The sequence below is a fragment of the Taurulus bubalis genome (genome assembly GCF_910589615.1).
Source record: "Taurulus bubalis genome assembly, chromosome: 16".
Lineage (NCBI taxonomy): Eukaryota > Metazoa > Chordata > Actinopteri > Perciformes > Cottidae > Taurulus > Taurulus bubalis.
In genome coordinates, this window is record NC_136604.1 from 15485596 (window position 1) to 15773953 (window position 288358).

Below are 288358 nucleotides of genomic sequence, written 5' to 3' on the forward strand. Positions count from 1 at the left end.
GTCTGGCACTGAATGACCATCAGACAAGGTGCTTACGTAAACTAGGAATCCCTCAGCGCGGCCATGCAACATGGTATTTCATAATAGACTTTTTGGAGATTTGTGAGAGTTGTGGAGCTTTGCTGTATATTTCAGTAGCATTAAGCGTGCTGTACAGTAGCTTGAGAAATTTAGTTTTTTACAAGAGCAGAAAAATCTCTCTGTTTAAACGGTGTGTCTCGTTGTACACTGCATCTGTATTCATGTGTATGCATGCACGCAAAAATAAATGAGCATGTTGGCAAAAAGAGCAACAGAGAGTGGAGAAAAACAAGTTTCAGGTCCCTGCACAACTGTCATGTCCTTGGCTCTCCCATCTCTTCTGCTATACTGCTCCATGTGGGCTGCAGGCACAAGGCCAAAGAGATGAATCCATCCCAAGTCCTTGACTCTCGGAACAACTGTCTGTGACAGAAGTGAGATTGATTTTTGTCCCCAGGGTGCAATTTGAGATTCAGGCATAAACATGGTCATTTTCATTGCAATTCTGAAAGGTTATGTTGTCTGAAAAGGAATGAAATGATGAATAAAAATGAGTGCCTCTCTCCAAGCCACGTGAACTAAATTGCCGCGGAGTCAAGTAAAGGGCTGTTAAAGAAATAGAGTGATGATTGTCCAATTTAGGTGACAGAGAAAAACACAGTGCATTTACAGGTTATTTGAGTGAAGAGAAGTTTGTTCCCAAAAGAATAACAGTAGCAGATGAAATACCGGGAATTATGCAGAAAATATGTGTTTACACATGTGCAAAAATGTTGTCAAGGTCAGTCCGACAAACGTTCTCTAATATGGCATAAAGAATGTCATGTAACATGTATCATAACATGTAAGATCTTAAAATCAGGGTTGCTAGGATAATTTATTGGCTTTTGTCATTGAATTTCTATTCACGTAGGCTGTTGGGTTGATTATCAGCTTTCAGATCAACAGGGCTGAGTAATGGAAGTAATTTTTTCTCAGAGCTATCCATTTTGCAGATCGAAAAATGGAGATTCGCGTCTATTCAAGATGTTTTTGTGGACAGGAATGAGTTTCTCTCCCGTGAGACAGAGCGAGCCACCATGACGTGCCAACACACACAGACACACACACACACACACACACACACACACACACACACACGCACATGAAAACCATGCAGAACTTGTTACCTGATGAGAATCGTCCTATTTCCTTAGATTTTCTACACCTGGAGGGATTTAAAGGTGTTGGGGGAAAAAACCAAGAAGATAACAGGAGAGGTTGTTTGAAAATGTCTGTGTATTTTTGATTGGCCGTATTTCATCAGTCTTGTGGGGACATTAATCTGTTTACTCCTTCCTCACGCACAAAAATGCATGTCCCCATAGTGTAAATCATTATGGATTAGTCTGGTAGTGTTTGCGGTTATGTTAAATCTCCAGGAAATGAATGTCAAAGTCAAAGTAATGTCCCCAAAAGTCATGAAAACACAACTGTGTGTGTATATGTGTGTCTAGACTTGGCCCCCGACTTGTCTGTAGCCGACCTGTTATAGACTGCTCTGCTCAGCATTGCTGTAATATCCACTCATTCTCTTTATTCTTACACACACACACACACACACACTTCTGCACTCTGGCCAATGCTGACTCAGGATATATGGCGAGCAAAAGAACAGACAAAGAGCTGACAACACCGGGTCACTTGGCTTGCGGCTAAAGGGTTGCATCGGTTGACAAAATGTTCAAACCAGGCGTCCGAAGCGCTTATGAACACTTCATGAAGGGGAAGTGTTTTCACTCTAACATTTCCTCCCTTCTTTATTCATCAACACTTCAAAAGGCACCTCCCTGCACCTCCCTGCACTTCTGTGGCCACGTTATTCACATGCAGCATGTCATCCATCTTAGCTGTGTTGTTGAAAGATTAAATAAAATGGAAGAAAAAAGCCATTTGCTTTATGCAGACCAGCCCACCAGTCAGCGCGTCCTTATCTCATCATTGATTGGCTGGTGGATTAGCCACCCGCTTTGACCAGTGTGTGGTATCGACGGGCTGCCTGCCACAGTGAAGAAAGCCCTCCAACCCACTGAATAGAACTCAGTGGACTGAGGGTGGGGGGTATTGACGCCGACTGGGCAACTCCTGATCCTAAGACGCGTCTTTTGGCTGTTACCACAGCGGGTCATTCTCAGGGCCGTTATCAGGTGCTCCGAGCATGTCTCGGCTGCAGTGTCGGGCTGTGACACACAGCTCGTTACTCATTTCAAAATTAATACTGTTTAAGTTATTACTTCCCGGGAGGAGTGCATTCATCACACTGATCTTTATATTACCTCTGTGTTACACCCTCAAAATTGGCAACTGCATCCTGTGTGACCTTCAGAACTGGGGATAATTCAATTGCTTCACCTGTGCGTGAATGATCAGGGAATCCAAACAGCGTTAATGTCCAATTGACTAATCTTCCAGCTAATTTATGGGTTGATGTGCTCTCTAGCGAACTATACCATAGTCGAAGGGAATGCAGGTGGTCTCACTGTATCAGCACGGATGGTTGGATGGATGGATCGCAGTTGACAGTTGAAGGATAGGTAGTCAATGTGGAAGTGATTGGTTTTTAGCCTCAAAAGCGCAATCTAAAAAAGTGTTTGAAACAAATCTGTGGAAGTAGAAGAGAAAGACAATTTCACAATAATCATGAAATAATTAAATCAACAGATGTCGGTGGGATGTATTTATTAATTAATTGATTATTTTGAATGGTATAGTTACTGTATGTTGCCTTTTGTGCTGCTTTTTTCAAAACTGCATCTCCGCCAGAAATACAGTGTCATAATGGATATGAAACACCTCTCTGTGTGTGTGTGTGTGTGTGTGTGTGTGTGTGTGTGTGTGTGTGTCTATGTTTCTGCGTGCAAATATCTTTGTCCATTTGTATTTTTCCCTGCTTGTATAACATGAATCTATTCACACTTGGACTGTGCTTTTGAATCTGGTGTGTATAATACATTAGTACGGAATGTGTGTTCCCCCGTGTGTGTGGATGCGTGTCTGTGTGTGCTCGTGCTATCAGCACCTAGCGATCCGTGTGCCGTGTGTTTGTGTTTATACACTCGGCCTGGCTCCTGAATCACGCTGGGTCGCCGGGCCTCTCTGGCGCGCTGCGGCCGGTCTGCAGCTGGAGATAAAGTTCTGGCCTAAAGGAGAGAAGGCAGACCGCATCCACCCTCCCTCTACTTAATCCGCCCTCTCTCCCTCTCATCCCACCCTTGCTCCTTCTCTCCATCTCACTATCTCCCTCCTAGCTTACTACCTCTCAGACCTGTGTCCTTCAATACGCCACACTCTCTCTCTCATCGTATCTCCCCTTGCTCTTCCCCCCCCCCCACCACACCTTCCTTCTGCTACTTCTTTTTTCTGCCCTGTCTGCAGACATTTCTTTTTCTTTTTCTGTCCATCTTCCATACCAAACCAATTCTATATCAACCTCTCTTCCTACATCCACTCCTACTGCACTGGTCCCTCACCTCAGATACTGGGTCGCCATTTCCTTGAAGCATTGCTGTCTTTGATTTGGTTTCGATTTAATATATTCATACAATACAATAAGTAAAGCCACAAGCTAATATACAAAAAAGAAAGACTGAAAAGGTAGATTGATGATTAAACCAATGTGGTGTCTTTTCTCTCTCTCTCTCTCTCTCTCTCTCTCTCTCTCTCTCTCTCTCTCTCTCTCTCTCTGTGCTTTGTTTTCTACATTAGCGATTCTGCCTGCATGCAGTAGTAACTGACGTTTGTTTACTGGTGATTTGTGTACCCTTGACAACCTTACTAATGACACCCTTAGTTTTAGTGGCAGACGCTACAACATACAGCGTTGGAACATCTGGACACTTGAGAAGGAAGGAAGACACACAGCAAGTGATATTCACTTTGTCGTGTACTACTTGCTACAGGCTTAGTTTACACCTGTGTGGATGAGAGGGTGTTATAATTCTAAATGTATTGGAAGGCCTTGAAAGTCACAGAAGAACATTTCAGCTATTGCAGACACTTAGAAATGGATTCATTGCCTTGATAAATATAAAATGGTTACTGCTCTTGCCTCTTAAGAAAAGTATGGCATTTTCAAAACCAGGCTATTAGTGTTTAGATTGAATTTCTACCTTTCAGACTCATTACTTCTTATTCACTCACCAATATGAATATCAACTTACAGAGACCTGAGGTTATCCATGACATTAACTTTGCTTTATTGCAGGGAGATCTTTGTACTTCTTTCCTCTGTGGTTAAAATCTGAGATTTGAGAGGCACATTCTGTCTGACTTCTTTGCAAACTCAGCTCTCTGGCTATTGGCAGTCTCTAGTTAGAATGAACCTCAGATGACAGCTCTCGGCTCGCTTAAAATGTGTATGTTTTCCAACAGCTACGTCTTCAAGGACGGCCTCCCCTAGTCTTGCATCCGGTTCTCTTAGACCGGAGCGAATCATGCACTATCTGGGCAGTTTTTTGCTGATCTAAAACATGTCAGCGATTAATGCATCCTCACTGGCATATGATGTCAAATCTATGGGGATTATTTAGTTGATTTGTGCTAAAATATCCAGACACAGATTCAGTCTGCGTGAGAATGATTGTCCTCTGCCACTGCCATTAGCATTTGGATTTCAATAGTCCTCGCTTGATTGAACACCAACCACAGCATAAGTGGTTTGGAAGGGCAATTTCCCTTTTTCTTCAAAACAAATATCCATACGTATTGATGTCTCTCTTCACCAGAAGCAATACTCAAACATTGTCTGTTGCTTTACATTTTTCTGTTGGAAAATATTCCATCTATATTGTGGTTTCCATATCTTATCTTTCCTTTATGTCTACTATTTCATTCATTTATATGTATATCATTCATGCCAAATCTTTCCATAATCGAGTCGACTTCTTTTACTACAACAGTATCTGATATTAATAACGCTCGTGACATGACTCTGGAGATTACAATGTTCGTCTGCCGGCCGGTCCGCCGCTTTGATCCAAAATTGAAATATCTTAAAAACTGATTGCCATGACATTATGTACACGGACATGCATGGTCCCCAGAGGTTGAATACTAATTACTTTGGTGATCACCCAGCTGTTCCTGTAGCGCCAACAACAGGTCAATGGTCTTCGTCCCCCTTGTGAAATGTTTCATCTATCTAATGGACTGGCACTGAATTTGGTATATTGACTTTTTTAAACCTCTGACTTTTCCTCAAGGGCTCGGTGAGGTGGATATTTGAAATCCAACTACTGGATGGATCGATATGACATTTATCACAGATATTTATTTTCTCTTCAGAATAAATCATAACAACTTATGTGATTGCTAAACTTAGAGTAGCACCGCCTCAGTCAACATTTTTATGTATCTAACACTTAAGTTTGCGACCAATTACACTACTTATAAAACTAATGAATTTCCCATCAGCCTCTGGCTCTAATTAGCAAATTAGAATTCAAACACGGAAATAATTATATCCGCTTAACATCAGCACTTTTGCATTGTCAGTTTGAGCATGCTACACACACTGATGTCAGCATTTAGCTTAAAGCACTGCTTTTTCTGTGGATGTGTGATATGGATTGGTGGGCAACACCCAGATTCTCAGGAGGTTTGCTAATTACAGTCAGAATGTATATCTTGAAGTTGTTGGGAGAATTCCGGCACCTTATTTGAAAATGACTGTAACAATGTTTACACAAACATACACACAAACATATACCTTCTACACAAATGCACACTTTCACAGTACTTTCTCCGTATTTAGAAAAGGTGTTCCATTTTTCCTGTCTCCAACTGCACACATATGTATGTTTCTCAACAGAGATATTTTTGTAAGACCTCACTGAATGTCTATCTGCACACCACAATGGCAGCCTGCAAATGGTGCCAGCAGCCAATGCCAAAGGCATACTTTATGCTCAGGTTGTGTGATGGAGTATTGATTATGAAGAGAAGAGTGTGTGAGAGTGAGTCCTGAATAGCCTACAAGTTACACATTCCTATAACCACTGTGACTCATTCAGCTGTAATTTTATGTGATGGTCATTATCAAGATTGACCATTTATCACATGTCAGTGCTCCTAGTCACCTTTAAAGCACAGGAACATAATTTTCCCCTTCCTTTTCTCCTTTCTCTTTCTTTTTCCCTCACTCTCGCTGTCTGTTCACCATCACTCTCTCTATATAACAGACTGTGCACGAGGCGAGAAGAATAAGTGATGCAGACAAAAAATGTATCCCTGTGAAAGACAGGTTTGGATAAATAAAGAAGAGGTATAGTCGGCCCTACCCTGAAGGAAATGCTGGAGGGAGACGAGGGACCACCCCCTCCCCTTAGGCAGCTGTCAGATTTTGAGAGGACAATGAACAGGAGAGAAATAGGGTAAAAAGGAGGAAAAGTTGAGGTGAGCTGTGTTCAGGAAGGGGAGATGTAAGCTGGATGGGTGACGATGAAAGAGATAGGGACCAAGTCAGTCGTGGTAAATGAGTCCAGGGTAGATGCAACATATACCGACATAAGTAGACTTGGTCTTTGTGAAAGGTTGTTAAACTAGACGTTAGCTGTGATTGTGTTAAATATGGTCTCATCGTCAACATTCTAAGGGGAGATCTTGTGTTGTAGTGGAATTCAGCCCAAATTCTATGTCTATGCTTTTAGACATAAACATTAACACCAGATTTTGCCTCGATTAGGGAGATGTTGCATTTCATTCTGGTTCGGTAAAAACCACATAACCCCAAAAACGTCAGCTTTTCATGAGCTGTTTTCATTGTATTAATTAGTTTTGAAAAGGTATCTTAAACCCTACGGCTATTTCCTAGATCCACAGAGGAGCACAGAATCCTTCACTGAATGTGAAAACATGAAACCCCAAATTGCAATAACAACATTTCACCTGACAGCCATGATGTGTCAAATTTTAAATATTTTAATGGGGCATCATCACACCGTCAGGGCTCTTTAAACACAATCTTTTAAACACAAAAACTATAATAATAATTGAAACTTTAAAGATAGGAATTAAATATGGGAGTACTGGTGCACCTGTATGTCTTGATCTGACTTCATTTGAATAACTCTTTTAGAAGAGCATGACAGCTTAAGTTTTTTAAATTAGGCCCCCAACAAGACATGATGTTTTCCACAAATGCTGGTGTCTGCAATCCAGTCATTATGGCAATAAAGTCATGTTTCGATATTCCAAAACGCTGTTAGTCATGGTGTGTAATAATGCGATAGGACAATTTCCTACCGGTCACTCCCCTGCACATCCCTTCATTCTTCATATTTAAATACACTTGTCACTTTCACATTACACTTTCACAAACACTTCAGTACACTTGTGTATATACTGTTATCTGTTTGTCTGTGCGTTTTTTATTTTTATTTTATATTCTAAATGTAATAGGTTTCTATGTCTTGCACTGTGTTGATTGTTGTTGATTGTCTAATAACCCGCCAAATAACCCGGCCAAAAAAATATCTCGTATGTGAAACATACCTATAAATAATAAATAAAATTAATAATAATAAATTCTGATTCTGATTCTGATTTAGTTGCGAAACCTATATAGATTTTAAGGCAAAAAACAGCAGTGAAGAATGCAGGCAATCTGTTTGAAGTTATCATACAGGACATGTCATACAATGTTGTCAAAAACCCACTTCAAAAACACTCGCCAAGCTGTCTGCCCGCGTAGCAGCGGCTGAGTGGTGGACAGGTACGGCAGCGGTTAGCCAAACATATACAAAACATTAAAAGTGAGCCAACTCGCAACCGCCGATGTCCACAACCAATGGACTGTAAAACGTCGAAAAACACATTTCATTCAAACAAACAAAAAACAGCTGCAATGTGTGCAACAATCTGCTCAAAGTACACTTCATACAATTTTGCCAAAAACAAGATTGAACTCACCAAGCTGTCTCCCCGCTTAGCAGCAGGTCACCCATAATGTTATGCAGTTTGCTGCAGCAGAATGCCAGATTATCTGTGGACGGAGACAGAGGTGCTCACTCACGCGCGCACACACACAGACCTGGAATGGGACTACTTTTTTATAACAAATGCAATGCAGTCTCAGATTTATTCCAGATGTATTCTTCTGTGGCATTCAACGGAAAGCTGAAAGTGTACACTGGCGACACTGTTGTACACTGGACATACATTTGTTTTTAGTAAGGTACGTAGTGTACATATTTTTTAAAATGCCAATTACTCGCACTTGCTGCCTTTTGCAGCACTTGGGATTGTATTATTCTTGCCATACCTCTGTGATTCTGCAGCAGTACACAGCAGCTTTTATTTATAACTTATGATGTTCATGTTTTTTGTTCTAGTTAAAGATATGAAAAGATGTCTTCTCAGGATGCCACATAATGACTCCTTCCTTCACCATAGAAACATTAGTATCGCCATGTTGATGGCTTGCGTTAATGTTCCTCTGTATGACTATGGCTTTGTGTTTATGTTGGCGTGTTGTTAAATTACCATATTGAGGAGTATTTTGACTCTTTCGCATCAGTCCTGTTGAGTATGTGTATTGAGTAAAATGGCACTTAGTAAGGCACCAAAAAACTGTAGAGCTTTTCCATTTTCCAGGCAGAACAGCCAAACTACTCTCCATTACACACTCAACGTTAAAAGTGTGATTCATTGGTTTTACTTAAAAGGCACCTTTCCACAACAATAGCACTTAAACATCATTTACACATAGCTGGGATTGAACAATTACCGTGACATTTTGCTTATAATAGCCAATCTTGTACTAAACCTCCTTGTTGACTTTGCTGTACACTTGCTTCTGCTTTATATATGTCATCTGGGAGGACATGGAAGAACAAGTCACTCTGAATTGTTTATCAGTAGAAATGCATTTGTAAGTGTCTATTTTTATAACTAATTAAATTGAAGTACACAAGCTGTTTATCACGTTCCATGACGCCATCCAGACTAAGCCTTTGGGCCTTTCAAGCCCAATTGTTCACCTGTAAACTTTATATTCAGATCTGTATGGTCCACATTGGAATGCAGATCATGTATTTTTGCCTCCATGCCTGCAATTATAATGTAGCCTTAAGCTATGTCATTGCAAAATAGCTGCATCATATCCGCATCATTGCATCATATCTGCATGTGTGGAAATTTAATATAATACAATTTAAAAGTAAAACTGTAGATACTAGCTCTAGTCAGAGAATCACATGAAACAAACATCCACAAACGTAAACAAAAATAGATTAAACTTAAATAACTATTGATTTATGAATGTACATAGTATTTAACCTAAAATGTGGTGGAAATTTACCATGACAAATAAACAAAACTGCTATACAGCACCATACAGACACATCTTGCAGCTGGTCAATAGCTGTGTGTGAAAGGTTGGCTGTCCTCTGTCACCCTGTGGCTGACACAGCTTCACCGTGGACACGGACAACTTTAACCCCTGAACCCACAGCTGAGGTGTGACACGTGTGAAACAGGAGAAGGAAAAAGCTCTCACACACGGATGGAGGTGCTGGGAAGATTCATGTCTCGGTGTATTTCTTGCTGACATGATGGATACTTGGAGCTTGTGTTTGCAAATTCAATATCCAGCCCACCTTAGACTGCTTCTGAGCCCCTCAGGTATGTGTACGACACAATTTGAATATGACATTTATCCTTTGACTATAGGACCCAAATAAACAACAAAACCTAAATCCACACGATAAAAAAAGCCTATGGTAGAGGAAAACACACAGCAAGATTTCCCATCTTTCTAGCCTTGTGAGGACATATCGCCCACACATAGACATGAACAACATAACACAAACACATAGTCCAGAGTTGTTGGCGTGTACCTGCAGCGTCAGCTTTTCCTTGCCTTGACTCTTGTCTTCCCCTTGATAGTGAGCCCTAAAAACAAGGAGAGGAAATAGAGTGGGAGAGGAGATAATGAAATAAATACCCTGCCTGGCAACACTTCAAAGAGAGAGGGAGAGTTTGATCTGCTCTACTGCAGCTAGAGAGGGAAGATACACGTTACGTAAAGAGAAAAGATTGGGAGATAACAGCAACCACCTCCTCCACAATCACACACACACACAAATAGATTCAAAGAAACACGCAGGATAGTTAAGTATAATATTCCTTGTTATGGATTGTTTTGAGTCACTGATCAGCCTTAATTAGTTCTATTAGGTTTCGTATTAGTCAAGTTATTCCACCACTTTAGCCTTGCATTGTGAATGAAAAACCTGTCAACTTTGAGCAAAGCGTGATTCACGTTATTTCTGGTGGCGTATAAGCAGAAGGCTTTTTCTAGCATCATGCTTGCATTTATTATTCATATATTCATGTATTACATGCATGCAGGCGGACAGAGTCTGTGCACATTTTAGACTATTATCTGATATCCACAGGACCGCAAGGGTGTGCGTGTGTTCTGGCATGTGAGTATTGGCTGTAACGCCGGCCGCACTATGTGGTCTGATTAGCATCCGCAACGGCTTCACACACAGACACACAATCCCACATACACACAAAATCCAAACACACTGCGCATAAACAGGTGTCCTTTGTTCAGAGACATTTTGAAGAAAATGTCTGCCTGATGGATGGTTCCTCCATCAGTTCACCCACCTTCATACATGCACATACACAGGAGTAGACACTGTTAAATATACGCGACCCTGCACAGTATACATAACCTGTCAAACATGCATGCTCACAGGCTCACTTTCTGTTGACACGGACAATAAATTTAGCTTTGACTGGTTTTTATCCCTCGTCCCGCTGCCACAATTACATTAAGTACACTATTGCCTTGTGTAACATATTGTCTTTTTTAATGAATGTCTTTCCACGCAGCGCACCCTGTGCTCAATCAATCAGGTGTGGAATTTAAAAACCTCTTTCAAGCCCGCTACTTTTCATTCAGATGACTTGGCTTTTCATATAAATTGGTATATGGTAATTCTTCAATATTTTGTCCCGAATCAAATTCAGGTTCAGGGTTACAGCAGGGAAATCTGAGCAGTAATATACAGCTGTCCCATTTTACATTGGCGGGAATCAATTGCTGCACATATGTTTCCTTGAAGAGAAATCATGAGCTTGCAAGATTTCCTTCTAACGCTGTCGCCGAGGAATTGGAAAACTCATTTGGTTGGTTTTGTTGCATGTAGGAGCCCTATGATCAATACAGTTATTATTGTTTATTCTAATGACACACATATTATAGATGCATCATTTACTGCATTGGAAATAAAGAGCATTCTATAATTCACATCCAGGAAGAAATGTATTGTGTATCTTCATATCTTCATATATGTATGAGCAAATCTTGGCAAATAGGGTAATTTCTGAGTAAGTATAAGTATTTTCTCCGCCAGTAATTTCATATCATTGTTTATTTCACAACTGGAATTCAGATATTAAATATTGGCAAACATTACTGTTAAAAAAAGACTATTTCCATGTCAACTGAGCTGTAATTGTAAGGACCTCAAGTATGTTTTCCCCTTTTAGATTAAGCTTTTCATACTTCATGTGACACATTTCACAGAAAGATACTTAGAGGAGAACTAGGTTTCCCCTGTAAGCATTCTATCTCTGCCTCCCTCTCCCAATTTCTTCTCTATTTCTACCTCCTCTCCACACAGTGCATCTGGGTTGTCTTGAGTAAAAAAAAAAAAGCTGGTGTAAGCTGATCTGTTGGCAGGGATACGCTGCGGTGGGAAGCCGATCACCCTCTTCCTCAGTATGTGATTCTCTGTTTCACAATGAAACCAAAATTCCCACCAGACCCAACACAATACGACAAGGCCTTTATCCAACTCCTTATTGGACCCCCATCACACACATGCACACACACACACACACACACACACACACACACACACACACACACACACACACACACACACACACACACACACACACACACACACATTTTGATTTGTGCAGATGAATACATGTGTACACATGCCAGTGTGTTCGGCACACAAAGAGATTTTGACTGTGTTCACATGTGTCGCATCAGATTCTGTCCAGGCACTCAACAGATGGTGACATTTAGGTTCCCCCCCACACCACCACCACCATGACGACAAGGTTGAGGGTGTGAAGAGTAGGTGTTTTGGGTTTTATAGAGTCAAGCCTGACACATGCTTCTGCATCTGTTTATCTCTGGTCTGCTACAAGTCTCTCACAGTTAATTAGCACAAATAAAGCCTGTGTAGACCCAGCATGAAGCATGCTAGCTGTCTGTTCTGTTATTGCACTTACTGTCCACGTTTCACTTTGGTTTATTCAAATTAAACAACGTTATTATACTGTTTTGTTGTGAAAGTAGCCTGTACAGTGTATTGTGGTGTATTTTTTGTTGAAACGTCAATGAAGTGTATAAAACTACACTGTGGAGTGTGCTATTGCTGATGACCAGTGATTACCCCGTGGCAGCAGTCACATACGGGTCCAACACAAGTTGAATGTGTCCAGTAGACCTGTGCCATACGCACATGTAAGTACACACACTGAATTTGACTCATTACAACTGCAAATTGTCATCTGTTCTACTTTGTAAAAGAAAAATAACTTACTAAACTGCTGTCATACAAGCCAACATCCCATTCATCCATTTGCTTATCCTCATCTCCAACAATCATTTTAGTCATTCATCTGAACTTAACAGCTGTGATTATCAATCTCTCCATGTTAATGGAACACAGTTTAATATTGAAACTCAGGTTTGGAGCATATTGAATAATGTGAATCGGTTCCAGAAGGCTATGAGGCCATCTGATAATAAGCTTGAATGTTTTCCATTTGTGTATATAGAATATTTTTTTTGCTCCAATTGTATATATATTAGCCCTTAGTAAATGAGGTGTAATTTTCTTGGAGCAATGCGAGATGACATGGCAACGCATTTTTGCCACAGAGCTGCATTACTAATGGCATTTTCATTCTGTTTGTTTATTTAGTGTGGGTAATGACACAAACTGCACAGTATATAATACACAGCTCATATGGCACCAAGCTAACAGTTGTTACTGGGCTGTATAATCTCCCAGGAAATAGCTTTCTGATAGTGTTGGCACCAGTGCTGGTCATTTCTGTGCTGCTTAATCAGTACTCATATGCATAGCGTATCCTGTCTGTTTCTGTTTCGTAGCTGATTGCAGATTTTATGGATCTCATGTGAGTGGAAATTGCAGTTACGAAGACACTAATCATGAGTCATTTTGCATCGACCCCATACAAAATAGATATGTTCTCTCTCTGAGTCCACCATGTTACACTTCCTTGAAGGCCACATTCTCAAGGGTTTTAGCATTGTATTCTTCAGCTGTTGAAACTTCTCCCCATTTTGTCCTAATTTATGCTTCTTTTTAAAATCATTTCTTTGCTCTTCACCTATTATAACTTATCTTTCAATTAATTGTATTCAAGAGCACAAGCAGTTAATGAGAAGAGAAGGACCCTGGCTGCACAAAGCGTGACATTGAAAAATAAAAAGTCATATTGAATGCATTCTATTCAATTCAATTCAGTTTATTTTATATAGCCCAACATCACAAAGCCTCGGAGGGCTTTACAATCTGTACACATGACATCCCTGTCCCAGGACCTCACATCGGATCAGGAAAAACTCCCCCAATAAAGATAGTAAAAACCCTTTCACAGGGAAAAAAAGGGGAAGAAACCTGAGGGAGAGCAACAGAGGAGGATCCCTCTCCCCGGATGGACAGAAGCAATAGATGTCATGTGGCCAGAATAAATAACGTAACGGAGTTACAGCACATTCAATGAATATGACAGAAATTATTCATATAATGAGTAGTAGGCATGGTCCATGATCCAGATAGCCACGATCCATTAAGCAGAAGGAGGAAGAGAGGAGGGGCATCAGCAGGCCCATGGCAGCTGGCAGGCCTGGTTCCAGGCTGGTTCCATCAGCAGGGCCATGGCAGTAGGCAGGACCGATTCCAGGCCAGTTGCATCAGCAGGGCCATGGCATCAGGCAGGACTGGTTCCAGGCCAGTTGCATCAGCAGGGCCATGGCAGGGGGGAGGACCGGGGTTCCAGGCAGCCACGAATCCATGGAAAAAGAAAGTAGAGTTAGTAATATGCATTGAAGAGACAATCATTTATCCAGAAGGAGAGAAAAAAGAGGTGAAGAGGAGAGGAGGAGCGAAAGAGGAAGAGAAGGAGAGGAGGAGCTCAGTGTATCCTAAGATGTCCCCCAGCAGTCTAAGCCTATAGCAGCATATCTAGGGGCTGGACCAGAGCAAACCTGAGCCAGCCCTAAATATAAGCCTGAAACAGCCCTAACTATAAGCGCTATCAAAGAGGAAAGTCTTAAGTCTACTCTTAAATGAGGTGACCGTGCCTGCCCCCCGGACTGAAAGTGGAAGCTGATTCCACAGAAGAGGAGCCCGATAACTGAAAGCTCTAGCCCCCAACCTACTTTTTAACACTCTGGGAACCACAAGTAACCCTGCATTCAGTGAGCGTAATGCTCTAGTGGGGTAATATGGCACTATAAGGTCCTTAAGATGTGATGGTGCATCACCAGTTAAGGCTTTGTAGGTGAGAATAATTTTAGATATGATTCTCGATCTTACAGGAAGCCAGTGGAGAGCAGCTAGTACAGGAGTAATGTGATCTCTCTTCCGCGTCCTCGTTAGTTCACGAGCTGCAGCATTCTGAATCAATTGGAGAGATCCAAGGGATTTACCGGAGCAGCCTGATAATACGGAGTTACAGTAATCCAGTCTCGAGGTAACAAATGCATGAATCAATGTTTCTGCATCGCTTTGAGACAGGATGTGCCGGATCAAGAGTCATTTCCGGTGCCTGTTCTAAGAGTCATTTCAATGTGAAATGTGGTCATTCACTCCTCTTACGTTGGGCTACCTTTAAAGTCCTCTTCTCCTTCTGTTTGTATTCCACCTACATTAAATATTTCCAGCCGTGGGCTACACTGTCTCTGCCCCAAGTATTGATGAAACTCATCGCGTGGGAACAGGGCGATGGGAGATGAAAGGATACCGTTTCATAATGTGCAGCAGTGTGTGTTGGTTGGCCGCCTTGTTCTGAAGTTTGGTGCTCCACAGCACGAACATGCGTCTTTGGGTGATGACATATAACATGATGGCAAAAACATTTGAGTTTCACTTTGCAGAGCTAATGATTGTTATAAAAGATGTGTACAAATGCTTGCCGAGTGAGCATAAGAGTGAGCAGCATCATGTGTTACAATTAGCAAACATATCAAAGGGGGCTGCATCTTTTACAGGACAAATAAAAACAAAGATGTAAACCGTGTTGGCAGTGTATTCTGGTCTATTGTGGCATTTATTGTTGCTGAAGCAGCTATCTCCCTATATTATAATACTGATTAGTCCCTTTCTGTATTCAACAATTCTGCTTTAAAACACATGTTTGCCATCTGTTAATCCACTCCTCGGACAGTTTTGATAATGCATAATTAATTCCCCACTCAGTTTGCTCACACTTATGATGTACGCCTTGTTCTTCCATCAGCACACATGTTATGCTGACCTGAAAGTATGAATATGTATGTGCATATGTGTGTGTGTGTGTGAGTGCATGGGATGTGTTTGTAGTTTATGCCATAGCTGGAAGACAAAATGGCCTTTGCTGTGAAAGAGGGGCTTAGTACCACCGTCTCTTTTCACAGCATGATATCCCCTTAGCTTGTTTGTCATTTGTGAATAACTGATGTGCAAAGTTAAAAGCACTGTTTAATGGTCACTGGGTTGAGCTTGATAAAAGGACATACATAAAATGTAATACTTCTAAAATGTCAATTGGTCTAAATTAGCTGAACAACATGTGTTCTTGATGCTGTTTTCAAGGCCAAAAGATCGTATTGGGATGAAACACGGAGCAAAAATGGATGCCTGTAGATGTCGGTAAATAAATAAAGTTTGACTTTGAGGAAAGCTGAGATTTTTAAAGGGGTGAAACCAAAGATGAGAAGGGGCAGCGATGAGGATGTTTTGCTGGAAGGCAGAGAGAGGAACATGTCATGACTTGTTAATCAGAAGTAGAAAGAAACTCCTTGGTCTCTGGATACAGTCTTGAATTTTTGATAAAATGGAGTTAGCATTCATTTGGGCTTGGCATGCGTGTAGAATGCACATGGTCGAGTTAGTGTGCTTTGTTTTGTGTGTGTTTGTGTGCGTGTACTTATACAAGGACCACACACTGATTTCCACTGAAGGCTGCGAATGAGAGAAATACTCTCCATCAATACACAAGGCAATACCATTCTCTACCACAGTGCACTTAGATGTGCACAATAAGAATGATAGATTACAGTGGAGGCGGAGAGGATAAGGGAAAAGGAGATAAGAGGGTGTGTCATTCCCTCCCGGAATGCATTTCCCCTAACAGAAGCACCCTTCCCCTATCTGGAAGATAGTTGTGGTTCAGTTCATTAATTCACTGAAAGAGCACCTTATACATTTTGATTTAATGTGAATGAAATACACAGTAGTTATGTTGTCATTGGTCATTTTATACAGCTAAAGTGACCAGTGGAACTATATTAGTCTACAAGATAGCCATTGCACATGTATCCCGAAAACACAACACCATATCAAAAGCTCCTGGTTCAGGTACCATTGAGATAATAAATTGTGATCAGGAATGCAGGATCCTTTTTCCCGTGGGGGACACTGGAATTAAAGGCGTTCACGTGACGGTCAGAGCTGGTGATGAAGTAATAAACAGTGAGAGGCCCACTTACTGTATGGTAGGCCGTCGGGTCCAACAGAAGAGAGGACTTTGGAACACGATACCGATGTTCAAGACCGTCTGTGACAAAGTGTTTTTGTGAAGTGGCGCGTTCGTGATGTTTTTCCTGAAACTAAGTGACTTTGTCGACTAAACCAAATAATGGTCGTTTGAGAGCCGTACTGAGCGACACAAAACATGATTTAAAATGTGTGACTATTTCAGAAAACTCCATGAGACTTAGTTGAGGAGCCAGGTTTTTTATTTGATTAAAATTGTTATTTTCTTCAGCTTTTCTGGGATGGCATTTCATGCTTTTATTTAATGAACTGTGCCAGTGCAGTTGAAATTAGAATGGGGGCTGCTGATGTTGGTCTGGACAAGGCATATACGTCTAGATGAACTTTTACAATTTTAAAATTGTACTGTTTTTTGTTGATAATTGTTCAAGAAATGCCTTCTGTATATTGGAGAATGTGATAAGCAGCTTTGGTATGTCAAACCAAGCTGAAATGCATGAAGCTCAGCAGGGATGTGTTTCTGTTCTGGGCAGTGCATGTGTGTGTTTGAAGAAGAACGTCGTGGGAACTGCTGCCATAAACTTGGTTATGTTACACTCTGAGGCATGGCAGAAATCCGTCCATAAATATATCCAGCCAGACGTGCTTTTTTTGCTCTAGACTTGATCGGGAGTATTGATAAAATGTCATGTTAGTTTTATCAGGATGTGTTTGAAGATATTTTGGCCATTGCTTTCATTATTTTGTTCTTCACACAGACTGCTTACTTGCATTCAACCAAAGACGTGATTGGTCAATGCTACTCTCAATACGACTGCAAGCGGTATAACCAAAACGCTACCAGAATATTGTCCTGTTGCCTCCAGATTCAGCATATGGATGCAAAATCTTTCAACAGAGATTAGATTTATAACGTTTTTTTTAGATGACATTTTTCTTGAACAGCAATTTTCTTAGTTTGTGCCTTCATATTTTTAAATACCCTTCTGTAGTGCATGTCTTCTGACCTTATTAAACAGAACAAAACTGCATATGAATTTTGTCAACCCCAACAAAACATCGAATCATCATTTAAGTTTTTTTTTTGCAAGCAGGAATCATCCACACAGTAAAAATTATAAGTGTGGTATTATTCCATTGATCCCCAGAGGGAAATTGTGTCGTTGGAGCAGCACAGAGACTGAAATATGTAAAGAAAAAAGTTTTATTAAATAAAAATAAAAAAGTAATCAAATCAAAATATCAATAACAGTAAAACTAGAAACCAATTGAAAAAAAGACAACGCAGGAGTGACAGTCACGTGATTAGAAGCAGCAGTCAGCTGGTCAATGTTGGCTTTACACTACACACTGCATATCAATATTTTGAGCTCAGTAGTGCATTTATTGTCTCCAAATGACGAGGTCCTTTAAACAGTCTGTGGGTATTTTAAAATCCAGTCACTTCAGTGTGTCTCTTTATGGTTTCGCTGTAAGTTAGAGTGGCATTACAATTCAGCTAGAACCGAAGCTGTTAAAGCTTTTCATCCTGCGTACCAAGACTGTGGGGATACCAGAGAAAGGCATATATATATACAAATATAATAAGTCATAGTTCCAATTAGACTTTTCCATCAGGGACAACATTTTTTTACCCCAGTGTGTTTGAAAAATGTAGAGGAATGAGTTATTGTGCATAAAACATGGTAGAACAGTTTGCGTTTGTTTCGCGGGTTGTACCAAATAGTTAAAAGCTTCATTCATAACACTGACATTAAAATTCAAAATCATCTTTCGAATTCTGCAGGATCGTTTTTTGCGTTGAAAATTGTACAGTGAATATTTGGTGAAATATCCTTTTTGGGGGACAGTGATACTTTCAGTGCCGTGCCATTAGTTTTAAAACTGTAGTGTCCCGGCACTATTCTCTTTGAGTTTTAGAGTGGAGACAAAAATTAGATGAGTCACATTGTCACTTCATTGCATTAAAGATTGAAGACGGAGCCCTGAGCAAAGACAGACAGGGAGTGAGAAATATACATATTTTGCTATCCTTGGCGATAACATTAATGTCAAGGTGGAAGGAAGACATCAAAGCTAATGAATATGTATGCTTGCCCACAGTAAAGTGCTGTTTTAGAGTGAAGTGGGACAGAATGGCCTCACGGAGACAGCACTTTAGGGCCTACTCTTGCACAGACTGTGGGTCTATGAATATTCATTGTTCATTGTCCCAAAAACAATTTGCTTAACGCTTCTGACTTCTTCTCATCCGTAGAATATGCGTACGGTTTTACCTATGCATGGTTTGCCCTATAATTCTATTTGTCTTCACTTTTTGATAGGTCTATGACAATATAAACTTATATTCTTTGTCAAATAAAAATAAAAATGTTGTGCTTTACAATATATTGCATTACATTCACACAGACTCCCTGGATTTAACAGTTCAGTGACACATTGTTAGCGGGAAATGTGTCACTGCGCTGCCGCCTGTATGGATGTTGTATCATTGCATATTTGTTTGAAAGAATCTCAGCGTGTTCAAGTGGCATAGTCTATAACCCCATCATATGCCAGACAGCATGATGTCCTATTTTCCACAACATGCACAACATTAGCCTTCCCAACTGCGCCATGCATTTGTCAAAGTGTCACAGCAGCCGGAGCCAATGCTGTTTAAAAACCCTTTATGTCACATTTTACTTGTGAAAAATATCCAGGTGAGAATCCTGTGTCGGAAAACACAGCCCGCTGAGCGACGGGGAGGCAGAGGAAGAAAAACAGGAGAAATGATCAAACTAGAAAAATATATTTTTCGAGGAAACAGCAGTGTTGCTATGGTTATTGTCTCACACCACGACCAGCCTCTTCCAAAGTAAACACCGCCTGATGAGTGAAAGGAACTACAAACCCTTTATGTAGTGTGGTCTATTGTACAGTAGTATAGGGTATGTGCAGTGTGCTGGTGCACATATCTATGTGGGCAAATGTGTTAGTTTTCTACCAACTTTGTGTTACAGTAATATATTACTTTTAGCAGTGACAAAGTAATATAATGCATACTAGTTACTTGATATTCTTTTTTGTCCATCCACACAGTGCCACTTCAGCCAGTGCACCAGAAAAAAAGGCTGTTGATAATATTAGCGCTCGATGTGAATGCAAAGTGGTAGCCTCAACATTTGAATGCATGCATGGACTTGGAACTGGACTCCGTCTAACAAAGCTTTTGGACAAGTCGATGATTTCCGCCGTAATGTTGTCTCAGAGGGATCGTGTCACGCCCTCACATTCTCCTCGTTGCTCGACCGCTGTCAGATTGAGCGCTGACGAGCTCATCCATACAAAGTATGAGGGCAAGCGTCCTCCGCTTGGGACTCAGAGTGAAAAAAACTGATTCAAACAAACGGATAGAAGCCCAATTAGATCATTAAAAGAAAAGATGCTAGCGCATCATACAACAACAGTTAGCAGTTAACGTGGTGATGCGTTATCAAGGTATTATTGTCATAGTAAAAATACATGCGCAGCACTGGGAAAAAGTGTCCACTGCCAGCGCTTGTCTGCTTGTGAAAAACGTGACTGCTACATACCAGTGGATCTGTATTCAACTGCAATAAACTTGAGCTTCTGCGCCATCATAACCCTCTTTTATTTCATAATACCTAAGCCTACTTATGTGTTTTTTTTTGTTGGTGAAAGTAACTCAGAAGTTGTGTAATCGGTAATGCATTGCAGAGACAGTACTATTGTAAAGTAGCTTATTACTATCAAATTAAATGAACAAGTACTATTTTATGACATTTTGAAAATAGCTTGTCAAACACTACATGTCATCCACTTTGCTAGGTAAAAAAATTAAAAAGTCACTTATATAATCTTCGTGAAACAACCTTTGAGCAACTTTTTTTCACTGCATTCCAACCAAATTATACGCGGCACTGTGCTTCTTTAAACAAAACAAAAAAAGACCTTCCCGTGACCTCAAGGAAAAACGTTGAATGTCTGGCAAGAAATGATCTGTGTCCATCATAAAAACAATACTGTGTAGGGGAAATGTCCTTGAGCATGGCAGTAAACATGCATGTGACTCTGCTGTGGTCATCACTTTGAGTTAGCATCAATAGAATGCCTAGGACCTTAAAGAGTTTATTTTTCATGCTGTATAATTTTACACATATTTTCACAACTACAGTATAATTGTAATAACCATCATTTCAACCATCTCTCCTGCTTTGAATCACCCTCGATCCTCTGTGTGCCTTTCATGTGCTTTTAGCTCTCATTAACACCACCCTCATGAGCCCAAGTGCCTCTTACTGTCCAATCTCTGTGGGGTCACCTCTTGACACGGTGAGGCATACGCACAGTTCCTGCCCTCTTACCCAGGCCCTGTGGACTATGTGTCCAACGCTGGATAGCCTTATGACTTACATAAATCCTATGAAGTACAGGCTGCTGCGGGCTTTCATTAACCTAGGCCTCAGTGAAGTTGAGTGCTTGCTCTAAAGGCCCACATGTGCAGAGACTGCGTCACACGTTGAGTAACCTTGGTTGGCAGCAGGGAGGCGTATTTGATACAAGCAGACAAGTACATGAGTATTTGGTATGCTCCATCTAGGTATAGGTGGGTTCAGCATTATTATTTTTTTTTTTAAAGTCTTTTTTATATATAAACATCAAATAGACAAATAGGTCACGTATAATATGCAACATTAACTGTATGGGCTTCACTCGTTGATTTGATTGGACCTGACCGCGATGGTTTGGCGGTGTGTTGTGTAACAAGTTGAAAATATTGGATGTCAGAAATTCTGAATACTTTATGGACGCCATTTCCCACACACATGCACACACTTTTATCCTGTTTGATATGAAATGAATTCTGCGGCACTCCAAGAGTAGTAATGACTAAAACCTTCAAATGCAAGTAGAATAAAAAAGAAATAAATACCTTTTATAAAGGTTAGCCAGCTTGTACACAAAAAGTAGCGGCCATGCCTAAATATATTGTTTTGCAATTAACCCACACTTTTGCTGAATCTTTCTTATATCACAGTTTCAAGTTGTTTCTCTTCATCCAAAATATGTGTTGCAAAGAAGAATTTGTTGAATTTTAGCATGGTGATATATTAAAAATAAAAAAAGAGTGTCTGGGTATCATGCCATACGGTTTTCGGTGTGGTGTGAACAATTCCCATCTCCCACACATCCTCTCCTCAAACTACATTTATGCAGAACCACTTGAAACTCTCAAGTGATGGAGCAGACACACACGGAAATGTAGTGGGTATTGAAGTAGTTTCAAGCAAAATACTAAAACACTGTATATGCTGTATATGGGTTCTCTGTGAGCAATGTGTGTGTATTGTGTGAGACAAAATCAGGCTGGTGGAGGACCCTTACTGTGTCGGTGATGGTAATAGTTTGCCAGAGCCTCGGGGGAGCTGCTCAGCAGGCATTGGTGTGCGTCTGTGTGCGTCTGTGTGCGTCTGTGTGCACGTATCAGCAGGAAAGGGTAGATCAGGCCCCACAGTGCATGTCTCAAAAGCCAAGTCATCAACCCTTTTAATCCAGCCCAGCAGGGATGTGTTTCTTTTTTTGGCAGCGTGTGTGTTTAAAGAAGAACGTCACAAGAACTGCTGCCATGAACCTGGTTATGTTATACTCTGAGGCAAGGCAGAAATCTGCCCATAAATATTTCCAACCAGACATACTTCTTTAGTCTAGACATGAACCGGAATATTGATAAGTTCAACTTCTCTACATGTCATGTTGGTTTTGTCAGGTTGTGTTTGAAGATATTTCCTGATGTGTCTAATCTACCGCTCCCTCTCTCCCCATCCTTCTCTGTTCTCTCTTCCCCTACAGGACGAATGTCATAGGATGAACACTGCTGGTGGGGTGTGTCTGTCTGTGCTGTCCTCTCTCCTGGCCGTGGCTGGGGCCCTGGTTGCCTTGTCCGCCCTCGCTCTAGCTCCTCTCTCTGCCCTGGCGGAGGCTGCCTATGGGGCTGCCCACGGCGTCCCCAGCACCGGGGTGGAGGGGTCCCCCTCGCCCGTCTCTTCACCGTGCTCCAGCCTTGTAGCTGGGGTGCTCTATGGCTCTTTCTCCCTAAGGGAGCTCTTTCCCTCCAGGGCACCGGGCTGTTCCTGGTCCCTTGAAAACCCCGATCCCACCAAGTACTCCCTCTACCTCCGCTTCACCCGCCAGCCTGTCATCTGCCGGACGCACTCCCCTATGCTCCTCTCTCTTGATCACCACCTGGCCAATCAAAGCTGTCCCCTCCTCTTACAGACGGATGCCGCGAGGGATCAGGAAGTCATCGATCTCTGCGGCAGCCAATTTAACTCAGAGGGACCATACTCCTTCCTACAGTTTGATAAGAACTTTGTCCAGATCTGTTTAACGAGACATCCAGCAGAGGATGAGCCTCGGGTATCTAAGGATCTGCTGGAGTTGAGACTGGTAGAGGTGTTGCTCATCAACAACGAGAACTCCAGCCAGTTTACCTGTGGCGTGCTCTGCCGATGGTTTGAGGAGTGTTTACGCACCGGTCACAATGGAGGCCAGGAGGTTTCTGATGGAGACGGTTGTGGGATGACCCAGACGGGATGTATCTGTCCAAACCACAACATCATGGCACCACCTATTCCGTTGATCCCGGAGACGCCCCACAGTTTCAGCAATGGCTCTTTCATGCCTGATGACTGCTGCGTCACCGAGCTGCATTCCAATGAAGCAATTGCTATAGCACCCAGAGATGTTCGACAAGGTAGGAACATTTCGAACATAAGCACACTTATACACAATTATCTCTGTGGTAGCCCAAACACTGTAGAAACTAGGAAAGGTACAAAATGTATTCACCAAGTTTAAAACTCTTTCATAGATTTCTTAATATTTTTTTTAATGACTGAATTGATGCAATTCATATTCAAATGTGTATTCACAAGAAGTATAACACATGCTACCTGTGTCCCTTAAAATTGAAAAAGAAAATACAACTCAATTATCAGAAAAAACAATGAAAAAACAATGAATAAAGATTCCTACAATGGCTATAAAAACACATTGCTCCATAATTCCTGGCAATGACTGATGGATTTAACTGCAGGACATCGCTGACTAAATACATGCTGAATATCAAACATTTTTCCAACGTCAATTCAGATATTTTCCAGTAAAAGTCTCGATATGATTCATCTTTTTCTTCTGGTCTAGTGTCAAAAAAGGTTTAAAAATTGCGATAAATCAACATAAAAAAAGTGTAAAAAAATAAAAAAATGTGTCAGACATTGAATTGGCACCAATAATACCCAAGTAAGAGAAAAAAACATATTGTCCTAGCGCTAGTAAAAACTAAAAAAGATTTATATCACATATAAACAATTTCTTTACTTGTGTACCCAGCTTGCAGTAGCAAAGGGCAAGACAAGTTTACCTTGTTATGCTGGCTTTTGATACCAGCTCAGGGAGGTCCCATGCCTCTGCTTGAGAGAGAATTTATTATTTGAATTTTGTTTGTTGGCCTGTAATTAAAAAACGAAGAAGTTCAAAGGAGCCCTTTAAACCTTCCATCAAAAGATTTGTAAATGGCTGTCAGAAATTCATGCTTCTGATCTATATTTTAGAGATCCCCTCATGTGGCCAAGAGGTGTGGCTCCTAGGACTCCGGTTACCATGCTGCACGTGTGTGTGCGCCTGTGTGTGAAACCATCTGTTGACAATGTTAGGACAAGATCCGATTTGACACCCATGCACACACACGTGCATGGCCATTCATACTTCAATGAATTGAACACAAAGCAGACAATCCCTCCACACACATAACACATGGGAATATGACCGCATGTGCGCATCTGTTCTTGTGCCTGAAAGCTAGATAAGTGTTATCCACACAGAGATGGACAAGGGCTTGTGCTAAAGCTCTCTTATCCATTTTAGTTCACCGCTGCCACCACAAGTGATCGTAGATATAGAGAAATATGTTGTTTTTCTTATAAATTCACACAATTACATCATCATTTACCTTTGGGTGCATTATAAGCATGTTTGCAAAGTGAAAAGCACCAATTAGTATCCAGTTATTCTTACTGCAAGCCTTATACAACACATGTGCACACATACTGAGAGCTCTAGGGAGTCTTACCTTGCTGACGGGAAGGTTATCGTTCTCTGGATTCCATCAGCAGGGAGGATTTTATCATCTAAATTACTCAGAGAGGGAGAATGGAAGAGACAGAGGAAGAGACTCGGTGTAAGAGGACTGATGCACTTTTGCTTGAGACAAAAGTGGATAGCGTGTGTCGGGGTATTACTTAGCTTAAGCCAGTTGCCAGTTACCTTGGAGCTGTGTCGGCTTTCCCCGCGTCTCGCCTCAAAGACACTGATGTTGCGTGCATATTGGCTAGCGGCTGGTCACTCTATAATCACTCACCACTCATAGACACTACTGTGAACAGCAGAGAGCCCTTAATGAGAAGATAGCCTGATGAAGTGTGGGCAAGCCTTTGAGTGTGGAAGACTTTTTTCTTCCAAACAATTCCCCGATGTCCTAATTACCGTGAAATAGCAGAATAGCTGTAAACCCAACATCACGCTGTCAGGGTAAGAGCCCTCTCTGATTCAGACTCTTTAAAACCAAAACTTAAATTATTTCTCGGCCTCTCCCGGTCTCCGTTTCTGGATCTTTTTCTCATGTTTTAACTCTGCAACCCTTCCCTTTTTTTTCACATGGAGAAAGTGAAAAATGTAGAGTTGATGCACGTCAAATCTCTGGATGTGTGTGTTTGTGTGTGTGTGTGTGTGTGCGTGTGTGTGTGTGTGTGTTTGTGTGTCTGTCTGAATGGGTGAATGAGAGGAAAATTATAAAGAGCTTTGGATGAAAGCGCTATATCTTCCTATTGTTATTCTGGCTGGGATGAACAATAGTCTGTTATACTGACTGACCTTCACTAAGCTCCATGTATAATGTCTGTATCGACAAAAAACTCAGCAGTGCCTGAAGCTGAGTTTTTTGTTCTTGTTGAGAATACTTTATATTTATTACGGGTATGACAGGTACAATGACTGAATTACACTTTGCGTTGCTTTAGGTTACATATCTTAATTTAAAAAGTTGCCCTGTAAAGTTTGGGCTGTGACATTATATTTTCAATAAATATGTATATTCAAATTGTAGAGGTCCTGGGTCTTTGTCCATCAAATCTGTAAATGCATTACGACATGACACTGAGCATATTTGAACCACAAATATGTAAAACACAGTTCAACAAATATTGTCTCATTACCATATAAATTGGGTATTAAGGGGCAATGCAAACTGAATTATGCCATATAAAATAAGTTAGCTATTTCTTTCCTACTTATTTACTTAGTGAATGTATTTATCCTTGTTTTGATTTAGAAAAGAAGCCATCACATACACATTTGTGTCCAGGTGTGTGTCTTAAATAACCTCTGAAGCAAAAAAGACGAGCGGTCGATCTCCCTCAGTATCCCAATATGACATTGACCAGCATGTAGGCCAGCATGCAGCACATTCATGCACTAGACTCTTATGGCCAATGTATCCACATTTTTTCTAACTTCCCTGCTCATGATGCAAGTCTTAGAAACTATATTACATTTTATTCTGCACACACACACACACACACGCACACACACACACACACACACACACACACACACACACACACACACACACACACACACACACATTGGTTGACACATTGTGTCTCAATGAATGTCAGGTCTCCTAGCAAGAAAAAAAAGAAAAACTCCAGATCTGGTTCCATCAAACAGCGGCCCCCTCTAACAACCCGAACACAGACACTTTTTCATAACTGGCATGCAATATGTTTGACACAAAAAGAAATATGCCGTTGTGTATCACCTTCTCATTTCCTTCTCCTCACCATGGTAACATTTTCATTGTATTGATCTTTGTACCCGTCCCTGCCTCTACCTTTTCTTTTTTTCAGCCCAAATGGGCCATTAACATCAACGTCAGCTGGTGGTGGATTCTGTACCAAACTTCTCTGCCTGGCTGACTGTGTTTCAGGGGGAAAAACTACCCTAACTGTTTGAACACATGCAGGAAGTATTTTTAACTGAAAGACAAAATGTTCCAGGGGAGCTGCTCAGTGGCCGGCATGTCAGACTGTGGTTGTACAGCGAAGCTACGAGGTGTTAATGTTGTCAGGGCGTCAGTCTCAAAGCATTCATGAACCCCTTTCAGAGGCTTGCATAAGCAAGGAACTGAACATTGAGCAGTGCACACACAAGTTTTATCTGAGTCCCGAACAATATACAACTTATTTTGTCCTTATTCCCCACATTCTTACTTCATCACTGTCTGCATTGACTACTGAACCTTGACAATCAGCTCTGTGTTGCCAGGGATGGAGGCGATGTGCTTTCCAAAAGCAAATTATTACTGTTATAAACCGCAGCACGGTTTAATCCCCACTTTAACGGTTTGCATCAGACAATACTTTCCTCCAGTGAAAGATTTATAGCGCACCTGAAAAATGTATTTGTACAGGTGTTTATAGAAAAGCCAGGAGCTCTCAAAATGTCGATTGATACGCATGTCGATAGCTCGTTCCACCACTTTGGTCATGACTACAATTTGTATTTTAGGAAGATGGATGTCACATTAATGATTCTCTGACCTTCACGGGGGCCATCATGAAGTCAAGTTCATGAAGTTTACTTTAGTTTACTTTAGTAAATAACCAAAAACCAGCATAACCATTAGAATTCTCATTAGCCTCATCTGTTGTTCATATTTAACAACATTTAATTAACATTTTCATTGCTATCATTTACCACAGCCTTACAGAGGTGACATAGCAGAGACACGGTACAGCATATAACCAAAGCAACAAGCGTATTCATGGTTTCACGAGAACTGGGTCCAAAGTCGGTCCCTTGAGCATTCTACATATTCTCTATTTTACAAAAGCTGCAGAGGGACGAATGCTCAACACCTGAGACACATTTGAGAAGGTCAGAAAGACATGTTAGGGTTTCTTTTATAGATCTAATTGGAAGATTTCCAACTTAGTTATACAGTACGGATGGATGAAGGATCAAGCAACGTGTGCATCTGCATGTGTGCTCCTTCTACGTGTTGACATAAATGTGCTGCCGCCTGCATGTGTGCGAGCACAGCGGTGAATATGCCACCATGATGGATGCTTCCCAGCCCTACTTTCCCTGGTGATTGTGATCCACAGGGCAGAAGGGTTTAGAGCTATAGTAAGCGCGTCCTTATTGCGTCACCTCCTCACTTCCACTTAATTCACCAGTGGCTGAACTCATGATAAAATTGCACTCAGACACCAGATTTATCTTATCGTGTTATTAGAGGTTTTCTCATGTTATCAGCTGTAAAGGGTTGTAGATATATGTAGGTGTTACATTAGTCCAAGGCATACCTTTACATAAGGCGTTAACACTGACACAATGTTCTCAATCATTCATCAATCATTCATAATGAAATTATACCATCCTCTGTGCGTTGTCTCATCCATCATGCTGTACTAGCCACAGAGCTGTCCTTAAAATTAATTAGTTGGCTTAGATACATTACATTGTGGCTGGAAGTGGAAGCTTCCCTCTAAAGAAGGCTCTACGTTGGTATATTTACACTCTTCAGTTGTCATCTTATTCTATGATTTGCTATATTACACAGTAACAGTAGCAGCATTTTTAGTAGGTATCTAGCGCAACACAAAAATTGTTTTAATTTAAGGTTACATTTTTTCAATATTAACAAACCAGGTTAAGCTACCTCTTGATAGCTTGAGACAGTGCCCCTGGCTTTTAAAAATGGACAGTTGAGAGAACCACGGGGAGAACATGTAAACATGCAAACTTAGGAATCAAACCCCGGTCTTCCTGTGAGGCGACAATGCAATCCACCACACCCCCGTGCAGCCCTAGATAGTACTTTAGGACGATTACCCTGGCGTCACTGGGGATTCTCATTAACACAGATAGATGGTGTGGATTATGTTTTTTAGCTGAAATAAAAAAGGCATAAAAAGAGACAAAGATGGAAAGGGGGGGGGGGGGGACGAAACCTAGAGAGAGGACTCTGGAATTTGGCTGATACTCTTGGGACCATATCACCCTTGCATTGAGCAAGAGCCAGTGGTCCATCACTTCCAAACACACACACACACACACACACACACACACACACACACACACACACACACACACACACACACACACACACACACACTGCTCATCCCTTCCACATGGAATACTATCTGCTTCCCTGGTAATTAGAGCAGAGAGAAGTGTGTTGTTGTTGTTGTGTCTTTAGCAGCATGGAAAGCACATACAGGTGTTTTAATAGCCTAACTTCACCAATAAATACGACACATGCACACACAGAGAAAACATGCACAAATGCCCCTGTTGATGACAAAGAGTAATTGCATGCAGTGCAACAAAGTAGCTGTGGTTTTCTCTGAAATGAATGAAGTCAAACTGCGGGTGTGGATGTGTGAACTATCTGCTTAGGGTTGTACCAGGATTAGTATTCTGTGCTCATGAGCTGTGGCTCTCTCTCTCTCTAAGAGCACTGAGCCCCTTTATGCTCCAGCAACAGCCCTGACACACACACACACACACACACACACACACACACACACACACACACACACACACACACACACACACACACACAATTATAGACATTCACGCACATACTCCTTGCCATTTATATCCATTCCTGTTTTCTCAGCAGATCTCTGCAGATCAGATTGGTATACAGTACACTGCCTGGCCTTGGCAGTATTTCAGATGAACCGCTACAGAGGCCAGCTTCCTATTGATGCTATTAAAAATGCCATAAATCAAAATAAAGGAGAAGTTATAGTGTGAACCTATAACAAATAGACTTCTCCGTTCTTTTGCATCATGGACTGGCAACACCTCACTAGAATGTTTTTTTTTTTTTTGTATACATGTACATTTGCAGTTTTGGCATTCAACAAGTTTGGTAGCACATATATTTGTGAGAATGTATATAGAAACAAAAAGTAGAGATTGCAAGCTGCTGTATACCTTTGTTTTTTATTCAAAGACAGAATTGTAAACAAATATAATAAAAATCACTCGTTATTTGGATTCAGAGTGTGGTTCAGTCAAAAGTGATGCTTCAGATTTTGGTTTTGAAAAAAGTTACAATTTTTAAACATCTACATTGTTGCTCAAATCTTAGCCAGGATAATATTGATTTTCCAGTTAATGTCTTGGACTATATTGCCTTCACATTATATTAAAACACAAAGTAGAAAATTATCCACAGATATGTCACAATGTATTTATATATTGCACATTTCAGCAACAAGGCAAAGTAGTTTACATAAAAAAAATGAGACAAAGACACAAGGACAAGTACATTAAAATACAATTTGAAAACATGCTGAAATATGCTCCACGTTTTAATACTCATACACTGCCCTTACTACCTGAAAAAAAACACATGCTACAATTAAACTAGAATTCCTAATATTATTACAAAACGTCTCAAATCACAGTGATTAATGGACTCTATATAAAGACTCCAGAAACCTCAGATGCCCACCTAGTGCATGTCAAATGTATTATCTTGAAGGTAACTTAAAAATGATTGATAGCAGGAGAGAAATATTAGAGACTTATAGTCGTATAGACGTATAGCATTCACTACTCTAGAGCAGAGCATAGTATCCAAAGGGATAGGATAAGGACCAAAGGTTGGCTCTGAATTAGGTCCATCACTCTGTCTCCACCTCATGAAAGTTGTATGACGCTAAGAGGCGAGCGGCAGTGAAGCCTGACTAGATTAGTGAGCAGAATATTTTAGAAGAAGAGCGGAAGTTTGGACCGACATGTGAGCAAGTACAATGAAGTGAAGCGAGGGAGATGTGGTAGAGGCACCAGTGGGCCAAATTAGCTAACCTCTAGAGAACACCCCTCCCCCTGTGGCTACCCGTCGTGGGAGACTGTGTTAATTTGACTGTGTGTGTGTGTGTGTTGGAGAGAGTGTGTGAGCGTGTACGACCTGTGTGTGAAAGAATGGATGACAAAAAGTCTCAGTGCTAGAGACGGTCTCAGTAGGCTCATGCAGCACTAGAGTGGTCATAGAGCAATTTGATGATAATGGCGTACAGAGATGTATTACCACTCGACACACTGCACACACACACACACACACACACACACACACACACACACACACACACACACACACACACACACACACACACACACACAGGCACACACACTAACACTGTCTGTATCACTCTCTGGCCCAGTGACTCCAAGTCAAGCTCCAGTGGCTTCATGTCATCGATTAACTGCAGAAAATAGACATCCCATACTGCACCTGGGCCCACGGCAACAGTCATATGATACAATCCCTGAAGGCTCGGGTTTTCATGCGTGTGTGTGTGTGTGTGTGCGCGTGTGCGTGCGTGTGTGTGTGTGTGTGTGTGTGTGTGTGTGTGTGTGCATGCGTTTGCTGAAGTTCCAGGTGTGTGATAATTTGAGAAATATTGCAATTTCAAACTCCAAACATTCAAATCTATGTGACAGGTCTGACAATGTGAGTGAATATCAGTCGCTGTGGATTTATCAAATAAATAAACATGTTCATGCAACACTCCACACTGATTTTAAAACACAAAGCACTGCATTGTTGTTTTGGCAACAATGACATTTTGTGTTAACAAAGCATTAACATACAGTTTGCAGCAAGGCTTTTGATTTAGGCAACCATTTATATGAAGTGAGTGATGGTTCACCTGTATGAAAAGATCGCTTTGTTTCATGGCTTTGCAGAGGCAAACAGCTGTGCACTGCAGTGTAATCCTTGCGTCAGTCTGTGACTGGAAAACCACAAACGAGGAGTCTCTGGACAGCTTAATTGAAACAGACAGAAATTCATTGAGCTTCTCAGCAAACGTATTATGCTAACGATCTTATCAAGTCTCTGCAAATATATTTATTTGCTATGTTAAATTGGAGAAATTCTCTTTTTGTTTTTCGCCTTCATGCTATTTTGGGCGCTTGAAGCACCGTTACCGTGACAGCACGAATAGACGATTCAAAATCCAGGGGGCTTGACTTTAAAAAAAAAAAAAAACTTTTCCCTTTGTCGTTGCAGTAGAGGAGAATGCCTTTCTGTGTCTTTTCTGGTGTGTCACGTTCGACATTACAAAAGGGCGGGAAAGCGGTTCGAAAACAGTTGCAAGCATCACGGAGGCCATTAAGGATGTTATGGTGGTAACTTTTTTCAAGCTCGGTGCAGACTAATTTGGAACGATGTTCGAGTGCTTATTGGACAGAGGCGGATATGATTTGTGGCTGAGAAGACAAAGAAAGCTCAGAAAAAAGTCCAGCCGGGGCTTGTGTTTTCATCACCGCCGATTGGAGTTGCAGCCAATAAATACCTGTGACTACTGCAGAGTCCTTTGTCACAGGAATACATGTTGATTGTCACCTTTCCCACAGATGACAAACACCAGATGTTGATGGTGTCAGTAGATGTTTCTCCCCAATGGGACACAGGGTTTAGTTGAGCTCATAATGCACCGACCTTTTAATTTACCATACTATTTATGAATCAATTTGTTTCGTCAAGTTGCTAACACATTCACTGTTCAGAAATAAAACTCCTCATAGAAATGCTTTTTGCCCTGGTTTTAAATAGCTGTTCGTTTTAAAAGATATGAAAGAATAACTGTACTGTGATGGGGATGCAGCAAAAAATTGTTTGTGAGCTCATCCATTTATGCAGCTGGAAAACCATAGAGAGAATCAAGATATAAAGAGAGTGATATTATACATTTTCCAAAGAGATTTCCAAACATGTTGAATAGCATGCAAGCTACTCTTTAGCTGCAACTGTGCGTGGAAAGTGCGGCGCTGTGACCCATGTGGCTAACAACTAGCCACCTGAGCCCACAGTGGGTACTTGCTTCTGTGTGAGCATGCACATCATAAAGCATGTGTGCAAAACAAGGGATATGTGCGCATGCAGGCGTATGAACAAGAGGATCTAACTTACCGAGCCATTGAGAAGATTTGCAGCGGAAGTATAATTACCTCTTGGTACAGTGATCTAGTATGCACGGGACCTGTCACCTCTGAGGTGGAATGCTACTGAAAGTGCCAGGAGCGGTTGACAACCAATGGTTATCTAATGCCATTCTGAAGGTGCTGTAGGTGCTGAAGGTGCTGTAGGTGCTGTAGGTGCAGCTTCCATCTATTTCCAGAAGTGAGATGATGGTATTGTCGCCAGGAGAGACATTCTGAGATAGACAAGAGGGGGATATTGATACTTAACAGCGGAGGGATATGACAGATAGCCTGCCATTATGTAAATGCATTTTTTTTTTTACATCACATCATCAAGACAAGATGAATTTCCATGCTGTTTGCTGCAAGGTATTTGAGTTCAATGTATAGGCCTTTATGTTAATAGTCTTGAGCTCTCTCTGTGTTAAAATACAAGGTTGATGCATCATACAGCCACGCTTACTTTCTAGCTGTCACCCACACCTCCTCTTTAACCGTAAGATGTCTTTCACGATAAGTGTCACAGTGACATTCTTCGCCCTGAAATGTCTCCTCTGGGGAACTCATTTGTGAGAATCTGTTGGCCAGACACCACCTTAAATGCTAGACAAAGCTATTTATCATAATACAGGAAGGGAAGGTTCACAATCACTCACACACACACACACACACACACACACACACACACACGCACACACACACACACACACACACACACACACACACACACACACACACACACACACACACACACATTCCTACATACACAAACACCAAGACACACATTCAGAGATTTGTTCACTCATGCAAGACACTGTGATAAGATTTTTCTGTTTTGTGTATCACATATTGTAGAGATATGTTTATTAGTATCTCCCCCACCCCCCAACCATGAAGTATGAAAATGTTTTGTTCTTTGATGTTATCTGAGTCGGTCACATATTCATTGTAAAAGCAGCTGTACACCCAAACACACACCACAGCAGAGCATGACCGGGTGTGCCTGTGTGTGCATATGCCTCCTGAGTGTGTGCTCACAGTATGTACCTGTGTGTTTGGGATTTTTTGTGAAGAGTGTATCATCCATTGTTTACAGTTTATTCCAATAAAATGGCAAAAAATAAGTGTGGTTCTCCTCCTGAGGCTGGGTCTGACTTGGGTAGTGATGACACCCAATGAAATATTAGATTATCATATATACACACACACCTACACACAATAACACTGGCTTGCACAGAGATGCATGCACAGACATGAATACACACACACAGTAGAGAAGTAGTGGTTAATGCAAGGGAATCTGGCATCACAGTGCAGCCTGGCATATCTAAAATACCCCTCCAACATCACAGACAGACAGATGTGTAACAATGACATCTGAGTGACAGTCGCCCATTCCCTTGCTCAGTCAAAGTTACTCAACAAAATGTGGGACCGGCTTCTTTCTCTATCCCTCGGCCGCCCACTCTCTTTTTGTCAGCGGGCATTAGCATCACCAGCCGGTGTGTGGCAATTAAAAATATCCCTGGGCAATGAGGCCCTATTTAGAAATCATTACAAGACTAGGAAACCTTGCCCCACGAGTTAAGCAAAAACACATGGGAAACTGTGAGCGTGTAAGAAAGTAGAGGGGGAAGACAGGTTCACTGCAGTTCACGGAGGTCCGTCCCCTCTTTGATAGGTAGAAATGGCTCGAGGATGAAAGTCCCTACTTGGCAATTTCATGATAATGAAAAAAGCACATGTGCAGTAATATCATGGGAAAAGTAGATATTAAATTCTCTTTTTGTTTTGTCTTTTTAAAAATGATCAGAAACAGAGGTCCGCACAATGTTGGTGTTGTAGTTGATAGTCCATGGAAATGTGTGTGTGTCTGTTGGTCGATGCGTGTGTGTGTTTCCTACCTCACCATTCATCATTCTTTTCCACTCATCCATGGCTCTTTGCTTTCAAGATAACTCTCCCCCTCAGACCGTCTCCAACAGTGCTTTGAAACCTTCCCTCCCTCCTTTCAACACTGCCTCCTTTCCTGCATGCTGACTAGAGATGAAATCGTCTGCATAAGAGTCTAATGGACCAGTAGCGACAGACCATAGTCAACTACACGTGTGTGTGTGTGTGTGTGTGTGTGTGTGAGAGAGAGAGGGAGGGAGAGAGAGAGAGGGAGAGAGAGAGAGAGAGAGAGAGAGAGAGAGAGAGATGGAGATTGATTTGCTTAAGAAGAGCTCAAATGTGTTTTCCCAACTGATGTCCTTGACCGTAAGTTTGTGTGTGCATTGTTTGCATTTAGTGGTATTAGTTACTCCGTTAGAGTTTTCTCTGACTCTTTTTAGACTTCAGATAAACATGTTATGCATAATTGTCAACAACTTTGAATAATGATCCCATTACGCTTTTTTTTTCTTCAATTATTGCAATTTGACCATTAGTGTCTTATGGTCTTTTCTTGAATTATACAGTAATCTGCATATCTAATGTGTTGATTGGAGGATTGAATTCTTTCTCCAACAATTCTACTGCCTCGTGTTTCTCGTGAGGGCAGATGTGCACGCTATCATGCAAATGGAGAAAACTTTCATCTAATAAATACAGCAGAGTGAGACGGAAAGAAGGGTACAAACAAACCATACGTCTTGCTCCTACACTGACTAGGAATATTATTAAAGTTTATGATGCGTATGATCCCATAAATATATAAATAACGGGTCAAATATCAGCTTGCCTTTTTGTTCTGTAGGGGACATGAAGCGAGGTATGCTTCCTTGGTCTTGCAGGAAATAAATGTGCTTAGGATTCATCGACACATTGGCTGTTATAAGCCTACTGTCACACTACAGCAGTTACCCATGGCGGATTTAAGACCCCGGGAAGAAGAAATACTCTTAGTCCCTATCTCAGTCTCATTCCCTTTTTTCTGTCGCGCCATGCTGCAAGGACTTTTATGCCATGCAGCCAATTCTCCCTCAAATATGGTCAAGTGGAGCTGGATAGATATTTTGGAATGCAAATTTTGTTAAAGTTCTTCAACGGGAGCGTCTACGTCGGTGCCAGCCCCTCTAATCTGCACCTCTAATTTCTTGTTGATGGCAACACTCTTGGCACAGTGCCAAAGCACCTCGCTGTCTCTCGTGCACAGCTGCCTTGAAATTGCGTTTTGTTTATATGACGGTAAAATATTCATAGAGAAAAATAGCTGGAGACGCTGTCCATATAATCCCCCATAAACTGATATTGAAATCCATAACACACACACACACGCACACATAGCTGTGGAATGAGAGCTGACACCCTCAAGGGCACAATGGAATGAATGACAGCAGCACCCGCATGTGTCCATCCTTAGTGCCAAAGCATCTCGCTCAAACACTGACCGGTATGCACACACAGATGCCCATGCGCACAGCGCCCGCTTACAACACAAAACACACAGCTCCCAGACAGATGCTGCAGTTTGAACGTTGGTATCGATCGACTCTCGTCAGCATGTCCTCAATAACAAGCGCTGTCCCCAAAAGCGCTGCAGCAAGCCTGTCAGGAGATTGACATAGAAAAATAGGGGGAGAGAGACGGGGATGTGAGTACCTGTGTAGACAGAATAACGGCCTGATGGGAGAAATCTACTGCATGTTATCAGCCAACAAGCGTTGCTACGTGGAGAATGTCTTCGCCCACACTGCATTGCCACGAGGCAGAGCATCCTAATTTGTTCTCGACTTTTTTTCCTGCTTTATTTCTCCTCTGTAAAGGCTGGCTGAAGATTATAAGCAAGGGCACTGTGGCTGGAACCAAAGCGCATGCCTGATGATAATGATGAAGTATCTCGCCACCCGGCTAACGAGAGCCCAGATCTGCCCTGAGTCTGCCTGCTATGCAAATTTCCCTCAGACCAGCAATGAATCAAAGGCGTAGCAAACCAATGTTTCTCTTCGCAGCACTTTACCAAAGCCATCATTCACAAAAGGACACGGCAAAAGCAGGCACACTAGTTCAAGCAGGCACGCATACATACACACAGGAAGAGGGTCCACTGACTTGTGCAACAGCCGTACAACACGAGGAACCACTTTTTATGCTCGTGAAAAGAATGCTAAATACATAAGCGTATGCTTTTTTGAGCTGATTGAATCCATGCACACAGGTTTGTGTGCGCATGTGTGAGACTTCAGAGCACGATGGCACTAACATTGAGTTGACAATAACAAGGCTCCGGAGACAAATTCCTCTTAGTTGATGTTCTTGGCAGAGAAACACAGCGACATAAGACTAATCTTTTCTCTCTCTCGTTGTGTCTGACCTCACAGCACGCCTTTGTTCCCGCAGCATAGATTTTTTAATGCTCAACAAATACGTTGTTTCTTTGTTACCAAGATTAATAGATGGAGGCATGAGTGCATGCGAAGATGAACCCAAATACACAGGCATTGTCAAGTAATTGTATATCCTTCATTTCCTCTTTTTCTGCCTCTGCCTCTGCCTCTCTCTTTCTGTCCTATCATTATCTTGTTGCTCTGCCAGGCCTGTAGGTTTGCCTCTGGGGTGTTGGACGGGCAGAAGTAACAGTATGACATTAATTTGCTGGAATGGAAGGTTAGACGGGCTCACTTTGCCTTTTAAAAGGTGTCATAAGGGCCAAACAGACGACCTTTTACACCACAATTAATCATGTAACACATGTGGAGAAGTTTGGACTTTTTGGAATCTGGATTGATGCCATAATTGGATGTTTAAACATGGCTATTACATATTACGCAAAGGCACACTTTACATGTGTACATTTATATATGTGTAGACAACAAGCAGCTATACACATGTACTCACGTGTCATACAAGCGCACACACAAATAGACAGTGACAGGCTTTTAAGACTTTGTCAGATTAATAGCCACTTTCTCTCGGTAGTCGATAAATGCTTCGGGGAGTTCTTAAAGGCCGCAGGATAGCTCCCTCTGTGTGTGTGTGTGTGTGTGTGTGTGTGTGTGTGTGTGTGTGTGTGTGTGTGTGTGTGTAAGAGCATCTAACAGGTATCATGGGTCAACCTGTCACTACAAAGATGGCTAAGCAGTTGGTTGGCCAGCGGGAAATCAATGTAAGGTGATGAGGCTGCTGTGTTTTGTGTGTGTGTGTGTGTGTGTGTGTGTGTGTGTGCGCGCACGTGCGTGTGCGTGTGTGTGATGGAGAGAGAGAGAGAGTGTTTGCTTGTGTTTATCTGTCCTCCTGTGTGTCTTTCTACATAACCTGTATTTAACATGTACAAGTTATTTAAAGGAAAGGCTTGGTATCGAGGTGTCAACAATTAATCAATGCACTATTTTTAGTTTTTGTTTACTGTTAAGCACCTTCCACCAAGTCAAATTCCTTGTATGTGTAACGTACTTAAGCAATAAGGTACTCGAGGCAGTACTGTGTCTACAATAATGTACTGTTCAAGGGAGTTGTTAGGCCCGACGCGCAGCGGAGGGCCGGCAAACCCTTGAACTGTACATTATTGTAGACACAGTACTGCCTCGAGTACCTTATTGCTTTTATAATACGGGTACCAGCGACTTTATAAATAGTAATAGTAAGCTCCCTTTCAGCACAAAATAGTTGTAGCCACCAAACGTTGTGTATCGCATTTCAGCGACAGAGAAAATAGTCCCGGGACGCACGGGACGCACATACGGGACTATAACACTGACTGCCGGCCTGGTCAGTAAATCTGTGAAATGTAATCCCGGCCGCGCCTCCACCCCACCCCAAACCCCCCCCCACCTGTACAGTACTTTATGGCTGAATAAACTACACCTCGTGACTCACTCTCAACCAATCAGAATGCTTGATTTGATATACCCATATAATAATTGTCAATAAACAGTTCGGATTCCGATGCCGTTGAGCATTTTTAGTTGAAATCGACAGAGTAAAAACCATCACAAAATAAGAGCTTCTTGCTTTCTACGACACGTTTTTGCACACTTTGCAACCATTTATAGTAGCATATTGTATGCTCGTTAGTAAAGAAAACTAGGACCCAGGTGTCAAAATGCGGAGGTGGGATAAAAAGTGTGGAGTAAAGGACTCCTTGGGCTGCTGCGGGTCGTGGGCGCTCTGGGGCTGAAGGGTCAGGGTGTTGGTTTCGAAGCTCGTGGCTTCCTCCTGATGCCATGTGGGCTGCAGAATATAAGACTAGGAAACAATGGAGCTGCTCTGCACCAACAACCCCACCACCCCGACTCCCACCCCTGCTCCGGGGAGGGTTAGAGCTCTCGCTCGCTTCTCTGCTAGTGAACCCTGGCTGTTTAAACAAGCCCCAGCGGTACTCATTACCCTTTCCCTGGACACACTCGTGCACACAAATGCAGGCGCACACACTCGGGAATGTGCAGCAGCACTCGGAGAGGAAAAGAAGCTCTTACACGCGCGCAGCTGTTGGCTTTGATGAAGTATAACAGAGCTGGACGGCGTGGTAGTTTGCTCGGACAGCTGTCCCGTCCCTTATCAACCACTTGGCTTAAAGGGGTCGTTACCATGGTAATGATGCTTGGACTGCCGAAGGGTTGACACACCAACACTCCAGAAAACAAAGCCTTTCGAAGTTGATCCAGACACATTCCCATTGATAAAAGATTAAGAAAAAAACTCTTCAGTGCCCTTAGTCAGCCATATTAATCGCACTTGATGATTTCAGACAGCCCTTGTGTGTGTTTACTCCGTACCAGCATCATTTCAGAACGCACGTTCACTATTTCAAGTACAGCTATTTGAGCTCTGTACGCCCTCCGTGTCCAAAGTGTTCAGTCACGTAGGTGAGCTCAGTGAAGCGTGCGCTCCGCCATCTCTTTCTTTCTCTCTTGTTTCATTTCCATCTTTCTGTCAATAGTCTTCATCATGTTTTGATCTGATCATATGTGGAATCTATTGATCCTCATAGAAGCCACGTACACACACAGCCACACATGTATAGACAACTCTTCTGTGGCGGAGAGGGAAGGCATTGAATGTGACTTGTCTCTTCTTCAATCTCATCTTTTTTTCCCACTTGTAAGTATTGTGTGAAGCATTCAAGTGAAGTTGCGATCACTGGGTTGAGTGAGACAATGATATAAGGCAACAGTGTTTTAGATGTTTGTGAATGTGGCAACATTGGAGGTTTTCTTAAGAAACAAGTGATTGAAATGCTTCTCTTCGTGCCCCCAAACACAAGCTTGATAAGATGTTGTATCACATTCTCTATTTGCTTCTAACGATAACTTGAAACAGATTGGGTTCAATACCAGGGCAACAAAAAAAGATCATTGTCAGTTTCAAGACGTCTCCGGCTTTAAGATGTTCTGTTTCTCTATGACTTCAATGTTCCTGAAGGGATTCTGTAGCCGTCAGAACAGAAGGCTTTGTGTCTTCCTCGTGGCAAAGGAAGCGCAGTGTTCCTTCCTTCATTCGTCGCTTAATGATGTGTGATCTCTCTAAGATGTCCTTATGAATGACCTTCCGTGGCAGAGCCTTGCACAGACCTCCCCTGGTCATGACTTGTTCCCCATCAGAAGAGAGTCCTTACCCTCTGGGGTGTCAACCAGAAAGCTATCATGTGGCAAAGTTAATCAATGCGACTATTGGCTAGAAGTAATCAAGTGATTAATCAGCCCGACATTCAGCTGACGCAGGAAATTCCAACAAAGGACTTATGGATACTGAAAGAGAGGGAACAGAGAGGGGAATCATAGAGAGAAACACAGTGGAAGAGTTTCAATTGAATCAATTGAATGTAGGGTTAAAAAGAAAAAAAACATTACCAAAGCTACAATCCACAAAAAAAACTAAAAGAAAGTATATGAACAAAGAAGAAAACTAATCAATAAGACATCCCCACAGCAGCAGATAACCTGTTCCTCAGTCCAAGATGAGGAGCATACTGTAAAAAACTGTCATGCTCACTCTTACATGAGGGCGCACACGCTCAACTGTCAATCATAAGTAAAATATGGATGTCGGAGTGGGGAAAGGAAAAGCTACAGAATGCAGCGTGATAAGAGAGGCAGAATCTTATTTCCGTGGGCTTCTAGTGAGAATTTCCATGAGTTGATGCAATGTGTTGATGGCAAGTTAAATAGCTTGCATCGGTCCAATTCCCAGCAGGTTGTTCGTGTCACACACACTCACTTCATTCACAAATGAATGTCACAACGTATATTCTCCTCCTGGTATAGCGGAATCACTAGTTTGCCCAGAAAATACTGCAGGATATTATGTCCATGCATTTGTTTTGAAAGCAGTGTAGTTTCACTTCCTTTTCTGACCTCATTGTATTTACACTCAACATGAACTCCATCAGTTGAATCTGTACACAGACTGTGAGACAAAGCTCATTTTGTTCCCAACTGGTACATTGAAGCTGTGTATTGTGTCAGAGTTGTTTGCTGTATGGTTTCCTCTCCATTTATTGGTCATTACATTCCCTGAATTCTACTCTGTTGTTCTTCCAAAAAAGGCAAGACTGTCTTCACACACATCTCACCAAAACCAAATTTCTGTACAAACTTGACAGGGCATCAAATATGTGCTTAGATTTGTCTAAAAACCAAACCAAAAAATGAATTACCTGTTTAATTTTGCAGTTCAATGTGATACGAGTCAGAGCAGTCTCCATTTTGATCTGGACATATAGAAAAATACATTTAAGGCAATGCTTTTATCTGCCGTCTGTTAAACGTGGATAATACATAGACTCATGACAATCCTTTTGCAAAGTTCATTGTTGAAGGTTCTGGAAGTCATAGCCAGGCAAGTGGAGGCAGAGATGAAAGAGGAGGTGAGGACAGGCCAGAGGAAGTGATGATTCCACTCAGTGGTATTGTCCCTTTTATTCCAAGCAGTCGGCAAGCGAAGAAGAAAAGTGATAGACAGGTGATAGGGTAGAGACGACAAGGAGTGGGTCAAAGGGGCTGAGTCAAAGAAAAGTACTGGATGTGTAGCAAGCAGGTGCAAGAGTGACTGAGAGTGAGAGAGGGATGCTGTGATTATGGTGGCACATTTATGCCTAGAAGGGACAGGTGTGATGGCTGAAGGTTTATTCTTGTTCTGTTTTTTTTAAAAGAAGGAGCAGGGAGGGGAAAGGGGAAGTAGAAATTGCAGCCTTATATGCTTGAAACAGTACATTCCATTACTTTTTATATAATGATAAATATGTTTGAAAATTAGATGAATAAATGTTGCGTAATTCCAACATAGCAAATTGATTTTAATACCAGAACTGATAAGGCTCTTTTGATTATTTTATTTCACAGTGTAGTGTCTGTTCAAAGCAGTCTTCTGACCTGTGGTATTGCAGCTTGACGCCAGCGTCCTTGGTCCTGAGCAATACACCTGCCATGACATAGTTGCATCACACACCGAACTCACAGCTACTCCGAGTCAGACACTCCAGTGAAATAGGTCTACAGGCTGGTTCTCAAGAAAACCAGATTGGACTCACAAAATATGACTATTAAAATGTGATGCATTATTATTCCTTAAACTATCCAGCGTGAAATTGAAGACTCCACCTTTAATAGGCATTACATGTAAGTACACTGTGCTGATACTGTCTCTCTTCACTTTAAGTAAACATTTGAATGCAGAACTTTTACTCTGTGGTAACAATAGTTTTACTAGTAATACTTTGAAGTTTAGAGTACTTATTCTACCACTGTAAATACCAACATTCCCATTGAGTGATAGAGTGAAAAGTAAAGAAAGACAGCGTCGACTTGGTCCAGGTTGTGGTCTGAAACATCAGTGAGATACAAATAGCGGGGGTAATTTCCAAATAGGCGTATGAGTTTTTTGCTTTGACATGACCTCTGCCGTTATGACGCGCAGACCGTGGATTGAGTTGTGCCGGTCCTGTAGAATATCCACTTATTCTTGTTGAATCGAGGGAAGTGAAGAAAAGTTTGGATGCAAAGTTATCCAGCATTCATAAGCAAGCTGGCTCCAGCATCCAATGTGAACTGCAGTTCACATTGGATGCTGTTTGCTGCCTGCCTCCTGAGGATAACATGCTGGACAGTAGAGCCCAGAAGCTCCGCCCCTGCTGCTGCACAGTGCTGTGTGCTTGTTTATTCAAAGGTCATAAATATTGAACGTGTTGCGTGTCCAAATTGCACCAAATTTGAAAAAGCACTTGACGGGGGGTCCCCAGCAATACACCCGCCTTGGTTTGTTCTGTAAGCTCCTGGCAGAGAGCACAAATCGGAGAAGATACAGAGCTCTGTGGCTTGTGTACTTTAAGCATTTGTCCAATAGCCAAAGCTGCTGCAGAGGAAATTGATTATTGATGGTTGATTGAGGCAGAGAACTCTCAGTTTATGTTAATTGTTTTTTGTTAAGTGATCCCTTTTGGACAAAATAATAGAAGCAAAAAACTCTTCTTCCAGAAAAGAACCCTTCCAAACAAACCAATGCTTTCACAATGGCAGATGGTGAAACATCCCAAAATTGGATGAAAAAAGTTTGTTCTCTTCACTTTAGTAAAAAAAAGTTACAACAAGCATATATAAATATCAAGGAAGGCAAAAAAAGGACATGGAGGAGCAAACTTTTTGAAGAATATATTATATCATTTATTTTAATTTATTCACGTCTTGCTAAAACCTCTCCAGAGAATAGCTGCCTCGTGCTATGTCTAGCTGTGCTGCATTTTTTCCACACAGAAACAAATGCACACTGACAGCAATACACACTCTAAACATAAGCACATGCGTGCATCCCCACACAGACTTTGCTTCTGCTCCAGCATACAGAAATCTAGGACAGAGTCTTATTTTGATGATTCACGACAGAATCATTTAACTAAGCATGGTGGTCTCACAATTAGAGGTATTAAAATTCCCACAGCAGCCTCGTAGCTGGTAGTTATTACACAGCATTTCTCCCTGGGAAAAATGTGCAACCCCTGCTGACCTCCATAGCTGAAATTAACTCTTTAGTATGGAGCTCCCTTCATGCTGCATGACTGCACTGCTCCCTCGATTAGCCTTGTGACCTGATTGCTCTCAGCTATTTATCCAGGCGCTCGTTCCGCACAACACCTTTTCTCTCCTTGGATTAAATTGGCTGGAACATTTTGTAGCAGGGCAGGAGAAAGTATGAATGAGCCGAGAGGCCCCATCTCCAGAAGTGATGAGGCCCTGACAGTCCTTGAGCCCTGTAAAGGGGAAGATTGTTCTCATTGAGGACCAGATATATAGGTGTGTGTGTGTGTGTGTGTGTGTGTGTGTGTGTGTGTGTGTGTGTGTGTGTGTGTGTGTGTGTGTGTGTGTGTGTGTGTTTTCTTCGTGTAGAGTACTGCACACTGAGGATGAGTAAATACATATTTTACTCTCGGTATTTCTATCTCTTCCTTTTTTTTACATTGAGAGAGAGGTGAATATAAAAGTATACTGGGTTACAGGACATGAGGAGGAGGAGGAAAGATGGATCATGGAGAGGATGGGGGAGTATGGATTATCATTACTCAGAATCAGAAACCGTTTATTTGCTAGGAATGTGTACACAAACAAGGAATTTTTCTCGGCGGAAGGTGCATAAACATTAGACATGAGACGTTAGACGAGACAAACAACAATCAACAATCAACGACAACAACAGTGCAATGTGTATTACATTAAGTATGAGATAAAGTCCTCAGACAAACAGATAATGTTAATGTAAGTGTTTGTTAAAGTGGCATGTGTGTTTAAATATGAAGTGTGCAGGGGAGTGACCGGTAAGAAGAAAGAAAAGAAAGAAAAGAAAGAAAAGAAAGAAAAATAGTTCTGGGGGGGGCAGAGTCAGTCAGTACTAGGGCCAATAGTTCCACGTTTTATATAAAGCAATAATTTTCAAAGTATGCACTTTTACTTTGCGGAACTCTTTTCTGCAATATCCTTTTTTTGCAATCAAACAAGATCTTTGCTTGAATATAATAATCAAAAAGTTATGCCACAAAAGTACCTGGTTAGGCTTTGGCAACAAAAGTGTTTCGTTTCAGAAAAGATTATGGTTGCTGTTGAAATAATTATGTTGTTTAAATGACTACGCCTGATACATACTCTGGCATCATCAGTGAAGTAAGGAGGTTCAGCACAACACAACAAACTGAACCAGAGTCCTCTTGGAAGACCGACACCAGAAAAGGTTTTCCAGTCTGCACCAGTGTTCTTTATTCTGTGTCAGAGTTTGATTGAAATCTTTCGCACCAGCGCAAACAAACTGGACCAGTGAGTCAATTGCAACAGAATGTGCTTTAACTGAACATCTTTCAGTACTTGACAGTTTCCAATACCCAATGATGGAAACACATTTTGGTCCGCATCAAACGTATCCATCCCTTGATCCGAGTGGTTGTAGTATCTATCACATATTCTTGTGTCCACATCTCTCTCCTGTTTTTCTCTGTGTCACTTCCCTTTAGTAATGTCAGGGTTATCTCTACATTTTGAGCCCTCCTTTTTTTTTTTTTACCACCGATAAAGCTTATATGGGCCCAAAAGTTATGACTGCACTTTTACAGAATGCCATCCTCTGCAGGAACAGCCATGTTGTGAAATTCTTCCTTCTGTCACACCAGAGGGAAAAAAGTTGGCAGAGTTACATTTGTTAATGCTAGATATTAATCTTCTCTGCCAAAAGAAATGAGAGTTATTGAGAACGAGGACCTCTGTGATTAATGCTTCACATCACAGTATAAATTCGACCTTACCCGGCAGGCATATCAAAGATTATAATGCGCAAGAGGCCAAAAGTGCACTCCATGCAAGAAAACTATTTTCAGAGTATGGAATTACAGCAAAGAAGAATGTTCTGATATTATAATAATATTGAAGCGTAGATTCTTAATGAAAGGCACTTGATCACCCATGACTAATGCCTGATCACTCTTCTAAAGCAACTGCACTGAAGAAGCTTTTCTGAAGAACGATGTCTTCAATCTGGAACCTCGTGATTATGGATGTAACGTTTCCAGACATATTCAAAAGTGCTTTCAACATGAATTTGAGATGATCCTTGTGATCCATGTAGGTCCCTTGGATAAAGAGTTCCAAATACTGATCCCTTGAACAAAGACATCTGTCTGTCCAAAGGAGGTTCTGTCAGAATTAACCATTTATAGCAGATGGTTACAGTGAGACTTGACAGTATTGGCTCTGCTCTTTGAGGGAGTAGAAATAATCCTATGATTATTAGCACCAATTATGAATAATGAATCCCCTCTTAATAAGCACTGACATGAGCATTACATCTGAATCAACAATATTAGAAGCGCAGTACATGAGGAGGAGGATAGGGTGATGGATGACATTGCAGTAGTGGTGAGAAATATCAGGTTATAATGGCCATATACATCAGCACGAATATGATTGGCTTGGATTTGTATTGTGATTGTATGCAGTCCCTTTTGGCAAAGGATGACATACAATTTCCCATGGATGCACAACAGAACCTGTGAGAGCATTCAACATGTTGCTAAGTAGTTTCTTGTAAAAGCAGGGTGGGGGTTTCTGGCACAACCTACTTCAAAGGTGCATGGATAAGGGAAACAATCCGAAGACGTCAAAACTCTCGCACAAACTTGTATTGTTTAGATTGTTTAGAGTGAAATGTGTTGCAGTAAAGTTGTTCTACATTTTAAAAGTGTCACTGAGCAGTTTCTTTATGTTGCTGTTTGCTTTGGCTTTGTACGTCTCCATCTCCGGTACACCAACTGCATTTGATTCTTCTGCAGAAGCCATTAAGGCCGCTCTTGAGGCAGGAGTCGGTATTGTGGGCGGCTGAGAGCATGCTTGTATAAGCGAGCATATGCCTTTTAAGTAAGCATAAAGTCATGGTTGTGTATTTGTGTGAATGGGCACACAGATCATATTGATGCGTATTGGTTTGTCGAACATTTTGTTCCAAATGCTCAGTGAATTACAGACATAACACACTCGAGCACAACCGTTCTCATGTGTGGGGTTACTGTATCTAAAAGTAGACAAAACAATCATCAGGTACAAAACAGAACTGTAACTAAATACTTTAACTAAATAGTCCAAAGTAAACCTTAGCAGATATTAAGACTAATCATAGCACATAGCTGTAACAGACTGTACCAAAGCATAAACAGCACATCCATTACTGAGAGACATCCACAAAGAAACATGTTTCCAGTTTTCAAATCACAGCTCAATTTTCCATTTCCCAGCTGAAAAGAAGATAACCGTGTAGAAATCTGGACACCGGGTTATCAGTGCCCGGCTCGTGGATCTTTGCTTTTTTTTTCTTCTTTTGGGGTTCACCTCATTTTGATGCTTTCTTATCATTTTATTTCACATGGATTCATCCATTCATCTCGCCTTGAAGAAAAAAGAAAACCATCTTGCTGTAGACAGGAGCAATACCTCGCTAGTACTGCTAAGCCAAACTAATGTGTGTGTGTGTGTGTGTGTGTGTGTGTGTGTGTGTGTGTGTGTGTGTGTGTGTGTGTGTGTGTGTGTGTGTGTGTGTGTGTGTGTGTGTGCGCAAGAGTTTTGGGGGCAAGTCTGTGTGCAATGCACGGCCCTAAAGATCGCCCCTCTGTCCTGCTGCGCTGACCCTTCCCTCTGATAAAATGTAGTTGCAAGAGCAGAGGTAAGTGGTGTATGAGTGTTTGTATATACTCAGGAGAGAGGTTGAGGGCGAGAGTCAGGGCCTGAGTATCATTTCTTCTGTCACTTCTACCGAGTGGAAAACCAAGGTCGGACTTTTCTCATGCCACTCTCCTGTGATCCATGAAAAACACCTGGCCGAGTGTGCTCTGTGTTGCGAGCAAGGTGCCCATACAAATGCAGTTTGTGTGTGTATGTGTTTGTGTTCGTCAAGGAACATTTGCACAAAGGCATTTCAGTGTGTTTAAAAATCTGAAAAGAATTAAAGAACATTTAAAATATTGAAAGAGAAAGGAAGACAAATAAATATAAAAGAAAGGAAATGGATTTGAAAAAAATGCAGAAAACAAATGGAAGAACAAAGACTTGAGAAATAGTTGACTGCAAAATATGAAGAAAAAAACAGAAGAACAAAAGATAAAAAAACAATGAAAGTGTAAGAACAAATAAGCAGCACACAGGCAGAAAGAAGAAAGGACTATTAGAGTCAGAGCAGCTGCCCTTCAACACAGTTGAGAGAAACCGTCTGCAGCCTCCATTCACCTCTCGGTCAGATGCAGAACTGGTACCAATCGTGGACACTGATTTATAATACACCTCCTTTGTCCCTGTGCCTGACCACCCACCCATATCCCTTACGATCCTTTACAGCGTCAGCATGACAATGTTTCTATGGTAACAGCATACCACTGCACACTGCAAAAACAGCCCTTCTAGAAAGAAGCAAAATATTCATTTATTTAATCAAATCATCCCATATCAAAGAAAAAAAAACTTAACCCATTGGCAGATTTTTTTGCTTGACAAGATTTCTTAAAATAAGCCAAAAATCTAGAAAAAGTAAGGCATACTTTCCTAAAATTAGATATGTGTTCTAATCAAAACATGCTTGACAGGATTAATATTCTTTTTTTGGGCAAATATGACTTATTTTCTTGATACAAGGCTTTTTTTACTTTCTTGAAATTCCTTTTTTGCAGTGCAGAGGCAAATGTGAGCACTCATCGATCTGTATGTATGACTCTGTCATGTACATACGTTCAGCTGCTGTAATATGAACAGCCTCCCGGTAAAATGCCAAACTGGGTTTGATAGATTTTTTTATTGGATATTTTTGGCAGGCCTGTATCGGAGGGAAACGGGCAGAAAAACAAAGATAATGGCTGGGAAAGGTTGATGATGTGACAAATATTGTAGTCAGATCTCAGTTTTAGCTCATTTTGGTCAGTTTACCACTTTGGTCTTTACTGAAATGTCTCAATAACTATTGGATTGATTAGCACATGTTGGCATGCTAGCAAGCTAGACTAAGATGGTGAACATGGTAAGCATTGCACTTGCCAAACATCAGCATGTTAGCATTGTCATTGTGAGCACGCTAGCATACTCACAATAGTATTTAGGCCAAAGCGCCACCGCTGCTAGTGTAGTGGGTTGGAAATACTGCAGGTTAGTTACATTAAAACAGACTCCCCTTTCTTGTAAATAATTAAAAACTATTCTCACATTCTTAACACAAGGCAATACATTAATCACGTCAGTAGATGGCGCTGTGGTGCTGCTGTGGATCCATTAGGGAGGACGTAGCAGCAAGCGCAGCTCATGCGCAGTTCAGCATAAAACCAGCTCTGAGCAAGCATGAAAAATAAGTTGGTCCTCTCTCTGTCAATTCACAAGTATGGCAAAACTCGTTGTTATGTCTTTAGTTTGGGTTACTATTTAAGGTGAATGTAGTAGTAAATGTTCTGTAATGTTGATTTGGAGATGTGTGTTGATGAAGATGTTTTGCCTCAGTTTGTAGCTAACGGTTCTGACAAACGTCCTAATGCTACCTAGCTAGCTCCGCTCGTGACCTTCAGTGTTACACCATAGTTTGTAAGAGAATAATGTGTTTTAAATGAGTGTTAGCCAGTATTTTGTTTTATATTATGTAAATTGCTAAAGGTTTTGATCTGTCATTGAGTTCAGAATAAAGTCACAGTTAAACCAACCGGCTACACATTGCTACCTAGCCTGTGTAGCCGTTGCTGCGGTTCCAGATTTCCCCTAGGTCTCGTGCCGGTAACACTAGCATCGCTGCTCTCTATGTCTAGTCTATGCCTTATATCTGCTATTTGTGCCACTTTCTTATCTGTAGGACTTTCATTATTTGATTAGTCAACACTAAAGACATTATCCTGCCGGATTGACAGACAACAAGATCTCTGAATCAGGACACAAGGTTTTCTGCCAGGAATATGCGGTACCTTTGAGCAATATGAGTCAGACTGATGCAGAGACATAAAGTGCACTAACATTTACAACAAATTCGCAAGGGGCTCAAGCTTATCTCCCATTGATTCATTTAACATGGTTCTAGCTTTGTTGTAAACACTGCTACGTTGGCTTATTGCAAACGCGTGATCAGGCTATCTTGCATGCCCATGCTTTGAATTAATTGTTTTGGCCATCCTCGCATTGATTGCTCTTTCATTGTAGCTTTGCTGAATTGTAAATCCATCAAAATGCTCATCTTGTTATGGAACCGAGAGAAAGGCAGTCTGAAATAGAAGACAGTGGGTGAGGGGGTGGAGGGCAGAATGATAGACCGAATGACTGTGCGGTGTGGGAGTTGGAAGGTTTGAAAATATCAAATGAGAGAAAGAAAAATGGGGGGAAAAGGGCAATTTGAGATTGAGAATGAAAGCTAAACAAAACAAAGCCAATTTGGCAGTTTGGATGTATACAAGGGCTTGTGTTGATCTGTGTGTGTGTGTGTGTGTGTGTGTGTGTGTGTGTGTGTGTGTGTGTGTGTGTGTGTGTGTCTGTCTGTCTGTCTGTGTGTGTGTGTGTGTGTGTGTGTGTGTGTGTGTGTGTGCCCGCGCGCGTGTTTGTGCAGGTGTGAAACACAGCAGTCAGCCTGTGGGGCTGAGAAAACTAGATTCTGAATCCATTTTGAAGGCACACAAATGACCTTGAGGCTCCATAGCCGGAAAGATGCTGTCCTGCACCAACCTGATTCAACTTCTCTCTTCTCTTCTCTCTTCATATCTGCTGCTGAGAGAGAGAGAGAGAGAGAGAGAGAGAGAGAGAGAGAGAGAGAGAGAGAGAGAGAGAAAAGATGGAGTGGGTCTGTCTGTCCAGTAGCTTATAAAAAGTCCATTATGGTACGCTTGTATCAGTTTGGGCTCTCCCAGATGGACCCTGGAGTAAATGGACAGCACCAGAGAGCTATAAGCTCAGATTTGATATACGGCTGAGAAATAGCTCTGTGTGTGTGTTTGTGAGTGTGCGTTTTTAAGTGAGTGCATTCAATCATATACGCTGCACTGAAAGAGCTGACAGTAGTCAACGGAAGACATATCCGCGCCACTGTTTTGTGCGTGCCATATACTTAACACAGCTGTTTTACCATATTACCATATGCAATGCTCTGTCAAACACACACACACACACACACACGTACACATAGATATACATACAGTCATCCCAGCAGGCTTAAATCCCGGCTCAGTCTGACAAAGGAGCTCTAACTGGCTCTGCCCCAATCCTATTCCCCATCCTGCTGCTTTGTATGGGCTCAACACCGCTTTACTGCATGACGTGTATTCATCAGTCAAATATTTACCTCTTATTGTGTAGGTGTGTGTGTCTGTGCCACGTCGAGGTACACTTGAGCTTTGGTGTGACTGCTAATGTGTGTATTTAGATGCTCAATATGCTGTGTTCATGTTTTCAATACTAGTGTGTGTTCATCGCGTGTAATCCAGCGCTCTTTGCATTGAGTTGAGGAAGCTGACAAAAGTCTCTGCTTGCTGAGTGATAGCGCTCGGCGGGTTAGGAATGGGACTTTTCCCTTCAACATGCTACTTTATTCACAGTTTGTTGAGCACAAAGAGAGAAAATAGCCTTGAGCAAATAAGTGGTGAAAAACAGTTTGAGAAGCATTTCTATATTGTTAGCAGTTGAGTTCTGACGAGGCAAACACATTTCTTTGAAGGTAAATGTCACAGGTTATCACTTTATGTGTATTGTGAGATTAAACATGGCTTTGTTAACAATTTATCAGTGAACAGTACAAGGTGGTAGCCAACACCAAAACTACAAATCAATTAGATGTGCTGTTCTCAACAAACTCAACTAACTAGCCTCTGATCCATGGACTATAGTTTGAAGCCTCGGTTTCTGCCTTTTGCCCTTCGCCGTGTTTTTTTTTTTACCAGAAGGGACATACAACTAAACGCTGAATAGGTAATTTCAACGCGAATGGGTTCAAATGACACAGTTATACTCACAACCAGTAACATGTCCCCAAGTCGGTTTCAATGTTTGGGATTAAATAGCCTTGATCATCTTATACATATTCACTTTAACTTATTCCCCGAGATAGTAGAAGGGGGTTGACAAAAGCATGGTTTTGCCCTGCTATTTTGGTTCTTACAACATCAAGTGTTCCCATTAAATCTGAGTAGGTTCAGAGAAAATGCTTTTAGCAGACCCTTGACTGAATACATTGATGACGACCTATCATTTTATAGTGGCCATGCACTGCACTGCAACTATAGCAAAGGTGATATCTTCTTTTGTCAGGGCAATATCCTGAAAAGGCGTTTTCACGCCAACTACACTTCTGTCAGGTGACACTAAAGCATCAGCACTATACTACAAGTAAAATATCAAACCTGTGCTCCCAACCAGTCATAGGATTATCGACCCAGCTTACGATTGGAAGTGATATTGCCAGCTATAGATGGGAAATAGATTCCCCTGGAGATGAAGAAAAAGCTGAAATGGGTTGAAAAAAGTAAGGATGACAGAGTGCAAGAAGATGTGATGAAGTGTGCAATGATGTTTCCATTAAAGTGCGGTCCACAACATTAAACAATATACTGGGGTTTGTAAAGGTCAGTACTCTCAAGGGGTTTATCCATATTGATCTTTACCTTCGATTGTGCAGGACTCTGTTCCGGTCTCCATCTAAATCCTCTTTTGTGCCGTAGACCTAGGGGAGAGAGAGGGAGAAAGAGAGGCAAACAGACACACACATAGAGAGAGATAAAGATATGGAGGGAAATGTAATCCTCACTGGTCATTTTATGTGAGGCATTACTCTGTCCTGCTTCACTGACCTCTGTGTCTCAGAAGCACAGAAGCGAAGAACATAGACCCACACACAGGGCTTAATTTAGGCCCAATTCTGCCAGAAAATGATTCAGAAACTCCCAGATTGGGACCGGCACTTCCTCTGTCGCTCTTGCTGAAGTTTATGGCATCTTGTCTGCCATTGATTTCCCACTGACGTTAGTCACGAATCCTTTCAGTCAGCAGTCAGACCTTAAACCTATACCAAACTCACTTCAGTGGATCAGTGGGGTTAGCAGCTCGTGTTTTGCTAAGAGCATGGGCTGCTGGCTTTGTGGCACCGAAAAAGAACAGCAGGAGGAATCTGAAAAGGATGAAGAGAACTCGGCATCCTTCTCATTGCAACCCGAGGCTGTGGGATTTGTCTTCTGAAATGATGACTGTCAAGCAGATTTTATCAGCTGTAGCATGTTAGTGTTTGTTAATGCTAATGCTAACTTTCAAACTGTGTGAAAACTCTCTTTAGCTAATTTTTAAAAGGGTCTTAAATATGCACATGATTGCTACACATATAATAATAATAATAATAATAATAATAATAATAATAATAATAATAATATATGATAAAACAAAGACTACAACACCACCCCTCCAAACTTTTCAGGTACCGGTTCCACTATGACTGCAGCCCCATGCACAAAGCTTCAGCATGGAGACCTCTGTGACCAGTTACGGTTGCAAAACAGTGATTGGATGATTGCTGTTTGGGGGAGGATTTAGTAATTAACTGATAATGCTTTACCTCCAACTGACCCACCGCTCAAACGCAGACTGGCCAACAACTTGGTTGGGGCATAGCAAAGTGTCAATTGCAGTGAAGAAGCTGGAGATGAAAATTAGGAGGTGAAAAGTTAGTGTTCAAGTTAAACTAAATTACCTTTCTTTTTTTTGCCATTTTCTGAGACTGTGCAAATGTAAGCCAAAATGTGTAGGATCACTTTTTCTGGGCACAAATTTTAATGTTTTTAGAGTAAGATGTTACTGGCAGCGAAGCAAGTAAGCATTTGTATTGTGCACTGACCTGAGTATGGCTCATAAAAACATTTAAATCCCAGAGCTGTTGGTATGTGCATCTCTACTCTCATATTGATTGCCGCACTAAATTAAACAATATTCAGAATTCTTAAGCAATGAGGCGATGAGGCAAACTAGAATTATCCTAATTGTCTTCTGAAATACTTTCAGACCGCACCATTTGCTGATTTCAGTTTGTTTCAAAACAAAGTGAAGCTAGCAACCCACACATGCACACAATAGTAATGTATTTTACCCAGGGCTGTAGCCAGCTGCAGACCGTATCTAGACAGCACACAAACACAATAATTAGATTGTTCCTGTGGTCAAATATTTTACCTTGGCCTTTAAGCAAAAGTGATTTTGCTGAGAACAACGGACAAATCAAGGAAGTGGGAGAGAGAATTAGACAGTAAAAATCTAGATCTTGAGGATATAAAAAAAAGCGTATTTTTTTCCCTTCCTAAGAGTTGCTTCTGTAAAAGGCCAAATTAGAGGGCTGTTTGCAATGGCCGTTGAGCAATCCAGACAGTTCCAGACAATTCCAATACAATCATGCTAATGTTTTATTGGGAGCCTCTGGAGGAGGTGTGCTGTAAATGCATGTGTTTTTATTCTTTCTCAGGACAACCCCTTGATAAGAGCTAATGCAAGGAATTTCACTTTTGCACTCACTCACACAAACACACACACACTCACGCACACTAGTTCATTACATGTAGATAATGTACCTTAGATACACTGTTCGTCTCATCTGCTTTGCATGAAGCAACCATTGCAAAGAATCCCATGGGCAAGAAGTACCCAAGTGAAAAGGATCTGCTGTATCAAAGATTGTTTCCCTGCCGAGGGAGTTGATTAAGTCTTGTGTTGCTGAAACTAAGCCTACAAATCCATTTGCACAGATTCAGAACAGACTGTGCTCATGCCTCCATATGTTTGTAAGAATTGAGATAAAACCGACTTAGATATGTTGCATGCTTCTGCTTTCTCCGTACTTTCTCTCTAGGCAATTGTTCTGTTTCAACTAATGCTCACCATTTATTCAAGGTGTTCCACTTCAGATCAGCTCTGGTTTATCAGATGAAGCCTTTTCTCCTGTGTAGCTCCATGTTATATATATATATTTGTACAGTTTCCAAACCAGGAACAAAAAATAGCTTACTTACTTTGCCCACTTAATTCACACTGCTTGTTAGTATGTATATTCTTATTGACAATTCATGTTTTGCCTTTAAGCTAATAAGACTTAAGAGCAGAATAGACTTCCTCCTGATTTACTGAGATTATACTGCAGACTTCACATTCTGTTATCTGGTTCTGCACGTTGTGTGCTGAAATGTATCAGCGTGTTCTTTAAATATTCTGCTACAAGGAGCAAGCCAAGGAATTGTAGGCGTTTGTATTTTTATTTTCCAGAGTCGTGTTTTGAATGTACTAAAAAACGTGATTTTCTTTGACTCCCCTGAATGTACAATGTGGATGTGGATGCTGATGAGGACTTATTTACTCCAGCTTTAAAACAAAGTTTCTGTATGCTATGGCAAAGATGCATGTAGTAAACAAAGTAGACATCTTACACGTTTGGCTTCATACTGGAATTCGTATTTAACTGTACAATAAAAAATGTATGGGAAAAAAAGAGAAACATCTATCTTTTGTCGATTTCAGACCCATATGATGATGATGATCTGAAGGTGAAGACCCAGAGACCTCGATCAGCTGACCAGCCAGGTGTGTTTCAAGCACAAACTGGTGAGTAATGTGATGTGTGCATGAGTTCACAGCCTGGAACAGAAGTCACCAACTTGACGTTTGACGTATGTGTAACTAAAAATAAAGAGTTCCTTCAGATCATCATTATTCATTTACCTTCTGAAGCATGGCTGGACTCCAGGACAGCTGTAGTTGGCCATTCACATGTGTGGGAATGTGAAAGTGTGTACCTCAGTGAGTGTGTGTGTGTGTTTGTGTTTGTGAGACTTTAAAAGCTTAAATAATTAATATCATTGGAAAAGAGAAAATAAATTATTCATGACATAAATCATGTGATGGATGTCACATGTATGGCCTTATACATACATGACATAACATGTTAGCTGATTCAACCACACTAGGCTAGGTCACACAGTAATTTGCGCGCACACACACACACACACACACACACACACACACACACGTTTCCATACTACCACTGCATAGGAGGGACTCCCTACCGCGAGGGAAACCCCTGGCTCTGTCTTGTCCTCCCCCCAACCTCACTCACCCCCTCCTCCCTTCTCCCCATTCTTCCATTCCTCCAGGCATGTGTGATGAGCTTAAGCCCTGACTCACGGCATGTTAATGAAGATGTAATGCGATTAACGGACATGCAATTAATTTGATTTCCTTCTTTGCCATGTGATGACGCCTCTATCAAAGGACACGGCGCTCATAAACAATTTCGAAAGAGCGAAGCGAGATGACTGAACACTTGGTTTTCGCTTTTAAGGGCGTAACTCGGAGGTTACAATGGGACTCTCTCCTCAGCTGCCTGGGGAACTCGAAACACACAAAAATGGCTGAACAGTCAATCTCTGCTACTACATTAACATCCTTTTTTGGAACGAGTTTTAATATTGTTGAATCATAAGGATCATCATCCTTATGAATATTCAATAACGGTTTATTCACACTAAGTGAATCCCACATCACCCATACTAGTATAGTATGCAGGAATAACATATATTGGGTATTTATATGGCATTACAAGCCAGGCCGTGTCAAAATGATACACTGCGAAAATCTAACACAGAACAATATAAGCAAAGCTCTCATATATCCAACAAATGGTAATTATGTCGTGTGTAGTCTTTACTACAACCTAGGGAAGAAGAAAAGAAATAAACTCCATAAAACGAAAGACTAGTTGATTATTGCTACCACAAAGTCCTCTTATCATGATAGTCTTATCATGATAGTCCCAGGCTTTTCTCTTGACAATTGTATGGCTTACAATTTTGTTTGACTTATTTTATTGTAGTAATATTGCAATGTTGTCACAATCATCCAAAATGATTTGTAGTTTATTTCAGTTGGTAAAGAGCGAATCAAAATCAGGAAATGCTAGCAGGAATCAATAGGACAGGAGCTCTTTAGTGACTGACGCACTGTGTGTGTTTCCTGAGCTGGCGTCCATAGTCTTAAAGCTGTCCCTAATGTAGGCTACACACAGCATGTCTATCTAAGGTTCATATTAAACACCACGGGGTACATCTATCAATGAGCGTACAAGGGCTGGAAGCTCACCAAATAGTGCACAGGCTTCAATGTTTCATTCATGTTGACATTCAAATTAGTATTTCTATTATTAATTTACAGAAATATTACGTGCAATATCCTAGTCTCTGTTACTCTTAAACAAACGCACAGCAAGAGTGGCGGCGCTGCTCGCCTCCGTAATTGTCTCAGTCCTCTGTACAAAAGTCAAGGTGTATGGAAAAAAGACATATGTAGTCATTCGCAAAATTCACAATCTTCAATCCATATTTCTTCGTGTTCAGCCTCTCCAAAACAGAATTCCCATTGTGGCCAAAACCTCTTCACACACAAAGGGAGGCAAGCATGTGTATTGACGGTCTAGCAGCATTCTATACAACCACAATAACACAAAATAATATTATATGTTTTTACTACTACAGCAATTCAGAGCCTCAATCGAAAAACCTCAATAGAAGTTTTGAATGTCGAAATCATTGTGAATGACCCTGTTTCTGTCCACCTCCGTCTCGCTCTTCAGGTGACCCTGCGGCAGAGGAGTGGTCACAGTGGAGCGTGTGCTCTCTCACATGTGGGCAAGGCTGGCAAGTGAGGACGCGGTCATGTGTTTCCTCTCCCTACGGGACACTCTGCAGCGGAGCCCTGCGGGAAACTCGCATGTGCAACAACACCGCTACCTGTCCGGGTGAGCCGGGAAGCACAGGCTCAGGTACGTTTCCCACAATCCTAAATGGCAGCCTTTCAGCATTCGCTGAATTTAATGGCGCGTAATGGTAAGTTGTGTTTTCTCACAGCACGAATGATGAGGGTTCAATATTCTGTGTTGAGTGTACTTTTTGACATTTACACAGTAAATGTACAATGGGGGCACAACGTGCCACAACTCTGACCGATTTTCCAAATCTGTGATGGACTGGGGGCTACAGTGTCATCCTACCTACACGGCATGCGGGGACATGCATCCACATTGTGTGATCGCAGAAAGAGATTAAAAGTTGAGAAAAGGAAAGAAAAGGGTTGAGCAGTGTTGCAAAAATTATTTATGAATTTGCTGGTGACTAAATGCAGCATCAAACCATTCATGCTCTGCTTAACACATCACATGAAGCATTTACTTATCTATTAACAATGTGATAAGAAAGCTGAAGAAAATATTGACAAACAACATAATTAATATAATGACACTTCTGAGGAAGGTAGGCGGCACATGCACACACACACACACACACACGCACACACACACACACACACACACACACACACACACACACACACACACACACACACACACACACACACACACACACACACACAGGATCTGTTCAGCCAAAACATAATCTAACCATAATGTAGCAGAAAAAGGGAGACAGACGTAACATTTGAGCTCATAAATTCATCCTTCCTGGATTCTCTCTCTCTCTCTCTCTCTCTCTCTCTCTCTCTCTCTCTCTCTCTCTCTATATATATATATATATATATATATATATATATATATATATATATATATATATGAAAGAGACGTTTGTAATGTAAATTAAACCTGCATGGCTTCAACAGCTTTTATTTTTGAGGATTTAGTTTGCATTTTAGATGCAATGGCAGCGCCACAATAAATTCAACCAATCAAATACAATTGTCATCTGCATACATGCTCTGCCATTCAGTGTGAGTGTATTATTCAACCATATTTGCTCACTGCACAAAGGCAGGAGCACAATGAAGAGCACCTCATACTTTCTTCCTCTGCAACATACAACACAATCAAGCCAGATCAATTCACTGAGGGAACTTTTGTATTACTCATCCTGAATAATGTTGAGTTCTGCTCTGGTCTGATTGCCAGGGTAAGTCTTTACGAGATGAAATTGTGAAGTACTGCCTGTCTTGCTCTGGTTTGATTGGTCGTACTGATTACATTTGAACTGGAATCCTGTATGGCACTGGCTCTCTCCTGTCTGGAACTCTGTCCTTTTTCTAATCCACTGCTGATGCTCAGTCCCCAACCAGAGGATGTCAAAAATTCAGTGCTGCTTGGTAAAACCGCAGTAGATGAATCATCGAGAAGAAGTGAACATCCCAGCTCCTCATGCCATATTAACATTCTTTAGCCTGCAGACAGGCAAAGGTAGCAAAATTGTTTTTCAGTTCTATTACTATACTAGATGAGCAATACAGGTTTGAAGATAAAAAGAAAAATCCATGGGGGTTAAGATCTCTGTACCCTCCTCCGCATTTTTGCTTGAAGCTAGCAGTTTGAGGCTTGAAGATTTAGTTGCATTATGGATCATGTAGGTGCAAGGTTTTGACAAAGATGAATGCATGGGATAAAAAAAGTCAATATTCCTGGTCTTCCATTCTTTTTTTTTCTCTTCATTGTAAGTCAACAGTGCAATACCACATTGCTGCATTACTCATAACAAATAAAACCCACAACTTTTTGGAGTATGAATCCTCCTGGCTTCTAAGTAGAATCAAAGGACTCAAGTCTGAGCCAGATATGATGTCCGTCTACACCGCCAGCTGTCTGCACAATACGATGACAAAATGAGTGATGGCTGATGTCCTGGTTGTCTGACTAGGGCAATGACTGGGCCCTGACCACGGGCCTGTCTCAGGGACATTGAAAAATAAAAGACTGCATTCTCTCTTGACTGCCAGAGAGGAAGAAAGCATCGCCTTCTCTTTTGGTTGGTAGACAGTGGGGTAGTCTCTAGGCTAACCTCTCTGATCCCAGTGATACCTATGAGAGGGCATCACAGAAAGATGGCATAAATGTCCTCCATACACGGCCATTCTAATAATGAGAGTATTACCTTTGAGGACAGACTATAAAATGAAAAGTCATGGCCATAACTTCTCTGGGAACAGATAACTCAAAGCAAAAGTGGGGCCACTGCTGTCTAAATGTCATTGTCACAACATGGGGTGGAGTCACTGGGCTTTATCTGCTACGTTCATAGAGGCCCATCATTGGACAAGGCCTTTAGGCTAGTGTAGTGTAGAGTTAGTGAATGAGGAACTTATTGTTATAGGAAGGAGCATTGATGGGGTTGAATAGGCTTATTTGCTGGGTATATGTTCACATATCTAACAGAAAACTGGTATATATATATACATTCAAATTAGACTAAACCTTCCTGTGTGTGTGTGGTGTCGCATTGTGAGTGCTTTTGTGGACTCATCCCTGAGCAAATATGTTCCTTCATTTCTCTGTGTACGACATATTGTATGCGTTCCCTGAGTGTTTGTTTGTGTACATTTTTCACAGGATATATGTGTGTTTGTGATGTTAATATGTAGTTTTCATTGCGTGTCGGCATAAGTTCTGGGTGTTACTAGGGCTTTGTCCATTCCTATTTAAGTGATCCCTATTTATGCCTAAAATGCAATTCAGTGTCTTCTATTTGCATTTTCTCTAAGATCGGCATTGTGTGCATTTTTAGCACATGTGTGCTTTCACATGTGAGTTAGGGGTAAGTCTGTGTTTACTCATGTTTCTCAACTGCCCCCCAAAAGAAGAAAAAAAAAAGTAGCGAAAGAAACATTTTCCTTCCCGGTTGCTGCGTATGCTAATCTTGTTTTTATGCAAATGTGCCAACACGATTTGTATGTCTAAGTGCCTCATTTTCCATTCAGTGTCGATATAAATATCCTCAGCCGCTCCTTTGATGGAATATTGGTTGCTGTGTTATGTTCCGTTTATTATTTAATTTTTCCCCCACTTCTCTGATGTTTCCTGACGTGGTTCTGGAGGGCTGTAGGGGCACTCCTGGGATTGCCTGAATGGGATCACACCAAATTCAAATAGACCGAAAATGTGGGGGTGGTAGCAAGGATACATGAAGTCGTGTGTTTGACTTTTTAAAATAATGTTCTTTTTTCTTTCTACTTTGACTTAATTTGGGGTAGAATCTATATGTTTGTTTGATTTGCTGATCTTTGCTGCTGGAATCAAGCTTTGTCTTCTCCTTAGTTCGTTAAACAAACCCATATAGTACAGTACACACACACACACACACACACACACACACACACACACACACACACACACACACACACACACACACACACACACACACACACACACTAATCAGGACTGAAGTAATTTGAACTTCCAATCCAGTCATTGAAATCAAAATATTGTACATCAAATACTAAATCAACACTCACTAACGTGACACTCTGAATGTAAATAATGTTGCCAATAGGTTAAAAATGTAACATACATACACAGGCACAATGGATTTTCCACCCTAATGCTCAGAACCTATTGGTTTATCTGGAAGATCTTCAAATTAAATGTTTTTTTTAACCGAGATCCTCTATTCTGTTTGCATTTACTTGCCATCACAAACATCCACATATCCTGATGTGGGGAGAGTACTGCCTGCATATCTAATTGTGGTTTACTAGAATTTTCAATTCTGCTTTTTACCATTTATTTGTGTTTGTGCACAAGTTAGGACTTAGACGTGCGCTTGTGTTGTGAGTGTGGGTGGATATGTCCTTGGGCACATCTCTGTGCATGCGTGTGTGTATGTTCGTCTGCAAGAGTTAGGGAGCATCAAAGAAAAGCAGCTTGGACAGAAAGCCAATGAAGTGAAAATTGACTTTTTTTTTTCTCCTATTTTTTTCATGGGTAAAACTCCTAAATTAAGGTGATACAGATAATCAATTTTAAGTAATAGTCTGGCACTTGACAAAGCAAACTAGGCAGTAATTGGTCCGGCAAATTAACTTTTTTTTTCTTCAGAAAATATACTGAAGAATAAGGCGTTCATGCCCCAAAGCGTGCAAAGTGAAGTAGTACTCACTTTTGTTCTATGTAGCCACTGCTCATTTGCCATAGATTCAGTGACATTTAAAACATGGAGTGAAACAATGGTGCATTATGAATACAGTGTGTCTGGGTCAGTGCGTAGCCAAACGTTGAAACATCACACTTCCAATAATCATTCAAGCAAGAGACTGAGGGTGCATTCAAGGATGTATTCATAAACGCACGCAGATGACGAACACACAAATGTACACACGCACACGGCCTATTACATATCATTTAGAATAATGCAGCCGTGCTGCGCTACGACCCCAGATTGAAATTGCTGCTAATGATGGTAATGTTTAGGATCAATATGGTTCATGTTCTTCGCTGTGCATTCGCAAAAGCTATAAATAAATAATCAAAAGTGAATATCTTTATACATATTGCATCATTACATGTAAGTACATCAGATAATTGCATAGATTTTAAAGACGTGTTTGGAAGTCATACATCCTTGCATATGCTTATTCTCTGTGGTGATGTAAATGTGTGCCTTGCTAAGTGTGTTTGAGGTTGAGCACGGGCATTTTGTCTCCTCGTATCTGAGCTTAATTGCAATTGGACCAGAAACCAACATTTTTCAGCTACATCATTTGAATCTACCTCTCACAGATTTGAATTTCTGGAGGTCATAAACTGGATATTTGAGACACAGATCTGTCATTTTGTGGTTTGATCACCACTGATCAGTTTGTTATTTAATTATTTTCTTCTGTGTTTGCTGCTGTAAACATGCTCTTTTCATCCTCCCTCTGCAGCTACAACCCTGATGGCAATACACTCCCTTTTAGATGAACTAGGAGACGAGCTGCAATATGTTAATGTAGTCGTTGTGTGAAGATTGTAAAACACAAGTGATGCAATTGCCCTGTGCTTTTTTTTTTGTGACTTGAGATATCACTATATGGATTTCTCTGGTCACCAAAAGGTAGTGTAATACAATCTTAATCCCAGTATCTGAAGACATTTTTATCATGTTTCCTGTTTAATTTTCTTATCTGCTTTTACCCTTCTTGCCATATCCAATTGATAATTTCTCCTTTTAATGTGTCTGTGTCCCAAACTTGCCTCAAGCTGGATTTTATAGGCTAATTGATTGGCTTTGCACAATCAGACTTCGGATCCACTTATATTGGGTCTGAGAGATGGAGATTTGTAGTAATTTGAAGTAATGCCTTACAAGTCTTACAGTGTTGTTGTTGTAAAAAAAAAAAAAAACGATATTGAATAATATGACCGACTGCTTTGTGTAGTTGTTTTAGTTTGTTATATGAAGTTGCCTTTTGCAATTTCAGATTATATATCCCTCAGCACTTCGAGGGTGTCGGTTATATTTTTCTTCATGATTCTTTAAATTTGATATTTTGGAAATGAGTCTTGTTTTAAGTTTCAAACCAATATATTTTGACTGACTTACTTACACACACAACATTTCCCATAATCCCGCATTAAAATACTGCCTTTCACATCGCTAACAACTGCTCCACAAACACAACTTTCCAAGCAGGTGTTACTAAAATGCAATTTCAAAGCTCACAAATCTTTATTTTGTGGCTGAGACTGTTTAACCATGAAATAGTCCACTTAAAATAAATGAAATTGCGACTGGTTGTTTGTTGTTGGCTACAGTATGCCTCACAGATCCCAAACTAAACCTCAACCCAAACAATACTTAAAGTTGAGGACTGGGTTGCCAATTTGAAATCCATTACTTCTTAAGTTGTTGTGTTAAATTATTCTAAAGGAGTATATATATATATATATATATATATATATATATATATATATATATATATATATATATATATATATATATATACTATGATGCTACCACAGCTTATTTAGTCTTAGCTTTTACCATGACCTTTGTAACTTGTGGTGTTTTGTGTTTTTTAGAGAAATGTAATTTAAAATAATTGTTAAACAGCATAGTAGTAAAGTATCTTTTAAGATATGTTGACCATATTAGGTATTATCAGGCTTACACTTGGTGCTTGGTTCAGTTAACTTTGCAACATTTACACTTGATAGTTAGCAGGCATGAATATTCATAGTCAACTTAATACTTCCGTTTTAACAAGGCTACTGCAAGTTTTAATTTAAGAACAACTAGTGCAACTGACTCCAATTTAGCAAGGCTAGCAAGTGGGCTTACTTGACAGATCATTTCAATAAAATGAACAGTAGAGCAACAAAATGTGACGGCAATGTTTTAGCTTTTTCTCTCTGCAACATGTTGCAGATGTGTACAGAAGCTAAAGATGCACACTGATGCCATGTTTGCTGAATTTAAGGATATACCACTATTTATGTGCTTCTCATATCTCTGTACTTTTTAATACCACCATCTTCTTCTTCTCTCTGAGCCTTCTACTCCTGCTCCTCTGAGCCTTCCTTCACAGAGTAGACTTAATTATTTATCACCATGATTTATTTAGCTTTGCTCAACACAGGAGCAGCAATCTCCATCTTGCTGTCTCTAACTTTCTCTCCCTCCCTCTGTACCTCCCCGTCTCTCCATCTTGCTTTCTATCTTTCTTCCAGCATCTTTGCAAATCCTCTCCTCTCTCTTTCTTCCATCTCTTTCAGCATAGCTTAATCTCCTCTGGTCTCTGGTTGAACATTTCAGTTTTTTTTCCAAATAACCTCTTCCATTTCTTGGCCTCTTGTTCCAAAGTCTTTAAAACTTTATGAGCCCAAATACTTTTGTGTTCCCTCAATACTGTTTATAATCTCACACGTCCATCTGTTTTTATTATCCCCTTTTTTCGACATTCATTAAACAATCCCGTCAGTGATCTTTTCTTTCTTTGGAGTCTCCTGTTGAACATCTTTAGTATTCTTTCTGTCATTATTCCCTCTTATCTCAAATCAGACATTTCCGAATTATTTAAGCAATTATTTTTGGCACAATCTGCCAGTGTCACATGGCTGAAACGTTCATTACCTGCAAAGTCCTCCTCTGTTTGTTTATTTAGTTTTGATGTGTTTCAATGTCGTATGTTGCTCAAATTGGGTGAGATGTGCAATAAAAAGGAAAGAAGAGGAAGGAAGAAAGCAGATGACCATTTTGAATACTTTATTTGTTGTTTTAAATCATTGGAGACTTTGGATACTTTGGTATATAATTACTGAAAGCTCTTATAATTTCCAAAGCAAATTAACCACATTCATTTCCTTGTCATGACCTGGGCCGCATGACTTCAAATGTCCATTCCTATCCTCATTTTATTTCATGTAGCAACATATAAGTGCAGAATCATTTTCAATGTTTATTTTCCTTTGGAACTGGAATGGTTTTGTGGAGGTCAGAATGTAATCTCATTCATGCTTAGTTTTTTTACGGAATGTGCTACGACTCATTTAATATCTCATGTTTCTCTCATTCTCTAACCCTCTTGCCTGCGATTGGATGCTGCAACCCCTCCCTCCCTCATTCCTCATCCACATGTTGTACGTTTGTGGGTGTTTGCAGTGCATGGGCTGTGGGAGGAGTGGTCGTTATGGAGTCTGTGCTCTGTGACCTGTGGGCGGGGCTCCAGGACGCGAACCAGGAAGTGTGTGAACGAAGGCAGGGCCGTGGCTTGTGGACGGCCCGAGACTCAGACCAAACTCTGCAACATAGCAGTGTGTCCTGGTTAGTACCATCCCCATTTACATGACATGACACACCCAGTCTCTCACTCTTTGCTTCTCCGCTTACTCATGCATGACTATTTCTTTGTTTTCTTTCAAAACACAAGAATCAAAACCAAAAGCGACTGGGTTACTGTTAAAGCTCTTGCATTGACATGCATTGTGCAATTATATGTTGTGTTCTTCCGGCTGCTAAAATTGGAACTAATGCTGCATCCATGTCACATCATGCAGAATGTAATAATTTGGAGCTGCTGGGTGGGGGAAAAACCATTCATGTCAGACTCCCACAATTCTGACAATAAGATATTGGTATTTTCTGACAGCTGACTACAAAGCAGTGACTACAAAAGTGGCTGCTAATTGGTGGCTGCAAAAAATGGCTTGTAAGACACAATTGCTGCAATTACATCTTACTAAAATGCCATATCGACACCAATAGAAATTCAGCTAAATTAAATCACTTTATTGTCTGCTGTAATTTATGGGAAAAACACTTTGTCACTAGTCATTTATTATGTGTTGATGTTGTTTTTATTTAGATTTAGCAATATTAGTAGCCCAGGCTAAAATACCTCAACAATTATTAGGTTAATTGCCATAATATGTTGGACCTGAAGCCTAGATATGTTAGTGATACCCCTGGATTCTTCTCTTGCACCACAATGAGGTGGACATTTGTTCTTTTGAGTGAATTATTAAAAAAAATATTGGATAGATCGCCATAAACTTTGGCAAGATATTCGTGTCCTCCATCAGGTTGAGTTGTAAAAACTGTGGTTATCTGTTTACTAGCATTGCCATTATGAGCACGTTAGCCTGCTGACATTAGCATGTAGCTCAATGCACAACTCTCTCAGCCTCGCCAAGCCGCTAACAAGGCTGTTTACTATCAGTCTGTAATACAGTTTGCTATCTTCCCCTCATTCTTTTCTATTTTGTCTGATATTTTAGGGAGGAGTTATCCACAATGTGTATCCTTTGTTAATTAACTGTGACAAATGTAGCACACAAAAAACAATACAAATAGCTAATTTATGCTAACATGAGACAAGATTTGTAACCAACTTGGAATAATGCATGCAACGCTTCTAATCCTAAATATTGGGAACGTATTACTGTTTTTCTCACTTCCACAGGGCTCTCAAGTGTCACGCATTGAGCGTGACTGTCACGCATTTCGGTCTTAAGTCACGCCCTCCAGCCACACATCGTATTTCTCACGCTGAAAAAAAACTCTAGGCTATTTAATGTGCCGCAGCGCACAAACATGACCTGGTCGCGCTGCCCTCACCATGGAGGAATCAGGCACGTCTCCCCCGAATCCCCTGCCAATCAATAAAAAGAAATGGGCTACACGAATAGCCAATCAGAAAAACGTATCTGTTGTATCTGGGTGAAATGTATCTGGCCGTGCCTCCGTCCGGGGGGGGGGGGGGGGAGAGAGAGAGAGAGAGAGAGAGAGAGAGAGAGAGAGAGAGAGAGAGAGAGAGAGAGAGAGAGAGAGAGAGAGAGATGTCACTCTTACCTGTCTTAAAAACTTGAGAGCCCTGCTTCCATATTCAACTCTGGTAATCCATGGGATTCTCAGCCATTTTTTCATTTGGCCATCCTGAGGAGTCGTAACCAGGCAAAGCCTTTTGGTTGGACTTCCATGCTCCCTCTATGGTGGGCTTGGTTTAGATTGCTGAGCAGTCCTGCAGTGAAGATCTTCAGCTATTGTCTCTGAGATTACCTGTTAGGCCTATACCTAAACCATGTCAAGAACAGCAATAAGTCACTGGAGCAGCCCATCTAATTCACGTGTCAAGTGTACCTGAGGACTTTATTCCAATCTGGCTCAGGCTGTCCAGCTGAAACATCTTTATCAGGATGCATTGGAGGGGAAAAGGGCCGACCAGCAATTGTAATAACATCTCAATAGAGCAGGCTCTCAAGAGACAGCTGGGAAGGTGTTGACCAATGACTAGCACAGCCTATCACAGAGTAGCTTTCTAGTTGAAGATGTCAACTCATCTACTTAAATGTAAATACTAAACCTCTTTATCAGCGACTCAGTATATAAGGCAGAGTTTAAATGTAGCCCAAAGGAAAAGCCTTTGGCATGTTAATACTTAACATATACTTGAGGCATATGCTTTGCAACTGCACAATTTTAAATTTAAAGTGTCCCTATAGAAAAACGCTTACTTTGAAAGCATTGACATTAGAAGGGAGTATTTATTTCAGTGATTTCATTTAATACATGCTTTCTGTGCTGGCAGAATTTAAATGGTTTCTACATAGCATTGGGATAATGGCATTAATGGATGCACAGACACTAAAACACAAGACAGTTACAACAAAATCGGTCGCTGCTTTTTGAAAAATAACCTTTTAATTTTTCTAAATGGATTTCAGTTTGAGTGAGATTGTGTGCTCTTATGGTATGTAATCGCTCACAGTGCTGAGCAATTATCACAGGGTAAGCGCTTTTTATTTATTGCTACTAAGGTATCCTGTATGTGTGTGTATATATATATATATATATATATATATATATATATATATATATATATATATATATATATATATATAAACACTGCTGGAGCCTGTCTGGGCGAAAGCCTTTTTGTGTTCTCACGCTCTCTACTGACTAATATTTATTTATTGAGGTTTTTTTTTTGTTTTAATGTAATTCAAAGCAAGAGTTTTATAAGGTTAATATTTAAATAAAACAAAAATGTCCCCATTGCCAGACAAAGAGGCTGCAAAGTTATGTCTAAAAGAGGGAGGAATAAGGAGACGTCGTAATCCAAAGTATGGCCTCCGGGATGTTTTGCCATGCTGTTTCGGGAACAGGGATGGAAAGAGAGGGTTTGGGAGAAAAGAGAGGCTCTTCCTTCAAGGGCCTTAAGGAAATCTTTGTATGTGTGTCCTCATATGGTTTATGTGTTTATGTATGAGTGTGTGAATCTATCATAACAGATACAGTGTGCGTTTGGGAGTTCAAAGGCAGTGGGACTTTGAAATGATGAATACCATCATATAGGCCTTTTGGCAGAAACGGCCATGTATAGAAAAAAAGAGCTTTGATGGTGTGTGTGTGTGTATGTGTGTTTGCGTTTGCGTGCGCGCATGTCAGTGATTGGATCTCACTGCAAACCATATACGCAGACCTTTAACTGACTAATACTGTCTATAGTATATATTTTTAATTTTGCTTCACAGTGTCTTGTGTCTTATGTCGACATGTGTTTACACATAGAATGTTTAAATGCAAGTATTTTGACAATGATGGAAAGCGGAGGAGATGGTTTGTTCTTCTTTTGGAAAATATTTAAGACTTGTCACTTTAGTTACTCAGAATTAGACTTGGGGAAATGTCACGTTCACACTTACATTCGAGCTCACTCATGCTCACTCAGCTCATTCTGTGAATGTCATCCCCAACACAGTGCTGTTCCCAGCACAGTAACAGCAGCACACAGCGTGATTGACCACATTACCAAGGAGAGTTGGCAATGCTTTCCCACTTGGGAGAACCAGACAAATACATTTACACCACTGTATTTCACTTTATCTGCTACTTAAAGCCCCTGTGTGTAGGTTAGAATCTGTGCCTCAATATATCATTCTGAGACAACACAAAAAGAACAGTTCTCACTTTGAATTGCTATTCATGTAGAAAGAAAGTAGACAGGCTGCTGTACAGTCCAAACGTACCGAAAAGCTTGTAATGCTGCCTCGGTCCTCTTTTATATATGATGGTAGAATGGTAGCTGGTTGAATTGCCTTAACTTAATTCATTCCACACATTTTCAAAAATACTTTCCTTATGAGCTGGATTCATACATACTATATTTATATTCAGCATAGATTAGTCACTATACACGGGGATATGACCTACATCAGGTTGGCATGACTGTAGGTTGTATTAAAGAGATTAAATAAAAATCGTACTTGAAATTATATTTGCTGGAATCAGAGTTTAAAGCACCACTATAAACAATTTATTAACTAATGGCTTTGAACAATGTGAATAGTGTCGCTTGTTGGGATATACCCACAGATAATTCTTACCCAACTCTGCTTTATACAGCATTTTACTGTATTTTAGCTCACTGTTTTACTTGTAAAGCCGACAGCATCACTCTTTTTATTCAATCTCATTTTTGTCAATATCTGTGCAGCAGAGGGCAGCTGTTTTAAACAAAACCGTTCTGATGAAACCACTGGAAGCTACTTCCCCAGCAGTTAACGGCAAACGGATAAAGTAGCAACCAGCTGGTGTATACGGGGGAGAATGTATTTCATGTTTATCATTTACATGATAATTGGGATTTTTGAAAATCCATTGGGATTTTGAATCTCTTTTTACAAGGCATCCTGGCCAAGATTGCAACGTAAAGGTTTCACCAGAAAAAAATGTTTTCATACAGACGGCACTGATGTGTGTGGAAATGAGAGACGAATCGTAACGCAGCATGATCCTGAATCTAACATTTAAAAAAATATCCCCATAATCAATTGCTGATAGAAGCCTCACTTGAATAAATTGTTCCTTGTAGAAAAGAAAAACATCTGTTTCTATAGTAGACCTCATTCCAAATTACTACGACTTATTTCTTTTTTGTTAGCATTTGGTCTCAATTCACAAACATTCCTCTGAACAACATTAAAAGCAGATTCCTCAACCCACCAGCTATGGATGAGACGGAGCTTTACATTATAATGTCGTCCACATAAAAATTAAATTCTGCATTAATAACACAGATTATTGATACGACTCTTGATTAGATGTGACCTAATATGGACTTATGTGGGGTTCAAGAGACTTACTTACTCACTGATTGCTTACAGGTTTACCATATCAACTCTATTATATTCATAAAGTGCTGCTTGAACATTTCAGTACATTTTAGGACATGTACTGTAGATACAATTTATTGACAAAAAAATCATTCAACTTTGGCCAGAATTGTTGCATTGTTGAGGCATGTGTTGGATTTGTCCACATAAGTGACAGTGCTGCAAACAGAAGGAGGCAGGAGGTTCCTCAAGTCAACATGCTTTTCCTGTAGGAATGTGTGTTTGGCTATTCAATGTAACTAAATGTGCATAAACTGGAGCGTGATTGGTCAGACAATATAATAATAAAAACAACATTTACCAAATAGTTCTTTCATGATATATGAACAGGTAGAACCCAATTAGATACCACCCCCTCAAGACAACCAACTAAAGTAACAATGCAGTTAAACAATAGTAATGCTGAGGCTTTATCAAGCTGCTATTCAGGATACAGGGTTGCTTTTGTTAGCATGCAGCAGGATTTGAGTACTTTCACACCACTAGCAAAAATTATAAATTGCAACCATATATTTAGCCCCTTTGTTAAACAGTATTCTGAAATACAAGTAGCCATGGTCACAGGTCAGTAATTGGTTTCCCTCTTGATTCTTTTCCTATCAAATAATTATCTTCAACAATATGTGTAAAATTGAAAACTCACTGACTTACTTATTTGTCACAGATTTTCATCTACTGTCATGCATTTTCACAGCAGAACATCGTGTTCTTTCTGTGACACAGATCCTCAGAATTGTCTTTCACCAGCTTTGAAGTTGGTGACATACCAAAAATCTTTGCCTGCACTCATTATAAATGATTAATCTCCCTGTTTTTGATTATCACATTTTTGGGAGATTTTGCATATTTCATTCAACAACTCAATTACAACAGCAATTCTCCACTATTAAAGGGGACAGCGGGGGCTTTGATTACACCTGTGCGTGTCGTCGGGCTTCGGTTAAGCTATTTGGTATTCATGCATCGTCTGACAGATGGTGCTGGATTGTATTGATACTATGTTTTTTTATTTGTCTATTTCTGCACAAACGCCAGTCAAGAGTTGAAATCTGGTGCCTTTCTAATAACTCTTTGAATGGAAATCCAGCATCTGTACTCTGTTTGAACTCTTTAAAACACAGCATGAAAAGAATTGTAATGAGCTATTTTGAAACAGATTGAAATATTTAAAATGTCCATAGGAACATAAAGTGTGTTTGTGTGTTGCTATTTATGGAAAACCAAATAGCCTCTGTAATTTATTTATATTATGTTCACTTGTAGCCAACTCACTTTCTCTGTCCTGTCCTGTCTTTTCTCCCTTTACGCCTTTATTTCCCCTCACACCATCTTTTTCTATCTTCCTGATTTCCCTGTGTGCCCCAAAAATCTTTTTCCCTTCACTCTTATCCATTTCCCCATCTCTCCATAACTACTTTCACCTCCCCCTCCCTCTGTCCAGTGGAGGGCCAGTGGCTGGAGTGGGGGCTGTGGTCGAGATGCAGTGTGACGTGTAACACAGGAGCCCAGCAGAGGCAGAGACGCTGCAGTGCATCGGTGCACGGCTGGGCTGAATGTAAGGGACCCCATCAGGAGAGCAGAGAATGCACCAACCCTTCCTGCAGTGGTAAGGCGTACACATTAATGCTTCGGATTCAAACGTGCATGTTCTGGAACGGCATTCTGCAAAGATGTAACATGCATTATTGAAAGGCATCTGTTTGTTTGTTTTTTCGGATTTGCGTTCCACTTACCAGCAATGTATGGGTTAATTTGGCTTGTGAATCCTTTTTGACCTGGAGGACCAAAATACAGTGTTTTAATAAGCGAGTCAATTTACGTCTCGTGCTATTAAAAAATTAAAAAATATTTTGAAATCGCTGAGTTGTATCCTAATTTCGGTATTCATCAACAACTCCCATTACTTTTTATTGTTTTACCTTACATGCTGATCTAGTTCAATCTCGCCCTTCCTCCCCGCTCCCCAAACATTACCGGCGGTGCTTTGGTCCTGTTCTAGGTGGAGGTAACTGGGGCAGCTGGAACCACTGGAGTCTCTGCAGCAAGACGTGTGACTCCGGCTGGCAGCGTCGCTTCCGGGTGTGTGAAGGCTCCGGACTACAGGGCTACCCCTGCAATGGCTCGGGAGAGGAGGTCCGGGCCTGTAATGAGAAGAAGTGCCCTGGTCAGTGACTCAGTGAATACGTGTGTTTGTTTATGTGTGGGAGAGCTGATAAAATGAGGGAGAAGCCCATTGTACATAGGCTTGTGTACATAATATTTCTGCTTCAAAACTGTATCAACACTTTTTTTGCCTTAGACATTTAGTTTTCTGTGTGGGTGGATTTCTCTGCATGCCTCTCCTAGTTGGTCCCTGTTAGAGAGAAAAGGCGTGTGCGTATCTGTGTGAGCCCAATCTACACATGCACAGTATTTGTCAGGCAGAATGGAAGTGATTCCCAGTGGTTCGCACCACAGCCAGAGGCTTCTATCGCAATTTTAGAACTGCCGTCTTCTTTATGTGCCTCTAGTCTGTCTTCCTGTCAATTCACCCACCCATCCATCTTTACCTCGTTATTGATTTTGCATGTCCGCGCCTTGTCGCGCTTTCCTTGTATCTTCTCAGTTCACCTGAGAGATACTCCGTTTGTCCATATGTCGTTCCTCTTTAACATTGTTTTTATCGCACTCGCTGTCTTACGCTTGCTTTCACTCTTTCCGTGTCCCTCTGGCTGTTAGTGGGAGAGACGTTTAATGTCAGAGTGTCAGCAGCTGCAGGAAACAGTGGGGTTTAATAACCATACATCTTGACTGAAGTTGTAAGCGCGTGTGAATATGCAAGTGTATGTTCTGTACAAGCCTGAATGCCACATGTGTACGTGCTTGGTTTGAAATCTGACAGGCTACAAATGATAAACCTCTGAGTGCAGCCTCCACCGTGACCCCTTTGTTTTGAGTGGCTCCCAAGCCTCTTTTACACAAGACGAGGATCTCGCCTGTTGGCATTTCAGGGCAATATCATACCATATTTTCTCTATTTCAGCGCCTCTCTCTCTTTGCGTCCCTCTCTTCCCTCGCCATCCCTCTCTGTCCCTTTTCATCTCTCAGCATCGCCGCTGCCAACCCCTCGTCTGCCCCCTCGGAATATCTTCAGAGCGCTCTCCCCCCTTTTCTTTTTATCAGGGTTATGAAAGAGAGGGAGGGGGGAAAATAGATGAATAAAGAGAGGGGGTAAGATGAAGAGGGAATGAGATACTGTACTGAGGCAGTGACACTGACAGAGAGCACTGAGCAATGTACAAGGGAATAAGATTGGGAGCTGCTGCAGGAGAACATTGATTTGAATCTTGTTTTTTGTGCTTCTCTGTCTCCCTTTTTTCCCCGCTGCTATATATGTCTGTGGGAGTGTGTGCGTGGTGATTTTTCCTATTTTCTGCGTGCCTGCTAGACTACTCTTCATTTAAACTTTTTCGATGTATTTCTGGCCCACCTCTACAGCTCCTCATGAGATATGTAAAGAAGAGCACCTTCTCTCAATGTCATGGAAGAGAGCCTCAGCTGGAGAAACGGTCTACAACAAGTGTCCAACTAACGCCACTGGTCAGTCACATGTCATGTGTTAGCCAAAATCTGGTAGCTTTAAGCAGAGTTCAAGTCTTTAGTCAAAATCTGAAGTGACGTTGTGCAATGCAGTTCATAAAATACACAAGCCAGTCAAAAGGTAGCATTAGAAAATGTCTAACAGGCATGAACAAATTTCCTGCATGAGCAACAACGACTCTATGTTGGCGCTTAGTAGTTAGCATAAGCAACGGCTAAAGAGAAGGAATACAGTATACAGAACCTACATAAATGCATAGGCATAACAACAGAAAGCCCACAGGAAGAACAAATAGAAGATGTCCAACAGGAGATACAAACGTGTATTAGTACCGCGAATAAAGGTGAGACCTGGTAGTTAGCATGAGCTGAGCTAGCTTCAGTGAGAGAAAGAAAGCACCCACAGGAACTCAACAGAGAATAATCCGGTAGCTGCCATGAGCAGAGCTAGTTAAGGGGGAGACAGAAGGAAAACAACAGAAACACAAACTTAATCAAAAGAAATCCACATGAAGGCACAAAAAATCGACAAAAGAAGAAACAGAAGTTTGTTAGCCCGATAAATCAACGTTACCTCTTTGTAGTTAGCTTTAGCATGCTCCATGGACAGAAAATAAAGAGCCAAAAGATACTCATACTCCATCAACAAAAACTCATGTAATGCTTCTAATGTTTCACTGTCACTTGGGAAATGAAGTGCAGCAACAACACAGCAGTCATATTACTACATTCTAAAATAGATAGAATTATAATCAGGATATCCTAAATTACTTAACTCCCTGTGTTTAGAAAATGAGATGTGATTCTGTGCCTGGATCAACCGTGTACTCAGTTTGATTTAAATGCTTGAATCAATGTGTAAGGCTTATCCATGTTGTCCCTAAACAGTATCTCAGTCTGGAGCTTTGGTATACAGAGGCCGTCATTATAACGTTTCCAACTCGTGTATTATTCTGCATATCCTTAATTGGTATCCCTAATTCTTGAAAGTAGTCAAACCTTATTTGTGTGTTACTTATCACAGCAATGTTAATTTAAACTGAGGAGTTCCTCAAGCAGCTGGCTGCCAGACCTTTACTTTCAACTTCCAAAAGCAGAAACAAGAACATCCATTGATCTCTTTTAGACAATTTCTTCGTCAGAATGTAAGCCAAGACCAGATGTGGTTCTGAATACCTGTAATATACACATGTTTTACGCATCTTTAAACTATGCCGTGGGCTCCGACATCAAAACACACCTGCATGAATTTGGAAGCTTGCCAGAAAAACATTTAAGCTTCAAGAATATTACATTTAAGGTAAATCAATTTACGGAAAAATTGAATTAACCACAAAACTGCAGTTTAATTATGTCACTATATTACTAAAAGGCAGAGCCACAGTTCACTAAGTGCATATTTATTTGGCTAGGGAAAAGGTTTTGTATTTTTTAAGTATGTTTGAAGCCTTTTCCAGTTTGCGGGCTGGCAAACACCCTAATGCTGCATGTGATAAATAAGAATAAGCAAGATTTTTATATATTTTTGGCAATAATATAGATGTTTTTAGGTACAACAATCTTTCTCCATTTCCCCATCAATGTACATTGTAATTAGGCACAACAGCAGGTTCATTGACTATAAATGAAAGACTTTCCTGATCACAGTCAATGGCTATTGGACCCCATATTAACAGTAATAGATTATGTGTTCTCAGGCCACTTTCATTTCTAAATGTGTTAAACTCCATGTAAAGTATTTGTCTCTGCTTCTCTCTTTGTCCAGGATCTGCTAGTCGTCGTTGCATGCTGGACAATAATGGAGTTGCTTTCTGGGGTCCTCCGAGCTTCGCCAGATGCGTCTCACTTGATTATAGATATTTACATTTATCTGTAAGTTCCCTTTTTTTTCACAAATACGTACTCTGAAACTCTTCAGCAAGAAGAAAAAACAAGATGTGTATATGCTTCCATCATTTGAGCTCGTTAGTTGCAGTAGCACCTTCTATCATAACTCACCTTCATCAAACGTGTCTGTCTCGTTAGTGAATTTATGAGAAAGTGAAGGTAAAGGTTCTTTTTTTTCTTCTGTCTCAATTGTCCTTTTTTCACTCAGTATGTACCTCTGTTCAACTTTCTTTTGTCAAAAGTTTCCTCAAAATAGCGACGTGTTTTTACTCAGGGCTTGCCGGTATCTCTAATTAGCTTTTCCAAAGCTTTGCGCTCACACTTTATCAATTAATGAACATAGCTAATGAATGTGTTCATCAGCCAGACTGTTTTCCTGCTCTGTGAACTTCAACCCCTCTCATCTCTTCGATGATGGCAGAGGGAGATGGGGGTCAGGGATTGTACGTGACGAAGCTGATTGCACTGTTAGCTTCTGTTCCAACCTTTCATTAACACTAGGAGTCAATAATTAATTTTCTGTGATTGCTGTTATCTTCTGTTCTTCCAGGCGCTCTCCCTCTGCATCTCTCGCTCTCTCTCTCTCTCGCTCTGAAATTTATATACACACCGCCTTGCTTTCTGTATCTCTGTCTCTGAAGTGATGAGATCCAATTTCTGCCTGAGATTGCTGCTAGGCCTCTTTTTGCTCACCTATTTTAAGCACAAGCACACAAAAATCACAACATGTACCTTCTGTATATATACTCCTGTCTTGAAACACTCCTCCCAGCTCACATCCAAAACCTTCCTTTGATTTCTTATAAAAACATGATCTTTGGTTAGTGTGGTCTCCCTGTTTATGACATTTTCACCAGCATTTTGAATAAGAAAAAGTGTACTACATACAGTAAGTGCCAATGGGCATGCCTTAAATCATCTTGACTGTTACAAGCAGAGGTGAAAACCATCAAGTGTTCTCAATGTCTGTCTCTCTCTGCACATTGTAGTTACGAGAGCATCTCGCGAAGGGTCAGAGGACCCTGGCTGGGGAGGGCATGTCTCAGATCGTAAGGAATCTCCTGGAGCTCTTGCAGAGGAGGAGCTACTACAGTGGTGACCTTCTCTTTTCCACGGAGATCCTGCGAAATGTGACGGACACCTTCAAAAGAGCAACCTACATCCCAGCTACCGACGACGTGCAGGTAGGCTGGGCCTCTGACCCTCCTCCCCTTCAAGTCACAAATTATACTCAAAGACAAACTCTCACACACAGGCACACTTGCAACACCTCCAAATTTGTTTTCAATGGAGAAACTCCACTTCCTACAGCATTGGGTTTGCATAACAATGAGCCACTGCAGCTACACAGCTGCTTTGGCCTCAAACTGGATCCCTGTACGAGGGAAAAATGCTCCTGTCTCATTCAAGCATTTGACAGATATTATTTTAGGTTTTACTATATTTGGCTATAGATATTCTGCTCCGCATTTGTTGACCTACAGGTGTGCAAAGTTTTCTCTTTTATGTATTATTACGTATATGTCTATGTACAGAGGCTGCAGTACTAATGGTTGGTGGGTGAAGGTTAGCTTACAATAGGAGACAATGGCTAACTTTTTAGTGCACATACAAACAAAATGAGATACCACAATCGAATGGCTCTGCTGCATTAACCTCTTTATCTCGTGTCTAGAAATTATTCCAGGTAGTCAGCCTCATGTTGGACATGGAAAATCTAGAGAAATGGGAGGACGCCCACCAGGTGAGGCCTTCTATGTGTGTGTATGTGTGTTCCTCTCTATACCTCTTGAACACAATCAGTAGCCACCTACTACTGTACCAAGTTTCCTAAATGTGTGTGTGGGTGGGTGTTTGGTTATTAAGTACTTTGTATATGTTAATTTGTGTGTTAAGGTGGGTGTGACTACATCCCACATTAACTTTTCATTAGAGTCATAAAAACACACCTGTTTAATGAATACAATAGCTCCCCATTAATGACACTGGGTGTGCATGTGTGCACATTTGTGTGTGGCCTAGCCTGATGCCCTTGAGTCGAGGTGTGTTTACTTGCCATCTGGACACAATAAAAGAGCAACCAAATATGATATTATGTCCTACTTGGTTACAATTTATACCACCCTGGAACACATTATAAATGATACAATGAATGAAAATGTTTCAGTGGGTGACACATGTCGCATAGAAAGTTTGTGATGGATAATAATTACGACGACGTTGGGATCAATGCTAACCTCGCCCCCCATCCATCCACAGGTCGCTCCCGGTGCTGCTTTGCTGATGAGGATAATAGAAGATTTCATTCACCTCATCGGAGAAGCCCAGAAGCCTTTCCAGAGTTTTCTGGTGGTTACCAACAACCTCAGTAAGCGTCACACAATGCTGCCTCATGCCAAGGCATGACAAAGTCAGATAAAAGATTAGTTGACACCAATATTAATGTTAATAGACATTCAATTCTTCAGTTAATTTATAGGATGATGGTCAGAAAGCTTGTTGCATTCATTTGTTTTGGCTCACCTCATCTTTAGGGTTCTCTGTACTGCACTGAGTCTATGTATCTCTTTATTTGCACAGTGATAACCGTCCAGCGAGAGCCGGTGTCAGCAGTTTCCAGCGATATCAACTTCCCCATGAAGGGCCGCAGAGGGATGAAGGACTGGGCCAGAACAGCAGAGGACAAGCTCTACATCCCTAAAGAGGTCTTCACCATCCCGGCTGAAGGTTAGAGAAATAAGACTGTCTGGGGTTTGCCACTCAGTCTCGGTCACCCTATGTACTGCACATAAAACACAAGATCAGTTCTATATTGTTTTTCTAGACACAATCATTTGTATCAAAATGAAGCTGATGGTGATTTTTGGAGCAAACAACAGTTCCATAAGTCTGTTTTAAGTCAGGTAGGAGCACTCGGCCTGTAACCAAGTCTGTTTTAGTTGTCATCCTCACTCTCAGTCTTGAATTTTAAACACATGAGAACCAGTTGTCACCCCACTCAACCCTCTCACCAGCCAAGGTCAGACCAAAAAGTTATCCCAGTGTGGATTACAACACTCAGAGATGTGTCCTCATGGAAACAGATAGAAAGCTTTTCAAGGATGTCGAAGGGTAATGCCGTGAAGAATTTGGACTGCAAAGAGGCCCTGGAGGGCTTCTCAAAAGGATGCAGGTCTTTCATCTGTGAGGAAGTGTGTCACATCCCCTTGAAAGGATCAAGTCCTCATACAGTTTTTAAGGATGTCTCTTCGCTTCAAGCAACACAGCAAAGCTAACTGCTGGGAATGTTTTCCATGTGGATTCAAATAAAGCCAAGGAACAAGCAAAGTGATTGTCCAAACATGAGCATGAAGAGAAAGAAGGCTGTTCAGGGGAGACAAGGGGCCTTAAAAGAGTGGAAAGAAAGTGGTTTGTATTAGATCAGAGAATTGCTGTGGCAGATGCGATCCACTACCGAAAAAGGCAAAGGTCACTACCCACTGGAAATTACACTGGCAGGCATCCTGTCTGGCACCCCGCCCCTTGCCCAAATTAAAGTTCAGAGAGGCTGCAGGCCGAGAGAGCAGAGCTGTTTTTGACCTCCGACTTGCTCTGATGACACAGACTCTCTATGATTGGCGTTGAAGACATCCTGTGAGCTAACCACGTCACCTCAGCTCACTTACTCTCTCTGTCTCTTTATTATGCACAGTGTAATGTGCTTATATTGTGCTCTTCTTCCATCGAACCATTCATCTCGCTTTTATGAAACGGAATCGGTTTATGTGTTGCCGTGGGTTGTTTTTACAGATTTTATGGAACAGCAAATTCAGATATCTCAAAGGATGAATGTTAGGATGCAAGTAGAGACAAAGGGGTGTACAAAAGCTAGACCTTGTTTAATGCTGCTGCATTGCAATGTTGTCTTTTTTTCTTCTTTTTCTCCATTTATCTTATCTTGCTGTCTTACTTTGCTGCTGTTATGCTTTTTCATCCATCTAATTTGTGTTTGGTTCATTATCCTGTTAGTTTGTAGTGGTGAATGTTGTGTCTCCTGCTGTGCTTGTAGTGCAATAAAAGTGACCGGCTGTGTCATATTTCCTCTGCTTGTCATATGCTATTCAGCACATGCCATTGGCATTTAAGCATATGCTATTAGGTAAATTGTTTCATCCAAACTGCATGTTGTTGTTCTAATGGCATTATTAGTTATCTTTGTGGGAACTATGCCTCTTCCCATGGCAGTCCATCGGGGTCTTCAGTTGATTGCTATCAGGTTGATTGGTTCATTTACCTCATAATGAAAGCCTATCTCCGATAGACAGCTTAACTATGTTCATAAAGGCCCTTTGGTACTTTTGTGCGTGCACGTGCACACACAGTTGCACATGCACAGAGCCAATTGATAGGTTCATGAATCGCTTCACTGGGCAGAGGCTGGGACTCTTCTTCACTGATTTTCGAAGTGACAAACTCCCACTCTCCCTCTGCTGTGTGTCTCTTTCTCACACACTCTCACTGTCTTACAGCCTTGCACTCTCATGCATTCAGACACACAAGCCGCCAATGACCTCGTATTTCAAATACACCATTGCCTGTACATGCACACGGTTATGCGCCGTTAACATTTAAGTATTAACCGAGCAAGAACACAAACCACATGAGCTCTGCTCTCTATACTGTGTTATAGACTGACTTCCTTATTTGCAGTTTTAACTGTAACTGTGTTGAATTTCCAAATATTACCAGTGAGCAGGGAATTTGTGGACTGCTGCTGAAATAAAAGTTGTGTATCTGATTAGAATAGTTTGACATTTTAGGGTGAAGGCCAATTTGTCCTTTTGACAAAGGTGGTACGAGAAGATTGATGCCACTTTCAGTTCTTTCCATTAAGCACAGAGTTACAACCAAAGGGGGAAATAGCCTTGCTCAGCTTAAACACTGGTGTCTGGGGCAGCTAGCCAAACAGCTAGCCTGGCTCTCTTTAAATTCTGAAGCTATACCCTCCAGTACATCTAACTAATTACTACTTAACACGTAGCTCATTTGATTAATCCATACACAAACAGAACTCTTGGAATGACAATTTGGCCACCTCACAACAACACGACAAGACTCCAGGAAGTCACTGCATTCAGCATTTGTTATCCAAGAAATACTTATAACATGTCAGTCCCCAACTTTTGTTTGTACAGTCGATACAGTGTGTTACTTAAGTAGCTGTGGAGTTGTTGGAAAGTGTTTTTTTTTACTTTGGAAGAAGACACCCATTAACGCCTGCTTTATATTTAACTAAGTTAATGATGTCATGGTTCCAACTCCACACTGACATGAATGTGCTATTGATCTTCCCATTTACCTTTTGGCAAAATAAACCAAATAGGTGTATTTTCTACCTCTATAAGATTTAACAGCTTGACCAGTTTGGTAAAAAACATGGTATTGATTAATAAGTTCTATAGGATGTTGTATTGCAAATAATGAAATCACTGACCCTTAAAAGGTAGCATTGTAGTCAATTAATTTTTCTGAGCTTGTGCAAATTACCCGCCGAGTCTGTTCAACTGTGGGGAACTAATGATATTCCACAGTACTGTAATTTCTTGAAATTGTCTGTGATGTGTACAGAAGTGAAAAAAGCAAACAGAGAGGAACGAGGCCAGGAAAGAATGAAAAGAGTAACTCAGATGGAACTGTTTGGATGGAGCTTTCAATCTTTGATTAAAACCGTAGATCATGGCTTTGCATCAACTCCAAACATATCTTTTCCTGACAAATGGCATATTAAAGTTCACAGCTGGTGACTGGTGGTTTACCATTTTGCTGGATTACAGCTGACCACCAATCATTTAGATGTTCGGCGAGTGCAGTGACAAAAAGTCGGTTCGTGGGAAATTAGGGTTTGGTGATTGAGTGGTTTTGTGGTATTAATCATCCTCTTGCGTGGGAGTGCCACCCCATCATGCAGTGATTTACCATTTACCCACAATACACTGACTTTCTCATTTGCATGCCTTTGCAGACACTGTCCAATTAGGATCCATCACACTCACAGGCTTTCTCATGCTGACTTTGATCTGTTTTTTGCTTCCTCACAATTCCTTTTTTCCCCGACTGTTGAGATCTTTTTGTCTCTCCCTCTTTCGCTCCTCGTCTGTCTTGCATAGCTATCTCTCTTCCTGAGTATTACCTCTTCAGCAGGCAGACAGATTTGGGATGAGTCACCCTGTACGTCTGATACCATCAGCCCCCTCTGTCTCTTCCTCTCTCGCTCTCTGTGCCAATGCTCCTTCGTCGCTAAAAGGGCAAAGGAGGGAGTGGCATCCCTCAACATGAACTCTTCCCCTTCCCCTTTTCCTGTTTCCTTTTGCTTTCCTCACTTGAGATGAGGTGACATTTACAGAGGGACACAACGTCTCTTTGGGAGCCCCTGCTCTTTTTGGTGAAAGAACACCGAAGGGAGTTGTGGAAGGCATGGGGGTTGAAAAGTAGGGCTGTGGAAAAGTTAAAGAGTAGGTTGGAGAATGGCAAGAACCGATGAGGATGAGAGGGGCGAGCACTGAGGAGGAAAGGAAGAAAGGGGAGTTGTATCAAGGGATAAAAGTTGAGAAAATAGTCTAAAAAGGGTGTGTGGACACTTTGGCTTTATTGAGAGAATTTTCAGAATAATGGAGTTTGGAACTGATGCTTCTGCTGAGCAAGTTGAGCTGCTAAAAGACAAACAAATTGACACAAATTGTGTCTCTACCACACACAGTTTGAAACCAAGACATTGGACTTGCTAAAGTGGAACATTTTCTTATTTTGATGTCGCCAACAGAGCATTTGACAGTGGCAGCTCAAGACTTGATGTAAATTAAGTTGAAACTCTGGGTTGATAAGAAAGATGAAATCTGTGCTTGTTTCTTTCACCAACTAATGGATGAGTTTGTATCTTGTGTCTTTACCTAAAATGACCTATTTATCATTGAAGGTTGAAATCAATCACAAAAACCAACACTCTCCAACCTCTCATTTAAATGTCAGATCCGCAGGTTTGTAATGTAATTTCCTATATCTTCCCAGTCAACATACAACCAAATGTGTTATATTCTTGTTGATATTTTGAATATTGATTTGGTGCAATGAGCCATTAATCTACCAAAACAGTTTGTAAGTCTTCCCATAGATCTCTAGCTGTACTGCAAAACAATATGTCTTCAGCATCCTGTGTCCTTGCACAAGGGCTGAAGAAGAATACATTAACTGATGGATGGATTTATACTTGATATTGAAGATGATTTAGGATAAACCATGCCATCTATTTAGGCTGATTGGTTGCAAATTGTCCTGTGTTTTTAGAGACGGAGACGGAGGCGGAGACAGAGACAGAGACGGAGTCAGAGTCTCCAATGTACTATGTCATCGGAGCCATCTTGTACAGGACGCTTGGTTCCATCCTACCAGCACCAAAGTGAGTACTTCTCATGTCCACTGACTAACTATTCTTCCATTTTTCAAACATGTCTTTCCTTCTACTCCTTTCCTTGTCCTTTCTGCATCTCTTTTTGTCAATACTTTCTCCAACAACTTTCAATCTCCCTTGTCTTACTTACATACTTTTCTATTTCTGTGCCCTTTCATTCATCGCTTCTTCTCTCTATCTAATTCCAACCTCCAGATCTACATTTGTTTTCTCTCTCATGATGTCTCTATTGCTTCACTCCTCTCCTTGTGTCTGCATAGTTTTCAGACAAATGTATTGGATCTCTCTTTTCCCTTTCTTGTGCATTGTCAATGTATTTTTGGAAGTGTACAGTGGGCTTTGAATGGGGGCTGGCCTAATGGGTTCTGAAAATTCTATAGAACTTGAAATAAAATAGAAGATAGGAGGAATCAGGAGCTTGTCGTAAGGCCACTGTGATATGGTGTTTGTGCTGGCCCTGGGCCCTTGTTTTCAGGTCAGTGCTCTTGGTTGTGGATGAGCTGGATCTGTTAAAACCATTTCCTCCCTGTAGCTCTGCTGAATTTCAATAGGTCCATTGTTCTGTTTTTACTCAGGCGCTAGCTCTGACTTTCTTCCTTTCTCATTGGGTTTTTAATTCTCTGTTTTTTTATTTACTTATTTTTGTTGTGTATATATCTTTGCAAACACTCAGCAACCATCAAAGGAATAGCAGGTTACTGGGTATATCTGTTTCTGTTGAGTATCTTTGGATGTATGCATGTGTTTGTGTGTATGACAAACAGCATAAGAAAGCATCTCTGCAGTATTTCTCTTTTCTCTTTTTGAACCAAACTTGAATGTGCAGTATATTTCTTGATATACTGCAATGACACTCTTTTGTCTGTGACTGTGCGTGTTTTTGCAGCCTCCCTGCAGTGATCAACTCCAAGATCCTTACAGTGACAATACGGCCGGAACCGCAACCCAGCAAGCCCATGGTGGTGGTGGAGCTGTCACCACTTTTTAATGTAAGTTTTATCTTTATCTCTCATTTTCCCCAGCCATAAGAGCCACACTGTTTTATAAGTTGTCTTGCAATGCAAAACCCTGGCTTGTCAATGATCTCTAGATCATTTTATCATAGTGTATGTGAGAGTGGATATTATTCACTTTCATTATCTAAACTTCCCCAACCAGTTGAGTGTGTAGCTATAAACCACCAGAAGACCTATTTTCTTATTAACATCAAAGTATTGCAGGTAACAAAAGCATACTCTTATTTAATATAAGGCACTTTCTAAGTCATGGGTTTGCATTTTTCTATTTTATACTTGTATAATAAGCAAGCTTGGCCCAAAAATGACATTTGTCCAAGGCTTTAAAGGATTCCTGACCCATGTTTCCTGAGTTCTGAAGAAAGAGAAAGTGCTGCATGCTATAAAGTGCCATGGTGCTGGTTGAATTGCCTGAATAAATGCAGACCTTTTTGACTTCCTTATATCGTAGCGTCTCCTGGTGCCTATTCAGTTTATATTACAGTGGAGTGTGTTATTATAAACGACTCGTGTGGTGTCTTCAGTGAAAAGGACTAAGTGCAAGTTTAATGAGAGGCACTCTTCACGACCCCAATAAGATGTAGGTTTCATTAGCCATTCTTCTGTGCAAAGGTGGGCACAGTTTCGAAAATAATGTTGAATATTTAATGGTTTTATCTACGACAAAAACACACACACACACACACACACACAGTAAAATCCTCCAATGAAATCAGTTTCTTGCTGTGTCAACCAGGACCTGAGGGTCAAAATGATTGCAGAGTGTTTCATTATAAAGACTTTGTATTCATTCTCCATCCCCCGCCACTCCATCTCCCTGCTTTAAACTACTGATTCATTACTTAATTATGGCATTTCCTTTATATGCCTCTATCTTTTATCTCCCTATTATTCTGCTTTTTAACACTTTTGGCAAAGCAGTGTTACTGCAGGTTTCACACCTGCTGTCTAGAGGATGATGTCTTAATGCTGATCCAAGCATGCTGCTCTGGACTGATAACCCGAGGCACCCGCTGAGGATAGACACTTGTCTCACATAGTACAGTACTGGGCTGGGATGCACATATGCATACCTTAGACCAGTGTGTGTGAGCACATTCTTATCCTGCTTAAAGGGAAACTTCTATATTATTATACTTCCCAAAATGTTGGATATGCACAAGAGATTACAACATTTTTTGAAATTTGATGCAGCAGAGGCTGACATATCCTGACTTTCTGTGCCTTTGTATGGGTCAAGTATCAGACATGCTCAGTACTACTATTCCCATAAAGCACTTGAATAGTGTTTTTCATTAGAGCCTTCCTGTCTGGAAAATGACCATATCGTTTAAACTCCATGTCCCCATTTTATAATAAAGGCTATAAAAAAGTGTCTGAAATACAGGAAAGAAGTTAATCTACAGCATAACCAACCTCAAGATGAATATCTGATTTAAGTGGTGTAGAAAATTAATGAATACGACACTTGAGAATCTATTCGATATAACAAATTAAATGATATTGCAGAGGAAAAGTGATGAGCATAATACTAATTTGGTTTAATTTGAAATGCAACCAGTGCTCATATCCAGGATTGCTTGATATTAATTAGGGTTTTAGCAACTCCTAAAAGCAAAATAAATGGCAAAAATAAAACCCAAATAGTTTGTATTCATGTATTGTACTGACACACACAGTTTTTTTCATTTTTTTGTAAATACACTGATACGGTTTCTTGCTGAGAGTTGTATGAGAAGGTCGATACATTTGAGTTTGAAGCCATAGCTAGCGGTCGGTTAGCATAGCTTAGCATAAAGACTGGACACATTGTAAAACAAACGTCTCCATTAAAATCTGCAGAAAAAGAAAGTGAAACTAATTTCATAACATTCGGTGAAACGACTGTAATAACACACAAGAATATTTTAATAGAAAGGACGTGTTGACACATGTCGATCATTTCTCAGCTCGGACCAAACTACATTTGGCAGAAAATGGTGATGTGAACCAGTGAAGGTGAGAGGATGAAAGGGAGCGCATAGTCTCCAGTCATGGTCTTCAGCTGCAGTGCCGTAGATGTCGACCTTGGCAGTCGTAGAAACATCTCGCTACTGCAGCAGTGCCGGGGCAGCAGCTGCCCCAGGCTTTGCTCTCGAAGGGGGGTGTTCTGTAGAGGTCTGTGCAAGGCCATGTCTTCACTGAGAGGACATCTGCTCCAGACTCCTCACATTTCCTGTTGCCAAAGTATGTATTTGTGTGTGTATACAGGAGGCTATAAAAGCTCCATGTCCTTAGAGAAGACCAGTAGACCCACTCCCCCTCCTCTAGCTATCCTTCAGTTAGCCTTTCCATGTACGCAAGGCAGCTCTGGTTAGACTTACACCTTTTACAGTTTACAGTACCTCTAAAGGTTATCCTCACATAATAATTACTGTTTCCCCCTGTTTTCGGTATTTATGCTAGGCTAAGATGCTGCTGGCTGTAGCTTCTTATTTAATGGAAGGATATTAGAGGTATCAGTCATGCCAAGGTCGACATCTACAGCACTGCAGCTGAAGACCATGACAGGAGACTCTGCTCTCCCTTTCATTCCCTCGCCTCCACTGGTTTCCATCAGCGTTTTCTGCCTAATGAAGTTCAGGCCGAGCTGAGAAATGATCAACATATGTTCACACTGCCTTTGAATTAAAACATTCCTGTGTGCACTTACAGTAGTTTCATTGAATGTATTGAACGTAATGAACTTTCTTCTTGCAATGTAGATGATTATATCTTGACTGGAGACATCTTTAATGTTTTTAATCTTTCAAAAAAATGGTATTTCTCCTCAAGAGTTAGAGGGAATTGAATCAGTCAAGAAGCATCATCGACATTGCTCCATTTCGTTTTCTGAATCTATAATATCTGATTTAAAGGAGAAGGCTTTTAAGACCAGCGTGGTTCGTTGCAGTATCTAATTTCATCTGATTAGCTGACCATATTCACAGCCAATACATTAGTCAATTTACCTCCAAGTGATATACCACATTTGGTTGTGAATACCTTTAAGAAAATGTCTGTTCCTTTTGAAAGGTTATCGCCATAATTACCATCCCTGAATGCAGCTGTTAGAATCAGACACACGTCACTCACTTTGAGGAACAGACGCTGTCATTATGCAACGAATAAGGAGGCAGACACTGTGGGAGTACACGGGTGTCAGTCCCGCTGCAGCATAGAGTCGGGCGTGATGCATGCTGATTGATAGTTGAATGCTAACAGAGCCCGCCACGCTAATGCACGCCCAGGGACATCTAATGTCAGTGGCGGCTGCGGCGGTCTGCGCGTGAGGCAGAACAAAGCTCTCATCCATCAATCTGTGTCGCCCAGCCTCTGATCCTGTGTACATAAACCTTGCATCATCCTGTCCTCTTAGTTTCAGCCGTGCAGAGACCCCAGGATTCACGGATTCATGGGAGATCAGTCATGAACTGTTCAGAGAAGGAGGGGTGACCTTGCCTTTAGAGAAATACATCCTCGTCGTGCAGACTTCAATGTGCATCAACTCCTTCTCTCCCTTTTTGCTTTATTTAAAATGGGTTTCATATTGAAGAAAAAAAATGTAACCTTCACTAAAGAAGAGGTGATGTCTTCAAATGTTTCTCAACTTAAAGGGGACTGTTTTCTTTCTGAACAGAACAGTGTGGCTGTGGAATTATTGCTATAATCTCCTTTACCATAAGGGGGAGCTCAAAGGCAAAGGGCTTAATACAGGACTCAGGAAGGACCAACAAACCAATATAGAGAGGGATCCATTTTCCTCTGCATCAGTGGAAGAACGATACCTCTATTGGGGGTACCTGATTTAGTTACAGATCACCAAGATCAGTCTTACTGTAAAAGACCAAGAAAGGGTATCGGTTATCTATAATTGTAAAGCTGTTGATTCAGGAATGAATGTAAGAACAGAATCTTGGATCCAGACCAGAAGCCCACCAAGTTCAACTAAAACCAATCACAATTCAATCCTCACCAAATGAGGCGTGCAGGTTAAAAGAGCACAGACGAGTCTTTAAAAGCAATCAATGCAGAGATCACTGAGGATCACCAGTGGAACCCGTTGTGATGAGTCAGTTAAATATATTGATCCTGTGATTGATTCACTGATTGAGTCATAGGGAGTCTTCCTTCTCCACCACGTGTGACTGAGCTTTGATTACCAGATGATTTACCTGCCTCTCGACACCATTGACTTTTGGCTCCAGCGAGTCGATGGATTAAGAGCTGGATAGCAAATCACCAGCGTTCAGACCACCGTGAGGCGTTGTGCGACTTTATTTAATGTGTTTTTTAAAATGTTTTTTTTTATTACTGCTTAGAGTAAATATGAGGATGTTGAGAGATTCATATTTTATTCAGTACTTTATTATTTGACTTTAGTGAGTCTTAACACATTCTGAAAGGTCCAGTTCTTCACAATAAGTATGTGTCATACTGTAGTACATTTTACTGCTTCATAGTTGTTTACTTTTACTTTACTACTTCTCACTTTGGTTGTACTTAAGTAAAGAATTGTAATGCTGTTCCACTACTGGTTGTTATGTTATGTTTATGACCCCAACTTGCTGTGTATTATTGTCCATGAAATGGCCTCTTCTTTGTCTCTCAATTCCTTCAATTCATTGCTCACAAACCTTCTCTCTTTTTGCAGTAGCAGCTATTTGCTGCTCTGTCCCCTGACAATGACTCTTTCTCCATTTCTTCCCCCCACCGTCCGTCTCAATCGGTCTCTTTCATTGTCTGTTTACCTCTCTCCATCGCCCATGCAGCATTACTCTTTTTCCTCTGGCAACGAGCTATTCTGTCTTTGCTCTGCCTCATCTCTCACTCATCCTCTCGACTGGCAATAACAGCTTATCCCCCACCCCTCCTTCTGTATCTTTCAGGGTACATCCGATCCACAGTGCGTTGTCTGGGACTACGGCAACCCGTAAGTTACTCTAAATGATTCTGATGAGTGCATGTGAGAGTGTACAGTGCACTAAAGCATGTCTGTCAGGGTGTGTGCCTTGATGTTTATCTTGTGTGTGCTCATGCCCATTCAAATTAATTTCATTAATGAACTGAAAACAGTCTAATGAAGTTCCCTGTGTTTGTGTTAATTAAATTGGTCAATGAGAACAAACACCATTCTCTCTGTGTCGCTAAGAATTCACAAGTAACATCACTCGGGGCCTGACTGGAAATCCTTTGGTCCTCTTGTCCGACATTTACCTTTACTCGCACTATGGTAGAGCTTTATGTCGCAATTCTGAACTGTAAACATTTGGTTCAATTTAAGCCAGTATTATGACACCAGTGACCTGAAGCTCTTTTTTTTTTACCTAATGGTTTTTCTCTCGTTTGTGTATTTAGGCCACTGTCTCTTTGACACTGATGCATGTGGATTATGTAGTGGACTACATAATGTAAACCAGCACAATTGATCGCGCTGTTTTAACCATTAACCTACATAGTGATTACTCTTTTTGTCAATAACAAAGTCAAACTTGTTTAGGACCATTAAGCCAGGGGTTGGTTACTCACGTCATGGTCTCACTGCACTTTCTCTACAAGGCCATTGTGTTTTTATAGCCCATATATTCTCTCCATGACAGTATAGCCCAACAAATGCAACTCTGTATCCGAAAAAATACAAAGATTTATCACTCGTTTTAGGGTAAATGGATGGCTTTCATTGACAAGTTATTTTTTAGAGGATGCCATGGTGGCTAAGGTCAGCACTGGAGGGAGGGCATACTGTATGAAGCACCACACAGGTTTTTAGGTTCAAGGCTCTCAATCATTTGGTTATGGTTCAGAAAAGATTATGAATTAGGTTAAATATTTAGTCCGAACACATCCTGTCTCGTGCTTCAAGTCAGCATTTTCTTTTTTTTAGATGTAAGTATTAGCAATAGCTTTGAGTTGCTTAAATATGACCATAGAATTACCAGATTCATTTTGCTCAGTATGTTCTAAATTATTATTCTGAGCACTCTTAAGACTTCTCCATGACAAGTGAGCAAACATTGTATGCTGATGAAGACCATATGAAATGGTTAACACCTCCAGATGACCCTAAGTGGAGATTTATTTGTCAAGTGTGTCATTGTTTTGTTGATTCGGTGGGATTAAATTCCTCGAAACCGTATTTGCTAATGCAGATTAATCGTACATCATTTTTAAGAGCCGGATTTGACAGATGAATCTTGGACAGAGCAAATGGCTTTCATGTAAGAATTGAATTTGTCATCACACTGAGCCTCCCTGTCCACTGTGACAACACGATGGATGACAGAGAATTCTGGTCAGCTCAGATTCTCCCACAAGATCATATTATAGTTTATCCAGTTCTAGAGGATTACTCTCCAGTAACTGAAACACTTGATTGGAACGCAGGTTCACAGGAGAGTGTTGGACATTTTGCAACTTATCAAACTACCCCTCTCCGCAAAGGTAGGAGAGGAACAAAGCTCAGCAAAGTCAATTAACTAGCCGGCAGATTACAGCTGCAATCAAATTAAATTCACAGACGGTACACAGGCAGAGAGCCAAACTGAATACAAAATGGAAAGGTGGCGGCGATGTCTATCAACCAAACATATACTCAAGCGAGGTGGAATGTGGGAAACATCCAAATGTGTTTGCCGGGGATAAGGTAATATGTTTGAAGACACGCACAGTGGGGAGCACACACAGGTGCTGAGAGGCTTTGACACACAAACACACACGCTCACCAAGACCTAGTTAATGTAACATACACTGAAACGCAAGCAACAAATCAAGAATTCTCTAGTTATACTAACTGATTCTGTCTGTCTGTGGCAACTGATTCTGTCTAAGCCAGCCAGAAGCATCGTTGAGCAGAGAGTCTGTCTATTTTTTTGTCAGCTATTCTGGCTCTCCTAAACTGACAAGGATATTCATGATGTCCATTGGTTGTTTACATTTGAGCTAATGCAGAGACTTGACCGATTCAGTATAAACAGCCTTAGGTCATAACAACATGCTGTTTTGGTGCACAGATGCTGTTTGGAGAGGGTGCAAAGCTATGAAGCGAAGCCAACTGGTGCGCTTCAATTAAATCTGATAGTCACATATGGAATTCATCATCTATACATGTATGTATAAACTTTTTGTACAGCAAGGGTACATACACACATGCAAGGATAAGAACAGACATTGAGATAGAATGTATACACACCAACTGTACAGTGTTGGTGTTTCGATAATCCTTCAATCGCCTGTTAGTGGCGGGAAGCAGATCTTGACTGGTGCTAGGCGGGAGCGTGCAGTTGATACGGGCAGAGAACACGTTGTACAAAGCAGCTGTTTGTTTGCTGGAGGATATCACTTCTCTCAACCTGGCTGTCTCTCAAACTGAGCCACGGGCTTTGAGGTTGAGCGGAAGGCAGACAAGAGATGGCGAATGTATAGATAGCAACGCTGTGGAAGGGCAAACACGGCAGCAGGCGAACCAGACAGCTGGAGAAAAGTTCAGACGGAAAACACTTTCAATTTATATAACCTGTAAATGCAGAGTACCCAGATGCACCCATGTTTAATATTTTTTTTATATATACTGCATGTCTGTATTTCCCCCTTAATTGTTATAATGCACACATGGGTAATGGATACTTACTTAGAGATCAGAGGCTCAAATCTCTAAAGCCTACCGCCATCCCACACAATTGTCAATGTGCATGTTTTTCAGCAGTAGTTGTCTATTTAGAAATCTGCAAGCAATTTCAGTGGTAGCTCCCGACCGTTTGCGGTCTCTCTCAGCTGGCTAAGTTGGCCAACAATTTGTGGCACTCACAGTTCATCTCAGTATTTATGTGTGAGTGTTTATTTATTTATTTTGCCCCTAACAGTCCCATATGTCGGCACCATCTGCACACCCAAATCGCTGCGCTCGTCATCCCTCTCTGTCTTCCCCCATGTGCCCGTTTCCTCAGCCTAATCTCATTCATGTGCCTTGACAACTCGAATAGATACTGTTATGTTTAGCTCTCATAAAAGTTTTACCAGTTTGGAAACTGGGAGATCAGGTTAGCGGAGGCAAAGAGGCGAGATCTTCACATTTTCTGATAATGTTTGGAGTAAACCCCTTTTGTCTCCCTTGAATCTTCACTTCTTTCCAAAGTCTTGCTCCTTCATTTTTCTGCTCTTCCATCGTCAATGATGATATTCATTTTGTGCGATGTGGATGCTGACCTTGCCTCTGGCATCTCCATGCTTTGACCCTCACTCTGCCTCAGTGTGGGATTTCTGACTGAAGCCCCACTGACATACACATTAAACTGTATAGTACAGCACTTGCGTATGTTATGTCCGGAGCATTATATATTAGCTCCGTTAGATTGTATATGTGCCGCTCCAGATGTGTCACTGATTCTATAGCTGCTGCTTTTGAATCAGAACAAACTGCCTTTTTGCTGCATACTTTAAATTTTACATGGTAATACTCACATTTTTAAATATATATGATATTTTTACTTTCTAATAAGCATAGTAGCAACACATTCTCAAAGGAAGGACACAGCTCAAATACATTACAGGCAGGGCAAAGAGCATTTTTTATTTAAAGTGTGCTTTAAAAAATATGACCCAGTAGTTAGAGATGAATACAATATACACTTTAGATGGATGGATGACAGTAAGCTTGAGAAGGGTTCAGGGTCACCTAATCCTATTTCTAATCCCCAGTGGTCTTCAGCTTGATCGGGGATCAGTGGTTAAAGACCAAGGCCCCACCCTGCCCCCACCACCCATCACTGCCATAGAGTATTACTGGCGGGGTGAGCAGCACAACTAGCTCTAACATCCTCAATCTGACACGGTAGATTGGGGCTCGCTTTGGCCTTAGATTGATCTGGCTCCGCTATCAGCTTTGGCACTGGCAGGTCGCAACCTTTAATGAAGCAAAAAGTCAAAGGTATATTCTGCACACTGCCAAACACTAGCTGGACACAAATCTGGCCAAAATGTTGTCACATTTATTTTACAAAAAGGAAGAGCCGCAAGTTCTGACCTTAGCCAAATGTATGAAACTTTCAATCTAATGGCAACGTTAGGGCCATTTATATGCCACCGCTTACTCTGCTGTGTAACATGCAAGTAATGACATGGATAAGGAGAATGACACCCATAAAGAGCTTGTCCCTCTTGGATACTTGACACTTATATCCCGTGTGTGCTATGCTGAGAGCAGCTAATGTAGCCTCGAACAGCTAGCCTCGAGCAGAGATGTTGTAGTCTTCCCATCTCGCAGGCCCGATACATTCTGGTAATACTTTAAACCTTAACAGGTTGATTATTAGGTCCACCTTGAGATTATGTATTCAGTCCTCTGTGTGTGTGCATGTGCATCTCTGTGTCTGTCCACGGCTAATCTCAATTTTTTATTTTGTGTCTGTTTATGACTGTACGCTCAAAGACCTCTCGGTCTTACAGGAAAACAATGTATTTATTTACACCATATTTTATTGATTGATAAGAAGACTCTTAACCCGGCAGTAATGATAAGGGATAAGCAACCAAGTTTTGGCTATTGTTTCCAAACAAATGAGGATGTTTCCTCTCTTGATTGCTTATGTAGGTAAGATAATTGCATGTATGTATGTATAGAAACTATAGTTTAGCAAATGACGAACTGAACTTAGTGTGATATGTCAGTAGTAGAGCTAGTTAGCTTGTTGTTAGCAGGTGGGAATCCTACAGTGTGTTTGGCTAACAGAGTGAACAGCTAACAGAACTAAACACACAGCAGGACTGACAATAAACAGTCGACATAAAACGTTTCACAGTGAACTGCTGTTTAGCTGCATGGAGCTGGAGCAGACAGCTGCATAGATTAACATTTGTGAGAAGTGTGAGTGAAAAATACATTGGATAACCTTGTGGTGTTGACGGGGGAATTGCTTGAGTTCATTCAATCAAACATTACAGCAGTGGACATTGCAGACACACCTGGGGGAGATCTTTACTCTACTGAATGCACTTTTCTAGTTGGGTATAGAAAATAGATGAATGTTACATAGAGTGTGATCCTTAGGGCACAGCAAACAGTTCAGTCTTAAAATAGAGGCAGCATGTACCAGATAATCACAAGTGCATCATATAAGACCAACTAAGGTACTAAAATATATATTTTTTTCTTTGTATAGCTATGTCATAGTATTGTGAGAGAAAAAAAGTTGGTTGGCCTTTCTTCTACCCCATCTGAGATTTAATTGACTTTTATTAATTTACCACCTTCCAAAATGTCCACCTGTGCATATTTCCTCATCCCTTTCCCATCGTCACACACTTGCGCAGAAGCACACACACACACACACACACACTAACACACTTAACAGCGTCGCCATCAGGAGGGGGGTGGGGAGTGGGGGCTGATCGGGCTTGCTCCACTTTTCCATCTGACAGAGCAGAAGGGATCAAGACTGTGTCAAACAGAGTCAGCTCGGCAAGAGGGAGTCGACCAGTAGGGTTTATGCGGGCTCTACCTCCGTGGGGCATTACAGACGTGGACAGGCTCTCAGCTCATTTCCCAGCTATCGCAACAGTCCTTAGAGAGCGCTTTAACATGATTGCTTCGATTCTCAGTGCGGAATGGCCGGGTTCTTGTTGAGAACAGTTGGCTTGAGGGTGCTTTCTTCCCTTCAGGTAGCCGTTTCTTGTTGAGATCAGTTCTAACTAGTGTTAAATCAGAACTTTAGATATGATTTCTTTCTGCTTCTGGACGTCATGGAAAAGTGCAGGCAGCTTACTCTTAAAAAAAAGTGATCCTGTTTAGTTTGGGTAATGAGGTTATGTAAAGCAGATTAGGAATATTAGGTTACGTTTTTTTTTTTTTTTTACACTTCATGTATTATTTTATTGATCGCATCACCATGTGACCAGTGGGAGTGGGATGGTGCGCTGGATCTATACCGTACGACCAGGGATAGCCTTTAAAACTTCCCTTGGGGGAAGGTGATGTTGGCATTTGTAGTGGTTAGCATTTGAAGTTTAGATTAGAAGTAGAGGAAAAAGAAGACTTGCTCTCTGCTGTCAGTTGGAATACATTGTCTATGACTGGACCATGTCAGTTTAGGAACCACTGGGTAAGTTACATCTATAACCCCTTAATAACATCTATTTTTGGCCATTTTTAAGATGTTGTGTAAAGGTCGTCGAACTGATTTTGCTTTGCAAAATACACTCTTACAAGATCTGATTTGCCTTATACTTATCTTGTTGACTCACACATTATCCTCTTTTCTCTCGTGCAGCTGGAAGTAGGCTCTGCAGAGAGGGCATTGTGTTCATGCTTTGTGAGTTTCAGAGTTGTCTCGTGGGCCTTAAAAGTCCACTTTGAGCCACTGACAAAATGTTCAGTTTCACCAGGTGTGAGGTGTAACATTTGAAAATGTCAGCTTGCATTGCCAATATAAAAAAAAATAAACATATTGTTTTTGCAATCTGGATACAATAATCCACTTTCAGCAGGATCCACTTTCTTCAGAGCCATGTTGCTGTCCATGTTTACACCGACAGTAGGCCATTAATGTCTATCGCCAAAAACCTGTATCTCTGCTTTTCCTGTTCGCTCACTAGCTTGCACACCAGGAAGAAAGATAATCCCGGAAAGAAGCTTATAAATTAGCCCATGGCCATGCCAGAAAGCAGATTGGGGTGGTGGAGGTCAATGACAAAGCATCCTCCTCGCACGAGAATCACGGAAAAAGCGTGAAGAAGGGTTTTGTGTTACAACCTAACATGTCATGAGCCAGAGAAAAGACAAGTAGGGTTATGCAACGACAGTGCATTTTCCTCTAGTTTGTCTCAAGTTTCGATTTAGAAGTAAAAGAACTAGAAATGAATGAATATGTGGAGATTTAGTGCTTTTGTGAATTAATTGAATATTCTATATAAATATTGCTTAGCGTACACATCTATGGCCTTGTGATGGCTCCTCCCTATCACAACAGCATGTCTTCAGATGACAGGTGTCTGATTCACGTTTACCCCTTAATCATTCCATAACACATTGGATTCACATGAATAAATATGTCATGTTTGAGTAACCTCAACAGATAACATTTAATAATGTAAGCTGTGGCCTTGCACATAAACATAGTGGCCAGCTTCAGATAATCTCACAGCATGTTCTTGTGGTTTTAAGACCCAACTGTACATCAGTCAGCGTAAGAGAGAAAAGCTTAGTTCCTACAGAGTTAATATCTGGGTCAAAAATATTTATGCATGAACAAAAAATACAAACAAGGGGCCACATTGTGGAAAATACAGTGTGGATGTGGGCTGGTGAGTCCTGCATAATAGGTGATATGAAGGGTTGAGTAAGTACAGATGATTTTTGTCATGTGAAGATTTGCTTCAGTGCTTTCTAGCTTATTGAGAGTAAAGGGGTAATGTGCACGGCCTCTGGTGAATGTGCATTCCGGCTCCCTGGCAGTCGGGGATGTAATGTCTGCTGGGATAGATTCCATCAACCGGAAGAGTTTTTCTTCCACATTTTCTTCCCCCGATGTCTTTCTGTGGCTTTAATCAGGAAAGTAAACCCTGACATATGTGCAACGAGGCACAGAGCTAAAATAAAGATGGCCAACAGTGCAATCAAAATCTGTACAAAATGATTAGGATGAAATACCACTGTTTTTATATATGAAAAACAAGAAATGTAGTACAATTTATCCAGTCAACATGTTCTCCAACTTGACGCATACTGACGCTCCCGACTGGGGACATACTAACTCTATGTCAGATCCCTTGTCGTCACTTTCCAATGCAATGGGTAGCCGAGGGCAGGTAAAAAGTGGTTAGTTTTTGGGGGAAAATACCTATGCAAACTAAGTTACAAGAAAACAATGTCACATAAGTACGGAAAACACATCCCACACACCAGTACGGTAACTTCTAAATAACTCAATGGTTTCAAACACTGGTCTCCTCGTTGAAAATGTTAGTGGTGACCTCTCCGACGCAGCGTGTGTGTGTTTTTTCCCTTCATGCCACGTCATTATGCTAACAGCTGCTGTCTGATATGTAAACCTTTACAGGGTGTCCGCTAATTTCGAGCTGATTGTACCTCTGCTCTGGTTCAAGACCTGATTGTCAATCAACCTTTTTTTCACCGCAGACCTTTTGACAGCAGGAAAAGCACCGGTGTCACTAATGGCATTAACGATGGCTCTGTTCTTCTTTCTGAGTTCCCAGTAAGTCATGACAGTGTGACATGGAGCCAGCATGCGTAACAGGAGTCTGAAACTGGAGCAGCAAAATGGAAATTCAGCCACAATTTATTGGATTATTAACACCTGCGTTTTATATTCTGACATGACAAAATTAAATTGGCCTATTACATGTCGAAATTAGACTTCATGCACCATTAATAATGAAAGTGCTGCAAGTTGTCCCACCTTAGGGAGATGTCACTCAAGCACAATCTAGAGATCTAATCATGTAAATTGTGTGAAAACACCTGTGGGGACTTAAAATACTGCTTATGTACTTGAATGTTGCAATGTTAAAGCATTTTTTTATTTCAAATTATTTCTATTTATGCTTTATCTGTGGGGAAAAGAAGAGAGAGAGAAAAATGCTTGCCATTGACGCTGACGTACCATGATAAGTTTGAACCCCTTAGAACTGTGTCCACGTGAGGCCACTTAACGCCGTGATCCCTGGAATCCCTCTCTGGTACAACAAGGCCTCTCCTTCCCACTAGTCCTCCTGTCGATGACTCATTAACTCCCTGTTTGCAATGGGTGTCACCAACTCTCACTCTATTTTAGACAATGACTTGTCAAAGTTATATCTATTTTTGGAATGTTTCTAAGCACATTGAAACACTGGGCTATGCAGTATCTGTGGTAATTTGCTCAATAACTTCGCAATATCATTCTCCGGTTTCTTCTATCTTTTAAAGATTTCATAGCAATTTGACTTGAAAGTACTTTCTTTGTAATGAGGATAAATTGTGTGATTTACATGCTATTGATTTCCATCTGTGTGAAATTCTTTAATAATCCATCCCTGCTGTCTTCGTCTCATTGCATTTGTTGCTGTTGCCTTGTCATTCCCCTATTTTTTTGTTTTTTCCCCGGTGTAATAGCTTTGCTTGTCAGCTGATCACAAATACACACACATTTGATGGCACATTTAGCCAGAAATGAGCAATAAACAACAGAGCAATGGACAAAGAGCCTGCAATTTAACCACGAAACATTTTTTTTGGGCTACGGTCATCTCGTAAATCAGTTTTGACAGTGTTTGCCAGCAGCTGTAATTAGCTGATAATGTTAATCCTTATTACATCGATGACAGCTGTGTAGAACAACGTTTTCTTATGTAAAACTGTTTGAAATGCTTAGCAGTGACACAATCTTGAATGTTGCCCACTTGGAGCATCATCTCATGTATCACAAGGCGGTAATGTTTGTGTTCTCCGTCCTTTAAATACATTATGTCGTGTCTGCCTGTGAAAGGTTGCTTTGGATGAGAGACATTGGCAATGTCACGATTCAATTTACCAAGCAGATGGAGGCAGTGGCTTTACGTCCATCCAGTTCAAATCTCTGCATCATGATAAGAATGCAAAGCATGTTGAACCTTTTTGTGTGTTTCTTAACAGAGTGCAATTGGCTTTCATAGCATTGCCCTTTCAGTCAAGGGTTGGTGCCAATTTATTCTCAGTAGACATAAAAGGTCAATTTACGCTGTTGTTCAGGAAGTTTTTCCTATTTTTCTTTTACAGCTGCAACACCATGAGAGCAGTGAAGGAAACAAATTGGAAAGCATTGTATTATGTTACTGTGCAATCCAGTATTAGCGCACTGTTATAAAATCATGCTTAAGTGCTCTTAAGCATAGTTTTTTTTAGCTTTGCTGACAGTGTGACTGCAGGGATGACCCACCACTTTCATTCAGACTGAAATGTCACACACATTCATGTGAATAGTAATTTCCTTGACCCCCTTGACTATTTATCATCGTTAGTTCAAAGGTGTAATGTTTTAAGACCAGAGACCTGCAAAACTGATGTCCCTTCAGAATTTCTTCATTATAATTTGCGAATCTAAGATGATGGTTGTGGTAAACACTACAAAATGAAGCCAACTTTCTTTGTCAAAGTCGAGACCAAACAACAGATGCATTGACTTATGTATATTTAACTATATCAACATTTGATGTTTGGATAAAGCCAGGTTGATATCTTTTCAGTATACATGTGGGATCCGTAGCCTTTAAACCAACTATTCTGATATGTATACCTATTTGTACATCTGGTCGTTGTTTTCCATCATAAGAGGAGTCGAAAGCGGCTCAAGGGTCATTCAAGTGCTATGACAGAAGTAAAACAAAAGACATGTCTATATGCCCATATGACTGAATTTTAAAACTTCTATGAGGCTACATCAGATGTGTCTATCTATTGCTGTAGTGCACATGCCATAACAAAGATCATAGTTTGCTTCAACTTAACGGGTGAAATAAAACTGAATCAAAGTCAAAGTTGGCTTTTTTGCTGAAAGACATCAATACCAAAAATCAAATCGGAGGCTCAATTAAGCTGGAAATTCAGCAGCCAAAGCAAAGAGGTCACAGATAATGTGTCTTTCTGCGTGAGAGTGTGTTGTCTTTCACGGCCCCTGCTGTGAGCTGTCAGACAGTTCCTCATTACCCCAACTTCCTCTTTTCCACCAGACTGGCATAGAATATTTGATGTGTGTGTCCTTGCATGTAGTTAGACCGTTTGTGTCGGTATATGAATGATATGCAAACTTTCACATGAGCATCTAGTACACTGACATGCATAGTTTGGTATGCAGCATTTGCTCATACCACACAATCATTAATGCATGACATGCATATGTACTCTGACTACTACATGCCGTGTAGTCAAAGTACATATGGCTGCACTTTCCTGGTGTGAAAGAATCCATTTGCAAAGACTTTGCTTGACATCTCTTGGGAGTTACACACAACTCACATGTTGCATTAACGCCGGATTAAACATTGTAGATGTAGTGCATTCCACATCATTTTATTCATAGAAACAATGTAAATGTAACCCAAAAATACCTCACAAAATGAACACACTTTGGAGGATTTCCCTCATAAAAGGTAACAAGTGCACGTATTCTCTCATTCACTCTGCTCTTTCTCTTTCGTTCTGAGACGCGCACACAAAGCCGTGCACCGTGTTGCTACATGACAAGCTGAAGGCTTCCCTGTCGTTTTCCGATCTTGAGTCTTTGAAGTGGCACTGTGCAGATGATGATCATCAGGGAATTATATTCACAAGTCATTACTGACATTATGAAATGAGTGTTTGTGTGTGTGTGCATGTGTGCATTTCTTCGTGAATAAATGTTGATACATTCTTGTCATTTAGCATCACGCTGGTCATATTTGAGTGGCCTGTCAAAGCAGAAGTGAATGCGAGTGATGTATTGTACTGTGAGTTTAACATGGAGTCAATGGCGGGTGGTTAACCATTTGTTTGCATTACATGACTGTTTGACTGTTGAGGAAACCAACATATGGCAATATTTCTTTTTCCAGTCAAGATACAGAAAGAATTTCCTTTTTGTTAATTTGATGTCAACTTTTGTTTATGAATAGATGGCAAGTAATATCAAAATAAGACTTCTGGTTTTGCATCTAACCTACAAAATAAAACCACACAAGTTAGAAATGGATTATTACCGATTGTATTTCATTTTTAAATCTGTGAAAATGAGGAAAGAATTAAGTGCCCAGCATACATCGTGCACGAGCTGCTGATAACTGCAAAATTAACATATAATCCAACAAAATAAACAATATTTGCAAAGTAAAAATCCTTAATCACTTTCTATTACGTGTTGAGTGTGTGATTTGTATCACATTTGATTTAGTCCTAATCATCAAAAATACCATTATATGTGATAATTTTACTTGCCCATATTCCAGTTCCACAAACAGTCGGATGTATCTAACTTATAACTGGGCAACTCAAAGATTTATTTATTTGTATTCTTAGGTTATAAGGGGTATCTCACTTTTTATGTTAAACTATCTTCTTTTTCTTATTTATCAAAAGGCAGGGTAACACATATGCCTTAAGATACCATAAATACAAAAAGCAGCAAGCCAGCTTATCACTTCTTATTAAGTAAAACACCAAATCCTTCCCTTGAGATGTAAACAGTGCCCAGATATACAAAAAAGTGCTAGTCAAAGTTTTATTGTATTGTATTTTAGTATTGAGCGATTTGAAGTTCGTAAATATTATGCAAATCATATTATGAAGAAGTCCATATTAGGCAAGATTCAATTTAGTTTTCTCTCTGTTTACTGTTGAGGGTGCTCATTGCTATTAGCTTGAGAGGAGGTAATTAAGTTTTCCATTAAAGCATTAGTGGTGAAACAACAGTGTAACGTGCTGTGATCTTTTATGAAAACAAAAAACAAATATGATATAATCTGTCTGAAACAAAACAAAATAATTTTTGTTTTCCAGATTTTCTTTCAAAATGTCAAGACCTCCCAAAACAAAACCTCACTTTTTTTTTTATACTATTAAAAAGCAGTTATCATCCATGTAGCCCCTGAAAGTTACGACAGGTCTTCAGTATTTCACTGGCAATAAATATTCAACAATCAGAGTTTGAAAAAACTAACAAAACAAACCCCAAACGTCATCAGATTCCCACTCAAATGTTCCTATATCCTGACTGGAACACAGTAGTAATTTGCATCACCTTTTCATAAGGCGCCAAACCAGAGGGGAAATAGAAATACAGAAATCTCTCATTTAAAATATCCCAAACTGTTTTGGCAGAAAATAGTGTGTTCATGTAAGATATCATTACTCATTGTACGAATTTGATCGCTGCCTTATTACCCATCAGTCATGGAGTTGGCCTTACTTGGCCCCATTGAGACGCCTCTGTAGCTGCTCTCCCACAATGTTTCCATCTGTCTCTGATAGCTAGAATGTATGAATATCCAGGGTTAAACTTAAGGTTAATGTGTAGAGTGATCTGCCAGGATAATTAGTTCAGGTGGAATCTCATTGATCAACCGCCACATTCAACCTTCTATCGAGGGCAGATAGAGGGAAGTGGGAGGAGGGGATTTCGGGCACTCTTTTTCCCAGTAATGTGTCAAAGCAATTGACCATTTAGTGCAGAATAATCCCCATCCACCACTTAAGCCGCATTGGTCTTTGTTTACCGTGAGCTGATGCAACCCTTCTCATCCGTCCTCGACGCCTCAAGTTATTTAGAGTACTGCTCCAAGAAAAGGGAGATGGAACAGAAAGAAGAAAAGTAAGAACAAAGATCGGAAAGAAAGTGTTTAGGGTGCTAAACACGGAGAGAACTCAATAACAAGTGCGGTCGACATTGGCTTCTTATGCCAGCAGGGAAAAAAGAGCCTGTCAGTTTGCATGAGCAGTGATGACTGCGTATTAAACCTATAGAGTGAATGAGTGAACTTGACTGTCTCCCCTCTGAAACTTTCTTTCCCTCTTTCACCCTTTCTTTGAGTTGGAACTTCCTACTGACGTGTTTAGTCACGTGACAGCTTTTTTTCTTCTTCTGTCTAACAGTCACTGTTTATGTCCCCTCTGCTTCCCCTTCCCCGCCCACCTCCACATCCCCCCTTCTCCCCACCTCCAGGGAAGCTGGCGCAGAAAACTGGGGCACAGAAGGCTGCCAAACGCTCGCGTCAACCACTGTCCACACCAAATGCCTGTGCAGCAGGATTTCCACCTACGCCGTGTTAGCACAGCAAGCTAAAGACCCGGTGAGTCACCTAGATGCATATCTTGATGTACTTGGTGGGAATTGGGGGCTAACAAGGCAACTACTACCAAAGGGCCAGGTCAGGGAGATGATGAGATTTACTGCATGATACAACAGGCTGCTAAGGCTGTCATTTATTGTCTTTATATGGTTGTCTTACTCCATAAATACGCATCTTTACTGACACCGCTGCCAAGAAAACGGGCGCAGATTGAACAGAGACGTCAAAGTTTAACACTGTCACAGTATAAGGAGCTGTTTTGATCACTGTGCCTTTGCTTGTCTCCTTTGTATGTTGATTGGCAGTCACTCTTCACGTCATTTTTTTTTTTTTGCTTGAACTTAGTAAAGGTCAGGTTGTTCAGCGAACTACTTCTATGTGATGGGAGAGAGAGAGGAGGAATCAAGAGAAATACATTTGTATTGTGTCTGTTTGATTGTGCCTGCAGTACTAAAAAAACCTGTGCTTCTATAAATAGATCAGGTGGCTTGCCGTGTGTGTTTGACATGATTAAAGATGGCTTTTTAGCAGTTCAGGGTAATGTCTGTTCTGATGCAGTGACCCTTCTCCTGTAGTTGCGCTAATGGACGTCCAAAAACCTGACAGCTCTTAGTTCACCTTCATCAAAGCCACCCTCTTCGTCAAACAGACCCTACTTAATTAATTGTTTAACTGTACGCACCTCACCCAATGTATTATCCATACCCACTTTTTTGCAATTGTTTTCTTCTTCTTACCCACACTTGCCATTGATGTCTTCCCATTAGTTTCCCACTCCTCCTCTTCCCATCACCCTCTTTAACACTTTCAGTTGTTTTTCTCACTTTATGCCACAGCTCCTTATCTACTATGGTCACAAAATGTTCCCTTTAACTTTGGCTGTTAATTTGTCTCTATGCTTGCTTGCCCCTAATGCCCACAAGGATAGTGGTTGTGCTAAATATCTAGAGGGCACTCAGAGAGCGTTGCCCTCCGGCCAGGCCCTGCCCTATCTCGCAATTTTAACCAAAGGGAAAACTAATTTGTGTAACTGCCCTGTGATTCATATCCACTCCAAATGTAAACGTTTTCTTGGACCAGGTTTCTGTAATCCTGCTGACAAACAACATAATTGAACCAAAACCATGGGAGCTTAATGGAGTTTAGCTAAATGTGTTGGCACACTCTTGAATCTATGGGGGCTATTTTTGTTATTGGCTCAGTAGGGAAATGGAAGGTGAACCCAGGTGTCACAGAAATGGAAAGTGATTGTGAGGAATGGAGGTTTTTAGGAAGGAAATGTTCAACCAAACAGAAAAGGTAGACTTGTCTCTGCAGAGAGAGAAAGAGAGAGAGAGAGAGAGAGAGAGAGAGAGAGAGAGAGAGAGAGAGAGAGAGAGAGAGAGAGGCTCTAAGTTCGTATGTATTAACAACCAGTGTCTTAGTGCTTATTTTGACATTTATCTCTTCGTAACCTTTTCAGTGTAAAACATTGCCACCATATAGCATTAAATGGTGCAGTGCTTTTACCCTTTGCTGTTACTTTACTGTTAAGACTGTAAAGGCCCATAACATACACTATGCATCAACTATGAAAATGGGGTCTTTGTGTCCTCACTGTTAAGGTGAACAATAATTCATTGAAAGCATTGGAATTGGATGTTTTGCAGCAAATTATGCACTATAGGAGTCCTAGTTAACTTCACCTTATGATATGTGTATTTGCTTGTACAGCTTTATCAAATAACTAGACATATTTTAACACTCTCTTAATTGTGTCTTTGAGACGTTCATGCACGTCCAAGCCATGAATGTTTCCTAACTGTGAGTGACTTAACATTTCCAGAAAACAAATAATGGGACATTTACTTCCAAAACCAAGGGTGGCAGAAATATGGTAGCTCCTCCAACTTCACGACTTTATGATATGATAAGGGTCGTTTTTTCTCTATTTGGTTATTTTTACACAGCATTTCTTTCTTCCTTGCTTATGTCAACAGCAATACAGCTGAGAGGCTGACACTGATTGCACTTTTAAATCATAGATGCCCATGCTAAAGGTGCCGAATATAATTTTATCTGGGATGAAAGCATCCAATGTTCAATTGGCTTGTAAGTCGAGGGATTCTCAATACCATATTGTTAGAGTTATTGTTTTTATTTTGTTTGCTTCCTCTCCTGGACATTCCAGGTCCTTTATTTTTGTATTAAGTGTAAAGAGGGTCAACATAAGGTGATGGCCTTCAGGGGAATTACTGCAGTTATTCATTGTTTTGCCCCTCAAAGCTTGAATTACTTCACAGGGGTCTGGAACCTATTACAGAGCTAGGGGAAACATGAATTCCCATTATATGGGAACACACGATGGCTGTGACCTATGCTCTGAATGGGTCATTCCAGCCGCTATTTCTGGTTCCTGTGACTCCTCTTCCAACTGAACAATATTGACTTTTGCTGCTTCCACAGCAAGCAGGTCGGCCGTGCTTGGTGAAAGAGGGCTAGGAGAGAAAACAAATTGACTTTTTTGTAATATGCTCTGTGAAGAGCGCGTTAGTCATTAGTGATTCATCATTCATCGCCCTATTACACAGTGCTGAGGACCGGAAGGTATGGGTCAGTCTGTCTGTGTCCGGGGCTTCCAGTCAGGAGAGCTGTGGCCAGCGCTCAGTTCACTCTGTTGCTTCAGGGTCCTCCACAGTGTTTTATTCCACCGGACATTGGATTCTATAAAGGACGAGGGAGAGACTCAGTCACACCCAGACATGCAAACACAGACAAGTTTGGATGTTTGCACTTTTATACACCCTCGCACACACAAAGTGTGGGTGCATGCACAAACATGCTTATGTAGACACTCAAACACACACTATGCACGATGCTGTGTCCAGGCTGTGTGGCTGTTGGAGCACTGCTGAGTATCAGCAGCCCAGCTCTGACAGCTTATCCTGGGCCACGGCGCTAGGGACAAGGGGGGTTGAGGATTAACCTCCATGTTTAATAGAAAAGGGAGGGAGGGAGGGGGAGAGAAAGAGATGGAGGGATTTAGAAGCAGCGCTGCCATTACAGGCAGTTTACAGTGGAGCAAGGGATAGCCAGTTAATCCTGTTTACTTTCTGTAGCCTCTGAGATTTCCGCGTGTGTAGCCTATACACATATTATGTGTGTGTATTCTGCTGTGTGTGTCTATAGAGAGACCTTCACTATCAGACACAAGACAGAGGTTGTTACTTTGGGGAAACAGAGGAGAAAGAGGGAGAAAGAGCAGTTGATTGAGAGAGGTCACAAAGCCATACTATAAACCAAGCCACTTAATTCCCAAAATGACTGCAGTGGGAACACAAACCCTACGGATATGTCTGGACTCATTGCCTCAGTAGCACTTTGGGGATCATGGGATTCGGAGTAGAAGGATGTATTGGCTTAACATTTAGTCCCCAAGGTTAATCAAGTGAGTTATACCTCTACAGTTCAGAAGAGCAACTAGTAACCGGAGTCAAATTCCATGTATATGTAAACACACATGGCCAATAAAGCTGATTCTGATTCGTCAGCATGCTTTTTTTAGATGCGTCTCCCAAACTTTTTCTCATAGTTACAGTACGATTCATGGCTTGTGCTTGCCTAAGCAGGTAACCAGAAATGTGAGGGAGAAGCGACTCAAACAGCACCTGAGACCTTGATCCATTCAATGTGAATGAATACACACACACACACACACACACACATTAGCTAAGAGGAGAGGGGGTACCTTCTGCATTTCCATAACTCATTCATAAGGCAATTACTGCATCAAAGCAAGAACAATATGTGAAGTGATCTCTGCCTCCGCTGTACAGAGATTGCCCACAGCTTTTTTTACCTGCCAGGCTAACTGCTTCTGGCGGAGATGATTGGGTCTACTCGAGTCTGTTTCCTCCACTGTCATTAGCGCTTACCGGCACCTAATCAGAAGGAAAATATCACACAGCTGAGTCTATTATTTCGAAAGGATGGTCAAAGAGCCTGATCTGACTGTGGACGGATGATAGCGATGGTTCAAGCGCCACAGGATTTATAGCTTAACTGAAAACAATGTTTAGAAAGCAGACAATGCCAGCCCCAGATAGAGCAAGACTACAAGGTGACTTGATGCAAATACCTTGCACTTGTCAACTGTAATTAAAATACGAGGGTTGCTAAAATTTACGAGAGGCTCTGTGTGGAATTGCATTAGAATCGTTGGATCCCTTGTTGCATTAATTGAAGGTTAGTCAGTGACAACGGAGATGATGAGAGAGTATACAGGCTAAATTATAGTGTTTCTTCTCTGGCTGAAGATGCATAATAGCTGACCCTTTGTGTGATAGATTTGATTAGATGAATGATTAAATAATTATGAGGAAAGCTTTTGAGACAGCCCAAGAATCACTATTTTCCAATTAAGAACAGTTTTTTTTTTTGACTTGTATTTAATTTATATTGCATTTGTTTGTTTTGTGTAATATATATTTTTTCCAAAGCAGAGGGTGATATGTCCTTTTGGTGACCTCGCGATTAAAATATGATCCGATTTGTGTGAACCAACAAGGCCTGTTATAGTCTATGACTGTGCCAATGTGGTGTTAAAGAATTAGTGTATCTTCCTCCTGGCTTTAATTTAGAACTTTACTTTGCAAAAGGCCTGTGTTTTATAGCTGATTTTGCTGACACAAGCAGTGCAAAACTCACATGGTACTTAAAAAATACCTGAGGATGAAGACAGCACTTGATATGATGACTTTACAATTTAAGTCACTCTGTCAGCTCTCCAGGTTGTCACACACTGACAGGAGACATATGGTTTGTCTTCAGGCCACTGAAGTCAGAGCCTGTCAAGGTGAACCCTGAAGGGTCTGCTGAATTGATTAAGCATATTGCAGGTAGTATTTACCGAGTGCCATGACAGCAACACAGGCAATGGAATAGCAGGCACACTAGATCAGAAAGATGGGCAGTTTTCTGCTGTGGCACAGTCTGCATGGGTGTACGAGTGTGGTTGTATGACTGTGCCTTTGCCTGTATCTGTGTGGGGGAGTACAACTGCTGAATTTTGAAAACTTTTCAAGAAGTATTCAGCATTTAATTAGCATTTTCACAAAATAAATTGTAGATCCAATACTCACTCTCATTTTAGCTCTGTATTCCTTTCCACCAACTCCTTTGGGACATATCTGGCCCTTTAGCTGCTAAATACGCCACCAGCTACTTGCTGATTTTTCCTATGTGGTGTTTAGTGCTTGACAATTAGCATACAGTGAGGTCCAAGTGGGTTTCTCTATAAACAGCTGCTTGATAATAAGGGAGAGTTCAAACAAAAACAATGAGCTGAAACGCTCCAACGAGCTGACTGGATTGGCAGGATGATATTTACCTGTCGTGTGTGTGGATTACATACACAATATCATTTGATCCACTGTCAATATGACAATGTTGACTATATCAGCTTTAACCAACTAGTTTTAAATGTGTCCAGTACTTTGGTTATGACCAAATATCGGCAAAACTAATGGCATTCCCATCAACCACAGCAGTGCTTGTTGAATGCTAATTAGCTACATGTGCATGCTAAAAAGCTAAATTAAGATGGGGAACATGATGAGCAATACACCTGCTTAACATCAGCCTATTAGCATTGTCATTGTGAGGAGGTTAGCATACATTCATTAGCATCTAGCTCAAAGCACTGCTGTGTTGAAGTACAGCATCAAAGAACAGCAAACTGCTGTTCGAAGCAAATAGTATGGACTTGGCTTTTTGAGGATTCTACAAGAGATGTAACATTTTCACAGTCTAAATGGGACAACAGAGTGGCGATGAGCACACCAAGATGCACATATAATGCAAGCTGTTCTATGGAGTATTGCAAGTGCTCCTATACTCCCCATAAGACATTTGCAGTACTACTTGGAAACAAGTGTGGTTTTCTGTAATCGCAGCATTGTAAATCTTCATGATCTCCCTCGAAGAGTTAATCGAAAATGAGTAGTGAGGAGAATTGGAAAGACCCACTGCTGATGTGTGAGTAAGAGGTAAAGGCAGGAAGGAAATGGGGGAAGAAGAGGAGACACAGAGAGGGAGAGAAAGGAAAGGAGGAGGCTGGGTAGCAGGATAGGTAGGAGTGGAGGGTAGAGGAGTGTCAGTGAGAGGAGATAAGTAGGTTAAACTTCCTGAGCTGAAAATAGCTATCTTCTCTATCACATGGTAGCCAAGCTGCCCAGGGGAGCCTGGTCGTATACAGCAGAGCCTCAGCACAGTCTTTCTAATCTGTGCTCTCTGTGTGCTTTACTCTCACACACACACCTCACACACACAAAACACACCCACTACCCCTTCCAACTGCAACATAATACAACTATATTTAGAGCAGGGCATTTGTGTCACACTGAAGGCCTCAGGCCTGATGTGTTGTTCTTGTGAGTCTGTTTATGTGGGCGTTTCCTCTTTTTTTTCTTCTTTTTTTAATTTCCTCGTTTGTAGCATCCTTCCACATTGTGGAATGAGACACTTAATCTCATCACACACTCACACATTACCTTACCACACCAATTAAGAACACTGTTCAGAACACTGAATAAATTGACACAATGAAGAGCTTACTATATTGAATACATTACAAGTACAAATGTAATGTATTACATTACGTGTCTGTTACTGGCTAATTTCAGACACATTCAAACACATTGAGTCGCTCCTTCTCGGCCTTTCTTTTTTCCTGAAGCAGGTACTTGTCATACACCCGCTCTCTTTTTTTGTGAGTCCCTCTTTTTTTATTAAGTGGGTTTGATCATGTTTCTCCTCAATTCTCCTCCTAGCATATATATATATATATATATATATATATATATATATATATATATATATATATATATATATATATATATATATATATATATGTACCATATTGGTATTCCATCCTATTCAACATTCCTCTCGAGAAATTGGCATCTTTTGATGAGCCAGGGGAAAACCACTAAAAGACTATTGTTTCCTTTTCTCTTTATTTTCCCCTCCTACAACTCTTTGCTTTCTCTTAGTGGTTCTCAACTCTTCCCACTCCATCTCTCTCTGAAAATCCCTCCTTCTCCTTTTCAGTATGCATTCTTTATTCCTTTCTAAAGTCTTGCTTTCCTCCTCTGCCTTCGGCTCATCTTGAATAGTCACACAACCACATTCATGCAGATCAAATATTGACTTTGATTTTCAATTACTTGGCACATCTGCCTAGATGTGCCTTTGTGTTTGAGTATGTACTTTATTTGCTCTAGAAGACACCTTGTGCAGTGTCTGTGTACTGTGATAAATCTTTGGGATGAAAGGGAAGGCTAGACTCCCTAGGAGGTAAATTGTGTGATTGAGAACTTAAAAGCAGGGCAAACATTAAGCCCATTTGGGACACGGCGGGGTGTATGCTCTCCATGCAGCTTCATTTGTCTGTTCCTCATCCTTTCAAAGGCACACCTTGGGAGAGAGGAAAAGCGGAGGTCCGCTGTACATCATGACCTACATCGTTCAATTATGCACTATGGTTGAGTGCTTTGAGGTTTGTACATCTGAAATGATTCAGATGTACATGTTTCTCATTGTGCACCAATTTACAAATTCATTCAAACTATCATTATAATTACATGGGCTTAGGAGATGCAGGAAAAGTTGCATAAGTGTTATCAAAGTGGTCCAGATGCTTCCAACAAACAGGAACATTCACATTACTGTAATTATGTGTTATTATCCAGCTCCAATGTAATTGTCAGATACAGTGCAATTAGAAGGGGCTAGCAAAGGGATTACAAATAAGGAAGATCAATAGTAAATTTATACTGTGACTATAAAACAGGAAGTGTGGCTACAATTACTATAATCTAGAAAGACAAATAATCAAACCGGATTCATTACAATTTGTTGTCACTCTCCATCACACGTGAATATCGATATCTATCTATCTAGCGCTGCGCTCTTGTACCCTTTTTGCACACTAACCTAGTATATGATACGGGATATAACAGTAACATGTGTTCACCCTTCATTTGACCATTCTCCTTTTCTCTAACTGTCAAATGTTACAATGTGCCTTAAACCTGCAGTGTTTCTAATAGCCATCATGGGGGCGTTTTCTTTGATTGCAAACAGTAGTCTGATTGTTGATGAGAAGTCTATGTGAAAATGAAGAGAACTTGCTTAGAAATCGTCCATTTCTTATGTGTGGTTTGTTTTTTAATGACTCATCTTGAACTTTGAGATGGAGACATTAATGGATCCAATTCAATGTGATATGGGGCGACGATTTAAACCTACCCATCAGCTACCCATCATAAAGCTGCAACGAGTGAATCAAATTAGCGAGCAGATCAATATCATAGTCGGAGGTGTGCACTTGGATATCACACCTTTTTTATTAAACTGACAGATGTGATTTCAATTAATTCTTGTAACTATACCCCACACATATTCCTTTCACTTGGAAATGTCAAATGACAGAAGCTGAGGATGCTCTAACTTCCATTTCACTGTGACTCAAAATGACCTCTGTAGTTATATTTATATAATAAAAGCAAGCAAGGGACATGTTTGGCATAATAGTGCAGACATAATTAACTATCCTTTTCCCCATCTCTTTCTCTCCTTTTCACTCTCCTCAGGACATGGGTCCTACCAGCATGCCCTCTCTGCCCCTCATGGTGGGCTGTGGCGTTTCCTGCACCGCTCTTCTCATCCTGCTGCTAATCTACGCTGCCTTCTGGAGGTACATGTGAACACACCACATGCATTGATGGTATTGTGTCACTTTACTCACACATTCCTTGTGCAGACAGTGGGGATTTGTCTCACTATTCAGGCTCCTACAGAAGCGATACATAAAAACTGCAGTTTGTGTGTGTCCTCTGCCGTGCCAAAACCCCAATGAGGACTAATAAGGAACAAATGGTTCAACTACAGCGGGGGGGTGGTGATTAGTTTTTGGTAGCACACATGACAGATGGTAAAATCAAGCTAATGACTCTGTACGATGTCCAAAAGGATGCTGTTCAGTCTGTCAATCTGTCATTAATACTTATCTCATATGTCTGTTCCCTCTCTATCTCTCTCTATCTATTTTTCTCGCTCTCTCCTCCCTCTGCTCTGTAGGTACATACGTTCGGAGAGATCCATAATCTTGGTGAATTTTTGCCTCTCCATCTTGGCCTCCAATTTATTGATTTTGGTGGGACAATCTCAAACGCTTAGCAAGGTAAGGAAGGCAATTTTGCACAGAACAACACAGACCAAAAAATCCCCACACACAGCAACTGGATTTCCACCATAAACCATAGTCAATGCATTTATGATCTCAGTAGAAGTGCTCTTGACCAAGCCTTTTACAATGCCTAGAAACAAAAGTGGAGACAAGGTTTATACAGCTGAGTTCTCAAAGTGTCAGGCTGACTTGGCACACAACACTCTGAGTACTCTGACTAAGCAAGACTGCTCTGTGTAGTGGTCAGTATCGATCTCTATGTGGAGCACAGCAGAGCCAGGTTGAACTCTTGTTCTTCTGAACAATATTAGCTTCATCAGACTCATTTTTATCCTTTTATGCTCTTTCTTTTGCGGTTGTTTCATTTTCTTCGGCTGAATAGCCTTAAGAGATGATTCATGATGACACCTCTGGCAAAACTACCATTTTTTATTTCTTTGCAAAATGTCTCCAACTGTTTTGTATCTCTCCGACTTTATTTTTTCTCTCTAGGGTCTATGTACTGTGACGGCCGCCTTCCTGCATTTCTTCTTCTTGGCATCTTTCTGCTGGGTGCTGACAGAGGCGTGGCAGTCCTATCTGGCCGTTATTGGAAAAATGAGGTCACGACTCATTCGCAAGCGTTTTCTGTGCCTCGGCTGGGGTGAGTGCTTTGGTCTTCATTCGATGCTGAAAATGGTGATGCTTGAAATCATACAGTACCTTGTTTCAAGGGTTACTTTTTATTTTGCCAAAATGACTCTCCCTTTTATAGGCATCCTTGAGAACGTTGAGTGCACACGTCCAATGTCTTCTTTAAAGGGATGGTTCGGGTATTTTGCAATGGGATTGTCTGAGGTACTTATAGTGCTTTTATTTTTTCTCGGAAACCTGAATAACGCCATAGCTAAGTTGACTGCATTCCAGTTCAACAAGTTGGAAAACGTAAATGGCTTTGCTCCAGCCAGCTTAGCTACTATTAGCAATACTAGTTGATAGCTACACATTATAATGGTATTGTGCACATACAAACATCGTATGACTGATCTGATGAGACACAAGTCAGACAATAAGCAGCATATTACTGCAGCTGTTTTACTGTTGATGGAGCTATCTTGTTCCTCTGACTCTTGGAGTCTGAAATAGTTCCGTTAGAAATTTCAAAACCGGTTTAAATCAAATGAAGCATTATCCATCATCTGTGTATTACCTACTGTAGCTCCTGTTTGGAACGCCCTTAGTTTGAAAAAAGGGGCTGGAGTACAAACTCAAGAGTAAAGGAATATACTGCCGCGGACAGAGGAAGCAGCAAAAGCTATTTTAGCCAATTAAAAGTCAGGCCCACTTAAAAGAAAACGATATCTCTTTCAGTGTACGCTATATTTAGAACATTTTCACCGCTTTATCTTACTGTCAGCCATTTCCGACAGGGAGGTGAACTGAAAGTGAAACTTATTTATGCACTCTTTAAAGTTGGAAAATATTCTAAATATAGGGTACACTCAAACTACTTATTCGTTCATCTAGATGGCTCAAATACTAAAATGCTTGCACAGTGCATCGTGTGTTAATGGCTTGACCTTTTTTAGTGACTGCTTTGAAAGAGACCATTCAGTTTGTTAGTGGCCTCCACTGTAACGCGTAGGTGCTATTGTAATTGTATTGTTTCTGCGGTTGCTGTTGCTTTTGTTTGTGTGAGAGAACCTTCAGCATAGCAAATGAACACTTTCATGAATTGGATACTGATTGTTCTGTGACCGGAATTTGTGATGGAAAGCAGCAGGATGTTGTTTCTTTCTTCAACAAGAACTTTTAACAGATTGTTGTGTTGAAAGTGGTGGCTGCATTATGCTGAATAACCTTCATTTGCGCTCTTCCCATTTATAGCCCATTCACTTCGTTGTTATTTGCTACTTCAAGGACTCGATTTCCCGAAAGATATTTATTAAAGTATCTAATATAATCTTACGAATTACAGCCAAAACTAGAAGTGAATATTGTCACACACACACACACACACACTCACAACGGGTCACAGTAATACACTCAGAGTAAACATAATCCAACTCTTTTTAGCTGAACGTCTCTCTGTTCCATTCCCCCTCCATGTCACTTCATCATGCTGTACTCGGACCAGTGATGTTCGAGGATAATCAAAACACATGATAACATCTGTGTAACAATGGCCAGATGTTTTGAGATATAGCCTTGGAAATTACAACCACAACCTCGAACACCATCGCCACACACACACTGTCTGTTCATTTCCCTTGATATTGATCCCAGCAGTCTAATCTGCCAAGTCTTCGATGCCCTTACCTGATACAGAGGAGGGAGAATGTATAGATTGTTGTACAGTCGCAGATAGAGAAAGATACTGACAGTGTGTGTGTGTGTGTGTGTGTGTGTGTGTGTGTGTGTGTGTGTGTGTGTGTGTGTGTGTGCGTGTGGAGGGACACGCAGTGTCAGCTATATAATTATCCTGTGCACTTGCTAATTCACATAAAATGCATGAAACAGTCGAGCAGAGTGAAGGGGGATCAAACAGCTTATCCTCCTCACGTCCATTTCGCCATTTCCCCCCCAAATTGTGTGATTGAAATCAGTTGCCATGGAAACAGGAGATTTGGGGTGTGCTTAGAGCTGTGTTGGATTAGCAGGAGATGTATGTGTAATGTATAGGTCCGTGTTTACCGTATTCAACATCAGTAAACGCAGGACTAATGTGGTCTAATTGAAACTTTGCCTATGCTGGTTAGTGGACCAGCCTGGCTCCCCACCATCTTATTTGTTAATGTTAATGTGACTTTTTCTAATTGCTTTTCATTTGCAGCCATAATCACAGCTTTGTTAATTACTTGAATATTTCAGAGCCAAACTCATTACGGAGGCCGACATATTTCCTCCTTTTTCTGGCACGTACTCTGTGACATTCAGTCTCACTCTCTTTCCAAAACACCGACACACACACACACACACACACACACACACACACACACACACACACACACACACACACACACACACACACACATGCAGACACATCCACCCTGCTTGATTTAGCTAATTAATGCACAATTTATTGACCACTCCTAGCTATAGCTCACATTTTATGCACTCTCTTTCAGTCCCACACAACCACATTCATAGTGTTACTCGCTCACAGGCATGCTGCATGCCTCGGTCACCTTTGACAGCGTTAATGTAAAAGAGAAATGCTAAATCAGAGCTTCCATCCCTGCGATGAACTGGGATCTAAGCCCAGTTTTTATGCCTGCAGCTGGACCTGTGCATCAGGGAGCACATGCAGCGCACTCTGGCTTAGCTTCAGAGCACCAAGTCAGTTTCAATTACATATGCACACGTTACACTCTATTGCACGGCTTCTTCATTTCGGAATAGGAAGAGCCATATGGAGTTGTTCGCACTAGAGAATCTTATTTGGCCGTCATGCTTCATCGTCCCCATTAAGGCTTCCTTTTATCCTTTGTCTCACCCTTTTGATCCCTCTCTGTGTTCCTGCAGGTCTTCCAGCTCTCGTCGTAGCAGTGTCGGTGGGTTTCACCAGAGCGAGAGGTTACGGCACGGCGAGCTAGTGAGTGCCACTTTATGACCCAATGCACTGTTCCTCAAACCAGTCATGACTGGATTTAAATATCAGCACTTAATACCAACACAGCGCCATCTATTGCCCTTACACCCAACAAGCATAGTGTTTTTTTTGCTGTTCAGAATACTGTATCCTTCTTTTTCCCCATGAAGGCTGAGCTTTATTTAGTAAACTAGTATTCCCATTCTTGTTTTGTATTACTCACCAGAGGTGGTTATTGATTCAGTGGAGGATCTGCTATAAGCAGCTGAATATATAAAGTCTCACTGTATTTTTGAAAATGTTTTTGTATTAACAAAACAACCCATCCATCTATCTATCTGATTTCTATAACTACAACTACTGTCACAAGGGGACTGAAACTTCTCTCAGTATGCATAACATTCAGAACACATCTTAGTTGCTCATTTAACTTGAAAATGATAGTGTTGTTAATATATTGTCAAGATTATATATATATATATATATATATATATATATATATATATATATATATATATATATAAAACATGCACTCAAGACCCACAAACTATGTTTAAAATCTGAAGTGTTTCTCTAATTTATTCATGACTAAATAAGTCATTAGCCTAGGTTAAAATATTGTCCAACATCAAGCTAATCTGTCTCTTCAGACCTGTTGGGACAAAACCAATAACATAAACAACAACCCCAGAATTGTCTTCACCTTTTATTCAAAGAATGCTAAATTGTAATTAGTGTAGTCACTTTCAATCACTTTACATGTAAGGACAAAAGCACAAGTTTCTCAAGTGAAATAACCAAAAATAGGCTTATAGGCACGAAATGTTGTTTATTTGAGACTTATTTGAGACTCACTAAGATAAGAAGCCTGGGACCTTAACTCTAAAATAAAATAAATGTCATTGAAGAGACAGCCATACGGTATATTTGAACCGTGTTTTGGATGTTTTGTTTACTTTGGAGAACAGCATTTAAAAGCTAAATTTTTGACAATTAATGTTAAACAAGATGTGCCAACAAAGAGTTCTGATACCCAGTCAATGGTGTAATTGATTTAATGAAAACACCCCAAGAGGTATTTACAACTTTGTTCCCTCTTACTTTATCAACATCTCATTAATATTAGGACTGCAAATTAGCTTTCAGGCTGTGCGTTGTTCATCTTCCTTTTTATTGAGCTGCAATTAAGACAACAGCAGGGTTTCAGTATGCTCTGATGACATCACTGGAGGATACATTTAAACTCATTAAGTCTCAGCAGCTTCAAACCCCAAAAAATTCCACAAGAGTATTTACAGTTTTCGGGATATGTTTCAGGTAATGTTCATAATTCATGTTCTTGTCACTTAGGGCGATATTTACAGAATCAAGCACTTACCCAGCCACATAAATGGCTGCTTTATCCCTCACTTAGGACATCCAAAAGCCTTAATTGATTGTGTACTTGTTGTGGTGAAGTGCTTGGCACTCACAACAAGTGGAATGTGTGACCTGAATGTGATTTCTTGCTAAAGGTTTTTTTTTATTTGTTTTTTTTAGTTGCTGGTTGTCCTTGGAGGGCGGTCTGCTGTATGCCTTCGTTGGGCCTGCTGCTGTCATTGTATTGGTGAGTCTGTCCAACATACTCTCTCAGAGAGATTATAATATAATTCTACAAATATTGTCTGAAGTTAGCATGCAAGCTAAGAGCTGCAGCTGACCTTTGGGGTTTGTCCTTCTCCTTTCACTCCCTCATGCACATGTGCGCATACAGACGCACCCGGGGTGTCCATGACAAAATGATGAGATGAGCACTTTGATCCTTGAGTTAAAAAATGTCAGCTCAAAAACACTAAAATATATTCCAGCAGACAAGAGCTTCCTGGCTATGCAACACAAGCCCAGCAGCCACATCTCTCATTCGTTAATGTACTTTCAAAGTATGAGTCATTTCACCCAATGTATTTAAGGATACATATATTCTTTTTTGGACGTGAATGTGTGACTCAGTGTGCACCACAATCATAACAGGGTGTCATTTGTTTGATTTTGTCAATTAGTATACAATAGGCATTTACAATACAATAACATGTAGCTTAATATTTTTCTGCAGCTAAATTGAGTGCATTGATTGCATCTCAGTGTTGTTTTAATCATATGTTGTGTGCCGCTGTATGCAGGTGTTTCTAGCAGGCTAATTCCTGCAAAATCAGAATCAGAAAGCCATTTAATTGCCAAGTATGTTTACACATAAAAGGAATTTGTCCTGGTGGAAGGTGCATGATATTTAACAATAAACATTCAACGATAAACATACCACAGAGTGCTATAAAAAGGGAGCATGAATATTTACAATTGGGTCTACTGAGTATTTACAATTAGAACGACGGAATATAAAAATTAAGGTTAAAATGTAATTAAAATAAAATAAAGTGCATGGAATGAAGTGATTATGTGAAAGTGACAAGTGTAGAGTAAAGTGGCAAGTGTATTAAAATGAGGTGTGGAGGGATGTGCAGGGGAGTGAACAGTAGGCAATTGTCTGGGGGTGGCAGAGTCAAAGTCAGGTAGGCAATTGTCTGGGGGTGGCAGAGTCAGAGTCGGTCAGTGGGGCACCCGGGCTCTGTTGATGAGCCCGACTGCTGATGGGGAAAAAACTGTTTGTGTGGCAGGAGGTCTTGGTCCTGATGGACCTCAGCCTACTGCCAGAGGGGAGTTATGTCCAGGGTGAGAGGGGTCGGCTACAATCTTACTAGCCCTGAATGAATCCCTGGGTGGATATTTCCACAACTAAGTTTAATAATAAGTCAGGATGAGGGTACTGCTGCTGCTGTTGTGTTTCTGCTCATGCATTAAGATTATTATTGTTTTCCCTTGTTGCTTGCACACTCGCTGTGTAGCACATGTCAGAAATAAAGCGTGGATCAGGTGTGCAGAGTGATGTGCATTTTTTTAAAGTAAATTCCTGACGAGAGCGTGACAGTTTGACAGTTCGGGGCACGAGGGAACGCAGGATGATGTAGTGCTGAATATTCATGATTATGATAATGTTTTGGCTTCCAATACTACTATTATTTAAAGGTTACATAGTCAGAAAACTATCTCCTGCACATTCACACTCACAATTCACAAGGTTGGTGCTTTATCTAACGAAACCCATTGTACATACATTAATAATACTAAAAACAACACATTCCAATATAAGAAGGGTTAGGCGTTTGGTGTGTCTATGTTTAAGAGCTCAAAGGTTAAAGTCATCTTGTAAAATCAGAGGACAGTTATCCTCCTACGTTGTGCATCAGAGTCTGGTGTTCCTTGGAAGGATGCCAACCTCCCACCACCTCTACAATGTCGATTTACTTTCCACACCCCAGCTGCTATGTCCTGTAACAGTCCCCGGGCCCCTGGTGTTGTTGCTGGGGCCCCACTCTAACACACATCTGTAATGAGAGTGGGGCATCGGGCAGAGAAACACAGACCTTCCCACAGGGCTCTTCTCTAATTAATCAACCTGGCCCTGGGCAAATAGCAGCGCAGGATGATGCTGACTCACAATGCTGGGACCGGACATGACTGGCATGACAATAGCGCTCTCACAATCTGGAACATCGTAGGGAGCTGTCGGCAGCAACACACACATGAGGGGGAAGGGGATCAGAGAGAGATAGAGAGAGAGAGAGAGAGAGAGAGAGAGAGAGAGAGAGAGAGAGAGAGAGAGACTGACTATTTTAGCCTATTGCAAAAGCTGCCAGATGTACCATAGATGTAGAAAAGAAATAGGCTTCAAATCAAAATCCGGCTTCTGCAAAGGCTGCAAAAAACTGGAACTTCAACTGACCACATCAAAGTCAGACTTTAACTGCTCAACCACTCAGCTCTTTTTTTTAGGATTTCCAGCAACCGTCGTGTATTGAATCTATAAAATGTTTCTGCCCTGGCAGAAGTTGCCAACGGTGACGGATGTAGGAAGGAATCCAGTTTAGGACCTTGAATGCGTTGCATACACAGTGCGTGAATGTCATCTGTTGCTAATGAAACGCCGACATCCCAAAGAACACCAGCAGATGAATAACCAAACAGAAACTCTACAGGGAAACCCACGAACGGCGATAGAAACAGTTCAGATATAATCAGGATTAGAAGGAATATGTCACTGCTATCTCCCAGATGGACAGGATTTCATAGTGGAAGTGGTCTACATGGCAATCGTTGGCTCAGATCTCTGTGGGCGTGTGCCGAATAGAAATGTTGTCACTGGGTCACTATGGCCAGATGTTTGGCAAGCTTAACTAGTGGCTCCTCATGTGGAAGAGAAGCCAGCGAGTGTTTATTATATAAAGACATTAAGTAAAGCAGGTCTTTTGGACCACAATGCAGTTTCGTGAGAATGTACTTCCAAGAGTACCTTTAAAGTTGGCAATTGTATTCCTCACATACTGAATGGGGTTCTGCTCATCGACATTGCTCTTTACTGCCACTAATGGCTGAAAGCCATACTGCAATAATCAATTACCATAATACACATCTGCAATGATGAATACGAGAAGGAAAAATTTAGTAGTGATTGCCCAAATACAAACTTGTATAAAAGTATATGCCATGATGTTATAATATGATTACATTTGAGTTCACAAATATACTTTAAATGTGTCTCTGTTTTAAGCCCATGGCACCACAGATACAGTATGTACACACAGTTGGAATGCTGTTATTACTATAATTATGTTCCACTTTCTCTTTGGACATTTTGGCCATTATGGATTTTTAAAACTGTGAGTAATAGTTGTGTGCTAGGAAATCTATGTATGCTTTTTCAATAAAATAAAATAAGCTTAAAGCTACTCTCTACAAAGGCACCATCACTGCCAGTCTTAACATTATAGGGCAATAAAAAAAAAGGATGTTTTTGTTGTACAGTGCATGAATTGAATCCCTGTTGGCAACCCATCTATAATATCAGTTCTAATCAAACTGTTCCCTCTGTCTCTCTCAGGTCAATATGCTCATTGGAATTGTGGTGTTCAACAAGCTCATGTCACGAGACGGCATCTCAGACAAGTCTAAAAAGCAACGAGCGGGGTAAGCTAATTTCCCAAATCCTCTCCATCTCTCTCACACACACACACACACACACACACACACCCACACACACACACACACACACACACACACACACACACACACAGCTATGCACAAAAGACATCGACACACACAGCTTACTCATCCATCAACACAATTCTTGTTGGGAACCGGCTACAAATTTGCTGCATTAAATAAATCTCTGTGGCAGACACCAAACTCAGAGAGGCAACATTTTCATGGTAACTAATTACAACCGCTTTCAAGGGTCTCTGAACGCAAACCTACTTGTGCACCTGTGCCTCCCGGAAACTGAAATAATGACAAATATGGTCCAATTTGGCATCAAAATGACAAGAAAATCTGTTATGTTCTGTTGCTCTGTGAAATCCATCAGCATTTCACAATCGCTTCCACGTCTTATGTTCTCGGTATTATGTGACATAGGTGAATATGGTGGATATGTAAATTGATGGCAGATGGAAACCTGATTACATAAATCCATTATTCTGTCAGCCATGCACACATATGATGTGCATATATAAGACATGCATGCATATGCATCCACCTAGAACATTAAAGCAGTTGGTGGTTGTTCATCATCTTTTTTAATCCTTTGAGTGGAGATTTCCTCAGCTCTCGCAGCCAAATCTATGTTTTCACTTCCATACCTATTGATTTTGCTTTTTTCTTTATATTTCTCTCTCTCTCTCTCTCTCTCTCTCTCTCTCTCTCTCTCTCTCTCTCTCTCTCTCTCTCTCTTTCTCTCTCTCGTTACACTTTTCATCAATGTCTGTCTCTTGCACCAATTTAAATTGACAATTGGTGTGTAGCTGGCAGGGTTAATATTACTGATTGGCTCTGTGGGGGGTTGATAAGCTTTTGTTAACATTTGATTCGACTGAGATTAAACCGGTTGATATGCACAAACGCACCGACACAGACACATAAACAGATGCACCCTTCTTTGTTGCAGGCTAAGTCCTCGGTGTTATCCGAGTATTAAGCACATTCCTTCTCAGATTCTCTGCAGAGTGTGTTTATAGGCACACACACACACACACACACACACACACACACACACACACACACACACACACACACACACACACATCTCGGCGCTCGCGCTGCTAACAGGACAGGCTGTCATTAGCAAAATGTATTTCCTTATGAAGCCGTGGGGATGTGGCTGGCGCTAAAGCAATGAGCTGTGATGGGACGCTAATGTAGCATAGCCCGTGCATGGCCCCATCATTCTCCACTTGCGGTGTACAATACTGCACACACACATTAACACACAAACACACACACACACACACACACACACACACACACACACACACACACACACACACACACACACTGTTTCTCTTCGCCTGAGTAGTCAACTGTAAGTAAATAACTAGAGTCTTTTTCTTCCTCTTCACCCTGATAAAGCTTCATTGTGCACAGCCCTGTGGAATATGATAGTTGGTGTATGTCCTCTCTGTGTCACTGTATTCTGTAATCCACACTATTCTGCTGTAACATTGCAATGTTCGTCTCTCACTTTCTCTCCACTTGCTCTGAATCAATCTTTGTATTCTGACTGTTATTCATTGCTGCTACTTTTTAAGATCTGTTTTTAATTTGCCTTTCTTTCTTTCTTTCTTTCTTTTCTCCCTCCCCTCCTCCCTTTTTCTTTCCCCCACCCACTCTGTGTTGTGTCCTTTTTCTTCACGTTCTTTTTGCAACTATGACACCTGCACATATTCACCTTTTGCCATTTCTGGAACTTGTGTTTGCATACATTCCCCACCCCCACTCCCTCTTCTCCTCCCCACATGGTTGTGTGTGTGTGTGTGTGTGTGTGTGTGTGTGTGTGTGTGTGTGTGTGTGTGTGTGTGTGTGTGTGTGTGTGTCTGTTTGCACATGTCCTAAAGTGTCCCAGCGGAGGCGCGTAGCCGAATGCTCCTGAAATGCTCCAAGTGTGGCGTGATCTCGAGCACCGCTTTGTCCAGCTCGACTGCCAGCAGCGCCATGTTAGTCCATCTTCATCTTTCTATTTGTTTATCTCTCTCTCTCTCTCTCTCTCTCTCTCTCTATCCCCATTCTTATCTCTCTCTCTCTTTCTCTCTCTTCATCTCTCTCTCACTCACCATCCTTTTAATCTCGGTCTGTCGGTAACGAGGCAGGATGGCATCCAGACGTGGATGAAAAAAACAAACTAATGAAAAGGAAAAAACCTTCACTGCAAGCCATCGCTATTTAACGAGAGCATGTTTTGATCCAAAGTGGATTTTCCTCAGTTCATGCAGAGCAAACCTGACCTGTGTCACACAGTGTTTGTGAATCATTCTTAGAGTTTGTTTTAACTTGTTTTTACTGCCGTATTGTGGAGGCTTCACACACCAGGGCAGTTAAATGTCAGGAATAATGCAAACTGTGCTGCATTATAAAATGTGTTTCTCGTTTTATTAGGTATTGTGGTGAACTGTCATATCTGTTCCACCACCTTAAGATGGTGTTCACAGTGAACACATCATTTTTCAGATATTTCATTTCAGCAAGGGAATGAGGAAAAACTGGCAAAGCATTTAAGGAGTGTAACAAGCCAACATTATTACATATATACTGGAGCTCCATGCATATAAAAGGATCTGTTTAGATCATCTTTTAGAATGTGTAGAGAGAATGTCTTTGAGAGATCAATGAGGTTGAGTGTTACACATCCTGTGAAGATAGTGTTAAAATATGTGTGTGTGGCTCGAGAAAAAGCCTTCAAGTCACTATTACATACAGGGGAGGGAGGATTTAAAAGTTCTCACGAAACATGCTATAATCCAGTTTTTTTCTGGATATAAGACCCAATATCTTTGCTTGTTTTTGCATATTTGTCTTTGTGCACATTATCCAAACAAAGCAGAGCCTCTGTTAAACAATGTGCTGATATAAGCAAGAGTTTATAATTCAAAACAGTACAAAGGGATGTAGAAACACAGGTTGATGTATAGCAGTTATTTGTATTTATATTATTGTATTTTTTTATATGATATGTGCTCTTTGAAAGAGCTGTCATTCTGAACTTCACTAAAGCAGCTATGTGCTGTCTAAAAATATAGTTTGGTAGAGTAATGTCAACCTGATCAGAGAATGAATTTGCTCTCCCGCTGTGTGTGTTCCTATCCAAGCTTCTCCTTGCTCTGTTGACATCACCAAGCTGGCCTTGCATGCTTTGAGTGCATGTTAGTGCATGATAGTGCACGTGAGCGTGCCCGTGTGCTTATCTCACGGCCGCTGCTCTGCATTGCTCTCATATGGCGGTGACAGCTTATAACGGCATCCCGACCGAAGGCGTCGTTGCGGAATTGTAAAACCAAAAGTTAACTCTGTTAGCTCTGTCAGCACTTTGGATGTAGTTTGCACTGTTAGCTCTGTCCGCACTGTTTGCTATGAGCCGCCAGCTCAACATCGACACGTTGAGAGGCTGTCAACATGTTGCCAATCCTGGATCTTGCACCTTTAAAGATGTTTTGCTGCATCCCCACCGGCATCTCCTATTGTGTCTGGACCTGTTCAAAGGGGCTACTATAGTGTAACAAGAAAAAGACAGATTGCCAATTTTAATTATTTTTTTAACTGGATTTTTGCAATCTTAAAGAGTCTTGTTGTCAAGGTTTCTTGTTCAGAGCAGCATATCTGTTAATGAAAGACCTTCCTTCCGTTTTACTCTTGCAAACAATGCTCTGCGTATTTAACTTTGTCCTTGTGCAAATCCTTCATTATGGCTTCGTGTTTACTTTGGAAGAGCGCTCTGTTTAAAGTAGGAACTCTGTTCTTGGTTGTGTTGTTTCACGATTGAACGCTAATGGGATGAGATTGCCTATTTGCAGTTACAAGTTTGTATCAGTTACTTTTGGTCCCTGGGAAAACACAGGGCCATTATTGACTTTCTATCACACAGCTTTGCTGATCTCAGATCCACCTACATCTTTGCCGTATACATATTTTATATTATCAGATAGGTCATTTATATTAAAATGACTGCACTTCTTCTGTTTGCAGTATACTGGTTATTCGGTAAATCCTTTGAATAATCTGCTTATAGAAATCCTAGTGTGAAACCATAATATTCCTGTATTTACTGAAATAGCATGCAAACACAAGAATTCAGCTTAAACATTGCTGGTATTACACACTCCCTTATTCTCTGTATCAGTATTATATAGTAAGCCAGGTCTATTTATACCAAGTATACTGATAAAGCTTTTAAGACTTGGGAATTCATTTCTAGAAAGAGAAAAGTGGGACAAAATATGCTTTCCCCATATTTCCTTCCTTCCTAATGATTTTGTAGAACTTTGAAATACAACAGCTCATTAAAAAACACTTATTATGTATGATGAGGTACACTTGCAGCATTAGAGTGCTTCTTTTCACATAAAATGTATGCCGTTACTGTTGCTGCACTGAACCATATTGTGTGGTTAAAACACACAGTCAACAAACAGCTGGGAAGTTTACACATCAACAAGACCACAGCTTTGACTTTATTGCTCTATTGTCTTGTTCTATTCATTGCCTTGGACATGCACATATAAAGGGGCGTGCATTTTTCTCAGCGTAGTCAGTCTGTCAGACTGATGGTTATAAAACCAGTAATATGTGCTCAAACGGCATGAACATTTTAAATTGGTGTCTGACTCCAGGCACACACAGACAGACACACACACACTGACTCCTCAGAAGCCCCCTGTGTCGGTACTTGTCAATGGCCTGTCTTCCCCGTCCCTGCTGGCCCCATCGTCTCACAGTCCACCAGCATGAGACTTACGCGAGCATCAACCATGTAATTGTGAGCAATTGTCAGTATCGTAACTACATGTATCTACGTGATTACACATCATCTTCCACTTTTCAGCTGAGCTATTATGTGTGATGCGAGCCCTTTGTGTGCCAATCAGCTTCAAACTGCCCACCACTGAATCTAAGAATGGTGTGTGTGTCTGTATGTGTCTGTGTGTATGGGGGGGAATTGAGTTATGTGACTTACCAAAACCGGCTGGTCTGGTTTGACACTGAACCCCTTGTTACTTCTCCTTCTGTCCCCTCTTGTACCCCCACCCCCTCTGTGTCTGCATCGCTTTCTCTTCCCCTGGCAGGGCGTCTCTGTGGAGCTCCTGCGTGGTTCTCCCCCTGTTGGCATTAACCTGGATGTCAGCGGTGCTCGCCATAACCGACCGGCGCTCCACCCTCTTCCAGGTGATGTATCTCAGTAACACTAGCAGAGGCTTACGCGCTGTTACCGACAAGCATGCATCATTGAAAAGCAGCTTTAAAATTGGGTAATGCATTACAAAAATGACACTTTAATATAAAAATGTGTTTTATAAAAATGAGTTTAATTCTGAATGTGTAGTAGAGAAGTATAAATAGAGGAGAAAAAGAAGAGAGAAGAAAAAACTAGGATCACCATTGAAAAAGTAGAAACAAAGAACCTACAATCCGCACAGTGTCAGTCTCATCCGCAGTGACAGTCTATGAATGAAAGTATGAACGGCTATGAAGATTTATTGTGAATAAACATGATTTGGCTGACTCATTTCACTCGCGTTTCTCTAGTGATTATTGAGTCATTTCACTACAGTATTAACACAGGATATCATAATGCAGTGGCTAGAGTGCCTCAGAGACAGTTCAAGCATGCCATAAGATTATTATTTTATTTTTTGGAGCATTTTATTTTTGACATTAAACATAAATGGTGTATTCCATTTCCAACTTTATAAAACCGAGACGATTAAGATGTAAATTGCTTTGCAATTTTATCATAGCTGAGAATAATAATGAAAGCTCAGGGTTGCTGGTTGTCTTGGTAACACTAAATACTTTCTATTAAAAATCATTCTGCATAATGGCAGAAGCGGCCGTATGCTTACAGCTTTTTGTGGTTAGCTTTTCCACATTAGAATGCCTTCTCTGTGGGGAAAACTGTCAAATGCAGCAACGGTGCCAAACATTGATAAAAGTTCATATCATCCATTGTAACTTATGGTACATATTGTGGGTGAAGAGCATATAGAGGGGTGCCTGGCAAACAAAAATAACTTTAAAAGGGGTGCCATGGTTTAGGTTTGTGACCCACTACAATGATATATCTCTTGCCTCCTCCAGGTCCTCTTTGCCGTCTTTGACTCGGTCCAGGGTTTTGTCATCATCACCGTCCACTGTGCAATGCGCCGAGAGGTGAGTCCGGTTTTCCCCTTCTGCTCCCAGACACATTGAGTTCATACATTTCAAAATCAGCACCACAGAGTGACCTCACCAACATGCACTGCCTTCGACAGGTGGGCTTCGTGTTTCGCAAATGTCATGTTAGTTTCCGGGTCAGTCAGAAGTCACGGCAGTACGCAGGCGAATCAGACATGAGAGATTAGCACGGTATTTATGTCCTATGTTGCAGCGCTTCTTCGGCATAATGCAGTATGATAGTACAGTATTGTCCGTCTGATCCAAGGCTGCTTTAAGGAGCTTACCAAGATGCTTTATGGAATAAGACTCTAAGTCCCTAACTAATACCCCTAGTGCCTTTTATGCCACAGGCTTTGCTGTGCCCCCGAGGATGTCGAATTTTAAACTCATTGTCCACATACGTCTAGTCATGCCCTTGAGACAGTTATTTACACACACACACAATTTCCCATGGTCTAACTCGCGATTGCACTTGCTACAATTAATAGATTTACAATGTCATCAGTTTTCCATGAATGTGTTGCTGATGCATACACACCACACACAGACTTTCCTTTATCCAAGAGATCATTATGCTGTTGAATGCACTGCATGGTATAAGTGAATTCTTAAATGCTTGGAATGCTTAGCTGCATTAAATCAATATCACAAAAGCGGCACGGATCAGGGTATAGTAAATCCAGGAATTATTTATTGTAAATGTATGAAAATCCCCTGCATAAATCCCTCATAGCTGCTGAACAACAGGCAGAGTGGTGTGGCACATCGAAGGGAGGGAGGGGGGAGGAGAGGAACAAGGGGCAGAATGAGGAAGCACTATGGTGCAAAACAAGAGTGAAGGCATCACAAAGGGTGATGCTATGTGAAGTAAAGTACAGACAAAAAGCCACGCTGCGCTCCTTGATAGCGCTCGATGCATGTGAGGGTGCGGCGGTGCGGCGATGGCACAGGATAAGGTATATTATGAGAAAGGAGAGGAAGGGGAGGAAGGAGGGTTGAACACAAATTGCATGCAGAGATCTGTGGAGGAAGTAGAAAAAAAGAAGAAGAAAAATGTGATTCAAGAGCGAAGCAGGGTATGATGGTCGGAGAGGAAGAGATGGAGATGAAGGTGGAGAGAGAGGTATGGACACATAGAGGGTCTCTTCACTTTGAACTCAGAATGAGTTACATTGCCAACAGACACTCACAACAATCAAGAGCAGGGAACAAATGCCACTGAGGATGAGTGTGGACATAAAGGGAAGAGACGGATGGAAAGAAACAATGGAGGCAATAACCCAGCTCATGCAGTATTAATCCGACATGGATTCTTCCCCAATTCACTACATCCTTCACGGCACACACACACACACACACACACACACACACACACACACACAAACACACACACACACACACACACACACACATATAGATGAGACCACCCAGCGAGATTGAAGATGCTCTCATTCGCTCTCGCAATGCTTCTTACACAAGCACTCTTGTTTCCACCCATGAGATTCTTATGGGATTTGACAACCGCGACATTGAGAAATGGTGTTGCTCCTCAGCAGGAGTATCCATAATACAAAGCCCGATGTGGGAAAAGAGTCTCGAATTTGGTTGTGAAACAAAATGCACGGGGATCCGTTTGATTTGAACTGTGTTCTACCAACTTTTGACGGTGGGCTGGTGTGTTTTTGCATCGATGTCGCATGTAGGAGGATAAAGAAAAACGGTGACAGTGGAAAGGCCCACGGGTTAGAATATCTCTATACTGCGCTATCGCTTTTAATTTGGACTGAGCGCCACTGATCTCACAAGGCTCAAATAGGCCACTTTGAAGAACTGCTGTGTGCTTTCTATACCAAATCCACTGACTGTTACGTAAGATACATGCTGAGCTACTTTGTGAAGAATATAGTTTTTCCATTTACTTTCATTTTTACGTAGTTTAGTATTCACTGAACATCTGTCATTGAGAAATAAAAACAAGAATATAAAATGTCTGAGGGAGTGAGTTCCCCATGCTCCATTTGCCAAACTAACTTCAGTAAAAGTTCCTCCACTAACTTCTTTCCTTTTGCATCCTCCCTTCCTCTCCTTCTCTCGGTATTCATCCTTCCTCTCCCCAATCTCTTATTCTGCCCCTTCAGGTGCAGGATGCGGTGCGCTGTAGGATGGGGGGATGTAAAGACGACAGCGAAAACTCGCCAGACTCTTGCAAGAACGGACAGGTGCAGATCATGGTGAATAGCATTCCATTTCATCCCACCAATCCATCAGCCTCAGACTCAAATTAACCAGGCTTGAGCTTTCCAGAAGCTTCGGCTCCAATAGCAATAAGCATGATTGCTATTATTGAAGTGTCCAAACTCATACCTGGCTCTCTTCATTATTGTTCATGCATTATGCATTTTCAATTTGTATTTTCCAAACTGTTTTGATTTCATTTCCCATATAAATGTACTATCCCTCCCAGCCTGAAACTAACTTTTTATAGTGCCATAACTGGAAATGAAAAGTTGTCAACAATTACAATCTGTGTAACAAAATGCTCATACTAAAATTAATATCAATGCATTTTTCACATTCTCTGTTTATGGACTTAAAGACAAAAAGTGAATATTGCCACAGTATTTCATGTATTATCAAATACAAGACTTTTATTTACTTTCATCCAGCGCTTCTTCCTCTTTTTGAAGAGCACAGAGCTCCCGTAACAGTGTTGTTGTTCCAACGTGGCTAATGGTGTGATCAATCATGTAGACTTGATCTGCCGTGCCAATGTCAGTACAGTTACAGAGCGTGGGCGCCTATCGCAACGCTCTCCCTTTATTCCTCCCTGAGACCTGTTTGCGGTAACGGTTATGGCTTTCTTAACGCCCATCTGATGTTACCACGATTATACTTTGGAGCCATCGTTCTGCTCAGGGAGGCCATTACGGCACATTTTCTGTCTCTGTTTTCATAACCGAGAGGAAGAGTCTGACGGTGCTTATTTTGTTAGAAGTTTTGGTTAAACATATTGTGATCATACACACAGCTCGTTGCTATGCCAACTATTGCTCTATTAACGACAGCTAGTAAACCTTGAAGTTCTCTCTACATGTGTATGACTTTGAATAAATATTCTCAGACGGCACATATGCACAGAGGACCGTCGTAACGATGCCATACCCTTGAGAATATTAATTGTGATGGATTATTTGGTGACGCCGCCACCAGTCGGGCTGTATCACCATCATAATCATACTCAGGCGTTCTTGCTTTATTCACTGGAAATCTCATTAGAATACTAAACTCCGAACATTTATAGACATCATAAAGATGTAGAGCTGTAGCTACACCTTCTGGAATCAAAGGCGCCTATGAACAAGAAAGAAATGGAATCTTAATCTCTGATTAAGAGTCATTAATGTCCTCTAGAAAACTGGTTGTATTTCTGCCTGAAACATTTCAACTTTATGTTTTCCATGAATTTGTTTTACACCATCAGAAGAGTCCCAATGTGAGCTACTGTGGGCAGCAGCAGTGTGGCTCTCCGCGTTGCGGCGCCTCCCCGTGCCTGTCCGGTTGCCACTCACAGCAGTTCCAACCGATGGTCCACCAGGCATGCCAACAAGCCTGTTACCACAGTCTTCCTCACAACACCCACAACCATGGGCTAGAGCACAGCCACGCACATGAGCATAACCACATCCTGAACAATACCCACAACCACGCTCATAACCATAACCACGCCCACAACCACATCGGCAGACAACCAGTATGTCCCCTTGAGTAAATATGATGAAATATGTATATATGTCACTTTGAATAGTAAAACCCATAGATGGAGAAAGGTGGAATCTGTAAAACAATATTTTGCAACAAATAGTAAAGGAATGCTGAGACATTTTGAAAGAGGCACATATTTGCTTTATTTCAAAGAAGACTGATGCCACTTTCATTATTTTACGCTAAACATGAAGCTAGAGCCAGCAGCTGGTTAGCTTAGTTTGGCACAAAGACTGGAAAAAGCTCTTTAGGTCAACAATTAACATGTTTTATCTTGTTTGTTTAATATGAAAAAAAATATTGTGGTTTAAAAGGAGGTTATGTACTACTTCTTTGCTATATGCCCAGTGATGAGTCAAGGTTACGGTCAAGGTCACTGCTCCCGGTCAGGAAAAAGTCCTGCACATAATCCCTGTAAAATCACAATAAGATCACTTTTTTGTTAATGAGGTGTTTTTATTGATTTACCAAACAAGCTATGTTGGTCTATATACCGAGGCTAGAGGTTCATACACTTTGGAAAGAGCCAGAGTTGTTTCTCCATGTTTCCAGTCTTAAGCTAAACTAATCCGTTGCTGGCGGCAGCTCCATATTTATCAAACAAAAATGAGAGTATAGTATCTATCTTATCATCTGGGGCAGGAAAGCAAACATAATTACTTCCCAAAAGTGTCAAGCTATTCCCTGACCCAAAAAGAAATATTGTATCAAATTGTGTTTAGTTTTGATTACATATTGCACCTTTACATCTTTGTTTTAATAGATGTGATGTAGAAATAGAAACTAGCACTTTTACTATAGCACACCTTGTCTTTGGTCATTTCAATAGATTTAGGAGATAATGGTTTCTTTTACATTTGCCTAGAATTCTGTATAGTATAGGGTGTTTACTCAACTCAGTCAATGGGACTCAACAATAGGACTTTGTTCCTTTGTGGTGTTTTTACCAAACAGTTAATGTTGGTGATTTGATGTACTTAACCTGCAAGGCTGTTGCAGAGAGAGTGTGTTATAGTTAAGATAAAAAAGTATTTGTTTTTCTCAATTTGGATGGCACATAGAGACTGAGAGAAAAGAGAGAGGATGTTTCATATCCTCATCCGGCTATTTAGGAGAGAGCCATTTATGGTGCTGCGGGTGATTTTCCTACTAAGAGCTTTTCCACTCCTCTGAGACCTCTCCACATTCTCTCCTTCTCTCTTTCAGTTTTTCATTTCCCCCACTTGCTCCTCTCTTTGCCTGCGTGGCGTGCCCAAACTGTCTAAATTCTGTAGTTTATTATCCAAACAAAGGCTTTTGTAAATGAATCCCGCCGAGGACAGGAGGAGGCTGTATGGGGAGAGAAGGGAGGACCACAACTGCATAGCAATGAGCTTCCCTTTCACTAAAGTTTCGGAAACTTGAGTGGTGGCCATTTTGGAAACAACACTTCTTCATTCAACCCACCACCCTTTGGGTTTGGGAGGGATTCTTTACCCCAAGGAGTCGTGCCACCCTGCTTTCCTCAAGTGGATTGTAAATCAAAGCAGCAATGAACATCATATTTTGATACCTTATCCGTATTAAATCTGAATATTGAGTGCAGGTTAAGGCCTTTGGGGATGTTTGTGTTTTAGTGAACACGAATGGATCGTAAAAGTATTTGGATTATTGTTATGTTTTTTTTTCTAGTCCATAAAACGCGAGGCTGGAAGACAACAAAGTTTTGCTTCAACTGGCACAGCAGATAATAGTTTTGCTGCAGTAAAAAAAAAAAGCTATACGTTTGCATTCAGACGATCGCGAGGTGACTGATGAGGCATACAGTAGCATTACATACCGGGAAAAACACCCCAGTGTTCTGCTCCTCTCTTTCAAAACTGTGTTTGGGTCTGCTGCCGGGAACCGATACGCATCATGAACAACGTAGCAGTGTGTGCCATCACACAGAAGTGTCTGTTTTTTTCAGTTTGGAAAGGCGTTGAACAAATTCACTATGAAGAAATAAAAAAACTCAACATTGCTGTGTCTCGTTCACAGAAGGCATTACTAATTGACTGGGTTGTAAAGTGTCACCATTGCAACATATCTATATCCTTGTCTTTAGTGTCAAATTACAGTAGAGCATCAGAGTCATTGGATACAGCATAACCATTCGAGATCCAGTCACTCATTGCTGCTGTGCATTTATTGATGTGCTGAATGTAATGCCACTCATTGCCTTTCCTCTCTTCCACTCATTGCCTTTCCTCTCTACCTAACCTCCCTCTCTCAGACGGATTTTGAAAAAGATGTGGATTTGGCGTGTCAAACAGGTGAGCTCTCCCTTCCATCTGATTTCTCTTTCTCCCTTTGTCTGGTAAAGGAGAAGCATTGCGAGGCAATGGCGAGCTGTAAGTTACTTTTGCTGCTGCACATGTTGAAAAAATGACAGCAGATGATGTTCTACATCCCGACACAGTTGTGCACAAATCATTATGCCTTATCAATCACTCTGAATCTGCCCAATACGTGTTCAGCGAGCATATGTTTTGATGAGACTGTGTTTAATTGTGCATGATAATAACACCCCTCAGCGTGTTCAGGCCTGTTTCACTCGCTGCTGACAATGGTCCTGTGTGTGAGCGTTTGGATGTGTTGAATATGTACCACAATGTGTTTGAAATTATTAACACAGTCACTTTCCCCCTCCACCCTTGCAGAGAGAGGACACCCATGTAAGTGTTTCACCCAATTGACCTTTTTAACACTGCCTGGTCCATCCCTGGACTTAACAAACTCATATAGACAAATCTGGGTTGCATGTGGAAGTAAAGAAGCCGCCATTACTGCAGTGGCACCTCGCTTGTAAACAAAACTGGAATGTCTGGAAAATAATTTCACATCTCAAGCAATTTTGCCAACACATCTTGGCAATGCTTGTTCAAGTACTTGGTCAATAAAATTTACAAAATTGTAACTTTTGAATACAATTTTGAGTTTTAACAAATTGCTACATGTGTCACTTAACAGCTTTAAGCTTCTGCTTAATTAACCCCATTTCACTTGAAACACATGAATTCCACTTTTTTCCCTTTTTTTAAATGCTGAATTTCTTCTGATTATAATTCGAGAAATCACGGAGTGATGATTTACATCAGAAGCCAGCAAGTACTTCCTTCAGGGTCTAAGATGGAGTTATTCTGCACAGCATTTTGATATGCGCTCTGCGGCGGCTCGACAGTAGCAGTACGTTAATTGAAAGGTTTTCTTTTGCCCCAAAGGCTGTCTAATTATTAATAATATGTAACTTTCACATTCAAACATGACTAGCTTCATTTTTCATAGGTGATGAATGGTGACGGTGATCAATCCAAACGTCTCGGCTTTCCCTGTCAGTGTAAAGGTGTTCAGTTGAACTATGCCACTGCAGTAATGGCTGTGGCGCTTGAGAGCGCAACACATAAAACAACCCTCAGATTTGTCTATCGGTCATTCTCTGGGTCTCCGTTGTTGGATGCAGATGTGAAGGGATCAGATTTGAGAACAATTGTCGAGTCCTTTCACATCCCTTTGCACCAACCGGACTGTTAAACAGGAGATAGCTCAGTTCTGTACTCGCTGTCCTTGCTGGTATGCAGACTGGTAAGCTGGATCCAGCTTTAATTTTTGATAAAACGCCTAGCTTGAGATTTTGTCACATCAATGCTATTAATATAAACATGGACTGTGATACATGCTTTGGGCGAGATTGGATTTTGGGGCCACAGAGTAAATCTTCTCTCCTCTGATGGTGACAGAATGAGCATGATATCGAGCATGAATTTCCAAATGCTTTGGAGTTGTGTTTGATTGTGATGATAGATTGATGTCAGTCGGGATTTAACTTAGCGTCTCATCAGCATGCCGCAGTTCATTTTGGAGTAGCTATTCGAGAAAAGTATCGTATTCTGTGTGTAGTTTCCACTCGCAACAACATGCATGAATGCTAACCCAAAGCTATGTTAGTAGATGTTCTGTTTTTATTCACAGTGTTGTGAATACAAAAGCAGGCCCTCACACAGAAATACACATTTATACACATGTATTAAATGTGCACAGACTCACGCATGCAGGGTATAATAGGCTGGTGAACAAGATATGGGCCAGGACTCTGTAGCGAGGGAATTTTGCTCCATTTCATTTGAAGCGCACAGCATTTTGCACTCAGGCTCTTTCTCCAAGCTAATAAAAATCTTGGCTCACTGGCAAATCTCGAGATGGAGCAAGGCTTAAGGTCACAGTGTCAGAGACAAACTCATCTTAGTTACTGTGAACCATATAAGCACAAATTGAAAAGCAAAACTTTTCTTTGGAGATGCAATCTGTCTCACAGCTACTTCAAAGCTGAAAACAAACTTTAGTATCAGAACCTGAATTATATATATATTTTGCCTATCTCTCTGTCAACTGTGCTCTCTTTGGCATACATTACATCAATACCTTACCATTAAATATCCATTCCTCTTTCTCCTTTTAAATGTTCCTCTTCCTCACCTTTTGTCCCTACCTCATAAACTATTTACTTCTTCTTTTCTTACTTTAACCAAATATCCTAACCCCCATATCTCATGCCGATCCTACACTGCCTTGCTGTTTCCTTGACTTCCTTTCCATTCTCCCTCTAGTCATATTCAAAGAGGTGAACACCTGTAACCCGGCTACCATCACTGGGACCCTCTCCCGTATCTCCCTGGATGATGAGGACGATCCCAAGCTGTCAGCCCATCAGGAGGGGGGAATTGGGGTCAACTTCAGCTCCTTGCCCGGGAACATCCCCCCTCCCAACCTCATTGTACAGGTAAGGAATTTAAGTTGACGAGTTGGATGATCAGGGTAGTGCTCTGCTCAACTTTTCTGTCCAAAATCTGAAAAGCATAGCAACTAACAAGTGAACAATTGTAATCTAGCTACAGGAAGTTATATGTTGAGATTATCTAAAATAAGGAAATACTGAAACGTTTAGTTTTTCCCCACAAGGTTCCAACCCTCGGCGGCCTCAATGAGCTGAGCGAGACGCCCCTCAAGAAGGAGGTGAACGTAGATCAGCAGAGACAACAGGGGCAGCAACGCGGCGGCGCTCCAATCTACCTGTGCACCGAGAGCGGCCTGGGCTGGGCTCGACCGCCCACGTCCTCCAACACCTCCCAGGACGGAAGTGCCGGAAGCGGGGGGAGCGGAGGGGGAGGAGGAAGTGGAGGAGGCGGGGAGGGAGACTACATGGTCTTACCTCGTAGGACGGTCAGTCTCAAACCTCCAGCGCCCTCCTCCCAAGGAGGAGGTCTGGGACTGGGGTGCGAGGACAAGCCTCTCAACATCGCAGTGGATGATCCTCCTTTCCCCCCGCCTCCCTCACCTTTGACCCTCCACCCAGCTGAAAGTGAGGCATACCCGGCGGATTTTGTGCCGTCGAGTGTGGGCGACATGAACATCGCCATGAACCTCAACCGCTCTTACGGGACGATCAAAACCATGCCCCACGGGCATGCCCACATGATGGCTCAAGGTGGTCTTGTACACTCCCACGGAGGACACATGCACTCCCACGGGCATTCGCTCCAGCTGAAGCCGGGCCAGAGGCCGTCGGTCAGACAGATCCTCACAGGCGGAACCACAGTGGAGAGAACCAGGACCCTGCCACGCAACCTGGGCAGCACCAATGCCAACAGCAGCCTCTCAGCAGGATCCCTGGAGGTGGGTAAGAGGTTGAGGGAAGGAAGGGTTCCCAGTGGTGGTGGAGCTTATTCACAATGTCTACCTTTCACTCGAGCAAACACCTGATGTTCACGGTTATGGATGCGATGGTGGTGGCGTGGTTTTGTATGTAAGTTGTGATGCTGAAATGAAAGAGAGGCAAGGAAAGACACGAACGGGGAGAAGAGTTCTCTGCAGAAAAGGTTTACCTATTTAACGTGACATTATGTATTTGAAACACTTTCAAATAATTGTAACCATGTCACTTGTGACGATACAATTATTGATAAGAAAATATATTTGCATTGGGAAAAACTAGTTTAACCAATCAGCATTTATTTGAAACTTAAAAGGTACGATGTAATATTTCACCAAATGAATAGTTGTGTGAATATATGGCTATTTTAGAATATGGGGAAGAAAAATGCCATTGTGGCCTTCAAACAATTACAACAATGTCTAATACATTGTTTCTGACATACAGTAACAATATGTCCAACACACTGCGATGATAGCACAGTTGTGTGCTTCTCAACAAGTCTGCCTTGACAACTGCTTTTATTTGTAGCTATTCATTGCCACTCACTGAGACAATGAGCTTTAAAATGAGTTATTATCTTAATGACAGAAAGCTTCTTCTTGGTGTGTGTGTGTGTGTGTGTGTGTGTGTGTGTGTGTGTGTGTGTGTGTGTGTGTGTGTGTGTGATACTCCCTGCTAACAGTACAAGGGGCAGCAGATGGACTGAGACAGACAGGATCAGAGGAAATGTCCCTAGTGAATGTCTTTCAGCCCACCTTAATTTGACATAAACAACATATTGACATAGACACAAAAACAACCACACGATAACGTAGACATATAAACACAACCCTATGCAAACACACCTCCCTCGAATGGCATCTTGCTGACTCACAAGGTTGATTTAAGAGATGGAAGCGACACTTTCACCGAAAAGTGCAGATGCTTCATTTAGGGCTGAGGACATTAAAGACAAGTCATTAAAACTCATAAAAAAATCAGAAGAGCTACGAGTGCACTCATGAATACCAAAAAAAAAAAGAATCTGCAGAGAAACCTGGGGGATGTAATTTACTGCCATAATTTCACCCTGTTTGAATATGCTTGATTTGGAGATGGATATCAGAGCGTGCCTCTCAAGATTAAATCACAGCAGTGTTTTACTCCCCATTTTAAATATGGTGATGCACAATGGAGGGGATCACACAAACAGTGTTCATTTGACTGTGGAATTTTAGGGAGCGACTCTTAAATGTAAACTCTAAATGATGAGGTTCACAGGGCATATTATTCTATCATCCTGCTAAAGCAGCAGAGGTTGTGTTGGAGACAGCAAACTCCGATTCGGACGAGTGAAGCCAATACAGGATGATGTTTATTTAGCAATTGATGGTCCCATGTAGAGTAAAATAGACCTTAGTATGCTTTAGGGGGGGCTTACTGTGATTGACAGTCTGCTGCTGCTACCAGAGCCGCATCCCAAATGCTTCCGTTGCCTGGTGACGCTAATGGGTGACGCCACGATGAGTCCATCCACTTCTTATATACAGGCTATGATTGGAATATAATCAGTATCCACTTAAAACAAAATGTTGGCTGTAGAGGTGAAGTTTCATATGAATCACTGCATTGAGTACATGCAAACGAAGGAGGATAAACTAGTGTGTGTGACTGTTGTTGGCGATAAGACCATCATGCCATCATGACATTGAATCACATAAGGATTCCTTATAAATGTTGTATGAGTGAGTTAATGACTGCTTCATGTGTTTCCACAACAAAACATGCACTATACTGTACATGTATATATGCATGTTGCATGTCTACCATATTACAAAGCAAACTCAATCACGGAATTCCCCAGTCTAAGGTAAGGATTTCTCTGTAGGCGGACAGTGATTGCATTGTGTTTTATGAGCAGTAAAAGTCACAAAGTGAATAGGACTTCTCAGAGAGAGACTTACCTCTCTATCTGTTTGCATTTCTCTACCTTTTAAAACCTTGGCTGCCATCAGACCAGCAGCTCTGCCCTTTCAAAGAATGAATACAGCTTTTAACTAACAACGGAGAGCAGCTGCCCTCACTGCCAAATGCAAAGCTGGCAGACGGCAGGAGCCAAATAGGAAGTCAGAGATTGAATGGAATGCAATGCAATGTCAGGGCCAGATGAGTTGGAAATGTCTGCAGCTGTTAAATTGGCGGCTTGTGTGCCACTCGCTAGAGCTGTGGAGGCACTTAAGGGGAGAGTGGTGGGGTCCAAACAAGATTAGAGGATGAAAACCATTCCTCATATGTTTGTTGTAGCTCTTTTAATCGGAATGTGTCCAACACATTCTCCAAATAGCAAAGGGGATGATTTATGCTGGGGTCGAAATTATTGTATTTGAGAATATGTGAGCCGAGAAATTATTGTTCCATTCCAATTCTGGGTTATTCCACTTCACTAATCTCATTACGTTGAAATAGACTGAATAATTTGCTCTTTGTCTTGACATTTGTAAGAATATCTTTACTATGTTGGGCAGCCAGTGCTTCACTCTTCAAACAATAGCACTGAGAGATCCACAGATACATTGAGATAGACAGGTCTCAAGTTAACTAGTGGTGGAGGGGTTTGTTATTGATGCTTTCTTCTCTCCCCCTGCCCCCCTCCTCTTCCAGAGGAAAAGAGTACGGTACTCTGAGCTGGACTTTGAGGTAAGATCTCGGACCTCACCCCCTGTCATCAGCCTGTCCCTGCTTTCTTGTGCTTCTGCCAGGACTTGAGTAACGCATAGAGGAGCAAAACGCATTGCTAAATCCCTCCACATGTCTCCCTTGCATTTAGAACTATGGACTGTTTCAGACCTACCTTACATAGTATGCTGTTTCTCCAACAATGGCCTGAAATCCATCCCTACTTCCCCGACTTATCTGTCCTAATTGATTTATTTGTATCAATCAAAACAAAGACATCTCACTGACATGTACAATCAAATCAAGCAATGCCGTCATGTCATTGTAGGGGTCCTGGTTGAAGAAACAGCAAAGTAGAGTGCTTCTTGTGTCTGAATGAATACAAGTAATGCAGTTATGGGTCGAAACATATGTGGCTGTAGTTGATTGGCTGTAGTTGATTGGCTGTAGTTGATTGGCTGGTTATATCTATGGAATAACATGATTTGACATTGAGTGAGTATGTTTGTGTGAGAACGATTTGGGTGTTCTGTGAGTCTCCAGTCTCTAGCAAGTATCCCTGAGCAATAAAATACCTCTCATCTCAATGCTGCTTATTGCGAGAATTCTGTTTAATTCAGACTATTGCAAAGACTGGACATTCACCTTCCACCATGGAGATATATATTTTAAATAGAGGGTACGTGTGGTGACAAGCTACTAACAGTGACTATGGATGATTGTTTACCTTATCTGGCAAATTTACTGGAGAGTCATTTGTGGCCGCTGCATGAATTTAGAACAAGGAGAGTGCCTCTCCTGGTAATCAACTCTTTTCTCATCAATTGACTGTTGACTTTGAGAAAGAGGTTGACGTAGAAGTGCCATTAATATAGCGAAGTGTACACTTACATGATTTAATGGAAGGTAAACCCATTTCCATCCATGTTTTTTCTTTATTTGATTTGGCCCATCCTTTTAGACATTTAACTTGCACACATACTATGTGAACTGCAACACTTGTCATTATTAATAGTTTTAAACTTGATTAGGAATATATACTTTTTGGGGAAATATACATTTCTGAAAACTCTGAGTACTCCATTGATTTGGCATTGCACTTTAAGATGGTGTATTTGCAAGAGACACTGTCAAATGCTGTGCAGCAGAAGCTGAGATGTTCTGACTTTTAGTTGTCAATATGGATCAAGGGTCAAGGGTCAATCTAGGGTACAGAAATCATCGGCTTATTTTTTTAACTTTTCAAAGCTTGACCCGAACTACACAATATATTATACAACAGTATAACTGGGCAGTACATTAATAAACAAAATGATACATGTAACATCCTTCAAGTGCTTTACTTTGAAAGTTATGAAGATCTCTTACAGGAGTTTGTAGTTTACACAGGTTTCATTGGACTTTGATGCAAACATTAAACCTCATGACTCAGTCAAGGAAAACTAAAGACAAAGCAGCAAAAATCAAGTGACTAGTAGTACCTCCTTAGCTGAGCAGAGATGAGAGTGCCCACTCTGAAGTAATTGGAACCAGTACTAAGCGCCGGTCCTGGCTGGTAAGTCTGCGGTGTGAGTGCTGGCATCTTGCCCCTGTGTCACTTTCCACCTCACAAGCTGCTTTGACGATTAGCTACTGCTGAGCAGCTCCAGCACTCCCCATTAGCACAGACAGACAACAGCAGTGGCAGTGACAAATGCAGTTTACTGTCAGAGCATTAAACATCTGGATTTAGCTGTATTCTAAACAGACATATGCAGAACGCAGGGAAGGCAGTTTTTGTCAAATACCACAAGTGCAAGAGTTAAATTCCAGGCCTTCTGTTAGATATTTAATGAGTTAGACAAAGTCCTGAGTTAACAGAATTGCCAGCTAGCAGACATCAGTCTGGAACAATGACACTTCTGTCAGTTATTGTCACTAAATTTTCCCTTAAACGACTCATCTGCAGCATTCCCAGTTGCCAAATTCCTAAAGACTGAGGAAGTGGATGATGTATGAGCATGGGCTATACATCGATCGATCTGTCGGCGTCCCGCTCTCACGGCTGGTGTTACCGCAGTGCCGCAGCCTTTTACCCATTACCCTGCCTGCCCCTCTATTGGCCCGCCTCCTTTTCTTTTTTTTTGGTTTCTATTTGGTTCATTTTTGCTGTCCCTTCCTTTCTTCCCTTCCAGAAAGTGATGCACACTCGCAAAAGACATTCTGAGCTGTACCATGAGCTCAACCACTCGTCCAAGTTCCACACCATAGACAGGTATAGCAGGGACCCAGCCATGTCCACATTCAAGGTAAGACCATTGCCCAAACGCGGGACGGGAACCCGCTGTACGCATACACCTCCACCCCCTTCCGCACCTTGTCACAACCCCAAGACCCCACAAAGTTGACTTCTGCACGGATCCGAATTTCAGTTGGATGCTTCACAGACAGCGGGCAGCACTGGCTAAATAGCATGATAATTACATTGCATTTCATTGTAAATGCAGCTTTCAGATGCAGATAATAGTCCTAAAAAATTGGTCACATACCAAATATGGTACTTTTGAAAGTGGTTGCATCCATTATGGTGTCCTTTCTTTCAGCCAAATTACTGCCTTAGAAATAAATGATTTGCCCTAACAAGGGAACTTAAATTTAATGTGAAGAGTGTGTATTTCTATTCAATTTGATTGATTCACTGCGGTACACATCTGTGGAGAATTGAACAATAACTGCCTCATCAATATAACTTTACTCCAGCTCTTTCACGGTAAATATCTTTTTATACCTGCTGTAATTGGCCTGAAACTAATTCATTCTCACTTGTGGTTGGTGCCTTATTAAATACCTGTCAAAACAGTTGATCACTTAAGCTGTTAGCTAAGGGATAATCGATTTTAGCCGATTAATGAAATCCTAGTTCTGCAATTTAAGAGACCTGTGAAACTATTTCTCACTATTATGAAGTCACCTCACCATGATGTACTCCTGAAAACACATTTGTGCCTATACACACAAGTGCTTTGTCTATGCCTGTGTCACACTGGTTAATGTGTGTGTTTAATTGGATTCATTGTCTATGTACTGTATGTGAAGGTGTTTTTCTCATGTGTCTGTGTGGGTGGTTGTGTGCGTGTGTGCGTCAGTGGGGTGTTTGGGTGGGCAACTGTGCGCATAAGACACACAAGCATCTTTGAATCATTAATACCACCATTAGCAGCAGACGAAAGAGTCCCTGCTCGCTCTGCACTGACCTTCAGAGAGCCAGTTTCATTAAGATTTAAAACACACGCGCACATGCTCGCACTCTCCTCGTCTGCGGAGAGCCAACCTTGATAGGTGTAACTTTCCCCTGGCTTTGGCACCATGCTGGTTCACATCTAATTTACACCGCCAGTAAAGGAACAGAGGCCAAGCTGACATCTCTCATATTCCCCATGCCATGTAAACACACACACACACACACACACATGCAAACACGCTGCCATTTCCCGATGCCAGACTGGCTGCCTCTTCCTTCGCTCCTCATTTGCTCCACATCTTGATCAAGCTTTTCATAAGCGTTGGCTGACTCCCCATTCATTAATGCCGGGCAAATATTTTATGGAAGAGAAGAAAAATGACAGGCTGCTTGGAAAGGCATTAGCCATATATTAGAAGTGTGTGGTTCTTAACAGTTTGCACTGCAGAAACCTAATGTGCCTCAGAGGGAGCGCAGGTGTGCTTTGAGATTATGACCAAATGTAAAAGAAATGAAAGCCCACCCACGAATAATAGATAGGCTGTATTTAAGCTAATTAAGACAAGTTGGAACAAATACTTCTGCTGGTTTAGTGACGTCACATACGTTATGAAATGAAAGGGCAGCATAGATATGGCATGCTCATCCAAATCCATTATGTTAAAAGTAAGTAGGCAGTTCACTTAACTGAGAATAATTACACGGATAATGCTATCAGTGTCAGGCCTTTGACAGGACCCAGCTTGAGTTCAGCTCTGCTGTTGTCAACATCTCACTTTGAGAGTCACCCCCAGACACGGACATGCTGACCATACAGTAATTATGGAGATGAGAAGGGTGTGTGTGTGGGGGTGTGCTTGTCCGTACATTTGCATATCAGAGTGCATACTGTATGTGGGTGGCTGCATGCCACTGCGTGTGTGTGTGTGTGTGTGTGTGTGTGTGTGTGTGTGTGTGTGTGTGTGTGTGTGTGTGTGTGTGTGTGTGTGTGTGCGTGCGTGTGTGTGTCTCTCTCTGTGTCCTCTCTCTGTGTACTTTTTCTTTGTGTGTTTATCTTCTTTATGTTTGAGATCAGTGTGTTACACTGCCTGGGTTTGAAGCACATAAACTGTTTAGGAGACAATTACTGCATGAGTAATGATATAATGATATAATATGCCATATAACACTGACAGTGATTTTCACAGACACTACATTGAGTGCTGTGATCTAATAGCAAACATAATAGCATTTTACTGGGATGCCTTCTCGCGGATGGACACCCAAAGTACTGTGGAAGTTGATACTCACCCTTAACTTCATATGGCCAATTGACTTAGTCGCTTAAGGACTGGCACTATTGAGCACCTCCACTACCCCGTACCTGTCTTAATGATGAGTCATCCTCAGGCAATGAGGCCTCAAAAACTAATTAACCCCAGGCCTTTCTCCTTTAAAGTGCCTAAACAGTATTTTTTACCCAGACACTAAACATATTTTAACCCCTACTAACCATCGCGGGACGGTGTTGGTCCACAACAGGTCCCCCCTCCCCCACCACCGAGGCACAACACCGAGCCATCACTAGCGCGCAGAGCGTCCCTCGTTTACAAAGAAAGTCAAAGTAAGACATGCTAAACCCCTGCATAAACCGTGTTCAGTAGAGCCCCTTTAACTCACTCTAAGGCCTTATGAGTTGATGCCCTACATGTCACTGTATGTGTCATAGTTTGCCACTGTGTCTGTGTTTCCGAAAAATCAGCCATTAACCAATCAAAGTTTAGCAACCGTATACAGGCAAGGTAGGCCTGTCAAGCTTTGGATTCCTCCACACGTTCAGGTGGTGAGCATACTGAGCATTTAAAACGTTTGGAGGGTTGTGTCTTTTTTTTCAAGCTTTTAGGAGTGGAAGGAATGGATGAAACAATGTGTTAATCTGCCCCAAGCTGCTATCATTAGCATATGCAGCAAACTAGCTCACATACAGTATAATATTACACCTTGCATTAAAAAAGCCCAGTTCGCTCATTGCACATCTACCATGTAGTGTGGAAGCTGGTCCTGAAATATCAGAATTTGGGCTAATTATAAAGTCAGTATTGGGCCTTATTAACCCAACATTACCTGAGATAGTCAAGTTTGAAAACACATTGGTAGGTCTTCATCGAACCTTTACTCGTGAGCCATTACAAGTAAAAACATTACCAGTCATTCATAAATGACTAGAATATGATCAAGAAAAATAACACTGTTAGTGCTCAGCGGTCTTGTTTTCAAGATCTCAGCAGCACTTTGCGGAGAATGAATGCGTTCATTGCTTCTGGGCATGCCTCACTCTGTCATTTCCTGCACCAATCTGAGGCTGCATCTAATGATTATGTTCATGAATGATTAATCTGTCATTTGTTTAGTCAAAAATAAACAGTCAAATACTGTATGAACAAAAAGTGAAAACATGCTGATAAACCAGTCAAATATGTCAAAGCGTCATGTGTGTAGAATGGAAAGCTTGACAGGCGCTACGTAACAGTAACTCAGATAATAGGGGTTAAGCGAACAGTCAATTAGCGGAATGTACTTTATACTTATAGCATTACCTGCTCAAGTAGCCTACACCTGAAACACTGAAAAGCCTTGTTCAAGGCAATACATATTTTTTAGTCACACAGACAGTGTCAAACTATGAGCTAACTCCATGTAGCCTACCATCCACTACCCGTCAGCGCTGTCTCATAGTGAAGTGAATGTATTTGATGAGCCCAAATAGTAGGTGGTCCCCTAGTGGTGTGGTAGTGCTGTGCATCACAGCTTGTATCCCCTGTGCATCTGCATTCACATGATGAATGCAAATTCCCCTTCCTCTATCATTGCCATGTATGATGTGTAATCACTCTAACCAGAGAGATGGATATGTAAGGTGGTCTAAAACAGGACTGGGTTCCTCTTCATTAAAAACAAAGACATCAATTATTTTAGTTGTTGTGGTTTTGCTGTTTGGGGTTGTGTTCCCATTCCTGTAGCGTCACTGTGTGTGGTGTGATAGTCCATGCAGTCATTGTGCCCATTTCAATGCCCAAATTAAACCTTATGACCCAAACACCATAACCATGTGATAAATCAGTTCATAAAGACAATGACCCATCCAAAACAATTCATAATCACCTCATAAACCTTGATTCTCTATCCGTAAACTAGCTCAAAGAACCAAACATGATGCACTTTGTATGTGTGCCAATGAGAGACTGTAAAACATATCACAAAGGCTAATGCGGTCAGATGAGACCTGATCCATCTTACTTCTCTGGAAAGGTAGGATATCTGTGTTGAAGGAGGTGAGTGGATATCAGAAAATGTCCCCTTCACTTTTTTCTTTCTTTCTACTTTCACATCTTATCTAATTGTCTGTTTAAGTGCAGTGGCCTTAAAGTGGTCGTGTGCATTACACATAGAATCCACATGCTTCAATCTCTTGATTTATACTGTTCTCGTCGTTTCTTGTCTCTCCATACCACCTACTCGCACTATTGTAACTCCATATTGCCCGGTAACTGGTTATCTCTTGTATTTACCACGCTGATGGCTCGAAGCTGTTAGTGATGACTCGTGTTACACTGAATAGATGGAAATGAGGGTGAAAGACCAGAAAAGAGTGGAAGGCAGACACCATATCACAAGAATCCTCATTATCCTCAACCTCAACTCAGCTTTATTAGGCTGCTGAGGATAGCTGAGCTATTCCTGCTGTCTGAAAATAAATGTACACGCTGTCTTCTGTTACATATTCTGTTTTGAAAAACATGCATGACCTTTAGAATCTACAACGGAAAATAGCTTACTGATAAACTTCCGCTAACAAAAATACATTTCTTCTGCCAATTTCAGACGTCTATGAAATGTGGCTTCAAGGGGTACAGAGGTCACTCTGAGCTAATGTTAATCGATCATAGATTGTGTATTGTATTGTTATTATATATATATATATATATATATATATATATATATATATATATATATATATATATATATATATACATATGCACTTTTATTATTCTCTGCTGAAGTGGATAGAAAGCGGGCTTCACATTAAGGGCTAATGATGAAAACAAATCCTACTCTCTTTTAAGTGCAGTGGATGCTCAGGCAGAGGCAACATGGCTTGCGGGGGATAGAGTCCATTCTCATTGTGTCTCTCATAATGGTGACAGGAGACAAATGGAGTCAGCGGGGTTACTGAACGACAGAGAGGTTGCAGTGTTTATGCAACACGATGTATTAGTAATACTGTGTGCGCTAATGTTTAGATTTAAAACGGCTTCTTGGTCTCAGTTACTGTGAAGTTAGCCTGTAGTTTTCCAACCTCTCCACAGGGTTCAGAAGGTCATAAGACAAATTTGCATGTGGTGCCCAGTGATGTACTGTCGTGCCTCAATGTGTGTGGGATGGTGTTTGTGTGTGTGTGTGTGTGTGTGTGAGAGAGAGAGAGAGAGGGACTTTGCGCTGCGTAATGGCCAGGCTGATGCATTTTTTAGCTCTCAAATGGGATATATTTCCATCCCGTCGTCTGCTGTGTTCTTGATTAAATGAAGCGTGCTTGGCTTCCCTCTCCAGATAGACAGCGAGGAGTTGTGCGGAACACAGTGGGATGGAGAAAAAGACAAAGGAAACAAGTGCTCTACTTTGTTGTGATTTCACTCATGCTAGATCAGAGCGGGGACAGCGAGCACATTTTTGATTATGAAAGATGTATTTGTGCTTGAGGCGTGTGTTTGAATTCCATGATGAAATCCTAGTCTATTAGGCAACATATGGAAGCATATTCTTGAATTTGGTCTAAGAGGGTTCTTCCATTAGCCTGCCTCATAAAAGAGAGGTGAGACCCGAGGTGCCCTCTTTATGCATCCACAGTTGACATTAGTGGCTGTTATTGATATTCTAGCATGTTTTTAGTCCACTAAAGGGAATTGTAGCTAAGGTAATGCTTTGAGGATTACTCGTGTAAAATGAAGATGTATAATTTTAAGTGACAATAGCTCCATTTTTGTTGATTCAATGAGGGCAATTTGCGTGCATTTACAAACCCTGTAGGTCTTGATAGTCAATTTTCTGGCATTGAGCTAAGGGGCTTCAATTTCACATCCCAGCAATAAAGCAAGTCCCCCCCTTTTCCTCCACTTCATATCTCATTCTCCCCTCTATTTATCCTCACGGCTTGACATTTTCTCTCTTGCCGTCTGCATCGCTTTCCCATTTCCCCCTCTAAACTCAGCCCTCGGTGGCACGTTTGAGGCATTAATTGAATAATTAATTCCTCTCATTAGTTTGTTTTTAATTATTTCCTTGCCCCCTTCTCCTTGCCGAGTATAAACTCATCAACTATTTTCATCCTTCCACACAAATTGCCCATGAAAACGGAGGGCTGGCGGAGTGTAGCTTCAGCACACTGGCTCTATCAGTGGCCCCTAATGAGGGGACGGTTAGCCCAGGCGGAACAAGCCTAACACTGGCTTTGTGCACCAAGAGGCGCAATACTGATTTCGCTCATTTAGTGCCCTTGGGCCAATTAAAGGGAGGTGAAAAAGGCCCCAATTGCGAGCTGGAACTGTTTTCACTATAGGAGCACTGGCCGTGCACAGGCCAGGACGGCAGCGAACCAAGCCCGTGTGTCTGATTGCTCGTTTGTTTGCAATGTGTTGCACTAATGGAATTTATTTGCCCTACATTCTCCAGATTTGGCTCCTTTGAAGGGCCTTATTATTTGTGACACAGATTCCTTCCCAGATTACAGATAAATGGTCCTAAAGACCACTCTGCCCAGTTAGCCTATTGTGTGCCCCCCTAATTAATTATGCTGGTTCTTAATAGGCTATATAGATCATTGTTTTGACAATATAATAAGATAAACACACATGAAATCCTTGAAATAGTCCAGTTCTTGTTAAATGACTCAAAGCCCACAGTCAACAAACCACGGTCATGTTCTGGTATCCACTCTGTCTCCTCGTGCGTTGTTTGATGTTGCTTTCATTTTCTTCATTTATGAATGTGATTTAAGTTTGTTTCATGTGAGCCTCCCACTCAGTGTATGTTTTTGCTTTGCCTTACTGCCACATTTTATTGATTTATGCTTTTGTTTTTGTTTCCTGTTTTATGTCATTTGTTGGCTGACTCGGCCTGATGTTGCATGCTTGTTGTCATGTCCCAGTTTGAATGTAGCCAGACAGTCAGCAGAACCATGGGCCTCCGAGTCAACAAAGGTAAAGTTAACCCACTTACCCACAACCACCTGTCCTCCCCCATCATCTCCCAGAGACAGCCTGCCACACTGCTCAAACACATCCAGACACAATTTCCATTCCATGGTCCAAATAAGGGGGATTGTGAGTGGCAGTGAGTGGGCCTCATCTACCAGCATTGTCGCAGAGGCTTCTTGAGATGGCTTTAGAAGTTTGTGCAGAAGCATATTTGTCTAGCATGTACTATGCCTACAAACTCCCCTTCACCTAGCTGTTTCATGCTTCTAGCCTTTTCTTTCCGAAAATCGGGTAGCTTGCCTAAAACTTCAAGTGTTGTCCGTTCACGCACATATTTCGAATTGAAGACTATTACGCCTTCAACCAGTGATGGACATTGTGTTTGGGTGTCTTGTGGTGCTTACAGCCACATCAGATCTGTTCCAGTACAACTGTAATGGCGAGTACTTTATTGTAACCCCATGATTCCTCTCAAAGTATCCTCAGTGGAGCGCTGTTGGTGAGTTGTTACAAGTCAAACAATTGACGTTAGGTACAGAATCAGTGAATGAACACCTATATTGCCAGTTGCATTGCAAACACTGATGGTGCGCAAACTGTGCTTTTAGGGGTAAATTATTTGAATCACGTTAAATGCTTTGAATGCTGATAAGACATAAATATAAAAGGCGCTCATTGTGGTGATTAAAATTTACCAGAAAAAAAGTCTGGCAGCCATAAATTCAGCCTGTAACAGATGGCTGATAATGTTCATACAGTAGGCCCAACCCAGACATCTTTGGCTTTTTCAGAAGCTTGTTACATGGTTTAGAAATTTACAAACGCCGCATCTGTTTGGGCATGAGAGTGGGAAGCAAATTAAAGAGAGAAACTGAAAGAAAAAATTAATGACAAGGAAAAATGACGAGAGAAAGAAACAGTTGGTGAATTAACTACATTAGTTTATTTCAACATCTATAGTTGTTTTTATCAGTTCAATCTGTAATGATGCCTTATATTTTATGAACAGAGTATGTGATTTGTAGGTGAAATGTTCATTTGTAAAGTAACTAGAAACTTGAGCTGCCAGATAAATCTAGTGGAGTATAAGTCACTTACAATACACCACTGATGCCGCTGACAATATGTCAACATAAAGTATCAAAATGTTGCGTATCAATTGTTTAAATGTCAAGTTTAAATGTCCCATGCATGTTCAGAAAGCAGCCTTTGCCAGCTAATGAGCACGTCCTATCAGGCAGTAAATAATGACACCCCAAGGCAATGTGTTGATGCCTAGAAACTTCTTGAACGTCAAAGACGATGAACATTCAATCTCACCAACACCAAAACGTTTGTCTTATTGTCTTTGACCACACCCATTTACTGTAGACACTCCCTTCCACGCACATAATTGGCAATTTAATCCGTTATTTACAGGTAGAAAAAATAAAGAAATACACGCACAATTGTATGTTGCAGAAGCTTTTTTACAACTAACTGGACAACTTGTAGCTGGGGGGGAAAAAAACACCAGTCAATAAAGCCAATATTAGTCAAGTTGTTGGAGCCACTGAAGCCAATCGATTTGTGAGACGGACATAGAAAGATCAAAAGACGTGACACCCCTCTGACCCACTGCCCCAACAAAACAAACATCTCATGATGCACACGAAAGAGCAGCTTTACCAAACACTGCAAGACCTTTCTGGGTTTTTTAGCACTGGTGCTGTTGGACTCATCACAAGCTCACACCCTGGCCTGCCATCTAGGAAAACACCTGTTACTTCAGGACCACCTGTACATGTTGGACAAAAAAACAACAACATCAAACCACAAAAACAGAAGCAAAACCCTTCGCTGGCAGGAACATAACAAAAGTAGATGTATAGGTAGCACTGCATGGGTACAGCAGGCCAAGTAATGTGTATGTGTTGAAGCCAGAGGCAGAACATACAGAGTCAGCAATGTCAACTGTATAGCTCCGCATTAACTATTTTATGTGTAGTGTTCACACATACAGTATAAAACAATCAATAATGTAGATAGTGTAGATAGCGTTTCCATGCACCAATAACCAGATGTGTTATCCTCGTTCAACATTATATAGAAAACATGAGCTCTAAAGCCTCGAGCACTGCTCAGCTTACAGCTTTTAGAATCAGCTTACTCATACACTCACATGCTGTGCTTTCTTTTATCCCTTTTATGATAGTTGTAGTTGCTATTAGTGGTGCATGCATAGCGTGTCGAATCCTTCAGTCACTCTGCCCTTGCTTTGTTCCGTAGAGTCTGTGGATAGGACGTTAAAATTGCCTCTGCCTGTTCCAACACGGTTCAAATTTGTGTGCATAGCCCGGCTCACGTTGCGTGCTGGATCACTTGTTTCTGTTCATATATTGTGTCACGAGAGAGCTGGTGAGGGGGGGTTGAGAGCTGGAGAGAGAGACGGGTAAGATGTAAGCACAAAGCAACAACTGCCTGTTCACCTGCTGAAGGTGTGGGAACAATGCTATTGTTTCAGGGCAGAGTTGTCAGTGACTGTGATCCCCCCCTCTTCTTCTCTCTATTTCTTTTTTCCTGTCTCTTTCTCTCTCTCTCTCTCTCTCTCCCTCTCTCGTCAACCCCCTCGTCTTCTCCCTCCCATTTCATCACCACAGAGGGAAAAGCGATGGAGCATTTCGTCTGCCGGAGGTGAAAAGAACTCGTCGAGTGTAAGTAGAGGGGTTTCTGGCAGAGTGAAGGGGAGAAGGAGTGGGATGAGATGGGGCTGTAGGGCGAGGAGGGAGTGGAGGGAGTGGAGGCAGGCAGAGATGGCAAAAGGGAACGGATAGACACGCGGTAGCAGCACAATCGCGTTAGCCTAGTCTCCCAGGGATAAAGTTAGGCTTAACTGCAGAATTACCCACACTCCTGCATTACAAAATGTTCCTTCGCCAGCATTTAGCATGCAAATTGGCTCCCAGATTATGCCTTTTGTATTCATTTTGCTAACTGTCCGGCTGTGACGCAGGGAGAATGATAATCAGGCAGATATTGCCCCCTAGCGCTCCGGTGACGATCATCACACTGCAAGGGGGGGAAGGGAGTGCTGTGTTACTGCAGATCAATGACTTGTGTGTGTGCGTGTGCGTGTGCGTATGTGTGTGTGTGTGTGTGTGTTGAAGAGAAAGACAGGGATTGAGGGGGTGAATAGCTCAAAGTGAAATATATGAGAGTTAAAGTAACGAAGGGAAGGTGGGATTATAGACCAAACAGTGCCCCCCTGGATGGATTATAAAGGCTATGAACAAATAGGAACATAGAGCACCAATTTTAGATGTGAAACTGCAAGATATGCTCTGTGAATATTCATCTTCTTTATGTGAATATTCAGCTCCATGTCCAAAAGCTGTGGTTTCCCTTGTTGTTGTTTTTTTTTTGGGGTGGGTGGGCGTTGTTTCGCTCCACCAAGAGTCATCTGGGCCATCTTTCCCAGCTCGTATTTTTGAAATCATTATATCTGCGAGATAATGAGTCCGATTTGAATAATGGCCCCTATCTGATTCATACATCTAATTCCATTTTTTAACTAATCCCCCAACATGTATTTTATATGCATGGTGGGCTCATCTGCAGACCACATGCAGACATCAGAGATCCCGGCCCGGAGGGTTTTATGCTTTTATCAGTCCGAAAAATCACTGATTGGGAGAGGTGGGAGATAAAGGAGGTATCGTTTCTGTAAACGAAGATAGTTTTGATGATGGAAAGATGGAAATGTGCCTGCAGGTGTTTATGCTTTCTAGTGTCTGTGAGGTTGAATTTCTTCTCAGAAATGGCCCAGAGTTGTTTGCCTCTGTGTGTATCTGTGTGTGCGTGCGTTGATATTTTCAAAGGTAGAAGATCACATGTAGCTTCTGTACGTGCATATTTGAATGAATATCCAAATCTGTATACTGGCCGAGGAAATGGTTTCCAAGTACTTAATTTAAAGGACAATTCCATTTTATTACAATTTGGGCCTCCTTTCAGTGGCTTTTATTTGTATCCGTATTGCGAACACGGTCCCCACCAAACTCAATTGCTGATATTTGGGAATGACATTGCTGCACATGGCAAGAAACACATGCAGTCATTTTGGCAAGCAAACAGTTTAGTGGGATCATTTAATCCACTTTATTTGGAGATTAAATCAAAAGTAAGTGCAGACAAAATCTAATAATCCATCACTGCACAGTAAAACTGTGTGTTTACACAGCTAAGGTAGATACAGTAGGTCAAAATTGAAGCTGTAACCTACCAGGGTGCCCCAGGCCCAAAATTCCCCGCCTCCCTGGTTCCCAAAGGTAATGCGGTTATAATTTGATTTGAATAATACGCACTATGTATGTGTATAATACCAACTGAAAATATTTAAAGGTGAACTCACACATCAACACATCCCATTTAGTTTCCAGGGATTAGTCCTGCCCCTTTGCTCTCTTCGGTTGGTAATCTGGCCTCAAATTGGCCTGTTCGTCTCCATTTTCTCTTCCAAAATAAATTTTGCTAATCTAACCTCTTGTGTTTCTTGCCCGGTCAGACATCGCTTCAACAACGTCGCCACTGTTAGTAGAACAGAGAAAGATCGAGTCAAAAAACAATCGAAATAAGACCCAGGTTGTCTTTGTTGTATCTTCGCGGTGCCTTCATTTGCATTCTAGTATTACCTTTGCATACATGGCCCTTTTCCTTGTCCTCCTCCTCCATCAGGACAAGTCAACCCCGGAGGACCAGAGCTCGTGGGACAGCTTCAAGACCATGACCCCCGAGCTGTCCATCGTGCCTGGGGAGCAGAAGGACCGGATGGAGCTGCACAATAAGAACTGGGACTCCTCCTCCGCCAACACGCCTGACTCGTCTGAGGGAGACTTCCAGACTGAAGTGTGAAGACGCACACGAACACACACTCACTTGAATACACACACGCGCTCATGCAGAGACAAACACTTTGAAAAGCTATACATAAGTACCTGACTTCTCGCAACACACTGCTCCCCGTCTCCTGCAATGTGCTGTCGGACCCCTTACTGTATTTGTTTACTGACCAAGTGGACAGACACGGAAAGAAGACTGTTCTACTCTATATTTTCGCAAAGACTATTGAAAAGAAAGAACAGGGGCTCGACACGTCTGGGACTGAGGACGATTTTTAAATGAACTTAAGAAAACTATGAAAAACTTATTTCTGAGAAAAAATGTCTTGATTTTATTCTGGAGGAAAAAAAGAAAATCTCTTTCAATTGTTTGATGATTTGAGGGGGGTGGGGGGAGGGGAGGAAAGAAAAAGAATATTTCTGCACCGTTAAGTTCTTTTTATACCAAGGGAAAAAAAATCTCACTGAGGTTTCTCACACTGGTAGCCCCCCTAGGCACCCTGCTTTCATTTATTTCCTTTCCCCTTCTAATGGATGATAGAAGCATTCCATCTCTTATTCTGTCTTTCCCTTTTCATTTAAGTTTTTTTATGAATCGGGGGTGGGGGACAACAGAAGAGCTGCTCATTGATATGTGCCATCCTCTTTTTTCAGGTTCCAGTTCAACAATCCCATCTACCCATTGCGCTGACATCCTCTGTGTCAACATTGTATTCCCCTTTTTGTGTATTTTATATGGTTTAGTTAAAAAAAATGTCCTCTTCTATGGTTTGAAACTTTTAATGAAAAAATAATATGAATGAAACAACTGTTCAAGAAGAATTGATTTATTTTCAGACTGGTAGATTTCTGCTTCTGCTGCCTTTTTCATTATTTTTGTCTTTTCATTTCCTGTGAGAATTAACTCATGTGGAACTTAAAAAAAATAATGATTTGGGACACACACAGCACATAAATGTGAGCTTACTTTTTGAGGTAATGTGTGCCGCATGTTATCCAACCACGAGGGAAAAGAAGGATAGTGATCGTTGTGCAGATTCTCGCATCTCTTTTCCCCCAAGTGCTTGGAGATAAAAGCCTTTAAGATTGCAGCATCTAAATCCATTTCAGCCATCACTAATCACAGTTAAAAAATATATATATATTTTCAGCCCAAATTAAATCTGTGCTAGCTCTTTTTAGCATCTCTCATTGCGCAAAAACAAAGGCTTCTGCTGTTTCGGGGCTAATTTGCTCTTTTTATAAGGAATATATGTTTGCTTCAAGTGACCTGAAGAGTTTGTTTTCAAGCCAATAAGTATGAAAGTTGATCCCATCCGGGCCGAATTTGATTCTTACCCCAAGAACCCTATCATTTTGCTTCCGTCTACCACCTCCTTCTCGTTTCTCCTCTTGCTGCCCACCAGTCGGCATGCTACCAGGAGGCAAGAAATCTTAATGTTAGCATTGATGCCAGATGTATAATTCCTCCTTCACATGTATCCCATGTGTGATTGTAACCTCCATTTGTGAGCACAGCAGCTGCAGAAAAGAGAGACTGAAATAGAAAGACAGAGATGGAGTCACAGAGGTTATGAGGCTACAAGGTGGCAGACTGAAAAGGAAACCAAAAAAAACATCCAGTGGTGATGCTTCCTACTTGACATTTTAAATCCGTACTTTGGCCGCGACGAGAGGACAACTAGTTTTGTTTTGTGCTGTTGCTACATTAGCACATCAGTCCTCCATACACCGGCAGAGAGAAAATGTCAGAGTGCAGGATGAATTCAATAGATGGCTCGATAACTTTTCTGTCTATGTTCAAAGCGCCGCTCATTAATCTAACATTCTGGAGAAAGAAGAGATGAGACAATTTAGGGAGAAGAGAGTGCGAGAGAAAATGGTAGCCGAGGAAAAAAAAGATCCCAAAAATATAAAACGAGAAAGCTAGAGGCAGGCAGAGATGCAGATTAAGAAGGGTAGTGCTCAAAAAACAGTAATTATCCAGGGATGGCTATTTGTCCTGACATTTTCCAATGCAGCCCTCAAACCATCTGTTTAAAGATCCCTAATGTGGTAGTATTGTGGCGCGGCGCAGATGGTGAGACAAGAGTGCAGCCCTGCTAACCTTTCAAGCTAATCAGCTGATAGAACCTACAGCCCGCTCCCCCTCAGAGGAGCCAGATAGGTTCAACTCCCCCCCAGGTTGCAGATCTACGGTCACATTCACCTGACCTTCTGTGAGGCTCGGGATCCAAATCTAATGTACGGTGTGTCCAAACAGGAAGAAGAAAATAAGCATGCGGCCTGTCACAGTGCAAAGTCTCAGTCAATGGGTGTTAATCTATAGCGGTAGAAAACATCAGTCTCAGGGGAAACGGATTTGACCTTTACACAAAAATGTTTTTTATACATAAAACTGAACATTAGAGAGAAAGCTCAAGATGAATTCTCTACAAAGCCTCGTTCCCATGGTAACTTACATATGGGATTTAAAAAAAAAGGATTAAGAAAGAAAGAAATGTTTGATTTCAGGGCCGTATGAGAATTTGTGACTTACCTCTTCCGATGGTGAGCTTTTCCATATTGCTGGTTAGATGTGAACAGTTTTACCTCAATGAGGGCTCAACTTTAAGTTTTCATCTTCAGGAGAGGTAAGTGAGATGTTGCTTGATTGAATGAGATTGAGATGTTTGACTGATCACCACAACTAAGGATCATCCTACAATTTATTTGTCTATGTTAAACTGGTGTGACGTGAATGCAGGAGTATGTTAGTTATGTCAATTTTGTCCTTTGTGTGTCTCAATCCTGCCAAACGCAACAGAAAAATATGATACACAGGCAAGCTAATTTACAACTTCAGGCGGATGCCAGCTCCAACACCTACTATCCTCACCTTCACCTCCACCCTTCAATCTTTCGATGCTTAGGTGTTAACCGACTGCTACAACCATCCGACATTCCACTTGATTTATTACTGAAAACCCCCTCCTTTCCCTTTTCTCTCATTTTTGTTCTTTTTATACATAAGATTGTACAAAGTAGTCCTCTAATGTTTTCATAGTGTCTTTTTATATGAAAATAAATTTTCAAATTGATCTCAGTGTCTCGTGTGTGCATACACGCTTTCTTCAAGGGCGTCTGTGGATGAGAACGACAAGGTTCTTTCTTGATTTGCGGTGTACTCGCAATCCCATGTTTTCATAATACCACTCTGGGTGTTGGGCATGACAAACTCTGTTACCCAGAAGCATTGAAGCCTAACTGTGACCAATCGGAGGCCCCGCTGGTCTGTCTGAAAATATAAGAGGAACAGTTCTGTGGGTTTTGAAGTCATGTTGCACTGAAATAACCAAAGGGGGAAATGTCAATCCAAAGTGATTATTTCATTAAAATTGTATAAACTCTGAGCGATATTTATGCTAATAGCAATCCTCTTCTAAAGTGGATTTTGCCAAAATGGTTTTGTTATGTAACATTGTGAAGATAGTCAGAGTGGACAGGCTTTGATAGTCCAGTCAGTGGTGCTAGAATGAAAGAACAAGAGGCAAGAGATGACACCATGCACGTGCCAAAGTCTCTCTACATTTGCCCTCCAATGGGCTTGTGGGTAATTAAGTGTGGATGAGTCTGCCCGTGGAGCTGCCATCACTAACCCTGGAGAAAGGCCACCAACTGGAACTTTCTCGTGGGATGAGAGCGGTCAGAGGAGGAAAATAGAGAAGCCAGCCCAAGGGACGAAATGCATGGTGACAGAGCAAAGGCAAGGAAAGGGTTTTCACATTACCTCTGGCAGTTGAGTCACAGCAATTAGAGTGCCTCCTGGTTATTCTTCGCTGAGGTTTGTGGGTAATTCAAATGTGGCACTGGTGCGTCACCAGTGACCTAAGGAGAGACTCTGCTGACAAATAATACAGGGTGACAAAGTGAAGAGTGGTCAGACATTAGTTGAAGGAAGAGATAACGAATTTCAACTCGACTAAGGCGCCGTCCACCAGGAGCCTCTTGTCAGTGCTGACTTTTTGCTTGATATTTACAAGAAAGACAGGACACACTATTACATGTTCCTGTCAACGCTGGGAGAAAGGTGTATTTTAATGCTCAAAATGGCAAGCCCTGAAAGTGTGATATCGCTGAGTCGAACTCAAGAGCAATGCAAAGAGTTCCACTGTGACTTTTCTGATAGCGGCGCAGCAGGAACATGAAGCACTAGACTTTTCATGCGTACTGATAAGATTTTTTTTCTTCTTTAACAAGCAGTTACTGGTGTGATGTTTTTTTTCTTCTACACGAGGATCGCCAGCACCGACACGTCACCACGGAAACACACGGACTGCTCTACAGAGGCCAGGAAAACAAGAGAACACGAGAATTATTCTTACCATATTGATGTATCACATACACACGGTTAGACTATCTTCAGCCTGTTGCACATGTTTACTGTGTCAGTTGGTGTAACGTAGTTCACCGAATTTGTATAATATCAACTAAGGCGCATCCTGCATCATTAATACCTTTGCTTCTGGATATTTCCTCCATCACTTATCAACACACACTCCTGCAGCGCCGCGGCCACCTTTGTGATGTCATTATTTAACGTTGTATTTGTCTCATTCTGTCGATGCTTCTCCCGCTAGCTGGCCTAGTCAGTGACATTGTTTTCGGATGTGTTTTTCTTTTGCAGTCGACACCTCATTAAAGATTTCCCTGCAGCTGATGACAATATTACATATCTGAATTGCATACGCTAAAGTTGGTGGCAGTGAGTGCATCTAGTCATGTTTGTTCACTTTGTCATTTCATTGTAATTTAGCTAACGTGACGTTAACTTGCTAACTAACCATTAGATGTGTGTTGACTACCCTTAGAGCTAGCTAATGCTATGTCTCAAATTCAATCATAGCCTAGCACTGTTATATGTTGTCAAAACAGTCAGACTAAAACACACTTGATGAGCATGTTTAACTAATGTTATAACATTACCTAAAGCATTACCTAGATGGCTTGTATGATGAAATAAGATATGCTTTATTGTCCCGCAGGGAAATATGTCTTTGGCTCCATGCATCACAATCCACATGCACACATAGAACATAGATCCTAATACACTTATGGATAAACATGCTTAAAATACACAAAACCAGATGTGATCAACACAGATATTAAATAAATAATCAATTCACAATATATAATATAATATACTATGTCATATTTTGATGGAGGATGGAATTAATTCATTGTTGTACCGACTTACCATAGTAGCACATCATAGGGAACTGGATCAATGCTAAAATATCATATCAATAAATTACATCTCTACTGGATAACTGTGTTGCACAATGACTTATAATGTTGATTATCATCTATATGCAGATGATATCCAACTCCATGTCTCCTTCAAATCCAGTGAGGCCTTCAGGTTAACTAGGCTCCTTGATTGTGTCAATGCTATTAAGGACTGGACAGCAGTGAACTGCTTACAACTAAATGATAAAAGAACAGAGGTTCTGGTTATTGCACCCGATGATGCTGAGCATTGGTCCACTCTCCTCTGCTGTCCACCTAAACCTGCGTAATCTCGGGGTACTATTTGACAAATCCTTGTCATTTGACCCCCATGTTAAGCAGCCGTCTAGATCTTGTTTCTTCCACCTAATAAACATTAGCAAAGTGAGATCTGTATTATCTACAGCTGAATTAGAGATGATCATTCATGCTTTTATCTCTTCTCGTATTGATTACTGTAATGCACTTTTTTCATCACTCGGTAAATCTGCGATTAACCGGTTGCAGGAAGTCCAGAATGCTGCTGCAAGAATACTGACAAGGACAAATAGACGGTCTCACACCACCCCCATCCTCAGGTCTCTTCACTGGCTCCCTGTACAGCCACTTTAAAATCCTCACCCTTACATACAGAGCACTACACGGCCAGACTCCTGCATATGTGGCTGAACTACCCTTATTCAACAGCCCGCAATCTCAGGTATAACCTGTTAAATCTTCTGTCCGTCCCACACACTCGCCTTAAGACTCGTGGTGACCGAGCTTTTGAGGCAGTAGGGAACGCTCTGCCTGCACCTCTACAGTTTGCTGATTCGGTGATATCATTTAGAAAGCAACTAAAGACATATCGGTTTACACTGGCGTTTGGTTAAATACATGCTCTATGGCCTGCTTTTTATCTGTTTTTATTTATTTATTGTATTGGTTTTAATGTGTATTTTATTATGCTTTCTTAACTGTTGAAATGTGTTGGCCCCTGTTATGGTCAACTTGATTTACTTTATGTTTTTTGTGTGTGTGTTTTTGACTCCTGTACAGCACTTTGTGACCTTTGTATGTGATAAGTGCAATATAAATAAACTGTACTTACTTACTTTACATGCTAATATAGAAAAATAATGATGTGTGTCAGAAAATAATCCATCACAGGTGAACAATCAAACATTTCAAACTGTTCCCTCATAAATCTATGTAAAATGTAATGGCGGAGGCTTTGGCAAGGGGGCGTTGTTGAGTCATTTTGTCACACTCAACGGATTTTTCACTAAGTCTGACGTGTGTACCAACTTTCATGAGTTTCTGAGCAGCCCAAGCACCTGATATTGTTTAGCTTTTTCGCTCAAAGGCAGAAAAAATAATGCTAATACTTAGAATTACAATAAGTCCTTCGCCGACCGACTGCTGGTCGGTGCCCGGGCTCTAATGGAAAGTGCCTGGTGGAAAAGGCCTTGGGCTGTTTTAACTCTGCAGAAAGATAATTTCAAGTGAGAGCACGGGGAGATTGAGAGTGTGAAGGACTAAGATTGACAAGCAAAGTCATAAAACAACCGCAACAAATACCACAAGAAGGTAAAATAAAGAACACCCTTGGAACATTAATGAATTTGGGCAAAGTGACAGGCAGTGTGAGGTACCTTGGGAGCAAGCAACAACCTGCAAGCCGAAAGACATATTTCAGTTTAACAATGCAATAAAGTGAAAGTGCGCAGGGCATGCAAGGATGAAGTTTCAGTCCTGAGACCGGGAACAGTGGAAATCCATTGCTCTAATGGTTGTAGTGTGTCTAGCTGTCCCTCCTTGGTAGCTGACAGATGGTTCTGTCCCACAGGCTCTGGTGCCATGCTGCTCAGAGAGGACAGTGAGACTGGAGCAGACTGGTGGCTTACAAGGGAGGATGGTGTGGACAAGGCCAGAGTGGACAGGAGTGAAGATGACAATAGAAATTAGAAAGAAGGTTTTGAACGCAAAGGCTTTAATGCAAAGGAGTAGATCACTGAAAACTGAGTCATCTAAAATGTTGAAACCAAGTTAAAGCCCTTAATAGGCCTTTTGGACAAAGCCCTAGACATCTCTTTTGCCGGTGTCTGACTAAACAGATTCTTCTCATCTGGGCTGTTATGGATCAGATCCCTGAATGCTTTGCAATGCCAACATTTCAGTTTTGGCCAAGTTCTTTGGCCAGACTGCTCCTTTGAGACTGCCTTTTCACCAACGGCGTTAGATGGCTCTCCATATGAAATGCCCTTGCTGTTCCTCATCCAAATTCTGGCCCTGCAAATCCATTGAGTCTCTAAGTCCCCGTCATACAGACCTGGGATGAAACACAAGTGGTCTTTGACACTTTGAGGCTGATTTATTCAGAGCTGAGGTAAAGGACTCATTGAAGCCTTTTTTTGGCTCCACAAAGCACATCTTCACATATCATGGCAACCTACATTTAGTCAGAATGAATTGGCTCTCCACACTACCCAGGGCTTCTTTGAAACCTGGCATAATTTAGTGGTAGGCTTAAGCTAATGCAATCTACCACAGCCTCTCTCACATGCCGAGAAATGCAGCACTAGATGTTTAACAAAGAACACAGGAAGAGGCTGTGCAGGCAGCTGTAAGCCTCCGGACCGTTTGTGAGAGGACAGGGTGCAGGAGATACCCTGACAGAGACAGGGAGGTGAGGACACGTGATGCTCTCTCACATGTCTGGTTGCAGGGTAATGAGACAGCCAAGCCAGCCTCTCGAACTCTCACTGTCCTACAGCGGTCAGCAGTGAGGAGTCCAAATGAGGGCGACCACCTCCATGACTCCCACATGCACCCTAGTCATTCTTTTCAGCTGTGTGTGTGTGTGTGTGTGTGTGTGTGTGTGTGTGTGTGTGTGTGTGTGTGTGTGTGTGTGTGTGTGTGTGTTGCTGGCTCTGTCCTGAGATCCATTTGAACTGGACTCAGAGCCAAGGAGCGATTCTTTAAGGAGTAGCTTAACCCTTAGCACAGAGAGCAAGATGAAAAGATTCTCTAATGCTACTGCATTAAGGATAGGTTTGGCATTTCCTTGAATAAAGACGGGAGGTATGGGGAAAATAGCCTGGCCCAGTCTAAAGTTCCAAAAAAGTCTAAATAATGTGTTTCTTGTTTTTTCTTAACCTAGAGATAACTTTACAAAAAGCAAATTGGTGATTTCAGGTTGATTGAGGTTTTGGAGCTATTTCTGAAGAGACATGCTCTGACTTGTGTGCAAACTTACTGAGCAGCCCAAGCACAGGATATTGTTTAGCTTTTTCGCTCAAAGACAGACAAACTAATGCTAATACTTAGAATTACAATAAGGCTACTTTTTTCTCATTACTTGTGCCTCCAATCTCTTACTCAATGTAAATCTATATTATAAGAAAGAAAGTATCCTTTATTAATCCCCTTGGGGAAATTGGTCTCTGCATTTAACCCATCCTAAGTAATTAAGGAGCAGTGTGCTGCCGTGAGGCACTAAGGGAGCAACTGGGAGTTTATTGCCTTGCTCAAGGACACTTCGACATACGAACTATGGGGAGACTGGGGATCGAACCGTCTACCTTGTGGTTTCAGAACAACCATGAACCCCATGAGCTACAGCCGCTCAATTTATTATCCAACACAAACCCAACAAAAATATCTTCATCTTGTATCTCAAGGCCTCAGATCTTATGCAGCTAAATCATTGAAGTGAAGTGCTGTAGCATTTTAACAATATGTGGTTTCTGGAGTTTTGCGGCAAAAGAAAACAAAACTAATCATTCAGTTCTGTTTTGGGAGTATCCCCTCTCCAACTGGGAGTCCATACTGAATGCATGTATTTCATGACACAGTGATGCATGCATAAGATATCTACCCGCATTTCCTTTATTATCTCTTATGACACTCTCTTTTTGCATTAATGTACATACATAAACGCACACATGGCCCTCTCACCTTCAAACTAAGATATTGGGGAGCCAATTACCTCATAAATACTATCACCAACATACAGGCAACATACGTTGGATGCCTCACGTCACGTCCTTTTCATTTACTCTCGTAGATAAAGCTCAAAGCCTTGGAGAGTGGCTTGAGATAAAAGATGGGTGCGTTCAAGTCTCACCCTTGAAGGAGTGGAAATAGTATTTGATCCCACTCAAAGAGCTCTATGTGCCAAGCCAACCTACAGCAATACAGGAATAGATCCATCCATCTCCTTCCAACCTGCTCCCTATCTGCCATCCCTCAGTGAACTATTCCAACTGGGAAAATTGGTTTAGATTTGCATTGCAGACACACACACATACACACACTTGTCTTTGCATGGTGCCAGTATGCCGTCTGATATTATTAACACGTTTATATCGTCCATTCTGTAAAATGTGTGTGCGTGACGTGATTTTCTAAGCCATTTATTTGCTGTGTAAAATGTGTATTGTTATATTAACCACTTCATTTCCAAAAACGATATCCGATTAATATATTTTTTCATCCAATAGTGGCACGATGTAAAGACAGATTGAGATAGCTTATAGAAAGTGAATCACTGCAAAAGTAAATGCATTAGCCTTCCCTGAGTCTCTAATTTTAAAAAGTGACCTTCAACGTCATCTTAAAACTCTAAACCAAAGGAAGATATCTTTCTCCAAATAGTGATTGAACTTAAGGAAATGTGGCACCTTCAGCAGATATAAAACAAAGCACCTGTACGGACATTCATTTGAACAGAAGGCACGAGAATTTGTAATATCGGTCCACCCACGCTGTCAGGTGTCATGTAAAGATTTATATTTTCAACAAATTGTGTGACACTTTGATTTCATTCCGTTATAGTATACACCTATAAAACTAATCTGGATCAGGTTCTCTTTGCACTAAACTTCAGGCTTAAACTGTCTGTAATGAGTTTTCAGCCAAAACCTCCTGATCTGCACTGATATCATGGAGAGAGTGTATCTTGTCATACTCATTTATCTGTTTGATTCTGTAAGAAGGGTCTTTGTCTACAAAGTAGTTGTGACTTTTTTTATTCTCCCCTGTTTGTGAAATAAGGCCAGATATGGCACAATATTAAGAGAGATGAAGTGGTTTGACTCTTTTTAAGATATCAAATGTACATCATTGCCTCAGTTAGCAATGCAGCTTTATTATTGTACTCTAAAAATGTATAATAATATCTGGATATAAAATTAAAGCCATATATCTGAGCAAAAAGCAGCTGCGGGCTCCTCACCTTCCGTCCGTCCCCTCTCGTCCTCGCCTCCTTCTGCTCGTCCTCGCCTCCTTCCGCTCGTCCTCGCCTCTTTCCGCTCGTCCTCGCCTCTTTCCGCTCGTCCTCGCCTCCTTCCACTCGTCCTCGCCTCCTTCGGCATCAGAAGCGGAAAAAATAAACCACTATTCACGATTCAAATGTTATGCAATTGTATTACACTATTGTTAAACTCTAAACAAGTCTCTCCTAATTGAACTGTATTAATTGTCATTCACAAATCATTTTCATATATGTATTTTTTCTTTCCAAAAGGTGTCTCTTATCTCATACATGAACCCATAAAATAAAACACAAGACTTTAACCGTGGTCGGCTAAATGGCAGCATTTCATGTGCCTTGTAAAGCAATTAGCTGATATGCATTTAAACCGCCTTATAATTAGCTTTCTATCTGACACAATCTTTTTTGTCACTGTCCTGTCCTGCAGATGCTGGTTAAACTGGAGTTAGCGTTTACTATGGGTACTGGGATATATACCGGACATACTTCAGCCCTACCACTTCAGTCCCGACCCTGTATTGTGAAAAAAATGTCAGCGGTAGATACTGCAAACATCTATTATATGTATTAAGGTCCTCGTTTATTTCCTTTAACCCAAGCAACAGTGTTAGGCTTCAAAGTCCATTATTGACCTTGGGCTTCAAGGTCAACTTGGTTGCTGTACTCAGACAGTCTTCATTGTCAGAACTGAGATTGAAATCATCTTGGAATTGTAGTTGTAACAAACTTCTGGCTTCTGCATTATCAATCTCTCATCCATGTCTATCTTAAGCTGAAGTTATGCAGTTCAAAGCTCCAGTGCAACCTTCTGAACACCATAACCAGCCGGTGGGATTGAAAAGTATGTTTTCTTTAAACAATTGCCAAAATGACACCGTTTATCATAGCCAAAAGCTAATTGCTTCCTTCAGAAAAAGCAACCATATCAGAGCTTAAAATTGTGATATTTCATTGAAAACACTTCATTCTGCACGTCACATTTAAATTACCCCCCAAATAAATCGTTTTCACTAACCATATCCTGTAAAAACATTCTGCCATCCTCAGCGCAACTAGAAAGCCATGATTTACTCTCCTGAGACTGAAAAGTCACATGATAAAAACATGATAAAAACCCTGAAACTTCAACTGAACTGCGTGACACAGAGCAGGGAGAGGACAAGAGAGGTTGTAAATATTTAAACAGTACATGCATGTTGCATGATTGTTCATGCTCATTATTGCAGCCGTTCACAATATAATTACTTACCAAGGAGGAAGACAATAATGTCATAGAACGCATGGCAATGATATGCAACCTTTCTTGTAGTATAGTACGATTAAGATGACATATTTGGGTATTCGAATACTAATTATGCTTAGTATTGCCAACAAGGCAGATGTTCTTGCTTTTTCTGTGTCAGCAGGGACGACGTCATCCTTCCTCTGCCACTCCAGGACAATCATCAGGTTCTTTTGAAAGGCAAAACTAAAAGAGGAGAGTCTCAATTCTTCGCCACAGAAATGGTACTAGAGGCACCAATTAAGCACTTCTCTATGAGATGGAGCCCAGCGGGTTGATGCAACATTTGGGCTCCCAGCAGGTCTGTAGAGTTTGCATGGACAATGGGTAGTTACAGGACATTTAACAGGCTATTTAAAACGTCACAGTTTACTTTAACCAGCCAAAACACTGATTATGGGAGATGAAATACTTCTAATTATTCATACAATAGAACCTGTACTGTTCCATAGCTGATTTAACGATCAACCCTGCATACATAAATACAAAAAATGCACTTTATTGCTTATACAATATTACAGAATAATTGCTTATGTTGAGCATGAGGATCAAAAATAACGTTGCCAATTAAATTTTAATGTGAAGCTGTTTTTCAGAATCTGATGCATTTCTAATAGCAGTCATTATGGATTGCATTAAAGCTGTCAAATGGACAGCCCATTCACTGAAATGTTGATTTATTCTGTTCTCTTAACTTATCTCAGTGGGGCATGTGTATTTCAAAAAAGTTTACAAAATACAGACTTGCTGCTCTGTTTACTTTTTGCATACAAAAAGATGTCAAGAAAGTGCATTTACCTTCACATTATCTCCTGTTTTAGCCACTCTCATTCCACTCTCTGTTGTCCTCCATGCTTCTTTGGTGAGTCGGTTTCTCTCTTCTCTGCCTTTGTTGGTCCATTAGGATAAGTCTACTTTGCTGCAACTCTCTAGGATTCGCCTTCTCTCCCCACCAGAAGGGTAGCAGGCTATTTGGGCCGTTTATTCAACTGGTTAACATACATTTTCTTTAAAGTAATAGTGTAGGATTGTGATTATTCTCCTGTATGGCCACCATTTGGATATGTTGGGGATCAACCTATGCTACAGCTTTATGGTCCAGTATTTATTGTTTTTCCCAGAATTGCAACAACGTTGCTCTCACAGATCTTTTTTGACATTTTCCAGCAGATTGTGTGGTCTTTAATTCAACGTATTCTCATATACTCTGTTAACATCCCCCATCATCATTTACACAAATTACACATTTAAAGATAATGTGTCCATGTCAAACAACCGTAGTACTCATTTCTGTTGTGATCAGCTCAAAAAGCTGCTGCAAAAATATTGGTTGGAATATTGGTGTTGTCCAATAATGGAACCAATTTTAGTATTTCTGACTTGCATTGTATTATTTATGTACAAAATGATCAGTTGAGGCCTAATTCTGACAGGACTCCACAAGTAATATCCATGCTTGTGGTTATAAGAAGTGATTCCATTTTTCTCCATAAAGCGAGAGGCTCACGCTTTAAGCCAAGCTAGCAGATGGCAATGTCGGCTTGTTGGTCAGTGGGTTGGTCTACCACCGGGTACAGACTTAACTACCATCCTAACTGACATTTAATGGATTAGTCTGACATGTTATACATTCAAATTCCTTTATGGATTTATAATTACATTATTATGGTGAATTTCCATCTAATACAACAGTTTAAGATTTCAATTTGGCTAAAATCTTCAAAACAGATGACATTCACATCAGTTTAAGCTTTACGTTGTTAAGTCCTATGCAAATATCAGTATTTTAACAAGATAAACAAAGAAAGAAAGTTAAAATAATAAATGGTAGTAGTGCTGATGTTAGCATTTAGCTCAGAGTAATGGAAACCCTGGCTCTCGGCTCTTCCCTGCCTTTTACATGATCACATACTTTATTAAGATAAAATCATATATTCCTTAATTTGTCCCGCAGTGGGGAAATTGCAGGATTACAGCAGCAGACAGGTAAAGTGCACACAAGAGACACATAGTCAAATAAAACAAACAAGTAATATAAATAAACAGTAAAACAGTCATAAAAACAGTAAAGAATCCACAATAGCAGTATGATATATAAAGACAGAGTAGACTGTATTTAAATATGTATTTCTATTGCACCAGTTAAAGTGATTAAAGTGACCAGTTATCATTCTGGTTTTAGAAGGTTACAGTGCTGTGTAACCGAATGATTAGGTTTAGAGAATAATACAATCAAGTAGCACATTTCAATCATTGCGTCATAAGATCATCAAGTCATGTGCAAAAAATAAATTCTGAGGCAGGAGGAGAATTTATTTGTATGTTTATGATGGAGACAGGCACACGCAGCCTGGTCGTCCTCCAGACCCCCATAATGCAGTGTGTGATGTATGGCGTTTCTACGGTGCCTGATAGGTCATACGTAATCAAATGCCTTGAAAGGCCAAATCCAGTCCACTGACAGATGAATGGCTCAGCGATGTTTCCAAGTGGAGCGATTGAAAACGCTGAACATCCTTATGATAGCAAGTTCAAACGCCTCTGCACCAAATCCACAATGCTGTAAAAGTGCATCCAACACATTTAATATTTATCTCTGTCTGGCTTCTCCCTCCTCGTTTGTTAATTGGTCTGGCTTCAAGTAAGTTACCTAGACAACGCATTCTCCCGCCTCCTTCCCCATAACGCTCTCCCTCGACTCTCGCACAGTGTGCTGGTGGTCTGGTTGCCAGCAGAGGAGGGAATATGTGGCAAAATGCTTCTCACGCCTCCCCAGTGGCACATTAATGCTTAAGTTGTCCCCCCCGGGTCAGACAGCCGTAAACACTCATGAATGTTATGAGGCGCTTCAGCTGTAAATGCTATGAAAGCTAATGGATTAGAGGGATTTCAAAGAAAATCATGTATTTCATATGAATCATTTTACCAGCAGTGACAGTGTGGTGGCTGGTGTTGTTTTCACCTTGTAAGTCTGTGTGTGTTGACACCTATTCTGTTGGAAACTACCACAGAAACAGTTTGGAGTTCTTTGCCAGGCGTTTATGTTTTTCTGTTTGGACAGAATTTGTCATCGCGATGACATAGCAAGATAAGATGCGGTCCCAAAGCTTTATGAGTGGTGTTTATTTGAGATCAAAATGAGGGCCAAAATTGAGATGGGTGTAGCAAGGGAGCCGGAAGTAGGTGGTAGGAAAGTGAGGAAGGGCCCCACCTCCCCCACTTCACACTCCTGGCCAGATGTGGCGTCAAAGCTGGTGTGATTTCCTGATTGCGTCTGCATTTAAAATGTTGTTTTTTAAATAATCAGCACTCTCTTTTTTTCCCTTTCTCTATCACAATACAACTTTCCTCACCATCTCCCAGCTAAAAGAAGGAAGAAAATTCTTTCTCCCACTCTGTCTTTGTGGTGTCTGCCAGTGCACTCTGTGGTTAGGGGGCTGATGTTTTCACAAGTAGGGGAAGGGCACGTCTTGCAAATGGACATGTCATGTGGAGCAATGCCCAGTTGCACTGGTGTTTTGCCCTGGGGTCTGGAGCAGAGCATCCAGTCAGACTCAGAGAAAGAGGGAACTATCTTTGGCCGGCTTGGAAGGTCTTGGAGCCAAGCTGAATTCATATAAGAGATGGACAGAGAGTGAGAGAGCTGGAGAGAGGACAGGAAGGGAGTCGGGTTGTTGATGGAGGGAGCCAACAAATGTACTGGACAATGCACTATAGGGAGCTATATGGGCTGTGCACAAAAGCTCATTTCAGACTGCACAATTCCTTTTAACATCCAGGTGCTCATATACTCTATGTGAAGAAAAAAATAACCAAAGTTAAAGCAGACGGAATACATTTGACACTGTATTTCTTAAATTATAAAATCCCTTTATAGTACTATATGTCAGTGTTTGGCTCGTCAAGGTGTGTCAAAGAGCATGTTGCATAGATGCACAACATCTTTCCTAAGTTAGCTTTTTTAAATTGTCTTATTACTGACCCATAGTTTGTTTCTGAGCTGAACCGAGGCAGGACGTTCATCTGAATGCACACATTATGCGTGCAAAACCATATGGTTAAAGTTATGATCCTTACTAGTTGTATCATATCAAACCCGACTTTTGATCATATTTATGACTGGAATATAATTTGCCAAAACCATTAAATGTATTTACTCTACTCCTAGTAGTGGCATTGACAGTGGTGTGGTGTGTCATTCCTGTATTTAATTTGGGAATCTTTTTGTTTTATTTATTATATTTGAATGTGTCATATGTTCAATCCTTTTCTTTCGAAAATTATAAATATGTTAGGCATTTGTTAAAACAAGAAAGAATGTGATAGAAAGTCAGTGAAACATGATTGATGATTATTTATTTTTTTGATTATTTATTTTTTTGTATCGTTTTATATTCTGGCACATTCTAATTTGTATATGCCTTTAAAAAGGTAAATGATGCAAAAGCCATGTATACGTATCACAAAAATGTGTAATTAAGAGTCTTTCTACCATTTTCACCTTTTAAGAAAGATCTTTAAAGACAACGTAATCCACATGGCCCCAAGAGTTTGCAGTCAGGTTAACACAAATATACGCTGCTGTTAAAGACCAATGCTGTTTTTTTCTCCAAAGGCAGTCTTGGACAAAGTGGACAGGGTGCAAGGAGAGAAGAAACGGAGAGGTAAAATAGGTACAAAGTGAGGGAAAGGACATCATGATGAAAGGCAAAGGGTTACTGAGGTGAAGGAAGGGAGAGCGGTCCAGAGAGAGAAACCAGCCAAGTGTATCACTGTAACGAAGCATCCTGACTCGTCCATTGTCCGTCTGTCCTCCCAACTCTCCTGAGACGCCACGGTGTCGCCGCACAGGAAAGGTGTTGCTGTGACTACCGCTGAGCCAGACTTGTCATGGTGGAAATCACTTTATGGGGGGGCTCGTAATGTCATTTTCAAGTGTTTCCCATGAAATTAAACAGTGTTTTGATGTTATCAACACGCATGAGATAGAATCAATATTCCCCATCAATTGCTCAATGTGCACATTGTGCCCATGACTGATCTGCAATTTATTTTCTTTATAGCAACCCCATCCTCCTTCTATAGGTCAAGCTTTTGCTCCATTCAAATTATAATAATGAGATGAAATATTAACCATATGGCTTCATAATCGTGATTAAAAATAAATTGAACAGAATGAAAAATAATTGGTTTCAAATAATTGACTGTTATTGTACATATATCTTTTATCAAAGTGAATCTTCTATTCCCGCCTCCATTGTTTGGTTTTGTTTTTCCAAGCAGGGACTGGCAGATGAATTCCTCCCAAAAACTACTTAACTAAAGGATGTGAGGAAGTAAGAGAGAGAATTAGAAGAAAAACTGAATGAAAACGAGCGGGAGAAAAATGAAAATGAGGAAAGGGATCGACGATGGAAAACCAGTTTAAAACAAGCACCTTTTTAATCAGCATACTCACAATGGGAAGCAAAAAGATAACAAGGCAGTGAGAGCCTCCTCCTGTGGGCCTCTGCGTGGCTAACGTCATAGATTGATGACTAGCTGGAGAGAGTCCTCTCAACCATGTTTAAGCCATGGCAACAGGGATTACACTGGCAAGGCCCTCTCCACACAAGTTATGAATTTATCTGGGATTCAGACCCCCAGCCTGCTGTGCCCCTGTCCTTTATCAACACCTTGCAGGAAGGAACCACTTTCAGATACTTTTAGACTGCCTGCTAAGGGCCAATGGGCCTCATTCACTTATCTGTGTGGACATTTTAATCTACATTCGAAATCCTAAAGAAAAGATTCAAAATGTATAATATATTTGAATGACAATAATAGATGAGGATGAAAGGGCTTCACTTGTTTGTAATTTAAAACATTTGGCCAATGCATTATTAAACTAATGGTTTTCCATAGTCTTTTTTTTTCATGAGTTGCGTTTAGTCAAACTTTTGCACTGTTTGTGAATGAGGCCTATTGTGTGTCCATCTATGTTCAGTCGAACGATTTTGTATTCATCTTGCTCTCAGCAAACTCACGAGAACATGTTTGAACTCGTTGCATCCATATGTGAGCGGAGTAAGACCAAGAAAGCTTCACTTTTTCCTTCTTAAGATACAGTATCCCGTAGTTGCATGGCATTATCGGTATTGAGGCACATGTCACCTATTTGATGGATCTCTCCCCAGATATTTGTTGAACTTCAAAATGATGGCTGTAGAGATTATTTGATTATGACAGGCTGATACAAACACCTTTCGGCATAAAGCAACTCAGAACTTCTTCTGTTTAGAGTTATTTACAGTACTACACTTCACTAGGGTCATCTGTAACAATGAGTTTATCATGAGAAGCTATGATGACACTGGCAAAGCGAGAGGAAGTCGTACATATTGTTAATAGGAACATTGCAGGAAGTCTGTATCATTAACAAGACGTTGCCATGCTCACAGTTCTGTGAGGCGGGCACAGCTGTGAGCTAAATACTAACATCAGCATGCTAAAATGCTGATGTTGTTAATCTTAACATGCTGATGTTTAGTTGCATGTTTCCCATGTTAGTTTAGCATGTAAGCATGCTAAAATGTGCTCTTTAGCATAACCCACAGTACAGCTGGGCTTAGCGTTACATCATGCGTGTTGCAGTGACATGATGGTGGTGCTGTCAGAGAAGATAAAGGATGCATCTTCTGGGCACTATTTAATTGCTACGGAATTCGTTGCAGGCATCCTTCAACGAATTCCGTAGCAATTAAATAGTCGTTGAAAACATTTCAATAAATATGTCAGCCTCATGGTGGAAAAGTCTGCAGCTGGGGACCAAATATTTTTGGACCAAAGAAGTGACAACATTGCCATTGCTATAACTGTTAGCGTGTTTTACAAAAATCAGTGGCATTTAAACCATATTCAACAAGAGGACAGATCACAATACAAATCACACATGCTGCAGCTGCATTTCCTTGAAGCCAACATGTTTATTTATTTTTCCAACATTGTGAGCATAGGTTACTTTAGTGGGTCAATTTGAATTAGACAGGATCGTAGGCACAATATCTGGATTCAAACCAGGTACATTCTAATTGCATGGCATTGGCTGTAAACATCCGCTTACCTGATCCATCATCTTCATTTTTACCTCCATTTTTCCTAGAAGAATAATGCACCATCAAACAATATAACGGGCACTTTTTGTAAGCTGTATTTTTTGCAGCTCCTGCTAGCACACATTGCCGGTATATTTAATGTTTCCACATGGACATGATGTGAAACATTTTCCAAGCCGGAAAGTGTTAAAATGACCAATGTGGCATTACCACTTTCCACGTAAGAACTAATGGCTCTGTAGGATGCTTGACTCAGATTGTAGTTCTTGAATTATGCATTAGTATTTTCCACAGACATTTTGCTCAGCAGGGATTATTTATATATAAATATATCCACAAAGGGAAATGTAATCCCTTTGTGGAGTTTTAACTATTGGCCCTTTGAATCATGGGTTCCTTTCTGAAGCAACAACAATAATACTAAGCATGGCTGACTTATTGGATAAGGGTTGCCTGAAACATTTACTAAAGAAGAAAAAGTTATCTTTTCATTGTATTTAAACTAGATTTGGGGGATGTGGGATTTAGTCATTAGCCTCACAACACGTTTCCCTCCCTCTTCTCCTCTAACACCACTGCTCTTGGCTCTGGCTCTCTACTGCAGACAAACACATCCATGCCTTTGGGCGAAGCAGCAGGCGCAACATTTCCACTGCAATGATTCTGCATTGTGTCCGAGCAAGCATTTTATTATCTTCCAAACAAAGCACATGGGCTCTATGCAACTAACCCTGGATATAATGATGTCTGGGTCGGGGTTGGTGTATGGCTCTGGATGGGGTGATGGCTGTTGGACGAGTGCTCGAGTCCTGCAGCTCTGGTTTGTGATGACTGTTTGCTAGCCTTAGGGGCACTGCTGTGCTCTGGAAGCTGTGTCCTGTGGTGGCCCATATTGCAGGGAGCGGGCTCCTGTTTTATACTCTATACTTCCATTTTGAGTCAGTGACAGCGTGATGTGTTTCTTGACATTTCTGACTACCCAGAGGGCAGATTTGTTTGTGTGTGTGTGTGTGTGTGTGTGTGTGTGTGTGTGTGTGTGTGTGTGTGTGTGTGTGTGTGTGTGTGTGTGTGCGCACGCGCATCTGAACACTATCTAGCACCCACTGCTTTTCCATCTTTTTCTATTTTCTACTCCCCAGAATTCAATGTTTTTACAAAAGTACCAGCGAGTCTTTTGGGGCTTTCAAATGGATTTTATATCTTTCACAAGGGAATTCCATCCAACAACTACACTGGCCAAATGTGAGAAAACAAAGTGCGGCCCAGCATTTCACAGCTTTGTTACGCTGAGTCTAAAGGTCAAAAGATTCAGGAATAAAAAAGGTGCGCAAATGAACGTTCATTTACACATTTGAGGGTATTTACGTGCGTGAGCAAAAAAAAAAAGAAGAAAGGAAGTTGTAGCAGAGATAGCCAAACACACAGGGGGATGTAATGAAGTGATGATGCTTAAACTCTCCACTGTTTGGAAACTCTCCCTGACTTTGATAGATGTGTCTAGCCGAATAATATGACATTTCCACACTGTAGAAGGAACTCGACTTGAAATGTCAGACTGCCCACTACCCCCTCCTCTGCCCTCTCTTTCCACTATGGGTCCAGCTTTTCATATGTGTATGGGTGCGCATGTGTACACAAATCTATGGGTCTGTACGCCTCTGTGTCCTGTCGCCAAGGTAACAGCAGAGCAGAAAGTCAGTTATCCCATCACAGAAAATCCAGTATTATCTCTGGACTCTGCTCGCTCTTGATTCGTCTTTTTTGCTGTTTTTCTTCTTTTTTTTAATTCTCGTGACAGCTTGTCAAAACCTGCGTTTGATGTATCTTTTCAACACAGTGTAAACCATCAGTTAAGACAATGCCGTTGTCTCAAGGTTTGGTATCAAGCCAGTGTTGATAAAAAAGTATCAAACAAAAGTTTTCATTTGATTTGAGTGTTTCTGGAGGCGATATCTGTTAACTGTACAGGTAAATAAAGGGGAAATGAGTCAAACCATTTTTTCTTCTTCCCAAAACAAACAGAAAGTCATGTCAATAATGGTCTCTGCAGAAAATATATATAATTGTTAGCTACTTCATCTCACTATTGATTGAGTATTTGTTTATCAAAGTATGTTTATTGACTTTTTTGGAATTGCTCCAGTACAGTGAAGCTGATTTTATTTTTGGATAATTAGGACTGTTTTCCTACTTATGCAGTTTAATTTTGATTAAATGAGCATAACAAATTATTAGTTTGCTAAAAGAGAAGGAGGACATTGTTTTTGGCATAACATTCAAATCCAATTCAGCTGACAAGCTGTCTGAACATTCAAGTTTGAGTGTAATGCATGCAGCCTCCGGAGGCCCGAGGCCCCATGGGTTGCATTAGTAAGAAAGTATTGATGTAGTAGTATACCGTGACCTGCTGTTACAGACTCTTTCCTTGGTGAATAAAAATGTTATATGTATCACAATTGCACTGTTTCTTTGTGTACTTGCCTTAATAAAAAAAATAAATAAATAAAAATAAAGTATTGATGAATCCCGGGTTGTGCATAAAATGTTTTGTACGCATGGGTTTAAGCACATAATGTGCGCACGTACCATTTGTGGATGAGGCTCGATCCCTGCCCCTGCAGCCACTGACATTTTGTGTCATTTATGTCACAAATGGAGGCCGCAGAGAGGAGGCCACACGTCTTTGCAAACCGAGATGGAAGGAGGGAAGAACCAGGATCCTTTAGGGTCTTGATGTGTGTATATAGCTGTTTTACCGACCTAATTTATGAAGAAAGAAGAAATTGAGTTCCTTAATAAATCTTAATAAATGTTTAAATGACATTATCATATGGTTGTTTTCTCACAAGGGAAAGGTGCAAAGCATTTTTCTTGTTCATAATAATGCCGGATCTGTCTTTCTGCATGTCTCCTCATTTTATGTCACCTACACTCTTTTTTTCTTGTGTCATAAACCGAGGACCCCTATGAGGCATTGTGTGACACAGATCCAAGCTGACAGCTTGAAATAACAGTTAACAGTTTCTCTGCCTGCTTCCCTCTGACAAATCCACAGTGCTGGGATGTTAAATGGAGTGTACTGCAGACCTGGGAGCGTCACAGGTGCTCTCTGACACCACACAGACTTCACCTCAACGGCCCGATCCTCTTTTCACTCCGTCGTGTTCCGCCATGTTAATTTCCAGCCGATGGCATCTGCCATCTTCTTTCCTGTCATCTTTCTGCCATGACTTGTCGTGTTTTTTTTCTTCTTATGTCTCCCCGTAAACTTGATTGGTATCTTTCAGTGGAACATGGGGGAAAAGTTGTTCTGCATGCTTAGTTACAGTGATGAAACTTTAAATCCAACTGATATTACACAGCTTTTTATTTTGCTACAGCACACAGAACAGCTAAATGACATGCCATGCACTCACATTTATGTAATGGTTTCAACCCAGGCAAGCAATTATGTTTACCAACAAAACCGTATTGAAAAAATCTATTAGTTATACATTAGCAGGCATACGTTCGAGGAGCCAGGGATAGAGCTTGTGTTTTATCTTGGCTTGCATCCACTAGGTGAAAATAGCATTGCTGACATTCATTTGAGGACTAGTTGGTTAATTATGTAGTCTGTTGTAGCACATAGTACAGCTTAATAATGGTTTGGTAAAAGTGGTATTTGAGAATGACCACCTCATTTAGCATCGTGACTCGTTATATATATTTTTTAAAACATACATTTTCACAAAGGTAGATAGTTACGGTGTGATATTTTAGCTGGAGAACATATCTAAAAGAATATTTCATTATTTTACAGCACTCACGATAATCTAGACAACCCGTTCAATTATTTCAATAGTTCCTGATTGCAAATGTGCTGTGGCTCAAACAAAGACCAAACCCATCCAACCTTTTGTCACATCATGCATACATCTATTAAAAACCCAATAATACATGACCTGTTTGTATAGCACATTTCTCATCAACAGAGCCATTGTGGTGTAACCCACCTCTCTGATCACTTACCCTTCTTTCTGTGCACATTTCTTTCTTTTCGCCGAAGCCTCTCTCTTCAGTCTTTTGTTTCAAAGCAGCCACTTTAATTACTTTAGTTCTCAATGTGAGCTTTGCGTGACGGCTTTCGCTCAAGCCTGGCATTGGGGAATATGGGGAGAGATGATTTGTATTAATGGTGGGTTGCAATGAAGGGGAGAAGACGAAAGGGAGGAAAATTATACGAGACAGAAGGAGAGGAGGAGCTGTGATGAGAAATGTGGCTGATGAGCCGAGGATCATGGCTCAAATAAAGCTTGCCCAACCGTTTACCTTTCAGTCCATTATCGATTGTTTATCCGTCCATCAGGATGATTTTCTACTGCTTGAGGCAGAACCTCAAAGCTGCACTGTCATGTCTTAGCAAATATGCGATAAATGAATGTGGAGTATGACAAGGTATTATGCCTTCGTGCTGGCGGGAGCCGTGGCCGGGGAGGACGGACTGATCCAAATTTGGTGATCAAATAACTAAGGCTTACGAATGGTGTGGGCCTCAACGAAGCATTGTCCAACGGGAGCTAAGTGTTGATCAATGCAGCAGCAAGGAGGGGAGTAAAAACAGAGGAGAGAAAGGCCACTGCCATCGCTCTTCCATGACGCTGAGGATCTGGATCCGCTGGGCTCCCAGGCTAAATTAAAACAACCGGCGTCCCATTGATTCCAGCGCTGACAGGGACCATACATCACCCCACAGCCAGGGAGAGAGGAAGAGAGAGTAAAGAGAGAAAGAAGGGAAGGGACGGTAATAGAGAAGCAAACAACACATTCAGGAAAGAAAATGATAACCAAAATCATAGCAGGAGAAAAGAAATAAGAGGAGGGTTAAAGGAAAGAGAAGGGATCAGAGATCTTAGAAAAGAAAGGAAAAAACAAGAGCAAGTGGGGAGGGGACAAGATGGGATGGCAAACCAAACTTGAGCAATTCTACACTAACAAGTCAATTTATTTGCCATGCATGGTCAACGATTACTGCAAAGCAGAGAGAACTTTTGGGTGGAAAGTTGGAGGTGGAGCAGAGGCAGAAAGACAGCAGTTGAGACTTTTTAGCAAACACAAAGCTGGAGAGATTGACATCACCAGCTGGGATTGGTGGGAATAGAAAAGCAAGAGATAATTGGGGGTTGGAACAAGTTGCAGTTACTTCTATATACTCAGTTGAGACCTGTTTTTTTTGTTCCTGTGAATTAATGGCCTCTAATATATTAAGAACCGTAATCTATTTTACTGACTTTCTTACTTTAAATCTCCGTAATGATCAGGACTATATAAAAAGAGATATTTCACTTATTGACTTGGATATGACAGGGTTATTCAGACGTCAGTATCTAAATTCGTTATTGCAGCAAGATTGGTAGTTTGACATGTGCGGCGATGGTTATGGTGCATTAAAAAAAATCTTGCAAAAGCCAGTAGAAAAGAAACCCCTTGGATGTAAAGTTGTATAATTATCTTGTCATCACCGGTTTACTTCATAAATGTATAACGGTGTTCAAACTGTCAAAGATCCTGCTACTTTTCCTTTTCTCTACATTTAACTTTCTGATAGTGTCACCGAGTTGCATCACGGCCCACTTGAACCACCTGTCACCATGAATATGCATCTGCAGGCCGTTACTCAGCCTGCGGAAAGCTGCATTGATTTACATAGCAGCACATCTGTTCCGTCAGACAGCGGCGTTAGGTAGTCACGACGGGCCCCAAGGCATGCTGTTCAGACGCTTTGGCTTATATCAACATATATGATACCATGCAATCATCTTGGCATATCTGTATAAGTCAAAAATACGAATGAAAATAAGAAAATATTTTTGTATAGATTTTAAAGTTTATGCTGCATAAGTATATAATTTAGTTGTTGCTACTAACACAGATGTGATGGTTTACCATTGGAATGTAAAAGGATGACTACTAGGGCCCAATTAAGATAATGCATGGTCCTTTTTTCTTAATGAAAAGTAATGTAATTTATTACATTTGATGTAATTTTTCTCAATGTTTTAAACTGGGCAATAAATCTAAATTTGCTCAGGTTTGACATTGAGCATGTTGATGTTGAAAAGCTGTACAGTCAGAGCTCTTTATTGAACACAGAAGGAAAACACTGTTGAATTTCCAAACTAAAGTCATTCTTCAGTATAATGTATGCTGGCTGCTTGTTTCATTTTTTAAATACAGAGTGTGACGCATGTGTGTCAAGGATTTTTAGCCTTTCCAGAAGGCTTCTGTGATGAAGCTGTGCAGTGTAATAAAAGTTGAGTAGTACAATTACGAGAAATTAGTGACGTAACTGCAAGCATGCTGAAATACAAATGCATTTCACGACCATGCACACACAAGTATCGGAGATCAAAGAGAGGGGTTTCTACTCCCTCGTTTTAACCTTACGGGTTAATTGTGCTTATTTTCCATCTGGGCTTGAATACCTTACCCTCCAGAGTTGGTTAAGTCTTTAAGTGTTTTTGTTTGTAGGACATTTCAAGAACTTACTTTGAGGAAGGTTCAGTCAAGGGGCAGGAAAAAAATAGCTCTTTTTTGAACTCTGGATGCATCTTGAATTGTCTTTTGTTGCGATTTTGTTTTGTTTCCATTCTAAGTAAAAACATGGAGTGTTTTTTTTTGTTTTTTCTATAGCGAACCTAACTAAGCAGTATGGATTCCTAAACCTAACAAATTACCTTTGTAGCGTTTTTTTTGTTTTGTTCCTCAACCACATGAAACTGCAACTGTTCAGTCAAAACATAATTGAGAGTATAATTCTATAGGAATGGAATATTGTAAGAAACAGGGTTGCTTTTGCTTAAGCTCAAAGCCACTTCAAATGATATACTGAGATAAAGTTATCCGCACGGTTTAAAGTTTGTATAATTGTGCAGCACATTAGTAATGTATAGTACATCGCTCAAATTAGAAGCTGCAGACGGAACACATCACTCCTGCTGCTACATTTTGGCCACAGAGATTTAATCAGCTGAAAGCGAGGAACGTCATATATCCTAGATGCAGTTGTGGATGAGACAGCTCCCATTGATGAGACCCAATACAGATTCTGCTATTACTGCCTACAATTTTTAATTTTGTGCCTTAGAAATTGACGAGAAGGAATATGTATAGTGATGGAGAAAAAGCTATTGTATGTGTATGTGTAGGCCACATAACATTGAGAAAATACTTCTTAAATGTTGCCTTTTCCGTCACTTCTTACTGGTCGTTTTGGGCTAGTCAACGCTCGCACAGTAAAGAATACCGTAAGCGTCGGGTTACAAGCCGCTCCTACGGCCGGTCAGTGTCCCCGCTGTAGGAAGGTAGTAGCAGCGCTAGCTAGCGCTGCTGCTAGCTAGCGCTGCTGCTAGCTAGCGCTACTGCTAGCTAGCGGTGCTGCTACTGGCCGCTGCTGCTGCTACTGCCCGCGTCCCCTCTGCCCAAGTCGGGTGTCGAGCCTGGTCCCGCTACCTTCGGTGGTTTTCGGGCTAAAGCGGGGAGCTAACGGGGACACTGACCGAAGGTAGTAGCGGCTCGTAACCCGACGTTTACGGTAGCTTGCTTGTTGGCTAACATTGTGAAAAAAAGCAATCTTTAAAGTTCTACAACCATGCATGTGTGTTTGTGAAAAGCAATTTGCACTCCTGGAGGTAAAGAACGTTTGGAAGGGAGATTTTCAGAAAACCACAATGAGATTCAGACCAGTTTTGTATTCAAAACAAGATACATTTGCAGGGCTCTCAAGTTTTTAAGACAGGTAAGAGTGACATATCCTATGTGAGTTGTATGGGGTAGAGGCTGGGGGAGGGAGATCTCTGTCTGAGTATGTGCATGTCTGAAACAACAATGTGTCAGACATTGATGGACATGCACTGATTTCATAAAACAATTAGTTATGAATCAATTATTTCTTCCTGTCTCCATCTTTCCTTCAGTGCTCCCAATCTGTTTGTTCTAGGTCATCTTTAACACTACCTGCTTTCACCTTCGCTGCTTAGTCACGGTTATGCTCCTATTTCCCTTTTCATCCACCTGCCTCCCTCCGCCTTTACGCATGCTTTCATCACATGACCTCCATCTGTACAACTATTTTCTTATTATTTAACAGGTTTTATTACATATTTCTTGTCTTTTCAAAAGTTTTGTGGGATGCATTCACTGGTTAATTTCTCTCTCTCTCTCTCTCTTTCTATCCTTTGATCCTTCGAAAAACCCTGTTGCTATGACTGCAAAAGAAGTTTCCTCTATAAAATATGATTATTATGAAATGAATGAATGAATGAATATACACTCACCTAAAGGATTATTAGGAACACCTGTTCAATTTCTCATTAATGCAATTATCTAATCAACCAATCACATGGCAGTTGCTTCAATGCATTTAGGGGTGTGGTCCTGGTCAAGACAATCTCCTGAACTCCAAACTGAATGTCAGAATGGGAAAGAAAGGTGATTTAAGCAATTTTGAGCGTGGCATGGTTGTTGGTGCCAGACGGGCCGGTCTGAGTATTTCACAATCTGCTCAGTTACTGGGATTTTCACGCACAACCATCTCTAGGGTTTACAAAGAATGGTGTGAAAAGGGAAAAACATCCAGTATGCGGCAGTCCTGTCCTGTGAAAAATGTTGCCTGGTCTGATGAGTCTCGATTTCTGTTGAGACATTCAGATGGTAGAGTCAGAATTTGGTGTAAACAGAATGAGAACATGGATGCATCATGCCTTGTTACCACTGTGCAGGCTGGTGGTGGTGGTGTAATGGTGTGGGGGATGTTTTCTTGGCACACTTTAGGCCCCTTAGTGCCAATTGGGCATCGTTTAAATGCCACGGCCTACCTGAGCATTGTTTCTGACCATGTCCATCCCTTTATGGCCACCATGTACCCATCCTCTGATGGCTACTTCCAGCAGGATAATGCACCATGTCACAAAGCTTGAATCATTTCTAATTGGTTTCTTGAACATGACAATGAGTTCACTGTACTAAAATGGCCCCCACAGTCACCAGATCTCAACCCAATAGAGCATCTTTGGGATGTGGTGGAACGGGAGCTTCGTGCCCTGGATGTGCATCCCACAAATCTCCATCAACTGCAAGATGCTATCCTATCAATATGGGCCAACATTTCTAAAGAATGCTTTCAGCACCTTGTTGAATCAATGCCACGTAGAATTAAGGCAGTTCTGAAGGCGAAAGGGGGTCAAACACAGTATTAGTATGTGTTCCTAATAATCCTTTAGGTGAGTGTATACTTTATTAATCCCTAAGGGGAAATTTGGTGTCGAGTAGCAGCAATTTACAGACAGAAAATAAGATATCAAAACAACAGGGATGAAAGATATATACAATAATAATACTAATTAAAATAAAATAAAATAGCTGGGATGAAAGGAAAGAACAGAGTATTAATTTTGGAATTAAACTTACATGTTTACTTTCTTGGTTTGATGCTGACATATAGCATCAAACCTGACATATGGCAATAGGTTTAAACTAAAGCAAAATTATTAAGATACATGAATCATTTTTGTTAGTTTGTTGTTACATATGAAACCCTGAAGCCTCAATGAACATGAACGTATGGTGTCACATATAACAATTAGATTTTCACCCATAGGTTGGCCAAAACGCATGCATAAAGTTCAGTGGATGAGAGCGAAAGGCTGACACATGCCTATCAAATAAATTGTAGGGTAAATTATTCTATTGAGGCTCCAGCTTCTTATTCACACTATTGGTGCTTTGCATTACACTGACTTATGCCTCCTCTCATGCTCTCGCCTCCCTTTCCCTCGCTCCGCCATCGTGGAGGATCTTCCGATCCCTTTAATGCAACTCAAGAAGACAAGGGGTGGGGAGAAAGGATGCTTCTTCCCAGGCAGGTCCCAGGGCGCATCCGTAAAAACCATGACATAGGAGGGAACTCGTCCCAGCGGCATTTCCTTCAACAGAGGTTGTGAAAACCAAGAAAGGAATGGTAATGAAGCGCTGCTTGAGCTTCTTGGAACCCAAGCAGAGGCCAGCTACCCTCTGCAGGCGCCTCACATGCATCAAGGCAACTCCAGAATGGGTCTGAACTCCCGTCTTCTTGGGAACTAGGAAGTACGGGGCTCATTAACACTCTATTGACGTGCAGTTGCATTGCAACTCTCCGTAAAACAGTGTGACGTGGTGCAGCTGATGTCCAGTCTCAGCCCTGCCAGACCCTCCATGACAGGCATGCAATTCAACATTTGAAATTGCAGAATCTTCAGAGAAGTCCTGGAATTTCCAGGTTTATTGATCTACACACCTAAAAGGTGTCTGGTTTTGCATTGCCGCTTTCCTCTGAGCATCCTCCAACCTGACTGACATGAAAGAGGTGGAGAAAGAGGGCTAATCGGCTTGTGAAAGAAAAAAGTGGGCTACTTGTAACTAAGATGGATTTGTTTACAGATCCCTTGTGATTGGTATCGTTTTGTCACAAATGCCACTTTAGGCTTTAATCCAGCAATTGCAAGTTCAGACTTGAACCTTTAGTCCCGTGGCATTTTCTGCTTTGATGGAAATGGAAACGAGCCATTGGTCATCACAGTGGAAGCTATTCCAAGACGCTTGGACGGTATTCCAGGGTGAAACAACAGTGCAAGCCTCTCTCCCATTCTCTCTGAGAGACAGACAATATGGTAATGCAGGGAATGAAAAGTCAATCTCTGGGAAGACTTTCCTCTTGGCTGTGTGTGTGTGTCCAGCTGCTCTTTTGGCCACTGCAGCCAGCCATTACTGAGCAGCACCAAGCAGCAGAGTATGACACACACCACCTGGATCTGCACACACCTCTGCCGAGAGGGTGGGAATGTGCCAATGAGGCAACAGGAATAGTTGAAAGTGAGAAAAGAGTGAGGGGGAATGGGGGCGGGGAAGGCGAAAGATGATGAGGGATGGAATGAGAGGAGAAATCCATCCTTTAGGACGCAGGCAACTCCCTTAAACACACCGCAAGTGAACGAACGAATGTCAAACATAAAATTGCACTCGCAAATACATTATCCTATAGCCTCAGTCAGATGAGGTGTCACATGTGTGAAAAACTGTGTGTGTGTGTGTGTGTGTGTGTGTGTGTGTGTGTAGGTGGACAGTGTCTGAAGAGAAAAATGTCTGCCATGTGTCATATTGTTATGGTGGCCATCAGGACAGCCATAAATAAAACTCAGAGCCGCTGCATTGGGGAACGTCCAGCTGTGTGTGCACATATGTTCTGTACCTCCTAGACATATTGAGGTTGCCAGCTATGTCTGCAAGGCATTTCCTCTCCCACTTTCTCCCCTCTTTCTTTCTCTGCATCTCACTCTCACACGGATATATGCACAGGCACCTTTGCCAGTGATGAAGAAAAACATTCTGCATGGATGGATGGGGGGCTTGGAGTGTGTGGGGATGGCAAAAAGATTATTCACATGCCAGAAGATAAATGTATTTTCACTACTTGCGTCGTTCCTTGCCCTCACCCCTATTCCATCTCTCCCCTCCTCCCTCATTTCGTATTCCCCAGTCCAGCCACATTATTCCTGCTTCTCCTCCCTGCCAATGTCTGGCTGGCTGACATGAAACGATAGAGCATTCTGTCATGGTGTTTGGAACACACTGGACATCACTTGACAATGGCTGGCATGGAGCAGAGGGGATGCAAGAAAAGCGGGACATTCCACCGAAACTCACTTCAGGCTTTGTTTAAATCCCCTTAAAGGCAGACTAGAGTCTTTCTTTATTGGCTTGAAGTCAATGAGTGTCCCACTATGTGTTAACCTTTGTTTTTCCTTCTTTCCAAGAGGCCTAGGATGCTTATTCACAAGCCTCAGCTATTACGAAACATCAAAATGTATTGAATATTGTTTGGCCCTAAAAAAACTTGCAAAAGCGTCCAAGAAAATCCACTTAAATTGATCATTTCTTCAGGCAAGTAGCAGTCAGTGACGAGACATAATTTTCTTTCAAGTGTGATATATTAGCAATGCAGTTCAATAACCACTTCACGCCGTAGTAACATCTCTTATATTCATATAATATTATTGGAGCGAGCAATGGAGAGCGAGCTGTACCCAACATGCAGTTCGGCATTGTAACGGTTAATACACTACACAGTGTGTACATAACACTCAACAATAAATATGCCCCTTTTCATCTCAAGAGCTCACCCGACCAACGATTAGGTCGATTGGCTGAATGGCTGTCGAGAAAATTGAAGGACAGACAGACATACATACATAATTTCATTCATACAGAGACTCCTTCCATTCTATTTGTGTGTGTGTGGCACAGTTTGACACCCTATTTGGTGCGGAGATCAATTCAGAAATTCTGTTCAGCTAAACAAAGTAATGTAGTGTTCAATGCAAGTGCACTGTGACGCATACATTTTTTCCCATGGATATGTCCATTTATTTGGGAATGATCTCATTTATTTCCATCTCTCTCAAGATTAGTTTCAATAACTGAGGACCACATTCGGTCTCAGCATGTACAAAGGCATCATTACTGTTTTTCACAGCCAACATTACCATTAGGTTAACCAGCTATAGCCGTTTGGTACACTGGGCACGAATTGTGGACCAAATCACCGAAATGGGGAGAAGAGATGCTGAATACTTTCAGTCTCTAAAAGTTGTGGTTGATTGCATATCTAGTAGCTTACATTTGAGAAGCTATACAACAATCCACATCGGCCTCTCCTCCCTCCCTCTCTGCATTACCATTTTTCATTCTCACCTGTTTAGCTATAGTCTTGTGGTGGCTGATGCGTGTGCCATCTGTGTCAGTCAGGAGTGGCCTATTTAGGGCAGCTAATTCATCATGGCCTGAGAGCTTACATACGGTACATATAATTACCCCCCAACACAAACAAGACCCTCTCGGTCCCTGTGATTTATTGTGGTGTCAAGTGAGAGATGGGCAGGAGGAGGAGGATGAGAGAAGGAGGGAAGGTGCGAGGGAGGGAGGGAGGTTTAGAGGTGAGTCTAGTGCAGTAGGTTGAAATGAAGAGCATTTTCTCAGAGGACGGGTGAAGCACAGCGGGCATAGAGAAGTATGAGACGTCTGAGTAGTGATAGGGCTCAACAAATCCGAGGGTTAGACAATATTAACAATAGTGCAGTCAAAGTCAAGGATTTCTTCTTGGTACCTTTTTTCATTTATATCCTTCTCAGTGTATTTACAAAGAATCCTCTCGGCTTCACACTGCTTATTTCAGAGTCCTATCCATTTTGCCGCTCGGAGACACTGAGCTGTGCCATTGCTGGCAGGGACACGTGGCTTCAGCCATTGTTTTTTCTTTTCCCCCACATACCCCTGTGGTGCTCATTTTTAAATGCATCGCAGGCCTGTTCCAACCATGGCGGTCGCGTTGCACGGCTGAAGGCCAACGAGATGGCTGCACACGTGAAAAATGACAAAAAGGAAGAGGAGGAGAGAGTAACAATGAAAGATTTATGACGAGCATTGAGAGCAGGCGGCGCTTTTATCAGCCTATTATCAACCAAATCGCCCCCACTGAGATGTAGCACATATCCACTCTGTTTTGTATTTCCACTCACTCTCTTTCCAGATCAATGCTCACCCCGCCACCATCACCGCAACATGACTTCCCCAACCTTACCTTTTCCATTCACTCTTTTAAATCTTCGTTAGCATTTACTCACATCTCACCTCCCCGTCTCTTTAACTTGCCACTCTTTTTCTCTCGCTCATTCTGGTCTCTCTGCTTTATTGCTCTCACTACCGCTCTCCACTCCTCCTTTCCCTCCTTCCTTCCTTTCCTGAGCTGCTGGAGTATTTTCTGTCTACTTTGCTTACGCCGTCTGTTTTCACCCCACAGCTTGCCCGTATATCTGCCTGCTCTCTATAACCCATGAAGGCTCTTCATAAATGGCAGTACCTCCCTCTCTTTCTCCTTTTTTTTTGCCACGTCCTCCTCCTCTGTTTCAGCCCCCACCCCCATTTTAGCCCCCTCTTCCCTCTGAGAAAAGCAAGGCACCTAAGGGTGAATAGGTTAATGTTCTGGCAGTTTGAGATACACTTCTGACATTTCAATCCGGCATCTGTTTTTATCGCAGCTGATTTAAGAAGTGCGGGAGGTGCATGAGGGGGTAATGGAGGGATACAAGAAAGGAGGGATGGAGAGGAGGAAGAGGAGGAGGGAGTCCATGGGATGGTGCAGCTACTCAGAGACTGGATTGTGTATGAGTCGCAGCAGGGGCTGTGGACCTGCGGTTGCAGAGGCAGAACAGTTCATACATGGAAGCATATGGCCATGTCGCCCCCAAGTGGCAGGCAGCAGAACTCTCGGAGCAGAAACAAACTGCGGCAGTTCAACAGATAAAAAAAACGCATGTATTCTTCAGGTAGTCAGAGTGAAGCAAAATGCAAACTCGCTTGAAATAACTTGCTTTTAGAGTATGTGGGAAAGCAATATCATCTTTATTGTCCTTGGTGCCAAGCATGACCTTTTGAAAGGAATAATTCAACTCGGCAAAGAATAGACTGTTGGATGCAGAGTGATGATTACGAAATGAAGTTGAGAATAACATGTGAGGAAAGTAGCAAGTGGCAGAGCGAGAGGCCAGGTGAGGACAAATGCAAAGTGGTAGAAAACACAATTGAGGCTGCGATAGAGGGGAAAGCAGGGAATATACACCAGAGGATAAGACTGAGACTCCAGATTTTGGGAGTGTAAAGCAGAATCCGATAAAGAAAATGAAAGAGAACTCTAGAGGTTTGACCAAGTGGATAGAAAAAGGAATAAGAGGAAAAGAGAGAGAGGACAACCATACTTCCAATGAGCAGACAGTGATAGAGACAGGGAGGAGAGAGAGGGAAGACGAGCAAGCAAATAAGAAAGAGAGAGAGGGAGCAGAAACGGCCGAATAAGTGAATCAGGAGAAGCTGTGTTGTAGATGAGCTGCGGGGGGTTGGAGGGTAGACAGGCGAGTGATGGTCGGGAAGGGGGGTTGGGTGGTGGGATTGCTACACCACACCGTCAGCCGGCACTTTCTACCAAGTTTCATTTGATATGAATTCAATAAGCAGCCGGCCGATCTCCGTGCCCTGGGTGTAATTACCGGCAGAACAGCAGAGGCATTGTGAGCTTCGCCACCGCCTAAAAGTCCCCTTGCTCGCTTCCAGGTCAGCACTGATCTTGTCTGAGAATGTCAATTATCGTCTTAAACGCCATCGGAGGAGCAAGGGAAGGAGAAGGGGGAGCGGAGCGGAGGGGGCTGAAAACGATGAAAAATGGCAAGTACTGTCGGTAGGAAATATTTGCCCAACGTCGCAGCAGGAAGAGCATGAAAGATAAGGCCACAGGCTAGAATACTAATGGGTTCTTCTTCATTGTTTGATATGAGAGCAAGGTATAGTGTATTGCCTGTGCCACTTCACATAATGTCCCATCATCTTCAAACTATTGTGCCATAAACATGGGAGGTCGTTCAGGCCAAGGTAGAGGGGGCAACATGTGGTCTGCATGAAAGCCGGTGTTTTTTTCTTTTCTTCTCTTTTATTGTGGAGAAAAGTGAGTACAACACAAGTACATGAAGACATATACGATCAAATACATTACACAGCGTATAAGACAGGGACAAAAAACAACAACAACAAAGGGAACAAAAGCAAACTGAGAAGAATAACATGGGTTTAGACTGGAGAGTATAATAGTCAGAGACGGAGTGTGTAAATGACATCCCATATGCATGGGATGTCATTTACACACTCCGTCTCTGACTATTGTATTTTTTTCCTTTTAAAAAATATATATATTTTTGATCCATTCATCATTCATTCTACACATCAAGGTTTGCTCTTTGGCTATTGACAAAGCAATTTCACTCTGACTGTCAGCCTTGATATTGCCTTCAAACAGTTTGTGTTCACACTGATTACACTGAGTCTAATCTATACATTCTGATTATTCCTCTTAACATATGCACTGATAATGCATGCTGAATATTGTTTTTCCCCCCGATATGTAGCCAGCTGCCAGTGAGGTTTTGCATAATGACAGCCTGTGATTGATAACCACATCTAAAGAATGTTATTTCCTTTTCCAACAAGATCTTTAAGAAGAACTCTGCCGCTGCTGCAAATAACATGTGCGTTACAAATTACGTATGATGGTGTTATGTCTGTATCAATTAATCGAAGGATCCATTACTGGATCCATCCATCCAACCATCAATCCAATCCAGCCTTATAGAAATTCAGTCTTCCGCCTCTGTTTCCTTCCCTCACCCCCTCTGCGCCCCTTTGGTGGGTGCCAGTGGGAGTGGTCCGTCCTTGATCTGCTCTCAGAACAAACAGCCTGGTAAACATCATGAAACATTTAGAAGAGGCAGAGCAGCCTTCTCTCTAATTCACACTGGCAACCCAGAGATGCACAAAAACAGCTGCTCCCAAAGCTCGTCGGTGCATAGGGGCTTCAGTTAATATGTGCACGGATGTACTGTATGTGCCTTAACATTTATGACAGTGTGTGCACGGAGATTAGGCAGGTATGAATGATATAGACTGTGTGTGTGTAGGTGGGTAGGTGTGTAGATGTGTAAGGGCTTATATAAGTGCTTTTCACAACTATCCAGGACAGTGTCAGAGGTATTTGCTCCGAGAAAGTCACACGCCGTATTGTTATTCTACAGCGCGTAGAATAAGTTGACACATCTGGGGAGATTGACATATTTGGCAAGTTCCTTGTAGGGAGGGATGAAAACAAATGAACGGATTAGAATCACAACTCACACAGCTGGAGGTCTGAGTCAATGCCTTGTACTGAACAAAACCCTCCTCACTAATTCCTTCTAGCTCTGGCACAGGAGACGGTCTTGTGCTCAACATTTATAGTTATTTGTTAAACTGGATTGCCTCGGTGGTTTGGTAAATGGAGCAAAGCTGCCTCGAGATCTCACCTGCATTTAAACACCGTAACTCACATTGTGTACGTCCCTCAAGCACATAGACATTTACATCTTGTCAAAGTGCGAAGTCCCAATGACATCATTCCCCGGGCTTGCGTTGTGCAATACAATTCCAAATGTATTGTCCCAAAAGAATGTTTTAGTTTTTTTCCTCAAAATCAATAAGTTGATTACCTGGAAATACACCTTTCTTTTCACCAGGTGGACTGTTTCGCTGCTCTTTCTTGTCTTTTCACTGTGAAATATCCATTAAAATCAATGAATAATGAATTAAGGCGTGCAGCCTCTTACCCCCTTTAATAAAATGTAGCAAGCGGAACAGCTTATTCAGTAATGTCACGCGTAATTAGCCGTGCTGCCTAGACCACCTTCATGCAGTAATCTTTTGAGGCCTGACCTGCATTCTGTTTCTCTTCCATCACACGTGTGTGTGTGTGTGTGTGTGTGTGTGTGTGTGTGTGTGTGTGTGTCGCTCTCTTGTGTTTTCACTTCTGTTTAGCTTGTTTGGATTTCGTACTCAGATCATAGACCAAGAAAATCCCTTCAAGTGCATGGCTCAAAGGACATACACATTAATGTGCGCACACAAACATAGTTCTCAGATGAAAACAACAAACAAGCGTGAGTGTGTGAGGACGATCATAGTGTGGCCCCCATGTCATCCACACTCCCATGTGGCAAATGATTTACTCGTAAACTAGTAAACTCGTGAACGTGTACATATGAGGATATATATGCTATATCAAGGCCGTAAAATCTCCTTTCAAACCAACACATTTGAGAACGCCTCAGTGAAAAAGAATAACTATTAAAAAACCTCTTCTATTGTGTACCAGTGGACCATAGCAGCGGTGCTGTGTGGGCTTCTGTGTAAGCCACAGCGAGGCAGATACTTACACTACAATCAATACTACTAGGCCCTGTTAGGAGGGAATCGATCAGCTTAGGACTTGATGTGGAACAGTATCTTGCTCTCTATACCGCTCTCTTTCTCTGTCTGTCTTTCTCAATTTGCCCTCTCTCTGTTCACTGTCTCGCACCATCATTGATCTTACCCAACGATAGCGAGCGTATCTTCTCCGTGGGGGTGGAGAGGTCAACGCTAAACCCTCTGAGACTCTTAATGACCAGGACAATGTGAATGAAGAAGGGCGGCGGAGAATAACAGGTCTGTATGTCAGGCGTTCTAACCTGAATGATTGTGCTTGAGCAAGCTACACACACACACACACACACACACACACACACACACACACACACACGCTTGTTCTTGTTGAGGCAGGCTTTTGTTCACCATAGATCTGTTGACCTCGGCGATGCAAAAGGTTTGGGCTGACGCCGACTTCCCCACAGCAGGGTCTAGCTAATCTAAACTAATTGCAAGGACCACTGAAGCATATGAAAGAGAGCGAGAGGACGTGAGAGAGAATGCACGCAGACAGATGCCAAATGAAAGGCACTGTCCTGCTGCTGCTGCTGCCGCTGCTGCTTGCCTCCACTTTGATGAAAGATAGATACCTTTAATCCACATTCGGCAACACTCAATGTTTTTCAACAAGATGAGGAATGATGTCGTGTGTTTTAACCTGGATGGGGGCTGTATCTCTATACAACGGTCACGTAATATCTCACTTGTGCTTTCCTCGCACAGCTACAACCTGAAGCATCTTTTTGGTTTCAAGTTTGTTTTGTTTCAACTTGCGAGTGTAACTTTACTTTGAGTGGGGCTGTGAGCACAGTCAAAACGCTGCTGAGTACACACAGGTATGACACTGTGTGAACTCAAGGAGCGTAGAGGAGATTAAAGCTCCTGCTGTTGTGCTGACGATGTGATGTTATAATTCCATCAAGGTTTTTGAGATGCAGTGAAAACAAGCTAAAAGATGCATTCGGGACTTTCGGGTTTAGTTTCTAGAGTACTGTGGTTCGGGAGTGTTTGTATTGTTTGTTGCCTATGCGGTAGGTATAAGGAAAACTGGAGTGGGCACTAATATTGTCACCGCTAAGTTGACATTAGCGTTAAGATAACAGGTTAGTTGATTAGCTTGCCTCCATGTAGACGGCAAGAACGTTTCATAAACCTTGGTGCAAATAACCACCAATGGCTGCTTTGTAGGCACATAGGCCGTTGTTTTGCTTTAATTGCAATACATGGGAAAAAGGATGCCGAAATAATTAAATTATGATACCGTAGACAGTTTTTGATCGACATATAAACAGGATTTGAATTAGCATCGGTTATATTGAAACCCGTGCACCGCTCAATAGTTTAGCTTTGTTTATAGATCAGTCATATATTTGCATGTATAATACACACAGCTTTACCTCATCCTCTTCCATCACTCTGCAAGTCAAACTTTTGCCCTTGCAGGATCCATCATTAGGGTGCTAGCAAGCTCCAAAAAAACAAACCTTTTCTAATGATCTCTCAAAATGTGAGAAGTTTTATTGTGTGCTGAAGCTAATTAGTCATGGGTGTTGTGGATTGCTTTTGAGATAACGAGCCTGGAAGGGGTAGCACGGGGCCGCCGTCTGAGCCCTATGTTAATGAGCCAACGCTTTCATTAAACCTGCCACCATTGGCTGTCAGAAGTATCCTGAACTCCTGGTGTGCTTCGTTTACCTGGCGGACAGTTCGATTAGCCTAAAAGCTCCAACTCAGAGCTGATTTACATTTCCACTGTTTTTTGGGGCTATAGACCAGGATTAAACCTCTCAGAGATGCTCAGTAGGTAATTGTGGTTCTAAATCTACTCGCCTCGAGGATGACTATGCATACACTCTTCATCAGCACCTTTTTGTGGGTCTTATAGGGTTAACTGAGCAGCTTATTTAGATTATAACAGACAGAAAGCACAGAGGTTACAGAACACAACAGTACACAACACATATTGATTTGATTATAAACACCCTGTGGTTGAGCATGTGCAGCATGACGCATGCTGATATTGATTTAGTCAGACACTTGCTGTGCTATGTGTTTCGTATGTGCTTTATGACTGTCTGTATTTAGCTACAGGACCACAGGAAAACATTATATTGCCTAGTTAAAGTCTTAATGCAGCTTTGCTTCTGCTGGTGCAAGTCCGTGTGTGCCTCTGCATGCTAAGCTATGCACCAAGTGGGTGTTTGGGACTTGTGTGCGCCCACTTTAGCGAGGATGCACTATCTGAGTTGATAAACGGAGAGAAAAGTCTTTGGTGATGCTAAATGGTAATATGTATTCCAGGTGTGTCTCTGTAATCTCTTAAAGTGCAGTTTTGCATTTGAAAGCAGATTGCATGCCCATGCAGGCCCTGGGCAATTAGAAGGCAAGTGTCAACAGACGACCTTGGCCAAGTCTTAAGGCTCCTTTGGCCGTCTCCAGCCATTGAACTAAAGACATCCCTAGTCCTCAGAGACATCAAAGTGAAGAGGGTTTTACTTTTTTTTAGCTTGGCTCCCTTACACATCCAAACTAATAAATAGATTCACTTCAAGCACTAATGGAAGCCAATGCATCTCAGAAGGAAGTGTTAGCCCTGTAACATGGGATGAGTCTAAAATTAGGTATTTTCTGTTGAATTAGCCAACAGAAATATTAGTTACTGACAAAAAGCTATTTATTTTATGAGCCTCTTTTCATATAAACTGAACTAATTCACGAATTAATCCTAACCCTACAACCTCACAGAACTGCTAGCATATCTTGTTTTAGGTTGAGGAATTATTAACTTTGTGATTCTCTCTGAATGTAGCTGCACCTGTTGTCGAATTCAAAAAGATTGTGACCAGCATGGAAGTAGTTGTCTAATCACATTTTCCAATCCTATGTCAGAAGGACTACCGGTGGGTATTCTTTTAACTGTAGTGGTATTTGTCACATCTCGGGAATATGAATGAACCAATAAGCCTGCTCAGTCCTATAAAGTGTGTGTATTGGACAGCGCAATGGTGTAGAGACTCAGGTAGAGGCTTGTTGGCCTAGCGGCTGTTGTTGGGTCCAAATTTGAATGGGATGCCATAATGTGAACATCTGGTATGAAACAAATTACATAGACATATGTCCACACACACACACACACATTCACACATATGGTTGCATGTATTTTACATTTTAAAACAGGTATTGTAGTTGAGCATTACGTTTTCTTAAATGGAGGAAAAGATTGTGGTCCAACATTATTTCGGTTTCAGTGAGGAGAAGAGAGTGGGAACAATCTGAACAAGTAGGTTGTCTGTGTTTTACTGTTAGGAAAAATACATTTGGCACGCTGCGATACTCAAGTTAACTATGTGCAGCATGTTTGGAAAACCTGGCAGGAAGAAAAACCTTTTCTTTCAAGAAGTCCTGGAAGCAGAAAGCTCCCATAACTTTCTGAATAACGTGGCCCGGTGATCATGTGACCACACATGCTTCCTGACTCCAAGTCCGAGGAGTACACCAACTCTTTCCAGACGCCAATGGAAAACTACTGCTGCAGCTACTGTATTTCCTCCACAGCATTCTAGTCTCTGATCTGTGTGTGTGTGTGTGTGTGTGTGTGTGTGTGTGTGTCTCTTTGTATTTCTCCCCACTCTCTCCCTCTTTCTTATTAGCCGGAGTCAGCATATTCCACAGACCCATCCCCCCTTCTCTGCCTTTTGAACCTTTCTTGTGGATGGAAAGACTGAGAGGAGGGAGAGAAGGGGGAGAAATGCTGTTGTTGAAATATGTGTCAGTTGGCCAAATAGGGCCCACATGTTTGTCTTAATGGCACAGGATGTGGCATACATAATCTATTCCCTCTTCATCTCCTATTTTTTTGTATCTTTTCTTTTTCTCAAGCCTCCTTACCTATTTCCCTCAGTAACCATCTTTTGTTCTTTCTTTATGGATCCCATTCTTTCTCTTTATTGTGCTCTATTTTGTGCTTACCCCCGATGCCACGACAGGCAAATTAGACTTTAGTAATGTAATACTTCGTCTCACTGCCGTCTTAAATCCAAAGTGTGCTCTTTGTGTAGCGATGTTGTAACTTAAGTCGCCAGTTTGTTGCAGCTGTGGGAGTCTGACTTCAATAGCTTATTGCAGCAATAACGCAGACCAGCAAACTGAGGAGCTCTACACACACACACACACACACACACACACACACACACACACACACACACACACACACACACACACACATACACACACACACACACACTATTTTATGCATGCTAAGCGGAAGCCTCTGTTACATTATCAGTCAACAAGAGGCAGTGTTGGGTATTAAGCCAATTTACTGGTACACACCAGTGTACCGGGACTTTTAATGACTATCAAAACAGGGCCCCCCCGCGCTAATTCAGCGTTGTGTGCTCGGGTGTATTTTGTGCGACTGCCCATCTATAAGCATGTGTGGCTATCTCTTTCCTCATTGATTGACTGATTTATATCGGCACTCATGCTTGAAATAGAATCCACTCCTCTGCCTGCAATAAAAATGCAGAGTGTCTTCTCCTCCGCTGTGTGTGTGTGTGTCAGAATTTCAGCTTTGCATGTGTAAAGGTTCACTGGCTGCAACTCTCAGGTGAATGCAACAAAAAAAAAGTATGCTTCTTTCCTTCTTGTTCTCCCTCTGATCCCGCCCCCCCCTCACCCACCCCATACAAGCTAAACCTAACCAACACCCAGCCATTTCGTCTATTCCCCTCTTTCAGCGCTCCCTTGCTCCCCCATCCCTCATCCTCTTACTGGAGCACGGGAGCATGCAGTGGAAATAACAGAGCCAATAAAGACACTGCCAGAATCCATCCACTCCCCGCGCCTCACATAGTTGCTGAGGGAGAGAGAGTGGTGGGGTTGTTCGAAAATGGAAATAAGGTAGGGGAAAATAGAGAGAGAGAGTCCACCTCTAGCATGTCTACAGCTATGGGTGAAGGAGGTGCTGGTGGAGGATGTAGTGGTCGTGGGCTGAAGAGGAGATGAATGAGGGAGGGTCGAGAAAGAGGACAGGACATAATGAAGATGGAGAGACTTGGGTAGTGGGATGATAATAAGCATGTGCACACACACATATGGACCCCCCTTACTTGATGCCTCTTACTTACCCAGGGGTACTAGTGCCGGTCCTGGAGTACCCCCCCAAGAGAGCTTCGCAACAGGTGCAATCTTTTCCAGTCCACTTGAGACTTTTACGTGTGTTAGCAACGGAAAGCTCAAGAGTCCTCCGCTGTAATCGGACTGGATTGCCTTCCTGCTCATGTTTTATTAAAAGATAAAAAGGGAAGCTTACATTGAGAAGACCTAATTCATATCGAAAGTGGTGTCAAAATATGGAACAGGTGCATTATAAAGAAGGGCAGAGCAGAGTTGAAGTTGAACAGAAGGCGAGGCCAAACTTAGAGTGATGACAGACTAAAGCTGGTTAGAACAAGGCCTCGCATCTCGTAATCATGGAACATTTTCAGACCACCATACGATGCCGGTTGACTAAGTCATTGATCCTCCTTTTCAGAGATTGTCCCCCGCCGTGAGCTGGAACTCGGCCAAACCCACCATCCTCGCACAGCATGTGTGATTGTAATGGATCACAACATCCCATACATGCACACACACACCAAGTCTGTAAAACTTGGGCCAGTATATCCAGGCCATATTCAGAAGCCTAGTGTTCCCAGTCAGTTTGTGTACATTCAGCGCAGACTGACTTGATATGAGGCCAATTTCCCCTCAACCCGTGTCTCCCCCGAGGCTCTGAATTTATATCTCAGTTGTCGATCCTTCACGGCAAGCTTTTACTTAGTTTTATTGTTTTTTCGTTTTCCTTTTTTTTTTTATGAAGCATTTATGATCATGTCTCGCAGGGTTGCCATCACATTTTAGTCCCACCAGGCGAGGATATGAATGGCTTATATGCATGTGAACTGGAGCATTTACATCAATTCTCATTGAAACTGTAGTCGCATGCCGCTGCGTGGCCTGATTTCCTTGTACGCAGAAAGAAGCTGTGAAGAATTGGAAGAGAAGACAAATCTGTTACCCATATGTACCCCTCAGGAGGCCTCTGAAACTGCATCCTTTCATGTATAATACAGACCTCAAAATAATTGCCTCTTTCTTGTCAAGCCGTTCTCTTTTTTCTCCCTCCCACACACGCACAAACACTACCTTTTGAAGGAAAGGTCTTGTAATTATTACATGCAATTTTCATCTGCATTGGCAAGTTTAGAAGGCAGCACTAAAATGCGGAAAACTTTGGCAAAGAGATTTATCTCTGCTTCTTAATCAATGACATTTATTGATGCTGACAAAGTGATTCAGGCAAATAGCTACAAGTGGATTATGATCAAACAGTGTTTGTCAAGCCGCAAAGACAAAGTGTCCCTGAGACGGTGTTTGTGTGTGAGGCGGACATCATGCGCAATATATTTATCTCACCATATCTCCATGGAGATGCACTCAAAGGGCATTTTTCTCCTTTGGAGAAGGAAAGATGATGCATCTTATCCTTTCATTCTACAAGATTGAACCTTTTTAATGTAAGGAGGCAAAGAGAGCCAGGAAAAAATTTGAATGTTTTAAGAATACTGTCAGATGTCACCATCAAGAGATAATATGTTCACACCTGAGGCGATGAGGACCACTCGAGAGCTTCTGTTGAGGCAGAATAACCTCCGCTCAGGTGCCATCACTTCACCCAAACCAGAGCCTCGATATACATCTTTCTTTGACCAACGCCATGCTTTGTGCATCTTGAAAGTGAATTTTCTTCAGTAATTTACTTTTCTTAGAGTGCAGTCCGTGCTGCATATTTCTGTCCTAACCAGACCCTGCGTGTGTCAAATCAAAATGAGTTTATTTTGTTAACTTTGTCATGCAAATGTTACACACGCTTGTCCAATTTCAGCAGCAGTTATAAATAATAACAGCAGAGTGTATTCATTTTGGAAATTAAACAATAAAGAAAGTGCAAAAATGCAAAGTATGTGTAGTATATATGAAGTGTACATAAGTATGTACAGTGACTAACTAAACAACAAAAGGATGCATGGATGGCTTCAGGACGGTCCTGTACTCTGGATGATGGTCCCCCAGCAGTGCTCAAGTTCTGTTCGACACTGCGAGCGGAAAATAGGCAGGATTTCTCGAGCAAAGACAGCTAACTTGGGGTTAGTGAGAGGGCGATCTCCCCACCAGCCCAACAGACCCATGTCGTTGTGCATGACCTGATTCCATGTTGAATACAGTTCCACTTCATCAATGCCATAATCCATAGCTTTTCCCAGTCTCCAAAGTCCACTGCAACTTTCTTTGGTGCAGGTGTGGCTTCGACTCCATCACATGTGTCTGCAGCTACAGGTTACGTCGTCACCTGTTTTTGAACCTCCGGGTGTAGCTCGCCTCTTTCAGAACTGATTAACATTCTGCGCTGGCTGTGTTTTGGCCACAGTAAAGTGAATATGTTGTCTTGTTTATTAATCTCAACATTTCATGGGATCCAGTTGAGATGGCCTTCTCAGATGATTGCCTGGTAATGTGTGTCTGTTGTTGTTTTCTGACAGCGACTATCAGCCGCTCGAACTGTAGAGGAACACTAGAAGAACTAGGAATACTAGATTTATTCTTGTTTACTGGTCTCCCTTAAGTTAACACTGGGTATCATAGAATAGTCGCAGAAACTGAACAAGAAATTTCAGCTCATCTGGGGATTTCTTGCTGCTTCCTCTGCAAGCTGCTTGCAGCCTGCATCCACCCCAGCTCCTTCGTTTCATATTTTGTCTGACTAATCAATGTAATTTGTGTTGTCATTGATGCCTGTTCTGCTCTGTACCCTATAAAGATCATTGCTGTTGCTTTACCACGTCAGCACATGGGAGGGCAGTGAGGTCCCATAACAGAGCCATACTGCCAAAACATCTTAATGCAAATGGAAAGAAACAATTACATCTTTGTATAAAGTGGTCCCGACTGAAATCTGATTGCGAGCCACTTAGAGATGATTTTTCTTGTGGCTTGCTAATATAATGTCACAACTCAGGTATTTGTTGTTTCAAAATCCAATGTACATTTTAGTACAGACAGAATTGCAGCAGACAGACAGACAGAACAAACACACGGTCATCTTTTTCCCAAAGCTCAATCAGGGCCTTTTAAGATAAAATGCTGTCTATAGCAAACACTGTGGGAGCCATATATAGGTGCAACATTATAATCAAGGCACCAACATCCAAACACATAGATTATTTAGGCTACAAACTTAATTCAAATGCAATCAATATGCAACTCATCAGGACTGGTTTTGTTGGATATTTGTTGGAAACAAACACATTCTTAAAAACTGCCCCATTTACATTGCCGGCTTCTATCCTCCACCTAGCTATTTCCTGTTAGGTGATAAAGGCTATCCATGCCTTGAAAATCCAATTACCATCATAACCCACTTATGGCCAGCCGCTAAAGGATAGTACCCAAGAACCGATCAACAGACACCATTCTCAGGCTCGTACTTTGATTGAGCAGACCTTTGGACGGATGAAAACAAAGTGTGGCAACCCTGTTTACTCTGGAGGTGGAAACACATTGTTGCTCTAAAAGTCATCCTTACTTGTGCCTTTCTACACAATATATATGCCATCATTGCACTATGTTTATTGTTTTTATTATATTTGTATTGTTTTATTCTATGTTTATTGTTATGCACCTTTCACCGAGTCAAATTCCTCGTATGTTCAAGGTACTTGGCAATTAAACAATTCTGATTGTAGGAGATTCCATCCAGGAGGCCATTTTGGCAAATTACCCTGTTCCTCGAGATCCACAAGAGCATGTGGACTTCAAGAGGTGTCCATGTTAGGTTTTAAGCACCAGTTCAGCTGCCAATCAAGCTGAGAGAACACTATGATGCAGCCTTCCAAACTGTGAGATCAGTTGGGGGTTTTTCAGTGCTTTTTTTCTTTGTTTTATACCTTTAGTAGAAATACTTTCTATACTTTCTTTTTTACGAAATAATAAACAATGGTAATAAACAATGGCTTACAAAAACATAGAGCTGAGTCAATTAATGTTTTCAACAATTCTGCCAAATAAGAAGATTAATTAGTCTAAGTTTAAGTTGCTCTTGTCTCCCTGGTCCTCCAGCTAGCGTTGCCTCTGTATTTGTTGGTCTGTGTAATCCTTCAAAAAGCCTCGCGCTTCACTGTGTCTTGGTTTTTAATGGGAATATTGACTGGATGAGGCTTGACTGGAAAAGACTTGGTGGACTAAGACAGCTGCAGATGGTGATACCAGTGGTTCTGGTGAAGCTCCGGCAGAGTGATCAGCTGTGGTGGGGTCCAGTCTGACTATGAGGTTTATTGGTTGTATGTTCATTTCCCATGGTACTGTGTATGGCAGGAAGAATGTCCAGGTTGCAGCTGTTTCTGCTCCACCCTCTGTTCCCATTTCAGTTTATAAAATAATGAGATTGTATTAAAACAGTGTGTTGGGGAAAAAAAGCTTATAAGAAAAAATAATGAGCGACCACTTTGTTTTTACACCAGTGATATTCAGAAGCCACCCTAATTCTCCAAGTTAATTGAACAGGGTATACGGTTGCTATTTGTTGTTTTATCCTGTATCTTCTTTGAAGGTTCTCCCATTTCTTGTTGGCTTGCTCACTCGCAGAGATGGGCAAAAATACATCTAAATGTATTTAGATACAAACGTCCCATGTATATTTTTATTCATGGGACTTAAAATTCGATAAACCCCAGCGGGGGCAGAATTCTTCATCAGGAGCTCTTCCTCACTTTCAAAGTCCTCATACTCCCATGAATCGATACCAAACCCAGTGATGTGACATAGCAAACAAAAACGGCAAAGTCTGGCCTCACAAGAGCATTTAAGCCCATTTTACATGTTTATAACAAAATTCAACCATAGATATTAACATAAACCATAAATATGACTTAAGAAGACTCAAAAGTGAGAGAATTCCCCAAGTTTTGAAAATATAAATTATATATACCAAGCTTGATGCCACACATGATTGGTGCACCTTTCTGGAAACCTTACGACCTACGGAATCCGCCAACTGCGCCAAAACCACTGTCAGACAAAACCTCCGCAAAAAATAAATAAATATGACTTGATATGATGAAACAATATTCCACACATCATTGCTTGGTATGTATTGGTGCATCTGCTTAAACAGAGCACCTGTTATGGAACCAGAGGCGTCCAAGGTCCAGGAAGAAAGTTAGGGCATTTTTGCTTTCCGGGACCTAAACCTACGGTACACGAAATGTGCACTAAATTAATTACTCAAATGATTTAACTTCACTTAATCAAAGTCAAACTTTGTAAAGACACATAGTGCTATTTTATAGTTTAAAAAAAGCAATGATATGCTAATTAAAGAGAAAATACATCCTGGAGGTTGTTATTTTTTCGGACAATTTTTGTATCTTTCTTTTTTCTTTCCTGTGTTCTGTCAACCAATAAATCAGTAACATGTATACTGCTATATCTCACCTGTGTTTTCTGTATATTATGCCTTTTGAAATTATTCAAATAGCCCTTGTGGTTGAGGAGATATTCTATTATTTAGTATGGGTATGCAAAACTATTCGGAATTTGAGAACAATGGCTGGGGCTTAAGCGGAGCCCATAAACTTTGGCTTTGTATCAACAAGAAAATATTCATCACATGAATAGCATCACACATAGCATCACACATTATATAAAAGCAAAATATAGAATTAAAAGCAGTTGAACACAGGTAAAGAGCCTAAATAAATGACTGTACATCAAGTTCTGCACAGAAAAATTAATATAAATAAAAGGTATAAATCAATGCAAAAGTGAACAGGTAACTTAATAAGTGAGTAGCCTACTTACTTCTCTTTTACTGTACCTTGGCCAGTGGCATGGTAGCCTACTTATTTCTCTTACATTGGCCAGTGGCATGGTAGGCCACATAGTTCTATATTACAGTGTTAAGTGTCTCATACAGATTCACACCAACATCTTTATGACATAATAATCCTTCCATTTTGGTTCTTGAGACCCAACCACTGTGTAGCCAGTTTAGTTGCCTTTAAGAACAACTAACTTTTCAAATATTTCTGGTGTTAACCGCCTCTTGTGCGGATGGAATAATATTCCTGCAAACGAGAACAGTCTCTCAACCGGAGCTGAAGAGGGGAGGGTTGTGTTAAATCAAACAAAAAGGAGCTTGATAAGTGAACTGTTTTTTGATTCGTGGAGAAAGTATTTTAAATACAAAATCACTCCACTTTAAAGTTATTTGTTACAAATTATGTTAGATTTTGTATCGGCCTCATCAAATAAGAAATACTCAAAAGTAATTGAAATATGTATTTCAAATACAAGTAATAGAAATACTGCCCATCTCTGCTCACCCGTCACGGGACCATTTAGCCTCATTTCATTAAAAAAAAAGTCTGGCAAGAATTCCGAATATTCTAGACTCTACAATATTCGGAATTCTTGCCAGACTTTTTTTTATCTAGAGAAACGGCTCTTTAATTTTCTTGTGATATGTATAATGAAACACGTGCCACTAAGTCGTTTTAGCATAATCCATCATTACCATTCTTCCACAAAGCCCTCAGCTGGGGAATGCCTCACACCTGAGTATGTCCCTGCAGATAACTTTGACCAGATAAATTGGGTTTTATTTGCACACCTTTTTATGTAGTTTTTTCACCTTTTTACCAAGCCCTTTTGAAAGGATCTCTATATACTACTACATATCTCTGTGTCACGATGTGGTTTAATTAAATCAGTGAAGTGTGTTTCCGAGTCCGAGACACTTTGTGGACTTGACTTCCCAGACTTCCCAGGAAATCCACAAGGCCTACATTCAACAAGTGCAGCAAAATCCGGACAGTTTCTTTTTGGACAAAATATTGTGCAGAAAGAAATAGATGTGGAGATGTCTCGCAGGATAAGTGAAAATCTGAATTTGCATTTCAAAGAGAAGAAATCAACCCACATACATTCAGATGAAACCATGTAACTGCTATTCAGTTTAATTTAGATTTAAACATTAAGCAGTGGGTCAAATTCAAAACAAGGTCTTAAGCTGCTCATAAAATTCTTACGGCCTTTCTTTGCTTCCATTTCAATGTGCCACCAGCACACACACACACACACACACACACACACACACACACACACACACACACACACACACACACACACACACACACACACACACACACACACACACTTTCTCCAGATTACTTTGTTTACCCCAATATTAGTTCAAAATGGTTGTATCCGGATGACCATGTAGTTCAAAGGTTGCAGGATTGCTGGCCAGCTGCTAAAGTCCTTGATGGATCATAAACGTTGTGTTCCTCTCGTATGAAAAGAGGCTTTGCTGGAATTCACCAAGCTGTTGTCAAGCCCTTTTTCTTAGGCTGTTTGAACTTTTTTTCCCCCTGAGCTAGAAGTTGAAACTAATGAGAAGGTGAAAGATGATGGCTTGGTGGAGGTTTTGACCTCTGAACATATCTCAGAAATAAATATCTTGAAGAGGTGAGCACTCCTCAGTACCTATTCAGCCACAACAGAGGGGGAGGCCCATATACATCAAATGCCCCAGTGATATTTATTCACCTCCTGAACTATTTACTTACTGACAATAAAGGTGGAATTTATGTGGCTATTAAGACAAGTGTTTCTGAATGATCAGCGGCTGCAACGGAGGCCACTTTATGGATTGGATGCAATAAAACCCAGTGATAAAACAATATGGAGGCTGTGGACCTGGCCGTCAATCAAAGGTAAGTATGATAAGCAAGTTCATTAATTTTAATGTAATAAATTCTTCTTAATAATGCACCAGACGTCGCTGCAGTTATCCATATTTCTTGTCCTATTACCCAGACGGAATGGAAGTTTTCCTTACCCCCCAGTCAGCCATGAATCAAACCGTGAAAGGTGAAGGAGAGATGGAGGGAGGATGAGGATGAGGAGGTGAGGGTAGAGAGATGCCCCAGGCTCATTTTCCAGCACTATGGACAAGGTGATGTCACTACACGTTTCACTGGGGATCTCCCAAAGAGAGGATGGGAGAAACAGAGGGGGGGGGGCAGGAAGAGAGATCGGTATGTAGAAGAGTTAGGAGACGGAGGGGAAAAAAAGTAAGGAAGTAAGGAGAAACCAGAAGCAGAGGGGGAGAGGGATTTAGGACCTGGATTGTGCAGCAGAGGGGAGGGGAACAGTTGGACACGGACGATCTCTCCCTAACTTTTGTCTTCTTTCCTTTCTCCGTGGAAGAAGCCTCAAGAAAACACATCAACGGGACACTGGATTACATTTTAATTGCGCCAGCGTCGCCCCACAAGATTCCTCTGGATACTTACACGCATTTATTTCCCGGATTAATGTGGTCGCAAATTTGTGGATTTATCTATTGTTGAAGGTAAGGATACATTGTGCACTTTTACGGGCGTGTTGACGATACTTGAAATGTGCAAAGGCGACGTCAGTCCTATTAAAGTAACGTCGTAAGGTTTCAGTTTGTAAAGTGACTGTTTTAGTGGGACTTTATGCCCAAACTTTTGCAGTAGGTTCATATCGCAAAAGGCGTAATACTATTAGGCTACGTCCCACGGCAATATATTCGCATTATGGTAGATGACACATACACAAACTAACTGTAAAGTCTCATCTGAGAAATGTCCCTGAGATAGTGACGCTAAAGAAAAGTGTCAGTGGGAGTCAGTGGGGATCATTAAAGTTATATCTGCTGAATAAGCTAGTATTTGCTCGTTAGCATTGTACTGTACTTCATTGTTTCTTGTGAGCAACTTTTAAACCGCAGCTATGACGTAGAGCTGCTGGTAAAAGTGATGCTGATTTTCCCTTCAAATCCTAAGCAGGCAAAGACAACACATTATGGGCTGAGTTGTTACTGTGAACGTTTGTGGCTTGCATCCAACCCCTGTGGTATGGAAAAGCCTCTGAGCTAAAACCCTGTTTGGATCTGCAGCATGCATATTATCCAGGCTAAGTAACGTCTGAGCACAGCACTGCACTGATTTGAGACCAGTGTCCAACATCTGATTTGCCTCTACCTGTGGTGGGGCCTTGAAGGCCACACAGCCACATCTGTTTTCTTCATCACTCAGCCATCCCATTTGTGCAGGCATCTTGCATCCTGCCTGCTCTCCCATCTTGAACGTTTTCGGAGAGTCCTCCTACCCCCATGGAAAATGTGGAACAGCTCAGTGTTGCACGTGTTTTCATTTGCCAGACAACTGCCTCTTGATTTATTTCTTTTGAACAGAGGTGTCCATCTCTCCACTGTTACCTCTTCACATTCGGTAAACAACAGATATGTCTTTGTTGAAAGCCATTTCAACAAAGACATACTCTAAAAAGCTTGTAAACCCTTGTATGCTGCAGTTCCGGGTTCTACTACTTCACTTAAAATATTGCAAATTGTTTGTCTTTGAATTTTCCAGCTTAAGTGCTGCTCACTTAACCTGCTGCAGGCTGAACAGGCCATGCAGAATCTGTGTAATTTACTCCTTCCAATTCTAGCCTGCGGCCAATTGTATCGTTCACTTGACTCTTTGCTCATTCAAGTTTGCAATGATGTGAACATCAAGCAGAAACGGGCAGCCGGACATCTGACGGCTGACGAAACTATGAAACCCAGAACAGAGTGAGGAGTTGCATACGTCAACACTCCCTCCTTTTTTTCCACAATCTGTAACTGAGGCTGGCCTGTTTCTCAGTCACAGATGTTCAAGTAAAGGCCCTGAACATAACTCAGTGTGTAAGACGAGTAAAAACTTGCCTTGGTCTTCTTCTGTGTCAGCTTGGGATATTGTTTTTGCTAGTTTGCAAGTCTTTTAACACCTCCTGGTCTGTTGATATCTGGAGCGTCTATCAAAGCCTCAGGGCATCTTTAGTCACTTTTATTCACTTCAAGTTCCCCGTTGTAACAGCCCCCCGAAGCACTCTCAGGTTTGGGCTGAAGTGCATCTGTAATTTCTAAAGCCATGGGTGTATGTGTACATGCTGTTGTGTTCATGAGGACATATCAGAATTACATTAATTAAAAGCTTCTGATGGTCAATAAACATTCGACAGAATGGCCCTACAATGGAGGCCTCAAGCCGAACCGCGCTGATCTAAACAATAAAGTTGTACAGTGTCGCTGGAGTTTGGACCTCTTCACCCTATTAAAAAAAACATTCAAAAGAATTGCTCTGAGTCTTTTATCTGTCAAAAAGAACTCTGGGAGTACCTGATAAATTGGAAGCATATTGACATAACATTCACCTGTCTTTTTTGCCAAACTCGCAGCATGGCTCTTGAGCTGCCAGTGTCAGTCTATCGATCCACCACTTTCATCCAGACTTTGTCAACAAGTATTTGATGTATTGCCATGACATTTTGTACAGATATTTGTGGTGCCCAGAGGATGAATCCTAATGACTTTGGGGATCCTGATAACCTTTCCACCAGGTTAAAGCACCGAGTTATCCTGTAAAATCTGGCGTATCGGGTTACACATGATATGTGAATGTTTTTGTACGCCAGTGTATGCATATTCCGGTCTACTTTTTATGAAGGGCTTCTGTTTCATGGCTGCATTCCAGTCAACGTCTAGTGGACTTTCCTGCACATCCTCGGCTGAGAGAGGACTTAGACTGGAGGATTCAGTCAGGGTCACAGTAAAAAGGTCAGAGCAGAAGGTTGTGTTCACTGCACAGCACTTAAACCATTCTTGACTGTGTGAGATGATAGGCTATGATGGAATATGGAAGATTGGAAACAGGTACCCTGTTAGCGAGCTGTCCATCAATCGTCTTGGTACAGAATGCTGTGAGAGACAGCTGGAAAGGCAGTGAACCACCACATTGTACATGACTGACACATTTATGCTGGGTTCTCCCATTAAAATGGATGGAAAGTAGTCTAAACAATGGGCTACTGGTGCAGTGCTATTTAATCATCCGTGTCTGGGTGGCTAATAAGCAATTCTCCTGTCAGACCATCGAGAGGACATGTTTCATTTAACTCTGTCAGAGTGTGTTCCTCTAAACAGGCTTGTGTTGGGGCTGTTTTTCCATCTTAAAGTGGTGGCAATGATGATGAAATGTGTGACAGTACAAATTGCTAAGCATTGAGCTAAAATGACCTTTGTTATAGGACAATATCTGTACCTCTTTTGTATTCAAACCATACAATGTACTGGAACTGGTATTTGTACTGGAAATACGAAACAGGCAAAAGGTCTGAACCTCGAACCAAAATGACCCCAAGAAATACTGTTCATGTCTGTATCTTCAAGGAAAACACATTGTTGTCATTGGAGAGAAGAAAAAAAAATGTCCAGGCTGAAATGATGAGCCCTGTGTTTTGATTGTCGGTGTTGGTCACCAATTCTGTCTGCCTGCGCTTTTCTTCAGGCTTTTAGTGCTGGAAGACTTTCAAATTGGTCATTGTTTTCCTTCCTGTATTGGCTTTGTGTTCAGTGACCCGATCACTCGCCGGCCTGCTTACCGGGCTCGTGGCCAACCCCGCGGCCAAGCCCAGTGGCCTAACCCCACATTGCCTTTATCTGCTGGAGCCAGCTGGGTGGCCCGTGAAGCTGCATAGGGAGTGCAGAGAGAGGAGGAGAAAGAGAGACATCCAGAGTAATGCATATTAGGGAGCCTATTAAATAGTTTTGGATATGGCCAGATAATAATAGCAATGAGCTGTAACTTTTCCCTGAGCCTATGTTCTCTGGACTGTGATGCATTATGTATTATGTACTGTGTGAACTTTTTTATTATTGCGATCATGTGGCATGAAGCCTATAATAATGGCTGCAGCTTTTAAAGTGCTCAAACTCAGCCATCTAAGGCATTGATTAACTTTCCACCCACCCAACTGCAGGGGAAAACTTTTTTTTTGTAGTCTATAATTCCAGCAGTTTAGTTTGCAGCTACTTTTGCATAAACAGTGTCCATGATGTCAACACATGTGCAAACAGATCAATCGTGCCATAACATGATTATACAGTGTCTTGCTAAGATCTTGCTCTTGTCATTAACGGTAACCAACAAGCAAGGGAAGCAACCACATCTTGAATCAGCAGCCCCCAACAATGAATGTATAATTCACAATGTGGAGCATGTCAAGCTGTCCTTGTTATTACAGTACATCATTTGAAACACTGTGCCCCCTCCACATGACCTGATCGCAGCAAGCTGGAGGCCGTCAGGTCAGGCTAGATAGAGGTGTCCTCTGGCGGGCAGGAACGCCACATTGTGCACCCCCAGGGGATCATGGGGGTCATTTCTCCTGGCAGACGGGACAGGTGCGTGTACAGACACAGTCTGCTCGCATGCCTGCCTTGAGGGCCCCGCTGTACCTGTAAACACTGAAGAGTTATGGGGGCCTACACACATGCTGGGGGCAAGTTCAGGTCAGCTAGGATGTGTGGCGGGGGTGATGTTGGTGTGTAAATGTGTGCATTCTCATGTGTGTGTGTGTTTATGGAAAAAGCGCTGACTGTGGAGCTTGAATATTATGATTATCTAGACGTGGCACGTATTCGAATCCGTGCATGTGTGTGTTTGTGTGTGTGTGTGTACTTGTTGTTGGGCCACGTGGAAGCATCTGGTGCAACACAACCATGGCTCACAGTGGAATACTTTCCAGATGTGTTTGTCTGTTTTGGCCCCACTGTGTGTTCGCCTTGGGACCAACCAGCCTGCATGCAAATATTTTTTGTATTCATTTCATGCATGCATTTTGCTTTGTAGTCTTGGTATTTGTTTGCAGCAGAATGTGTACATTCTTTTTGACTTTGAATTCCTTCCCAGATATGGTCACACGTGTGTGTATGTGTGTGTGTGTATATACTTAAGTGCACTCTGACAGATAAATTCACATGTGTGAGTGTGTCTGTGTGCTCGTGTGTAGCAGCTGCCCAGTCAAAGGCCAACCAGATGGACAGGATAATGACTATGATCAGACTTTATAGAGTTACACTTCTTAATGAGGGACTTTCTGGTTAATTCGTATGCCACTAACAAAGGCCGCATCATACCACATAATTAACACATCAACTGTGACTGACTCATAAATATACATGAATGTCTATTTCGGAGTCAAGCATAATGTGCAGCTGTCAGTGAGTGAGCAGACTGGGTGTCATTCTGACAAAATGTACGAAGGATTTGACTTTTTTTGACTCTTTTTCTGTTTGTTCATCCATCAGCTGGTGGCTGAGGTGAGGCCCTTTCGGTGGAGCGAAACCATGTGGATTCTCTGGTCCTGCCTGACTCTGTTGGCGCTCAGCTTTGGATCATGTGACATGCTGACATCTGAGCAAGGTGAGTTTCCTCTGCTGGAGCTTTTTAAAATGTAACCTTCAGCAGTGGTTATGCATGGTAGAAAAATGTGAACTTCAGACAAAGGACTACATCTTGCTTTAAAATAATAAGTTCGGCACACTCTCATTTGCTTTCTTTCAGAGAGATAGATGAGAAGAAAGATACCACTCTCATATCTGTCCTTTAATGCCACATCCGGCTGCCAGTTAACTCATCATTGAATAGGAAAAAAAGTAAAACCATAACTTGTCATGTTTACACTTTGGTGTTTCTAGGGATTCAGCAAATGAGATGTATAACATGTTGCGTAATGAGCATTTGTGATGCTAGTAGACTGATTATTGCCGTCAAATGGAAACGAGGCGAGCTGTTTATCTCCAATCTAGGATTTACACTATAAGCTAACAAGCTGCAACTTTATATTTACTGTACACATATGGCAGAAAGAGCTATACTAAATTCCCAAAATGTTGCCATAGAAAAGGGCCCAGCTCATTGACTACAGTTCGCTTTTGCTGCTGGATGCTGGATAGACTAACTCATCTTCACTTCCCTGCAGCACGTCTGGAACCACGTGCCAAGCAATCGGTCCGCTCCTAAGGGGCACAGGTTTAGAATGGCCACGGGCAACGAAGGGCCACACCCTCTGACAACGGCGTATGCAGCTAATTACGGAAGTCAAGCAAAAGGCTCGTTCAAACGGGCACATGTTCCAAACTGGAACTGTACTTTTCATGTAAATGCTAAAAAGACAATAAAGTCCCCAAAACTTTCTCACAGTTATAACTGAGACATATCGTCATGCTTTGGAGCCACTCTGAGTTTGATGGAACCGTGTCTGCCTGTGTCTGTCTGTGTGTGCCAAAGGCTACAATGAAAACAGACTGTAGTTACAGCGTATGTGTGTTCTGAGCGAGTGGCTCTTGGTGGCAGAGCGGTGAGGCTGTGGCAAGGAGGCGTATGTGTTTACCATGTGCGGTTGTGTTCCTCTTCTTAAGCCATCAATCATTCTGAATTTCGGTGTGTAGAGATTTTCAGATGTCTATGTGCAGACACTGAAATAATAAGCGTCAGTTGATTTGTCTGTCGGTGTGTTAGAGAGAGTGCGTGTGAAGAAACCAAGAGATAGAGAGGTGCAGAACAATCTATTTCATATACCTAACTGTCATACTCCCTCACCACACTGTCAGTGTGTTGTCAGGGGCCAGCTCTGAGATATCACTTGGGGGGGGCAAGCAATTCTCCATAGCTTGTGGAGCTCTGTAGCGAGCTTTGTGAAGGGGGGGGTCCCTCTTGGGAGACCCAGAGCTTTTCAGATGAGACCGAGTCAGCTTGCAGCTCCCCTGAGTCATCTCTCCCAGTAGTGGGAAGAAAGTACTTTCTCAAGTGCAGCAATAACACTTTGTCACAGCAAGCACCCCCCCCCCACACACACACACACACACACAGACACACATTCCTCTGACTCATCCAAATCTCTACTCACTGGTGATTTGCTGACATTACAGCAGGGAAGCAGGTTTAAGTAAAACTGGTGTTGAGGAGTCGAGCTGGATGATTCCACTGCAGTTCTGCAGTGTTTCAGCCAGCGAGACGAGTCCCCATAGGTTCAATAAATTGCTGAGATTCCCTACCTTTGGGAAAGTGTTGCTGATGCGGGGTTTTGTGTGCACCACATACCCTACACAGTCTAAAGTAATTGATTTGTCTATTGATTTGTTTTCACTCAGTTTCCCTCCATCTGTGTCTGAGCTAAGTTGTATGTTTTCTGGTGGCAATGATTTGTAGTAGTAATACCCTCATTTGCAAAACAAAAAACAGTGGATTGCAGTAAAGTCATATTGAGAATACTACAGAGTGCATAAAAACAGGTGACAAATGTGGTCAGTCAAAAAGATGTTTTTAACTTAATATTGAACATTTTGACCTGACATGTAAGCAACCAGTTTCTTATAAAGTGTATGTTGTCCCTTTCTCACCCTCACTTACCAAAATATACGAACACACAGGTTGAGTAGTGTACAGCATGTACTCTCAGTCTAAATTGTTGTAGTGAAAAGCTTGTCAGTGTATGTCATAAGTCTAGTCTGTGTGAGCTTGTGAGAGTGTATTAAATGTGGGCCAGAGGCCTTCAAAGGGGAAAATGAGTGAGCTCATCCCTCTAAAGTGCAGTGTTTTAAGTCTTTCCACTCCGCTGTGCTGTAGTTTTATCTCTGGAAAAAACAGGAATGTTTTCTCTTGTCTGTCTGATTTGGCCGGTAAGACGTGAGAAAAACCCTCTCACCCTCTGGATTATAAAAAAATAGAAAGGAGGGATTGAGACAGTCAGTTTGTAATTTTAGCCACACTTTGAGTTTACACTGGCTACATTGAATCATTGTGTTGAATCATCAACTACACCACCCAGCATGCACTTCTCCTCCCATATAGTGCATTTGTTTATTAGTTGTGGGACTTGTTTTCTGACTTTCTGCTGATCAGCAGCCTAGTCCAATTATCTATGAAAGCCACATTGTAAAGCACATTCAATAACTACCATACCCTCTCTTATTGCAAACCACACATCACACACTCTGTGAGCACACTTGTGCCCTCTCTTCCCTAATGAAAGGGCTCTGCAACTGTATTAAAACTCAGGGGCAGTTGGTTTCAGTAGACCCTGGCCACAACAAGGCACTGTTAAATGAGGCCATACATATCTTGCAAGATGCACAATGCAAGGAAGGTCACACATCACTTATTTTAGCTGGGAAATTGCAATGGGGCAGCTTATGTTGAGTGGTTATTTGTCATAATGCATGCTCGAGTGGGAGACTTTTTGCCTGTGGACGAAGTAATCTTCTTATTGATGCCTTAACATAATCAAATCATCCATGTTTGCCCTTGTCTGCCACCTTACACTTGTACACTCTCCAAGTGAAGTGTAAGTCTCTCTCATCAAAATGCAGGGTTTCACTTCTGTAAAGACCCAAAATGTCTTGAATTTGTATCTTTGGCAAGGTGGAAACTTGGGAACTCTCACAGCAGCGTACTGCATGACTGCCAGTGTAGTATCATTACCTGCTCTGGCAAGAATCAAAGACAACCCATCAAAGAGGAAGTGAACCCAGCCAAGACCATCCAATCTCTTTAAGGCTACATGCAAGCTGGTAGCAGGATCCTGGAGTGGCACTCATACTATGTACTAATTAGCCTGTCAACAAGCAAACACTTTCCTTTGATCACAGCTTGAGAGGAAATGGGGTTCAAGTTCTGCAGTATGTTCTCTGCCAAACTGCCAAATGCCAGAGTACGCAACAGTCCACTAAAATAGCATCCATCCGTTGAGTTGTGTAGAAATAGCTTGTGTATCCCATGAAAGCGAGCAAAAGTCTCTTGCAAGTGAACACAACATTGAACTTGATTCACAGCTTTAAAAGTGGTAACACATATTTAAACGTTGTTTACCGATGAGATTTACCCACATGCAAATCTGGTTTTGACATCTTCAGTTATGCTTAATCAGCTGAAAATGCATGTCAAATCTACAGTAATTCATATTTTTGTATCAGTAATGGATGAAGTGGCTGCGTATAATGTGAACGGGGTTGCTCGTAGTGACGAACCTTGCAGATAATTATCACCCAACTGCAGTTTCTCTCAGCTCGATGGTACTTTGAATGTTTTACAGCTCATTGTTTTGGTTATATGACCACAAAATTCACTATTTTCATTTCAATCCCACATCTTGCAGCGGTTTGCAATAAAACAGTTCTGACAAACCCACTGTAGGCTTCAACACCAAACAACAAAGTTATCAACTAGCTGGACCGAAACAGCTGAAAAACAAGATTAAATCAGGTGGCCAGAAACTCAAATACCAATGAATGCTAGTATTTCCTCGTGTCTTCTGGATCTGTAAATAGAAAATGTTTGCTAACACATTTGTCATATCAACTTTATGAGGTGGTGATATGTCAATGTTGTGTTTACATCTTGATGCTTTGCTACATTTAATAACACACACGGCTACTTTCTTCTCTGCACCGATGATCGGCAAACAGTTTATCTGCTTAAAGCTCGTCTCTCTCTCTCTCTCTCTCTCTCTCTCTCGACCACACTCTTGCTACACACATTACGCTACTTTTCCACAATCGACATAAGGCGTGGTGAAAAGAATTGGGGTGCACCGTAATTATGTAAAGCATGCTCAGACTTATGCAGGTTGAGCCAGGTCATACAATGTAGAGCAGTTGAGAAACCGAGCCTGAAATGTCCGAAAAAGACCACTGGTGAGACAACGTTCTCTTTAGGTTAAAAACCAGCTAATGTAACAGTTTCACCGTCCTTTCTGCTTTGTTGTCTGTCAAAAAACAAAAAGGTAGATCTCACCATCTCTTGATTTAAGCTCTTGATGTATGTGTGATTATGTATGTCTTTTTGTTTTTAAGTAAGCAGGGTCTTTGTGAGGCTGCAGTGTGCATGTTTCAGGATGGACCCGTCAAGTTAAAAAAAACAGTGTGTGTGTGTGTGTGTGTGTGTGTGAGAGAGAGAGAGAAAAAGAGAGAGAGAGCCAGAGTAAACAAAAAAAAGGATGTACTTTCAGACAAGAGTATCAGAGGGGCTCAGAACACTGCTTGATATTTCCTGTATCTGTTACTTTGTTCACAAGTCACATTCAATTCATAGCATTTCTTCACGGTTCATCTCAAGTTTCTCTTAACATACTACAACACCACTGTTTGACATCTCTTATCCGCGGCATGATTTGTACTCGACAAGCAACAAGAGAGCGGCACACTGCGCAGGCAGGCTGAAATGTGAGTTTTGAGAAAGAGTTTTTGTTTTGAAACCAAGATGAGCCGAAGCTGCAGGGCGTTAACTGATGAACTTTATAGGAGTTGATGAAGTGCTGCAAGTGATTCAATTCTTTCTTGAGCCGGCCTGCGTGAAATTGAATTTCTAGCTCTTAATTAAAGTCACTTGTGATATTATTTAAGCAATTATATTAGGCTCTTTCCCTTTGTTATGTGACTTACAGTCTGGATGAAGTTGAATTGTGGTTGGAAACATAGACAGTGTGTTGTTGTTGCATGCTGTGCACTCGCCGTTTCATCAAAAAGACGTTCTCAACAACTCACACCATGTGTTACGGCGTCCAGGCGAGGCAAAAGGAAGGTATTTACTTGACAAAGTAACAAAACCGATACAAACTCTACAGTCACAGGAGATGCACACTAGGGTTCTAGCAGGAAAGAAAGACAATCTGGCACAGAGAACAAGGAGTTGACACAGACTAAATGCACATGGGAAGGCAGGCAACGAGGCACAGGTGGAAACAATGAGGGCGGGGCTTGCAATCAAGCAGGGCTGTAGTGAAGACTAACTTAATAGAGTTCAAGTCAAGACCAAGTGCCGTTAAATCAGATTCAAGACCAGAGCAAATCTATTTCTCTCCAATGTTATTAATTAATCCTCTACTCTCCTGCGTAACAGCACACACAGCTTGGATAACAGCTCATTTTGGTTCATGCAGGCCACATGCATAGTAAATAATAGACGAGTTGTGACAAAGGTATTTATCTAATCTATCCAAGTAAATTACTCTCTCATAAAACGTATAGTTTGCATTACTCGTTAATACTCATCCCTCATACTCATTAGAGATGTTCTGATAGCAGTGGATCAAAGCCACTAATTAACTCCAGGCAGCCCAAAAAGATCCCATTGTGGGGCGGTCCCAGCAGCACACCACAGCGGGAAAGACCTCTGGAAGAAATAAAAAATGGATGGTCGGCATTTTACGTTTTAAAACTTTGTGCCAGTATGCACTCTAAGATTCCACTTGCTGGACTAAGTTTGAATCTATTCATGCATTTTTATTTCTAAACGGTGACTGAGATTAGCACTGTGACTGTCCATGGAGTTTTAATGTTCATGTCAGCGACTGGAAAAACTTTTCGTTGGATGATTGGTAAAATGTTCCCAGTCATCAAATCCATCGGTAAATGCAGCTTCTTTTTTAACTGAACAATAGCAGAAATAACTGAACAGAGACGGCAGACGGCAGGTATACTAACCGACCTCTCTCGAGGGTTCCTTCATTTAGTTTTTCCCTGAAGAAACATTACTTATGTAAGCTTTAGGTAGTGTCTCCATATTTTGTCAGTGATGAAGAAAAATATTTGTACAGGATTTGTTTGATTAAAAAATAGTCTAGCATTATGTCATCCATTTTGTTCAACTTCGCAGGGTCAAACCAGAAATGTCTGTGTTTTAAAAATAAGCAATGAATATGTTACCAATGGGGGGAAAAAGTGTTATATATATATTCAAAAATATATAATGTAGCATGCATAAAATAACGTTAATCATATATTTTAAAACAATTGATTTACAGTTGATTTTCTTTACCCTTCTGTCTGGGCCCCCTAGTGGCAAGGAGCTCCGATGCATGTGCCAAGAAGGCCTCTGCATAGATCCTGCTCTGCGTCTGCAGCTTATGTTAGAGCCACAAAAAAAATCTGTTTAACCAAGTTATTTTACCTTTTTATGTCTTTTTGTTGATAAAAGATTCAGCATTGTACCAGGGTAAATGCAAATGTCTAGCCTTCGGCTTTGGCAGAAAGTACACAGTAATGATTTAGAATCATTCTGACAGCAGCACAGTTCAAAGACAATTATTTCTGGTTAATGCAGGTTTCCACCTGCTCCCAAATTCTTTGCAGGCATAGTAAAAAAAAAAAAGAGAATATACATACTTTATGAAAAACTGTGCCTGTAGAACGTCTTGCTCGGGGCCTTGGTCCTTGGCCCCAAAGAGATCAATTAGGATCGGAGTGATTCACAGGGTTTTGTCTACCTGTAAAAGTACAGTCTTTTCCTGCACATCTCACATCTTCCCTCTGTAGTGAGGCAGGCTGCTCTGACAGGCAACACTTTTCTCTGTAACCTCCCCTGACAGGGTGAGAACATATCCATCACACAGAGGCTACCGTGACAGACAAGCTGGGTGCAAGACAACCTGTCAGACCGGGCTGTGTTCCTCTCCCCCCCAGCTTTACCCTCATTTCATTGCACTCTTTGTGTTTTACACTCTTAACTCTTTCAACCCCATCAACTCCACTCAACTTCTCTTTCTTCCAGATCAATATTTATTTTTCTCATGCATGTTTGCAGTTGCTTCTTCTCGCTTACACAAAACTTTACAGTAAGTGTAAACGATAACATTTAAAGTTACTTCTCCAAAGACTGACGTGCTCTTCTTGACATTTCATGAATGCTAGAGTAGTCGTACATGTCAGACTTTTTGCTGTTTACATCCCTGATTCACCCTTTGCGTCATCTATTTGTCTCCACAGATGATCAATGTCCATTCTTGCAAGTGGAAGAGTGGAAGTTTCCTCAGACGGCCAGGGACAATATCACAGGTGAAAAGACGAGCTGACAGACATATTTTTCTCAAAGTTTTTTTTGTGTGGGTGCTGATGAATCTCATTTGTTGCCAGGTTTTAATCTGGTGAGGCGATTCTCCCTGCTCAAGAGCAAAGATGTCAAAAAGATCCGCAACCCTCGAGGACCGGTCATCCTCCGCCTGGGCAAAACGGCCCTCCTTCAGCCCACTGAGTACGTTTCCACTAACCCCCCTTGCCGCTTGCTCATTTGACAGCTGCCGATAGAAAAGCACATCTCCCGCAGGCACATTGTGGACAGCTTCAGGTGGGAGATAATGTATTATGGGATGTGACATAAAGCACATTTTCACCTTTTTGTAGGCCTATGTCAACATGCTCTGAACAACGAAATATACAGAGAGACTGAATGCCCTTCGGCTAAGTAGCCTCTGAACTCTCACTCAACTTATCAGTGCTGTCCAATGGCTGTTGAGTGAAAAGCAGGCGTTTGGCATACTGTACAGCACGGGTCAATCTCTGATTGCATTTCCAGAAATACCACCGACACTGGCTTGTAAAACTGAACTCTCAACAACCTTTTGGTTTTCCGGTTGTGACCGCATACATAGTTATTGTAACTAGTTTTCGCATGAATTGTCTGGATTTTTTTTGCTCGAGCGCAAACTATAGGAGCGATGCCTTAATTGGTAGGCATGGTGCACTTGCCAGTAAAGGAGTTACAAGGATATGAATTTTATAGCATCATCGTAGAGCCGTTGCTTGTTCTGAGCTTGTTTCTGGGCAAAGAGAGCAGCAGCCATAAAATCCACCAGAGCATGGTGTCCCTGTACAACATTATTCTGCAGTATGACATGGTGTAGTTATACTTTCCTGAGTTTTCATTTTTGTTATTTCACAGTACTTTGTTGTAGATTTGGTTTGCAATTGTGTGACAAGTGTTTATTAGTTCTATGTGCTGGTTGTTTTTTCCAGTCCTCCTTTTTTTTCTTTTTCAGTTCTTGCAAACTATAGCAGGTTTTTCAGACGGCTGAGCCTCTTTTTACCCACCGATAAAGCAGTTTTTTAGAACTCGCCAATTGGGTCAGCCCAGAGTATTTTATCACTTTGTCCAGCACTGTGAGCTCCACTTGCCTGAAAGCCCGACAAATCTATCTACAAAACACTCTTTTTCGGAAGAGACATTTTGTTCTAAAAGTGTCACATATATTGTTTTGTCACAGGCTTAGAGAGTACTTGTCCTGAGGAGGGGGGGGGGGGAGACACTAAAAAAATATCACTTCTCAGAAAATCAGCATCTTTGGAGCCAAATCCAAGAATTATTTTCTGTGCCTCTAACCATACAGAGAGAGGGCATCCTCTAACGGGTTTGGATTTTGTGATGGTGCAGCATTTATTGAAAGATGCCATTGAGAACTCTGCTGTCAGTTTTATCATTGAAGAAGGTTACCTGGGTGACTTCATTTTAATCAATGTTAGCATATCAGCCAGCTGCCTTTCATTGTGCTTCTCTCTATACATGGAACTCCCTGTCTCCTATACATGTTCCTCAAAATGATTAAACAAAATTAGAGGAGATTCTTGCTTTTTTTAATTTTGCATACACTTATTTTCTTTTGCCTTCTTGCCTCACTGAAAAGTAGATCCAAATCCACCTGAATTCATTCGTCATAATGTTCCTTTTTTATACTTTATTTGCATTATTTATTTTTTTACTTTTGCCTTCTCTAATTGCATTACATAAAGGCTTCAGGCACTAACTCTCAGGTCTGTTGCATGCCTTTTTCCTCTCACTGTGCGTGTGCGCAAGAGTGTGTGTGTGTGTGTGTGTGTGTGTGTGTGTGTGTGTGTGTGTGTGTGTGTGTGTGTGTGTGTGTGTGTGTGCTCGTGTGTGTGCTTATGTGTGGTGCTAATGCATTTTCTTCCCCCAGTCTGAGAGTATATACTGTATAGATTTCTCAAGCTGTATCCGACATGGCTCCCATCCACCACAGACTCCCCGTTGCTCAAGCAGCTTTTTAATTCATTGCCGGTTAGGTTGACTGAAGTGCAAGACGTGTGTGTGTGTATGGTAATTGGAAAGCAGCGTTTTGCTTTGTATCATAGGCTAATCCATTCAGCTAATCCAAGCTAACACAGATGAGTGGCAGTCAGATGAAGCTACTTGTCTCTCGCCTCTCTCAGTTGTCTGCAGACAGTGAAATGGGCACCAGTCACAGCTGGTCATATGCATTTTAATTTCTGCAAAATGTGATTGCTTTGGGCCGGTTTCTTTTATGCGACCACAGTGTGTAGAAGTGATGGGAAGACATTCTGTGATAGTATGGCATGAGGCCACAATATGTATGACGGTATCAAAATGCATTTGATGAATGTAACATGTTTTATCACATAGCAAAAGTGGTACAGATCCACGTATCTTTTTTACACATTAAGCATTTTGCTGCTGGAATTGCTCGATAAGGACAACTGTACGATTGTTTTTTTATTGAAAGATCAACAATTAAATGCAACCCAAGATAATGAGTGCAGAGGTGTTGACGCTGCTGCTCTTAAAATGTCTCTGTGACCATGGAAGGATCATAAATGAGCAAAGGTGTAGGAGAGGAATAAAAGAAAAGCTTTAGAAAGGAATCGTGATTTCAATTTTTAGAGAGCAAATGCAAAATACAGATTCGGAATATGAGTCAATGATGAGAGGGTCATGTACTTTTACAAAAATATTTCACCTTACATCATCACATCCACCAAAATCATCAAGTAACTACAAAACATCCGAAACTCAGCTGCCCATCCGCTCTCCCACTCCCGCACCAAAGATCACATCGCCCCAGACCTTCTTACGGTTATGTCATCTCTTTATATTGTACTTGCTTTTATTGTTTAACAGTTTTTACCATGTAAAGTGCCTTTGAGTACCTTTTCTAAAGCGCAACACAAATAAAATATATTATTATTTGTATTATTATTATCAGCAGAAGAGGGATGATTTCTAGTGTGACTAATGTTTTATTTGTGGTACAGCAAGCCTGTCCAGATTCCATGCAGTAGCCAAACCAAATAAGGCTGTGATTTTGTAGAATTTATATCAACCTTTATTGAGCTGGAGAATGTTATGGCCGTAGTTATGGCCGTAGTTTTCAGCAGCTAAACTGCATCTGTGCAGATGGGCGCGCAGGAACACAATGTCATGCTATTTCCTCCAGGGACTGCAATGGCAGTCTGTCATTCGGTTGGTCTGTTGGTTAGCTGTACCAAACATCTCAACAGATACAGTGTATTAGTTGGATTGCATGACCACGTTTTACCGCCATTCATGGTCTGCAGACGATACTAATAAATGACTTGTCCTGCAGCACTACCTGCAGGCAGCTTTGCAATAAATTATCTGACAACTGTCAAATGGACTGATGTGAAATTGTGTACAGATTAACGCCCAGTGGATTAATTTATGTTTCACCAATTATCAAATGGTGACATACAACATGCTACATAAATACGGTGAATATTGTAAACATTTAACTGGCCAAACATCAGCATGTTAACATTGTCATACTAACCAAGTTAGAAGACTGACATTAGCATTGAGCTCAAAGCAGCATTTTGCTTATATTTATGTACGTATGTACTTCTGTCTCCACAGTTATTTTTCTTCCTAACGTTGTATACATATTGTTTAGAATACAAACAATAGAAGATAGCCAAAGGGGGAAAAAAAACAACTTAAAACCGCATTTGGCCAGTACAACTTCCTTTTCAGCTCTGTTTACAAAGTCAGCTCCTACCTGTTGGAAATTCCTTTCAGTGAGGTGTGCATAAGACATTCAGGGATAGAAACCTTTCCACTGAAAGCAATTGATTCCAGCTCAGTTAGAACCTGGTACAAGGGTGCTTATACACCTCTCCAGGTGATATTCCCATCCAAAGATCTGCTTTTTCAACATTAGAGTTCCTCTCCCCATCTTCCCCTGTGTTTCTCTGGCTTGCACTGACTTTCCTCTACCGCTCTCTTTCTCTTTTTTTTTTAAACAACTAAAAACCAAGAGGAGCAGAAGTAACTTTCTTTCAGAGTTGGGAAAGGCTAGATCTGAATCTGTCTGGCCCATACTGACTGAGTGATTTATCTCCCCACTGCATGTTTGTGTATACTGTAGGCGTGTGTGTGTGTTTGTGAGTTTTCTTTTCGTTTTATTCTCCAGAACTCTGAATGTAAAAGGCTATGGTGAATACTTTTAACTTAAAAGTCAATACTCTGTGAGTGGTTTTGTGCCCTGCAGCCCATGTCACTAATCGACAGCAAAACAATCTCTACTCTCTACATCAGTTTCTCTCTTTCTTTGTCTTTCTCTCTGTCTGTCTCTCTCACGCACACTCTATTTCCATCTCTACCTACATACTGTTCCGTGCATGAGTTGAAGGGGACATGTCACTAAAAACTCACTTTTTTAATGCTTGCACAGGTCCATTTGAGTATCTGGAGTGCCTACTAGCGCACACACTGTGCAATAAGACAACACAATCCTTTTCTTTCTTTTTTGTGGGTGGCCTAGATTAACAAGCCGATCATATTTTACTCCCCTTCCCATGTCACATACAGGTTCATTAGAATATCACTCCCCCATCTGATTATCTCCCCTCACAGCTTGAGAACTATACTTTTGCAAAGTTGTGCCATATTTTTCTCGTCAGCCAATCAGAGCAGACTGGTCTTAAAGAAACAGGCACCAAAACAGAACGTTTCAGACAGAAGCTGACAACAGGTAAATTCAGACAGACAATATGACAAAGATTAGGTGATTTTTGATAATTAAATCATATAAACATGCTCTAGTAAAACCCTGAATATGTGTATGAACCTGAAAATGAACATGATATGCTCCTTTAATATCAAACTCGTGAATTTTCCTATTTTATGTAAAAAATGTATTTGTCCCACACCACACTTATCTCCTCCCTCTCTGCAGGTCTCCAGGTTGAATGTGTTTTCTTCATCACTTTTTTTTCCTACTCATCCTCTTTGTTTTGATGTCCTGTAGTTGGCTGTTTTCCCTTGGATCATCCCTTAGTCATAAATCACTGTCACCCCACTTCTAGAAGCGGGAAACCAGCTGCCAGCCTCAACAATTGTGTGTGTTTGTGTGCGTGTGTGCGTGTGTGCGTGTGTGTGTGTGTGTGTGTGTGCGTGTGCAAAGAGAGCGAGCAAGTGAGGATATTTCACCATCTCAGTGAGCATGCATTTCACATGACATGTTTGTGAACCCTTCATCTCTCAATACATCTACACACATCCATGCAGTGAATATTTGTGTGTGCGTATTTGTGTGCTTAGATGCCCTTGAACAAGACTGAGGGATGAGGCTGGCTAGACTGCATCTGCTAATGCTAAAGGGCTTACAGTACACATAGCAAACAAATGTGGGGAGAAATGCCAAAAAAAGAATCAGGGTGGTGGCACAGAAGAAGCTGACATTGGAAACGGATTACTTTGCCATTGTACTCAGGAGGACATCAAAGACTGACATTTTAATTCAAAAGTTTTCCTAATTTGTCAAATTCTTAATTGCATGTGATATTAGCTCCCTGCCTGGCTACCAACTGTGTTTGTCAAGTGTGATAGACACTTCATTTTTCCCGAGTGAAATTAGTTTTCACAGCTTGCATATTCACATGTCAAATAAAAAAATGTACAAATATACACAATATACCTGGACACTGACACATCTGCACATAGCCATTCATGCTCCTGCACCATGCTCAACACAAACGGTACAGACACAGTGATTACATTTGAAAGAAACATGCCTTGCATTGTTCATCTATAAATACATTAAGATACACATTCATGTTTTATTAAGGGCTGCAAGTCCTCCTATCTATAAATAGAATGCATTGAAATAAAGAGTGGATTAAGGAGGTTGGTCCGGTGTCATTTGCCTGGTTAATACCGACTGTGTTGAAACTCTATGCTACCAGCTTGTAACACAGACTAGATGTTAAAATGTGTAATCTCCAAACCAAGATAAGCCTTAACATCATCAGGAGTTCCACAGAAACCTTCATGTAATTGGCATCACTGAATGGAGGAGTGACGTGTCCCTGTTGCTTCTGATTTGCTGTCTTCCAGTCAGGTGTTTCCTCACGGCCTTCCTGAGGAGTTCACCCTCAGCTTCACTCTGGTGTTAAAGAAGGCTGCCCTGAGAGACACCATCTACCTCTTCCAGATATCTGATCAGCAGGGATACCCCCAGGTGCAACTCACTCTTCTTCCCTGATTGCCGGTTGTATGCATTCCTGCATCCTTTTGCTCCGCCTCCATTTCCTCCATCACTTTACCTTCCCTCCCTCCCTTGATCTCTTACCTTTAAATTCATCACACCTCGTGTCTACTCACTCCTCCTGTCTCTCATCTACCTTTTGCATAGTCATCCACTTTCCCCTTCGATTTATTTTCTCTCGTGACACCTTTTCAATTCACTCCCCCTTTTCATTCCACGCGTCTTTTGTCCTCTCTTTATTTTTCACCGGATCCCCTCCCTCTCTCGCTCCCCGTCTCTCCATTGCTCTTCCCTCCATCATCATATTCTGCTCTCCTATCTCATTCACCTTCATTGTTATTCATGTGTGTTCCATGATGAAGCACTGGAGTCCCTCAGAGTCCCCATAATCACCAAGAGTCGAGGCCAGATTTAAATACTCAATGTGTATGATGGATGAAGGCCAAGTCTCCTCATTAGGAGTGATTGATTGGCTGTACTGCCTGCGTGTGTAATTAATATGTTTTCCCCTTTACCTCATCCCTGCGATTGTGTTCTACAGCTGTGTTAGGTGATCGCAGGATGTACATCTCACTCTTTGTGGAAACCAGTACCAGTCAGACATATGTAGATACAGTTAATGTTGTGTGTGCATTGGCATATTAACACGTGTCTAATTAGCGCTTGTGTTGAAACCCAGCTCTCTGTAGACTTCAATGGCCTCGATGGCACCCTGTCCCTTCGTGCCAGTGCCGTAGACCCCGCAGCTGACCCGGTGAGCTGCATTTTCACCGGGGAGGGGGTGGAGGCCCTGATGGACTTGAGCTGGCACAAGGTGGCCCTCAGCGTGCAACGCGAAGCCGCCTCCCTCTCTGTGGATTGCAACTCCCTTGAGACCAAACCGCTGGAGCCCCGTGGAGTTCTGCCCATTGACGGACACACTTTTCTGGGCATTCGGGCTTCGGATGCTGGGCCTGTGCAGGTATGGATCTATGTGGGGAAGAAAACACTGAGATGAGAGGAGAATCTCTAGCGGGCTTTTGATCAAGTATGCAGTGTGGGACTGCCCTTGGCTCTTGAAGAGCTTTTGATCTAGTCTAAGCTGTGTAATGTAAATGTCATCTCAACTTACGATTTGAAAGTGTGGTGACCTTTAGTCCTTCTCTGTGTGAAGAACAAACTGTAACTTGTCCATTTTAAAAGTGTTTTGAATTCACCACTGGGCCATTGAGAATGGGTTGTATTGATGTGCTGCATAATACCATTCAATACATTTCTCGGTATTGACCATTTTTGATAACAAACCAGGCATTTCCCAGAACCCCCTTGTTGGACATGGACAGAGTAAAATAGTTATCATGAACCAACCACCCATAAAGGCCCTAGAGCTGAAATCAATCCTTCTCTTCATGCATGTTATGTGTATAGTCACGTTTGTGTGGGTGCTTTTTAAAACATCGGCTATGCCCCTGAAGTGCTGTTTCCTTTGAGGCAATCTCATTCAGTACTGATTACAAAAGCGTGTGGACTACCTGGGAGAATGTGCTTGAAGTGAGCCAGGACTATTAATGCTGAATAGATCCAGTAATCCAGGCATTTAGTTTGACGATCAATTAACCAGCCTAGTTAGAAAGCAGGCAGGGTAATTTGTGTTCAAACACACACACACACACACACACACACACACACACACAGACACACACACACACACACACACACACACGTGTGTAAATCTTTAGACAAAGTGCTTTCCTAATACTTTATATACATGTGAATTTAATTGGCTTACAGCCTTGCTCACTACCTAATTTAAAATGTATTTACATTATAAAAACGAACAACAGAGGACGTACGGATACCTTCTTGTTAAATATATCAATCTCTTTCTCTCCCTCACCTTAGATGGACGTTCAGCAGGTGATGCTGTATTGTGACCCGTCCCTCGCCATTCAGGAAGCTTGCTGTGAAATACCTGGAGCCCGGGTGAGTGTGGCAACCATCATTAAAGGATAAACAATGATTAACAGTACCAATGAATGTGTGCCGAGTGGAGACTTTTCACACCTGCTCTACACTGAATTATCTGAATTATCTCCTGCATTGTCCTATATAATCCAAAAGGATGAACCTGGGATTTAAAGGACAAGTTGAACATTTTGGGATTTATAGATATTAAATTATCGGTGGTCAGAAAGATGATCAAAACATAGGTTTTGATATGCAGGGAGGTCCCTTACTAGATAGGACTCAATCCATCACTTGACTTCGACAGACTTTTTCATTTCTGTGGAAGCCTGTTCGTAAACAAAATATCCTCCAGAAGCTTTTTTTTAAATAGGACATTATGTATACAAATTGACTTGAGCTTAGAGTAATTCCATTGTATGCAATTCTGTTACAAACTGCGTTTTGCCAATGTTGTTTGTACTCCTACAGTGTGACTACAAGCCGAATAGAAGTATCACTTTCTTTCTTTTTTCAGCCTCAGAAATACAATTTTCTTCAGGATTTCTGTTTTTTTCTCTTTCTTTCTCTTGACTATTTACCTCTCCTCTTGATGTGTATTATGTAGTTATTGTTTGCAGGCTTCAGAGAAGTAGAAAACAGATTCATTGGACCTAAATACAACAGCATGTTTCTGTTAGACAGAAAAACAGAGCGAGTGATTCCTCACTTCAGGTATGGGAAGAACTGCAAACAGCCAGTTCTTAGGTTTATTTATAAGGTGAAGGTATTTTTGTGCTCAGCCAACTTTTTGTCAGAATTCTCCAGGGTGCCTGTGCTCGTGTGTCTGTGCGTGCATGTGTGTCTTCTTCATTACCAAATGCATTTTTTGAAGAGAGATACAAATACGGTGAGAAGTTCCCTCAGAAGTTTGAAACTGAGGAATGAATGCCGTAGAATTGTTGATTAGAGGTTTTGAAGAAGGAAACCTCTTCTGCTTTGCTCAAGGCATTTGTGCTGCAGGGCTCCCTGCAAGCAGTGTTTAAGTTTGAAATGAAAAGTGGAGGAGCGCGTGTGCACCTCTGCACTGTCGGCACTCACTCGCATGCTCACACGTCCATGAAGCCAGTAGCTTCTTAAAACACAAAGCACAGATAGAACTGCTCGTTGTCAATTGTTCTGACATTGTGGTCTGACTGCGACAGTGCGTACGACATTACGCGGAACAGAAATGAGACATTTGAGCTCAATAGCACTGTGTTAATGATTGTCTGGTTCTGTTCATCACACCATTAATTATATGCCATTATTTGGATTGAGCCGCTAGCATGGCCATAGACTCTTAGTCTTGTTTTATGTCACAATTTGACAGTTTCCATTATTCCTTGAATAAAAATGTATCTTGCAATATTACAAATATTGGAATATACAGTAAAGCATGAGGCTAAATCAAGAAATATTTAACTATTGTACCTCAGGTTTGGTTTTTACATCCGGCTCAGAGTAGAGTTGCAGGATTTAGGTGGAAAATCACTGTTCTTTTATCCTGTCTTAACGCATGTTGTATATTTGCAGTGCCCACCAGACGCTTCCAAGAGCCGCCGTGCTGCAGAGAACGACCTGTTGGAGAACACGTTTAATCAGGTAAATCAACAAATGCACACAGACATTTTACCAATGCAAAACACATGTGGTCACACACAAACTCAGTATACAAACATATAATTACACAATTACTCCGAAAATACTGTTCAGTTTAGTTAAGTCTGCTGGTAGCGTAGAAAGCATGACAAATAGAGCCTTAAGTGACACATGGGTGGCGTTTTTTAAACAAATGTCCATGGTGTCTTTTTAATGCTGCCTGATACATGAAGTTCGACCAGTATAACTTAAAAGCAATTTATGTTTTGTTTCCACAGCCGCTTCTTTCATTATTCATATTAATGGGATCTATATCCAATTATCTATTCATTACGGCCTGTTGTTTATCTTGTGGAGAGCTGGTGTTAACTTAGAGCTCTGGCAGACTTGGGACACAGTAATCAATCCCTAAGGTGCTTTCAGCCAGACACGGTTACAATAACTCTCTCTCTGTTTTTATTTCTCTCTCTTTCTCTCTTACCTGTCATTCTTTCTCACTTTCTATCAGTTGCACACTGACTGTTTTGACACGTGTGCATTATGATGTTTAGCCTCATAGTCCAATATTCCGTGCCTGGTAATGTTCCCACCATCTTCCTTACAGATGTGGATGCAGCCCAGACTTGTTTCTGTACTCATTTTCCATTGTTATATCTATGCCATCTTCTTTAACTTTTGCCCTATTTCCCAACATGCTCATACATGCACAGACTAACTTCAGTGTTTTCTATGTTTATCTGTATGTTCGCTTTGTACACAGTATATGACAAACGTAATCCCGAATTCCAGTGTGCAGGCCAGATGTTACTGAGCCAAAGCACTGCTTTGATTAAACTAAGCCTCACTGAGTGACAGCGTATTCAACTCTGCATACGTGGGATGTTAGGTGTTCTGTATATGGAAAGAGTGATGGACATTATTGGTAGTGAGAGCAGGGTAAGCGGGGGTCAGCTTTTGGTAAAATAGCATTTATGTGGATGTATATGCCTTTGTTAACCCAGTGACATACATTACTCTCCCTTTTTCTCCTTAAGTAGCCTGAAAGGTTTTGCACATGAAAGCCTTTTTACAGGTCTTGAGGACTACTGCATATGGAAAAGAAAGTTGTATTAACCCTTTTGTGGCTCCATAAGTCGCATATATTGTGATGAAGAAGTGATGTCACTGGAATCACGGTCGGTTGGGTCTGAAGACTACTAAAATGAAGCCCGCTTCTCATCTCTGCTTGAGGCTGCTCGAGGCTACTTTAACTAGCATATCACACCTGTATCTCATTGAATGGTTATTGGTCGAGTTTCATTTTGGGTAAAGTAGGCGAAGAATTTGTGAAATAAACATATGTATCTGTGTTTCTGCTGCATTGATATTAACTTTTTTTAAGTTCATAGTCATTCTGATAATTGTATAGCAGTACTTTTATTATCTTTCTTGCCTCGAGTTAGATTGCAAGATCGATACCACCTGCAGTGATGTTAAACAACCTGCTTTTGCAATCGGTGTGTGTGTCATCACTTGTGTCTGGGTTTGGGTCACAGCAGTAACTGTCTTCCTGAGGTACGACACACATCGCCCACACTGTCTGTTTCTCATCTTCCAGCACTGGAAACCTCTTTTTTCTTTCTTTCAGCCCAACTCCCAGCTGAACGGTCATCTGATCCTCAGAGGATTCACAGTCTTCTCTGTATTTCATTCCCTGGTCTCAGCGTGTTTCTACTTGACTTTTATGTTGGAGTCCAAACCCAGCTGTAAAATGTCTTCTCCCTTCTTCCCTTTGCTGAAACGCTTCCATATTTTCCCCTCTTCTAACTTGCCTTCTTCAACAAATTGTTTCCGTTCAGCTTTCCAGTCATTCCTCCATGTTTCTTGTCGTCAACTGTTTTTTTTTTTTTTTCGTGATTTGTAACTCTGTGCCTCTCTTCATTAGCCTCTGTGCTCATGGGGAACTGTACTTCTTCTTTTCTCTCTGCTCGTCCTCTTTCATGTCTTTTTTCACTCCGAATAAAGAAGAACTGTTAATGAGCCGTGTATGAAACCAAGATGGCCCTTATTTCTCCTTTCGTTGTTGTCTATCTGATGCAATGAATTGTAATGGCAACACTGTTTAAAGGGATGCACTCCACATTCAACAGGAAACAACAGTTTGCCAAAGATGGATGGATTTTTTGGAGCCATTCCTGGGAACATTTTTAGTTCCTATGAACTGCAGCAGAGCTGCCAGTGACTGCGAATAGAAACTATATGTTCGAAGGTTTGAGAAGAATTTTGAACATTTAGATACGTACATTTCTTGAAACAAATTGGGCAATAGTTAGGGCTGAAACAAGAACTAGGTTACGGTGCTGTCAAACTGGAGAAAACCAGACTGAATACTATTTCTGTGAATGCTCTTCAAAGCTATTGGATTCAGCGTGTCTGAATATGATTTGAGCGAGTTTTGGCCATGAAACTGTCAGTATTAGTGTCTAAACATAGACAGAGACAAATCTTGGACCAATGTGAAGCCAAATATTTTAGTAATAATGAGGTCATGTTCAGGAAATAATGCGAACGAAAAAAAGGCTTGACTTTTTTTCTTCTTTTTCCCGCCCTTTCTTTCGTTCTTTTAATCTCTTCTTCCCGTTTCTTTCTATCTACCAACAGGAGATTTTTGCCTCAAAGGATCTGGCAGAGAAAGTAAGCCTCACATTTCACACACAAACACACACTTGATTTTACAGTATTGGATTCATTGGATTTCAGACCAAGACGGTCAAGCAAGAAGCCTCAAGCTCCTTCAGTCCGAACACATGCACGTGTTTTGGAGTTGAAGCCTCAAAACGTATAGAGTCCAAGAAGCATATGGGTAGATACACTTATTTTTTGCTAAAATTTTAATCGGACGTGTGTGTCTGTACACCTTTTATCAGGGTTCTTACGGTCATGGAAAACCTGGAAAAGTCATGGAATTTTAAAATGGTTATTTCCAGGCCTGGAAAAATCCTGGAAAAAAATGTAATCCCAAAAGTTTTGGAAAAGTCATGGAAATGTGTTATATTCATGTGTTCATGTCAGTCATTTACGCTGAGTTTGCTCTGTTCACAAATAGAATATGAAACTCCAGACGCTTCATTATGTTGCTCTTGTGTGTGCTTTCTAATGCAGCTGGCCACCTCCCCCCCTGACTTCCTCAATGTAGGTTATTACCTGGGTTGGAGAACTCGGTGTGCCACTGCCACTGGAGCGAACACTTGCAATGGAACACAATTGACTTTTCTTCTGTTCTGTGAATTTAATGTGGACAAATTACACAGGAGAGGCTTTTTTTTCTAGGGTAAAAATAGGCATGGTACCCAAAGGAATTCATTATCAATACAACCTGTTAACCCCGTAGCACCATTTGCAACACAAAAACCAACACATATAACCGAGCAGGGCCGTGTGTTAATGTGATAATGGGAATACATGGTCTGAATAAGGGGAAGATTTGGCTTCTGCTGCACAATCCTAAAGCTCAGTTAGAAACCAATTTTCATCCCACTGTTCATGTCTTGCTGCTTCAGCTTGTTCTGCTCCATAAGTGGCGTCATGGTTATGTGAGTCAGAAGGCTCACCAGGAATCTATTAGTACAACGGGCTTTTCCAAAGATAAAGTTTCAGCATTTATCTTTTGCCATTAGATTAAGAGTCAGAGTAAGCAATGCTTTTGAGAAAGTGGCACTTAAACCCAAACAAAATAGTTTCTTCATATATTTAAACATACATCCCAGGCAAGTAGTAATGCATGTTTATGCTGTAATTCAATATGTGTTAGAGTGCTGGATATTGCCCTTGATCTGTCAAGTCCTGGCTGCTAGAGAGACAAAAGGAGCCCATTGGGATGTTTAATACCAAAAAACAAGACTCAATGACATCATTTTGGTGCCAAAATACAGCCTGTCTTTTGAGATGTTTATGCTCATAAATGAGCATAGCTGTTGGCATGCATGATGTAGAATTACCACCTGTGTATTGGGATGTTGGATGTCAAAACCTGAGCCTATTTATTTGGATGTGAAATATTAACATGGCACTACGGACTAGGATATTTGTGCCAAAACGAAACGTTGTACCCGGGTGTCAATTTAATAGACTAACACTAACACTTAAGGGTGCACACGTCGATATTTATATATTGTCAACAGATGAAATGGCGTTGCATGATAAAGAGTGCGTGAGGTGATCCAGATGCAAAACATCTGGAAGGAGGAACCAACAGCCAGGGAAAAGAGAGAGAGAGAGAGAGAGAGAGAGAGAGAGAGAGAGAGAGAGGTCAGAGGATGACTGATGGTCCTGCACATAACCTGAGTGAAAAGAGAGGACAAGATACACAAGGAGGACGGTACACAGTGTGGATGCTCATGCGTTTGTGGGACAACAAACATTCAGAGAGTTAGATAGATGCTGTTAGTTTTCATAAAACAACTGTATGAACAGTATAAATACAACAAAACCTGATGGATATGCCAACTTAATATGCAGTGAGCACGGTATGTATGATCTGCAGAGATTCTCATTTCTGCTCTTTTAATTGAGAGTAGTAAAGACGGCATAATGTGTTTGGCTACAAGGATATCGTTAATGCCATTTCATAATGCACAGCGAAAGTGTTCTGCCCTTTCACAACAAGCAGACTTTTCCATTATAAAAGCTGGATGTAGATAATAAACAATAAAGGCAAGGCTGCTGAGGTTTTAAGTGGAACTATATCAGGACTTGACTCAGCCCACAGCCAGACAAGAGCTCGGAACGAGTGACTCGTCATTGCTGCTGGTCGAGCCAGTCATTGATAGATTTGTAGCTCATAGGGGGGATGGTGGGGGGAGGGAAGGAAGAGAAGAGGGAGAATTACACATTGTCTCGGTGCTGTTACTACCACCCTTTTGGCATATCGGCAAGCTCACAGTCACTGCTTCAATATATGCAAACTTTCTGGCGTTCGAAAGCATGACTCCCAGAAACACCGGGTGGGGGGATTCAGCTTTAATTACTCGCTTCTGTCAACGAGGGGAAAAAAAGCGCTCTGGTTATTTATAATGGTTTGCCTTATTTGGTATGTGTTTGAGTGCGTGTGCCCTCCTGTGATGAGCAGCTGGTCTCCTCACTCCTGTGCGGTGGGAATCCGACTTTCCTATTGATCTCCGTCTCCCACGGGAGCTGCGTGTGTGTTTTCTGAGTGCATTTCTACCTGTTTGTGAGTGTGTGCGCCATTCGCCCACCTCCCATCCTTCTTAGCTGTGTACTGTAGCAGCACAAGGGTTCGGCACAATTTTGTTTTGTGCAACAGTGTCACCACCTGGCGAATACATGAACTACAACCCATTTTACTTCACAAACTTGAACTCAGCCGCACGACACGTTCGGTGAATCTCCAATATAATCATGATCTCTCTCTGTGTCTATATGTATGTAGTGTGCTAGTTGTTTTTTTCTGAATAGGGAAGGAAATGCAATGATCCCTGATCTTTACGTTCACGTGTTTCATAACATGTTATAAGTAGGCCACTGCAGAGTTTGTAACTGTGTGTGTGTTTGTGTGTGTGTTGCAGTTAATTGCTGGCTTTAAAGGAGAAAAAGGCGAAAGGGTGAGTATAAAAGACACAATGCACAGACACATACATCTGTGTGTGTAGTCGGACTAATATCAGCGGAATGTGTGATGTCATTACATGTGCTCAGACATGCCTTGTAATGAGCACACACACACACACAGGCACACACACTTTGATGTCCCTGTAGTCTAATATAGTGCTGGCTTTGGGACCATCCACCATCGAGCTGATATTCTCCACTAGCTGATTCTGTTCCTGACCCACAAGCAATCGTTCTTCTTTTCTGCCTCCCTCTCCATCTTAGGGTGTCGGCTGTTCTGGCTCCCATTCAGCTCCAGTAAGTAACTTTCTCATTGCTTCTCACTATCCCACAGTGCCTCGTTTTGCAGAAAAGCATTGTGTTATCTTTTTGGCATGCAACACAGTATGAACTTGAAAATTGGCCAACAAGTGATCTGCGATAATACATGCCAACTAAGTGTCTCTAACCCCAGTGCACAGAGGGACCCAAGGGCCAGAAGGGAGAGAGAGGCGAGCTGGTGAGTGCCAATCTTCTGCCACAGGTTACAAAACCACATCCCACTGCCTTCAGACCTCGCCAACCCTTCAGCTATTTTGTTTGAGCCTTGTTCAACATTCTCATCTTCAAGCATCGGCTCCCAAAATTAATAATGCAGTTGGAATGAGTGTGTGCCGAGACTTTGGGTGTGCATGAATTTATTCATGCAGGTATCTGTGAGTGTGTTTATGTATGTGTGTCTAAGTATATGTTTGATGTGTCTAATTCAAGTATATATGCATCTGTATGTACCTGCATGGCCATGTTTCTCTGGTTGTGTGTGTGTGTGTGTGTGTGTGTGTGTGTGTGTGTGATGTCTCTTTGCAGTATGGTCATTGATCTGAGCCTTGTTTCCATTCCTCCTCTCCACAGGCACTGCCTGCCAACTGGGGTGAAACAGCAGGGTACAAGGTGAAAGGTTTCAGAGATCTTCAGTGATGAATAATAATGAAGATGCGGCCTCTTAATGTTTATCCAATTAAAATCTAACCCTTTATTATTTTAAGTTGTCTCTTTTGTATGTTTCTCACCTCGTTTTACTTTGTCTACGTCTAGGGAGAAAGGGGTCAGAAGGGAGATATCGGTGCACAGGGCCTTACAGGCACTCCAGGGAAGGATGTAGGTTCTCTTTTTTTTGTGTTTTATGTATTTTGTCTTTAGTATCTGTAAGAGAATCAATGAAGGCATGGTATTTACTTTGAGGTTTGGTAAAACAGTTTTTTTCATCTTTATTTGCATTCACACAAATGCTCAAAAGAGAGGATGCACTCACAAACACACTGATACAGCTACACACACACATGCACTTGCCAGGGCCACCATTATCAGGCAAAGAGCGGATATTCAGTAAACTTATATGGTATTACTCTTTAAGCTAAGACTCCCATTGATATCTGCTCTCTCCACTCCACTCTCCCATGGCGTTAAGTCGGCCCGTTAATGCCTGTTAGATTAGGCTAGAGCAACAAAGCCAGCACAATCAATGCTGCCTCATTGACTGTGCTGTTCGTCTCCCACACAGGCAGGCACCTATTCAGCAAGACTTAAACCTTTTAATCTTCCCAGTTCAGCGCAGTGATCCTGTAGACGCATGAAAAGTTTTGAGGAACAAATTACAACATGAGTGCGCTTTTGAGAATTTCCGCTGGTTTTTGGCATCAGACACACACACACACACGTTTAGCTGTTCACCGGGCTAAGTGCTTGTCGTGGACAGATGGATTTGGTTGAGGATCGCTTTTCTTAAGCCTGCCAGCCATCTGGTATTGTGAATATGAATGTGCTTGTTTATGTGACTTGAATCAGGCAGCCAGAAAATATTGCATATGCATCAATGAAGACGATGCATCTTACAGACTCCACAATTCCGTTTTTTTTCCAATTCCATTCGGAAAATGTCAAATGAATGAGGGAAATCAACAGGTGCCTTGAACAATTTACGACATTTGGAGATAGATTTTTGGTAGAGCTTGCTTTATTATTCCGGGCTGACACTGATGATGTCACTGACTGTAATGATGCTTTCACTTCCCTTTCTGTCTGTCACCATTTCCCAGGGTCGAGGAGGGTCCATTTGTGTGGCCGGCCCCAAGGGACACAAGGTCTGTCTGCATTAAGTCTGGGAGTTTCTACCATCAATCTATCTGTCACATGCATTCAGTCCAGTGGATTTAATAGAGCTGTGTGCATCTTGTTTTCCCAGGGTACCCCAGGTTTGGTGGGTCCCGAGGGGTTGGCTGGGGAGCCAGGGAAGCCCGGATTTCCAGGCCCTCAGGGATTTGGAAAGCCAGGCCCACCAGTAAGTGTGTGTTTTGCTGCGACTAGCAGCTTTATAGCTCAGTTATAATGTCCAGAAAAATGTACCAGAAAAATGTCCCCAGGAGGCTGGAATTTGGCATCGGAGGTCAAGTGAGTGTGAGGTTATGTGCGTGAACTCATAAATGTGTAGTGCATGCACGTACGTGGTCGCAGCTATTGCAAATTAGTAATAGAGGAGGAAATAAAGGAAATAGGAGGAAATAAAGAAACATATATTCACCTATTGGGTGGTGGAACCACATTATCTTAATGTCCTTACACTCGTCTTAGCGATGGTCTCAGTTTGACTTTTATTAGACTCTGCTCTGTAGTACAGGGCAGGACTTTGCAGAACCTACTTTTGGTGCCGCATTCATTGTCCATGACAGAAGCCTAAAAGTGTCACAAGAAAACTTATGTACATTTATTTCCTGGCAGGGCCCTCCTGGTAATCCGGCTGATGCAAAGGGAGACAAGGTAGGTCCACCTCTCGGCACATAAGAGTATACAGTATAATCCATGTATTCCATTCATCACTGATTGAGACAAACATGTCAACATGTGCACTCTATTTTATGACTCAGCCAAGTTAAAGGCAAACATACTTTTGAAGGGTAGTTTTCAGGTTACGTGTAATAATATTCTGAAGACAAATAATGTGACTTGTGTCAACAGGGAGATACAGGACCTCAGGGAGAAGATGGATTCCCAGGAGATCCAGTGAGAGACTCTTTTAAACATTGATTGATATTTGGCAACATCTGCATGAGCTTCCAATATACTGAGCTGATACATCAGTGTTTGACTGGGAATCTGCTGTTTTCATAGGGACCAAGAGGACCAACGGGCTTTAAAGGAGAGAAGGTACCTTTTACACATTGTCTTTCATCTCTTAATCTACATGCATGTGTGCTCTCTCATCCACATACTGTGACTTTGGCTCGTGTTCAATCCTCAGGGTGACGCATGCGAAGTGTGCCCCATGCTGCCTGCAGACATGGGCAACACAGTGGCTCTGCAAGGGAAGCAAGGCCATAAAGGAGAGCCTGGATTACCGGGGATAGGAGAGAGAGGACTGTCTGTAAGTACGACAGTTTGAACGTCCTGTAATATCAAACTGCTATGTATGCTGAACTGGCCCGGAGTGCTCAGTTTAACATTTTTATGAGTTTCCTACATGTTTTATTGGAGAGTCGTTTCAGCTGTAGCTGACGTTTGAACCTTGAGCACTTGTTTGATAGTGGATATATTTTATTTTCCATATCACTCTGAAGGAAGGTATGGCGATTATTTATAGCTCGGGGTTGTATTTGCCCTTGTAATTCTCCCAGCAGCTCAAGGAGAAAAAGCGTGATATGCTGTCAAAAGTGTATCCTCCCAGGCAAAGATCATTTCCTTAATGCAATCTAAGCACATCTGTTTCTGTTTCTTTCTTTCCGGTGAGTCTGGACACAGCATACTGTGCATTGTGTTTCTCTTTCTGTTCATTCTACATCTTCCCACTTACCCCAGCAGGTGAAATGGGGAATGATTTGTGTGGAGGTGGGTGGGGGGGTAATATAAATCTAGAGCCTTATGAGATTCTCTGTGCAACGATTTCCAATAACGCCAGCATCCATCTGTCATACCTGGTTAGAGCAGAGGGAGAAGGAGGCAGAGCATCACACAGAGAGAGAGAGAGAGAGAGATGACCTCACTGTATCAAAGTTGAACTAACAATACTGATGGTTCATCCCCGCTCCTCTCTTCTTTCCCGATATTTACCAGGGACCTCTGGGTGCAGATGGCAAGGCAGGACAGAAGGTACAGAGCGCCTCCCTCAGTCACTTACAGCTCATGGTTCATTCATATTCTGTGGAAGCGCGACCTATACACACTCATCTGCATTCCTACACGTTTAGATATGCTAACATCAGCAGTGCAGATGCAAACTAGCTAAACAAAACTCCACATAGAGACACCAAAGTTCACACACACACACACACACACACACACCCACATGTGCATGAATTCAAACCCACTCCAGTCCACGCACCCACACCTACCCACTCACACACTACTGATATATATATATATATATATATATATATATATATATATATATATATATATACTCCAACATATGCCTATTTGCACCCCTGTATGCTTCCGATGCCGAGACACCGCATCTCGAAGCAAATAAATTCGTCAGACTGAGCTCCAACTCCTTTGCCATCTTGGGTGTCTAATTTTAATTTCTTTTGGCAGGGCGAACCAGGATCAGGTGGCTTCAAAGGAGAAAAGGTCAGCTTTTAATCGGGCTTGGTGTTAAACAATTTCTTCTTTTAGATAACTTTATTCAGCCGTCAGCGAGATAAAGTACCCTAATTAATGAGCTTCACATTGTATGTATCGCTAAAGCTGCACGCATGATTTTTCATGGCGCATTCGTTGCGCCTGTCTTGGAGCACCAGAACATTTCTAAGCATGTTCATTTAGTTTGGTTGTATTTGAATGAGCTTTCCGATGTGGATAATTATATGGAGACAAATGTCTGATCCTCCTCCAATCTGCCGACATGCTTCAGGGAGAGTCGTGTTCTGTGTGCCCGACTCTCGGAGAGTTGCTCCCGAACCTCGTCCCCGGTGTCCAGGCCCAGACCCTGCAGCTGAAGGGAGCGAAGGGAGAGCCTGGGATTGGACAAAGAGGAGAACAAGTAAGTCTGTACGGGGAAGAATGAATGCTATTCTAGAGCGAAATGAAAAGCAAAGCCGAACAGTAAATAACAAGCAAGACATAACAATAAGTTTAATGATGTTATTGAAAGGAAACAATTTAAGTAAACTATAACACAAATGGTCGAAAAAAAACTGATTAACTGGGGTAATGGTTTTTATGGTTTTATTAACTTCAGTGTGTTTGCTTGCATGTGATGAGCACCTTTTATTAAAATGATGTATCGGTCAATTTTGTCTGCTCCACAGGGAGAGCCAGGAAATGCAGGATCCCCTGGCCTTGGAGGAGAAAAGGTAAGTGATGTAACATGAAAAGAAACAGCGCTGAGAGGCGGTAACCTCAATAGTAGACAAGGCTTACATAAGGGGAACTCACTCAGTGGGATGCTGAATGGGGCTCATAATAGACTTCATGAGGAAGATAATCACAGCAGTGTGCTAATTTTAGGGCCTAAAACTGTCCGCCAAAGGGATTTTACTCAGCAGGGAACTTATTAGTGAAAGCTTAGGTAGTGAAAAACCCAAAGCATGTGACAAAGCTGCCTGTAGGCGGCACCTTACTATGAAATGTGAATTACCAATTTATGAGTCCTATCAATTTGTGAAATTTAGATACTGTAGTGGTTTCTTTTTTCATCTTTTACTTGTCTGCAGGGTAGCGCAGGCAGCAAAGGAGCTGACGGTAAGCCGGTAAGTTCAGACTCAGCTCCTCAAAACAGAATGTCTTGCATCCCTCTCTAAATCGGTTATGTTAAATTGCTTTTTTTTCTCCATGTGACAGGGAAAGTCTGGACCAAGGGGGCCCAGCGGCAAGGATGGACACAGAGGCTCACAGGTAAGAGGGCAGTGACCGTGAGAAGCAGGATCTTCGAGGGATTTTTTAGCTCCAAATGTTTGCAGACTAAAAAGTGTAGACTTTTCATTAATTAGTTTATTCTCAGGGACAATGCACATCGCTTAACTGTTGTACCTTAGCCAGATGTTAAATTAGCCGTTAAAACACACACAAAATAGAACCGGAGAAAGCTTGTATAGTAAAGTATTTCTGTTTTGTTAATAACTACTTCAGCACTTAATTACATAATTATATACCAGATTTCTCGATGCTAATAGCTAATTATGCACTCTTGAACTGAAAGGGGATATTGAATATTTTTCCCAATGATATGCGACTTATGCACAAGTCTCTCACAATTATGTTTAGAAACCCCCCATTTGACACTTTATCTCATTTTAATATAAAATTATCTTTTGACAGGGAGAGCAAGGGCTTCCAGGTTTCGGTCTTCCCGGCCTTAAGGGTGAGAAGGTAAGTGTCGACGTATGTATTGCTTTTAGCTGTATTGTCACGCAAACTTAACCCTCCTGACTTCCTGCCCTTCGATAGGGTGAGTGTGGTCAATGCCAGCCGTCCGAGGTTGGTAGCGGACCAGCCGGCATAAAAATGATAGATGGAGCAATAGGCAAGCCGGGCGAACGAGGCCTTCAAGGTCCGCCCGGACCTCCAGGACTCGGAGCTGATGGCAAACAGGTACGACTGCTCAGTAAGACAAATCTGGATCGCACAAACACAGAGAAACGCACTGTATGAATTGTCCGATGAGAAAAGGTCAGGGCTTCTCTTCTTTGGTCCCTCTTCAGGAGGCACTAAGATGTTCTCTTTGCTCCTAAAGCCAAGAACAAAAAAACGGAATTATGTATTCCCTGCTGCATATATTAGTGTATATATTATTGTATATTTTGCTACCATTTGTTTTATTTTGTTACATATTGGATTTTTTTGCGTGTTATTGTTTATTAATCTCATGGCTGTGTATTTGCTCTTTTACAAACTGAATGAAACAAAGCAACTTGACTGAATTAACATAAAACAGTATTGTAGTTTACAAGCAAGCACATGTAGATCCAAAACAATATTTTATAGAATCCTTTAGCAGTTCAGTTGAGCTTTAGAAGTCTTGCAAAAACCAACATAATGATATGTTTTTAATCTGAATTAATGACAGAAATGTGTCCATGTAAATTCCACAAAACCAAAGAAGCTTCCTGCTTTCCTATTACGTTGCAGTGCTGAAAGATTTCCCCCGCGAGCGAATCAACCAAGACACTTATTGTACAAATAGGACATGCAGGGATTCTCCGCTTACTGCAGAATTGTTATTTAGTGAAATTAATCTCTGTCTGCTTCTGTCATGCCTCCCAATTACATGCCATGTGTCTCTGTGGTGAGATCCATTTCATTATAATTTTCATCTGAATGGACAGAGGCTTCCACGCTACTTGCAAATGACGGCGCTGCACCTTTGAATGTGTCTCGCATACCTGTGTGCATTTGTACATCACCTTCTATTTGCCTACACAGGGTCCACCAGGTCTTGCTGGTGCAAAAGGAGAAAAGGTATGTCTGTTACATGTATATAAATGAACCCAAAAGGACTAAATAACCTATTGGAGAAACTGGAGTTAGACTATTTGGAGTTTGGCTGTCAAACTTTCTTCACTAATTTGACATCTACTGGGACAAAGGGTGTCTGTGTGTGAAAATCACCCTAAATGGTATTGTCTAATATTCCCCAAGGAGCCCAGGCACTCTGCTTTATTTCAGGTCACAAAGTCTGTCTCTCGGAGCGTTCACATCACTTTACTCGAAAAAAAACTGGGAAATAAATCTGTCATCAACGGAGAGAGGCTCCTTTGAATTAACTAGAAGCTCTTCCACATTCCCTTTGCCTGGACATCTTAGCAAAGTCAGACAAAAATATATTTTTCTCATAATTAAAAATAAATAAATAATGTAAACCAAACAATTCCAATAAAAGACTTACGTTTGATGTCAACTGATATTCTGAGTATTTTAAATGTAGCATTTTTGTATAGTTTACTTTCTAGCAGTCTTCGTCTTCACTGCCTTTGTTGGCACATTACCTCCACAACTTTTGATCAGTGGGATATTGCACAACTAATTGTGTTGGTGTTTACGTGCCCGATAAAAAAACACATAATAAAACAAGGACCCACTCGTAAAAACCTTTCTCGATAGCACCACCCTATAGTGGTCAAAAACTCTACATGGTATCTTTATTGTAATCATTATGAGAGCTATAGAGTTGACTGTTAGGCCCTCTTATCATCATGTTTCAATATAACCAGGGTGAAGAAGGTGATCAAGGAGAGAAAGGACTCAACGGAGCTCCTGGAGTCCCAGGACTGCCTGGAGAATCTGGTCGGGATGGACTAATGGGCTTGAAGGGAGCAAAGGTACAGAGTAACTTTGCTGCGCCTCAGTTGCATCTTCTGACATTTATTGCATCAATTGTAAATGGCTTGCAGTATTAAAAGTAGCAGCCATGTTTTCTGCATAGCATACGATAGAGATCCACAGGGAGTTGGGTTTGTTTTGAGTTTGAATTCATTTAGCTGTTGTCTCTCCATCCTTGGAGACGTCAAATAACAAGTGCTATCTTCGATACCACTTGTCCCACTTTTGGACCAATGATGGTATTCCAATGCGGAACATTAACATTGATTGTCTAAATGGAGGACCTATCCTTTTTTCAACTTCAGTTTTAATCCCCCAAAAGGTTCCTGGATCATGGTTTGGATTTGTTGTTTTCTCAGGGCGATGCTTGTACCAGCTGTCCTTCTACGGGCACTGCAGTGGGTGATGGTGTTGCGGTGCAGGGCCCCCAAGGAGAGAGAGGAGACCCTGGTCCCCCAGGGGAAGGGAAGCCTGGCAGAAATGTTAGGGAATTTGAAATTAATTTATTCATAATATACATATAATGTATTATATATATATATATATATATATATATATATATATATATATATATATATATATATATATATATATATATATATATATATATGTGTGTATATATATATATATATATATATATATATATATATATATATATATATATATATATATATATATATATATATATATATATATGTGTATATATATATATATATATATATATATATATATATGTGTATATATATATATATATATATATATATATATATATATATATATATATATATGTGTATATATATATATATATATATATATATATATATATATATATATATATATATATATATATATATATATATATATGTGTATATATATATATGTGTATGTGTGGGTGTACTTCTGGCTCTCTATGCTAGGAACATTGTTGATGATCAGCTTACATGTTTTCTCTTTAGGGAAAACCAGGCTTACCAGGTGTGCAGGGGCCTTCTGGTCCCAAAGGAAGAAAGGTGTGAATGTCTAATGATTGTATTTTTATGTCTATAAATACATACAGAGGATTATGTCAAATCATGTATCACATATTCTAATGTGTTCTCTTGTGCCCCCGTAGGGAGAAGTTGGAGTTGCAGGAGTTGGCATTCCAGGACCACAAGTAAGACTGATGTGCTCACATCTGGAGTTTGATGTTGACAGCTGATGCAGCTCTGTCATACAAAGTATACACACAGCTGCGCTGTGATCTCAGTAATGAACACCATATCCACGATATTTGTGCTTTCCTGTCTCTTTGAACTGAAGATACATTCATGAGGTTGTAAATTACTATCTAAAAATAACCCCAGGCTGTTCTCTCTGAAATCATGTGAATCATTGTGGAATCTTTAATTATTTTTTGACACAGGGAAGCTGACATACTACTTATGTAACTTACTAGTTACATAGGTTAACGTATGCCGTAGTTACATAAGTTAAGTTACATTAGTTAACTTATGTAACATAAAATAAGTCAAGAAATGAATAGCGTTCTCCTGGGTGAAAGTCTTGTGTTTCTTTGATCCATCCATCCAGACCTCCTCCTTACATGGACAGATCTATTGCCAAGCATGGGTTTACATTGGAAATAGTTGAAAGCTAAAGCTCCTGCCTTTTTTTAATGTTTTATGTTTTTTATTTTTGTCGTAGGGTGAAGAGGGACCAAGAGGGCTCTCAGGACTTGTAGTAAGTTAATCTCATGTTTCTCAAGTCCAACGCTTCTACACTACATTTTCAGATTTTGGTCTAATATGTGTGTTTTGTGCAGGGACCTCCTGGAACCAGTGGATTGAGTGGACCTGTTGGCCCTGCAGGGGAAAAGGTAGTATAAAATAGAGAGGTGGAAGCCCAACTTATTGTTGCAATATGCAATAAAATGCACCTCATTGTTTGAAGACAATGAAACCATGAGATACTAAGAGTTTTCTCTTCTTAGGGCTCTGTAGGAGAAGCTGGTCCACCAGGACCACGTGGGCCTGAAGGCACTGGAATAACAGGCCCCCCGGTACGACATTAATACATCTTTTGCATATGCATATAAGCGTGAAATGTCATACTGTTACATTGTCTAACACTGTTTCTTATTTACTTTTTCACTCAGGGTAGAGATGCAACCCCCGGGTCTAATGGATCACCAGGGGCCGATGGCAGACCTGTAAGTTGTCTCATTCCTTTAATGTCGGTTTCTTATTTGCATGTATTTGTACATGTGCATCAACAATTAGAAGAGAATATTCTATTTCAGGAGCAAACTTGAGTTTTTGCATCAGTGTTAGCGTCTGTTTCGAGTTTTAATTTTCTTTGAGCTTCTTTTGGGAATTGTCCTTGATTTCGGCGTCATTTGTAACCAAGGATGTCTGCCTCGATCCATAACAGAGGCAATGTCTGCTCCCATCTCATCCTCTGTCCCCTGATCTACACTCAGCTCACTGCCCCGTGAGCTTTCTTCTGGAACAACAAAGCAAGAGTAACTAAGTGCTTGTTTGCGTGTCTGTGTGTGTGTGCTTGTCCCCTTCTCTTGCAGGGACTTGATGGAGCTAAGGGGGACAAGGTAAGTCTACCGTTTTGTTTGGATGAAGGGATCTGGAGGGGTTTGAATAAAAGGGGGTGGAACAGATGGTAATCACAAGAGATGGTTCCTCTCATCTCTCACACACACACACACACATGCTCTCACACACACACACATACACACACCAGCCTCGAGCCACAGATAGAGTAGCAGCGAAGGTGACGAGTGTACTGTTGCTGGCAGACGAGAGGCGTTTCGAGGTCTTAAGAGAGAAAGTTTGTGAGACTATTAATTACCGCATTCATCAGAGCCACCAGTCCAGATTGTGACTGGGAGAGATGAAGAAGCAGTGGAGGCAGTGCTTAAAGGGTTGCGAGGGTTATGAGATGTGACACAGTTAAAGAGGAAGAAATTGAGAGAAACTAAAATAATGACAAAATAGTTACTAATTTGCCGAGGACTTTGAATCTTTATTCAGTGTATGTATGCAGTCTTGGGCTATGCTGGAGAGCGTATATGCTCTAAAAAACAGACTTGGATGTTAAAGGAAAGTCGTGAGAGCGGATGTGTAATTGGGTATATCATTGGCTCTTCATATTACAGCTGTTAGGTGACAGGCACCTTTCTTTGCTTCATAGAGACGTACATTCACTGTATTGTTACACTACATTAAGGTTTTAAGGACAAATTCATCTAATACACGGCAAAAGAACATTCATAGCATTTCGCCCCCTGCCGTTTTCAATGTCTTTGTCATGCAGAAGTATACAAGATTTAGCAGAAATTGCTCAGAACTGACAGCTCAAAGAGTTCTGACTCTTTCTTACACGAACAGTTTTAATGTTGAATGAGGACTCAGTTTGGCAGCATGTGCTCAACATTTTGCAAAGAGTTTCACTTTAGCTATTACATGGGTCTTTTTTATGTCTATATTTCAGGGTGAACCAGGAGAGTGCAACTGCATGGTACCCATACCCTCAGGTGTAGGTGGACCTGTAAGTATACACACACACACACACACACACACACACACACACACGCACTGAAATACACAGATATGTACAGTTCATTTAATCTAGAGATGTGTTGCCTCACCACAGGAGTCAGAAGACACATCGATTTTATTATGTCTCCATAGTATTGAGTTTTCCATATTGAGAAAAATGTACGTTCATGCTCAGTTATTTTCCCTCTGCTTCATTCTGTGCTTTGACATTTGTTGTTCTATTCTAAACTTCACGCTGAGCACTTTCTGTATATTTTACAAGCATCATTGCTGCTCTGATTTTGACAATTGTTTTCTTCCAGGGAGCTCCAGGAACTCCAATAAACACATGGCAGCCCGGGCCTCAGGTCTGATCTGTCACCAGCAGTCCTTGTCTGAGAAGTTTGTTCACAGAATTCTTCACTTGTGTTTGACTATGAATGTGTGTGTGTCATGTGTGGCCATGTCTTTGTGTTATAGGGCCCACCAGGACCTCCTGGCCCTCCTGGCCAACCTGGGGCTCAAGGTGTTTTAGGAAATGAAGGACCACAGGTAAGATAAATGGACAGGAGGATGGCTTCACTGCAGTATAGCTGCTCCATCAGCGCGCAGTAAACTATGATTTCAGCTTGGGCAACTGGGTTACTTAAGAAAGGCAACGCTTTGACATGCTTTGCAACTTGATTGGGAAATAAAGTTGATAATATGCATGTAGGAAATGGAGCAACATTATCTACTGAATGTTCGCAAAGCTTGGTTTAACAAAGGCTTCGATAATCAAAATCCAAAAAGGATAAATGCACTAACCTGTCCAGTGCTTATAGCTTTAATCCATGTGGGAAGCGACTGAGCAAGCTTTGGGAATATCCGTCAAGACATGAACAGTTATTTGAAGGTCTTAAATATAGATCTAAAAACAAATATGCAATGCTTATTTAAAGTACCATTTTGACTAATTTTGTAACTTGATCAGACCTTCAAATAAGGTGTTACTGCAATCTGTGCTGTGGAATTTAAAGGTGTGAGAAAGACATCAAATGTGGTGATGGAAGTGGTCATGTCTTTGACAAACAGTGGCTGAATGCAAAATAGTACTAAGTTTCAGAAAACATGAAAGGAACCGGTTTGATAATTTTGCCCTTTGACTCGGCCTTGACCATTGGTGGAGATGGGAGTGGCTAGACCTCGACTGGCAACAAACCAGTTCAACCCCAGTTCCTTCTTTCAGGGTTTCCCTGGAAACGACGGGATACAGGGGAAACCGGGTTTGCCTGGATACATAGTAAGTAAAATTAGAGAGAAAAGGAGGACAGGTGGCTCCTATCTACTGATTTGAGATTTGGCACCTTATGTATAAATTATGTAAATGCTCAAAACAAGTTGTCAGGAAGTGGTATTTATATTAAAAAAAGGTCCCATACATATTTGACCTGAAAACTTTTTAAATTCACAAATTATTCAGTTGAGGGAACTAAGAAAGTAATAAAAGGTTATTATTTGTAACATTTAGGACAACTATGACTCCGTAATGTGAAAAGACTGTAAGTACATTCATAACAATTATAATTGTTATTAACATCTTTATTGCATCGTTATTTAAGGGAAATGCTGGTAAATAATAAATACTGAGAGTGTGCTGCTGTTGCACTGTTAAAGGATTGCCAGACTTAGGACAGAGCAAGGTGGGTTGCACAACATTAAAAAGGGTTATATTGATATCTGTTCATGATACCTGTGGTAGTATAAGGCTCCTGCATATGGCATAGTGCCAGGGATGTATTACTTGAAACTTGTAAGCATTTTGCAAACACTGCGTATGCATATTCAGCGTTTTAGCCTTTGGTGCATCTGGCCTCAGATCAGTTTGAAACATTCAGAAAGTCTTGTTTGATATTATGGACAAAGCCAGTTTACTGAAAGTAAGTTCAAGGACAACATTAAAGACGAGAAAGGAGGTGGGTTATTGTCCTGTATACGTGTCGGTTTTGTTTCTTTCAAGTCTGCAGATGACTTAATTTCATTAAAGAAACATCAATGCTGATCTCACGCCAGCACTCAAGGGGAACTTCACCTTCATCACAAGAATTAAAGTAATAGTTTAATGGAGGTGTTAAAAAAACAGTGAATCCCTCTGGAAAATGCTTGTAGTTAAACTTTGACTACATACAAACAGCCTTGGTCTGTATATTTAAATACATCCATGGATCATGGGTGAAAAGAAGAGATGCACTGAAACTTGTCTTTGACTTATTGCAGAATAAGTTAATACTTGTACCCAGTGTAATACGTTTGACTACAGTAGAAAAGTTGGAACCCTCTACAATCCATAGATGTCCAGACTTAGTGTGGCCTTAATCTCGGTAGTTAAACCAATCAGTGTCTCTTGTTCTTTCTTCTTTCTGTATTATATCACTCAAAGTGTCAGAATAGCTCTCAAAAGCCTCACAAATTGCTATGTCTTTGAAACATAACAACGTGTTGCTTATAGTAACACAAAGTAAGCAATTTGCCGATCCCTTTAAGTGCGTCAGAAGTGAACATTGCATAGTTATATATAATTATAGAGAACCTTCTTTCCGTGTGCCCGTAAAACAGCCAATAGTGTGCAGCATGGAAAAGCCTTTCTAGCTAATGGCTCCAGTTTGAACAATGTAAAATAGGTTTGTAATGACTTTGAAACCCGGCCAGGTATTATTGACAGACCCTCTCAGTAGAGAAGGTCCCGCTGCTATGATAGGGAGCAGGCCGCCTTCCATGGTGACTGTGATTGGGCTTGTGGAGTGAGCAGTTCTATTTCAAAACTCGGCATGAATGGGCAGTGTTTCTCCATTATGTGTATGTACGATATGTGTGGGCGGAGCCACTCATGTGCGTCTGTCCTGCTTTCTTGGGGCGACATTCTACTCTTTGATTTTAAAACATTTCTGATATATTTTAATTATAGCTACCCAGACATTAGTTGAAATGTTTTTGTTTTTCTGCTGTATCTGCTATGGTTTTGTATATAAGTTCAAATCTGTCATATTTGTCCTTTTTAATGAGAATCAACTACAGCATGTAGTGTCGACACTGCTGCATTCCAAGGGTTCATGTTGGTAATGTCTTTTTTTGGGGTGGCCATAAAATCATACAAAATCTTTTGTTGAAAAGCCTTGTACAACGAGCCATAAACACTGTGTGTGGTGCAGTGAGAGTGTAATAGGCGTGAGCCACTGTATTGTAATGGGGAAATTACTGAAAACATCAAAAGACAAAAGATAAATAAGGAAGTTCTGAACTGAATAGGACTCTTGGATGAGTGAGAACATCCTGTAATGTATTTTTTGGGGGGGGGTTTCTTTCCGGTTTGGTGAAGCATCTTATGTGTGATTTTGACAGACTAAGCAAATTGCAATTGCATACTTTATTTGACCTCTTCTTCTATCTGAATGCCCAAACCTATCCCAGATAGAATCAGCATGCAGCATTTAACTGCCACCAACGGAGTCTGTTTATTATGTTGAGTCATGAACGTGTATGGAACTCACAATGACAGAGGGTTATACAATCAGTTCCAAAAAATTGGGAAAAGGTGTCGTTGAAGAAACCATACTTCATTGTTAGGTTGTGCTTGAACTGTATTTGGATATGAACTTTGGTAAATGTAGTTTTGGACAATCAGCACTTCCCTTTAACTATTGTATGGGATGACAAAAAGTACATTTTAATATTATTTTTGTTTTCCTGCCCCTTCTCTAGAGGCACATTGGACCAGACCAGCTGCCTCAAGACTCTACTGGAGCAGAGGGAGATGTAAGTTCATGAGTAACAATGCATTTTGGGGGATGGGGTTTTATTGTATCTCTTTCCTTTTTTTTTTTTGCATGAAAACTCTTGATTAGTGTGTTTGAATATAAATGTGTATATCTATACTGAATATATACAGTATATCGATATTCAGAGATGCTGCTGTGTGTGTGTTCTACACACAGGAGGTCTGTATAGAAGGGGACTGCTCCAAAGGACTTCCAGGGGTGCCGGGCACAGCTGGTGCCAAGGGAGAAAAAGGAGACCAGGGCAAGCCTGGTGTGACTCCCTTAGACAGCTGTGACAAGGTAAGACTTAGAAGGAACAGGAGTTTTTTTTTGTTGATCTGGAAACATATGAAATGCCATTTACAGTTTAGTCGCTGTGTTTGTTGTTGTGCTTTGATGAATTGCAAAATGGCAATCAGTCATTTTGTATTAGAGTTTTAATGGCTTGATGTGAGCAGCTATCCAACCGGCATAGCATGCCAGCAGTGAGGCATTACTCCAATGACTTGTCTGCTTCCAGTGTTTGGAGAGACTGCAGAAAGAGCAGGCGACACAACCAGCGGTCAGTTGACAATCCGTATCATGTTCTAAGCATATGCACAAATCATTTACACATCCAAAAATGCACACAGACTGAAGTGCACATGCCCTGACTAATGTATGTCTTTGTCTTGTAGGACGACCGACCGGGAATGCCTGGATTTCCAGGAACGCCTGGATCACCAGGAATAAGAGGAGAGACTGTGAGTCTGTCATGCATCATTCTACTTGAGAAGTTATGCTTTTCGGTCTTTGTCCAAGTGAAAATTAGTTTACAGAGTTTATTTTGTTTTCTTTACTACAGGGTATACCAGGAGAAAGAGGCCAAGCTGGATCACCAGGAATCATGGTGAGATACAGCAACACATATTTCTCTTGTTGAACCCTTCCGGCCAGCTCAACTTTAATTCCTATGGAGCTTATTCAGAGTAGAGAAACCTGCATGTTATGCCATGGTGTTATTTAAGACACATCATTGAGACTAGAAAGCTTTAAAGGTGGACTCTTATTCTGAAATGATCATATACTACTGTGTAGATGTACCTATATGCAGATTTTTAAAGTTGCTCACCACTTTGATGACAACATTTTTCAAGTTATCGTTCTGTAAATGTTATAGTCAACTAAAACTGTTTGCAAACTATAATATGCATTCTAATCCCCTCCTTGCAGTACTTCTGTGAAGGAAGAGATTGTTTTTCTTTATTTTAGGATAGCACAGTTGGGTTTTTATCCTCAAGCTTGTGTTTGACACTTTCTGTGATTTCTTACAGTTCCCTACTGGTCTTAGTTAAATTATGTACAATGAGGCCCAATACACTAACCACTTAAATACGGATGTACCCACCAGCTCTCTTGCTGTGTTTCCAGTAATCATTAATTGTCGGAAATACATCAGCACTGCTTGAACAGATGTTAATACATTTGATTTAAATCGCTAAGTTCATGTTGTCTCAGGTGTTCCTTTCATTGTTCTCTGTCCACAGGGCCCTCCCGGTTTCCCAGGTTCTCCGGGCCCACCTGGTTCACCTGTAAGCACACTTCCAATTTATTTATTTTCCCTCTTACTCTCCTTTAATCAGTGATGAAAGAAAAGCTCACGCCATTTAATTAAATATATGTATGTAACAATACGTCAATGCAAGTAAAGCTATTTAATTTAACAAGCTACACGAGTGGTGCAATGGATTTATAGCATCAAAGGGAAAGTACAACTTTTTTTTTATTATTATTAATACTGATGCTTCAATGTGTGCACCACAGTTTGATGTTGCTAGTTTGATCTAATTCATATACAGTTAAGTGCAGTGGTTCCACCTACACAATTTAGGGAGTTGAGATGATTAATTGGGCTCTAATCTTTGCTTTTCTGTGAAATATGGGATACATGTACCATGTGGGTTTCAAAATGCTATTTAAATGAAACAATCTGAGAAGTTGAGAGGAGACATCTCTCTTTCGTAACTGCAAACAACTCCAAGAAGGTTGGAAACCACTAGATTAATAATCAACACATAATTGTATTTTAGAAGATCTTAGATTTATTTTTTTAATATTTTCTTCTAATGTAGAATCTTAATTCTAAGTAAATAGTAACTTTAGCTCCCAAATAAATGTAGTTTAGTAAAACATATAGCATTTCCCCCTGACATGTAATGAAGTACAAGTATAATGTAGCATTTGCTATAAATAAACGTGCGTGTGCGGGGTTCCACTGTGGGCTATGGAGCCGTACTCTAATGCAGTGGTACCCAACCTTTTTTGAGCCACGGACCGGTTTTGTGTCAGACAATATTTTCATGGACCGGCCTTCATGGTGTAGACGAAAAATATGACGTAATAAATATGACGTAATACGACCGGCATAAATACAATTATAAAGTGCATAAAGATACAACTCACCATTACGCTGCATTATTGGAGCCCTGAGCTTGTGGGTGGTGGGGCGGGGGACGCTCGGATGGGGGTCTCGCCCGGGGCGTAATTACATGTGCAACCGCCACTGAATGGATGAGCTGTGAGCTGTTAGCCGCTGCTGTGTGTCATGGTGTATCTGTTTCTATGTGTGAGGGATAGAAGTATGAAGATATGACTCATATTCAGTGGTGAGGAAGTTACTCACAATGATGAGCTACTAATTAGTTTCTCCTCAGGATAATAAATCACTAATTACTTTCTCTAAATTACAACTCTCAGTAATCACTCTATTAACCAATACTTCACAGTGATATTCTTACCACTTTTGGAAATTGTATTAATTTGAGTAATCATATTAATATGCAGTTAGCTTAACAGCGAATTATCACTCACAGATGCCACCATTTTAAAAACACCCAGCTTTCAGTAACATTCTTTTGTTGACTCGTAAAAAAAAATCATATTTTTCTTTTCTTCCAGCACTCATGAGTCTTCAGCTTACAGCAGCTGTCGCTAAGCAACAGATCACACACACACACACATGCATATTAATGTGTATCTAAAAACAATATTCAATATTCACTCAAAATCTGTCTGTGGTTTGATCACAATATTTGTTTTGCTTAGTAACACATTAACTCCATAATACTGCTAATTTTATTTGTTTGTGAGATGAAGAAATAAATGACTTAATGACGTCTGCGCCTTTGAATGAATTTGGAAGAATACAATAAGGGAGGAAGGGATTCATGGGGAGGGAAGTAGCATTGTATCATTAACCCTAAAACACTAACGTTAAAAATAGTAACACCATCACTAATGTCGGGTATATTTTACCCGAGCTAATATACCTGAAAAATACTTCTCATCAAAATATATTAAAATACAACAATACAAGGAAAATTGAAGTACTCTTCTTTTATTTTACCCTATAGAACCTCTCAAAAAACAAAAAAGGTATCATGGGGGAACCCTTAAAAAAGGCTCAAAATCGGGTGAAAAATTAAGGAATCGTCAATAAAACATGATTCAAAATATAAATAATGGAGCAATGAACTTGTTATTTGGTCCACCCATTCCTGGGACATGTGCGCCTTGTCCTGTGAAGGAAATGTTTCCCTTCAAGGGTAAAACCCATCCGAAATGTTTTAAACTTTTATCACTAACGTTGGGTATATTTTACCCGACACGTGCCTGTTGAAAAAACAGGGATTGGAGCAGAGAGACACGCCCACCTTCAATAATTTCTGTGAGCAGCATGAAGCTACACAAGGACCCACGCAACTCAGACAAAAGCAACACAATCAAAATTACGTAACCACAATCGCATGGGTAAAAATCACCCGACGTTAGTTTTCTAGGGTTAATGAAGGTTAAAAAACATGAAATTCCCCAACCAACTAGTCCGAGGAGGCAACGTTCAGGCTCCAGATCTCACTGTCACAGACCTGAATCCCCATCCTGAGGCCTAGTGGTGTGTAGAGTGTAGAGCAGAGGACACAATAAAATATAGTCAGTCCCAATGGGAGACGGCACAGGCCGGTTAGCTGTTTTGTCTCTTTGATATCGACTTGCCTCGTCACCAGGGGAGCATACATATCACATTGTCTCCTTCGTTTTGTAATTATTTGTCACTCTCATCATTCTCAGGGTCAGAACGGTGAGGGAGGGTCAGCTGGCCTCCCAGGAATTAAGGGCGAGCAGGTAAAGTATCTGCCAATCACGTTCCCTGAAATCATACCATGTAGAAGAAAAAAAAATACTTCCAGGTTTGATTGAGTGTATGATCTTCACCTCAGGGCCCTGCAGGGACGCCCGGCTATCCAGGATCCATGGGCCCGCCTGGACTTCCTGTAAGTTGCCTCATTATAAAGGAAGTGTGAGATTGACAGCAGTCTCAATATACATTGATGAACTGTCCATATATATTGGTCAGGGACTGAAGGCCGAACGTGGGAGCCCAGGAAGCAGTGGTCAGAAAGGGGAAGCGGTAAGCCATCACACTCTCAATATTTCATCCTACACAATGCATCTGCAGTTAATGTTGCATATACATAGCTAACATTTCCTTCCCCTCTGCAGGGAGCTCCTGGTAACCCCGGGTACCAAGGACTGACTGGCTCCCCGGTCAGTGTTTCATCTGAAATTTTTGCCAGCAATATTTAAAGCGTGCGTCCTCATTTATCATCACACACTTTAATAACTGAGAATAATTTGAGCCAATCTGTGTCTGCAGGGCATTAAAGGAGCCACTGGACCAGCTGGACCTGTTGGTCCCAAAGCGGATCAGGTGTGTATAACACATACATACAAATAATAGTATGACCTTCAGAAACCAAATACATATTCTTATGTTACTCTTTTTTAATTTCAAGGGTTTCCCAGGACAACCAGGTTTCCCAGGACCACCAGTAAGTGAATGTTTTAACTCCTCAATGGCAAGTTATTGCCTTTGGAATAGTTGTAGTGACTTTCCTTGTTCCTCTGTGTATTGTTAGGGTGCACCAGGTATTGCTGGGAAAACTGGAAGGGAAGGGTCCTCTGGGCTCAAAGGAGAAAAAGTGAGTACAAATCACACATGTAGATGATTGTTCTGCATACATAATGATCATGCTGATTGGTGGACTGAATATCAATGCTTTCAAAGGGCAACGATGGTGCTCAAGGATCTCAGGGACCACCTGGAGCCTCAGGCTCACCAGGCACCCCTGGGATGATGGTATATGCATGTTATATTACTGTATATTATCCAAGTTTGACCAATTTCAACATATTCATGAACTGTATGATATTTTTAGTCACCATTTACACTCTCGGTCTGTGTTTGCAATGAAAGGGCCCCCCCGGCATTGAGGGATTGGATGGAAAAGATGGGAAACCAGGGCTGCGGGCAAGTTTCACACAAGCATTCCCACACACGAGCAGTATACTCAAACACACACTGAGGTCACTTGGTATAGTTAAACACACGCAACAGTTGATCTTCTGCACTGGTGTTGTTTTCATTGCCAGGCAGAGGCAGGCCCTCCAGGCCCAGCAGGACCACGAGGAATCCCAGTAAGTATCACCTCTCACATCTATATGACCTCTTTTGATTCTCCATCTATCCAGCGCCGTAAACAGCCTGAATTATGTGTGAGAAGCATCACATGTTTAGTACGTACAGAGCACTTAGCGCTATCCACACCAGATCGCAATATCTAAAATCATGTATTTTTTTGTACCAATCTTGATGACTCACTTTTAGCCCTTTGATTTCTGGAAGCATGCATTATGAGGTAGGCAGTTGCATAAACCATCAAAATAAGGTTTGAATTATTTATATGTCTCAATCTCTTACTTTATTTGTTTGTCATGCTAGTTGCAAGACTATTCTTCTAGCACCACCATGAGGTTCGAACTTGTGGTTTTGTGTCAACAATTATTGGATGGATTGCCATGAAGTTTGGTTCAGATATTGTCCCCCTCAGGATTAATTGTAATCATTTACTTCTGCGTAAACTATCGTAATCCCCGAGCACCATCATCAGGTCAGATTTTTTGTTTGTCCAGAACTTTGGTTTATTACCAAATACCTGAAAAATATTTCCATTTCCATCAGTCTTGGTTGTACTTTGTGTGCAGGACTAAACCATTTTCACTGAAAACCTTGAGCTCTTAATAAAAGAGATGGATTGCCAACAATGGACAAATGTATTATGACTTTATAAATGAATGCATATGAACAGTAAAGTTTCAAGACGGGTGTGATCTTGACTTTTGTCTAGTTTCACCAATGGCACCCAAGTCACATTAATATGGACTTTTGACTCCTGACTCATGTATGTTCATTCATTACTGAGTCTTGTTAGGGTTGAAGATGTCACTCGTGATGTGACCCCATTGGAAACTTCGAAGCTTTCCATGTCATTCTCAGATCTTCTAACATCTTTAGATACGGATAGTGAGTCCACACTGTAGTCAGCGTCAGTGAAGACTCAGACTACTCGCAGCCTATCTCCCTCTCTTTCTTTTTTATTTATCTCACTCACTCTCTGTATCTCAGTTCGTGTTCTACCCAAGAGCAGGTGTTCAGGATTTCAAAGACCCGCCTGCCTGTTCTTTGGCAGCCTCGACTTTGTGAATTGTGATACTGTGCTAATCTCATTCTCTCTGATGTCTCTCCTCAGGGATTCAAAGGGAAAACTGGCCATGGTGGCTTCCCTGGACAGAAGGTTAGCCTCACAACTCATTGCTTTACCAGCACACTGTGTCTGTTTGTCTGCTTACACTCTTTTTGCTTGTGAGTCAGGCTAAGTTGTTATATCAAACTGATTATAGCATTAGTGAGTGTAGCAGAGTGATGCATTCCACTCAGGCCTCCATTATCTTTTCATTACTTTCTCATTCCTTCAGGGTGAAGCTGGACCTTCAGGTCCACCTGGACCACCAGGCAGGGCGGGACACGAGGTGAGTATTTAGGCTTTCTTTAGATTAAATATTGAAGCACAAATCAATCATCTGTGCATACACTCACAATGCAGGAGTATATAAATCATAGTCAGTGTAACCCTGGAGATTTATAAAGGTCAATATGTGACCTTTCCAGGGTGACCCCGGTACCCCAGGAGCTCAGGGGCGTCCTGGACCCTCCGGCCACATTGTAAGTTCACTGCCCTTTATGCTGTACATGCATGTTCAGTTGATATTGTAATATGTTAGTGTGTTAATCTTTAATAATGTGTGTTTACTATTCCCATTAGGGTTTGACAGGTCCATCTGGACCACCAGGACCTGCTGGTCCCTCAGGCCTGGTATGTGAAATGTGGCAAACATATGAGCTTTGAATTAGAAGAAAATCTATTATTTTATGAGCTTGTGTGTGTGTGTGTGTGTGTGTGTGTGTGTGTGTGTGTGTGTGTGTGAGTGTGTGTGTGTGTGTGTGTGTGAGTTAAAGTGCAAACAAGATAATATGATAATCTGATTCTACATTTTCTCTTTTGCAGGGTATAAAAGGAGACAAGGGCCAAGCTGGTGAGAGGGGTCTTCCAGGGATGGGTGGAATCCCAGGACCGCCCGGGCACCCTGGCTCCATGGTTAATACCTCTCAACTTGTGTCTACCACCTCATTTATCGCCCAGAAATTTAATCAAATATCCTTCTAGCCGCTACCATACCAGTACATCTTTCTTATTCACTTTTCCTGCTATAACTTTGGCTTCTAGGGAGAACCAGGCAACGACGGTGAAGCTGGTAAAGATGTGAGTAATGTCTTGGTGTGATGTTTGTCCCCGTTAAAATATAATGGAGAGAGATTAATGTGGTGACATGCTTTTATGGATCTTTGTCTGTTTTTGAAAGGGAGTGGTTGGCGTACCAGGGGAAAACGGGCAGCCAGGTCAAAAGGTAAGAGCCGACTTGGGAGTGGTACTGTTATAATATATTGTGTGTGTGTGTGTGTGTGTGTGTGTGTATGTGTGTGTGTGTGTGTGTAAACCGAGCTGTAGGCACTGACACCCTTCTTCCCGCTTACCTCACTTCACCCCTCTCCGAACTGGCAGCTGGCCGTCTGCTATCCCTCTCTAGCCGTAGAGTGTTGGATCTCTCCTTAGACACAGGGTTACAGTACTGGAGGTGGATGCAGTGATAAAGTTATTCTCTGCCTCTGGGATAATGCTATTAAGCTTGAGGGGAGATGCTAGATGAGGCTATTTGTCAAGCTGACAGGATGGCATTGTCATGGTTTTAGCTGAAGAAGAGGAAAACAGGGGAGGAATCCAAGAACGGACTCCTCTATTCTTCTTCCTCCTCTCTATTTCAAGAGCCGCTTGTCTGTCGGTGATGTGTAAACATTAGACGTCCATTATGGGCTGCTTTGTCCTTGATAAATCACTGTCGCTAATGAAGCAGGGCTGTTTTTTTGAGATCATTTAAACAACCCCAATCGTGGGTTCAGTTGTGTGGAAAGTGATATAGACATATCCAAAAGCTGTCTGAGACGGCTCGCTTCTTTTCTGAAATAGGGGTGATATTAATCTGAACATGGTTGTTATATAAAAAATAAAACTCTCTCCTTTACTTTGGAGCAGAAAAGGCCATTTAAGGAAGAACGTAATAGTTGAATTAAAATGGTATTTTAATTGCAGGTTGTAATGCAACTAAATAGGAAAAAGGGTGAATACTTAAAAGAAAAAACTTTCACCACAAAAAAATAAACAAAACTATTTTGGTGATGTTGGCATGACACTACACATTTTTGTGAAATACTATACAATTACATTTATTCTGACATAATATACTATGACTATACTATGACATTTGTATGGCATACTTTATACAATTACATTTGTCAGGAAAGCAAAACAAGACCACACGAATAAGATAACCCGTCACTTTCAAGACAGCAGAGACACACGCAGCCTGTGGCAGGGCATTCAGACCATCACAGACTATAAACCCGCGCCACAGACCTGCGACAGCAACATCTCTCTGCTCAACGACCTAAACAGCTTCTTTGCACGGTTTGAAGCTCAGAACAACACTCGTCCACACAAGACTCCGCCTCCTCCCCATGATCAGGTTCTGTGCCTGTCTGCTGCCAGCGTGAAGAGGACTCTCTCCACCATCAACACCCGCAAGGCAACAGGTCCAGACAACATCCCTGGTCGTGTGTTGCGGGACTGCGCAGAGGAGCTTAAGGACGTCTTCACGGATGTCTTCAATACATCTCTGAGACAAGCTGTTGTTCCGCCATGCTTCAAGGCCACCACCATCATACCTGTGCCAAAGAAATCCACTCCGTCCTGCTTCAATGACTACAGTCCAGTGGCACTGACCCCCATAATCATGAAGTGCTTTGAACGACTAGTCATGTCGCACATCAAATCCATTCTCCCCCCCCACCCTGGACCCTTTCCAGTTTGCATACCGTGCCAAACGGTCCACGGAGGATGCAATCTGCTCTGCTCTGCACCCAGCCCTCACCCACCTGGACAAAAAAGACTTGTATGTGAGAATGCTGTTCATTGACTTTAGTTCAGCATTCAACACCATCATCCCACAATAACTCGTCTGCAAACCTGACCAGCTGGGGCTCAACACCTCGCTGTGTAACTGGCTGCTCGACTTCCTTAGTGAGAGGCCACAAGCAGTACGTGTCGGCAACAACACCTCGAGCAGCATCACACTGAGTACAGGGGCCCCTCAGGGCTGTGTGCTCAGTCCTCTGCTCTTCACCTTGCTGACTCACGACTGCAGAACCAGCTACAGCACCAACCACATGGTCAAATTCGCAGACGACACAACACTGATAGGTCTCATCACCAAGGATGACGAGACCCTCTACAGGAAGGAGGTCAACCTTCTGACCACGTGGTGCAGAGACAACAACCTCCTGCTAAACAGCAGCAAGACCAAGGAGATTGTTGGAGATTGTTGCCCTCTGGTCGGAGATACCGGAGCCTCCGAGCTCGCACCACCAGGCTGTCCAACAGCTTCATCCACCAGGCTGTCAGGAAGCTGAACTCTCTCCCCACCATCCCACTCCGTCCTCTTCTCTAGACTCGCATGTCTGGATGCTGCTAAGGAGTCACAGTCATTTATTTATAGTCCTTCACAGTCTTAATAGTTCCTAATTTATGTTGTCTATATGTTATATGTTGTTGTTTTTTTAACTTTTAAACAGTTTTTTGCACTTTATTATTATTATTACTATTGCACAATTTTCTATATGTTGGACAGAAGAGAAACATACTTTCGATCTTCTGCATGTTTGCACATTGCACAAAATTGACAATAAAACTGACTTTGACTTTGACTTTTGTATGGCATACAATATTATGACTTTTTTTATGACATTTTGATTGCAAACTGAACTATGACATTTTGTGAAATTTTTCTTGCGTACTATACTGACTATGAAAATTCTCTGTGTGTGTGTGTCCTAGGGTGAACCAGGGGCAGGCGGTCAGAGGGGTCCTGCAGGTGAAAGAGGCAGACCGGGGCTCCCTGGTGGTGGAGGTTACCACGCCAAGGACGCGCAGCCCATGATTGGCCAAGCCGGACCCCGAGGAGAGAGAGGAAGTCCAGGTTTAGACGGTTCTCCGGGGATCCCTGGATCTGCAGGGTCACCAGGAAATGACGTGAGATGCAGTTTAATTACACGTGCAGCACTGTAACCGTATCATTTAACAAAAAGTTAAACCAGCTCCAAATAATGCAGAATGCAATATATACAGCCCCAGAGGCGCTCACTAGCTCCATCTGCTCTTGGAAATAATTCATTTTAAATTATCTTCCTTGATTAATGTTTGCCCTTTTGCTTTTCTCTTAATTTCCCTATTTTTAAACAGGCTGTTGTAAATTACGATGAAGTCAAGAACTTCATCCGCCAGCAGGTGATCAAGATCTTTGATGGTGAGGGCGTGTGCATTCTTGCAGTGTTTACAGTGTATAATTTCGCAGAGTACTTTCATATCTCTTATCCAAACCTCTGCTACTGCTACTCCAGAATCATGGTTTGTTATCACGTCGTTTCCTCCCCAGAGAGAATGGCCTACTACTTGTCGCGCATGCAGACGCCAGTAGAGGTCGCATCGCCAGGCCGGCCTGGGCCCCCAGGGAAAGACGGATCTTCAGGTAATCCTGGGAACCCAGGTATACCTGGGAACCCAGGACAGATGGGCAGACAAGGACGGCCAGGAGGCCAAGGACCCCCTGGTGAGACATCAGATACCAAAAAGCTGTCCAGCATCATAACAGTGATATAAGTGTCATTAGTAACTAGCAGTTAACAGTTTATCTGTCATGTGGTCAAACCGAGTGCTCTCTTTCTGTAGGACCACATGGACCACGTGGAGAAAAGGGAGATAAGGGTGTTGGAGAGATGGGAGATGTAGGACCTCCAGGAGGACCAGGTAATTTACCCCACTGGTAGAATGGCAGCCATACTGTGTTTCGGCCTAACGTAAAGCTGGAGCGAATAGTTAACATTTTGGCACATTTGACTATGTGCATTGACAAACACAGTTTCATGTTTTTATTTTTAAGTTTACATAGTCCGATATTTTCACTGTAATTTCAGTTACAGACAGATCTTCCACTAGATATTCAAGCTGATGCTAAACCCCTCACATCAATTATGCTAATTACAAAGTTTGCATTTGTTGTTGAATGGTAAACTGCCAGCGTAATGAGAATAATGTTGCATCGTTCTTAAACTTTCTTAATCAAAATTACCATGCTAATTCAGACAACCCAATCAACTACTAAGATCCCTCAATCACCATGGAGGTCTGATAGCTTTGGCTAAATTTGCATCTGCAATTACTTTAGTTTATTTATTTAAGGTGGTTTTGGTTGAAAAAGCAACTGTGCTCACATTAAATGACCAAAATAGGGTTTTAATGTTTGTGCATCTACTAACCCACGTTCCCTTAGGTAGTTAGCGCTTCATCTTTTCGAGTTTCTGTTTTTGTACATATGTTCTTGTGTCTACATTATATTCGTAGTGTAAAATGGCAACAGCTTTACTATACACTATTACAGATGGAATAAAATACACCTGAATAGTTTGACATGTGTGTTTTACACCAAACATCAAACTATTCCTTTAACTTTTCCCCTTTTTAATTTTTTGTTTTATCTTTTTGAATATGTCTTCTTAATTGTTACAATCTCTCTTTTTTTCCCTTCTTTCAGGTGTCCCAGGCCCCCAAGGCTATGGTAAGATGGGACCTCCGGGTCCTGTTGGCCAGCAGGGTGTTCCTGGGATCTCAGGCTCTCCTGGGCAGCCTGGTACAAAGGGACATGATGGCCGGTGCAATCCGGGAGACTGTAGGAGCCATCAAGTAGAGTACAGCCCCAAGGGCCCACCTATGAAGGGCCCCTGGTAGTGGGCTCTAGAGGTGATAGAGGAGAGGGACTGAAGCAAGGAGACTTCGGGGAGGACAGGAAGCCAAAGACCGTGAACCAAAGTTATTAAATCTGACCATCAGATGAAATCCAGGAGTAACCTTGTTGTTGAATTGTATAGATTTTGACTGAAGTCAACATCTTTCTAAAAGCCCCGCTTGAATGAGGCCTGCAAAGACACACTAGCAGCACATTTTGATCAGTCTTTTTTTGTCATATTGCCAATTCATTGCAATATGAATGTCTCTTATTTTGGTCTTGCTTCTTTATTCTCACTGCTTCACTCCTTTTGTACATTTTCAAACAACCAAGGGGAGGTAACAAGAGTTCAGTTTGTGTTTTTGTATTTTTATTTTCTTTGTCTAAATTTGTAGAATTTCAGTTATTGTAGCACTTTGCTTGCACCTCTTATATCTTTGGTCCCTTCTCACAGAATCACACTTTGAGTGTCTCCCATGCATTTCTAACTTTATGTCTTAGTACTTGTGGTGTGGAAGAGATTATCCCAAGAAATGTATTTCAGTTCTGTAGAAACAGATGTCAAGAAACTCACGTCCATGCCCTTTTTGAAGAATTGACTGTTTTGTATATATTTATATTTATATATTGTGGCTTTTTCTACTTTTTTAACAGATTTGATACAAGACATACGCATGGCTAGCCACCTATTTTTTCATTTTTGATGGTTATTAAGCAACAAAAAAACCAAAGGGATATTTTGTAACTACGGTATGTAAGCTTTTAAAATCAAATAATGTGTTCAGTTAAAGACAATTATTTATAAAGGAAAACTGTTTACGCAAAAGAAACATATGTTTTTCTAATTGTGGTGCTAAAGGTAATTTTGTGCCAAATTAACTTCTGTATTTTTGCCATTCAGCCACTTAAAGCATCTCATTATGTGTTGCAAAGTAGATGTAATAGCCATCTGTCTGCTTCAACAGGAACATAATTAAGAAAATATAAGCAATAATTGAGCCCATTTACCACAGGCACTGTAATGCAACACGCAAGGATAAAGAACATATTCTTAAAAGCATCACGTTACTGTATTACTGTATTATTTCTTACTTTTTTTATATGTGGAAGTCTTTGGAGTTTTAAATCACGACCATCTCAATCAAGTTAAATCAGACTTTTGTTTCTCACAAACTAACCCATGGGAAATGTTAAAGTTGAAACTGAATTACACTATTTTTGAATGAAGCTGTATCATTGTAAACCTGTGTTGTATCAAACACTATTGAAATACTGAATACTGTTGTCCATCCATGGATTTTAAGACAATCGGAACCTGAGCATAGACGGGGACCTCAAGTAAAGTTGAAGTTGCAATTATCTTCTTCTCTGGTTCTTTTGTCTCATTTTGTAGTTGATCTACATCTCCCTTTGTGGTCATGTTGCATGTCCTTGTAGTTCTTCTGCCTCATTTTTGTAGTTGATTTGCTTCTCTTTGGCGTTATATTGTGTTTCTTTATAGTCGGTTTGGGTCTCTTTGTTTTTATTTCTCATCAGTCACTACAAACAGAGGTTTTCCAAGGCGGGCAAACGCCCACTGCTTTTATTTGGGAGCAAACTCGTTCTGGTTTCCATTTGTAGTCAGAGCAGTATTGACCAATCGAGCAGGCTGTGGTTGAATGCCGGTGACCTGTTCTTGTGCAGAGGAAAAGACGTGGACGCATTGGTCGAAGTGCAATCTCAAAACAGATTGTCTCAAAACTATCGTCTGACAATGATTTAGACTTTAGTTGGTTTAAAATCAGCTTCTAAACTGGCTAACTGGAACAATCCAGTCGTACATATCGTCTCTCAACCCCAGTCTCACATCTCAAGTTGCTAATTGGACTTTAAACACGGAGCAGCACACGGAAAACGAGTCTTGGCCCAGATGGCTACGCCTGAACCCCAGAAATATGGCCCCTCGCCCTCGGAGACTTATTCCTTGTCAGACAGTATCTTAGGATGGTGGGAACTTTCGGCGATGCATTAACAAAAGCCGAGAACCTGCAGCTTTGGAAGTATGGGACTTTATTAACATGCATAAATTGATACTATTAAAGATTTCAAATGGGAGAAAAGAAAAGAAGCTGAAACAGAAACTAAAGACACTTGTTTCCATTCTGCACAGGATACAGAAGAGCATTGGATTTGATAAAAAGTTCCTCTTTATTGGTTTGGGTTGACCTGAGCAGCCAAAAAAGAACCCTAACAGATGATTATATTAAGAACAATAAATAGATTCTGTTGAGGAAAATAAATCAGTCATTAAAAAGCTGACACCCTGTGGAAAATTGACAGTGGCATAGGAAGCACATTCGGGCTGATTCGTCTTGAGAAAAAGTTGTTATTTCTGTCCGAATTGTTTTATTACTCGCTGAATTCAGTAACACAGGATCTTTGTTGGTGCATCTCGTAACCCATTCATTTTTTCTCTACATAATAATCAACACACATTTACAAAGATTTACAGCACTGCATTGTGGGACAAGGGAGTGCCCATTGGGATATGCTGTTGCCAGGCAACAAGCGGATGAGATCAAGCTGGTCGTTAGTTTCTAAAATGAGGCTCGGGGAAAGCGGGGAGTTGGAGGGGAGTGGCGTTGGTGGGGTAACTTTACATGTGGTAAATCAAGGATTTCACTAAAGCTTACAGATACTACATTTTACAATACGGTACAGTACGGAGTGTCACTTTCAATCATTTATTGGTCCTTTTTGTACACTTTTAAGACATTGGGTGTGATGTCTCAAGAGAGGCAGGGCATTTAAACGTCAAAACACATCTCAAGCAAAATATTGCATTTGTAAAAACCATTTAAAGATGATCACGGTTCAATAGAAATGTACCTTTCACCATGCTTTTGGTTTCCAGCTCCTCTCAGCTCATTGGTGGTGGGAGACAGGGAGATGCAATATAAATCTGTTCCTCTTTCACTGCTAGAACAGGGCTGGGCTATTTGAATGGGACTGACAGTGACATCATCCAAAAACACTACAGAATTCAGAAGGATGTGGGTGGGTGAGAGCTGCTGTTGTCATGGTGATGTGGAGGGATTAAGATCAGAGTATTTCCCCACCAGTCAAAACTTCAGGTTGTCAGTTTCAGAAGGGGGCGCTACATATCCAGTCACTATTCTCGTCCCCTACCCTTCGTTCTCGATGTTGTCCGACAGAGAAGAGTGGCGTCTCTCCTGTTATTCGCTCCCTCTCTCTCCCAGGTGAGCTGCTGATGATGGAGAGGCAGCTCTCTAAAGATTGGGTCCTTTGATTGTTCCCGCTTCCTGTAGTCTCGGGGATGTGTACGCCGACGCGGCTAAACACATGGCAGTCTCGCAAAAGCCGGGGAGACCTGTCGAACCCGCCTTACCGGGGTGACCCGCCTCTCCGGCGGATCCCTGAGGCCCTCTCTCGCCGTGCCTACCGTCCCGAGCCACACCGTCAACACCCGCAGGACCTGTGGAAGGTGAGGAGGGTTCAACAGTGGATTTTAATTGAATCCCAGGGTTTGAGATGACTAATTGCACTGAAGTTTTAGTTGAGAGCGCCTCTCCTCCACGCGTACTGTATGTATGAATATATTTAAATTGTGTGCACAGGGGAGTGCGAGAGTGTTTTCAACTGTTAGAATTAGCGTGTACGGTTGCCGCCCTTTTATATTCTCATTCAAGAGCATCTCCTAAATGACTGGAGTTAATGATGCTTTTAAAATGCATTCGCGCAGCCTCCCCTGTGGCAAAAGCTGTAATGCCTTTCATTTCTTATTTTACTCATCTGAACCTTTTGTTCAGTATTACATATTGTTTTACATTCTATGTATATTTACCTTGTATTCCTGGGGGTCCTGGTGCTCCTGGATGGGGTTTACCAGGATCTCCTCTGTCTCCCTTTGTTCCTCTCTTTCCTGGGGAGCACAAAAAAAAAGGTGGTCTCAAATGTAGCCTAAAAAGCTATTGTTGTTCAACTGTGTATTCGTCATATATTTCCACCTTTAAGTCCAGTGTTTCCAATCTGTCCAGGTTCTCCAAACATGCCAGGAATGCCACGGGCGCCAGGTAAGCCATGTGGCCCCTGAGGTCCAGATGACCCCGGGGGTCCAGGGGGCCCCGGAGGTCCCATTACACCTGCTCCACCAAGCACAGCCCTCTTGGCGCTCACTGCCACAGCAGCTAGCCTCTCTGTTTCAGAAGAGATCATGTTTGATGAAATTACCTTGGATAATGGGCGACTGATTGCTCGGGAGATAAAAGTAGCTTTGGGAAATGAGCTAATCTAATCTCCCCTGTGAACATCGAAGGTGAATAGTTAGGTCGGCACGCTCACCCTGCAACATCTTTAACACCACTTCGATAATGTGCTGGTCAGATGTATCGCGTCCCTGGGGAAAAGAAGAGGAGACTGAGCAAAGAGGCGGCCACTAATCAACGGCATTACTCAACATTAGTCCGTGCACATAGAATGAACTGGACTCACGGATGGTCCCTGAATGCCTGACATGCCGGGTACTCCTCGCTCTCCATTGAGTCCCCTAGGACCGGGCAGTCCTGATGGTCCCACGTCTCCAGGTTTACCAGAGTCTCCCGTGGGTCCATTGTGTCCGGAGTCGCCCCTAATTCCTTGCTGCGAAGAGAGAGGAGCATTGCGGAGGCGTGAATCTCAACAGAGGGTGAAGAAATCGGCAGATGTAAATTGTAAAAAATATTGGAGGGAACAAATGAAGAACAGAAGTAATCAGATTTCCGCACAACCTCACCTGTCCTTTAGGCCCGGGTTCACCAGACAAACCCTGTCAACAAACAGAGACTTTGTCAATTTCACATTCATCACTTCCATATATATACATATATCATTTCTGCCTCAGAGAGACCCATTGAGCAAAAATCCAAGAATGAATATTGTAAATGAATGTTGCAAAATACTGCTTCAAAGAGCCAATGTGCATCATTGCCTCACTATCATGTAAATGCCTCATTTGCCATCTTGACTATAATGGGGATTTGTATGCAAATTCAAAAACAGACTTCCTCTCCGTCTTAACTTCTGTACGGTGACGACATTTTCTGCTATATATCACTTTGCTTTGATGCCTTCAGAGCCAAATGTTTAAACCTTCTTATCGAAAAGCCAGCAAATTTGGGTATTTTGAAGATTCAGAGACTTTTGCGGTTCTTCATAACAAAACGTTTTTACACAGCTTTAGATTGTGCGGTAATGATTTTTACCTTTTCACCTTTCTCGCCAGCCAATCCCTCAACACCGGGGTCACCCTAAAAGCGATGGAGAGAAAAAGATAAAGAGAGTACACCGAGAGAAGGATGAGTGCAGAACATGTTTGTCAGCATTAGAGCTGAACAACATGAGATAAGTTTCTGACAATCCTGGTAAAAAAAAAAAACGCAACTCACATCGTCTCCCTTTGAGCCAACTTTTCCTTGGAAGCCCTAGGAAGAAAGATATTTTGAATACATATAAATGTGGTCAAATGTAGATTATAATATCCTCCGAAAAACAAGAACTAAATGTTGATTCAAGCCAGTGACACCATAGATCACAGAGAATGATGTTGTCTCTAAAACATGGAAGATGAGGATGCTCACATTATCATTTATATTGGTTATTTGTATTGCTTGCCTCATTCAGTGATTTACTTTGGATTGCTATGACTTTTATTTATAGGTAAACACTGCCCCCAATGGACAAGTCTGGGCAACTAAATCATTATGAAATGTGCTTTAATGTAGGCAATCATGCATATGTTTTCAAAATACAATTAATTTGTTGGACACACACACACATACCTTGTCTCCCTTGGTTCCGCTAAGACCCTGGGCACCTGGAACACCGATTGGTCCTCTCTCTCCTTTAATTCCCTGTTAGGATACATTATAATTCATAAAGGAAAGTACAGCTGCAGATGAGCTAAAAACTGTTTCAAAGAAGCAACTTACAGCTTTGCCGACAACTCCCTGTGGCCCAACTGCTCCTCGCTGGCCTCTGTCGCCCTGTAGCAGTCGAGGAAAGGTCAGAATTCCTTCATAGCTGCAGTTTAAATGCTTTCATGTGCTAATTCTGGATATGTACCTTGGGTCCAGGAACTCCTTCCATACCACCCTCACCAGGAAGACCAGGCTCACCCTAGGAGCATGCAGTTAAAGTTCAATTATTGACTCTGCACGATATAATAATACATTTGGAAAAACTGAAAAAGATCTATGTTTTGTGTGTATGTGTTACCAGAGGTCCGGGGGACCCAGACATGCCAATGTGACCCCGAGGTCCAGGCTCGCCCTAACAAGGAATGAATAATGATAAGATAGAAAAATGGAAACCAGGACATTTCTTTTAAAAAGTAATAAAGTCAAATTAAACATATGATATGAAATGGCTTACCTTAAATCCAGCTCCACCTTTTGACCCTGGACTGCCAGGCAATCCCTGCAGACAGAATTAACAAGACTGAAAATCGCTCAACAGGGGGAAAAAATGTATATCTGTAGCTTGTTTCTTGACAGCTTGTTTTATTTCATATTTTGAAATACAGACAATGAAACTGAAAATGCAACTTGGAATGCATGTGGATATATGAAGTATGCAGATGCTTGTAGTGGGTAGCAATGACGCTGTTGCCTAATAATAATAATATAATGAAAATAGGCCGAGCTGCAGTGTCAGCTAATGGCATACACCTTGAAGCATACACTGTGTGTGTGTGTGTGTGTGTGTGTGTGTGTGTGTGTGTGTGTGTGTGTGTGTGTGTGACAGTACTGCATAAAGCCGGGTAAGTTATGGTGTTTAAGTTTGCAGCAGGGTTGGTGTCACTGCAATGATCATACAGGAAAGTGTGCATCTCATGCTCCATTACCCATTACCCAGAACGCACACAAACGCAACCGCACACACACACACACACACGCACACACACACGCACACACACAGTGTACCCACTGGTCTGATTGTGATAAATCACTCGCAGTGGGAGGGAGAATGCTATTTCAAGGTGGTTTAAATTCTAAAACAGCGTGGGTCACAGGGTCACTGTTGTCTGGATGAGTGCCCAGAAAACAAAAAATACCAAAATTTACTGGCTGCTTCACACTGTTTTTTTCCCTGTCTAGGTTCTGTCTTTGTTGAATGGAGGAGGAGAGCAGATTGACACCCTACGTGTTCTGAGTGACAACACGCTTTTATAAACAGACTTATTTGCATGTGCAACACTGAAGGATCACTCACCGCTGCTCCCTGAGGACCAGGAGGACCTTGCATCCCAGCCTGGCCAGGGCCGCCCTGCAAACAAAAAAATTACAAAAGAAGAATAAAGTGTCAATTTTTACTGCGATTTAAGCTTCTCATCATTATGGCGGCTGGTAACCCTTACCTTGATCCCTGGAATACCAGGTGTGCCATCTTTTCCATCAATACCCGGCAGACCCTGAAAAAGCCAGCAGATGAGTCAGTTGACTTCATTTGGCGCACTCTCTGAACACCGCCACAACTGTGTAGTGCAGAACCAAAAAATGTTGTGTTCACTCACATTCTCTCCCTTCTTCCCAACTGCACCGTGTGGGCCCTGGATACCTCGGTCGCCCTGCAGAAGATAACCAGACCAGTGTCAGTGTATTTGCAATGCACATTAGGATCACTGTCAAATTCTGAGCAATGTATCATATTTTTTTGTCCTTGCTTTAACAATAAACTTAAAGAGAAAACACAACTAGTCACCTACTTTGTCTCCCTTGTCTCCTGCCCCTCCGGGTGGTCCCTGAGGTCCCTCCTCACCCTACAACAACAGAGAGAGACTTTGAGTGGCTTAGGTACTATACAAACCTGTTTCAATATATGAGTAGTAAATCTGTTGGTGTGTGCTAGTGTGTGTGTGTGTGTTCTTACAGGAGGCCCAGGTATTCCTACATGTCCGTTGATGCCCTTGTAACCACGAGGCCCCTACGGGAAGACAAGAAAAGTGCCATCAATCACCTCAGATCAGGGTGGATGCTAAGTCATGGTAGTCTACTATTCATTGTGATAAAGGCGTAATTAGTGCTTAACTCACTTCACTAATGGGAGCTACACAGAAAGCCAGCGACTCTTTCTTTGGCACTAAGCCGGGGCGCTAACTTGGCTAACGCGACTAATGTTAACAGTAAGACGGATGGCTACAGCGGATCATTAACTACAGATGGAGGCACCGTAGACCCAGACAACCTCAACTCATTAGAGGAGGGGAGAGATTTGTGTTAGCATCATTTCCATATGTCCCCATTGCTGGTAATGGATGATGTTGGTATAGTGGGGGCAAGTCTGGCTGTGCCTCCTTAGTGCTCCTCTAATAATCAGAGCAGGCTTGTACCCAAAGAGAAAGAGGACACAAAAAAGTTGGTTGTGACTGTGAAAAAAGAAAAGAAAGAAAAGAAAGGTGATACTCACTGCTTCCGCTTTGGGACCCATCATTCCTGGATAACCTCTTAGGCCCATTGGACCCTGAGAAGGAAGCAAAGAAAAACAGGGTGGGACTGAGATAGATGCTACAATACTATGTTCTGTTAAATCAAAATGATACCATGTGGAAAAAGCAACGACATAAGCCTATTGTTCTAACTTTGCCAAGTGACTAAAAAGTAGAATTTCCAGCATACCGAAGGTCCTGGGATGCCCTGCTCCCCAGAGATGCCCAATTCTCCCTTGGGACCCTGATGGAGAAAAGGAAAAAGAACAAGCTGATTAGTTATTCTCTTTCTGTGCTGCTCTGAATTTTGATTTTGGCTACATGTCACAGAGTTTGACCCAAGAAACTCTGAGACCGGACAGAAATAAAAGTGTTGAAACTAGTCTATGTCTACTGCTGGTTGCTTCTGATGTCTGAATTGCTCGTTGATGATTGTTGCCGGTCAAGCTTGCTACAAATCTAGCATAAGCCAGTTAGCCAGCTAAAGCTAGCTGCTCAAAACATTGTCAAACGCCCCCCAGAAGCAAGTCAAATAACCAGTTCAGTTCAACCTGGTTTATCTGTGTTAAAGGAATAGTTGGACATTTTCAGAAGCATACTCTTTTGGTTTCTTGCAAAGAGTTAGATGAGAAAATCTCTCATGTTTGTTTCCTACATTGCTAAAGACTGGTGGTGATTAGATAGATTAGCAGAAATAACTGAAAAAGAGGGTAACAACGACTTAAAAATAGGCCTACCAACACCTCTAAAGCTTCTATATTTCCACAAAAATAAAGACAATGTGTGGTTTCCTGTAACTATCTCTCATCCAGGTCAGCGACTTCCTGGAGTTCAGTTGTCACTGTGAGGTAGCCAAACAACGAACTGAGAATCCAGAAAATTTGTGAAATTGGACGTTTTCCTTTAAAAGTGGAGAAAGATTGGACCTGAATAGTCTTGTGTGGCTCAGTCAGAGCCACTATATTTGTTTCCCATTTACTGGGCCAGGTCTTTGTATGAACAGCTGTGAGGAGATATTCACAGAATTTGACAATACGCAATTTGGATTAGAGGTGCTGACAACATCTTTAAGAACAAATAAAAGAAATGAACAGTGATAAACAACAAACAAACATTGTGCAGATCATAATGGTCTACCAGCATCAGTGATCTTATTTCCTACCCTCACCTGCATCATGTCATGTCCGTCTAGTATAAGGCCAGTAAAATCAACGGAAAACAAAACCTCGGGTCACTAGCCGGTTCTAGCTGGTCTAGTTTTATTTTTCAGCAATCTAAAAATAAATGTGAAACTGGTCTTGCTATGATAAAGCACCTTTATCGTAGATGGTATCTGTGTTTGAGCTTTAACAGCTTGTGGGGGATGTCAACAGCTTGCTCAGGAGAAGAAAAAGGAGAGCAGCACCACAGGGCAACCTTGAGTAAAAGGCAGCTCTTCTAAAATACCGGTCTGATTTGCAGGAGCAGTAACTGGGTGCATTGAGTGTTTTTGAGCGTCTAAGGCACCTTGTGTGGGAAGATCAGAGGCTAATTCCTGGGGCCTGGCTGGCCTCTCCCTTGGAGCCCACTGTGTGCTCATTAGCTGTGCTTAATTCAGCAAGGTGAGAGGGCTGTGCGGACTCTGACTCCCTCATCCTCCCCTTCATGTACCTGGCTCTTCACCACCTCCTTTCATCTAGCGCGCCGCATGCTCACTGTAGGGCCCGGGCCAGGCCTGACTAATCGCAGCCAGATTAGTGCCAGTCCTGTGCCTCTGGGGGGCTTCATTAAAGCTAATCCTCAACTCTGCTCATCCTGAATGGTGGGTGAGTGTGCAACATGTACATGTATGGGTGTCTGAGTGCATGTGTGAATCTGTTCGAGAAGAGATTGTGCAGCTCACCGATTTTCCGATGCTACCAGGCTCTCCGAGAACACCACCACGTCCTTTGTGTCCCTAAAGGGCAAAAATCAGTCAGTAGGGTCAGTAGTTTGTTATATAACACAATCATCGATGCTGAAAAGCCTTATGCTTATTCCTCCAGTGGGACTGTCAATTTCTCACCTTGACTCCCTGCAGTCCCTGGGGGCCTTTAGCTCCTGCTGGACAGTTAAGAGGACACTGTTGTCGGGAGAAGGAAACATATGGATTATGAAAAAGTGAAGTTGTGTCAAAATAGATTTGTAATAACGTGAATGCCATTCGATCTTACCTGAAAGTCTGCACTTCCCTCTTCTCCACCAATGAACTTCCCTGGAGGACCCTAGATGGACAGATGGGTGGATAGAGAGGTAGATGGATTAAAACAGTCACCTGGTCACAGATGCCTCTGCTCCCATGAGCCGAGTCAGCACTCTCACTTTCTCTTTCCATCTTTCCTTCTCTCTGTTTATAGATTGAGTTCAGAAATAAAGTATCTGTATCTGCTGATGCATTCCTGCTACAGTCAGATGAGACAGCCCACTGATCTAATGGGGGTTTATTTACCCTAGAATAGCACTAAAGCTAAACAAATACACTCCCCTGCGTTTGGGAACATAACTCTCAATGAAGACACACCTCTCTTTAGAACCACTCCTTGGTCTATGTAGTCCCCTGTGTACATACACAGGGGACTACATACACGATGGGGGAAAAAGACTTGAAAGTGTACCACTCAAAACGGTTCGTGGTGTTTCATCACTTGCTGTCTGTTGGAACCTGTCCATGCAACAGGGAGCTCTGGGTGTGCTCAACGCTTTGTTATCACACAGTACATTCTGAAAGCACGTTAATTGCTGCTTGTTTTGCAGAAAAGAGCTCACTTCAAAATAGGATTAGCAGAAGTGATGCACAGTGCTACACTGCTAACCCATTCAATGATTTACGTAAACTGCAATTAGATTGAAGGGAATATATGCTTGATTGAGCACATTGAGCTTCTGGTAGGTCATTTGTCTCTTTCTCTTTTTTCACACTGAATGAACAACTCTTAAGATATGACATGATTTACTGTGACATCTTTTCTGTGGATTAAGTTTGAGTTCATGCAAGCGGTTGTATTCCTTGTTAATACGTTAGTCAAGAATAGCTTATTGCAGATGTATTAGTATCGGCGTATATGTCTGCCAATACAAGAAGACGTTACAGCACAGATATGCTAAAGATAATGTTTGAAGTAATATAAAAACACCAGAGGAAAATGACAAGTTCATTTGTAGTCTGGTACAATGTTCCAGAGTGCACAATAAAACCCAAATTAAGGGATCCTTTTTTTGTGTAATATATTTATGCCAAAAAATAATTGGCCAATGTATGGTTTTCAAATCTTATAAACTGTCAAATATTAATATCCGTTCTGTTATTGCTGTTGATGCTATTTTATACACGACTAGCTGTGTTGAGTTTCAAAACATGAACGGTGAGCTGGGAGGAAATTATGTGGTGGATGAGCTAAGAAAGCCAGGCCACGAACAGTATCTCGGGCTGTGGCTCAGAAGATTGAGCGAGTACACTAATCGTAAGATCGGCTGTTTGATCCCCGGCTCCACAAGATTGCATGTCAACGTGTCCTTGGGCAAGATACTGTTACCGGCTCTACCTCCCGAAGGCTATGTGTGAATGGGCGAATGTTGATATGAAGGGTTACGCAGTCGGACTAGAAATGCACTAACATATATATATATATATATATGTATATATATATATATATATATATATATATATATGAGTGAGTCTATTTACTGGACAAAATAACAGGGACACCTGCAAAGTGTAACTAATTACAGGGGGTAGTTATAGTTGTTCTATAAGTGTTGTTCACTTTTGGGTAATGTACAGAGAATGGTTGTGTTATTTCATCCATCCCTATTACAACTACATGATACTTTAAAACTCTCCAACCTCTTGATCCCAGGTTTTCCCAAAGCATTTTACCACCAACATCATCTTTGTTTCATTAACAATGTGATATATATATATATATATATATATATATATATATATATATATACCGTGGACAACCAGTCCTTGGCGGACACTTACTGGCTTGCCAGGAGGACCAGGAAGTCCTGGAGGTCCAGGTGATCCCAGGATACCCTTAATGAAGAGAGAAATAAGAATATGAATAATAAGGTACGGGTGCTGGTAGGTTATAACCTGCCTATGAGAGATTTGCTAGTCATGAAGGCAGTATAATAAACTGAAGATGGTTTCCTACCTTTGAACCAGGCGATCCAATTTCACCCGGAAGACCAATTGGCCCTGGAGCGCCCTAGACAGAGAGACACAGAGAGCAATTCATAACAACGCATAGACGTCCCAGCAGCCACAAATGTATTCCCACACCTCAAAGCCATTGAGTGATAAGGCATGGTGTTATACCATGCCGGCTACTTACAGCCAGTCCTGGAAGGCCGGGCCCCTGCGTGGACAGAAGGGACGAGGGGTTAAACTACTGTATGACAAGTGGAACCAATCCGTCAAAGTATCAATTAACATTTGCGAAAGCCAATTAATAACAGCAGCAGTGATTCAATAATGCTGGTGTATGGTGCAATAGCGCGACATAAACAGTGCTCAAGAAGAGCAAAGACACATAACGCAATCAGTTTATGTTTGCTCTGTCTTTGCTTGGGATTAATTATAAACAAAGTAATTAAATCAGTAAGCCTTCTTGGAGGAAGAACAGCCCACAGGGCAGGATCTCCCGTCTGTGCAGCATGAGGCAGCTGGGTGTGCGAGCACAGCCCCCAGACAGGACGCCTGTTAATGCTAAACAAGGGATTTAACTAATAGTGTTGCATTCAAGCATGACATTGAATGACTCTGGACTGAATTTGTAGGATGCAGTCTGATAGATGGACACTGAGCACCACCTAGTGGTGGTAGACCGTTACAGACCATGTGCTGGCACATTGCTTGTCCTTGCATTGCTTGACAGCAGTTGCATTTAGTGGTAATGTGGGCATTAAACGCGGATCATTGATAGCACCGTTTCTTCTTTATTAAGGGATGTGTAGAAATAAGGCTCATGTCGTCTGTAGAAGGCATTTAATGCCACATCTGTGTAAGGTTAATCCAAAAGGGGCCACAGCTGGTCAGGCATTCAGGCACGAAGGAAAAAGGACTCGGGAGGTTGCCTCATGAGACCAGCTGGGTTACAATATGTTTGTTAGGAAACTGACTAGGCATTAAACAATGTCTAATTTAGCCCATCATAACTCATTTTCATGAGTATCATGACAACCTTGTGCGATAACAAGTTATCTAATTAGTCATAATGTAGCATATAGACAAGTATATTTACTTGATATGTGCTTTACTTAGTATTGCAAAGTTATGCTTCTACTCCATTAGTATACATTAAAAAACATGTATGGATATATTGGTTACAATATGATAATGTAACATTATTACATTAATAGCATATCACTTAAACAGTATGTTTACTTCAGTAAGGAATCTGAGTATTTTGTCCACCACTATGTACAATACAAGACATTAATTAAAGATGTTCGATTTTTAATCATTATACTTTGTAGGAGAAAATCAATGATAAACAATAAATAGTTTTCTTACAGGAGGTCCAGGTTCGCCACTTGGTCCAGGTTTACCCTGGAGGAAACAGAACATAAAATATAACTATAGTGTCGGTTCTTACACAAATAGATGACACTATCCTCGGCTACGTATTCTCCTGGAAGCAGGGGTTAATGGTCACGCTCAACATCACTATGACAAGATGATGGGAACATGGCCCAGAGACATATTTCTTGTAAAGGTGACCCTTGTTAAATATGTAAGCTTTCCCATATAATAGCATTACAATGGTGCACTTGTTCTCATCATCTTTTCAGGTGGAGGTTTAGATACTTGCCTTCGGCCCCGGGCTCCCGAGAGGGCCTCGATCTCCCTTTGCTCCAATCAAACCCTGGAGACAGACAGAAAGACATGTTAGCGGGCTGATATGCTCGACATGTATATTCAAAAAACATTGAAGAGATTAAACAGTAAATTATTCAGTTACCACGGTGCTTTCCACAGGCTGTATTGGACTTGAATTCACCTTACAATTCAGCTAATCACACATTTGATCGAAGCTGACACGGTGATTAGGAAAACAACCAGAGATTGAGATTCCAGGGCGGATTACTGGCTAAATCTCTGAGGAATGCATGTGTGTTTGTGTGTGCTTCTGTTCGCATGTGACCGACAGGCATTTTCACTCAATTCACCTCCAACCAAGAGCGAAGCAGCAACGAAAACTGCAGCACAATTTAAGTGATATGAGGTAAATTCAGTTAGTGCCCCAAAGCTATAAAATAATTTTAAAGTCATCCGATTGTCTTTAACCACCTCCTCATTGCAAGTGATGTAATAGTTTTTAGAGGGTTATTGGCAAGGTATAATGGGTTTTACATAAAGTGTATTAACGTCATTGTCTCATATTCTGTCCACGAGGCTATTAATTCAGTCCTGCACTTTTTTTTTAGACTGAAATGGTAAAATAAGCTTAAAAAACTTAATCGCTGTGTTGACAGTAAACCAATAGTTTGGAAAATTGAACGCTTCAATATAACAATGCCTAAATCACTGTACAGTTGATGTAAGTACAGCAGCTTTATTATTTGTGAAGTTAATCTGTTTAATTATACATCTTGAAGTGGAAAAATGGAGCAGTGAGACTAGAAATGCTTTAAATGTGTCATAAAATCAAAAACAAAAGGATGACTTTTGATTTGAAATCATCACATTTTTAATGCCAACCTTACTGGCTTCATAATAACTGAAAGGTACCCTAATGTGAACAGTTTACATTCCATATTTCTGATCACATTTTTCATCTATTATGTGCATACCTTAAGGTGTAATATTTCTACTTCATAAAGCATCTGCTAAAGTGGACTTTGAGTTTTGATTGTTTTTGACAATATTTAATGCTTCCAAGTACCATATGGTGGTTGAAATCATCGGCTCAGAAAGCAGGCCACACAGTTGGATCTCATTATCTTTTTGTATTGTTGTGCTTCCGAGCTATTTTTGTCATATTATTCATCAAAACCTGCCACTTAGAACAACATCCCATTCATTCGATGTTGCTGAAGTATGAAGAAAAAAAAAAGCGTCACCATTTTTTCTTACAGATTCAACTTTAACTATAGCAATAATTTGTGGCTCCAAACATCCTTAGAAACATTTTAATTATAAAAATAAAAAAGGTATTTGGTTGTCTTTTCACAAGTTCTGTAAAATCCTGATTCTTTTACAATGCTCCCCGGTCGGTGTTGCTATTCCTGTCAGGTTTGTTCGACCTTTGTATCCTCAAGGGTTTCTTTTCCTTTTATTAAGCTGATTTAGCATTAAGCCTCTCAGAATGTGTATTTAGGTAAACATCTTATAACAATTGTATTTGCAATTTCAAAGTAATTTTCTCCTTCTTTCTTGCAGTCTGTGTTTCTTTATTTCTCTCAAACACACACCAAATACCAACAACACTCAGTTTACTTACATCAATGCCATTCTCTCCTGCTACTCCATCAGAACCGGGCTCTCCTGGCTCGCCCTTTTGTCCCTACAAGGAAGAAAAAAAACACTATTGTCACATACAATATAGCCATCTAGATAAATCAAATGCAAAGGGTTTTGCATTATAACATCTAGCAGTCCAGTACAAACTTACTGGTGCACCAGGGGGCCCAGGGAGTCCCGTGTCTCCCTGCAGAGAAACAGAATGGAGATGTGAACACCAGAAGAAGTATGGAATGGGGTATATGACTTGTTCAACTCATCCATTCATATCTGGGTCCTTCCTCACTGATACATGTGACAATAGACAGGTGATAATACACCTTTTGTTTCAGTATGGATGACACCTTTCACTGGAGTGACTCAAGGTTTCTCTTTTTGTGGTGTTGTTTAGTATTTGTCTGTTTGACTGACTTGATGCTGCCACCTTGGCCTTGCAGAAGAAGTTCTTCCAGGCAGAGAAACGTGTTCCTCATTCCAACCAGTGATTATGCTATAAACATCCTTCAGGTCTGCCTCACATCATACCTTTCCTGTGGCCCTAAAGGGGAAAGCTGCAGTGTAGAAACTTGAGGGCAGGCTACACCTCCCGGTTTGGACCAAAGGTGGTAATGTACTAACTTATCCCATAATGCATCATGGCGGCAACCAAATGCTGACGAGTTACAGGAACTCAGCAATCGATCAGTCTCGAGTCAAAATGCATGTTCATTTAATGAAGGTGGTACAGTATTTGTTAAGACCAGAGACTTGAGCTAAAGCAAATCCAGTATTTAATCACATTCACCAGGGTTTTACAGGCAGTGTGTGTCCTGCTCCACTGGCCCGGCAGCCTCCATTTCCAACACATTTGTACAACCTGTGTGTAGTTAACTCTAAGAATATCTCAAATGTATCACATTACTGTGACACAAACTCAGGATTGAGGCAAGAGTCCTCAAAGACAACCTCTCTCTGCTGGGAACAGAGCTCTTTTGTGCCAATGTGTTTTCATTTGCAGCGTCCTCTACTGGTAAGACTCCAGTACTGCAGAGCAGCGCAGCGTTGGTATTTCTCCAGCACAATGATGGTCTTTGTGACAGAATCTGCTGGGCAAACCTGTGTGGATACTCACATCGATGCCGTCTGACCCAGGAGTGCCAGAGGGGCCTGGTGGGCCGGCCTGGCCCTGAGGTCCAGGTGGACCCCTCTGAAACACAGGTAGAAAGACATTTTAAGACTGTCGAGTACTGTGCCATGTTTGAGTATTTTACATTATAATGAGTAGTATGGTCACACAATAAGGGGTAACACCAAAAGGTACAATTAATCAAAACAAGCTAAAAATATGTTCTTGTTTGTAAATTACACAAATAAACAATAAAAAAACCACACAGCATAAAATCGCTCAATTTAAGGTTACTGCATGCATCGTGTTGTATGAAAGCATCACACAAAAAAACGAAACACGAAAAAATGAAGCAAAACCAGGGAAAAAACAAAGGAATGAGCAGGAATGTGGAGGGAGGTGTCATGATAATGGCACTGTTTACCCCCACAACACCCCACATCACAATGCACCCTCAGACTGTCTTGAATATCATCTCAGAGGATCAGTCAGTCCGTCAGATGTTAAAAGCCATTTTAAATCCAACTTTGAATTCTTCAACTCTTCAAAAATAGGGAAAATTAATAATCCTAAAGAGTGAACGATGTCAGACGTCCAGGAGATAACATGCAGGTGTCTGTTTGAAGAGGGGCTTTGAAGCTCGGTGGATACAGTTAGTGTGTGTGTGTGTCTGTGTTGTAGGCTGTGAGTGTTTGTAAGTGTGGCAATTGCTCACCGATTTCCATGTATCACTTGGCCAAAAGGTTTTCTCTCGCCCCCCCCAAAAAGAACCAGGACCCTCTGTTAGATATTCAAAAAGTATAAGAGTCCCTTCATGATAAGGATGAAAATCCACAGAGTCCAGTATCATTTTGTCTCCACAGCAGAAATCCCATCATAGCTTTCTTTTACGTGCATGCTATAAAGCCAGGTGTTCATCACACGTAGACCTGTGTTGGTTCAACCCGGAGCACTTTGATAGCACCAAGACACAACACAACGTATAACATCTCCTCAAGACATCCAGCGCCCGCTGGCCCTTTCCAAAGGGCCCAAAATCCCCAACAAACCCCAGAATAAAAGGGGGTTAGCTGAGCCTGAGCATCGCAGGTCTCAACCTCCCCTGTCCACTCACCACTTGGGCCAGAGCCAGGCACAAGGTCTGCAGTATTACCCAGGTCTTCAGCAAGGCCGAGAGAGCAGCCATGGTCCCTCTCCCCTGTCTGTATCTCCTCGGTTCACCAAATCCACTCTTCTCTCTCCTCTTTCCGCTCCCTTACTCCTCACTCCAGGCCGGCACAGAGCGGAACTGGTGGAGCAGAGCTGTCTGAGAGGCAGGGGTGGGGGGTGGGGTGGGCTGGGGGGCTCAGCCCCAAAAAAAATACCACTCAGGAGGAAGGAGAGAGCGGAGGGTGGAGAGGGATGAGGACTAGGAAAGAGGACAGAGAAAGAGGTGTAATCCTGCCCCACAGCCGGCCTCTGAAAGCAGAAGAAAAAGGCTCTGTGCCCCCTTCAGCAGTGTGGGGAACACACACACACACACACACACACACACACACACACACACACACACACACACACACACGCACACGCATACGCACACACACGCACACACACACACACACAGGAAACTCAAAAATATCTCAGGTTTTCACATTAGATTCGGGGGAAGAGGAAACTCTTTGAACTTTGGTTGATTTCTGAATAATTAGCATGTTTGGTACCAAGTTCTGAAGCCGATTGGGCTGAGCAGGTATCAAGCTCCTCCCCAAGCTGCGGGAGTGGACCAATGAATAAAACCTCAAAACACCTGAATACAGGCCTTTGGACAAGCGTCTGCCTTTGCTTCTGTCTCTCTCTGCGAATGTGTCTCGGCGTTGTTGTTGTTTTTTTTCTCCTCACCCCGAGGCTCTCATTTGCATAGTGGTGTAAAAACCTCCAAACATTTCCCATGTGGATGTTGTACTGCACATATGAGAGGAAGCAGGAAAGCTACTTGGAGGATATAGCGTATACTGTACATCAAAAATGATTTAATTAGGGGGGGAGGAAGAGGAGGGCAGTGTTCACTTTCAGGATAGCAAATAATATATCTAATCAACAACTCCCTCTTTATGTTTTCAAGTCATTTACTGACATCTAGTGGTCATTTTACTAAAAGCCGGTTAGTTCCCACTGCAATCCAAAGTGGCTTTCTAAGGGTGAATGAACAAGACTCATGGAAATGGGAATTAAAAAAAAGTACAGTGACCCCTATTGTGCAGACATTATATTACACCAAACGCAGCAGTTACCTCTGCGTCCACTAGATGGCAGCAAATACACACTAACAAGTATGCAGAGTAGCTTGGTTGCTACGGAGTCCTACGCTACTGCAGCTGGGGATAATATATTTATTCTCCTCAGGGATGACGAAGACAATACTAAAGATGCCGAGAAGGGATGCATTTATTAGCAGATTGAGATTTATTGCATACAACAGGGAATCTCAACAGACCCCATTAAATATATTAGGAGACCGGCTCAGTGGTGGCTTATGTATTGAATTGGCTTTGCACAATATCGCTTGCAGCGCATTTATCACACTAACAAAAAATTGGTACACCCTTTTTCGTACTTTTCCCAAATTGATTAAATATTAACTATTGCATGGTGAACACTTATTTTTAATAGAGGGGTTGTTAATTGAATAGAATAATTCAAATTAAACATACAGAAACACGGTGTAGTTATAAGCAGCATTGTGTAGGTTTGATTTAGTTTTTTATCAGTTTTCTTAGACACAAGAGTCATTACACACACATAAACTGGTTGTTTTTCTCTTGTTTAAAAGTAAATGCAAAAAAAAACAAAGTATTTGACAAAATGACAGACATACTGGAACAACCTTACACAATAATGCAATTTGTGACAACAGCACAACCAATGTCTTAATAAATGAGTTCAACCACTTTGTCTCTTTTCAACAAAAAATACATACAAAGATGGACTACTGCTTTATATTCTAAACTTTTCCTGTTTTTTTTCATCCATTAATTGCATGTTCAACATTTCTGTGCATTCATGAAATTGGGTTGTTGGTCGCAGTATCCCAAAGAAATTTGCAGAATCTACATAAGGCATAATGCTCTAAGGAACTTTCCCTCAACGCCACTTTTACAAGTATGTTTCAAAAGTGACAATGTCAGCAAACTTCTGCAAATCCAAATGACACTTTAGTATTTTCTTGTAATCCTTAAGAGCGACTTTCTTCAAGCAGTCAAAAATTGCAACATTAAGAAAAAACGTGGTTTTGACCCCATTAACCATTTCATGCTCTGATGAAGAAATACAAAAAGTGTTGGGTACATGGATTTGAAAGCTTTACAGTAACTGCATGACACAATCTAAACTATTCTCAAATGTCAGCTTTTATATTGCTATGTTGTGTATGTACGGGGTGGTTGTGTAGTGTTCGTACGGCACAGTTCATTTGGACTGCCTTGTATGATGCCTGGTAAGAAACAGCATACCTCTTTGGGAAATACACTTGGTGAGAGTTAGATGAGGCGTTTGATATACATCTCTAAGGCCTCTGAGAGTGGGATCAATCTTGCCATCTCTTGGCAAGGAAGTAAAGAAACACGTTTCCCAAAATGTTGAACTAAGTCTTTTAACAATTCCATACGGTCACCTTCAGTGAACATGAACAAATTGTCTCTCAGGCAACTGTCTGATTCACATCCACCGAGCCTTGCTTACTAATGCTGCTCTGCTGTCAAAAATAATGCGACAGCGAACCGATTCTTATTTGAGTTTCAGGAAATTGAGAGATCAAATGCATGGAAATGTGACGCACCTAGATCCAAAAAAAAACCTGTTGTGCAGATTTTCTCACGGGGTGAAAACTGAAAAGAATCATCATCCAGTTGTTGTATTTCTCATTATAGACAAGTCCCCGGACTCCTCAAACTTCGAAAACAGACAAGGAAAACATTGGCCTCGCCCGATTTTCTCAGTCCCTCTCAATCTGTCTCCGTCTCATTCCCCCTGCTCATGTTTAAATTCTCAGGGGGAAATGACTTAACTGTTACTTTTCTAAATGAAAGCAATCACATCTTCTTTTTTCATGAGTTGATAGCATACTTATCGCAGCGTATTGAGAGATGGATGAGGCAACGTGCCACACAAATTCAACCAATAAATGATCATCACACATCCTCACCTCGTACACACACCCAAATAGTATCTGGCCTCCAGAGAAATGCACAAACCAGAGCAAAGCAAGCCCTATATACACATGCGTGCTCACGCATGTGTATATACACATTATGAGTGACCAGGGAGGTTTTGGTTCTGTGCTGGTATTCGGCTCTTTGCTCCCACTTTTTCCTGAGAAAGATCCGTTTCACACAGACTGCCTGTCCATTCCGTCTCTAATAAGACACCTGAGAGACGGGGAGAATGGAAGTCATCATTAAAAGACAGGAAGGCGCACACAAACACACACGCCCACCGTGCAATGATGACAGACGGGGTCAATATTATTCTTGAGTGCAGGTGTTAGGTGTAGCGGCAAAGTGATAACAGAGGGAGGCCATTAACGGGTTCGAGGCCGTATCCGAGGCCCGTACTGTGTCAAGCCTTCCACTGAGAAGGCAACGTTTACAGTCAGCGCAGAGGGAGGAGAGGCACACACTGACAGACTGATGATGCACAGGCAGAGGATATTAGGCTGTCTGGTATAAAAACACATTCATTAGGGTGTTTCGTGGTTATTCTGTTGATGAGACAATCGCTCCATTCAGCCGGAGGATAAAGCTTCTTTGACGTGTGAAAATGATTGGGGAATTCAGCAGATGAAGACACTTCGAAGTGCGATTTGCTTGTCCATCATGAGGCTAACTGCGCAGTTCATTTGAGTATGTGTGTGTGTGTGTGTGTGTGTGTGACAGGGATAAACGTTCACACATGCCTTCAGACTTTCCGTCTTCTTCGTGAAATGACTTTAAACCCGAAAAGACACCAGTTAAAAATCCATTGTGCTAAACCGCTTTCATAGCACTAATCTTAAAGTGTATTTTCAAAGTCAGTGGGCGAAAGCTCGGCGTCCTCACCGAGCCCGCTACAAGACTTGAACCTGATGTAGTGGCGAGACCCAGCTGTACGGTGACAACTGGCCCAGAGTCACAAGCTGACAAAGTGATGACTGCTGCGGGGATATAAAAACGCACCGTTTAGCAGCCGCTGACCCCAGTCTAAGCTAGGTGAGGTGTTTCTAAGCAACAAAGCATGGTAACACATCGCATGTCGCACCAAAGCCCACAGCTGTGCTTCACCGCCATCAAGGCTCAGGAATGAGGGTGGAATGGGCAGCGGATTGCTACCATTGCTTTAATGTGTTTGCACTGGCTAACACATACGGATATTTCATACGTTGACATTATTATGGTAGCTAGATACACTATCATAGTCGTTTCCCAGACTCCCCTGAATTTGATTTAACTTTTTTTGGGCGATGACATGCCATTTTCAGCACATAACAAACATAACTGGGGAAATATATTGGCCTGTGGAGGTGGTCTGGCATGAGGCTACACCGTCTTAAAAACCTATTTGCGCTTTTAGTGTGAGATTTCCAAACTTCAAACATCATAAATAACACACAGTAAATCCAAGCTATCACAATATGTGTGTTGCAGACGTAAAGTGGAAACAGGCAGATTATTGGTGTTTTCATGCTTTTTAAAGGGATTTTGCTGCCACATGCTACACATTCTGAGCCGGTGCACTCTTGTTTGTCCCTTAAGGATACTCCTTTAGGAAGCTAGAGCTTGACAATTTGGGATAGGGTGCATTTATTCGCTCCATTAGCAAGAGTCTGGTGAGGAGATTGATGCCACTTTCATGCCTGTATGCTAAAGCTAAAGCCAGCAGACGGCTAGCTTAGCTTAAAGGGAAGATAGTGTGCTCCTTTTCAGGTTCTTGTTTGTATTTTGGGTTTCTACTAGAACATGCTTTAATGTTCAAAAACACATTATTTTCTGCCTGCCTGCCTGAATTCACCCTCCGTCTGAAATGCTCAGCGCTGTTTGAGCGCCTGTTCATAAAGTCCCCTTGCAAAAAAGCCCAGCCAGCCCAAAAAGTGACTAGGCTGTCCTATTTCACAGTTTGTAGGTCGGTGGGTACGCTAGATAGCAAATGTATTTGCACCGGCACTCAGAGAAGTGAGGTTTTCATGACATGTCTGAAGCTGGCTTTGATCAAAGGTAAAACATTCTACCTACCAAGACCTCTAAAGATAACTAATTAACATATATATATACATATATATATATATATATATATATATATATATATATATATATATATATATATATATATATATATATATAAAATAATAATAATATATCAAACAATAGGTGTTTTTTTTATATTTGGACTGAGCCAAGCTAGCTATTTCCTCTTGCCTCCAGTCTCTTTTGCTAAGCTAGGCAGCTCTAGCTTGATTTTATATTATATGATAGTGGACATTGATTTCTATTGTTAGTCCTCTCAGCTGTCAAGATGGCAGCTTGTGGAAACTCCAGTGACGTGCGATGACTGCATAGTGCACAAGTATGCCCATGCATTGATAGAATGCTAAATAAATCAAAAATAAATCCACATTGGAGTGCTGTCCAATAATATTTAAAAAAGTCCCAAACTTCAAATTACTGAACAATGGTCATGAATGGTCCAGTTCTGTGCCCCGTGGATGATCCCACAATGTTACTTGAAAGGGATAAGCCGGGATTCAGCTGCATCTGCTCAGTTTCCAAAGGGTGTGTGTGGGAAAGAAAGGGTGTAAATTGCATGCTGGATGTTATCCCACAAAACTGGTGTGTCTTTCTTTAATTAAAGTTAAGATTACTTTTGTTCTGCGCTATCTTTATTGCCAGTGATATTATTCAAAGCTCCTGAAAAGAAATAATGAATTGTGTTTGTATGATGATGGATGTGATGTTACTGTGGTGAAGTGGTCCCGTGACATAACAGCAGGCAGGACAATTTCATGCAGGTCTGCTGTAATGAACCCCATTTCCTGCATGTAGGCGTTGAGGAGGTCTTCGTACAGTAACCTGACATGTTTTCACAAGTGCACATTACAATTGTCAAGGCCTTTCTCAGACACACAAAATCCCACCGACACAGACAGTATAATTATAATACTGTAATAATAATAATGTACAGATCACTTTTGTAAAGTAAAAACATTTCAGAGCGATAACTTAAAATCATTTGAAAATGCTTTTGCCTCTAGAATTTTGATTTATTACTGACAATTGCCAAAATGACATAGTGTGAAAGGTGTCGATGTACTGACAAGTCCACAAAAATATATCTCATTGTTTTGATTTGACTTTTGATTCAGCCTCCCCGTCCTCATCAAACTTGTTCCCATTTGTTTTCAGTAAGAGGCTTTGATAAACACACTTTACGCTAATTGCCCAGCACCAAACAGCAGACACATAGTCACAGTCCGAGGGATAACGGGAAAAATAAAATAAAAAAGCATAGTTGCACCTTCGGTCAGAGAAAGAGGAGGAAGAGAAATAAAACAGCTCTATCTGTAGATCTCGGTAAATAAGAAATATATCTGATTTGTAATGTCCATGCTTTATTTCTGTCTCATAGAACTTGCCTTAAAGATCATAAACTTGAGACTCAATTTCTGCACTAGTTATGACATACAAAGTTGTTAAGCAGCAGCAAAGTATCATAATTACTGTATTACATCTGGATGGCATGCGCAAATGGATTGTTAACAGTGCCACATTTAAACTGTCAAAGAGAACTGTAATTAAATCTAATGCCTTCTGTGACATTCCAACATCAGCTATGAATTGGATTAAGCAAAGAATAAAGCAGAGCTTGATTTATTTTTAACAAGCTCATATAAATATTTTAGCGCTCATCTTCTCTTTTTCACTTACGTTCTTAGGAACAAATTATCCAAGATGGTCCAGGTAATCGCCCAAACGTACCCAGTGAACAATTCTACACAACAGAAATGTCAAGCTGTCTGACATATATTAGCCTGCAAATCACAAGGTGAATTAGAGGACACACACAGAACAATTGTGAGGGAAATAGACACCTGACACAAGAAAAATATCGGACAAACGATAAAGCTGCACTTCAATGACTCACTCACTTGGATGATCCTCTACACAGAGGTATTAACACCATTGAGATAATGATTGCTTTTTGCTATAAATGGATCATATGACACTGAAAAATGTAAGCTTTTCCACGTGAAGAATGGGTTCTGTTTTTGTTATTGGAAACCAATAGGAAAAGTTTAAATAACTGATTGCCAGACAAGCCTGTCATTGGCAGGAAAGAAGGTTCTGGTTTCGTCATCTGGACTCGCTACAACTTCTGTGGCGTGTTCGGTCCAACTTAGAAATTATTACTTTGTAATTTTAAGCACATCTGACAAATAGCGCACAGTTGGAAACCATCACTCTCAATAAACAAAATAAAATGGCGTATCAAACTTAACAGCACCTTATTTACACACTCGTACAGACGCACCTGGTTAAACACACATAAATTCAACTTTCACTGATTTACAAATTCCATGCTGACATTGTCTGACATTTAATTCCTAAGTAGAAAGCATTAAAAATAATTTATAAGCAGAAAGCATGCAAACATTCCGCATGCACGCACACACACACACACACACACACACACACACACACACACACACACACACACACACACACACACACACACACACACACACAAACATCCAGGCCATTGAGTAACACCAGATGCTTAACCGGCTTTGTTTCAAGCCAAATTAAGTTCTGATGCCGACTTTTCTTGTGCTGCATGGTGACCAAAGCGAGCAATAGGTTACTTCAGTCAAGACAGAACTACGTTTCCCCCCTCTAACTCCGAATGACCACACCATAGTGTACAGTAATCAAAATAACAAGAGCCTAACCCTGCATCTCATCTCCTCTGTTTTGCAGGTTTCCATGAAACAAACCAGCTGTAACATTCCCATCATCTCCTCCTCCTCCTCCTCCTCCTCTTCCTCCTCCTTTCTTCATCCAGACTCCACTGTGGAGGGTTCTCACCCCTTCCCTCAGGCTGATCTTGTGCGATAAGAAACGTCAACCTACTACGGCTTGGTTTCCTCTTATACCAAATTCTTCCTTCTTTGGACTCCATGAACTCTCTCCATTTTTTCTTGTCTTCGTTTGCGTTATCTCTGACCATTCCCCCTCTTCTGTCCTCTCTCCAGCTTCATCAATCTCTCTATCGTCCACTCTTTCATTCCTTGTCATTCCTCCCTCTCTTCCCAATAACACGCAACCTTCAGAGCTCTCGCAGTATGCATTTATCACTGACATGTTGGTGAGAGTTGCCATACCTTTACTTCTCATACTGGGTGGTTGATTGAAACCCTCTGTGGCCAGTGATCCATATTGCTGACAACGTTTTGCTTTAACGCCTCCATCTGAGTTGATGCTTCCTCCATATAAAGACCCAGGTGGCCTGGTAAACCGCACACTGATAAGTGGCGGACTGTGGCACATAACATTCTCCTGTAAAAAAAATAACATCAAATCTGAATTGATTCGCTAAACTGCATGATATGACATTGATCACAAATCAAAAAAATATCTCTAAATTGAAAGTGTGAAAAGAAGCTGAAACAAACACATGAGGTAGTTCTGTGTTCACTGTCTGTTTCTGTTGTGTTGTCTGTCAGTCACCTTGTCTCTCGTTCCAGACTCCTCCCTCCTCTTGTGCCGCCCTCCTGTGTGATTGCAAGCCCCGCCCTCATTGTTTCCACCTGTGTCTTGTTCCCCTGTGTATTTAGTCTGTGTCAACTCCCTGGCATGTGCCAGTTTGTCTTTTGATGTCTGTGAGTGGTTGCCTGTATTAAACCATGATTTTGAAACCAACTACCTCGCCTTGTGGGTCCTACTCACCATGGTCCTGTTCTGTAACAATGTGTCCTTAATCTTACAAACGGACAATTGGTCGTGGAACAAAATTGATTTATTTGATGGAAGAATTATGTTTTAAATGCTCGTTGTGCAACTCAATATTCAATCAGCACGGAAAAGCTACAACATGTTTGATGGAGGACCAGACACAATTCCATGATAATAATGAGCTTGTGTATATTCCACAATTAGGTGTGTGTAATTGTGTTTGTTTTTTTTGAGCCAAGAAATGCTTGTGCTCGGAAGACATTTGGATCTCACTGCAGTTCTCTCTGTTCTTTACCTTCCGGCAAATGCAAACAGACTCCTAAACAACGGGGGACCGAGAATTTAATTCAGAGGCGGTGTTGAAATTGGTGTTTTAGTTCATGCAAGTCTAAACAGGTCCACTGTTGTGTTTTAATATTGTTTGGATCCTGCCTGATGTCAAGGGCACTTTTCCAGAGCTACTTCTGTGCCAAGGCACAATGGAATGAGTAAACTGTGGTGGGGGGATGAGCACAAGCCCGGAACCACAAACCCTTTTTTCTCAGTCAGAGCAGCCACGAGTGCTTATCAGTACTAGAGGGATCTCAAGCCCTCCCTCATCACCATCAATCTGTCTAAATGACTCTTCTTTCTGCCCCGTCTCTCCGTTGGTGCTGCTGTTGCTCTGCCATTTGTATACACACATTGCATCTGCTCCAGGTCAGACCAACAACTCTCTTCCTAGCTCTCGCCTTCTGTTTAATTCCTTCGTTGTGTGCCCCCCCCCCCCCCCCCCCTTACCTTTTCTTTCCACTCTTCTCTCAACTTTTTGCTACAACTCTCTCATTGATGTGCATGTCTCCCTGTCTCCCCGTACCCTTCTCCCCCTTGATGAAACTGCTTCATGACTAAGCGAGCGCTGGTGTGATGGATTGCCTAATGGGAACCGAGGAAGCATTAAAACCATAATTCACAGGGACATGTTCCGAGGACTTCAGTGAGATCCACTCAAAATAATCCCGAATGTTTGTTTGCGTCAGATGATCAATGTTGGTGCACATGGCCATGAATGGAGTACAGGCTCATTTCAGAGGGGAATGGACACACTTTGTCTTGAAGCTGCTTTAAAATCTCACCCAGATGTTTTTTGTACAGTTTCGGTTCAGCATGCCATTATAAGAAAACACATCAAGGATCATTATTCTCTGCTAGTTTCCCTGTAAACCAGAGGCTGTAAGATGCAGCACTGACATATAGGCGAGGCAGGAATTTTCCACCATGTCTCATTACATTAAGATACATATGTATAAGTAAGTGTGATTTATGTTTTTTTTGTGTATCCATCTCACAGGCTGCATGTGTCTCACTTACCACTAGAGAGCTATGTTAAATGTCAGAGCTAGCTAGGGAGATAGCCACCAATAGTCATAGCTAAAGAGAATATTTGCCCCTATAGCTTTATCAGTAACTAAAAAAGATATCATGTATGTTTTGATGAACAAAACATCTTCACAATTAATTGTGATGTTCCACATCATAAAATACAGCAAGAGCTAAATCCAATGGTGATGGAGAAAAGGTCACGTTTAAAGTTTGGCTAAAAGTTTGGATAACTTGCTTAACAGAGCTCTCGTGGGATTCATACAAATTGGGGTGGTTAAACTTTATATTCATGTAATAACTATGTGTAGCTCCTCGTTGAATTAATTACAATATAATGAAGATAATAAGAATAACATGTATGGACAAACATAGGATCTTACCCTGCAGTATGTCCCTTCTTCACCTTTTTAGGCAATGTGGAGGGGGAGGGCGGGTAAAATAATCAGCATTGAAATGAACATATGGACATATGAATAAGGTATTACAACATTTACATCTGGTACAGTATGCCGTTTGCCACC

At 41.4% G+C, this 288358-nt stretch overlaps 3 protein-coding genes across 3 annotated transcripts; 2 read left to right on the top strand and 1 right to left on the bottom strand.

Moving 5' to 3' along the window:
* Positions 1-22694: 22694 nt before the first annotated feature.
* Positions 22695-153527, top strand: adgrb2 (adhesion G protein-coupled receptor B2; the record flags this gene model as incomplete). Its single annotated transcript, XM_079232359.1, has 35 exons — positions 22695-23583; positions 55325-55408; positions 57432-57620; positions 65209-65370; positions 71662-71826; positions 72220-72384; positions 73698-73799; positions 75565-75671; positions 76676-76870; positions 77362-77430; positions 77946-78054; positions 78267-78413; positions 83007-83118; positions 84017-84119; positions 89054-89097; positions 102824-102950; positions 111584-111687; positions 112071-112173; positions 112672-112822; positions 115684-115753; positions 117290-117356; positions 120723-120808; positions 122731-122829; positions 125950-126049; positions 126962-127033; positions 129178-129270; positions 130521-130790; positions 133056-133095; positions 133483-133497; positions 135427-135599; positions 135779-136492; positions 139173-139208; positions 141362-141475; positions 151277-151330; positions 153351-153527. The coding sequence occupies 35 exons, from the start codon at positions 22695-22697 to the stop codon at positions 153525-153527; spliced, it is 5307 nt and encodes a 1768-aa protein (XP_079088485.1).
* Positions 153528-208605: 55078 nt separating this feature from the next.
* On the top strand, positions 208606-260821 carry col16a1 (collagen, type XVI, alpha 1; the record flags this gene model as incomplete). The annotated part of the gene is made up of 69 exons (XM_079231880.1): positions 208606-208681; positions 216022-216090; positions 216169-216286; positions 222197-222320; positions 223027-223308; positions 224229-224309; positions 225846-225914; positions 228552-228584; positions 231340-231390; positions 231476-231511; positions 231783-231815; positions 231973-232017; positions 232410-232448; positions 232593-232655; positions 233594-233638; positions 233740-233835; positions 234273-234311; positions 234510-234554; positions 234663-234698; positions 234793-234915; positions 235602-235637; positions 236082-236117; positions 236401-236529; positions 236798-236842; positions 237203-237238; positions 237330-237383; positions 237807-237857; positions 237936-238079; positions 238911-238946; positions 239699-239806; positions 240167-240289; positions 240764-240817; positions 240922-240963; positions 241494-241529; positions 241612-241665; positions 241780-241848; positions 241945-241998; positions 242368-242394; positions 243294-243350; positions 243664-243708; positions 243821-243892; positions 247079-247132; positions 247312-247434; positions 247655-247696; positions 247812-247877; positions 247979-248023; positions 248661-248705; positions 251242-251295; positions 251391-251444; positions 251528-251581; positions 251674-251718; positions 251828-251881; positions 251967-252002; positions 252090-252152; positions 252239-252310; positions 252428-252485; positions 252608-252648; positions 253761-253805; positions 253987-254040; positions 254180-254233; positions 254334-254384; positions 254577-254666; positions 254796-254831; positions 254932-254976; positions 257517-257711; positions 257922-257985; positions 258115-258288; positions 258408-258485; positions 259270-260821. The coding sequence occupies 69 exons, from the start codon at positions 208606-208608 to the stop codon at positions 259461-259463; spliced, it is 4797 nt and encodes a 1598-aa protein (XP_079088006.1). The 3' UTR covers positions 259464-260821.
* Positions 260822-261500: 679 nt separating this feature from the next.
* col9a2 (procollagen, type IX, alpha 2) lies at positions 261501-277762 on the bottom strand. Its single transcript, XM_079232279.1, has 32 exons — positions 277631-277762; positions 276523-276597; positions 275563-275598; positions 275392-275454; positions 273760-273813; positions 273462-273497; positions 272281-272304; positions 272101-272154; positions 271926-271979; positions 270115-270165; positions 269967-270023; positions 269805-269858; positions 268113-268166; positions 267904-267957; positions 267367-267420; positions 267203-267256; positions 267011-267064; positions 266855-266908; positions 266710-266763; positions 265870-265914; positions 265714-265767; positions 265561-265614; positions 265428-265481; positions 265278-265349; positions 264885-264920; positions 264702-264746; positions 264233-264265; positions 263953-264099; positions 263803-263857; positions 263469-263657; positions 263306-263383; positions 261501-262936 (listed from the first exon to the last, which is right to left on the bottom strand). Exons 1-32 carry the CDS (start codon positions 277700-277702, stop codon positions 262731-262733), a joined length of 2076 nt encoding a protein of 691 aa, XP_079088405.1. The 5' UTR covers positions 277703-277762; the 3' UTR covers positions 261501-262730.
* Between the last annotated feature and the right edge of the window lie 10596 nt (positions 277763-288358).

Coding starts and splice junctions, on each gene's coding strand:
- col9a2 (XM_079232279.1), bottom strand. CDS start 277,702: ATGGCTGCTCTCTCGGCCTTGCTGAAGACCTGGGTAATACTGCAGACC. Junction 267,958..268,112: donor AGGGCATCCCAGGACCTTCG/GTATGCTGGAAA, acceptor CTTCCTTCTCAG/GGTCCAATGGGCCTAAGAGG. Junction 267,257..267,366: donor TAGGAATACCTGGGCCTCCT/GTAAGAACACAC, acceptor CTGTTGTTGTAG/GGTGAGGAGGGACCTCAGGG.